The sequence below is a fragment of the Molothrus ater genome, chromosome 5 (genome assembly GCF_012460135.2).
Source record: "Molothrus ater isolate BHLD 08-10-18 breed brown headed cowbird chromosome 5, BPBGC_Mater_1.1, whole genome shotgun sequence".
NCBI classification, from domain to species: Eukaryota; Metazoa; Chordata; class Aves; order Passeriformes; family Icteridae; genus Molothrus; species Molothrus ater.
The window spans coordinates 53119744-53345653 of NC_050482.2; the positions used below are offsets into that span (position 1 = coordinate 53119744).

General features: G+C 40.6%; 5 protein-coding genes across 9 annotated transcripts; 1 reads left to right on the forward strand and 4 right to left on the reverse strand.

Annotated features, from left to right (window-relative positions):
• Positions 1 to 6854: 6854 nt before the first annotated feature.
• On the reverse strand, positions 6855 to 46780 carry CRY1 (cryptochrome circadian regulator 1). Its single transcript, XM_036400416.2, has 14 exons — positions 46084 to 46780; positions 23494 to 23602; positions 19994 to 20136; positions 18446 to 18630; positions 17014 to 17102; positions 16290 to 16430; positions 15883 to 16194; positions 13270 to 13421; positions 12971 to 13173; positions 12119 to 12220; positions 10979 to 11071; positions 9717 to 9788; positions 9508 to 9615; positions 6855 to 7526 (listed from the first exon to the last, which is right to left on the reverse strand). Exons 1-13 carry the CDS (start codon positions 46239 to 46241, stop codon positions 9512 to 9514), a joined length of 1863 nt encoding a protein of 620 aa, XP_036256309.1. The 5' UTR covers positions 46242 to 46780; the 3' UTR covers positions 6855 to 7526; positions 9508 to 9511.
• A 1063-nt stretch (positions 46781 to 47843) lies between these two features.
• MTERF2 (mitochondrial transcription termination factor 2) lies at positions 47844 to 56339 on the forward strand. Its single transcript, XM_036401179.2, has 3 exons — positions 47844 to 48084; positions 49985 to 50176; positions 54290 to 56339. Exons 1-3 carry the CDS (start codon positions 47859 to 47861, stop codon positions 55495 to 55497), a joined length of 1626 nt encoding a protein of 541 aa, XP_036257072.1. The 5' UTR covers positions 47844 to 47858; the 3' UTR covers positions 55498 to 56339.
• Positions 56340 to 58102: 1763 nt separating this feature from the next.
• TMEM263 (transmembrane protein 263) lies at positions 58103 to 73422 on the reverse strand. 4 transcript variants are annotated; one of them, XM_036400780.2, is made up of 5 exons: positions 73333 to 73422; positions 71119 to 71217; positions 69771 to 69832; positions 64603 to 64672; positions 58103 to 60810 (listed from the first exon to the last, which is right to left on the reverse strand). In XM_036400780.2, the coding sequence occupies exons 4-5, from the start codon at positions 64664 to 64666 to the stop codon at positions 60524 to 60526; spliced, it is 351 nt and encodes a 116-aa protein (XP_036256673.1). In that variant the 5' UTR covers positions 64667 to 64672; positions 69771 to 69832; positions 71119 to 71217; positions 73333 to 73422; the 3' UTR covers positions 58103 to 60523. The 4 variants fall into 4 exon arrangements, with proteins under 4 accessions (XP_036256673.1, XP_036256676.1, XP_036256674.1 ...); XM_036400783.2 differs by lacking the exon at positions 73333 to 73422 and adding an exon at positions 72772 to 72789; XM_036400781.2 differs by lacking the exon at positions 73333 to 73422 and adding an exon at positions 72719 to 72769.
• Positions 73423 to 98667: 25245 nt separating this feature from the next.
• Positions 98668 to 131723, reverse strand: RIC8B (RIC8 guanine nucleotide exchange factor B). Its single transcript, XM_036400891.2, has 10 exons — positions 131577 to 131723; positions 127967 to 128014; positions 119111 to 119719; positions 116562 to 116656; positions 111906 to 112059; positions 111500 to 111595; positions 108932 to 109076; positions 108636 to 108780; positions 106682 to 106801; positions 98668 to 99757 (listed from the first exon to the last, which is right to left on the reverse strand). Exons 1-10 carry the CDS (start codon positions 131691 to 131693, stop codon positions 99646 to 99648), a joined length of 1641 nt encoding a protein of 546 aa, XP_036256784.1. The 5' UTR covers positions 131694 to 131723; the 3' UTR covers positions 98668 to 99645.
• A 3359-nt stretch (positions 131724 to 135082) lies between these two features.
• On the reverse strand, positions 135083 to 222752 carry RFX4 (regulatory factor X4). Of its 2 annotated transcripts, none has more exons than XM_036401428.2 (18): positions 222440 to 222752; positions 203351 to 203437; positions 196505 to 196565; positions 190548 to 190671; positions 178405 to 178466; positions 173509 to 173722; positions 172572 to 172649; positions 170606 to 170769; positions 168532 to 168632; positions 166661 to 166719; positions 165043 to 165187; positions 161698 to 161792; positions 160082 to 160199; positions 155384 to 155503; positions 154013 to 154171; positions 147703 to 147865; positions 145192 to 145330; positions 135083 to 136642 (listed from the first exon to the last, which is right to left on the reverse strand). In XM_036401428.2, exons 1-18 carry the CDS (start codon positions 222480 to 222482, stop codon positions 136370 to 136372), a joined length of 2205 nt encoding a protein of 734 aa, XP_036257321.1. In that variant the 5' UTR covers positions 222483 to 222752; the 3' UTR covers positions 135083 to 136369. The 2 variants fall into 2 exon arrangements, with proteins under 2 accessions (XP_036257321.1, XP_036257319.1); XM_036401426.2 differs by having other exon boundaries at positions 154013 to 154174; positions 222440 to 222751.
• Between the last annotated feature and the right edge of the window lie 3158 nt (positions 222753 to 225910).

Here is a 225910-nt window from a genome sequence, read left to right on the forward strand (position 1 = left end):
TTTCTTTGGGTGGGGGTGGGCCTAGGTTTCCTTTTTCAGGCACTGGATGCTGAAAGAAACTTATGGATCATAACATTTGCCACATTAAAATGCATCATGTCATGATAGCTGTAGAGATAGAAACTCACCCCAGATCATCTGATAAAAATAGTTACATGGGAAATAGAATCCACCACCACCTCAGTGAAGCCACAGGAATCTCTTTCCATTGTAAATACGCTCCATATAATGATGCCAGCTCTCGCAGGAGCGATAGTAAAACATAAATCACACTAACTCGTAACAGCACCCACCAAACAATGCAAAATGGCTACAGATTGAGGCTTGGCTCTGCCTGAAGAGAACTGTGTCTAAACTTGGAGCATTTGCTGGGGCAGCCAGAGGAGAGGCTCCAGGCTCTGCTCACATCATGGGGAGGAAGACGCAAACCTGGGACACAGACTTCACAGAAAACTCACATTCCTGTGTATTTTATTGCTATCCTGCTTGTGGGGACATTCTTAGTGCTCAGTGTGTCAGCAGAGGCCCATGTAAAGACTACTAAATTGAATTTGGGTTGGAGCTACATACCCAAGGCAACTGTGTGAAAGAGGCTATGTGCCCATCAGCGTCAGATGAGAAATTGTTAGCTCAAAACCGAGACTCTGACTACATTTGGCTGTCATCAATTATTTAGAAACCATCAAAATCTGATTTAGATCCTGATGTCAGGTCATTTTCAAATTTGAAAGCCTTACCATATTCCCATCTCCCATGGCTTCATTTCTGTCAGGATTTTCACATATGTTAACAATAGCAGTAAAAGGAGAGTGACTTCTTTCACCAGTGCACATTCTCCCAGCCCACCAATTCCAAGGGATGTACATATGTAGCCTGAAAACCAACCAGCCCAGAATTCTTTTTTTTGTGTTTGTAAACTGTGATTTAAATGAGAGCTCATCAAGCAGTGCTGATTTCAGGGGCTTAAAATTGCATAATTCTTTATCTGTATCCACAAACACAGGTTTGATTAGGCCTGTAAGTACATGACAAAGTGCCTCACAGTACAACTACTACACATTCATAAAGATTACATTTCAATATTTTTTTTTATCTACAGGCTTCATTACTTTGGGTGATATTTTATGGTATGGAGGGTAAAACTATAATAAATTTTTTGGATAGTACCTTCAAATTTGCACTAAGGTGATTCTGCCATTACCAGTTGTGAGTTGATTTGGGTTTTTTACATGCTTGTGTTACACTTTTGGTATTAAACCAGAGGATTATGCCAGTGCTTTCCAAAGTGGGACCGTTTACAGGCTTCTAAGTCCTGTCTGGAGCCCGCTAAGAACCCTGTTAATGGAAGGTGTCTCCCAGCAAGCTGCTGTGTGCTCAAGACCAGGCAGCTACAAGAAAATAAGGAATGGCTCTTGATTCTCCCCATGGTGACCTGGGCCACAGGGGGGCATAGAGGGGAACCATAGGGAGAATTAAGAACCATTCTTGGAAGCCAAATTACTCTGAGTGACTACAAGGTGTTTCTGCCCTGCAAGTGGCTTTTGTTGCACAGCCACCTCAGTGGTCCCCTTGCTACTCGGGAGCTGCATATTGTATTTATATTGAACTCTGCCAAATGACACAACACCACAGCCTCTACAAGGATCAAAAATTCCAGCTTTTTCACCCTCAACACACGTAGAGAAAAAGCCTCTGATGAGCTCCAGCTTCTCAGGCAGAAGTCTATCAACAGGAGCCACAGCAGAGGAGGGATCCCTTCACCAGTAAGTGCTGTAATTAGTAGCATTTGAGGTCACAAATAAAATAAAGGCCTGACTGTGCTAATTACAAAAAATACACATATGCAAACATTTTGCATGAGGCAAGACAGTCCCTTAAGTCCCAGGCAAGCTCTGCTGACTTCACAAGAGGGATGCTGAAGCAGCCGGGGCAGCTGCCCTGCAGGAGAGACAAAAGCCCAGTGTGCTTCCCCAGAACTCTTCTTTCCTGGAGAGGTTGGCAGTAGAACTGGGACCAAATCCATAAAAACCCACAAGCACTTGGAAACAAACCCTGTGCAATGCAAGTATTTCAGAAAATTATAACATTGTGCAGCACCTAAAATACCTGCAAGGATTATTTCCTCCCTTTCTTCACCCTTTTAAAAGAAAGGTTTATGTTATAACAGAACAATTATCCAGTTAGCCAAGACATAATGGATGCTAAATGTATCCATAAATCCTTATCTACCATTGGACCTTAATTTCTTACTTGTTTTTTCTTTCTGTCCTTCAGCTGGCAACGTTCCTTGCACCATCCCTTTAATTTTCCTTCTTCCCTCCCTAAGGCTTCTGCAAAAATCCTTCCCTAGTTCCATCATCTTCCCTCCATCCATTTGCCAAGCTGTCTTGAAATCCCCTGTTCTCGGGTGTGTAGCAGCCACTCTGAAGCCTGAATGCAATATCATTGATGTTTTTTGGTGCAAGCCATTCCTCAGAACAGGGATGTGTTTCCACCACTATCAGGTAAAGATGACTTTGCTTAAAAAAATTCCTAGCTTGGTCGGGGTAAAAGGCATTTGAGAAAAAAGTATGGTCCAGATAATTAAAGACCTTGTGATGACCACATGGTCTGAAGCTCTAGAAAGCCAAACAGACCTGAAGAAAATTCTCTCTCTCTGCAATTGCTGCTTATAAATTGTTCTTATTATTAACTGATGTGCTTATTGGTTACTTCCAGTCAGAATAATCATAGCTAATAAGATTATTTTCTTGTGTTTTGTGTAATTAGCAGGAGTAAGAAAAACAGAGAAAAGTATAATTTACCTTGTATTAAGTGCACAAGCTTCCACTAACCACAGATTCTTGGATGCAATCCTGCACATTGGCTGCACTTTGACATTTTGCAGTTTATCTTTAAGAGTTTTGGATTTTGAAATTTGCACTAAAACCTCTTGCAAGCAAGCAAACCAACAGCATCCCAAAGAAAGAATCTCCTTTTGGGTCTCTTTTCCATTTCTTTCATGCCTCTTTTGTCTTTCTGTTCTGCAGGCAATTTTGTAAAAAAAATATTGAAATCAACTCTATTTACATTCTTTAGTTTAATATTGAATTAATTTTGCATTTGCAGTGCACACTATTCAAAAGCAGGAGCTTAGATCCCTTGAAATCGACATTAGAATTATTTCTCTATGTCTGCTTTAAATTTCCTTATGCTTTTTGGTTCAATGCAAATTTCCCCTCTACCCAGAAATTTTCATCATTTTTGAAACTTTAAATTTCTGGGGGAAAAAGCTGCAATAAGCATTCAAGTTGAAAGCTGAGGTAGCAAGAGTGTGAGAGTTTCATTTGCTTAGTCCTTTAAAGGCAGTAATTCTTGCCAAAAGAACACTTTCTATTGGAAATAGGGAGCACAAAGAAGAGAAAGGAGGCTCTCTTTGCAGCCTGTTTAATCTAATCTAATCTAATCTAATCTAATCTAATCTAATCTAATCTAATGCAGAACAACACGGCTGCCAGCAAGAGCCTGCGCACAAAGGCTTTGGGAATGGGGAGAGCTTTACCTGAGTCTGGTTGGCAGCTCTGTGATGGAGCAAAAAAGAACCTGGATCTCAGGTGTCCTGGCTCCATCTTCTGGTCTGAAAAGGCTCCCTGGCAACAGCCCAGTAAACATTTCAAATGGCAAAATATCGACAATGCTTAAAAACTGGCTTTTGGAAACAATCTCTAGTCAAAGTGCACTTGAAAAAGAGAATCTATGCCTGGGCAGGCAAGCACACACGGCAGTGTTCCTGAAAAGCAACTTTCAGAGTAACAGAAGAGGCTTGGTTTATGACCGGGAAGCACAGGGTAGCTATTGTGCAGCCATTCCATAATTCCCAGGTATTTTCCCTTCTCCGGAGTACCGTGTCCCCAGAAGTCTCAGATGACGAGCAGCAGGCCCCGCTCCGTGCCGAGCGCCGGCTCTGCCTCAGGGCCGCGCCCGCAGTGCCCCCTGCAGGCCCAACGCCGCTCAGCCACAACCAACCCGCGCTTGCGGCACGAATCCAGCCCAGCTCCGTGCCAGGGACTCCGAAAAAAGAGACATTAACTCTGCCCCAGCCAGCGCCGGCACGAACACATACCGCGAACCTCAAGGGTTTTGTGTTTTAACTCCTTTTGTTCCCCTCTTTTCAAAAACTTCTGTAAGCAGGTAACTCCTGTACACGGTGGGTCACACAAAGTTCCTTTGCAAATGCTCAGGTTCTGAATGCTTGAAAACACTTAAAACTATTTTTTCATCCCAAAGATCCCCTAAAGTTGTTCCTGTATGCTTCCAGAGTACATTTTTTGGTTTTCAAAAAACTCTCCTCTCCCCATCTCCTACCAGCTCAGGGAAGGGCCAGCTAAATCCCTTGGGAACAGAACTTTCTTGAGGAATGTTTTAAGCTCCATTTCTGGAGGAGAGATCTAATAAGCAACAATAGCCTGGCCCTTATTCCATACAGGATTTATAGCACATGTCCAACCCCTCGAAAAATCACAAGGGGGTAGTGGAGGTGTGGGGAGAAAAACCTTATGGTACAATGGTTTTAGTAATTTTTTAACATGCAGACAAAAGCCTTCACCAATTTTTAAATTTATTTTTGTGGTCAGAGTACTTAGATTGGAGGGGAAGAATATGAGGCAAAGGGCTTTTATGAGGCTATTACTAATCTGAAGGCAACTTGTCCCCTCTTTAACACTGAACTAATCACAGACTGTTTTTTCCACCACAGTCCTGATCAGAAATCCTCCAAGCCAGCATACAAGTCAAACAGCATCTCCACAAATTTTCCTTTGCAAATCCAAGGATCTGCCTACACCAAGAAGAGGAATACTCTTTTCAGCACTTAAGAAGGGGGAAATTACCTTAACATAAAAATAAACTCCTTGGGAAATTTCTTCTTTCACCTATTGAACTTCCAGACTGGTTGGGAGAAGGTAGTATATCAGCAGATGTTCTTACTTTGATGAAGTTTCTCTGTGGGAGTTTCATAGCTTAATCATTCAGAAAAACCAGGTGGAATATTTAATTTAGATGGTATGGTATTTTAATATAATGCTGAATTTTTCTGCTAACCTTATCTTGACAGAGTAAAACATGTCTTAAGGCAGTCTAGGCCTATTTTTTTTTTCTATTTTCAGAATACTTAAACAAAAAAAAAAGAATTGCTTATTATGTATGTCCCTAGGGAACCCCTCCATTTTATTTGGACTGATCTGTGGAAAATAGCATCTGCTTCTCTATTCTCACCATTGAGTTTTTTCATCAATTTCAAACATTCTCTGCCTCAAGACAGCAGACATACCTCTATTTTCTTAGTAATGCATTTATTTTGCTATTGTGTACAAATCAGTATGCAGAGATATTTACAACTATAATCTAAAATCTAGTACCATGGTAATTTATTCTGCCACAAGAGCCCTGCTGCAGGGCTGAATTTTAAACCAACACACAGAATTTTAAACCAACACACAGAAGTGCCCACTGTCTAGAAGTCACCAATGTAATACTAAGATAATTAACTCCTCTCACTTTAGAATTAATTAATAATTAATACCAACCACGTGAAGTTTAACAAAGACAAGTGCTGGATTCTGCACCTGGGATGGGGCAACCCTCGATGTATGAGGAGACTGGGAAATATGATGCTGGAAGCAGTGCCATGGAAAGGGAGCTGAGGGTCCTGGATCATGACAAGTTGAACACAAGCCAGCAGTGCCCTGGCAGCCAGGAGGGCCAACCCTGTCCTGGGGGGCATCAGGCACAGCACAGCCAGCCAGGCAAGGGAGGGATTGTCCTGCTCTGCTCTGCACTGGGGCAGCCTCACCTCCAGGGCTGGGGGCAGGTTTGGGCACCAATATAAGAAGGATCAAAAGCTCTCAGAGACCCCAAAGAGTGGCAGTAAGGATGGTGAGGGGCCTGGAGGGGAAGCTATATGAGGAGTGGCTGAGGTTACTTGGTCTGTTCAGCCTCGAGGAGACTGAGAGGAAACCTCATTGCAGTCTGCAACTTCCTCATGAGAGTAAAGAGGAGGGGCAGACAGTGATCTCTGTGGTGACCAGTGACAGAACCTGGGGTACTGGCCTTAACTCGTGTCAGGAGAGGTTTAGGTTGGACATTAGGAAAAGGTTCTTCTCCAGAGGATGGCTGGGCACTGGAACAGTCTCTTCAGAGGAGTGGTCACAGCACCATACCTGACAGAGTTCAAGAAGCATTTGGACAACACTCTCAGGTACATGGTGCCTGAGAGTCTTGGGGATGGTGCTGTGCAAGGCCAGAAGTCAGATTCAGGATCCTTCTGGGTCCCTTCCAACTCAGGATATTCTAGGATTTTAATTTGGGCTCCCATTCAAGTAGGAAACTGACCTAGTCATATGCAAATTCATATTGCTTCTTCAGAGATCTTAATGCTCTGAGAAAACACTTCAATACAACTTCTCTAAAAATTTGACACAGTATTGACTGAGCATTTAAGCAAGTCTGAAATCAACATCCTCAAAAAGCAGCAAATTAATGCATTGCAGGACAGACTTTGCAGTTATCAAGCAAATTGCAATTACAGCAGGAAAAAAAACCAACCCAAACACCTAGATTGTGAAGAAATACTTATTAAGTACATTGGTAAAAAAAAAATTAATGGTGATGATACATACATCCAATTTTGAGAAAAAGCCCTGGATAATTTGAATATTGTTTTGCTTCAGTATCATGAAACTTCAAAGGAAAAGGCAATATAGTTAATTGTTTGAGACTTCCAGATTAAGTCTAAAAAGAGTATTTATCTCCTTTCCTGAAATGGTCCTGTTTGGAAATACAAGCAGGAGCAATAGACGACACAAAAGACAAACATATGTATCTATATATACAATTTTCTTTTATTAACAAGGTATGTCATTACTGAACAAGGCAACTGAGAAATACAAGGACTGGACATATACATGAAAATTTTACAACTCGACTAAAATTGGCATGTGTTTTATATACAAATGTGATTAATTACGGTTACAACTCTACTGTATTTGATTAAACACAGTCCTAAGCACTTACATTATGAAAGTATGAAATTGATCATACAGAGCTCAAGTATGGAATCTAAAAATAAAAATGATTTAAAAACTTCCAAACTTTCTATTTTAATCTGTTTTTCAGAACAGCACTATAGCTTTTCCTACTACCATATACATGAAAGATTATCAAAAATATATTGATGGGTCTATCACTAATCATGAATATTTATATTTACAATAAGTTAGCAAATTCTTCACCAAATACTTTATATACAAAACTCAATTTGCCCTTTGTGAAAGAGTCATTAAAAAGTTAAAAACCATAGAAATGCCAGTTAGAAATAATGCATTCCAAAAATTGGACTTGTTTACAACAACTGAGAACAATTGAAAATAATTTATGAAAAAGTATGTACTTTTAGAACATGAACTCTCACAACACTTTAGCTCCAATACAGAGTAGCAGGAATTTTGTCCCATGTGTTCTTTGAGTGGCAAACTTCTCTTCCAATCAAGCTGCAAGAAAGAAAGAAAAAAAAATTCTTAAGCAGTTTGATGTGAGTCTTTGAAGACAGAATTCAAGGTACCTATATTGTTTCCCCCCTTCTCAATGCACGAAGCCCTGTCCCAATCTGTATTGGCCCAAATACTCAGAATTCTTATTTCTCACCTTAGAGGCTAACATGAGAGGAAACAAAATAAGAGAAACCGAACAAAAGCCTCTGTACTTGAGTGCTATTCAGAAGTGCACAACCTTTTGCCAGCAGTGTTTTAGAGTGTAATCTTGGCTGATGTTTGTATTGACTACAATGCTTTTGCAGCATGCTTTGAACACCCCTAACCAAATAATCTTCTCTGCCAAACTAAAAACCCCTCCAACCTGTCTCTCAATTGAAAAAGAACTTAGACAGGAACCAGACGTTCGCTCTGCAGGTACTTCTTCTACACAGACACGAGCACCTAAGGAATTCTGCAATACAAAACATGGATGCTGAATGAATCTACACATACTAAGGATTAGACAGCTACTGAAACACAGACTCTGTTGGAATTATGTTCCACTCAGGCCCATCCAAGTAACAAAAATCAGTTTGAGCACACAGAAGCAGTTTATAGGGCTTCCAGTGTGGGAGAAAATAGCAGACGGATCACTCACTAAGGTCTCAGCTCCCTTCCTCAATTGACAGCATTATGGAAACAATGCTATGGTTCTGCACTGAATCAAATCAGTATGACACAATTGTTCCAAATGCACTGCAGTAACTTCGACAAAGTGCTGCCACTGTAGAACAAGCAAAATTAGATCTTGCTATCAAAACCAAATGAAGTAGACTGAATTTCCCTTTTTATCTCTAGAGATGATGAATGTATCTCCTACACTTGTTGTATGGAATCCCTGTTTTCCAGTTCCAGCAACGTCTCTCCATGTGCTTTTATCTCGCTTGTTGTGCTATTCTTACTTATTCTTCAAATTTCATAATTGACCAATGCTCCACTTTTTTAAACATCTCAATCACTTTTAACCTTTGCAGCCACACTCCCAATCTTGAAATCCTGTCCTGTCCCCTCTTATTTCAGACAGTCCTCCATTATTTGGCTTCCCTCCTTAGCACTTACTCTTTGATTTAATTTAGTCTTAATTCTTTTCAGGTCATCTTCCTTGTTCTTTTCAAATCAAGCTTACTGGGGGAAGAGGTATAACAATTTTGGCCTTCTCTTTCCTCTACCCTGTTCCCAACTTTATCTAAAAACCACAATTGACTTATCTTCTCTATGTTGATGATTTTACACATACAAAACTCCTTCTCCAGTTTTCTGCTTCTCTCTCCAAATTTTCACACCTGTTTGCGTGTGTCCATCTAAAATACCTTCTCCAAATTCAAGTCTTTTTCACCACAGCTTGACAAACTTGGGCACTCTGAGTGACCTGCTTCAATTACAGACCAATGACAAAGGCTCATGTCTTCAAATCTTATTTGTCCCTTCATCTTCACACTCAAGAACCACATCAGCATTTTGCAGGTTTTGGCAGTATCTCTCTAAAACACGTACTGCTTAGTCCACTTAGATATCTAAACTAATCCAGGCCCTGAGCTCTTACTTTTAAATTGTCTTAGTCTCCTGATTCAGGTCACCATACATTCATATAAACAATGCTACTGGAACAGCTGAAGGTGAGATGTGGGAACAGAGAGTAACAAGCTACTTAAGTAGCTCTGCTAATGTATTAAAACCACAGTTTATCCATTTTCCTTTCATTATCACCTGAATCTGTGTCTGATAATCTTCAGTCTGGCTCTATTTTTGCAACTACTTCCTATCTCATACTTCAAAAACTCTTCCAGCCAGAATTTCATACTGTCTGTTTGTACAGTCCCCAGGAAAGAAATATCCACAGCAATAGCTGAGGATCCTTTGCATTGCAGTGACATGAATGTTATCACAGACACAAAATTTGTACAGAACTTCGATAACTTGAAGTTGTCTCAGATCTTACCAGTTTAATTTGTGCTCTGTCGCTGGACTTTTGGTCCAACGCTCTGAGTTTCTTCTTCTGGATTTGGGCGTTTCCCTGCACTAATGCCAGTACCAAGGGCGGTTCTTCCTGATAATTTAAAATCAGTGTTTACATTAAGAGTCTATTGCACCCTTATATATCCAAGAAAAGATTTGGGGTTTTTTTCTTTTCATTATTGTTTAAATTACCTGCTTGCAATAAGTGTGATTGCTGATTGTCTCCATGAGCATAGTGTAAGATACTACTTGCTTGACAGTAACCTGTTCAGATACAGTAGATATTTATTATACTACACAAAATTTAGAGCTGCAAGCAAGTGTAAAATTATGTTCTGTACAACAACAAAAAGGAGCCAATTGATTTATTTTCCATCATCAAGAAAAATCCTGCCAGAATCTATCCTGAATGCAGAAGAGTTCTTATGCAAAAGAAAAATAAGCCTCATGGTAGTCTATAGCAGTTAAACATATATGCACTTATATCTGCAGAGTGAACATTTAGTGCCTACATATTTATGCATTATATTTGCAACAAGCAGAATGCTTGTATACCCAAACACTTTAATTATAAGTTGTTATAAATTTAAAATTTTAAATTAAATTTTAAATTAAAATTTTACTTCTGCCAAGTCCTTTTTATTATTTTGTTATAGCAACGCGAATGAATCCCTGGCATAACTTAATTATGGAAAAACAAAAAAAGCACGTAAGTTAAAAGAAAGATTAGAACTTTCTTCTGATCCATGTAAACTATCTACTGGCAACCTTGAAACTGAGTGTTCTGCGTGAATAGTGCAATCAGCAGAAGCAGTTGCAAGGTTTCTTGTTCTGAACAGTTGCGGTGTTCCAGTTACGTTCTGGGTGCTTAAACAAAAGACAGATTACAGCCTTTTCTGATCAGTAAACACACCACCTCTGTTAAGACTGCAAAGAAACAAACAGTTGGGTTAAATTTCATTGCAACTTGGATCTATCACAAATCACAGCTTAAGGATCTGTATAGTTAAAGAAAAATTTGCTTCCACAATAAGAGACTATCCACACAAAACTGCGGAAATTAATTATATATGGAAAGAATCGTAGTGAAATCAGGGAAGAGATAACATACAGATTTTGATATCCAATACACAAGGTGAACTTCTGGTTTTCAGTTTCTTTTAAAGTAGCCTAGGATAATGTTTATTTATTTATTTTTAGTCACATTTGTGATCCCTCCCACTCAAAACATACAAATACTGCCCTAGATAAGCACTTTAAGAGATAAAAATGACAGGACAAGCAAGTTCACTCTAAGAAATAATTTCTATGTTTCAAGAACAGAAACAAGGTCAGTTCATGTTGTTGACAGCAGCTGTCACCCAAAATCTATCCATGCTACTTTGATGTTTTGTCTGGTTTTCCATAGTTGCAAGGATTTGGAGATCCTCTACAGACAGGCACTGCCATAATACCTTGCTGCTGAATTCCACTTGTTCCTGTATGAGAGTCTCCCAGGGCACATGACTGAACAACAGAATGGCCATCACCAGTTCCAAGCTGAGCTCCTGGAGAGGCAGGGAGAAGACTTAAACATAACAGAAGGTAAAACTCCAGCTTTGGGATTTAAAATGTGGGGAGTTTACCCCCCTCTCCGAGACATAAGCTTTTTTTTTTTTTTTGTGGGTTTTAAATTTTTTTTTTCCAAACCCCCTCATTACAGGTCCAAAGCTCTAAAGGTTTTTGTCTTTCCAAATTCACTGAACCTCCTACAAAAGGAATAAATTTCTGATGTGAAAAGTATAAGTACATCTATATATGAATGCATTTTAAAGAGAAAAGAGTGCACATAATGTTAATTTTTTAAAAATAAACCTCTCTTTTCTTATACATGTCCTAAACTTATAAGAAATAAAAGCTCAAGCATCCTACTTTAAGGAGTTTGTATTTTAAATCTTTAAGAGAACTATACTGGTTAAGAATAATAAGATCCATCTTCCTTCACAATCTGCTTCTAACCTTGACCAAAGCCTATGAAGAATATAAAACCAGTACATTTCCAGTTCTGCTGTATCCTTTTACATTGAAGAGTCTAAGGTGTATATAGTATTTAAGATACACCATGGGTTAATACAATCTTAATACTGTTCTTATTTTTTCTTAGTAGAAATAAATAAAATAAATAAATAAATTTGATAGAAATAAATAAATTCCAGTAAGCAATCTAATGCCAGCATTAAAAAGCTTTACAAGTTAATAATTCTCACTTGAAAGTTCACAAGTCACTCATTATAAATATCAGGATGCTTATACATTTCTAGGACAAAATGATATTCAAATGCTTTTGAAATCAAATTGTTTGATACTAGTTAAAAAGCATTTTTTGGAGGGGGAAAAACACAGGTGAAAAATATTCGAGATTTAAAAAATAATTTAAAGATGGTATATACAAATACTATCAAGCAGTGAATAAATTTGAAAACATTTGTGACTTGCACTCAGAATTGTCTTATGAAAGCAGTTCTTTCTTATAATACAAAAAGGCAAGGGCATTATAAAAGAAGTTCATGTAGTTCAGTCTCAATAATTCTATGTATTGAAAGAATTTGACTGACCTCCGGTACTACCACAACCAGAAATGCTTTCTCCTGGTGAATAGCCCATTAGGCCACCATTTCCATTTCCGTTTGGATTAGAAGGCACAGTTGCAAGAAGACCTAAAAACCAAGACAAAATATATAGAGAAAGATAGCTAGAGAAAAAAAATAAGTCAAGTGCAACATTCTGTTTTCCTTGTGATAGCCAATTCTCCACCCTCACCTTGAGTGGTTTACTTTTAAGACCTCTCTGTCTTGCCTGCTTCTATTTCTTGCCAAACAATTTTAGTTCACATTTACTTAATTTTTTCTACATTATATTCTGCATAACTTTTCCAATATTCCTTAGTCACACATATCCAATATGCTGGGTTTAAGTGCAACATATCCTGATTCAATACCCAGTATCTGAACATACTGACTGCTCACACCTTCCTGAGCAGTACAGTGCACCTGGTTTAACTGTCAGAGCAAAGGGGAAAAATCCACTAGTGGCTGGATTGGTGCCTACTTCTGCAACAGCATTTGCATATGCAAATACAGTTTTGCTGAAGTTACGAACCACACTAAATTACCCATCACTGGTACTAAAACTTAACTGTACCAGAATTTATCAGAATCCACAAAAGGCCCAGTTTAATAAAAACTCTTCCAAAGACTCAGAGAGAAAAAATCTAAGCAATATTTGGAGAGGCACTCCCCTCAAACTCTTTCCTTTCTCAGATACACATAATATTTACTTGGATACAAACCTGGGTCACCACCCTGAGCTTAGACCTGATTCTCACTGCTATGAGACTAAATTATTAATTGCTAGAAGGTGAGAGAAGTTTTATATAAATAAATAAAGCAAATAATCTATAATCATACCCAGTCCTCTGTATCGTGAAAGCTGCTGGTAGATCTGTTTCATCCTCTCAATATTCAGACGGCTTGCCTCTGCATGGTTTACCATTGGTTTGGGATAATTTACTCCTATAATACATTTTGCAGCCTTCTGGATGCTCTCTGGGGCATTCCAAGGATCATAGATGTATTTTGCAGGGAAACCTCTAAGTACCGGCAAATAACGTCTTAAAAAATAACAAAAGGGTAAAAAGGTCTTGTTAAGTATAAAGCTGCTCAATAGTTTAAGCAACACCCACAGCAATTTCTGGATTGTGATTTACCTGATATAATCCCCATTTGGGTCAGTTCTTCTGCCAAATCCCACTGGGCAGTAGCAGTGAAAAAACTGTTGAAAGAATGAACTACAGGATAGCCACATCCAGCTTCCAGCATTCACACTCCAATCTGCATCAAGTAACAGCTCTTCAAAGACCTTAAGAAATTAGTGCAACAAGTTAGTCTGGGCATGGCACACCTTCAAAACACCTACTTTTCAGGATTAGTTCCTGAGTTTCTGATTGAAGCTCTTTCTTACCTAGCAACATTCACAAAATGCTCAGTATGCAATTGCAGATGCCTTAATGCCAAACTCAAAAAAGAAAAAATTCATAACCAGACTTTTATCCTGTATTCAAACTTGTAAACATCTCAGCAAGCTACGTATTCTTCTTGAAAAATAAATCCCCAAAGGATGGCTGGAGCCTCATGGCTTCCAAGTGGCATTGGCTGTTTTCAGAAGAATTGGCTTCATCACATCACAGTTCAGTAAGCTTTGCAAACTTCCAGAAAACAGGGAACATACAAAGTACATTTTGAACTCAAATTGCTGGTCTGAATACCTCAACTTGCACAGCACCTTACACTATGTGAGGAATCCCAAGAGTAGAATTCAAGAGTTTCAGGGCATCCCAAACATGCTGAAGTTGTGTTCTTGAAGTTAATCTAGCAAGTCACAGTTTTGAGAACACACTCAAATTTCTGGAGGCATTATGAACCACCAAGAACACTGAAGGATGGTGTGACAGATAATGAATTCTGGTCTGAAGACCAAAAAAAAAAATCTTCCAAACACTTTGATTCTAACTTGCAACCCCTATTATATATTAAAAAAAAACCCAAAACAAACCAAACAAACAAAAACCAACCAACCAACCAAAAAAAAAAAACAAAAAACCACCCCAAAACATGAGCAAGTTGAAGATTTATGAGGGTTTTACTTTCAATCTGGAGCTCAGCAGCTGTGAAACATTCAAATTTCCAGCAGTGATTGCCTTTTCATCTTCAACACAGACAGTACTAACTTGTATAAAAGGAAGTTTATCTGCTGAGTCAGATCACTAGCAATGTAGGCTGACAAAAAACAGAGCAAAGCCTCATTCTGTGAAGGACAATGCTCAAAGGGCTTTTTAAAAAAGAGTGTACCTAGAAGTAGTTTTAAGAACAGATACTTATTTAATACATATTTTTGCAAGTTCTGATTTTCCTCTCAAACTTGCATAAATTCCCAATCAACCATCTTCCTTCATTCTAAGGCACTAAAAACTCAATATCATAGTACTGCCACCTAACTTCAATAAGTATTATTCCTATACAAAGTCTAAATAAGGTAATACTATTAAATAATGATCTCTCAATCTCTTTCTCCACATACTCAATAAGGTATTAATTCTACAGTACACAATGAGTAAGTGTTACAAAAGTATTTTTTGCTAAACATCTGCAACTACTTGGGAAAAAAGTCTTTTGAAAAAATAGGATTTATCTTAAAATGCTTACAAAAAACCATTTGAAATAGATGGTGACTCATAATGCAACAAGATCTTTAGACATTTAGAAGTGTGTTAGCACACAATTGTTCCACTAGATGCTGCCATGTAGTAAGACTTCGGAACTAACACCACAGGGAATGCCAGATTAACTTTTGCTAGCTATGGAAACTTGAGTTGAACATCTTTCCACTGCACAAGTCTGGGGCCTTCATATATATCTGTATTATTGCAAAAGTAAGAACAAGCTACCATGTATCTGTAATTTACAGAGTAATTTATCTGGAACATACTGAGTTAGCTATGTATCTGCATCTTCAATGTCTGCATTTGTGAACTGCAGAAGTAACCAAAAATTTTTGAAAGGTGTTCGCATACAACTGATTTGTTAAAGAAGAAAATTTCATATGATTATATACATATAGAAATATGGCAATCCTCATGGCAATTAAATTTTTTAGATTTCAAAAATAAAACTGTCTGATTCTCAATTTTTCATAGATTATTATTGCTCAGTAAAAGTTATGCTATGCTTCTAAAAAACTAAAAATTATTCAAACGCTTCATTAGTGAGAATAAATTATTCCCTTATTTTCTTCAAAAACCTGACATCTTAGATTTGAACTTCAGCATCTTATACTTGCATAAAATTAACTGCATTGAGCCTTCAGCTAAATCTTGTTGCCTTTACTCACAGTTCTAACACTGAGCAAAGTGACAAAAATTGCTGAAAGGACATTCTCAGTTTTTAGTTTTCTCTCTTTTATTCCCATAGTACTCACCCTTTGCAGGGAAGCAGATGCAAGATATGAACAGAAATTGTTTACACACAGAATGATTGGGGAAAAAATTAAATTACAATATTATTATTGTAATTGTTTGTCAAGATTTAGGAAGAAATCTGAAATTTGAAAGAACTTTAGACCTATTCTGACTGCAAGAAACCTAACATTCTAATAAAAGGAGACATTCAAGAGGCAAAATTTCAGCACACCTGGTTTATCAGAACTGATTTAGTTTTGCCCACAGTTTAAGGTTTAAAATTCAACTTACACCACACAGTAACAATTCTAGAATGACCACCTGAAACTTTACAGGCACTTTAAGAAATTCAGGAAGAAACAATACCTTCATTCCTTCTTCCCAGCTGATCCAGAGGTCACCTCGAGTCAAAAAGCACGCTACAGCATGCCGGGCTAAATGGTGAATCCAACCTTCCTGACGAAGTTGTGTCATAATCGCATCAATCCAAGGAAAACCTGTCCTGCCTTCTGCCCATTTGGCCAAAGCCTCAGGATTCTTATCCCATGGAATTTGAACACAGATAGGATTCCCCTCCATTTTATCAAACCGTGGATTGTTAGTTGCCGCTGTGTAGAAAAATTCACGCCATAACAGCTGGCCATAGAGGGAGAGGGGAGGGGAGCTGTTCTTTTTTACCTGAAGATCACCATTAAAGAAAAACATTTTATTAGGAGAAGTAGGTGATAACCATGGTATCTAACAACATGTATCCAACTACACAGAAGTCCTACCTTTTTGTACAGATCCGTTAACTTGAAATAAAAGAGCCGACAGGACAAACAGCCAAAGCGAAGGTAGGGACTAAGCCCCGTAGGGCTTGCCAGAAGGGAATTTGCATTCATTCGTGGTCTTTCAAAGTTGGCTACCCAAGCCTTAAAAAAACAAAACAAAACAAAACCCACACAGCAAAATCAGACTAGAGGCTACATAGCAAGTTAGAAAGGGAGAAATCACACACTGTCTGTAACTGATTCCAAACAGTGGACAGATGGTCAGGTCACCTACGATATACAGGTGTTCCTTTTGAATCAGCAGAACCTCTAGAAGGTAATTCAACTCAATGCAGAAGGCATGGACTGTCTTCCAGAGCTATCTGTGCCTTTCTTTTAAATACACTGGAAACCTAGACAACTAGCAATACATTAGTTGTCAGAAAAATTCCCCTTCAAAGTTATAAAATGTATGGTTTTTTAAAAATAAAATCACTTCCAAAATAAATTTAATTTTTTATAGTATAGATGAGTAAAACAGACTGTTTCTAAAATTCATTTCAAAGATCATTTACTATCATCTTTAAAAAAGAAACTATTGATTTATATCGTTGAGGATTTGAGTTTTAAAGTTTGTGGGTTTGATTTTTTCTGTAACACAACTTGCCCAAATCCCTTTCGGTTTCACAGCAAAGAGTAACTATGTTTCCCAGATATGTCAGGCTTGCAGTGATCTGAAACATACCTTTCGTTCTAAATGTCTTTCTAAGCGTGTGAGAGCTTCAGTTTCTCCTCCTGGCCATACTGCAGAAGGCAGACCATCTGTGTCAAAACCTGAAAGACAAATTGAATAAAGGAAATTGCTTGTTTGCTTATACTGTAAGGCAACAAAATTATAGCATATTGATACCTGACTACTGCATCCTTAGAAAAATCCTAAGTTGGACACCTGAAAAAGTCTGTTTTAAAACAGTATGCAACCAAGTCTTCTTGAAGCACATCCAATACCTCTAACTTGCAGCAAAACTCAAATTTTTCCTTTTATATTTACATTAATATACATCACAAATGGTCTTACTTCAGTCCCAATTCTTCTGGTTTGTTTGGTTTTTTACACGAAGTGACCCCTCAGATTTTCCAAATCTGCAATATGCAGGATTATCCTAAAACCATAACTTTTTTTTTTTTTAATTACTATTAAGAAGCAACGATTGCTTTTGTCATTTACAGAATGTCTAAAAACTTTTTCACCAAGGTAAAAGCATGAGTGCCATCTTCAGAACATTCCTGGATATCACTGACCTCAATTTAAATAACAGAGATTGTAAATTTGATGATAAACATGCACTTGAGCCACAAAAGAAAGATAAAAAGAAGGTAATCAGATTTTTTCCACATCCTCACACCTGCCCCAAGATTGCTCATCAGATGTGTGGAAGAACATGTCTGCCTATAGTTTAACCACTGCATAGTGAGATCATTGCTTCTTATAAAGGCTTTAAAAACCAAGGTCTGTTTTGTAAGAGTTTGAATGGACTAGACAGGGCAGTAACAGGTTAACCAAACCTGTCCAGACCCTTCTGTTAGCAATTTGGAGGGCATAGCACATTTTGCCTGTATTCTGGGATGTGTGAGAAAACAGGAAAGAGATAAGAAGCTTCACAGACAGCAGCTAATACTATTCCTTAAAATTACATTTATAGAAATGTAAGACTTTTTTCCCTGCAGAACCTTCTAAAGTAATTAATTGTCTTATTAATACATTTTTTCAGTATATCAAGAAAAGAGGCCAGGTTTTTTAAAAATAGTTTGTTAAATGACAGATAAATGACCTGAAGCACAAAGATATGAAGTTTATTTAATACAAAATGAAGCATTAAAGACATTAACTAAGCATTAATTAGTAGCTTAATGATTATTTGGTACCCAAGAAAATGGCTATGCTGTATTACAAGAAGCCAAACAGTACTTAATATAGTTTGACCTAACCTGTCATTTACCAGAAACCAACCAAAATTTACAGAGTTGGTTATCTTTTTTTGTTCCTTTTGTATGTCATAATTGCATCAGGTTAACAATTACCCAGTAGCAGGACCTCACTTGCTGTTTTAAGTATTGTGCTTTCAATGGTAGATTTACATCTTGTTTCAAAATGTCAAAGCAATCTCAGAACATACCCAGCTCTTCAAGTGATGGCACACCATATTTCTCATCATGGTCATCAGAAACTGGAGTAGTACATTTTTTCATTACTTCTGGGGTTATAGTCTCCACAGGCATCTCCAGGGGTTCCATTCTACTAATTAGGGTCTGAAATCGCTTGTAAGTAAGAGGAGGCTGTCCTCCATTTAATTCTATTATTCTATATTAAAAAGAAAAACAGAAAATAAGTATGTCAGACAATAGTATTTAACAGTTTTTCTTATAAAATATACACACCTATACATACACAGAAATATCTTCTTACCTCCCTCCAGCTTACATAGAATCCCAAATATACATGGTAATCCAGTCGGCTAGAACTTTAAGTATACCATCCTTCCTTCCCCACTAGGGAGACATATAAACTAACTGTTTATAAGCAAGTCAATTTTCTTCATTCCTGGGTTATAGAAATTCCCTCATGAACAAGAATATAATGAACATGGACAGCTCAAGGCAAAGAAAAGAACAGATCAGTAAAGCAGATAGAGATTCTAGCTACATGCAGAAGTATCCAGGTCACGTACAAGGCCACGCTATTTACATTCAAAGAAATTCACTTTCCCCTTCTGATATTGAGAACAGTAGTCAACATTAAAACTGTCTTAATATGGGGGGAAATTACCATGTAGCTTAAACACACTGACTGTCTAAAAAACACAGTTTTGTGTTTTGCATTGCCATTTTAAATATATCTGAAGTCTTAGAAAAAAGGAAAACTTCAAAGAAAAATTTACAAAGTGATAGATGGAACCAAATGCTTATTTAGCAGGGTGTTTGGGTGGGAGGGGGAAAAAAAGAATTTCCAATTTGGGATTAAAAAAAGTCAGCTATTGGTTTCAAAAAGTAAAATACTTCCAATTTCATTGCCCTCCTATATGTCTAATAGTCTCTTATACATCAGCTTGTAACAGAATAAAATGGGCAGCTACCACAATATATCACCTAATGTTAAGACAAGTTATACTTGTAACTAGTTTGTGGATAATGTTTCTATAATAGGGAATTAACACCAATCCATTAAATAGATCTGTGGAAAAATATAAAAAGACATTAAATGTCTTTTTATCCCTGGCAACACAGGGATAGCAAAAAATCACCAATTACTTATTGAATAGATAATTGGTAGGAAACAGTCCTTAAAAAAACTTAAGGGACTTTCTCATAACTTGTGTACAAAAAGTGAAATAAAGACAAAACAAACAAAGTAACTAAACAAAACCAGATGTTATTTGGGAGAAACTACAGACATGTTTGAATAACTTAATTATAAATGACAGCTAATTAACATAAACATTATTTTCAAAAGAACTCCAAATTAAAACTGCATTTCAGATTCAGTTACACATCTTTTTTTGGAGTTTATGGACGGATAAAAGTGAAACCTAAAACAAATTTGTAGTTTTCCTAACTATGAACTGTTTGGTGTGGAAAGTAGCCCACAATATATAAATAAATACTACATAAAATTCCAAGGGGTTTTTTCCCTCCTTTTTTAAAAGCCAAGGAAAATGGTAACTTACTTGTCCAGGTCATACAATGTATGTGAAATCCGAACAATGACCTCTACTCCAGCTTCACTAGCCAGCTTCTTGATAGCTGCATCTCTTTCCTTCCCAAATGGTTCGGAATCATATTCAATAGAAAGTTTTGCAATGTTCCATTCCTACAACACAAACCAGAAGTGTGGTCCTTTAGAAACTCAGCTGCATGATGGAGGGTCAGGGAAAAGAGAACTGGAAGGACAGGGGCAGAATGGAAAGTCAGCTATTACCTGTGGATAGTTATCAGAGATACAGAAAGATCCAAAATATATTAGGCATCCAGAATAACAAAAATAAAGTCCAACTTTTTGGCATCTAAGTAGCTATCAAGTATAAAAAAGCCTCCATCTGTCTTATTACTGTGGGTGCTCAGTAATGCAACATGTAATGAACAATTTCCATGCAAATTTTGAAAACTCATCTCCAACTTTAGGATCCACATACCGTAAAAGACTCAACAGAAGAGGAAGACGACAAAGGCTGTCTTCTGAACATGGATCAATAGCAGTACCTTGCTCTACACAAAAGCTTTTTACATATGCCAGTCAGCTTTAGCAGCCGAACTGAAGTTTGAAGGGAGGGGTTGGCAGTATTGCCCCACCCTATCACCAAACACTTTCTTTACCTTTTCCAAATCCCTTTCTCCTCACTCAAGACAATCTTCAAATTCTCAATTAAAAATAAAAAAAAAAAAAAAGGCTGTCTTCTACAAAGAGAATGCCTTATGCCTTGTAGTCTAATATTCTTTATGTCACAGATGCAGTGACAGTCAACAGTCACAGGTGAGGCAGTGACAGTCAACAGTCACAAGTGAGGAAAATGAAGGGAACAAAGGGATCAACAATGGCTAAGGCTTCTGCAACAGTAGGAAATTGGAAAGGTGAAGTATGCACAAGATGATCCTAGAAAGCCATCACGCCAGTCAAATACCTTTCTAAACCCCCAGAATCTTAATGACTTGATTTAATACACCATAGTATTTCAGAGAATTGGATTTACACCAGAGACAAGGGCACTCAGTGCTAATCACCTAGGGTGCAATTTCACTTCCAAACTCCAGCTCTCTCCTAGATGAAGCCCAGCCCTGAGGACAGATGATTCCAAGGAGTGCTTGCTTGCTCTTTGAAACAAGGCTGGGATCCCACCATCATTAAGTCTGCCAAGACTAACACAGCAGGCCTTGAGTCCTCAAGGCCAACAGTCCAACTTCCTACGTCATCACATAACATTTACTTCCCATTTCATAATGCTCCATAGCATAAAACCACTGTGTGATGAGTTGCAGCAGATACTTTTCTAAGCCCTTCTTTCCTCTCACGATTTGCAATGTCCATAAAAAAGAGTGTCCAAGACACAGAGTCAAGTCCCTAGGGAAGTCAAGAAACTCTGAGACAACTGCTGTGTAATGTGAATACACCCAGATCACATCAGCATGAGCCAGGCAATTAGAAGAATCAGAGACACAGATAAGTTTGCACACAGTCATACTGCTGAATGGTTTTAGCAACACTGATGCATTAAAAAAATTAGTGATGGTTTCAATTCTATTTTCTTTACTGAGCCAAGCCCAGAGCTAAAGATAGAAAGCAGAACAGGACAAATTGAAGAGAATGAGGCAAGAACAAGCCAAAACTTAAATGAAACGAAAGAGCCTAAAGGTGTTTGAGGTCTTTTGTAAGGATAAAGATAGATCAGTGTTCTGCCTTTTGAAGGTATTGTTCAGACTGTGAAAAGGAAAGCCTTACCAAGAAACAGCGGTGATACGTTCATTACTAGGAAATCCACAGATGCTGGCATCTGTGATAGGGCTCCTGACACCTGACAGGGTTCTACGGAAGTTCCACTATCTCCTACCCTAAGTTAATGACTTCACTGAAGTTATTTTTCCAAAATTAACTGAACTTATCTTTTCCACATGTGTTCATTCTTCAGGGTCAGAATCATTGCTCACCTTTGAGACATTTAATAGGGATGATCTGAAAAGCCTTGTTCAGTGTTATAAGCCTTTCACTGCACTGCAAGTGTCTGATGCACAGCTACTGCTCTGACAAAAGAAGTTGTGAGATATAATTATAAGACATAGATGCATGTTCCAGGTCAACTTCACTCAAAAGTGAAGATATCCTCAAGAGCTTCAGTAACTTGTTTGAGCATAGAGGATGTCCTGAAAAGTCCCTTAGTGAACCAATATATGATAAAGACACTAACTTGAGGAACCAGAAGACACAGACAGATATGAATGCTCTTTTTTGATTGCTGTATGCTATCTTATAAGTTATTTTAATTTTCTTCTCAGCACTAAAATTAATATTCTAAAAATGTCGAAATTCAAAGCTGCCAGGTATAGAAAGATCAGCCTAGCAGCAAAATCTGAAACAGGAGCTGTCAAAGTAGCCATTAAAGTATTTAAGACTTGCCACAGGTTGCTCAAATCCAGAAGGCAACAACAATGGGAAGACCTTTGTTCCTACTTAAACGAAACCAAACTAAGTTTGGCCGACAAATACAATAAGCTTGAAGATCTGAGGAGTTGCAAGCAACAGCTAATGCCACAGTACTCCTCCAGGAAATTCTTCACTGAGGGGAAATCAAGGAAAGACCAGTAGAAGTATCACCCAGTTAGCATTTCACAACAAAATCACAATAATGAAGATGGAAATGTGGTTTGAGTTTTCAGGTTGGTGTTGAAAACCTGGGAATAAAAATAATGAACATACAACCTCTTTGGAAAAATGGATATTTCCTTTTACCATCCCCCATCCCCAATCTCACTTGTTTCAGTCACCTCAATTCAATCATTCTGAAAAAACTCTTCAAATCAATTTGCCAAGTGTTCATTTTTACAATACTAATATAGTATTGCAACCTTAAATACACTATTATCCATAGACAACATATTACTATCAGTAGCAATCACTCACAGCTTTAATTCTTTCAGTAAGACCCCTTTCCACAAGAGCCTTAAATGTCTTTGACTAGAAAACGCTTTTTAGTTACTCTGTGCTTTTAACAATCTTACTACTAGAAAGAAGCTTATTAAATCACCTTTTATGGTCAAAAAGCAATCACAGCAGATGTTTGGCCTAAATAAAACATTGCTTTTACAGGTCAGGCTTTGAACATGGACTCACGTGCACAAAATTTTATTTCCGTACTACAAAGGGAACGTGTAAAAGAAAATGTAGTAATATACAGTACCTACACTTAGCAAAATATATGAATCAATTCTGTTTCTGGAGAGAAAGAAACAAAAACCAGTAATGTCTAAAAGCAACTCAGTTCATTTGCTGAAATGCACATTAGAGAGGAAGAATTCAAAACTAACACAAATAACTTTAATGAGAAAAAGAATAGACCAGTATTTGCATTAATAACTTACAACATTCTTGTACTGAATGAAACAGTACAAGAAATATTCCTAGCTATAATTAGTTTGTTGGTCATATTTGTGGAAAAAACAACTGCAAGGTGGGACTTACCTTAAAAAGCCTGGGGAAAACATCTGCTGGCTGTCCACGGATAACAAACAAACGTGAATTCAGTTTCCGCAGATTGGCATCAAGATCCTCAAGACACTGAAGCAGGAATCTGCAAGAATTTAGAAAAACATTTATTTTCTGAGGCAAACCAGACAATTTTACAATAGAAAAAGGTAACTAAGAAGAATAATCAATAACAATTATCAGACCTTGAGCACTTTGTACATATTTTAGTGTTGCTGCATGTTCACATCCTAATTACACCTGACTTACAGTGGCATGACACCATGTGATATCTTCCACAATACATAACTCATAAAACCAAACCACATTGTCATTTCAGTTTTCCCCTCAATGTTATTCAGATCTGGAATGGACTAAAACATACTCTAGTCTCAACTAAAACTACAAGTCTCTTGCTATTCTAAAGACAGAAAAACTCCTACACTACAGAAAAAAATCCCAACGAACAAAGAGATAATCAGCTGTTGGCACACTGCTACTAAACTTAACCCAAGCCCTTCTTACAACACTGAACTGTGACTAAAAACAGCATACCAGGAGTACACAGTCATGACTATCCCTCTGCCCTTCATTTATAGAAACAGCCCTCTATATAACATATGCATCTTGGCTGTAACTTCACCAGAATTATTTAATAAGCAAATTAGCACATCCGGTAAAAAAAAAAAAAAAAAAAAAAAAAAAAGAGAGAACAGGGTAACGGGGTGCTGCAGACCTGCAAGTGTTCAAGTGAAACAGGTAGTCACACAAAAAATGTTGAGACAGGTTCACATGCACAAAAATTTATTCACAGATATAATAACTCCAATGGTGAAAGTGGTTTGGGGAAGAAATAAAAACAAAAGGAAAGAGGAAAAAAAGAGACATCTACCTTACACCCAGCTGGAAAGAAAAGTGCTGGAGGTTCCGAGATGAGTGCCCTTCCCCTGGACTCTCTCCAGTCTAACAAGTGGCTCCTCCTAATATTTTTCATGTAATCAGCAGGTTAAGGGGAGGTGATCCTCTCCCTTTACTCTGCCCCGGTGAGGCCACATCTGGAGTGTTGAGTTCAATTCTGGGCTCCCTAGCCCAAGAAAGACCAGAAACTACTGGGGAGGGTCTGGAGAAGGGCTACAAAGATGTTAAGGAGACTGCAGCACCCTTCTTACAAGGAAAGACTAAGAGAGTTGGTCTTGTGTAGTCTGGAGGAGATTACTGAGAGAGGATCTTACCAATTCATACAGATATCTTAAATGCAGTGCCAAGAGGATGGGGTCAGATTCTTTTCAGCAATGCTCGGCAATAAGACAAAGGGCAACAGGCACAAAATTAAACAGGAAACTGCATCTGAATATAAGGAGAAATTTTTTTGTGGGTAACAGAAGACTGAAACAGGCTGCCCAGAGAGAGGTTGCAGTCTTCTTTCCTGGATATATTCAAAGCCCATCTGGACATGATCCTAGGCAACCTGCTCCAGATGAACCTGCTTTAGCAGGGACAGTTGGACTAGGTGATCTCCAGAGGTCCCCTCCTACCCCAACAATTCTGTAATTCTGTACTAACAACATACATTTCACCAGGAGCTGCTCAATCCCTCTCAGCCATTCCTTCTTACAGTGCTGTTAGCATTCAGCAGAGCACATACTGATCAGGGCAACTGCTGAGTCAGCGCCTGCTGGTCATTAATTTCTGTGCTCACACATTATTGCATCCCCTGCCATAAACCACAAGCTACACCCAAAGGGGGGAAAAAGAAAGAGGCTGTCCCACACTGCAGTCCATTACTCCTGAGAAACCCTGCTGTAATGATACTGTGCAGGTTCAAGGCCACAGCGATAACACCTCCGGAGCAACTGCCTGAGAGCAAGGCAGGAGAAGCAGTGCCAGGACAGCTGGAGACTGCACCTGCTGAGAAGGGGCACAGCTACCATGGAAGGGCAGGAGCGGCTCTGCAAGTGCCCAGCAGGTTATGAGGACAAAGGCACTGAGCAACCAGGTTTACTAAAATCAGGAGTTCATTCGCCCCTAGATTTTGAAGACAAATCCTAAAAGCTAACCAGATACAATGAAAATGCTGCGCCTTCTAGGAGGGATATAGCATACATGATTGCTGCAAACCTGCTAATATCCATTTTCTAAGTATTTAGCAATATGTAAGTGATGCCTACCTAACACACATTGCTTCCAACTTTACATGAGGAAAAAACTTATCAAAAATAGTATCTAAAAGGCTGGGACAAACCTCCCCTGGCTGCTATTAAATACCTACAATGTGTGGCTTACTTGACCTGAAAGAGTAAGAACAGGCGTCTTAGCAGCCAGCATAAAAGATTACAATGGCTTCTTCGCTAAACATGGCAAACCATGTTTAGATGTTTAACAACTGGTACAAAACAGAAATGCCTATTGTTTCTCACTTTGCTCAGTTTTGTTTTGAAAAAAACTGTGTGGTAGTTAGAAAAGAAGAAACTTCTCTAAACTCATTTAGTTAGAAACTATGCAGGAGTTATTTTAAGAATCAGATGAGAGTTGCATATGCTTCTATCAGAGAGAACTTGAGCCCTGTGTCCCTAGGACAAAGTCAATTTTATTTGGACTCTGAAAATTACAGCTTGATTTTCACATGGTTTTTTAAACCTGGAATGATAATTAACCTTATCCATGTGAATCTCACTTTCAAGGAGCATGTATTCACATATACTTCACAAATCACTAGGAAGACAAACTACAATACTGCTCTGGATACCTTTAGAATAATCCAGGGGGTCAGAGCTTTTTGTTGCCCTTTTTTTTGTGGTTTGGTTGTTTGGAGTTTTGTTGTTACACTGGCTTGCTTGTTTGTTGTCTAAACTCATCTCACAGAGTAGAGGGAAAGGTTATGGAAAGAAACTTGTGACATGAAATATTCATAACTATTCCTGTCTTTCAGGAAACTTGATTTTTTTTTCCTATTGGCATTTCAGTTCTCTCTATTTTCTCAGTCTCTTTTCCTACCTGACTGATCACAATATATAACTTCTAGTCCGGGCTTGGAACAAAATCCTATTCAAGAAGCTAACATGCACTGACCCAGTCTCCAATTTGCATCCAAGATCCCTAAACTTGCCCTTAATACTGTTTAATCTCTATTTGTTTGTTCCCCAAATCCTCTCTGTTATCTCTCTTATCTCTCACCACACTCCAGCACTTCAATCTCCATAAAACTCTTTCAGGTATTTAACAAAAATAACAGTGTAGACTCAAAACTGTTAAATATATTTAGGAAGAGAGCAGGAGGGTGGCCAGGGGACACACACACTCCCCCTTACCTCAACAAAAACTAGAACAAATTAGAAACAGCCCAACCACAGCTTGTGTTGCAAGACTCACGGAAAGCACATTGTTCAAAAATAACAGACCAAATCAAACTCTAGTGACCTTACAATATCTAGAGTAATAGCAATGCAAAAGAATACTTTTGACTTCCAGAACACACACTCAGCTCACAGTTACTCAGAAGAAGCATATCATTTAGTAACCATATTTGATTCTTTCAGTCAAACCAAATATGTTGTAGCAAAATGTGATGAAAATAATTAATCACTTATTTTGTTTTCATCCACTGTATTTATGCTATACTACATCTAAAGGCATTTTTTTTATTAAAGTTTTAATAGAAGTTGTCTAACATAAAAGCCTTTACACAGATTTATAGAATCACAAAATAGTTTGGGTTGGAAGGGACTTTGGAAGGTCATCTAGTCCAATCTCCCCTGCAAAGAGCCTTATTCAATTAAATATGAACCTTCTTAAATAATCACTTTTAAAAACATACCAATAAACATAAATAATCAAATCAACTACTTGTCATAAAAAAAGTTTTTACCTCCTCTTTTTATCATTAGTACCCCTAAAACATAAGAGAAGTGGCACAGCATCTTTAACTGAATGCAAAATTTCCTGACCTTCCTCTCTGAAAAGATCCAACAAAATGCTCACAAACACATTCATTTCACAGGAATGGTAAATTAGTCTATGAATTGAAAATGAATATGAAACCTCCATCACATAAAAAGTATTTCTTTTCAGTAAATGAGCTCTAGAGGCAAAGTTTCTTCATAGCAGCTATGAAGTAAGAGCTACTAGGCTTAAACTCTACTATACTTCATACCAGACTCTGGCAATGAGAAGATATTTAAATCTCCCCCTACAATAACAGGTCACGTTTCTGAGTCTGAATCTAAACTAACTTTTTTCCCTTAACCTAATAGTCAATGGGAAAGCACTTTCTTTTGCACTTTGAATGAATTATATGAGCTAAAAACTTTATTAATACACACAAAAAGGATGCCCAGATAATTTTTAACAGATTAGAGCATCAGCCCAGTTTTCTGTATCTGATCTCAAACATCCCTTAGGCAAACCAGAAGGAAATGTTCACTAATAATTTCACACTAGCAAACAATGTGAGGTACATGCATGACTGACACGATAGAGGGAGGCAGAAAAGACTTACATATTTTAACATGGGGAAGATGCTGATGCAAAGCATCCCTGTCTGCAAGCCACATTCTTAGAGAGTATTACACACATTTTGCCAGAGACATCTAATTATGATATTCTGAACTTTCATGAAAGCTGCTGAAGACTTCATTCTCTAAAAGACATGCACATAAAATCTTAGCAGTTGACTCCAAGAAACACCACAAGCCTTCTTTGCTGTCAATCATATAAGGTACGCTTGGGGTCTAAAATATAAATTAATTGCCAGAAACTGGCAATAATTGCATAATATAGCTCATAATTTTAGCTACCATGCAACTGAAAGAAACTGATACCATCAAAGTAACTATTCAAAAACTTCAATAAGTAATTGTTAACAAGTTAACCATTAACAAATTAAGCTAAAGCAAGCACTACATCACACAATGTTCCTAGCTCTGCACTATTAACATGATTAAAGACTATACACTGAAGAAGTCAGGAGCAGCTTGTTAGAAAGGTAACAATTTTATTTAGGGAGGAGACCTGCAAGAAGGATACCTATAGACACACTATTTAAGGCTACCCTTAAGTCTTGTTTGGGGTTATTTTTAGGAGTAATGAACACCCAGAAACCACAATCACATATAACCATCCTTGCCAGTACAAGATGAAGGCAGCTGGTGGGAACTGAGGGGACTTAAAATGCAGTGACTTCTCTTGCAGGTGCTATTTACATCTGAAAATGCTAGTAGGCTAAAACCATTAAGAATAAGTTTTCTGAACCAATCCAGATTCTGAATTTGACCATTAGCAGGAGTGTTAGACTGCACAGACACACAAAATATAGGAATTTAGCTAGCCTTTCTCATTCTGAGAGGAAGTTTAAGAATTTGAGTGTAAAGGAACAGTGCTAAAACTTGTTCTGTTCCTAAGTTTAATACTTTTCACCCACGACTGATCAACTTCCAGCAACCAATCCAAACTTGTGCTTAACCTCTCTTTTTAAGTACCTTTTATCTATCCACTAGTCCTCACACCAAGCCATTGATTTCCACCAATAGAAAAGCTCAGTCAAAGAAGAAACTCATGTTGTTATGGGTATTTGACTGCCACCCAGACTTTGTCTATCAAAATTATCTTAGGCAGCCTAATATCTGCTAGCTTTACTACCCTCTTCAATTGTTTTTTCCAACAATGCTATCAGATACTCCTCCTTCATCTTTCAGAGTTTAGTAGAGCTGTCTGGATTCAATAAAAAAGAATATTACACACTGTTTATTATTATTAACCACATTTTATTACAGAGAGTATAATTTACAGCATTAGACCCTAATGTATTAATCACACAAATCACGTACCCTTTATTTCTCTTCAGAGAGAGAGCAAGAGCACTTTTCTTTCACACATACTTTGCCATATGCCTGATTAGGTTATAAGGAGATTTCAGCATAAGGCAAATATACGCCTCATACTAATTTCAACTGGAATCACAATGTGAATACCAAATCAAAAACCAAAACTGAGTATGAGGCATTGAGAAGTATCTCAAACTTGATGTCCCTTTATACAAATATTTAGTATTTTACCAGTATATTTTCCTGTTTTGATTGTTACCAACCAACGTGTCTTAGTGCAAGCAGCATATTCTTACAAAACTGTAAGAAGATTAAGCTCAGACAGGATTTAAGTGTTATGTACACTCTGCAGCATCCTTTGGCAGCCAGCCACAGTAGTATTTTTCTGTTACCAAATCAAGGTCACAGAGGCATTCCTTCCTGTATCACATTGTTTCAACGAATCCCACATCCAACTTCACATCCTAAAGTGGTATACAATAATACATGTCGTAAAGATATTATCCTTTGAGCTTATACATAAGAGTAGGAAAAAGTTCAGGTTACTAAACTCTAGATACTTAAGTGAAGTAGCTGTGGGAGTTAACTAATCTCCTGCAGGGTTGCTCTACAGTCAGTGAAGAAAAAACAGCTCCTTTAGAGAGCAAATCAGAACTACAGCATCTTTTATAACTTAGTACAGCTGATCTACTTGCAAAACCAAACCCAAACACTGCCCATGATGTGTGTCACTTGGCTTTTTTTCCCGCTAATATTTATTACTGTTATAATCTTTAAGCCAAAGCAGAGCTGTGACGGACAACAAATGCAAGACACATCCAAGCCTATGTACAGCTGTAAAAGAGGTTCTCAGGGGAAAAAAAAAAAGCAATTCTTTGAAAATAGATGAAAGAAAGGGCTTTGAGCTATAATCAAGAGAAAACCATGTTTAAAATTTAATCTCTCCAAGCTGAGTCCTTTTGGGTGCATCTTTTTTGACACTAAGGAAAAAAGACTATTTCAGATATGGAGTGAGAATAGAACATCAACCACAGCAAGCAGTACTGCTCGATTAGGAACAACAAACTCATTTGAATCAAACCTATCTCACATTGGGGGAAAAGCTGGCATTTACTTACATACCATCCCTCATTAATTTCTTTCCAACTGAACTAACTTTTCAAGGTTAGCATTCCCCAAAGGAAGGAAACACTAATTTTTTCTCCTATTCAAAAGACATTCATAATCCCCCAAATATGAAGGAAGCAGGGTAATAGGCAGGATTACAACCCTGGACTTTTGGAGACCTACTTTTGGCTGCTTCAAGGACCTACTAGGAAGAATTCCATGGGTTAAGTCTCCAGAAGGTAGAGGAGTCCAAGGGCACTGGTTAGTACTCAAGCATCATTTCTCCCAAGCTAAGGACCAGTGCATCCCTATTAGTAAGAAATCAATTAAAAGCATCAGAAGACCTGTATGGATAATCAAGGAGCTTCTGACAAAGCTGAAACACAAGAAGAACGTTTATGGAATATGGAAAACAGGACAGACCACTTGGGAGAAATAAAGGCATGCTGTCAGATTACGCAGGGATATGACAAAGAATGCTACACGGTCCATTTGGAATGGAATCTAGCAAGGGATGTCAAGTATGACAAGAAAGGTTCCTTCTTTTCTACCTTTTGCTACTTGTAGCAAAAGGAAGACTAGGGAAACACGGGCTCACTACTGAATCAAGTGGGTGCCATGGTGACAAAGCATGTAGAGAAGGCACAGTTACTGAGCTTTCTTTGCTCCATCTTTATTGTTAAAGCCAGACTCCAGGAATCCCTGAGCATGGAGGCAAGAGTGAAAGTCCAGGAAAATGAAGATTTTCCTTTAGTCAAGGAGGATCAGATTAGATATCCTTCAGTCAAGCTTGCCATCCAGAAATCCACAGATCCCAATGAGATACACCCATGAGTGTTGAGGGAGCTGGCAGATAGTATTGTTAAACCATCATCCACTCTCCATCATCTTTGAAAGGTCATGGAGAACAGGAGAAGTACATGAAAGTACCAGTACAGGTTAAATGTTGTCTTGCTGGAAAGTAGCTCTTCAGAGAAGGACCTGTGATTCCTGGTGGACAACAGGTTAAACTAGGAGCCAGCAGTGTGCCTTTCTGGGATGCATTAGGAAGAGCATTGCCAGCAGTTCAGGGGAGATGATCTGCACTGCTGAGGCCTTATCTGGACTGATGTGTCCAGGGTTGTGGGTGGGTAAGCTGGGCTGCACAGTTCAAGAAAGACAAGGAGCTCTTGGAGAAAGTCCAGGAGAGGGCATAGTGGATAAGGGGACTAGAGCATCTCTCTAATGAGCAAAGGTTGAGAGAGACCAGCCTGTGTAGTCTGGAGAAGAAATGACTGAGAGGGAATCTTATCAACGTATACAAATATCTTAAGGATGGTGTCAAGAGGACGGACCAGACTCTTTTCAGCCATGCCCAGTGACAGAATAAGGGACAATGTGCACAAACTAGAACACAGGAAGCTCCATCTGAATATGAAGAAAAACATCTTTACTGTGGGAGTGACAGATCACTAGAACAAGCTCCAGAGGGGTTGCAGTCCCTTTCCCTGGAGATATTCAAAACCCACTTGGACACATCCTGTGCAATCTCCTCTGGGTGAATCTGCTTTAGCAGGGGAGGTGTCCCCTCCAAGTGTCCAGGTGTCTCCCATTTCCAAAGTCCCTTCCTACCCCAACCATTTTGTGATTCCATGAAATAGCACTGTGAAGTTGGTTCCTATTTTGTGAGCCATACATCACAGCAAATGGTGTATTTAGCTTCTATGAAGTCTGGATCTTAAATTCATATTCAAAGGGCACCCATTACTCACCTAAATTATTCTCATATAACTTGAAATGAACATCTCAAATTACTTCATGTTACAAAGGTCAGTCTGCTGGCGATAGAAGACTAACAGGCTCACAGCTTCCTAAATCTGTCTCTTAGTGTCTTCTGTTCTTTAATGTACATATTCTGTGTTTATTTTTTAATACCCTAATTCCAATCTGATAAATCAAAGTATTTATTATTTGACTTTAGTTGTTTATGTCTGTTCTCTCCAGAGAGAAACTAGTTGGATCCATAAAGGAAAACCAAGAGCAAACAAATTGTACTGGAGACAACTGGGGAAATATTACCTAGAAGCAAATTACAAAATTAAGAGTTACTTGAGAGTACAGACATGGTCATACATAAATTTAAACCAACTTATTCTCCTGCATCCAAGTTCTCTTATTTAAATTAGCAGCTCCTAAGGCTTGAGGTAATTAAACAAGAGCTAGCCTGCTTTATAAAATATTTCAGCCACGTTATTTTCAGCAATCTAAGCTGTCCAAGACAGCTAAGGCTCATTTAAAAAGAACAAGCACAATAAGAGCACTCCAACAAGATAGTCTTGCAATCTGATTCTAAAGGACAGATTTTATACTGCCCTTAATTTACATTAATAAAACCTTCTTCCTCTCCTTAAATTAAAGTGACCTCTTTAAGGTTACAATTAGTGCTAGTAAAATTTTGCAGTTTTATGTTTCCTAGAAATAAAACACTGGCTTAAATAAATATATTTCTCAACTACACTGGATAAATTTCAAGTCTTTAACATAGAATTCCATCATCTCTGGCTTCCCATATCTCAAAAATCTATTAAACTAATAGAAGATAATTAAGGATAGAACTGAAATCCTTTAGCAAACATAGAAACTGGTAGAAAGTTTCAAAAACTAAAAAGAAATATCCTGAAGCTATTCCCAGAAATCTTAATTAAAACTGACTGGTGCTCACCTTATGGTGGTCAGACATTCAGCATTATCTTAACTTCCCATTGCTACTATTATGAATCAAAATGCCAACATTTTCTGAACCAGTCTTTCAAAGCTGAAATTTATAGTTGAATACAAAGTCATTTATAGCTGAATTAGTTATAGTCATTTATAGCTGAATACAAAGTTAACTTGATGAAGGTGTATTCAGGGTTTTGAGTAATAATGATGTAGAAAAAGAAATTTACACCCCATTCCCCCCCCCCCAAAACAACTGAAGGACAGATTTGTTTATCAAGCTGCAGAAATCCTGAAAACCTCCACTTTGTCCTCAACTATGTGGCAGCTATGTCCTTTACTCAGCATGTGGGCAGACTAGTGGAGGGAACTCTTCAACTCATGCTGCAGAGGCTGATGCAGGAGATGCAAAGAGCTCAGTCATGTAAGACCTAGAAAACAGAACTGAAGTATAGCTCAAGACACGATGGATGAAATAATCCAAATGACCTCTAGATAAATGTGCTCTCTTCATCTGCCACAACTTCAGCAGCTCTCTGCAATACTGAAGGTCAGGACCAACAGACGGTACATCACTTGAAGTAACTCAACTGATCTTAAAAAGTTACATAGGACAGTTAAGTAGAAGATTCTCATAACTAAGGAATGATACTCAGTCGTCTCTGCCCAAGTCATAGTAGCTTAGATAAAGATTTTATGAAGAATGAAACATTTACTGTAACAACTGTACTTTTACATTTTCCCCATCTACCTATTCCTGTTAGAAGACAGAAGTGGATTTCCAAAATTCACTTCCTAAACACCAGTGACAGCTTTTTTTATTACTTTGCTGAAAGAATAAAGGTAGACAATTGGAGAACATCCTTTTATACAGAATCACTGTACTTTTTTCCAGTTTGCTTGTGTGAGGATTAGAATTAATAGCAAAAGAGAAGAGTCGGACAACAACATTGCCAACAACAACAATTAAAAAAAAAAAAAAAAAAAAAAGAAAAGAAAGAAAAAGAGGCAGGCACCAAGCCCACCTTCCTGAATGTGGATAAATTTTGTGGAGATAAGTGGTTAGTATAAGAGCAGTTGAATATCAAGAGAAACTATGAGCATTCCAGAAGAGTGACACTCATAGAATTATAGAATATCCTGAGTTGGAAGGGGCCCAGAAGGACCAATGAGTCCAGCTCCCTGGCCCTGCACAGGACAACCCCAAGAATCACACCATGTGCCTGAGAATGGTGCCAAATACTTCTTGAACTCTGTCAGGCTTGGTACTGTGACCACTTCCCTGCGGAGCCTGTTCCAGTGCTCAAGGAAGATTTGATTTTTTCCAAGAAAAAGGTGGTTCTCTAATTTGTTTGCTTTGTTTTAACTCTAAAGTTATTTCTGTAGACAATATTTACAAGGGAATATTTGTAGGCTCTGAACTCTGGAAACATAATCACCGATGACAGGCATTATTGTTATGCAGAACCTTCAGACAAAAAAAAGCTGTTCCCCTGAACAGCTGAATAGAAACCTTATTTGCTTTAATCCTCCTATATTCAACATCAGGGGACAAGACCACAGAGGCAGGGGGTGAGGGGAAGGAGGAGGGCAGGAGTCGTCCACAAAGCCTGCAGCTTCCACTGTTACATATCTCCTAGCCTGATCATTTCCTTATAGCACTTTCAAGAAGAACATTTCAATATGAATCAACAAAAATAGTTTCATAAAGTAGGTCGTTGCTGCAGCAACCGGGCGGCTGTTTGGACTACTCCCTGCCACAGTGACCTACTTTTCCAGTTATATGTAACTGTTGTAGCAAGATCCCAATATTCCTTCCCTACGGAGCCGCTCAGAGACGATTCCTGTACCACAGCTGAACTTTATTCCTAACAGGGACAGAGAAAGGCTTCATTTGAGCAGGTACAAGCATTGTGTCGGTTCTGCTCTTCCTCTGTGTCATACTCAGAAGTGTCGGTGGCTAAAGGTTACATGAAACCCAATATGTGCTCGGAGCTCAGAAAGTGCCACAGCAGCGCTCAGAGCCGGAGGAGCTGATAAAGAATGGAAGGGGAAAGTGTGAAAAGGAACAGGCGCTCGTGAACAGCGTGTCCCCTGCCAGACTCAACAGCTGGCACTAAACTTCGGCACAAACAGGCTGTTCCTGTACCACTATCCAAGCACAAGCTAATGGACACCATCCTTTATTACAGGTCTAAATAACATTAAATCTGCATAAAAGAAAAACCCTGGTGAATGGCAGGTAAAGCTCACATGTTTTTAAACCCTATTTAACCCTGCATGCACTGGAGGGGGGAGACTAAAAGGTACCACAAAGGAAGAAATGCTGACAATTACACAATTCCCTGTTTACTGCTGCTGTTAAAACCAGCATTTTTCCTGATGACAAAGAAAAAAATATCACCTCTTAAACTAATGAAGGAAATAATTATCTCTGTATAAATAAGACTACAAGACTTCAAACATCAATCACACTGACTTGTACTTTGGAATTTTTTGATCAATGTATTCGATCAAGTTCAAAAGCTTTCATTCAAGGTAAAATTAAAGAGACAAGCACAAGAGACAAACATTTCTAAGCAAAAGAAAACTCATTCCAAGAAAAGAAAAATTCCAAACTAGGCATTACCATGTAGTACACCATAATTAAAACTCCAGTCAACACAAAGCTTCTGACAGCTAATGCAGCTCAAAAACAAGGTACACACAAAAAGGCTCTCCAAAGCTTACTTTACCTTAGGTATTCTTAAAATTTCTAAGTTCAGCAGGAAAAATACTGCCACTGGTGACAATATAGTACTGCAAGTGGAAAAATTTTTTTAATTTCCTGCATTGTTTCATTGGGGAACAAGCCACTTACAATGACATAACTGTTCCTGAAAATCCCATACTCGTCAAACAAGACAGTAAAAAAAAAAAAACACCCAAAAAGCCTAAAAATTATTTTTACTTTACCACTGCACTTGACAAGCCATAGAGAAACAACTGCAAAGACAAACTATCTTTATTCCAGAATAAAGACAGATTAATAAAAGGAAAACAAGTGCAGGATTATGAAAAGAAATAGGAGAGGCTGCTGCTGAAAAGCAGCAGACAATTACTAGTAACACTTTTCTGTTTCAAAGTGTGACCTCCAATGCCAAAAATGAAAGCTTCATCATGCTGTCCCCTGTGGAAGCAGTAAAGAATTGGAGTAAGAATTTCTTCAAATGCTGCAAATGCAGCATTGAAGAATTTTGCTTTAACAAACACAATGTTTCAATGCTGGGACTGAAAAAGAGGTTGGTGGAATTATATTCAAAAGAATGCAAAATCCAAATTCTAAATTGTAAAAATAGAAACATCCACATTATCCCCCACAAACTCATGATTTTCTTCATGGTTTAGAAGAAAAACACACTACGGCTGAAATAAAGTACTCCTCAACAGTAAATTTATTGGCAACTAGCTTACGGAAAGAAAATTTCAACCAGTAAAAGGAAAAGCACCATGACTATACGATGAAAATTAATTTTACACACGTCTCCTCAGGTTACAAAAGCCTTGAAATAAAAGAGGAAAATACAGAGCAATTAAAGCAGAACTGTCAATATCACAGCAACCTACACCTTTTTTCTTTGTTATAAACAGAAGAAATGTTTATGGCATACTAGGAAATGTTTCCAGGGCATACAAATGAAAAAGTATGCTAGAGAAAAAAATAAAAAATTGAAGTCTCTCACAGAGGCCTTTAAGAAAACATTCACATGATTTAGGAAATACTGTGCAAGAGCAGTAAACAGCAAACAGTTACACTCTCTAAAAAGAAACATGGATAAAGCATAGTAAACTAGACCTGGCCTGTCATCTACTGAAAAGCAATGAAGGAAAGTCACAGGAATTATCCCTAGGCAACACAAATAAAACAAATAATTCAGATGCCATCCTTGGCTTGATCACTCCCATTAAGACTTGCACGGTTTTGACTTTTTGAGTTCATTAGCAAGACTTACAAAGAACAAAACTGAAATGCAACCTCTTCCCCCAAAGACCCTTCTGAAACCTGGATAGCAAAAATTACTGTGTAGAATATTTTCTTTTAAACGCATGTCTCAGTTTTGCCAATGTAGTCATGCTTCTCCCATGAGACAGGAAAAAGGGAAAAAATATTAGGTAATCTCTGCTAAAAGCCACAATGTTTTCTTCAGCTTTAAGACTTCTGGAAAAAAAAATGAGCTTGTTTAGTCTCTAGAACATAAAGTATGAAGGAGAAAGAATGAAAAGAAAATCACTTGATGTCACAGGATTTCCAGACAGAAAATTTCAACACAGAGGAAACTCTATAGAGAACATAGCAAGACAACATTTAGTCCATTCTTCAATGAGTCAAATATATTAGAAATCAAAGCCATTTTCAATGCCAGCTGCTCTATAAAATACAGTATCGCAACTCTCTGGATGCTTACCCAGTACTTCAGAACTGCACAGATTATGAAATTGAGATGTTTGCCATGATGTTCTGTATCTTTAGTGCACAGCAAAACTGCAACCATTCAAACCATGATCATGTTTTATGAACTATACAAGGCATGAAGTAATGAGCAGCCTACGTGAACAAGTTGCTTATTTATTTATTTCTCTGTCTGATGCAAATCACCCTCTTATTTCTGTTTTTTCAATCACTTTTTATCTCTCTCTCAATAGCAGCACAGTTTACCCCTCACCGACAAGGTCAGTAGAACACTGGCAGTGAGAAACAAAAAAAAAAATCCGCAAGCACTGAACTCCACAAGTTCCTTATTATAAAAAATAAAGCATTTCCTAGGTCATGGATTTCATACACTGGAGAGATAACAGATAGAAAATTCCAAGTTTTCCTTATAGTAATTGTTCCTAAGTAACCTGTACTGTAGATCTTTAATCTCCATCACTGAAGAATTAATAACATATGTTCATACTTCACAACTTCTCCATTTGAGCTTAAAGAGAATTTTTTCAATGTTTCTGCTTTGAATTCTGAAGGGATACGGGCTTGTGTTCTGAAAAGTTACAAACCTTCAGTGCAAGAATTTTACAGCCTGCGCTTTTCATGTCTGTGAAAGAGCCACAAACATACAGATGTTAAAGAAGAAATGCATGAGAATGAATAGGAAAGGAAATGCTTTTCTATAAATTAAGAAACACTGAGATAAAGTAAACTTCTAAAACAGGTCCAGAAAATTTCTCTGGTTTAGTTGTAGGAGGAAGCAATGCATAACACAAAAGCTCAGGTGTACATCACATGCCTGTTAATACAGAAATTAGATAGGCAGGACATATCCTAACCAATGTTCAGTGAAAGAAATCCCCTCCATCTCTGATAAAACTGAACAGGTTTTATCTTACTGCAAAAAAATTGTTGCACTAGCACTTTTCAAAGAGATTTTAAGCAACGGTTTGACACCTGAATTTACTAGTTTACTTCCAAAACCCTGACTAGTATGATATTCTTATTTCCTACCCAGGTTTAACAATGTTGAATTTTAGACCTTTCAAATACCAATGCAATTTAAAAATAAATAGTTAAAAAAAAAATCGAAGTACAAAATTTACCAAAAAAAAAAGTGCATACTTTAGGAAGTTCTGTTCACTGCAGCTCACCTACTGTCTAAACTAATGCTAGCAAAGCTCATGTGTTGGTTTTTATTATCTCCACTGGTAATTGGAATGCACTCCAATTTTTAACTGTTCCAAAAATATAGACAGCCACGCGGACTTTTGCCACAGCCATCTCCACTTACACACTTGAAACAGAACACTGAAATATTGACCTGTTCTTTCCAGTCTATCCTTCACCTCCACTGAAGCTTTGCTCCCTTATAAAAAATCATTTACACTCACAAAACTCCAAAGCAGTGAAAGCAAATGCTTTATGGTGACCTGAAAAACAAATGGAGGCTTCAGGGTTAGAAGAACACTGCAATTATAACTCACCTCTTGACCTAGATTGCAAAGAATGTGAAAGCCAAAAGTACACAGAAGCAAAGAAACTAACCTTGCTGCATGTTAAATTAAGAGTTCTGAGAAATCTAAGTGAAATGTATTGCACCAAAATACTATGAAGTTCTTACCCTGGTAATCAAATCCAGTCCTTTCCTAGGGGTAGCCAAAGGCATGGCTATTAAACCTGCTAAAATGTGACAAGCAAAGCCCATGGAACACAAAGCCACAGACTCTTACACTACTTTCACAACCCACTCATGCTCAAGCTGACTTTTGCCTTTTTAGGTCACTATGGGAAGGTCACAAAATTCCCAAAAGCAAAGGGTTTCTTTCAGTATGCATATTCATAACAACACAGACTTTAGAGTGACTTCCACACTGAAAAAATGGCCGACTTTGCTGGCAGCTTGACCTTCCTCCTATCACAGGTTATATAACTAACCTGAAAACCTGCCAGGCACTGAGACACGGTATGGAAAAGAACCAGTTCTGAAAATAAAGGCTTCCATGCTGTAGATAAACTGGTAGAAACTGAAAAGTTCAGGCAGTGCATAATGATAAACAGGCTTTTCTGCAATATTTGCATAATATATTTAAAGAGTAGCTTCCATTTGTTGGGATAAAGACATTTTCCCAAACCGGAGGAAAATATATTTTATTGTATTAAAATGTCCAAAAGAGAACGATAATATAAAATAACTTGCTTTGAAGAGCAGATGCAGAATTCATTGACACTGCCACATAGTGATCAGTTAAGGAAAAAAAAAAATCTGAATTCTTGATTGCCTAAAAAAAGCTGCTTTCACATTCATCACAGATGGTGTTTGTTGGGGGTTATCACCCTCCCTGTTTGTGACCAGAGCAGGAAACACTATGAGGTGTGGACAGATTGCCTTGCCCTGCTCAAAGAAAGAACGTGATCTATTGATACTTTTGTAAAATAAAACAAAAATAGACTACTGGTCCCAAGAGAAGGAAGACTAAAAAACTCCTATGGACTTGTTTCAAAATCACATTTCTCCCTTTAATACTCAAAGTCCACATACTATTACATATCAAGAACACTTGACCCAGATCTTCTCTGGACATCCTCAAACCTGGAGATTAGTGATGTAAAACCAGGTGTCTAAAACCTCAAAATTTCTTAACCTGAGGAATTAAGCCTCCTTCAAGATCAACCTTGGAGGCCAGATTGTATGGATGCTCACTATAATTCTTCTGGCCTATAGTAACTGCTATTTTAGAAAAACCAACTTACTGAGCACAATTCAATTTGCAGTACCGCATGCTCCCTCCACACCAACCAGTGCAGTCTTCTTGTCCAATTGAATAATAGTTACTTTACAGAATCTGGTGATACAAGATCATTCACCAAAATAAGGAAACAAGCACAGTGTAATATCTCAGCTAGCAGGCTTATTTCTCACATTCTGACAGTTTGACAAAAAAAGAAATTGCATCTTTTCCCAACACAGTAAAAAGGCCAATACTTATTTTCAGCAATATCATTTCAAAGAGTGTCAAAAACCAGCAAGCCACAGAAGAAACCAATAATCCCCTTCCAAAAAACACCTGATGGTTACTGCAGACATGAGCAATGCAGGCCAAGAGTGATATGACCATTATAATCTGACTCAAATCTATATTGCCACTGAAAGAAACGGTACCTGTCCTTCCTACTCTTTGCCTCTTCACTACTACTATGGTGACCTTTTTGCTGGCACAATCTACCACAGAGCTAATCCCACCAAAACTGGTAATTAATCTCTTTTGGACAGATTGACGAGCTAAACTTGCTCACCACAGGGTTGTGTGCTATCATGAAAGGGTGGAGCCAACCCTTTCATCAACAGTGCAGGATTAAACCCATGAGGACATACGTCAGTGTGCCTCAATGACGTACTTTGTAAATCATAGGGCTAGATCTTATAACACAAATTATAGAGGGAGTTGCTGAATTACAGGCACTTTTGGGGTAAAATATGTTTTTTTGTGGAAGAGAATAGGTGAGCAGCCTAGGGGTGTGGGGGGTTTCTCCAGTCTAACTGCTAGTACCACAGAGTTCCCATCTGAAAATACAACTTCTAGAAAGAAGCTATACAGATTAATCACCCTCAATTTAGTGGGCTGGGTGAACAGAAGTGCTCCAAGTGGCGTGCACCACTCTAGAGTTGAAGGCACTCATTAGAGGGTGTGCTGGGTTGCACTGGGTTTGCATGGCCACAAGTCAAGGTACTGGGGGGCTACAAGGGTGGCTTCCTGTGAGAAGCTGCTGGAAACTTTCTGTCTGTCTTTCCAGGCAAACACAGACCTGCTGCTCGCTGGCCAAGGTAGTGCCTCTGGGATAACATATCTGACAGGAGGAAAACATTACTGCTCAGGAGCCATTGAAGCCGCAGAGGCATGAGAATATGAGAACCAACTCTGCAAACTCCTAAGTCAGGGAAGAAGGAGGGGGAGGACACGCTCCAGGCACCAGAGCAGAGATTCCCCTGCAGCCTGTGGTGAAGACCACTGAGAGCAAGGCTGTCCACCCACAGCCCATGCAGGACCCTGGTGGAGCAAACATGAGTGTGAAGAATCCTTCCCCTGAGGAAAAAGCAGCAAACACAACATTTGATGAACTGACCAAAACCTGCATTCCTCATTCCTCTGTGTTCTTCGGAGATAGGAGGTTGAGAAAATGGGAGTGAAGTTGAGCCCAGAAAGAAGTGAGGGGTGGCAAGAAGGCGCTTTAAGAATTTAAGTTTATTTTCAGTTACCCTATTCTGATTTGGTTGGTAATAAATTAATTCATTTTCCTCATGATGGTAATGGCTGAGTGATCTCTCCTTGTCCTTATCTTGACTCACAATCTTTTTGTTGTATTTCCCACTCCCTGTCTAATCAAAGGGAATGACAGACTGCCTTTGGTGGGCTTCATGTTAAATATTGCATACATCAAGTAGATTTTCATTCTAAGTGCTACACAATAAAAACAAACTTAAAGGGATGTTTTCATCAGGGAAGTCATAAATATTTCTGTGCATTCCTTTTTATATATTAAGCATGTCACCAAAAATAATGAAGTATAATACACAAATTTTGTCTGCCTGAATTACACATATGAAATTCAAATCACTCATAGATTAATTCTATTGACAAACTTTTTCCACCAATCCCCCATCCAACAAACACATCTCTATTGGACAAATCATAACTAAGTAAGCAAAAACTTTAAGTATATTTTCAAAACCAGATGGACAGACTAGCAAAGTTTGATACTACAGAAAGATGTCCAAGTATTATTTTTTTAAACAAGTTCCCATTTCCATGAATTGCAGTGATTGTCCTGAAAATTAAACTTTTTTTTTCTCTAGTTTTTTTATTTGCTTGAAATTTGAGTGTGAAAAAAAAAAACCCACCCCTCTTCTCTCTCTGAAGTCAATACCAGTATCTGCTGTAATAGCAGCAGCTAACTTTGAAGGACGTTGAAAACATCAATACTCTCACAAAATCTAAGAGATATACAAAGCAAATTCAATTACTCTTATTTTAAAAGTAAAATCTGTTCTCTTCAGGAATGGTTAAAAAAAAAGTATTTTAACCAGCATATCAAAGACAGACATACATACCCAAAAAGACAAACCAGAAGAGGTAAATTATTACCTAAAGTAAATCCTTATGTAGCAACTAACAATGTTTGCATTTCTGTTCAGGTATTGTGATCAATTGTCACTCTGAACTAAAACCAAGGCTAAATGAAGCTCTGCCCCAGGTGATGTTGTTAACCATGAGATCCCATTCTCCTTAATATGGAAAAGTCTGTGAGCACATACGAACACATTTTTTCAGAAGTAGGTAATGGTTACTTGTTGGAGTATGCAAGATACATTCTTTGCCTGCTTTGTTGACACAATCAGATGCAAGCTAATTCTGGTGCCCAACATTTAAGGGCAACTGACAAAATTTTAAGAGAGCCTTAGTGTGGTTTTAACATTTGGCATCTCCCTCCACCATTTCTACATGACCTTTTACTGCACCAAGTACTTCTCTCTCTCAAGTGTTGATCTGTGAACAACACTGTGAACTCATCCCATAGAAAAAGCATGTTTCAATGAAAGCACATCTTGATTTATTTGACAGCTTGAAAAAAAGGAACAATAAGACGAAACAGAACAGACCCAGAAAAAAAAAAAAGTGAGCTGAGGGAGGTCCTGGCATTTGTTACGTAGCATTCACGAATTTAGAACAGGTAGGCTGAATGCCAGGAGAAAGGAGGTCAGTAAGACCATGTGACTGCTTAGTAATTAGACTTGCTCAATAGTGCAATTACACAAAAATATTAGTCCCTGATTGTTACATGACTGTTTAAACAGAAAAGTTAATTAAAAAGCACCTTGTGTTAAAGGTTGCTATTTACCAGATTTAACACACATTTGTTAATATAAACTGTAACTGGTGACCCTGCAGAATGACAATATCCTAACAAGAAACTAAACCTCCAGGTTTCTTGTATTTTTTCACCATTCTTCCTCATGTAGATCGTGTTAGTCATAGTTTGACAGAGAAGAGTTTTGCCCAGGCCACTAGGACAATAAGCACTTGGTGTCAATCAACTCAAATTAAGAAAGGACCACTGTAAATTCACACCAGGAGGTTAAATTTGACTCACCTTCCTAATGCTGAAGGGCTTCTGCTCCTAGTCTCAAATAAAATGTTTCTGACTACAACACCCTACTCAACAGGCATGTAAGAAACAATTTTGATCATGGTCATCAAGTGAAAATGAACATTAAATGTTTTTTCATTAATAAGTGCCAAATGAGACTGGTAAATAAAAAAACTGCATCAGAGATCTTGTGTATACTTACTGGGAATGTATGTGTCTGCATTGATTAAAAACATCTCATTAAAACCACTGGAACCTAAAGTGGATTCATACCAAACTAGTAACTGCCTATTTAAATAAAAAATTATTGAGAAGAACCTCAATAAACATACAGCTTTAGCAACCAGTTATTTTATAAAGCTAATGCACTTTTAAACTTGAAAAAAACCTGATGATTTCACAAAACCAGGCTATGCAGGCAGCAAGATTTCATACTCAAATCCATGTGCAGCATGTGCCTTGAGGGTATCTGAGTACCAGAAGATTGCTTGAAGTGCTTTGGACAGGGGAGCTGTAATCTACCCCAAACTCAATCCCTTTAACCAGCAACTAAACCCAGGCATTTTTCTTCAAATGCAAAATGCAGTGGAAGGACTAGCTGCCTTCTAAAACACTGATAAGTACACCAACCAGCAATACATCACACACATATGTACTCAAGGACTCTATTAGCTAATGATCATATTACACAGTCATTGTAGAACCAGGGCAATAGCACTGAAGACATGAACTTCCTTCTGCTAGAATCAAAGTTCACATTTGTCTCTCATTCACTAGCTCAGAGAATACAACCAAAAACTGTTCAGCATTTCAATTGCAGGGCATATTAGAGACCTATGAAGTATTCTTAAAACATGTTACTTCCTTAACACTTAGACTTGTGCCAGTTATCCACATTCTTTTAAAACTTAAGTAGCTGTTCACGTTTCACCCAAAAAACTAAGATCTCTGAGCTTCTTCAGTAAGTAAAAATGTTATTTAAAAAGTTATCCCTTCAAAACAAAAGCAATTTTAAAGTCCCTTATAAAATAAATGTACATCATGAATCTCGGATAAGGGAAGTATCTAACAGTTATTCATAAGTTATTTTATCAGTGAAAATGAAATAACCATCAAGTTAAAGTTTACAAAAGTATTTAGTATTTCTATCTCTTGAAAACAAGAACATTGTAAGGAAAACCTCTCAAAATCTGAAAAACAAAATAGAAACTGAAAACCTCCAAAGGTAAGTTAACCTGGTTGGTAAAGTATAAGCTAGGACACAAATTATTAAATCTGAAAGGAACAATCATTCAGGTAAATACAATTAAAACCTGAAGTTTCTAAACTTTGTCATTCTTCTATGACGCAGTGTTAAGATAAGTTTCATTGTGCTTGTTCCATAATTAGGCAACTTCTCAGCACTGTAGTCTGGGCAGACTAAGTTCACCAGCATTTCAAGTTCCTGACATTGGAGGGACAGATTATACACAAACTTTACTACATTATCAACAATTTTACAATGGTAACAATTTTCAGATTCCTAGTGATGTTTTAACTAATCCCATATGACAAGCATGCACAGAAGTCCTATTAACCTCTGCCTTATGGCACACATTTAGCATGCAAGTGTCAGTCACAAATCCACAGAAGTTCATTTTTATATCGGGTAGGAGAAATACAACTGGCTCGACGGTGCAGGAACAAATCACTTTCCCGAAAGGGATACTGCACACCGAGCCAGCCAGAGTTCAAGAAGCATTTAGACAACGCTCTCAGGCACACAGTGGGTTTCTTGGGGTTGTTCTATGCAGGGACTGGACTTCAAGATCGTCGTGGGTCACTTCCAACTCAGGGTATTTTGTGACATCCTTCTGTGCAGGAACGCTACTCTGAAAAAGTACTTCTGAGCTAAGCGAGCAGCTTCAGTTTCTCCAGGACGGAGGCGCCCTGGGGTTCCCGGCTGCCCAGAGTTCCTGAGATGGTGCAAGCCCTCCAGGCTGCTCCACACAGGGTTTTCCACCCGGCAGCAACCCCGCTCTGAGCTCCAGCGCTCGGGCACTGAACCGCCGCCCTCGGGAGCGAGAATAAGCGGGCCCCTCAGGGGGAAGCCACAGCCCGCCAGTCCGCATTTTGCCACGGGCTTCCCAGTTCCTTCTACCCCGTCCCTCCCACGTGCGCCGCGGGAGCCGCAGCCCGGGCCGGCGCCGGGCTGGATACGTAACACCGCCGGCCCGCGGGGAGGGCGAGCAGCCGAGGGAAGCCGGCGCTGGCGGCGGCCCAATCGGGCGCGGAGAGGAGGGGATGGCGGGGAGGCGGCGTGACCGAATACATAACGTGGGGATTAGGGCCCCCGCAGCGCCCCGCACTCACCGCCACCTGTTGATGCCCACGTTGGAGGAGCCGGCGAACCAGGGGTCCAGGATGTAGACGCATCGCACCGTGTCGGCGCCCTGGATGCATTCCCGCAGCGCCGGGTTGTCGTGGAGCCGCAGCCCCTTGCGGAACCAGTGTACGGCGTTCACCCCCATGCCGGGTGCGGACGCTCAGCGGGAACCGCCGCCGCCAGCGGGGCCGTTCATGGCCCGGCGCCGCCGGGCGAGCACGGACAGGGCGGCGGGGCGGCCCGCGGGGCCTCGCTGCGGACGGCTCTAGGATCCGGCGGACACAGCGGGAGCGGCCGCCCGGCGGGGACGCATCACCCCGCGGAGCCCCCGCGCCGGGGAGAGCAGGGACGAAAGGTGGGAGCGCTGGGTCCGGCGGTGACTGCGGAGCGGTGACGGCGCCCTGCCCGCGGAAAACGCTGTCCGTACAGCTGCCACCTCCTCGCCTCTCGCCCTGTGACTGCGCGGGGCTGCACCGGCCTCTCCGCCCCGCCCCCCGCCGCCCATTGGCCGGCGCCGTTCCCACGTGACCGCGGGCCCTCACGTTTCTGAGGTGTGTTCGCTACCGGCGGCGCGCGGGGAAAGGGAGTCTCGACCGGGCGGTTGCGTGCCCGCGGCTGAGAGGGAAGCGTCCGGGGCGCCTGCGACCCCGACGGGAATCCCACCCGTCGGGGCAGCCCGGGGCCGGCGGGCCGCGGCGGGGCGGGCAGGCGGGGGGCAGGGCCCGGCTCTTCGCCACCCCCCTCCGCGCTCGGCTCGGCGCGGCGGGACCCGGATGAGCACGGGGCCGCGAGGCGGCTCTTGGCGACACCGCTTCCGCCGGGAGGCGCAGGCGCGCGCGCGTCCCCGAGCCTGTTATGTATCGCGGCCCGCGCGCGCCCGCGCCGCCCCCGGGCCGTGCCCCCCCCCCCCCCCCCCGGTCCCACCGCGCGCAGCCCCATCCGCGGGAAACGGGCGGGGCGCTTATATAAGCGTGTGCGTAGGGAGCGCCTACTGGGCTAGCGGAGCTCCGGAGGCCCCTTCCGACCCTGACGATTCTGTGACGCGGGCCGAGGGCTCGTTGCTGCCCGGTGCCGTCGGGACAAGAGAGAGTGACTCGGCCGTGCGGCGGCGCCGCACCCAAATAGGCTTTCAAGCAGCAGAACGAGTTAAAATGGTCCCTCTTGGAGCACCGTTAGTAAAGTCATTAGTAGGTGGTGAATTTCTCACGCCTGTTAATTACAGAGTTGAAACCGCTGTCTGCAGCAAACACGGCGGGTTTCCCTGGACCTGCTCCTTGGTTACAGTGCGCACGGCCAACAGCCGACGGAGGCATCGCACTGACTGGACTCAGTACAACCCTTTGGAGCCGTAGCAGGGCAGCTCTAGATGCAGATCTGAAAATAAACCTCCACCTGTGGATTGCAGCTCAAATCTACAGCTTCACGGACAAGCGCATAGCAAGCGCAAGAATGGTCTCATTAGAAATAATGTCTCAAGTAAAAGGCAGAGGACCCAAATCAGCAGTACAGCTCTTTCTTTAATTTCAAGAATTCCAGACAGTACTTTAAGAACTGTCATTTTTCTTTCTCTTAAAGTATTTTTTCTGCTAAGATCCACAGAAAGTAAAAGTCAACAAGAGATGTGTGCATCATGTTTCCCTTTGTGCTTGTCTTTCCTCACTTTGAATGACCTAATAAACAGTAATAGAATCACAGAATCATTTAGGTTGGAAAAGACCTCCAAGGCCAACTTTTCACTGACCACCACCATCTCAGCTAGGCCATGGCACTGGGTGCCACGTCCAGGTGTTTCTTGAACACCTCCAGGGATGGTGACTCCATTACCTCCCTAGGCAGCTCATTCCAATGTTTAACAACCCTGTTGGTGAAAAAATTCCTCCTGATGTCCAACCTGAACCTCCCCTTGTCCAGCTTGAGGCTCTGTCCTCTTGTCCTGTCACAGCTTGCCTGGCAGTTGAGGCCCCACCTGTCACTGACAATCAAGGTATGCAAAGGGCCCAGCCATGATTAGAATCCCTTTCTGCTTCGTCTTACACAAAATTTCTTTTTAAAAGGTGTAGCGGGTGGAGACTGAACAGCTTTTGAGCACTGACTTTAACAACAGCATAAATTATGATGAGTTTCTCAATATCACTTCGTTGTATGTAGAAAATCGTATTCCACAGCTCATCATTCTGATCCAAAAAGAACATATGGGATCCTTGCTGCAACTCAGAGCTGGAGTAGTGGGGTCATTGTAAAGTCAAACATTGCTTTCTCAATTAATACAAAGTACATTCTTATTTAGTTTTTTATTATCATTATATGCCAAATATTCGGTAATTAATTTTGAAATAAATAAAAAACAAAAAGGAATTCAGTAGTTAATGACCACTGTCCATCAAACTCTTTTGAATTCTATAATTTTTGAACACAGTGAATAAGTAGATTCCTTATTTTCAAGGAAAGTCACTTCACAACATAGTTTTTATTTCAAACATTTAAACTGCTTTTTCATACTCATTATGTGTCCTGCTAGCTCCCCACAAGGCTGCCACACTGAAAATAGCTCTGAATAAAGTTCCATCATCAACCAATCTGCTTGCTTGGGAATACCGAGGTGGAAATAGCCCTTCCTCACTGGATCTTATGGTTTCATAAACAAATTGCAGTAATGAAAACCATCAGTCTTTAAGCTGTTTGTTGCTACAGGCTAAATAACAATTGCAGTATATCATTAGCATATTATTATGTCAAAGCACTCTTTGGGTCTCTATCTGGCCATGCCTTCTATGTGAGACAGTTTGTTCTTGACTCAGAAGTGAAAGAAAGAACATATTAATGTATAATTAATATTGTATTAGGAGATATTAATATATAATAGATGCAGGCTATATTAATTAAAATGTCAGATCTCAAGGGAAGAGCCACTCCAACTTAGTTGAAATAGAAAATAGAATGGCAGTTAATCAAGAAACTCACACAAGTAAACCTCTCTACAGTGTTCTCATGTGAATAACTTTTTTAAACAATATTGCTAATTTAGCCCAGACTGTGATTACAAAAATGAAGAGAGTGGGGAGAAGATAGAAGGGAAAAAAGATAACATTAAGGCATGAAGTGAAAAAAACATAAAGAAGCAAGTGTACAGTACATTTTGTGTTACAAATTAGAAGCTAATTTAGATGGATGTTTTTAACATCATTGTGTGCATTATATTCACAGACTTTGTTAACTGTTCTAGGAACAGCAGTTATTTAGGAGACCAAGCCTGAACCCTGTTCCTAGACCAAAGTTTATTTCTATAGCATTTCTCTTCTTCATTAGCTCTTTTTCACAGACCCAATAGAGACTACTGAACATGTAGCTGATAAAAGAAGGGTTCACAGAGACAACAATAGTGATTTTCACTCTCTGAAAGATGTGATTGTATAGACTTGGAGTTAGTTGAAAAATCCCAACACCTCTAGTATAATATTTCTAGTCTAGAAATCATTTATGTGACTGCTGATTTGTTACTCTAGCTGAAAAAGATAAGTAGATATGACTAAAAAAATAAGATAGAGGAAGATGGTTCTCACCATCACAACTCAATGAACTTCTGATAAGCCACCAGCAAAACAATATAAGACCAATGACTAGATGTGACTTTCATTATGTAATAAGGCAGTGGTCATATGAAGAAAATACACTGGTGTAAGGCAAGCCTCCCATCATGATGTCGGTGTTACCGAATCAAAAGGATCATCTGCTTCCCGTCAGAGCAAAGGCACTCAAGTATGTTCCGTCCTTTGCTATTATATTACTTAGAAATTATTATTAAAATATTTTTTTTCCTATCCACCCCACTATTTCTCTCTGCAAGCTGTTATACTCCAACGGCCTTTCACTTTCTTACTGCCGGCCAAGCCTGCTTTGGCAAGCAGCGGAGGCTCGGCCGGTTCCGCACCGGCCGAGCCCGGGCCGGGTCCCGCTGCAGGACGGCCATGTCCTCCTGCCCTGCGGCTCAGCCCGCGCCCCTCCCCTGCCGGCACCCGGTACGTGCCAGCGCTCCCCGTGCGGCGGCGGCGGCGGTGCGGCCCGGCGGCGGCGGCGAGGCCGGTGAGCACGGCCGAGGGCGGCGGGGCTCGGGCCGCTCTCCGGCAGGCCCGGCCCCGGGGCATGGGGGGGTGAAGAGGCCAGCCGGCGTTCCGCTCGTCCCGCTCCGAGCGCCGGCGCGGCGCTGAGGGTGGGCGGGCGGCGTGCGGGGGGAGAAGCCCGCGGTTCCGAGGGAAGCGAGGCGGGGGAGGGACCCCCGGGCACGGGGACCCCGCGTCGGCCGCCGGTGTCGGCGGCAGGAGCGGCGCGAAGCAGCTGCGGGGCGGGGATGGGCCTGCAGCCGCTGCTCCCGTGCTGGCTGCCGGAGAACGTTCACCTCCTCCCTCTCCGCCCCCAAGCGGGGTCCGAAGGGTGGGAAAGGGACGGCCCAGGTGGCCGGGCCGTGGGAGCGGGTTGTGCTGGAGACCCGGGTTTTGTCTGTGCTGAAAGCACCACCACTTAATGACCAGTGGTTTAAATAGTGCGGCGCGTCCTTAAGCACTTTGCAAATGTCTCCTTTCCTAAATATAAGAAAAAGCTTTGTTCCCATGAGGAAGTTGAGCAGTGAAACAGGTAACTCACAGAGGCCGCTGGGCTCCATCCATGGAGGTTTTAAAGGCCTGACTGGACAAAGCAGCCTGGATCTTGCAGACCCTGCTTTGAGCTCTTAAGTCCCTTCAAACCTGGATTACTGTAGGATCCTCTCTATTTTTTTTTTTCTAGTAAGTTTTATGTTGGTCCAGCATGTATTTTATAATAATTTACCTAATTTCCACCACTAATGCAAAGCAGGGATTCATTTTTTGTTAGTGCATGAGTGTGAACATTTACTGTGCATTAATCTACAAAACTGCAACCTCTCACCACCACAGATTCCTTCACAAACCGTTCAAATCTTGTCTACACTGCTCTCTTCTAGGTAGATACAGACTCTTCTTGGTTCACTCAAAGTTCAATCTAGGCATTCAGTAGTTTTATTTAATTCTTTATAGCCTACTAAGTTTCCTGTTATGAGAATGGTAGTGGTCAGCAGTCATACCGTTGCTCTCTTTACTGAAAGATTTTGTGAACAGTCCAGCAGGAGTATAAGTTTGGGTTTGCTAATTTTCAAAAAGTGATATTTGAGTCTCAAAACACACATTCAGAAATTCACATGAGGGATAAATCAACCAGTTGATCATTGTATCTACTTTCTATAGATGATTTACATAGAAGTCTCATCAAATAATGAAACTTCCAGCACCCCATTACTCTATATATTCAGGTCTCTGCAAGTGTGCTAGCAAGCAGGATCACAGGTAACTGACATTCGGTCACTTCCTTATTGCTGTTCTAACACTTGGTGGTGAGAGGGTGCTGTTGGCAGCGAGAGCAAGCATCTTATCTGAGCTGGCTGGGTTTTTTCCTTAATCTCTCAACTGCTTTACAATCCCCACAGCAATCTAGTTATGTGAAAAGTTACAGTGGGGTCTTGCACATTAGAACATGTATTAGATCCAACAAGAGCTTTGAGAGAACTCTGAATTCTTGAAAGCAGTTACATACCTGAAATGTGAATACTGTCATCTATGGACTTGGAAATCTATCAAGTCATAACTCATATCTTGGTTTCTATAGAACACCATGACATTCAAATTCATTCATGTTATTTCGCATGTTTTATTTTGCATAGGGGTTTTTTACAAGGGCTCCTAAATATCCCTGTCAAATGAGTTTTGGTAAATAAACTTTTCCTTTCTTTTACAGTATTCTGTGTTTCTGATGATTCTCGCTAACAACAGGGAAAAACTGACTATGATCCCAGGCATTTTTCGAAAATGTAAAGTTTCTTTTATGTGAATGTAATAACCATTCCCATGTCAGATTTCAGAAGAGCACAATTTACTATCTCAGAGTATTTTTGAAGCTCTGTAATAGTAAAAATCACAGTATTTTAAGGGATTGCATTACTCACAAGGCAATTATGTTTAACAGCATGATTACACATTTAAGTAAAAGTAAGTCATGTTTATTTTTCCAGTTTGTACTTTGGAAATATTATTTGACATCCCAAACTATTTTAACAACACTTCACTTTGCTGGCTGCTTCTAGCTAAGCTGAAGCATTAATGAAGAAAACCCTGATCCTTCAGAGATTTGCTTATTCTAACTGGACCCACTAAACTCAGTAAAACTACTCAGAGTGCTCAGACACAGGCAGTTGTGTCACTCCTGTGGAGGAGAGGTTTAGTTTGCAGTCACTTTTTCAGGACATGGAAAGGTCAGCACAGAAAACATCTGTGACTTACCTACACTTCCAGTGCTTCCAATGCTTTTAGGGTTACTGGGGAAAATCACTTGTTCTGTTGTGGGGCTTGGGACAGCATTTCTGAAGTCACAAGGTATATGAAGACAAAATCATCAGCCTTGGGGTTCTGACACAAGCAGTGCATTAGGCAATTGGTTTTGCCTTAGACGTGTGAAATAACACTAAAGAACAAGTTATCAATAAACAGCTTCTGTTAATAAGTGTGCATATAGGAAATGACATCATATTCTATTTGTTTATGATGTAATAACATAATAATAGTCCATCTCAGAAGCAGGAAAAAAACAATGTAAAAACAAAGGTACACTCTCTTGAGACAAAGGATTTACCTCTGGAAAATATGTAACCTTACCTGGCAGCTAGAAAGAGAATCTACCACTAAAGTTTTCTAAACAAACCACATATTTTCTTAAACAGTGGGCTGTAAGGAAGATTCTAGGGCTCTTGTACAGCTGTACAATAGGTACGTTGGTCTGTTATGTAGAACATTGTACTGCATGGTCATAACAGTACTTTCTCTCCTAAAAAAAACAAAACCAACCAACCCACCCAACCAAAAAAAGAAAAAAAAAACAAAAAAAAACAAAACAACCAAACAAAACCCACAAAAAAACCCCCTCCTCCTCCCAAAAAACCAACAAAAAAGCCCAGCCAAAAGTAATTTAACAATGCTCAGGTTGGTACTTTTTGAAGCATGCTATACTTAGGAAGAGGTGAAAGCAGCTGTCCAAATGTTCTCATTTTTGGTTTGAGCAGTTTTAAGCATATTACCAGCAGCAGCTATTTGCAGGAGTACTGCAGAGATCAGCAGTTCTCCCTTCCACAGTCAGTAGTTCCAAAGGGTTGTTATGAAAACACCCCCCAGGAAGTTAAAGATACACTTAATGATATCTTTCTTTGACTGCTGTGGCTCCTTTGCCCCTGCAGAGCAGGTGACAGTGCATGTGGTATTGGTGATAACTGGGCAGCCAGTTTGAGCAAAGGTGAGGTGTGGGGTTGGCCCTGTGGACTCCAGCACAGCCACACACCTATTCCACAAGGACTCTGCCTACAGAAGAGACCTGGAGACCTGGAGGCAGAAGTAAGGCATTGGTGCAAGCAGCAGCTGTAGCAAAGTAGGTGTCAGAAGAGGTAGGTGAAGGCCTGGAAATGTTACTGTGTACTTGCTTCCTCCTCTAAAATACCAGGGTGGTTATTCAAACGCAATTAACACAATCAGCTGCAGAAAAACACTTACATAAAGGTTCCTATGATTTTTTTTCCTCCCTTAATTATATAAAGAATGATTTCAAAATGAAATTATACTGCAAACTGCTGCTGAAGCAGCCCTGCGTGGTAGGTCTCTGACACATGAAAGAACAACTCACACTCCAAATAATGCTTGAGAAGTTAAAGCAAATACATTCATAAGAACTAAGAGATTTAAGTTGCCATTTTTGTCCATTTAGTGGGATTGCTGTCAAATGAAATTGCATGAATAATTTTTCTCATACAGTGTGAACGATCTGTAATGCTGTCACAATGTTAGCTGCAAGAAATGGCCGACAGTTTGGAGCTTGTATGACTGCAAACACTGATATGGGCAGAGCACTGCCCTACATCAGGTCTGTATCCATCAGAACATTAACCTTTCTGTGTATATCCATCAGAACATTAACCTTTCAAAAATGGTCTTTCCCCCTGCTTCCATATGAAGGCTGGATTTTGCACTAATAACAAAAACCACTCTGGAGAGCAATTTCTTACACCAGTTATGTCTAAACATCAATGATTCTGACCATTAACTTGTTCCTTAAATGTGTTTTCTTACAGTTGTTGTGTCTCCACAGGACTGACTTCCATGATGCTGAGAGGAGTTGCTCATGGTGCAAAAGAAACATTCACTCTTCTGTTGACAAGATCTCCGAGCTCTAACACGGGACTAAAGTTTTCATCAGCATGGCCTGACGTAGCAAACAGAAGCTTCCTAATACATTCCAATTACACAACTGATACCAAGTCAAGAGAGGAAAATAAAAAAACCCTCGAGAATCTCTACAGTTTGTCAGTTGACATCACGAAGATACGCAGACTGAAGGAATGGGTCCTTCTCCAGGACGTGGCCTATGTTAAAGAAATTGCTGGCATCTTACAGGAAATGGGAGCAGATGAGACCACTGTAGCCAGCATTATAGAACGCTGCCCCGAGGCAATTCTCCACACCCCAGCAGAGATAAACTCTCAAAGAGCTTTATGGCAATTAGTATGCCAGAATGAAAAACAGATGATTAAATTAATAGAGCAATTTCCAGAGTCTTTTTTTACTACTGAGTATCAGCAGAACCAGAAGGCAAACATACTGTTTTTTCAAGAGCTGGGACTTAAGAATAATATAATCACCAGGTTCTTGACAAGTGCACCCAATATTTTCTACAACCCTGTTGAGAAAAACAAAAACGTGATAGAGACATTACAAAGAAATTATTTAAATTTAGGGGGCTCTGAAGCAAATATGAAGATCTGGATACTAAAGCTATTGAGCCAAAATCCATTTATTTTATTAAATACTTCCACTGCAATCCAGGAGAACTTGGAATTTCTCCAAAAGAATTATTTCACTGACCAGGAAGTTCTACAGCTGCTGTCCAAACTTAAAGGCTTCATTTTTCAACTTAATTCTACCACTATGCAGAAGAGTATGCTTTTCTCCAAAAACATCTTCAAGTGCAGTGATCAAGAACTAAAACAACTAGTGCTGAAATGCCCAGCCCTTCTCTACTATTCTGTCACAGTTTTGGAAGAAAGACTTGAAGGACTACTGAAGGAAGGAATTTCTATAGCACAGATAAGAGAGACACCAATGGTGCTGGAATTGACAACACAAATTGTTCAGTATCGAATTAAAAAGCTCTCTGCGTTAGGATATGATATAAAGAGTGGAAATCTAGAAAGCTTGAATGGTACTAAAAAAGATTTTGAAGTCACTTATGGTAAGATACAATCAAAGAAGGAGAGACCAATTTTTAATCCTGTTGCTCCTCTACACGTTGAAGATTAATATGAATGCTGTACTTCAAGTTATGCAAAAGCAAATTAAAAGGCAAGTTGATTATTTGAGAAGAGATGGAGCAAAAGCAATCTTAATCAAGACTGTAGTCTTATACTATACTTTGTTCAGGAGGGGGTCTTAGGTACAACTTCATAATACAATCACAGTATTGTAATACTTTAAAATATCATCATAAAAGTTACAGTTATGATAAAGGTTGCCTTTTCTAAGAGTACGTCAGATGTGACATTTTCTTACCTGACAGGGCATTAACTGCCTTAGATTTTCAGCTCTGTCACTGCACAGTCCAGCCTGTGGTAGTGATTAGCACAATTTTTATCTGAGGAAGACAAAAGGAAGATTATTTTTCCAGCGGTGTTCATCAATCGGCTGGTTTGCTGTCTTCAGGAAACGCCCTTGGAGTTCTTTTCCTTATTGCTGAAGTAGCTCTAGCTCCTGGATCCTGACCTGCAACAGACTTGATTTATTGGACAGCAAAGCCCTGCCCTAAGAACAGGGGCTGGACATAATATTTTTTTATTAACTGAGACCCTAGTATCTTTGTGTACAAACCATAATGCAAAGAAACTATAAGATGATAACATTTATATTTCTGAGACTTCAAAATTTACTTATTTTTTCAAATGGTGTGGGAGAGAAAGAAATACATTTATTGCTATTGTATAGTTCTTAATCTCTTCTAGCAAGGTTTGGCAACAAGAAAGATTAAGGAGAGACTCAAGTCTCAAATGATGGTAGGAGAAAAGAGAAAGTTATGCTTTTCTATTAGGTGCAACAAAACTCTAGTCTGTAAACCACTGGTGATTAAACATGACTACCAGATTTGCAAACAGCTGCAACAGTTTCTAAATATACGGGTGACACTGCTTCTAAGATAACACCATATGACAATTGGTGACAAGTGCTGACTTTCAAAATAGACAGCGTTTAAGTTCTCAGGGGATTTGATTTCTTCTCATTTATGGGCTGTGAATGATAATATAAAACAGTAGCATCACTGACAATCATCTCAATAGGATTAGGATCAGTGATTTGATTTCGCAGACTTTCCTAAGTAGCTATTCCACACACATTCCCTCTTGACAGCAGAATAAAAGCCAGCTACACACCACCCTCATTCCAGGCATTCTTCAAGGTCATTTTTAACACCCATCTTGGCAGCAAGTCCAGGCCTCCATTTCTTAAAATGTGGTTTGTAATTGCTTAAGAAAGCTGGTATTGAATTACTGGTCCAGAGGGTGGGCTGCAAGATGATGAGTTTTTGCAGTCTGCCACGTTATCTGCTGTGCTCTGGCGAGGGGCTGGGAACACCTGGTAGGAGCAGTGCAAAGATCCCAACAGCTGAAGGTCTTAGACTGAGCACTCTGCGAGCAAATGTAGGCGTGACAGGCATTTCTGGGGGTAAATGGCACTCCTGCAGGAGTGTGTGCGACACTGGCAGGAATTCAAGAAGGGGACATATCACAGCACGAAAAAAGTCAGGTTGTGGTCTATGCTATGTCTGTGCTGACTCTTTCAAAACTCATTATCGTCTTTAAAGAGGGAAGACAGCTATATTAAAAATTCACAGGAACTTGCCTTTGTCACTTTGAGACTGTCTTTCCCTGCTCAGCCATTAAGCAGACAACAATTTTATCTGAATTTAAAAGCGTCCTTCCCCTCAGACACAAAGGGGCATTTCAGCTCTCCAAAGCTCTTCTAACACAACCTGTTCGTTGTGACCAGAGCCAGAGACCCTTAAGGTAGCTTAAGAGGAAAAGGAAACCAAGACATACAACAGTGTTTTCCCTGAATATTTAGTTCTAGCATTTCTACAGGTATCTGTTTTTACAAAGTTCTTGAAACAGCTTATTCCCATCACTTAAATTATTTGCTGTGGCAACAGAACAGGAAAAGGATGTATTTCCTTAACTAACTCACAGCCTGAGTTACCACAAACTCATTTTGTGTTCTGAATGTTTCAATTTCTTTTCCCCTTTGAAAATAAAAGCATTCACAGAAATGCTCCTCTTCTACCAGATGAAAATTCAGTCAATCCTTCATTCCTAACTCTGGGACCCGTTTCTCTCTTCTTCACAGGATTCATTTACAATAAAACCTCAGGAAAATTCCCAGTCACCAAAACACTGTATTGCTAAAATCCTCATCTTTTGTTACTCACAGTGACTGTGGACCAGCCTGTGAGTAAGCCTTTCACTACCTAGAGAGAGCAGTCAGGCATACAAGCTGCCTTCATAAACATTTCCCCTTTTGGAACAGGGACTGGGAGAAGCAAAGTGAAATACAGCTACCACAGAAACAATCCCAGGACAAAAGAAAAGCCTCACTCCCCCAGAAGATTTCAGTTCCATATTCCATTCAGCTATGATCTTAAAACTGGATATTCCCAAGCATCATTGACCAGGAGAAAAGAAAATTAGTGCAAAGGATTTTGTGCTGTGTCTGTGCATAGCTTACACACTGAAGCTAAAGATTTTGTTAAGAACTGGTTGGTGCTAAGTAGACACAAATAGAAGACACTCTGGAGCATGATACTATGGGAAGATTTATACCTAAGTATGCCTTTCTCCACAAAATTAAGGAAGCTTTCAAATGTCTGAAACAGCAACAATTTAATGTTTCACAGGTGCCAGGACAGAATGGGAACAAGTTTTTAAGATGAAGCAAGTTTCATAAGTGAATGGAAAACACACAGGCTACAGGACAAAACTCTTTGAAAAATAAACCCATATGCCATGTAAAAGTTTCAGTTTACAAGACTCAAAATAATAGCTACAGGATATGTTAAGAACAAAATATAATGGAGTGTTGGCAACTCCTTACATAGCTAACATTGCTTATCTCTGAGCACACTTGTTTTGCTGCAGGTTTCATAGTTTACAATTAAAGAATTTAATAAAAAACCAGGTAGGACCAGTTCAACGTTCCCATTTACAGAAAAACTATTAGGAAGAGTTTGGTTGAGTGTCACAAATTATCACTGTGCTCCAAACAGGTGACTCCAAAAGAGTTTAGTGGCAGCACTTGGGGGATATTGCTACACTGGAAATTGCAGGGGAGCAGACCATACTAAATTATATGCTGCAGCAAAATTGCCTCTGATATCCAGACTAGCTCATTTCTAGAGCTAACTGGTACCTCTAAACAATACTATATTCTATACAATTTCCTTTTGACTATAAAAAATCAGTTAAAGTCTTCCATTTGTTGCATCAACTTACCTCATTTCCCCCTTGCAGCAGATCAGAGCCAAGCAGCTGGTGTATCTAACAAAGGAGCAGATGTCATTTCTTGGGTTTTTGCTCTCCCCACTGCCCCAAGTTCCATGCTTACAAGTATCATGCTTCCAACATGCGATTTCTGATATAAGATAAAGTTGTTGCAGAGTGCAGTTGATGTACCAACGGCTCAGAGAGATTGGGTGACTACAAGTCACCCAACAGAAGTATTGCATTTTGCTCAAGAATACCATAATTGAGACAAGGTGTACTTTCAACACCCATGAACAGAGGATAAGTTTGACAAGTGATATGTTTTGAGTTTTCTCATTTTTAAAAAGTCCCCCCCATATAACCACCTAGTGCAACCACAGCCACTGAAAAGGTAAGTGTACAAGTTCTCCATAGAAACAAATGTTTTTAGAAAATACTGCATACACACGATGATGAACAGATACCTCCCATGGGCTTCCAAAGACATTACTTATTTTTAAAATCAGTACACAAATAAAAGATCACAAATGGTTTCTATTTTAAGGCAACCTCATGCTGTGTCATTACAAGTGCATTTTGCCTCACACGCTGCAGAGGATGTACAGGTGTTCCCATTTGAGGTGTAAACATTTGGAATCTGTCAGTATACAAATTACTTGAATCATGTTGCCTTTTTTTTTAAGGCCTCATCTACTGTTTTTGGTTTGTTTTAAATAAATGTATTGCATTTTACTCAAAAATCAAGGTGAAAAGTACAAGAAATGTAGTGAAAATTTCCTTGCATTTGCTTAAACAGAGCAAAAAGCTAACCTGGTGTATCACGGAGTTGAGAGAACGGCTTTGCTAGTTCTTCAGTGGTTTCCAGCTACACAAGAATTCCTAGCAAGTTAGACAGCTGTGTTAGATGACCACAAACATCAGCCCATTTTCCACAGGCTGTCATTTTTTTCTAGTGTCTATAAGAACTTTATTAGAAGCAAGTTCTCACTTGCAGGAGATAGATGCATATTATTAAATACACCTGAGATGAAGCAATCACATTTTCAGTAAAAACTGAGAAAGTTTCAGATATCAGAATTTATAAAGAGCCTAAAGCTCATTCTGTAAACTGCACTGAAACGACAGGACAGTTCTTTACACAGCTTCACCTAGTAAAAAGAGATTTTCTTCTAATAAGGCATTAAGTTAGTTTACTCTTTATGATCCTTTCTACCACATTTGTTAAACTTTTTCACTTCTATCTCCCATTCTCATTTCCAAATTCTGCACACCTCCAGTCTCTTTGCTCCAGTCTTCACTGTCAGAATGCAGTCAGGGATAGTTTACAGGCTGCCTGCAAGTACAGGTTCAGAACCAAGACTGGGTATGTCCAACAGTGCTTTCACACAGCTGAAGGATACTTAGCAGGAGAGTGTGGAAACCACTGAGAACAATAACTTTCATCTTGTATCGATGGCATCACAGAGACTACTGAATTTCTACATTCACATTTTAGTCCAAAACTGCAGAAGATGTACAGTAAATGACTATTCAAATATGTATTATTCCTTCAGATACACTCACTTCTATAGTTATCAAGTGTAACATTTCACCAGATACAAAGCTTCAATCTAGGCTCTAAAAAATCCTTATACGCTGTGCTAGCCATGCTCCTGTCCTTTTCAGATGAAATTGAGTTACTTGCACAACTCATTAGAAGATTAAGTGTCTAAGACACATGGCTTCTCATGGTCCCAATCTTAGCAGATTTTAATGCCGCTGATGCAATATTCTGGAGAATTGAGTATGTCTCAGTTTTGGTTTTAGTCAGACTTGTCCTTTTTCTTTCCTGTTAAAGGCACTTTACTTGCAACAGCAGATCCTACAGCTGTAACGCCTCCAGCTACAGCAGAAACACTTCCTTTGACTAGACCCACTCCCACGGAAGGCACAGATGTGACCGCTGTTTTGGTAATTTCCAAGCTCTTCCCTCCAATCCAAGCAACACCTCCAATTGTGGCACCAACAGCTCCCTTTGTGACACTGAAGAGGCCACCAGTCACACGAGAAAGCATGCCAGCCTGCTGCTGTGGGTGATCTTTGAGTGACCCTAAGGGAAGAAACAACAAGCAAATCAATCTCAGCACCAGGATTAAAGCATTTTCAAAAAAGTGTTTCTCAAAAGTATTTCCTTTTCTAGCCTAACAGCCATTGCATACAGTCTATACTTACCTTGCAGGCTGCTTTTCTTGGATGCTCATACACCTAGTTCCAAATAACAAACAACAGGGAAACCAAGAAAAGAGCAAGTGGAACCACAGTGGGCAGAGCTAGGGAATAAACAGACATGAAATGAAAAGGTGAGGGAGTCAGGAGCAGAAATAACATGCTTGGAGGAGGACAACTACTCTAGGAGGTAGCAGGAAAGAAAAAAACAGCTCTAGAGGCACGGGAGACCTCTGTCCAGCCCTGCCAACACACTTTCCACTGCAACATGCCTTAGGAGAACCAGCTGAACAGATCTGTCTCCAGTGCCCTCATTGTCCACAACTTGCATCCAGAACACAGATTCCAAGAGTCACGTCCCAGCACTCATCTACTACAAGATGAAAACTAGGGTGAGCAACTTTCCATGCACTGCCAATACGTTTGTGATGGTGCCAGGACTGACCTAGGACTCAGAATTCATTAAAAAACTGTAGAGGTCAGAGTTCCTATGTGCGTGTCTGGAATAACTCAAGCAAAAGGTGCCACCTAAATGAGAGAATTTTCTACAAAGTTGACAAAAAAGGAAAACAAGAATACAGAATAGTGAAACCCAAAGGAGTTGAAAATACTGAAAGTCCTTCCAGCTCACACTAGTCTCTTAATTAAGAAATTGATATAGATTATAGAAAGGGTAATGGAAACTGAAAACATAAATGACAGCCTTTTACTTAAAGTCATGTAATACTCTTGCTGGTTCATTCTAAGCCAGCAGCTTTCAACATGGACATCTGTAGCAAAAATGCACTGCCAACACAAACACACAGAGATCAGAATTTCTATTTACATACAGAAAATCTTTAAAGCATCACACTCAGAAGGAAGTATGCAGAGTCTGCCATAAAATCCAATGTCTAGGGTTTATTCACTAGAGGATTCTTGTGACCAGACTAATAGAACTTGTAACAAATTTGGTCAGAAATTGTTTCACTTCCACTTAACTGGTTCACTATCATTAGGGTGAAATAGGCATAAAGTTTCATCCCACTGAATTTTAAGAGCTGATTTCACTGAATCAGAACTGATGTAAGCAAAAAATGATCCATCATAACTAACTTTAAAAATAATAAGAGAAACAAACAAATGTAACCTTTATGTATTTATCTTTACCTTACTTCAGGTAGCCAGTCCATTGACATCTACTCTATTTCACAGGTGTAAATACAGAATGTGATGGTGTATAAGTAACTTCTGGTAATGGCTGGCACATTCCATTTCCATTCTATTTGCACCGTCCATGAGCTCTAGCAAACACCCAGCACTGCAGAGTTTTATTGCCAGTTGATTTCTGTTATAGGACACACATGCCTGGTCTCCTTTTTTCTAAAAAGTATGCTTCCAAAGAATACCAGATCATGCCTAAATCTAAGGAGATTGGCTCAGTCATGTAGACATGGTGCTGATAACACTAAGGTTGTGGGTTGATCACATGGGTCTTCCATTAAGAGTTGGGCTTGATGATCCTTGTGGGTGCTTTCCAACTCAGAATATTCTGTGATTTATGGAGTACTGAGAAAATGACACAAGTTCCCTATCCTGGAGTTGGCTCCACCAGGCCATCTTGCAGCCAGCTTCCCACTGAAAGGAATCCAAGAATGAACAAGAGTTTGAATGAATGTAGGTTGCAAAGGTTGGCTCTGCTCTCAAGGCAGAAAATATTGCATTAGAATAGCACTACTCATAAAAAGCAGGAGCACAAAAGCTTCTTCTACACATTCTTTAAAGCCTTTGGGCACCAAGCTTGTTAAGCGTGATTTGAACAAACCAGAACTATTTCTATCTTTAAGAAAAACTGCAAATTAGTTTTGGAATTGAGCCTTTCCTCTAAGGAGTATTTTGGCAGCCTGTTCAGGAAGATGATTTTGCCAGCATTGAACTGGTGTCCTTCCATCAACATTTGGCCATCTTTCTATGATGGTGTAAGTGTATCATGTATAAGGCCTTGCACAACATTCAAAATGGGGTTGTTTTCCAAGGGTATTCCAGTATTTTGACTAAACTCATAAGGCTTGAAGAGTGCAGATGAATCAGAACCAAAAGGAAAAAGCCTCTTCAAGGATGGAGTTTATGTTAAGATGAGCTGTGCTTCATTCTACTCCCTCTAACTACACCAACTTTCTCCATCTATTTAGACTTCATATTCAAACTAGTTATTGTCATACTGACAGAAAAAATGTGCAGAAGAAAATAAGTCTAAGCTGCTAATAGATTTTAAATAAAACTTTGGAATAACCAGTGATCATCAAATTCTGCTGTTATGCTCTGAATCTGGAAAACCTAATGAATATTCTAGGAAGATAAAAAAATGCCCACTTACTTCACTGCCCTATTCAATAAAGAATTGGTTCTATTTTTCAGACTACTGTTCACTTTCTATATATGATGTTTAACATGTATCAAAGACAATTAAACCTTTAAGGCAAAAAAGCCCCTAATAACTAAGCAAACAAAACCCAGCCTTAAAAGTCAGACTTGAAGATAACACATTAAGGTGTAGTTTCCAATCAGGCATTTGCTATCAGAAATGCTTCTGGGATCTTAACACCAAAAGTGCAAGACTTTTTGTCCTCACACCATGCTACTATAACAAGTATTAAAGAGCTGAAGAATTTCTGTGCCATGAAAACCTATTTTTCCCTTTCCTCTCATCTTCTTCTACTTGTGTTTCTTGCCTAATAGTTGTTAAGAATAGAGTGAGCTACTCGACTTCAATCCTTTCTGCTACAGTTAGTGGATAATACTGTTGTTCAAAGAAGTAAATTGTTTGGTTATACAACATATAAAAGCTGAGGTGAAAAAAAACCCAGACCAACAAACAGAACTTTAAAGGGCCATTATAAACTGAAGAGCAATGAACTGATAGGACTCATGACTCACCGACCTCTACATCCAACACATTTGGTTTTAAAGCAAAAGCAGACAGAACACACATAAGAACGTGGTTTTTTACATGCCAAGAATGGCTTTTCATCTAGTATATTTCCAGTCACATTATGCAAACAGGACTCTGCTCAATCCTGCCAGTCCACAGCTTAGAAGAAACTCTGCTCATTTGTAACTGCATTTCCTCTGCAGATCTAATAACCAATTTAATATTCAGTTGGTTCAGGAGACTACAATGTCACTGCATTAACGAAGTCAAGTGCATGCTTGATTTTATGAAACCGTGAGATTGTGAACAGTTGGAACCACTGTTAATTGTATGATGGACAACAGTCTCCAGAAGCAGTAATGAACTTCTATGTATTTTTTAATGCCTCTTGCATAAAAGTCACATGCACTATGAACACAGCAACGTGTCCAAAAATGAAGCTGGACTCTTTATGTCTCACATAATGAATAGCAGAAATAAATGCCCATTAGATCAAGTCATATTTCTGCAAACTAATCTGCAAATTAAGTCCTTCAGTAACTGTCCATCTTCTCTATAATTTATAGGTACAGTTGTTTACTCAGTTATATTCAGTGGCCTTTTTGTAATCAGGATAATGCAGAAGTGAACAATAATCCAGGCCCATCTCATCCCAGGGTTGGTTTGTTTACTGTTATGTAAAAGAAAGTTGAAGTGTTCAGCTTGCAGATCCATTTTTAGAGAGAACTGATTGATTTACTTCATTTCATGAAAACTAATACATACCTTCTGGTGGTTCATCATGAATGTTGGATGGGACTTCCTGTTGATTTTTGTCTGTTTGATTCATTATTGCCTAAAAAAAGAAATTCACACATGCTATTCATCTTCTCTGGCAAAGCATAAATGTAATCCATTAATCCAAAATTCAAGTAGATTAAGTTCCACAAAGATAACTTCTTTTTCATTATTAGACAAGCTAGCAGGTCCTGTCAAATTGCTCCTATTTTTATTATCAGACTGTGCTTTTGCATTCTTCAACTAGGCTCAATACTTAAAGTAGGCTTGGTGAGAGCTGCCACACCACACCAAGTGCATCTCAAAAAGCAATCAGGAAGACAACAAGTAGGAAAACAAAACACCTACTGCCATACAAGAGCTTATGTTTAAGTACTGAAAAAAAAAAGCCTAGTGACCATAGAGGAAGGAGATGGCCACTATAGAAACAAGAGCAGCATGCCTGTGAGATCTGCTAGTACTTGGAAAGCTGTTTAAAAACACCAAATCCTTGCAGCATAATTTGAACAAATGCCATGAAAACAAGATGGAAGCACAGCAACAGAAACACACGATTTATCTTGACACGGAACTGCATAAATGGTGTGGTGATAGAAGCAGACCTAAACTGTTTTAACTCTATACAAACTCTCCCATGGAAACATTTCAGGGAAGATTTCTTTACATTAGAAGCTATTTCCTAGAGCAGTTCTAGAGCAGCAGTCCCTGACAGAGGAAGCATAACAGAAAGCTCAATCAGATGCTCTGCTTATAGAATTTTTTCTCTGGAAGGGAAGAAAGTACTAACCAGTCCAGGTTTCCTTCCTGCTTTCCTCCCGCACCAAAGCATGCCTTGATATTAAGTCCTGCCTCCTCCCCTGAGTCCTCCTGCTAATCTTGCTTTCCCTCCTCAGCAAGCACCAAGGTCAGAAAAAGGAAAAACAAGTCACATTACACTAGTCAGCATGCTTCTCTCTTTTTGCCAGTGACCTCTTAGTTCCCTTCCCTCTGCATAAGTCTTTAAATCATTTAATTTCTTCCAGGAGTCAACAAGCACCACAAAAATAATTCCCGCTTCTCTTGCTGTGCCCAGATCTCTTTGTACATGCCCTGGGTGAGAAAGCAGAGGCTGAGATCTGAAGAAGGAATGTGGAGGCAGAAGCAGGTGAGAAGACTCATCTGGAAAACAAGAGCTAAAACCCTCACAGTATTATTATGAAGTTAAAACATCACACTAAAAACTGGCACCCACATACTAAATCATAGACCTTTGGATGAGAAGCAAGCCTAAATTGAATATTAAAGAGTCCTCCCAATCAGCACTAAGGGTATCAGTTCAGGGCTCAGAAAACACAAGAAGCTGAACAGGAAAGCAAGCAAAAATACCTACTACCAGGATGGCCAGTTTGATGGAAATGCTGAACAAGTGCCACTCAAAAGCCAGAAATGCAAACATGTCAGCTAAGAAATAGGAAAGGATCATATGATATCCCAAGCTGAGAGGAAACCACAAGGATCACTGAAGTCCAACTCCTGGCCCTGCACAGGACAGCCCCAAGAATCACACCATGTACCTGAGAGCATTGTTCAAACACTTCTTGAGCTCTGTCAGGCTCGTGCTGTGACCGCTTGCCTGGACAGCTGTTCCAGTATCCAACCACAGTCTGGGGAAGCCTTTTCCTAATATCCACCCTAAACTTCCCTTAAACAGCTTTATGCCATTCCCTTGGATCCTGTCACTGGTCACCAGAGGGAAGAGATCAGTGTCTGCCCCCCTGCTTCCACTCATGAGGAAGTTGTAGAGTGACAACATATCAGGATGGAAAACACATGAGGGCTAAAAGACAATTTAAAAAAGTATAAATTATAGAACTCCTTGTTATTCTTGTTATTTTATTTAATCACAAATAAGAGGAAGAAAATTTAAAAAAAAAAAGAATGTGACCAATCACAGGGAGCAACTGAGGACAATAAGGTTCTGAGAAAAGATGCAAGCTGAAAGAAATACAATATTCATCCTCACTATGTGAAGTTCCATGTAGGTTTGTTGCTTTTTTCCAACTTGAAATAATATAAAGCACTGTAAGAAAGGACAGACAGAAGAAACTGACAGGCCTGACATTATTCAATCAAGATATCTCTATCAAGATGAAGCAACTATGTTCCTAATTAACATTTGGCCATTTCAGTCGTGAGGATTATTACCACCAATGTGGAAAGAGTTTAACCATTGCCTTAGGCAAAGTCCTAAAGAGTAAAATAAAAGCCAGAACCTAGCAAGTCTTAATTCAAACAAAGGAATGAAAAAGTGATCAAAACAGTTTTAACAGACCTGAGACAAATTAGTAAAGCCAGAGGTAAATTATTTTTTATAATTTATAATAATAAGAACTACCTCCATGAATTTATTTGTATCTAGACAGCATGTAACTCCTAAAAGAACACCAGATGAAATTGCTTGTTTGAGCTTCAAAATGTTTCTGTCAACAATCCCACATAAGAGATTCAGAAAAGTTATTTAATCTTAAGAGGACAAAGAAAGCACTGTCAGGGATTATCAAAAAGTTTAGAGGGGAGTTGGAGTAAGGTACCAGTTTCATACATAGGTAGAACACTAGAAACCATCACAAGACTTCACACAAGGTTTAGTATTTTCTGCTATTAAGAATGTACTGAACACAGCGACACTAACAGCAGATACAGCCCAGATGAAACCCCTAGAATCTGTTTTACATGACATAATATCAGTATTTAATTAAAATAAGATTTGTCCAACAGGAAGAGTTAGACTGGCAGACAAGACAGGTAAGGGATGCTTTCAAAATTCTCAACCATCTGGTTTAGACTGTCAAATTTGGTTTCAGTTCCTGCAAAGCTAAACGAGCAAAGCAATGTATTGGCAGGGGAATTTCACAGCAGAGTTCTTAATCTAGTTTAAAAGTACAGTAGAAAAAAAAAATAGCAGCACATATAAAATCACAGCACTATATACAAAAAGCGGTTAAGATTAGGTATTCCTTCCCATTACCTTTCCTAGAACCTCAAGATCACATAATTGTTGATCCCAAGCTTTTCCTTAAAAGTTGAATAGACATGCTTCACTCACTTGCATCTAGACAGACCCCAGTGGTCTTTCTTCAGGCACTGGCAACCTGCTGCTATCAGGCCCCAGAAGTCAACGGAGAACTATGCACACCTGAGAACAGCAGCTAAGGCAAGTAAGTCATTGTTGGTAGGACTGAATTTGTTCTACATAGAAGAGAGCCTTCAGGGCTTTGCAGATCAGAAAGTTGAAAACTACTGTTTGATGGGTGGTTTTACAGGTACCCGGAAGCACTCCAGGAATGCTAGGTGAGTGGCTGGACTGGATGATCCTGAAAATCTCTTCCAACCTTGATGACTCTTTGATGCTGCCAGAGATGTGCCCAACCAGCCTGTACTAGGTTTTATTCACAGTTCTATGATATCAGGGCAAGTGAAAACAGAATCACATCACTGTCAAAAAAGTTTCACAGCCTGACCCAAAACATCACTTTGCATACAAGATCTTGCAAAGCACAATTCATGTCCTTTTGATTTTCTGTAGAAGCTCTCCAGGGAATCCTACAGAATCAAAACCAAGATCCAACAAAAGACTTCTACAGAAAAATTTCAAATATCTACGTTACAGTTTGCATTATGCATATTTGTATCCAATTTAATACCTCAGGAGACTTGAAAGGCTCTGAAAAGTGATGCAAAATATCCTGTGTACTAAACACGGTGCAGCATATCTGATGAACAGGATATGCACAGAAGCATGTTTTAAACCTGGCTCCCTTCCAGAGACTTAAGATGAGTATTCCTATTGACTGGAGTTAAAGGCCTGGAATAACCGCTTAGTGGCAGATTACTTCATCCAGTCTTCAGAGCAAAAGGGCAAGAATACAACTTTTTTCTTCAAAAACTGGAGATAGAAAAACGGAAACCACTCACTACATTTTACATAATACCATGGAGGTAAAAGCACTCAATGCCTCCTTTGTCTATTAAGATCTAGGCTTTTATGTCCTGCTTTGCATCAAAAAAGTCCCCCGGTCACCAGACTGCAGTGTATCCTAAGGGAAGGTCCTGTTCAAGCTTTCCCCTGAAGATGCGTCCCCATGAAGAAGAGAAAGCAAAGTTCAAGAGACCCAACAGAGATTACAACTCAGCTGAAACCAAAACCAGCAACCTAGAGATGCAAGTGTAAGACTTTTGTGCAGAGGTCAGTCATTCAGACATGCTATAGGTTAAGGAACTTTGGAAACTTGAAAGCTGCTGATTCAAAGTCCCCACTATGCACTGAATCATTAGTTACAATGATTACCAGTACTGCAGATGTACGCAACAAGGCAAAGATTTATCAGAAACTTGAACTTTGGAACTCTTCTCATAAGTTTTCAGAATCTTCTTCAAAGTACACTAAGACTGGCCAAAGAAAAAGGGAAGAAGAAAGCAAGCAAAGAGATCTTTCTTCTGCATTTTCTTCCTGTGATGCCAAATTCACTTGTGTCACTGCAGAAAAGCCTCCAGCTTCATTTAACATGTTCATTGAATGATGACATGGAATGAGGCAGGATCTCCATGAGGCCCAGAAAAACTCATACGGACATTCATGAAGCCGAAATCTATCATATCATTGGCACACTCCAGTTTCCTTCCTCATCTGTGTTTTGTCATGCCAAGAAGTGGAGGCAAACCCAGATCTTAGAACAGAGATAAATGCAAACTACTTCAACTACTTCTTGGGTTTTTTTCCCTGTGTGCTTATGAAGATTCTGTCTATTGTCTATTCATTCAAGAGATATGGGATAATTTCTCATCTTTCTTAACAATCTATTAAAATAAATTGTAGCCTTCATACAAAAAAAATTTAAAAATAAAGATCAAAGTCACTCAACTGATTTGAAAGGAAACACTTCCATACTGTCAGGATATGAAATACATAGAAAGCTTAAATGTTTTACACTGTGGCTAAAAAAAAAAAAAAAAAAAAAAGAAAAAGAAATTGTTCAAAAGAAGGATTTTAATTCAAGAGCTATTTGTAACATTAACAGTGTTTAAGATCCTGAATGAAAGCGCCAAGAAGCTCTAGAAGTAATGGCATAGCCACAAGTACATTCACATCAAAGCTGATTGAAATAAAACTTACTCACCAAATATATTTCTTTGTGGAGATTACTAGTTAGTTGTTTCCACAAAAGTATTCTGCATACACCTATAAGAAAGGAAGAACGTTAATGACATCTTATGGAACAGTGATTGTCACATACCTGCCATGGGTGTAGAGCAGGAATTAGGAATACAAATCCCCACAGTATGGAAGAAGCACACTTGGTAGAGCATTAAGATGCCACATTTTTAGAGATTTGTCACCAAGACACCAATTCTTCCTGGGTAATGAAGATAATTTTACTTGCTCCATGTGCTGCCATGAGGATTGCTATGAGGCACAATAATCCACGTTAAGACACAAATGCTCCTTAATGAGCCTGCAGTTCTTGGACAGTATTTTGTGTGAAATTTTAGCCTTCCATTGAGAAGTGGGCTCTAATCATTACAGATGTGTGTAACTTCCCAAGTTTCAGCCAATGCTCTTGGTGTCTGACTTTAGAGACAAAAAGCCCTTCTGTCTCAGCACAGCAAACCTGGCCCAAGCAGCAGCCTGTGAAAACTTGTTTCAATGCCACTACTCAGATATTTGTGGGTAGCAATGAAATGACCCAAGGATGGGACCAATTTCAGCTGGCAGCTTAATGCTGCTCCGGACGGCTGCAGCAGCCAGTGCTGGAACTTCCACCTGACAGAGCTGCAAACAAACCCATTGCCCTGTCTTGTTCCACCACAAAAGAAGTTCTCTTCCTTCTGGCTACCAGCTGTGCAGGTAGAAAGCCTGGCTACAGAGCTGATGGAAAACAAACAACCCTTGCCACATGAACAGCTCTTCTGTACCTCTTTCAGCAGCTGCAGCAGATTTCTGAATGAACCTGATGTATTTCACGAACATGGAAAAAAATATATTTTTAGGTATGGTAGTTTAAGAATTAAATTTTTGGAAGAGCAACAGTTTCTACTCTCCAAATTAAACAAGGAAATAATCATGAAGCCAAAAAAAGGTAATCCCACCTATGGCTGCTCTTCAGCTCCAAGCTGCACAAGCAACCCCTCACTATCAGCTTCACTGCCTTACTCCTAGGATGGAAATGTCTGTTTCAGTCTGTTACTGCAAGGGAAAGAGTTGGCTGAGCTTAGCAAGAATCAGCAGTGCTAACAGCACTAAAGTACAAAAACAAATCCAGGCATGTAGAAAACATGTAGGTAAAAACCAAGAGCACAGCTAGTATTTCAAGAAGCCTTCAGTTTAAAACTCAAGTTTCAAAATTCAGATTTATATACAAAGCAAGACAAGCTTGAAAGCAAACGTGCTATGAAAAAGAGACTGCATTTTCAAGTAAAGACCACAAGAAGTTGATCAGAAGCTTCCAGGCGTGAGCCACAACTTACTTCCAAGCCTACAGCAGGACGGGCTACAGCTTCCTCCAAAAGAAGTTGCTGTAAGTAATGTACATAACAGGCTCACAGTATGCAGGGAACTGAACACAGCTGGAAAGGTAATGCAACATATCTGTATTAAAAACCAAACACACCACAATTAAAAGCAAGAGAGCGGTATAGTATCCCCTGGAAAAAAAACCCTTAACTCTGCCCAGGACATTACTATAGCATATCTACCCTGGATGGAGAATGCACCGTTCTTCCATCACTGTCAACCAAAATATAGATCAGGGTCCAGAAGAGGCTCTACAGAACACCTGATGTTGGCAATCAAGTTTTCTCTGATGGAATGATTTACAAGATATAAAATCAAAGGTGGCACAAACCAGAATTCCCCTTTTCTAGTTCTCCAAAATTGGTTCCTAAGAAGTACATGGTAAATTCCAGTAAGGTGCAAGGCACAGCTTCAGAAAGACCATGAAAACTCCATTTTACCAGTTCTATCATCCTCTGCCTCCTCCTAGCTCAGTTTTCAGAAGAGCCTTCCCCATTTCTTTTAACACTTTCCTAAAGCCTGAGCTCCAGATCAGTCTTGGATCTCCTTTTCCAGAAGACCCTCAAAGACAAAACTGGACTGTGCCTAACAGCCAGTGGTAAAGCAGCTTCTGAACTTCCTTGCTACCTCTGCTAATAAAATAGTCTTTTCCCTAGCATCCACCACCTTTCTGTTGGCTCCTACCTGACATTTAGACCTGGCCACTTGCTGGACAAGGACCACTTTTCAGTTTGCACTTGTGCAGCGCTGTCCATTTCTACACTGAGGAGGCAATACTAACTTCTCTGAATACTTAGCCACAGTTTAACAGAAAGCTTTACATGATATGCTGGGTAATATTTACTGAGCAGTCTTAAAACTGATGTGCATACAAACCAGTACCTACATATTAAATTAAGCAATCTTGTATGGACCCCTCCAGTTATACAGAGGCATCCTGCCTGAAGCAACACAGTGGAAACACTGAAACATGCTACATGTACTTGATATTTACATTCCTTATGGAGGGACATCCAGATTCAGAGTTCTCATTTTCACCCCAATTCAATGAGCAGAAGGAAGCATTTAATTGCATCTAGAGGCAGTACCTGCAGTTCATACAATGCCCAGAACCAGGCATATGGCTAAATCTACTTGCCTTGATCTTCAGGCCACACCACATAAACGCCTAGGCTAGGTTAATATGGAAAGCTAAGCCAGTACCAAACAGTTCACAAAAAACCTCTTCATATGCTACTCCATCAAGCTGGACTCGAGAGACATAGATGAAACAAAGAGGACGTTACTACAGCAAACATCTGAACACTGCAAAGTTTAAAAAGAAGAAAACCCGAAAGAAAGTTTCTACTGGGTCGGAAAAATTCTCGAGGGAGAACAAGACCATCCAGGAGCCAGGCCGAGGCGAGTACGGCTCCTTCCGCTGCCCTCCCTCCCTCCCTCCCAGGTGCGGGGACCGCTCCTCCATGGGCGCCCGGCCCAGAGAGGGTGGTAGCGGCAGGGCAGTGCAGCCCCCCTGCCCTCGGTCCCGCACCCAGGAGCCGCCCCCCCCCTTACCCTCTGGCGGCCGAAGCCCCGCAGTCCCCGCCGCTTCCTCCCCTCGCAACTACCTGCGCGCCCGGCGGAGCTGCGGAAGCGGCCCGGCAGCGACCCCCGCCCATAACCCCGGCCGGGCCGGCGCGGGCACTGCCGGCATCTCGGCGCAGGGCGGCGGCACTGACGTGGCAGCCAAGGCCGCGGCGGAGCCGCTACGCCCGGCCCGGCCCTCCCGCCCCGCGGAGCCGCGGCAGGAAGCACAAAGGCGGCCGGGCTGTGCCCGCGCCGGGGGCAGGCGGCGGCGGCTCCGCATCCCTGACCTGCCTCTCCCGCCAGCGGCTCCGCCAGGGCGCGCCGGGTGCTCTCCCGCCTCCTTCCCTGGAAGTTCCCCTTCATCCACGGGGAGGCAGGGAGGGCGCTCCGGGGTTGCCCGGCTGGCGGCGGGGCCGGGGGATGGCAGCCGCTCGCTCATCCATCCATCCATCCATCCATCCATCCATCCATCCATCCATCCATCCATCCATCACTCACTCACTCACTCACTCACTCACTCACTCACTCACTCACTCACTCACTCACTCACTCACTCACTCACTCACTCACTCACTCACTCACTCACTCACTCACTCACTCACCGCACGGCGCTCACAGCTCTCGCGGCCCGCCCGGGCTCGGCTCAGACTTTACTCCTCCGCCTGTCCCCGCTGCCGACGTGGCGCCCGCCGCCGCCCGCCCTGCCGGCGCCCGCAGACCCCGCCCCAGCGCCCGGCGCGGCCCCTCCGCGGCCGGGGGGCGCCGCCGCTCCCGCCCCCTGCCCGCCCCGGGGGTGCCGGGACCCGCCGGCCCCCGCCTCCTCCTGCGCCGCCGCCCGTGCCCTCCCTCAGGGGGGCCGCGCCCCCCGAGGGCCTGCGCAGGCCCGGCCCGGCCCCCGTGGACGCCGCGGGGTCGGGGGCACCTTCTTGCCCCGGGGCCGGGCACCGAGGTGGAGGAAGATGTGGGGTAGGGGCAGGGCTGAGGAGAGGAGGGACGGGTAGCCGGCGTTGCTGTAGCTGACCGAGATGCTTCGGCGTGCAGGAGATTGATTGGCTTGTGGCGCTCTGTTGGGCTGGGGAGCATCTCGGCAGAGGGGTCCTGGTGAAGAGATGACCCCTTGGGGCACCCTGCCCGTGCTGTTGGCACGACGGGGAGGCTACAGAAGTCTGACACGAAGCTGCACCCAGTCCAGTGCCAGCGGCATCTTGGGGAGCCACGACACTAATCCTAAGGATCCGGGTTTATGTTAAGCAATATTTGTATTGCACCCTTCATCCCAGCTACTAATTGAGTGAGCTGAACTTCTTACATGGCACCTGTAGAGAATAAATGTGTGGTAATCATGGCTTTATAGGTAACTGCACCAGTGGGGATAGCTGGGGAAAGATGGGTTTTCTGATGCTCACCCCCTTCTTTGAGACCTCTCCATGTACATCTCTAAGGATCCCTGGGGAAGAACAGTGACTTTCAAGTTTGTTAGACAAGGATGGCCAAGGAAGAGAGGAAAGTCACAGGTACTTTGAGTTTAGAAACAGAACTGCTTTCAGCAGCACAGGAATACTAAATACCTTACTGAATGCTTCACGAGTTTAGAAAAGTTACATAGACAAAATACTACCTCTGCTTCCTCCTTCATTTGTGCATCAACGTGATCTATCAGAGCAATGCTGCATTGGCTCAGAGGGGTTTGCTGATCACAGGGACCTGGCATTCCTGACCTGCTTAATGAGTAACATCCATTTTCTCTGTTTTGGATGTGAATGGGTGAAAGCATCAATGTGGGAGAATCCAAGTGAAAAACTGAGGGTTTTTCCAAGTGAAAAACTGAGGGTGTCTGGTACCCGTGGTAGGGAGCACACCATGGGTTCTGTCAGGATATGGGAAACATACAGAGCGCATGGATCAGTCATGTTCTTTGGAAATAATACTACACAGACACACAGGAGTTCTACTCTGGGATCTTGATTTCCATCTGGGAGGCTTCAACTCTCTGAGCTCAGTGTTTGTAGAGAGTGTTTACTATTTAGTGTTTACCTGCCTGGTTCTAACAGATGACACCTGCAACTGTTGACATCTTTTTGGTCTTTGAGATAAGGATATTTTCTTATAGCTACTATTCATCCCTGGCCCTAAGGCCCAGCTGTACATGGTGCTTTCTATACATGTGATGCTCTGCTCCAAATGCAAGGCCTGGAGCTTCTCTTGGCAGCAGAAAGAGCTGCTGCTTGAGTATTTTTTTTTTGCAATAGAGGTAATCACCCATAAACTTCACAGCACGAGGCACCAAAGAATGTTTTGCCTCCCAGTAACTGAAAACAAAAGGCATCACAGGGATTAACAACCCTTCTTTTCAAACACTGGAAGACTTAGGATAGCACAGGACTTGGGTCAGTCGAATGTTTTGCTGAGCCAACAGAAAGAGCCACCTTCCTTGTAAAGCCACAGCTACAGGGAGAAGAGCCTCACTGACAGGTGTAATAACTGAAATAACATCAGGCTGACATCTCTGCAGACAACAGAAAACAAATGAGCAGCGTGCCTGTTACTTTGCTAGCCAACGTTGAAGCTGAGGGAAAGGTTTTGCTTGCAGAGGTGTTGGCATTGTGACTATTTTTGGTCTCATTTAATATTTCATTTATAAACAGGCTCAAAAATGGTCTGTTGGTATATTCAGAAAAGACTTCTTAAGTATTATTGAATCATTCTGAGAAATAAATAACATGCTTTCACTGGAAATAGCATGTAATTACCTTCTTAACAATTTTAAAATGGAAAAATTGTAACATTCTGTCTTCCCTTGTGGAGGAGTGGTTCCGTCATTTAGATTATAGGTTTTTACATTTTGTCTGTGAATGCACTATGATTATAGATGCAGAAAATAATTGAAGGAAGGTCAAAATACATACATTTTGTATTCTTTTGTGAGGATTGTGGTTGCTTCTGCTGCAGTAGCTGTGGGGAACTACAGCCAGAGTTGGAGTTTTACTGTGTTGGATTCGATGTAGACCTAGGAAAGAGCCCTAAAAAATGTCCTTCTCTCTCGGTACAGAACTTAATTTAAAATGTTATTAGTATCTCCTGAATTCCTCTGCCTTGCAGTTCCATTTTCCTGTTGTTGGTAGGCAACAGAAGAACAGGAAGGCAGAGCTGTGGGGTCTGTGTCTGGTATGTGTCTGGTGAAGTCTATAAGGCATATGGCTGGCAACAAACTCCAGCTGAACTGTTTGCTCAGCAGCAGGCCTGAATGGGGAAGGCAATAGGAAAGCTTGTGAGATGTGCTGTTACATTTGATCCATTTCTAAAGATTCCGAAGTGGAGCAGCCAAGGCCAGAGATAGACCTTACTGGATGCCATCTCCTAACTTGTATGCCATGGATGTCAACACCTCTCCATTGCAGATCCATGCCGGTGGTGTAATGGAGAGGAATTAGGCAAGGACTGTACTTTTGCAAATTCCAAATATAAATCTACCATGGGGCTTAAAAATGTGTTCCCTGAGTAGATAACCTAGGTTAATAGTGTGCTGGAAGGAAGGAGGGAGTTTAATATCCAACATTTGTTGGTAGTGAGGCTGTTGGCTGATTTACTACTGACAAAACCAGGCAGGGATGAAAGAGCAGCATACCCCACTCAACCATATAAAATGTCTTCATTGCATATGAAGACATATGAACCAACGTGCTTGGTTAAGCATGATGCCTCATCTGCAGACGCATCTTGTCTCACAGGAAAGGAAACTGTCTGCTAGTTCTGGTTGACCATAGCATGCAAGGGAAGGAACTCAGAGAAGTGAGTTGGTTGCACACTATTTCTGGCTGAGGGATCAGCCAGTAACAGAGATCAAACATACTGAAGTACCCCAACACTGCCAGCTACCAACAAAAAGCTAGAGTATCCTCCTTCCTTTTTGTAACAGAGTTATACTAATACAAATTGTGAATAAAAAATAAGAGATTTTAAGTCCTGGGCCGTTAAGTGTTTGGAGGTATCTTTTTTGTCACCTGTGCACACACAAGTTCAAGACATTATCACGTTATAATTACATATTTTAAAAAAATTATCAAGAAGCATGGTTTTGTGATTGTAGTCAGCTCATTACTGAGCCATTAGGAAACTGGTTCCAGCAGCAGGACTATTAAAGAGTTGGTTTCAACTAGTGTGTGTGCATTGTGATTACTTGGCACTCTGCCTCAGTTTAACTAAGATTTTAAATTTGTGCAATTCAACCGTGTCTTGCACTAGTGTTTATAAAAATGAATAGATTTAATTATCCTCATTTTATAGGTCAGGTCACGGTGTCCTTTTGGGGTCAAGGGACAAGACTGAAGCCACCCACCCTGAAGCAGTCTGGATCTGTTGCTCAACCTGCAGGGTGGCATTTTTTCCATACGACTGAGAAAATGATTGGGTGGACATTTACAAACCCTGAACAAAAAAATTACAATGATATAATTTAGTAGAACTACAGTACCTGGTTTGATGTATTTGTTGAGATTTGCAGAGATCACAAAAAAAGCTTCATATCTGGAGAAGTGCAGTGGCCAATTAAAAAAATTTACTTTTGATGGGAAAATGATCAAAGTAATTGAAGTGGTTTCTCAGAGCTTTAAAGAAAAAAGAAAGATAATCACATAATAAGAAACACTATTGTTCCTTCTGTCACACTGTCTTCATATTATCAGCAATTATTTGATGTTCTAATCTTACAAGCCTTATGAATATGAGCAGTCATGAGTAGCATGAGCAAAGTTTGCTGAAACAAATGAGCCTGGAAAGGTCAGATCCCTGCCTTGAATAAATAGGTACAAATTACAGTATTGCTGTTTAATCTCCTAGGTGTGGTATGCTGCATAGAAGAGCAGCAACTCTTGTGACATTTTGGGTTTTTACTAAATTTTAAATAAAATGTCCTTCTTGCTGTTTCCCAGCTGTGTACTCTTCTTGCTATTGTGTTTTCATAAGCTTTTTTGCTCTGTTTTATGCAGGTAGAAGGTTGAGTGAGTTATGAGTTGGGTGTGTGTTCACCCACTTTCACAGCATAACCTCCAAAGAAAATAGTTGGCATGGGAACCTTCCCCAAGAGGTTGACATTTAAAATAACACTTTGTGCTTAGCATGAAGTCACTCCTCAGGTTTATCTCTACCATGTCTCCATTTTTGTTATGAAATAAAACATTATCAGATTTACAGATCTACACAGCAAGAAGTCCTTCCATGTTTTTGAGGTTACAAACAAAGCAAAGATAAAACCCAGGCATGTGAAGGCACTGAGCACCTCTTTCCTTGCTTTTCTCTCCCAAGAGGTCTCTGCAGAGCTGAGTGGATGCCTTCCACCCATTTAATTAGACATTCAACTCCCTGCTCTGCTTCCTTGTTCTTTGCAGTGGACTGATGAAACACACAAGGATTTGGAAAATCAGGAGGGACCTCCAGACTTTGTTACGGCTATTTAATTATTGGGTTAGAGATGACCAACAGCTTTCAGGTACTCTCGGTACCTTTCAGAGATGGCAGCATAAGAATAAACCAATTCATGATGTCTTTAGGTCCAGTAAATGGTCTGATCACTGCCAGCTCCTAATCAGGAGAGCCAACAGCTTGCCACTGGCTCTCAAGTCGGGCATATCACAGTAGTGGCATACCAGAGATTCTTTTTGCTGTTACTGTGTTTATTCCTACAAACGTAAAGACAAATATGAAACAGAAAATTGTAAAACAGGTGTGGGAACACTCATAAAAAGTACCTTCAAGTCTATTTTGAACTACAAGTCATCTACTTCAAATAACAAAGTAAGATCCTATTGATACTGTTAAGGAGTGAATACTTGATGACACAGCTTTCTAATGCTCTGCCTGATCTCTGCCCAACCATACTGACAGTTGGCGTATTGGATGAAAGAAACATTCAAAAGTAAAGGAAACCATGTGATTTCACAAACCCCAGACTCAAGCCTCTGAACTTCATCAAATACAATCCCATACACAACTAGATTAAATTCTGCACAATGGTTTTGAACCTTTCTCTATGTGGAGTGTAGTTTTCTTCTTTCTCCTGATTTTCCAAATCAAACCCTATACTTCCTTTAATTCTTTTTCCTATTTAAGAAAATAATAAAAATAATACCAATGATGGTGATGGCAGTAGAATTTCTTTCAGAATTTTAAAGCACTGTACTGTACTCACTCCTGTAATGCAGTTAACAGTCTGTAGAAGACACAGAACACCTTTTTTGGGGGGAAAGAAATGATGAGATTGTTGTCCTTGCTTAGGGGACTTTCCAGTACAACTCTCTGTTGAGCTCCCTGTGGAGCAGGGAGAGTCTGGGTGTCAGAGGTGTGTGTGTGCAGTCAGCCTGAACTCCAGCAGTGGGAGCTGCAGCTTTGCCAGGTCCTGCCATGGGTGATTTGGTAATTCTTGCTGTGCTAGGAGGATGAGGAGTGGGAGGGAAAAAACATGGTTGTGGGCTTGGGGTTACAAGGACTTGGAAAGTTTTTATCTGCCATGCACTGCACTCAGTGACTTTGCAGTTCTACAGTCCTTTTCCCTTCATTAGTCATATCCCTTTGCTGACCCCTCATTAACCACTTCCCATCATTAGCTATACTGTTAGCACTGACCCTGTTTTAGAGTTTGGGCACTAAATAACGACAGCAGTCTCAGCTTTCTTGGCTTCAGGTCCTCTCTAACAACATGAAGTGCCTAGAGAAAAAAAGAAAGAAAGAGAAACATCTTTTTAAGAAAAACTGTGGAATGAGGAAAGGCTCACAAGAACAGATAGTCCTTGGAAAAAATATAATGTATCATATCCACTGTGCATTATGGGGAGTATGATGGAGCTGGTGCCCCTTCTTCATGCATAGATCCAAAAAAATTAATCAAGCATGTAGAAAGGAATGCTCTGACTACTTGTTGATTATGAAATGGCAACATGATAATTCTGATTATAAACTACAATCACACCCTCTGAATTCACCTTAGCATTTCTAGGCAAAACTGCCTAAATCAGTTCCATTTCTTACAGATTAATTCACACACCTTCCTCTTTGGGAAGGTTCCCATGCCAACTGTTCGTCCACACTGACATCTTACAGTGTTTGGAGTATTGCTATGGAAAGAGAAAATGAGTTGCCTGTAAATCTTAACAGCTTAGAGGTAGAAGGCATGCAAGGGCAAGCTAAACTCATTTAATATTTGGTATTTTTTAGGTCCTGTGAGTTTGGAGGTCTCTGTCAAATTTGGAAAGGTTGTGCCTTGCACTGCTGCAATAAAGGTCACAAACCCAGAGAGATGAACTTCCTGGGCTAAACCTGGCTTTGCTGGCAAAACCCTTTCCATGCAGCACTACATGTGAAACAATGGTCTAATAAACTTACATAAGGACTAGTACATCTAAACATGATACTCAGCAAAACTGCAAGCAGAAATGCCTTTTATTCCTAAATCACCAAGCCCTGATGATGCAAAACATTAGAAAAATGTAATGCTGAAGCACAGAGATACCTATTAAAGGAGAGCTTATATAATCTCAATTTAATTCTTCTTCTATTGACGTGAGTTTAGATATGGAATAACGTGAGTGGCTCAGGACAATATGAAAAATGAAATCTGACCCTCCTCATCCATCTTCCAGGTGAATGGAGGGTCATATTCTTTAGTGCCAGCAGATGGCATCCATACACTTTGGGATCCCTGTTCACACTTCCTATTGCAGCAACGCAACATTTTTCTTTCATTGGAGGAGCCTGAGTCTCTCACACGAGAATATCTCCTAAACTGGTAAGGAGCTTTGTTTTTATAAGGGTCAGAATATTTCCTGTACATTGTCTAACCTCATAAATTAGTGGACTGTGAGGATTAGATCTATTATCTTGGAGATTGAAATTGAAGTTAGATCTCACAGAAATTAACTACTACTACGTACAATCTGTCATTTGCAAGACACTTTGATGGAAGCTGGGAGATTTTCATGCAGTTGCTCTTTCTTGCTCTTTCATAAGAACTTTTCTAAGGCACTTCATTATTCTTAGTTCTTTGGATTAAGCAGAGTATATAGAAATCCAAAGATTTTAAAAGTGCATCATTTATTGAGCATTGCCATGGACAGTTTGCTTGGAGGACAACAGTACAAGGATGCTTTAGAAGTAGTTTTTCAAGAGTGAATGTGAGACCAGAAAAGATACTATTGTGTTTCTCGTTTTTCAACATTCACAGAAAACAGTAGGAAATAGCTGAGGTTTGACTGGCCAGCTGATTTCCACTTGCAGAGCAATGAATCGCAACAAAAGGAATTAAATATTAAAACAATTTTGATATGTCAAGGCCTGCAGATAATATACTAGAAAGCAAAAAGATTGATAGATCTCACAGAAACCAGACAGATTCCAAAGGACAAACTGAGTATTTGAAACACTCATAAATGTAATATGAGAACATGTTATTTTTGCCCTCTGTACATCTTCAAAAGAACACAGTAATGAGGGAGACCAAAATTATTTCTAATCTTTTGGGGACTGAAGATTTCATTAACCTTAGCGAGCTCCAGGTTAGACTGCACAACTCACAAAGTCAAATGCCAGACAGGAAAAAGAGAAAAGCTGCCTCAAACTCGCCAAAGATGTGTCTTGGTAAACTCAGTGTTACTGTAAAATCCCTAAGTGGAAAACCTGTGATGGAACTGAAAGTGAACAGTGCAATACTCGTGTATAGACCTAGATGGCTGCAGTGGCACACTAAGAATGTCCAGATTTGCTAATTCATTGCGGATGTACTTTTGTTTTGTATTTTGCTTTATATAAAACAATCTTTTTTGTCTTCATTTCTTGACATTTTTATTAGGTACAAATTCCATCTACTTTTGTCCTCTGTTTCTTCTAAATAAAGCTAATCAGCTTTAAGATTTGCATCAAGTGACTTTGAGTATTGACAATTTGAAGCCGAAACTATTTAAAGTAAAATGTTCAGTCTATATTTTTTCTACATAGCTGCCTCTTTAACTACAAAGAACAGAGAGATATTAAAAAAATTAAGGTAACTACACATATTTAGAGAAATATCTTTTTTAAAAGGAATTTTCTGGCAGGTGACCTGCTTTTATCATCATTTTATAACCTTGCAGAATATTATCTCTCAAGAACTCAATTATTACCTTCGGCAGTAAATTGGCACAAAAGAAACTTAACAAAAAGATGAGCAAAGTGTTGGCGGGTGTGGGAAGGGGAATACATCTTAGTAGCTTACACAGGCATTTCAGAATTTTTTGGGGGAGGAAAGGGGTGTTCTATGTTAGTTTAAAAGATTAAAGTTTGCAATCTGCACTAGAGGAGAGTTCTTGCTAAAGTCTGTATACCAAAGCTGGCTTTGAATTGAAGAACTGTTGTAATTAGATTACTGTAAATACAATAAGAAACTCACTCCTGGTGGTCTGGGGAGGAGTGTCATAGGGCACTGGAGAATTGTGTTGGCAGGATTTGGGACAGTTTGACTGAAAGCAGAGAATACATTCTCAAAATCCTTTTAATCTTCCCCCCACCTCCCCACTTCTTTGGGGATTTGTTTGTCATTAAGTAACAGTCAAAAGATTAAGGAAGTATAAAATGACATTAAAGCTCACAAGTACTTCTATAAAATTATCAGTGCTAGTGTAGTCTTCAGCAGGGTTTGCTTCTGCCAAGATCGTCTAAAGCCAGGCAAAATGGAAAGAAAAGAGGCAGGCAGGCACAAAACAAACGCCGCGAGTTGTGTGCCTGCGCCGTGAGTGCAAGGCCTCGCGGAGCTGTTGCTATGTGTCTGGGCTCAACAAGCTTAAACTTTGCATGGCCCATGCTAAACTAATTTGAGTCAATTTGTCTACATCATTTCAACAATCGTCCTGTGCATTTTGAATCGTACATACAACACTGCATGATAAAGGCCCACCGAGCAGATGCCGACTGCTCATTCTGCCGTGGTCTGGCTGTTGCTAGCTCTTCACCATGGTTTCTCCATATCCTAGTGACAATGTTAGTTTTTCCATGTTGAGGTTAAGTCTGTGCCTGGCTAGTTAAGACTTTTCTTTACAGAGGACAGCTCCTATAACAACTGCCAGCTCTAAGCATGACCTTTAAAAATGAAATGAGGGAGTGTTAACTGGAGGGTTTTTTTTTAATCTCCCAGGGGAGTTCAAAGGAATACAAGGAGATTTCGCAAGTGAAATTTTAAGCCTGAACAAGAAAGAAACACCAATATCAGAAGATGTTGTTATAAGAAAGCTGATCTAACCTGCTTACAGTTAAATAGCTTCCATGTAATGGGTTTTGACTCACTTGTAAACATGTACTTTGTAACACAGTTTTATTTTTGAAATTGAAATCAAGCAAGAATAAAGAATTAAAGCAACTCTATGCCTAGGTAATACAACAGGACTGATCTGCAGCCAGCGCAAATCAGCGCTGCAGAGGGAATAAGCTGCATGATCCCATTTTCTACCAGCTAAGGATTTAGTCTTTGAGAGCATCATATTTGGAAAACTCCAGTATGAGTAAAAGAGCAAGAAGGAACAGTAAAAGTACACTACATTCTCATGTGTGATAAATCCCTGCAAGAGGCATTAAAGTCCATGTGTTCTGTAGGGAGACAAAGCCTATAATCAATGTTTTCATCATTCTTGGATTGCCTTGATAGTTTCTCTTCATACCTCTGCTGAAAAAGGATTACCTGGTGAGTCTTGCCAATTTGGAGCCCCGGATAACTCCAGGGAAAGACTGGTTGTTTTTTTTTTCTCTCTAATGAGCTACTGAGGATTTTTTGTGGTACCCACTAAATATGGCAGCCATTTTCCCATAGCAAACTTTGAGAAAATTTTCAGTTTTGACTGTGTTTCCAAAATAACATAGCTCTGCCCAAATTGTCAAAATCTTAGTTGGGATTAAACTTTACTGGTTTGGGGGGGTGGAGGAGGGTCCTCCCGTTTTGGTTTTTTTTTTTTTTTTCTTTTTTTTTTCTTAAACCTAAGATATTTAGGGTAGCCTTTCTGAGTTAACCAAAATTTTATTCTGATGAAAAAGAAATAAAGATATATTGTCTAAGGAGTCACTTTTTCCCTGTCAGAGAAAAATGCCAGTGAAAATCTCTCAGTGAGGTCCATGTTTTGGAAAATGTTTTAATGCAGAGGTTTGGGGTTTTTTTTTCAGTATTTGCTCTCCACATGATAAAACCCAGAGAGATGGGAAACACAGACAGCTCTAAAAAAGAGCTCAGAGGCTCTTTTTAAAATGCACATCCTCCAGGCGTGCGCTCATCACATTCTGATTTGAATTTTAGGCCTCAAAATAAAGTTCAGTACTTCATTCAAATTCAAATGAACTGTGCTATGCTCTGGCAGCCTCTAAGGATGTAGCAGGCCTGCAACACCTCAGAAAGTGGAGGGGGCAGCAGCAGCTTGCAGACTAAATCCTGGCTGCCTCAAAACAAAGATATTCTAAAAATCTCTCTTTTCAGGCAAGCTGAGCAGAGAAAAGGTGCACATGAAGATCTGAGATGTTCCTTCCTTCAGTGCTACAGCTAATAAAGATGCAGCAGAGAGCTACACGTTAGAAAAGCTGAGTTTGAACTTCCTGCTGATGGTGGTGCTGTAGGAGTGTTACAGCATTATGGTAGTTCCTGAATTTTGGGAGGGGGACGGACACACTGGATATAGATGCTGAACTCCCGTATGAGATCCAAGGGAACAAGTGTCTGCCACTGTTGATAGAGTCAGTCACACAAATAAAAGTGAGATGATTGCAGATAGGTTTACCAAGAGACTTTGAAAGACAGTATCAGCAATAAATCTGAATCTAAACAACATGGGTTTATAGGACAAATGTGGGAGATGGTGAATGCCTGAAGTTAGAAAAGGAGCTGGGTACTGCAAGGACTGTTTTACACCTCAGCCCAAAGTAACATCTCTGGGCTGAGCCTTGGCTGCCTTTGGGAATCAGAGAGAGAAATTTGCCCTCTGGGAATCAGAGAGAGAAATTTGCTTCCATTTTTTCAGAGGGATAACTCAAGTGAGAAACCCTACCCTTTCCTGGGCATAGATGCCATGACAGGTACAACTGCTCTCATGGTAGAGTAATGTATCCCATCCTCATGAGGCCACTTTTGTTCCCATGTGTACAACACAGTTCAGCACAGAAAGCCTCCATCCAGACCAGTGTTGTTCTAAAACAGATCCTTTTCTTTCTAAGTATTACTTAGCAAGCAATATGCTTCTCAGTAAGCACTCCCTTTCAGACTACTGATACTCCTGGTCAGTAAAAGTGTTCATGTCAGTATTAGAAAAATCATCTGAGCATCCATCTCTTCCAAGAGCTACCCATGCAGAATTTTTACCTTATTTATAATGCTTTTTCACCCAGCTTAATTTCTCAGTCAACAACAGAGGAAAGCAAAAGGAGGTTCACATAGGAGGAGTTAGTTATTAATTATTAATCTACAAATTTTGCAACATCCATAAATTTTATCAAGAGAAAAGTGTCTGGCCTTAGCACTGTGCTGGGAGCTGCAGGACCTGACTCATCCTGTCCCTGACTAACTCCTCCTGACATGCAAACAGTCACAAATGTCAAGACAGAAAAGGCAAAAATTTGCCAGATTTTTCTCTGAAATGGACAAGATCCCCATAGGGAACCATGGGCTGCCCAAGCTGGTCTCAAATAGCGCTTTGTTCCAGGGGGAGCAGCCCTGTGAGAGTGCCAGGGCAATGCTGGCCTTACTCTCTGCTCTGGGCATCAGCCTCTTCAGCAGGTTGGGAATACAAATAGGACAGGGAACCTCAGTCCCACAAGCACAGATCTCAGCAGAGAGCTCTCTCTGTATCCCAGCAAGGCCAAGCTTTATGCTGTAAGCGAGTGCTAAGTGCTTTTCTGCCAATGTCACAGCCAGCTTGCTGCAGGCCAGGCTGCCACTCAGAGGTCACAGGGAGATGCCTCCAAACCACAGCCAACCTTACCCAAGGCTGATATTGAAGCCATCAGTGGGGAAGCACTCCAGGCTGGGAGAAGGTTGTCCATCCATTGGGCATCTCAGCTGCCCACTGTGTGAAGCAGGGGCAGGAGCCTCCTCTGAGTTCCTGGTGCAGATCCTCATGGGAGAGGCAGTGCAGTGCCAAAAGAAAATGGACATCAGCCCTTGGGCCACAGTGCTTTGGAGGTATTATAGTCACAAGAGCAAGTGGAGCTGGTTCTGCCGAAAAATGAAAATGTGATGAGCACCTATGAAAATGGAATTTGTTTTCACAGGATATTGCTCTTCTAAATGATAATGACTGATCTGAAACTCGCATAGATTATTGGTTTTTTTCATCAGAGTTGTCCTTACCTTGTAGCTTCAGTGTGACATCCTACAATAAGCAGCAGCTGTTACACAAGCAGTACCCCTGTCCCAACAGGCACAACCATGAGGAACAGGTGCTGCTCTTTGGTGTAAACTGAGTTACCCTAATCTAGTTTTATAGAATAACAATTTAACCTGTTGGTGCCATTCCCTTTTTTGTCACACAATGAGCATAAAGCCATGCAGTTTTGCACAATAAGGCTGAAGTGCTAAGGTTTTTAGTGCTTCCTAAGGTGCCTGGGCCTGGTCTAAATGTTATATTGCACCTTATCTGGGGAGCAAAGCACTTCTAACTTTTCCCAGGACTTGCAGAAGAACCCTCTTGCATTGAAAATCCCCAACTAACTGAAGAATCACTTTTGCAGTTAGTGTCAGCCAAAGCCAAGAAACAAAACAAGGTGGGAGATTCCAGCAAAAGCTCTGTGTTTACTGCTGAAAGAAAGAGGCAAGATGGGGGAAGAATGATGGTGCTTTGAGGATGCTGAAAGGGAAAGGAACAGTATTTTGGCCCAAAATGGCCAAATCCAGGTGTTTCTGTCAGCCACTGCCTTGTCCTGTCCCACAGTTAAAGTCAGTTTTTAGAAAAAAAGCATTTGTGAAAATTGAAATTCCCCTTGGCATCTCTTGCTCTCTATGCTAAGCTTTAGCAGGGTCAGCACTTGTTATTCCCAAGTGCTGGCCAGAGCATGCCTGGCACACTGCAGCAAATGTGTTCTCATGCTGAGTACCAACACTGGTCTTATTTACACACACAACCCCTCATATCTGCGCTGTGTAAACTGCTTCTAACAGTTCCTTTTCTTTCTTTGTTCAAGCAGACAATGGTCTTTGGAAATTTATTTTAATGCCGCTGAGACAAAATTGTAATTTAATTTACAAATTAATAATTCTCCCTTCCAAATCCCCTTTAGCTCTGCATGCACATTACTTAATAGCTTATCTATATGACCATCAAATTCTTACTGCTCTGAAAGAATGTAAGTGACCCTTTGTTTGTACAGAAGATCAGGAGAGGGAAAGGGGGATCTGGCTCCTCTCTTTGTTCCCATCTTCCAGAGAAAGGACAGAGTTTGGTTTCCTATGGACCTGTTTGCCAACATTTTAGACCTCAAGACAGCAAATTAGGAGCTGCTTCTGGGAAGACCTTTGTGATAAAGAATGCAACACATGAAACCCTGCTAATCAAATAAATTATAAAGCTACAACTTAAAATATCATTCACCTTAAAAGTTATTCAGTTCTGTTTTCTGCATGGAACTCTCCACATCTTTTGTGGCAGCACTAGTGCTGAGGAACTTTGCTTTCCAGAGGATCAACCTTCTACCCCCATAGCTGAGCTGGGTGCCCAGCCTGCAGTGAGGTGAATCTTCTCTCACCTGGTCTCCGTGGTCTTTGAGTTGGCTCCTGTGGATAAGGGCAAGCAGGAGGGGATGGTAGTGCTGGGCAATCTAAATAAGCTCTCTGCCTGTCTGGAGGGGATAAAACCCCAGAGGTAATTAGGGATTTAATAGGCTGCGTAGAGAGGATGGGCAACACAGCTCAGCTGGGTGAGACCTTGTTGACTTGGATATGGAGCCTGCATGGTTGTGGGAGCTTCTTAGCAATGGGTCAGGACACCTGGCATTTTCCCTGTCTTTACAAAAAGTACTTGTGGGGCTGAGGGCAGTGGAAAGCAGCAGTTGAGCTGCTCTGCAGGTGTTTCAGGCCTTGACAGGCTAAAAAGGTGTCTAGGGGAGACCAACGAGCAGCACTGGGGGAGTTGTGGGTACAGAAAGCACTTCAACCACTGAACTGATAAGGTTTTCCTTATCCTTTCACCTCTCCAGCCTCTTTTCAGTCTCAGGCTAACTCCTGGATTTATTCAGCCCCATTCCTCAGATCTACAGAAAGCATTTTCCAAGGCTTTTGCCATTTTACTTTGCCATTTTAAAAATTGCTTTCTGAATAAGTGAAACAATTAAATAATACAGTAGGACCTACCATGTCAAATTATAAATTAATTGAAAACATTTAACTTTGAGAACAAACACCCCATCACATGCACACCCTTCACCCTGCAAAAGGCAGCATTAGAAACATTCTTGTATTTAGGTAAAAATGTGAGGCCTAAGCAGTTAAAAGGCAATGTGGTCTAAAGCCTCCCTAATCTATTTTCCTCCAATTCTTTCCACCTCTAAGAAGCTTGTGGAGTTAGTTGTCGATTAACATTCAGGAAAATTGTACTCTGTCTCCAGTTCATTGCTCTCTTGTTGGCTTATTGTTATTCAGAGCCCATTTATTGTAGATGAGCCATTCATTTTCCTCTAATTGGATGGGATTGGATTTCACTTTCATTGTTGGATACATTGAAAACCCTGGAGGGGCTACAGGGATCAGCCCAGGGCTGGGGAGATTTAACTTAGCACAAAGTTTAGGTTGCAGCTGAAAGAAGCTACCTTTTTTTTTTTCTTTTTTTAAATTTTGGAGTTTTTTACATACAAATGCCTCAAGGCTAGATTTGCAAGGTCTCCCCTGTGACCCCAAACACCTTATTGCCTAACATACTTTTTGTATTTTTAAATAGTTCCTCACCAAAACACTCATGACATGGGGACTGTTAGGAAGATTTCTGAGCATCAGAGACCCAGCAAGGGCTTTGCACTGATGTCCCTCCTGTCAGGATCCAACTGGCTGACTCCTTCAATTGTTTGGATTAAATCTTTTCACAGTTCTGGGATCCTGCACTGTAACATCCTCCCTTGACAATCTCCTCAGATTCCTTTGGGGTGATACAAGGGTCTGCAAAAGAAGGTATTTTCAGAACTGCATGTTGCAGCTCCTGCAGCTGCTGTGTCCCCATCTAAGGGCTAGCTGAGGGTGGAAGAGCCTGCCCAGCATTGATTCACAGCCTGGCTTTGTGGCAGAGACACAAGTCTGGACCAAATCCCTGTCAGCCATCTCATATCTTGTTCTGAAGGGCTGGCAGCAGAGCTAAAAATACACCTGGGCACCCACATGTGTATGCATGTGTGTATCTTTCTCAGGTTCCTGTGTATGGGAACTCCCTTCCCAGCTGGAAACACAGGGTGACCACGGCAAGGGTGAAACAGTCACTCTGGGCTCCTTGACTGCAGCACCTCACACCTCACCAAGCAGCTCAGGGTTTGCAGCGGGGCAGAACAGCCCTCCTTGTTCACCTGGAAAAACATCTGCTGGGAGCAGGCCTCAGGACCTAACTACCACAGTTATAGGCAGTATTAAAATTAAATTCAAGGGTTTGATTGTCAAACAGGTCTGTGATCTGCTGCAGGCTGCTCTGGAGTCAGTGTAGAAATAGGAAGCCCTGGAGGATGAGAAGTTCCTCCCAAGACAGGTCTCCCGAGTGGGCTGAGCTGCTTTCTAGAGCAAAGAAGCCAGGCAATGCCTGCCTTAGGTAGCCCTGAGCTCTAGGACATCTGTGCTAGATGTCCTCTAAGTATCTCTAAAAACATCTCTAAACATCCTCTGGCAAGGTAAAGCCAGTGACTGTCTTTGTGGGAGAGAAGGGAGATGAGCAGGGAGGAAGTAGAGAAAACCTACTGTGGTGCATTGGAAGGGTTAACATCCAACCTCCTGCAGATGTTTGTCTTATGGGGACCTGGGGGCTGGCTGAGCTGGGGTATTTGCATGGGAAATTCTCCAGCAAACTGCAAGCATGTACTGGAGCCTTTCCCTTGGAGGCGGCCTATTTTGCAGCTCTCTTTTCTTCTAGGGCACAGATTTTTATTAAATGTGGGGTTCATGTATCTCTAACATCCTCACTGGGGATGTCAAATGCTGACAACAAAATGCTGACAGATGTATTTTAAATTGGCCAGGTTTAAAACCACCAGAAGGTACACAGGGAAAGGATAGGAACACCCATGTGCCTCCACACAGTGCTGGTGTTATTAGAAGGATGAAACAATTACCAAAGGAACTGTTGAAAAAGACCCTCTGTCCCTGCACACAAGAATAAGCAAAACCCATTTCCTACAAATCTGTGCCCAGGTCCTGATAGCACATAAAGTACCAGCTTGATCCCAAACCCTTTCTCCCATTTTACATAGGCAAAGGGCACGCTTGTACCCTTCCATCCCCTGTCCCTGGCTCCTTTAGTTAAATTTTAGGTGACTTGACACCTCTGAGAAGCCCACATGCATTGGAAGGAGAGGAGCAGAGAGCAGCAGAGCCTGGAGGGAGGCAGAGGCACCCACACACCATGCGGGTTGAAAATAAGAGAGCTAACACCAGTCCCAAAGGTCAGGCTCTGGCTGAGAAACAATATCCTGACAACCTTAACCACTAAAACTGACAGACCGAGAAATGAGGACAACATCCAAAGGTGCCCAAAATTATAAATAAATATTAAAAACAAGAGGTAAAGTTTCACCTGCTGCTTGCTGAGATTTTTTTATTTAGAAGGACTGTGGGAGACATCATATGTGAAAGGCTTTAACACGAAAACCTGCATTAGAAGTTTCTGGTCAAAAGCACAGACATTTTGAAGGTCTCTAGACCCCTCACAGCATATGGAACACCAATGGCAGCACCAGGGCTGCCCAGGTTCAAAAGTGATTTGACCAACCAAAGAGCTTCAGATGACAGCAAAGTTTACCAAAGTTCACAGTCTGTCACTTCAATGCCCAATTATGCACATGAAATATTATTTTGAGCATTTTTCAGCTCCATTAAATAAATTGAAGTTTTACATACCTTCTTCCTACAGAGATATTTGGTGGTTGTCAGCCTCAGGCTCTTGGTGGTTCTTTGGATCTCCAGGCCCCTATTAAACAGTCTGCAAAATATAATTAAACAAAGCAAGTCAGTGAGCTCAACAGCCACTATCCTGGGCTTGCATTTCCCCTGGAAAATTGTGCTGGTCAGCAAAGATAAAGTTACAAAAAACCGTCTGCTCTGGCTCCCACACAGCCTCCTCTCAGCCTTCCCCTGAGTGTGCTGAGCACCACAATTGTAAATCATCTTCTTGGGTTTTCCAGGCCTCTATAGATCCGTGGATTATAGACAGGGAGCTGGTCACAGCCATGGTCTCTCTCTGTATGGAGGGATCAATCTCCCCATGGCAATAGGCACTTTCACACACTCCCTGTGCAGGGGCTTGTTGGCTTTGACCATCACACACAGCTCTGTGATATCTCCAGCCCCTTCAGGGTTGTTTCCCAATTGGTTGTTTCCCAGTTCATAGGTACAGGTCTTACAGAACCATGTTGGACATTTTCCTTTGGAGAATGTTCTCCAACAGCAGCTCCAGCTCAGATACTGCTGAGTTACTTTACAGTCGTGCTACATGTGCCACACCAACTTGAGCGTTATTTCTCATAACGTGACCTCTTAGTCCAGCAGAGCTCATGTGTTCCCACCTTCAGCCCAGCTGCAGGGGAACCTTTGCCTGAGGAATCACCCCAACCCACACCAGTGAACACACCTGTCGTACCCCACACTCAGAGTTCAGGGATTTCTCTCTTCTTTTTCTCCATTTTTCCCAGCTGTCAACTACAAAGAAGCAGTGGGACTCACACAATGAGTCAGTGTCACAGACAAGGTTTGCTTCCCAAAGTCAGTCCCAGTTGTGGGTGGGGGAATCTCTTAACTCTTCTGTCCTTGGGCACAGCAACCTTTCAGTTTTTCCTGAAAAAAATGAAAAACTGTGGATATAGCACACCAGCCATACCCAATCCCACTCTTCTCTGGAGAAAACCAAAGCCAAACTGGTCATCCCAGAAACATAGCATCACTGGGAGGTATTGATCTCTAATGGTACAAGAGTTTTACCATGTGAAATCTAGCAAGAATAGTAAAAATTATGGCCTTTTAAAAGTCTTTCAAACAATTACAGAAGGAAACAAGAACTTTCCATGCCATATTTATGTCCTGCTGCTTTAGTAAAAATTTTACCTGACTGCTCCATTTAATTTCATTTTTTTTTCAATTTCCTGATTTTGCCTTGTCTTCAGTTACTTATTTTTCCTTCCTCCGATTTTTACAGAATTTGCAGAGGTTAAAGGGAATACATGCACACATGCAAAAATTGAGGAACTGAGAAAACAGATAACTCTTTTTTCCCATTTGACTACCTTTTCCAGATGCTCTTGAATGGGAACAACACACCAGGAAAAAAAGGCCTGAATGAAAAATAAATTTTAAAAAGTGGTGGGAATAAAGGATGACAGAAGTGGGAAAGTGAAAGAGAAGAGTAGACAGTTCCTCAAAGCAGGATATCCCACCCCAGACTGCATCTCCTCCCTGTGCAGAAGTAGAGGTTATTTGCAGGCTCACCAGCCCTCCTGGCCTCGCCTGCTGCCAAGGGTTTATTTTCCAGGAAGCCTTTTGCCAGGCCCAGAACAGGCAGTGGAAATGCCTGGACCCTGGTTCTCAGCAGGTGGATACAGCAGCTCTGGTGGCACTGGTGCAGCCAGGCCATGCTCTCAGGACACCTCTGGGAAACACAAGCCACACTTACAGAGGCGTTTTGCCTTAGGCCGGGAAAAACTGTCCTCATCTTCCATAATTGTCCAAGAAATGGTGATGAACAAATGGCTCCCCACCACTTGTTACTTTGTTAGGAGTTTGCTTCCATGCAAACCAGCTGCCTCATGACCTGGGGAATGAATACCGCCTGATTCTTGCAGGTTTGCACCCAATATTGCCATTTCCTCACTGCATTAATTCCAGCTGCCCATCCCTGCACCCCTTCCAGCCCTGCTGTTGCTCTCTCCTTGCCTCAGGAGCGGCCCCAGTCTGTGAGTCTCACTGGCCAAGCACAAGGCATGGGGACAGCCCAGCCCAGCTCCCCAGGGAAGGACATCCACCATCACCCCGCTGCCCTTGTGTCCCAGTCCTGCTGCTTTGATGTGAATAATTCCAGCTCCCCTTTTCCCTCCCTGGCACAAAGCTGCCCACTCCCCCAAAGGCGGCAGCGTGTAAAAGTTGTTGCATCTCCATTAAACTGTACGTGCTCCGCCCACCGGCCACAGTGCACTTCAGATAATTCTTTGATGCAATATATTTTCCAGGATAGGCTTTTGTTTTCTTTCTTGGCCGCTCACCCTCTTTCTGTGGTCAGTTTTGCTCATTTCTCTTGTAAGCTGTCTAGAGGCAGAGAAAAGGCTTTCAGTTTTAAGCAGTTTCCTTTTCAGTTCCCTTTATTGAATTCCAACCTCCATTTTTTTTTTTTTTTTAAGCATAGGGGCATCATTTATCTTGGACTTTAAGTTGCAGGGGCCTTCAAGGGGCTTCTTTTTTCTTTCCCAGCTGCATTTGTTGACACACAGTCAATCTGTTTTTTGCCTTCATTCCCCCTCTTCCCCCCAGCAGGCCATAAAGTATCGACAGCTGTGCCCTTTATTAGCATACCCATTTTAAGCACAACAAGGGGGAAGAGACTAAATATATTACAGCCATTACCTCTGTCAAAAAGTGACAATTTTAAAACATTTTAGCTTTTCACTGGGAAAGCCTGCAGCACAAAAGAAAGTGCTATAATTTTATTGTAAATGCTTTTTAAATATGGGTCACTTGGCCATAATCAATAGAAAGGATGGAAAAGTTCAAAGCTTGAGAACAGTTCAGGCAGATAGCAGAATTTTTTTTTAAAGGCTTGTCTTTAAAATATGCTAATTGAGACAAAAATACAACAGTGAGAAGCATGCAAAATAAGATCTTGTTCCTAGCGGTTTTGTTTTCTTTACAGCACTGTTCATGCTTTTCCCATCTACTTATAAGTGTGTTTTACAACTTAGATGGAAATTATTCCTCCCCAACAGGGTGTTATGAACATTTGGGGACTGAGAAAACAGGAGGGAATCCAGAGAGTCACTAGTCTCTTCTCAAAAAGGAAAAAAATCCCACTAATAAACTACTGTTTTTTTTCTAATGCCTTTGGAAGTGTGATGTGCCACAGCACTGGGATTTACCAGGCAAGCTCCCTTCTTGAGCATAAAATAATCATGAAGCCTTAGAATCCTGGTGGTTTAGGTTTAGGTTTGAATTCTTGTTGGCAGAAACTTATATTTTAAGTTTCTGGAATGAAGAATCGGGCTTTTTGGTTAGACAAGGACTAACACCCACAGTCAGCATCTGTTACAAGCTCTAAAACGTAAAAGAAAGCTAATGGATGTCCCAAAGCCTGACGATCTTGGCTGCTTTTCTTTCAATTTATAATGGGTTTATCAGGCAAAGAGGAAGGGGCAATCTCAGCAGGGTTTATTATGAATGACTGCACCTTCCTCTCCATTTGTTACATCTGGAGTGAACTTAGAAGTCTTTTCTGTTATCTTTCCCTCTCTAGTTACATTTTTTGCCAGAGGTTTCACTTTGATTTTCAAATTTCAGAATGTATGTAAAACTTGGCTTATACCAAGGCAAGTTGTTAAACAGGCTCCCAAAAGCAAAGCTGCTTTAAAGAACCTGTTTAAGCAGGAAGCCCATGAAATCCTGCACACAGCCTTATACAGTACCTGCCAAGAGATGTGATACACCCTTTGTCTTGTGGTGGCTCCTGGGGGCCTGTATCCCACTGCACTAAGCAATCTCCAAATTTGCAGGAGAGCACAAGCGAGCATCCTGCTGTGGGAAGAGTGTGGTCCATGGCAAAGGGGAAACTGGAAAGAATTCTCACCACCCATCTTTTGGCAACCAATTTAGCAGTTAAATGTAACCAGCTGGTCTCCCCAGGCTCCCTCTGTAGTCGAGGGAGGGAAAGCAAAGCTCCTGCAGAGGGTCATTCAGTGCACCCAAATGATCCTTATTCTGAATTGTCCTCTCTCTCATCCGTGACTGGAAAAGGAGTTAGAAGAGACTACCCGGGTAATTTAGCCAGCTAAGATGGGTGGTCTGAATAATTCCTTCCCCACCAACCTCTAAAAGCCTGCCTAGGTACCCCACAGAGATTGGCATGCTGACAGAGGGATTGATTCCCAGGCACATCAGCAGCTCAGTGATCTGTGCTCTCGCCTGCTCTGGAGAAAGCCGGGATGCTCGAGGAACTTACCTGGTCCTGTTGGACCCTGTTGCTCCCAGCCAGGACAGAGGGATGAGCTGACCCTCGTGCTGTCAGCGTGGTGCTGTAGAACTGCTTGTGGCAATGGTCAGATTTGGGGTTTGGGGTTTTTTCCCTACCTGACAGACTGCATCTGCTGTCCTCAAGCCTGGCCAGAGACCACTGTGTGGCAGCAGCTGCAGGTCAGCCTAGCCCTCAGAGCTGTCTCACAGCAGAATTGAAAGTGGCTCCAATGCTGCACAGAGAAGACAGGTCTGCTCCTACCTCCTTCCCAAGAAATTAGTTTGGTCCGTTCCTGCGGTACCCCCTCCTCCTCACTCACACAGAGCCAGGAAGAGAGGCTTGCTCTCAGGGAGTGCAGCAAGGCACAGCAGCACGGGCACCTCCCAGTGAGGGAATGACTGCAACACCCACAAAGCCGCTGAGGCCTGAACCGAGGGCAATAACCTCCGGCAGGCACAGACTTCCACAGCAACAGGGAAAAGCAGAGGATTAATAGGACTCACCTGCATTGCTGTGGTGAGAGGAGGAGCCCTGAAAAACACTCAGCTTTACTACAGTCACCACATTTTCCTTCACCTCATACCCACCTGGGCCTCCCAGCAGCCTCATGCCCGCCCTGCTTCCCTCCGGCAGCAGGGGAAGCTGGGATGGGCTCCCAGGTCCGGCTCACCCCAGGCTGGCACCACTCGGGAAGGACTTCCAGCCCTCCCTCCCATACTCTTCCTCCAGTGATGAGGGAGCTGCTTTCCAGGCACAGCTGGAGAATACATGGAAAAGCCAAAAGGACATTGATTTGCCCCAAAATTCCCGGTCTAAATATTGCATCACCAGATTGACACGTATTTTGGAGAGAAACAACCTCAGGACGAGCAAAAGCTTTTGTGCAGAGAACAAATGGTCCCGGACACTTTCCAAAAGGGCCAGATCCATGCAAGTAACTAAGGTGTTAATGCAAGAAGAATTTTCATTTGTAGAATTAAATAGGTACTTTTTTTTTTCTGTCTAAAAGTGAGCCACATCTTTGCAGTACTTCTAAATCACTGCTTGCCCATGCTTGACCAGAAAAGGATCTGACCTTGGCAGCTGTTTAACTTGCTGCTCAAAGACCAGCAAAGTCTGGCTCTCAACTGTTTGAACAGTGGAAGAGTCTTTTTACAGCCAGCCTTATTAAAGCACAGGATTTTATTAGCTGTTTTGTGGTAATAAGTTGAAGTACAATGTTGTGGAATGCTCCTTCAGGAGATTTGGGATCTTGTGTACTTTGGGGTTTACTTTCCTCTTTCTGACTAGGGCACTTAGCAACCCACTAATGCTACAGCTTCATTGTAAGGTTCTCTTCCTTAAAGCCACCTTTGACAACTGATTTTTCACCCAGGTAGGGGAAATTTACAATTTGAAGAACTATAAGAAAAATATGCTATTGCCCTGTTCTCTTTGGTTTTGTTGTTTTTGTGTTTTTTGGGGTTTTTTTTGGTTGGGTTTTTTTAAAACCTTTGCAGATTTTCAGGTACTTGGAAAAACTCAAGATACAGAGTAAAAAAAATCACACACACATAGAGCAATGTTGGACACTCAAAACATCAAAGCTAATGTGGTTTTCCTCTTTGGCAAATTTATTTAAAGTTCTGTGGTAATTGTATCACAGCATTTTTAACAGATTGTAAACGTCCCTTTTTCCTGAAAACCACTTTTGGGGCACATGAAATTTCAATTAGCATTTGGGAATACCTGCCAGGAAGTTTTCACAAACATCTTAACAAATATGTCTGTATTATTTTACAAAAGAACAAAGCATTTTGACAAATTTCAGCAATTTCCCATCATCTTTTGTTTCATAACTCTAATGGGAAACAAAGAGAAGCAAAGCTTCCAAATCATTGATGAGCTTTAATGAGAACTGTGTTGCTTTGGACTATTGATGCCAAAGTAAAGACTGAAACACAAGATTTTGGGTCTGGGACTGACTGTGGAAGACTCTTTGGGAGTGAAAGGTACACGTCCTCAAAACCCACTGGGTAACACCTTTATGGTCACCACTAGAAATCCTACTGACATTTTACTCAGAAGGGAGTAAAATGAGACATTTCACTTAGAGATCCTTCCTGCCACTGCCCAGTTTGCCAGTTTAAGCAAGACTCAGCTGCCCAAGCTTCCAGTTTTGGAGGTTCAACTTTGAAAATAAATTCAGGAGCAATATTTCACAGTACATAAAAAATTCCAGGTACTTCCTTTTTTTAACCTCACTTTTCTCCAGACTCCCATCCAAGAGAAATCCAACCATGTTACTCTGAAAACACCAGCAAGCACAAAAGGAAGCAGAGGCATTGGTGATTTGAAGGACCTTGATATCAAGATATTCACAGATCTCCAGCCAGTGCAGGTAAGGTTGGACCTATGTTACGTTGCAAAGATAAGCCAAAAAGTCTGCAGCAGCCTTTTCACAAACTACCCCCTTGGAACAAGAGCTATCTTGCACTAGTGCAAGTTGCTCATTTATCTACATTTACCTGCACTACAGGCAACCCAGCTATGACAGCCACTCTTGAGCTGGAGGATTCAGGCCTATGCTTGGTCTTCACTTTTTTCTTTTTAATCGAAGCAGCATCCATGTCTGTAGAACCTTCTACAAGTATCTGTTTTCCAAGATAAAGTAAACAGAACTATTTATTGCAAATGTTGCTGCCCTGTGGCAAATGACAGGAGGCAGAGCACAAGAGCCTCATGCTATACTGCTTATAACAAGGTCTCTGGAGCCATTATTGTTTTAATAATCTCTTTAGCCAGCTAATTGTAGGAGCATATTCTACAGCTGGTAAAACAGCAATTAAGATTTTGCTCTTTTTCATGCTCTGTACTTAGTGCTCAACAGGAAGAAGCCCACGACTGAAACAACTCCCTCCCCAGCTGACACAAAGACAGTTCCTTATTAACAGGGTCAGGGAAGTTTTGCCCCTTGGGGAGGGATCACAAATTCTTTGCACCTGTAGGGCACACAATACTTATCTGTGCTGGCCTCAGAGCAGTCAGTGCATGATGCTAAAGCCAGAATTATATTTCTGAGACCCGGCTTAGATGCAGCCAAGCACATTTCTTGCTCTTGGACAATTGGTCCCTTCCATTTTTGGAGTCATAAAGAAGAGGTATGACATAACATACTACATATGTACCAAGAAAAACATTGCTGTGGCTGGGCTGAGTCCTTTGGAAACACAAACTGAACCACTGAGAGGACAGCAGTGCTTTATTTTTTTCTTTTCAGTTCTTTTGGAAGACTAAGATCATCTGTAGAAGTTCCTCACGTAAGCAACCATAGCACAATTTCATACCAAATTCCCCTTACAGTGTCTTTGAACATCAACTTCCTTAGTTCAGAGAACCAGTGTCAAGTCATAAGAAACAAAACCTGGAGAACCAACACCAACCTCTGAAACACTTCCAGTGAATGGCATGTTTAAGCTGCACAAAATAAGCAATTCAAAACTAGGGCATGGATTATTCTTCATGTAATTCATGCTGGGAGAAACACAGAAAAAAACCAAGCAGGCAAAGAGGCAACAACAGCAGTGCAGCACGCCTAAAACTTTAATCTTTGTTTTTAAAGAGTACAGAATTAAAAGTGACGCTTTCTTTTCCTTTCCACCCTCCCATTCTCTATTCCATTGCTTCCCAAGTTCTCTCTTAGAGGAAATATTTCTTTGTTGATTAGTTTGACTTCCCTTCAAGTGAGGCATAGAAGTTGATCTCCAAAAGTAGGCCCCAATGCAGTGAAACACTGGCACACGCACTCCAGTCCCCTCCCATTCATGGCATCATTTAAGTGCAATTCTTGAACGCCATTTTTGATACGGATGTTTTTACTTAACCAAAGAGGGGAGGAGGAGGTATATTTGTGTGGTCTTAACCAGGGAGGGAAGGAAGACATACAAAATCCATCATCTTGTTTCCCAATTTAAAGGCAGTTTTAGAAGCAGTCTGTCACTGACACATTGTTAAAATCTTAAGCAGCAGCTTAACTGGAAAAGTTTGTAGCAGTAAGAAACCCCAGGGCACTTCAAAAAGGGGAGCTTTGAAATCGCTGCTCAATGCCAGCTAAAGCAGCCTCACAAGGTCAATCAGACTTCTAAGTCTAAACACCCTCTGCTCCTAATGCCATTAAGTAAACACATTTCATTAATACAATTATATAAAGAGGAAGACTGGCAAGACAATACAAAAGGTTATCAAGAATGGGAAAACCTACAGAGTTCAGAAAACAAGATTCTGGAAAATGAAAGTGGACTTTATTTTACACTGTAGGCTTTCACTTTTTATCCTTTTGAAATACATTTAATTTTAAATTAATAAAGATCATAAACTAATTAATTGATATGTTCTCTAAACAGACATATTAAAAATCAGAAATTACAGCACAGGACCCATCATTTAAATATGCCAATAATAGAACAATTAAAGTGATGCTATGAGGCTAATGTGAGGATAAAAGATGTGGCTCTAAGAAGAAGTGTGGATTAGAGGAGAATTGAGAGTAAAGCAGGTGATGCCTTAGTCTGAATCTGAGCTCTCTTGCTTGCTGGTATGGTACTGACTGACTGCTTCCTCCAAAGGAGCCATTGTCCCATCCGGCCGCACTCCCATTGGCTTTATGAGCTCATCTCTGTGAGGGATTGAAAGAAAGAATCCATATTAGCATGTGCACACATATCAATTCCCATGTGTATAATACAGTCACATACAGTATATGCTTTTGTACATAATGAGCCTCTAAAAGGAAGTTATTCCTGCTAAAGCTGTCTGTTTTGAAGAAAAAGGCACAAAAAACCTTCCCAAATAGGTGGGAGGGGAAGAGCAGGACAGATAAAGACTTCATTCATGTAGGCCAAACCTACTTAGCCATGAAAAGACAGTGCCTAATAGGCACCATGAAAAGTCAGTGCCTAACAGGCACCATGAAAAGTCAGTGCCTAAAAGGCTCAAGACAAGGAGCAGGTTCACTGTTTTGGATACACAAACTAGCTTTTCTTCTGAGAGTTCTCTAGCAGCCAGTTCTTCCTAAAATTCCACCTGCCATTCTGGCTAACATATACCCAAGCAATTAAAGCAATGATTTGATACATATTCATCTTGTTGAAGGAAATAAGTCAGTTACGAGAACAGACTCTGCCTACACCACTACTAGGGGTGTGTTAAGGACTTGCTGATTCATTTAAAAATAACTGACTGATTCTAAAACTATTGCTTTTGTTTGTGGCAGTTTAATTACAGGATTTACAGCCATTTTAATCTCTTCAGAGCTCCAAAGGCTGCTCAGCGGTTAATCCAATTATATCTACTCCAAAAGCTACAGCCTCATCTAAGAGATGATTAATTATTGATTAAGCCAATCAAAAAGTATTAGCAAAGATTTATTTTATCCTTACTTTTTATCACCTCGTTTATATGTGGATTATGGCAAAAGCTGTAAGGGCAAAGATAACATTTTGATTTTATGCTGAAAAAAAAGGGAAAATACCTCTAAATATTCAGGAATCGCCTTAAATAAAGGAGCAGAGGTTTGATGTTAATTTACCCCTTGGTTGAAAGGCAGCCCAGTAAAACTGTCAATTTAACATACATCTACCATCCTCCCAAGCCATGGACAATAAAACTGCATCACTCGGTGGGGAAGCAAAGCCATCTCACCAGCTCTCTGCCTGGTCTGCACTACTACCTTGGCTGAAAAAAGGGACAACAATTCCTTGAACACAGCTGGCAATCAATCCAACCTTGATGCACCCACAGGAACAGTAAGAAAGGCAACATCTGTGTTACATAGCATGCATACGCCAGACACTGTACAGTCAAGATGCAGTTAAATCACATCTCAAAAAGATGCGATTAAACAGCAAGATAAATTCAGCTGTTTGTGCAGATGTGACAATCAGATCCTACAGTGATAAACCCATAAATCTCACATGATAAACTATTGCTGTGGCTTGGCTGACAAGGTCTGGTGGGAAGCCTGAGTCCAGGGAAGGAAGTTTGCAAGACCAGATCAAAAGAGCCCAGGGGAGGCTCTCCCTCAGCGTGGGTGGAAGAGGAGGATCCATCTTTAAAGAGACTGGAGAGAGTTTGCCATTACTTCAGGATTGCCAGCAAGTCCCCTCCCTTCTGGCAATGCAAGCCATAGTGTGCAGATTCTGCCCAAGTGACAGCAGTCAGAGAATCTCTTGAAGATGTATGGAAAAGACACCTCTGAGCCCTTGAAATCAGATTCAAATGGGCTCAAAACATGTAGACTCCAAATCTGGTGTCCAAAGAGGACCAGAACCCTGTCTGCTGTAGGGGTACCCCAAAGGCAAAACAGAGGAATGCTTTGGAGTTGTGTATAATAGCTAAGACTTTTTTCCCCCCTGAGAAAGAATCCTATAAATCTAAGGTCTTTTTGGTTTTCAAACTTAAAACATCATACAAAACAAGTAACATCTAAAATGCAAAAATGTAGCCAGGAAGAACAGAATCAACATTGCTTGCCCTTTAATAAAGCTGAAAGGCTCCTAGATTTTTGTTTTAAAAATCCCAAAGCGTACTCTTAAGTTCTAACATTTAATACTGCAGCCAGAAGTCAAGAAATCACCTAATTTTCTAGTAATTTACCATTTATTTTTGGTAATAAATGAATTATAATGGCTTATAAAGGATAACAATTTGTTCATGAAAAAAGGAGGAGAAACACAAGAAAACAAGGGTCCCATGGTCCCTTTATGTGGGGACCTCCTGCTCCTCCCAACAATGCTTAGGACTCTAAATATTGTCAAGAAGTCCTATCGCATTCTTTGTCAATTATAAAAGCAAAGCTCTTTCTTTTCCAGCCTCACTTTCACATCCTGCTTTAGCTTTAGGCTTTAACCATGGGAGCCAGGCTGAGCTCACATTGCACGGAGTAACAAGGATGCTTATCAAGTACCTTTCTGTTCCTCCCGGAGCTTCCTGCTTTGCAGGATGGGAGAGGCCTGGTAGGGGTTTGCTGTTCTCTGCATTAGGAGGCTGAATTCCACACATCCTTCCTCAGGCAAGTGCTACCCAGTAAAACTGAACTGTGTGAAGACAGAAATATGCCAAGCCACCAAAGGAAGAAGGAGGAGAAACAAAGATCAGCCTATTTTGTTTCTAACCACAATCTAGACCTCAACTATGCTTTGACACCCTGGGCTACCTGAGGATGTGCTGCTCACTGTCCACAGGGAGAGAAAGACAAGGTGGGAAAGGAAGTGCCAGGAACCGACAGGCAGAGCCTCAGAAAACAGGTCACTGTCCAGAAACTGGATGTTTATAGCACATCCATAGTGCAGAATATTGCTGGCCTCAGCCCAGTAGATGGCAGTGGGAATTCTTCAATATCATATCATTCTTCCATATTCTGAAGTTCCATACAAGCACTCAATGTGTGTATTTATACATGTTTGAACATCCTTAGGTGACCTTCCACGTACTCAAATGCATCTTGTAACACTCATTTTTCTAATGCAAATAAAGCATTCTATTCAAGTGTACTTAGGAATACACCATAATTAAACAGTTAGTAAAATGCATTCTCTTCTTCCACTTGCAGATCTCCCAAGAGTCCCTTCAAAAATATCCATACAAGTTCAGCCTTCCTGCTTGCATTTAGCTTGATAATGACTCAAAAATCATTGCCTTGTTTTGAAGGGTGACTCTCTCCTGCCTGCTGTCTGTGCTGCAGGGCAGCACTGCCACACAGAATTAATGACGGTGTCTGTAATCAAACAGCCATCATGTAAACACCAGCCTGCCCCTTTGATAAAACAGCGTCTTGGGGACCTATTCACCTCCTTATAATTGAGTGCCACAAAATAGTTCTGATCCTTTCAGGGAACATTATTTTGCTCTATGATTAGAAAGGGGAAGAAAAAAAACAAACTCAATGTAGCATTGCCTTCTTCATTGATCCTATGATTAATTTTGTGTTTTTAATGAGTATGGTACCTTATTTAGACAGGTTCTCTTACTTGTTTTGTTGACTTCTGTTCAACGTACAACAAAACCCAAGCTGTGATAATTGGGAGACCATTTTATCAGCAAAAGGATTCTTGCTATTAATACAAGGTTGGCTTGGGAAAAGCATCCTGACATTCTAAATTAGTCAATTAATATACAATTCTACCTACCATTCATAATAGAAAAAATGTTAGCATTTTTTCCAGACATTTTAATTAACACGGAGTAACTCCAATAATCTATTATATGGCAGAATATCACACGATACTGACTTAAGGTGGCTAACTAGATGTTCTGCAAAAAAAAATGGAAGGTTGAATTAAATCCTTGCAGATCTGTGGAGTTTTTCAAAGCTGAAAGATGTGCATCATGTGCAGAGGACACCGATTTACAGTCAACAAACAGTTCTCAAAGAACCAACAAGACACTACTGAAGACAAAACCCACAGAGTTATATCAAGGCCAAGTTCAGGCATCCAGCATCAGCCTAAGTAGTATATACATCTCCCAAGAAATGCAGTAACTGAGATTTCTCATGTTCATTTATACTTACAATTTGTATATATTTGATGATTTTAAAAAAGTAATCTCACTCAGCCAAATTTGATCTAAATACTAATTTCTATAAAAGCCTTTGCAGAATCCAACTCTATGTTAAAATACTGGCACAGGGGAAATGGGTTCATAACGATATTCAGTTTATCTTACAAGTATTTTGAGAAATCAAAACTGGGTGATTCATTTTAATTTAGCCTTGTTGATGATCAATTACCTCATAAACAGGCCCAAACACCAATAACCTAAAAGAGTAGAAAAGCTTGGGAAGTATGACCTGAAATGACCAAAAGCATCAATCAGTTTTACATGATCTCAGAAAGTTTCTATTTTTCAGTGCCAATGCTGAAAATAAAAACAAACCTGAAAAGCATACTACAGAACTAGGAAAAAGATGTTCCTTTGTACTTATAGCTTCAATAAACCGTTTAGAAAGGGTACAGTGCAAACATTCAGCAGCCGTTAATGAAGGCTATAATTTCACAGAAGTAGTACTGCTTGGAAAATTTGTTTTGTGAGTTCTCATATTCAGCCAGTCAAAGTCAAATCTGAAGCGCCCCAGTGACAAACTGGCCTAATTATTATAATCAGTCAGGGAAGGAAGTTGACAAGTTTGTTAGTCCTTCAACTTTTTTTCATACTTTTCTTCAATAAAAGTGTGGCAGTTCTTTAAAGCTTAGCTTCCACTGCTGGGACAATATCAGTAAACTAAGTAAACCTGTTTTGCTGTACATCCCACAAGCTTACTCTAAGCTCCTGTTCAGGTTACATTAAATTATATAAACTTGCTCAAGAGGAGAAGAAGTTGTTTGTTCTTGTTCCAACTTCCTCCCCTCTGTAAGCAAAGCACTGCACCAAACTGAACCCGTCCATGGCACATTTCCCCTCCTATGATGACAAGAGAGAAAAGCAGAAGCAGGAAACCTGCCACAAGCCCTCTGCCTCAAAGGAAGACTCAAACCCCAGAATCAACCAAAAACTCCAACCAAGCAACCTCTGCTTTGAATCTGTAGGGTACAAACCAAGGGTAAGAAGTGTATTCCATGTAGATTTAAGTCTGCAAACTCCCAGCACTCCTCAAGGTGGAGGCAGCACAAGTTTCCTGTTCCAAAACCATGGAGGGACTCCCACTACTATCACCATGGTACTAACGTCTTCTTGTATGCAAGACTGGCAACTTCCCATGTTGTTTAACATCTGCAGGGCCCACAATTGCACTCAATTACATTCATGAAAAACATCCCACAACCTCCCCATTCCAAGTCTTACTTTCTTTTTCCCTCCTGCCAGCATTTCCTCCTCCCCTATTTTTAGTAAAACAAAAAGTGTGGGAAGAACAGTGGAATGATTTTATTCATGTCATCACAGCACCTAAAGGGATCTTATCAACAACACTGTCCCACAGTAACCACAATACAAAACAAACAAGCAAAAACCCTACCACAGAGTCCCAGCCCTGAAGAAGTGTAAGTACTATAAAAGAAATTGCAGGTGAATGTAGGGGGCACAGAAGGCTCAAGGTGACAGCAATGCTGCTGGCCAAGAGGATAAGTGGTGACACAGGGCAGCAGCTGCTCAGTCATTGTCAGCCTGTGGCAGGCACTGCAGCAGGTGCCTCCAACCCTCCAGACTGAAAGGGCTCTTGTGCCACAGTAACCATTGGGAGTTTTTGTGTAACTGCTGCAGTGACAGCAACTGCCTTCAGTCTCAGCTTGTCTGCAGCCTCAATCTTACTTTCAAAGAACGTTTTAGACCATTTAGTCATTTTACTGTGGTACCCTTCATGCTCAGCATCTTAATTCTCTAGCTTAACATAGCAATGATTCAATTAAGATTACATGTGCATTGCATTTACTTCTCTTTCCTAAGAAGACTATGACATGGTACGGTTGCCTTCCCTGCAAATAATGCAAAAAAAATATCTAATTACTTCATTGATACTCTCAGATCAGTTGTTCTAAGCTCCTTCCCTGTTTTCAATCCTGCCTGTAATTCAGTTTTTGACAACTAATGTAAAATCCAGATTGTCCTGTATCTTTTGCTATATTCCCAATCCTTAAAAGAGATATAGAAACTTGTTTTGCTGAATTTCTCTCAATAGATCTTGTTAATTGACTATCTACAGACTCTCACAAAACAAGCACATTTCTAGCTGATGAGTTTTTTCCACATTTGAAGAATGAATGTCCTTAAATATTTACCTCCTACAGCTCAGTTCAATGGCAAATTAGTATCACATAAGTGTTTCTCAAGAATGTAACTTTACTTATGAATTAAAAAAAATACAGGCAATCACTCCAGTATGGCTTGAAGTATGGGGAAAAAAACCCCAGTAAATTCTAGGCATATTGAACCAAAGAGAAAAAAAGCTAGAGATAAGAGCACAGGTCTATGTTCTTTTGTACATAGAAAGTTATGAACTGAAGACCAACCCTCTGTGTATCAGTGTATCAGTACTGTAACACCATTATGTCACACTAAGTACCCATTTCTTTCATGGCATTACCTTTGTCACATAAAACAAATTACAAGGCTGATTTGTAATCCAGTCCACACTTAACCTAATCAATCCACAATAAGTCTTAACTGCAATTTCCCTTTTAATTGCTCCATTATACAATTTATTGTTTCTGACAACAACTATTTTCACACTGTATTTGCTCTTCATGTAAGCAGCAGGCATAAGTAGTTACAATGAGATGCTGCTCATTAACTTGGGGAAAATACCCATGCTTGCTTGGGCCTAAATTGTGTCCCATACTTTAAAAGAAGAAATTCTCTTCATTACCATCAGCCTATCTATTCAGGTCCCCTGACCACCAGGGTCTTCCCAATTCTGTCCAATCCTCTCCAAAAGAGGTTTCCTCAGAAGTCCTGCAACATATCACTCTTTTAAGTGCTGAACATTTTCTCTGCATTTAAAGTGGTCCTAATCCTACAAAGAAGTAGATTCTAGCATTATTTTGAAGCACTAGACCTTAGTAAAGAGCCAGGATACAAGCTGCCTCTCAAAAGCATAATACAGTACCTAGAAAGTTTATCAAACATGTTGACAAGCTTCATAGCTTCATATTCTTTTTGTTCTTCTGTCATTTCATCCATTGGATTGGGCATTGGCTCTTCTAAGTGACCAGTGATAAGGTTAATGCTGGAGGTGAAAAAACAACACAGTTTACATTTCTGCAGGAATAAGTACGTTTTCTATCTTCTTAATAGCAGGAAACAGGAAGAACTCACAGAAACCATCAAGACTGAAACTGTCTGAACTGCACACAAAAGGTTTTGTTATAAATAGACAAGGTTCATATTTATACCCTATTTTCTCATGAATCGTGACTGAATCTTTGTGTGGATTCACTGTATTAATGTCTTGTCAGTGCTCAAAAACGCACAGGCTGGTAGTTCTTGTTGGAACATAGAGAGGAACAGTTTGAAACCAGGGGAATGATGATGGTAACAACAACAATGTCATTAGTACTAATGACATAAATAGGGAACTGGATGACAGATACATGTCTGAAATTAATTCTGTACAGGCTTGATTTTAAAAATATAGTTTAATAAAAATATAGATTATATATTTTTAAAAAGATAGGTTCCAGTTAATTTTCCATTAAATTAGTTAAGCCCTTCCATTATGATGATTTTTTGCTCAAACCAGATTAAGTTACTTCACTTTGAGCATTTACAAAGCTAGCTTTATTTTCACTGTTAATACAAATGAAGAGCGATACAGAAATGGTAACAAAAGCAGAGAAGTAGTTCTAAAGAAAACTTTCAGGGCACATTATCCTTTCAAACATTTTAATCACAGATATTTAACAGCTAAACAGAAAATCAGATGCATAAATCAACTGACAGTTATCTCGAATGTTTCATGTAAGTGTTAGCTTTTAACTAAATGGATGTTATAGTTTTACTTATATGCATATAAGTGAATGTCAGGCTTTTGAAAGAAGAGTATAGAGGAAACAGCAAGAAAAAAAATCCTAAAGTGTAGAAATAAAAAGAAACCTCCTGGTTTAGAGTTAATTTCTTAGCATAGAAGCAACGTAACTCCTAAATCTCATACATTTAATCCCTGTCCTTTGTTCATGTACCTTGACAGGAATCTTTCAATAAATCACAAGCACCCACCACACACCTAATCATGTCTGTGTAATTCAAGGAAAACAGAGTAAAACAGAAGAATAATGTTAACGCTTCAGATGTCCACTATCAACAATTTCAGAACATCTTTAAAATGGCATAAAATCCTAGACGTAACATGACAAACTAAAACCTCTAACACCCAATCAATTACAACTAATAAAAATCAACTGAGCTTCTACATGGTCAGTGAATTCATCAATCAAATATATTGCATTCCTGCTGCATGACTTCTATACAAGTTATTTTGCTTCTCCTGTATTTACATATGTGGCCTACTTGGTTTTTCAGGAAAATTTTAGTACCAGGCAATCTGAAACTCAGTTAAAACCAAAACTAAACCTACTGGTTTTCTCCTTTTTAACAAAGTTCTGACTAAAACTTTTAGCCGTATCTGACACCATTACTTTCTCCATTACAGAGATATACCCCACAAACTGTAGTTAGCAGCTTGGCAAACTTCACGTGAGTTCCTCAAAAATCTGGTACAAAACCCATCCTTGCTAAGTTTGCTACTAAATTTTTTTCCTATCACTTCCTTAAAAATCTCTTTTCACACTTGAAATTTAAGTAGTTATTCAGATGTTAAATCATTCTCGTAGTAAATTTTTTTCTCCCCTGCAACCATATCTGACTACATGATGGACACTATTAGAGGCTGGTTTCTCAATAATTAGACCATGAAATCAGCAGAAGACAGGAGTTAATATAAGCAAGTTAAGTTAATATCATTCCAAAGCTGGCCTCTCTGAAAAAGGTAACAAAACACCCAAAATCCCATCAAAAGAATACAAAATGCAACGGGATATGTGATATTGAAAACAATACCATACTTTGGCTTTGCAGATTTGTATTCTTCTGTGTCTGTATCCTCATCATCTGAGTACCAATGATCTCCTCTTCCTCCTGCTAGCAGGCCCCTGGCTGCCAGCAATCCTGCTGCGTTACCATAGCCTGTGTATTTCAACAAGCTATCAACTGCAAAGAGGATACAGAAAATTATTCAGCTGTACTCGGCTACAAAACAAACCCCACAGAATACTACAAGAACTGGGAGTTACAGCAAGAGGTAAATATACCAATTACAGCAAGACCTTATACAAAAGGGAGAAGAAAAAGTAATTTTTACCTCTCTCTTTACAAAGAACAAAAAGAAATTCTGCTGCAATTTGCTTTACTCCAAGGTCAACATGTGTCATAAGGCGGACAAGTTTGTTCCTCACTGTTGTGCCAACTTCAGGACGGTTTGAGACATCTCTTAATGGGGGCAGTACCTGGCAGCACACAAGAAAGGGAAGAACAGCATAAAATGCATGGAAATATCATGCAAAACCAATATTTGCAAAAACAAATGTAGTCAACAGAACAAAAAAAATTACTCCGTCCTTCAAGAAAAAAAAAAAGCAATAAAATCAGACAACTATGCCCACATGCATTAATAGTGACTCTTGCTTCTTATTATATTTAAGTTTTCTGGTCTGTCATTTTGGGCAGAAAAATACTGTCTCAAATGCTCAAATGCAGACTTTAAAAATACAATTACTAGGAGTTTATGAGCACAAATGGGTGTCTCAGGAGAGTTGGTCAACAGGCAGCCATAACCTCATGTTCTCTGTTTCTTCTGTTTTCCTCATGTATCTTGTAAAAGTATTCAAAATACCAGTTTAAGGAAGCTTACACTCTTAAAAAATGCTCTGTAGTTTATACAGAACAACGATGTGCTTAATGAAAAAGCACGAAAATAAGTACATTGCAAGTTCTACTTCAAAACTTCAAAAATGGGCTCTACATAGAGAGGAAACACATACTTCAACCACAAAACATTTTTAAAAGCTCAAGCTAAATTTCAGAAATATTTTGGAGAAATCATGATTTAACATTTCCTCAAATACACTATTTTCTCATTAGAGGTCATTAATATTGTTAACTTCAACCCTCAAGAAAGGCAGGTAGTGCATGAATGATGCAAACTATCTTGTGCCTCCTTGTGTGGATGCCTTCAGACTCAATATCTATGTACATTTTTCATCTATGTGAAAAAAGGATATATTCAAAGGATATATTATATGATCTGCAAACAAATCCGTGCCATAATATGAAATATTTAATGATCTGAAGACTCAAATAAGAATTATAGATCTTCAATATTTTATTAAGGAATAAAAAAAGTGTGTCACTATAATAAGAAATTGCAAGTTCTTTTCTAGGTGTCTAACGTAAAGTGTCATGTCCTGTGCAAAACTGCAGTACAATTACTACTGAAATTGGACTCACTGGGAATTGATCCTTACATTAATTCTACAGTACTGACTGCTTTGGATAAAACAGATCCTTCTTTTTCAGGCCAAGTATTCAAACAATTAGCAAAAACATTTTACTTTGTCCCTGCTTACTCCCCCCAATGGGGATAGTACCATGACTGCCATTTCCAGTGTGTTGTAAGAATGAATTAATGTTTTTAGAGTACTCTAATACTAATACGGTGATGAGTGCCATAGGACAGTCCATGAGGAAATCAATCATCCTGTCTTCAAATCACAATTTGAATAGCACACAATAAATAAAGCCCAAGGCCAGAACTTAACAATGAGGGTAATTCAAAATATCAAACATCCAGTCATGCAGTTAGCAACATCCATCCATTCTCTGCACTATATGAGGCAGTGGTCCTGTGGCAGGAGTCAGCATGCAATTATATCCTGACATTGAAATGCTCAGATGTCGTAAAAACATGCAGACAACTTCATTTTCTAGCTTCTGTACACTTGGCTCTGCAACTTTTTTTTTTATTTTGGAAGTTAACAGATCAGCAAAGTATCTTAAAAACTAAGTGCTGTGAAGAAAAACAAGCAACAAGAACAAGTTTCTTAAATTCCTCAAAAACACTTTTCTGGTATAGATGAAAGAGGCAGAAAATATATTATCTTCTTAATTTTAAATTCCATTTATGAATTCAGGCGCAGCTTTGATCTGGAAGCAGCATCTGGGATGCAACTCAAAAGCCACTGCAGCTTAGGAGGAGAGCAGAAACCAGAGGAGCAATTTCTTTCTTGTGCTCATCTTTTAGCTTCTTTCCACTTGACCTCAGGAAAAGCAGCAAAACAAATAGAAAACACCACACTCAACCACCAAGCTACATAGATCCTTCAGGTCTTTAACCATGGCACAGAAATCATCTTCCCTGTTAAAAGCTACATTCCATACTGTAATAAAGAGCCCTTATAAGAGACAAAGAGATGAAGTGTGCCCTCTGTCCAGGGGCATGTTTAGACTGACAGGACAGCTGATACACACTGGTACACAAGTCTTAATCCTAACAACTCCTTCCTGCTGAAGTAAAACTAAACCTCAAGCAGAACCCATCAAAATACCTGTATTCTCACTTGCCACCACACAGCTCTGCAAAGTCTAATTAACTGCACTGAAATGCTTCTTATTTACTGAATGTAAGGGAACAGACTTTACTGAATTTTTTGCCCATCTCATAGGATACATGGTGACTGACATTGACACAGCTTTACAATATCCCTGATGTTATTATTTAAAAGCTCTACAAAATGTACCATGGAACTCAGGCCATAATATCTGTTGATTTACATGACTGAAAAAATATTTCTACAGCACTGTCCTGCACTGATGTACAAACCTCAAAGTTCATCACCAGTTTCAAATGCAAATTTTGATGAATTTTACTCACCTGAGCTTTGATAAACTTCCTGATATTCCTGTGAGTTCGGCAGCATTCAGTTAATAAACTAAGAACTGGAGTCAGACCTTCTCTGTAGCTGCTTCCCTAAAATAAGGCCAAATACAAATAAAATATTTTAAGAGCAAACATTCCTTTTCAAATTCTATGAACGCTTCAATAAAGTTTTATATGAGAATCAAAATATGAACTTTACATAAAGAACCAAATGTTCACCCTCAGACACACAGCAAAGAGCTTCAGATATTCACGGGAATTTGGAGGTGTTTCACAGTTTAGTTGGATATCCATATTTGTGCTAAGTACTGGCTGAAAGGTTTATACAGAACTTGATATATGTGCAATTTTTGCCTTAGTGAAAGAGGCCCCTTTTGTGAAAAATCCCTGCAGTCCATACCTTGTCTATTCTCTTCTCCATGAAATCCAGTAAAATCTGAATAGCTCCCATATTCATACCATTGTATTTTATATCTGTTTCCTCTTGGGACGATGGATTAATAAGAACATCCAAGCAAGAAACAGGAACATTGCTTAAGAGGTTGATTGCATTGCTGAAACAGATTTTAAAAATTCATTATTCATTTGGAAGGAAAGATTAAAAACAGAGTACAACTCACCATAAACTGCTTGTACAACTGCAATCAAAAAGAGGCCCTACAACTCAAACAATGCTTTATTTTCTCCTCTCTGGGTTTTAAAGAAGGTGGCCTGCATTATCGCCTGAGTTCTGGCTCTTGGAACAAACAAGGAAAAAGAAAGACAAAAAGTTCCAAAAGCAGCAGTACAGGATTACTTCCAGCCCCAACAGTGTCTCATCCCATGGACAAGGCACAGCTTTCAGCAGCAAGCTACAGCAGCTGATCTTGCAGGACAGCAGGGGGAACTCTCACATTGATCTGCAGCAGTCAGAGTTTTTTTCCTCCTTGAAACTTAAAACATTTTACCATACATCCATATTACCAACATTAGTATGGCAAAATACAATATGGACAACATTTCCTCCTGCTCTAACAGGGGGGCAAAGTGGCCTTTTCTTAGGTCCCCTGAAATATTTTCATTTTTATTTAGCTTGCAGTATTTATGAAATACAGAAGGCTTTTTAACACATTAAAAAAAGACTCAGGTTTATGTATCAAGCACTACCCTTCAGTAACTGGCAGTGTTCTCAACCTAGGACACAAAGAGGAGCATTTCCAAAGAGCCATTACATTATTTCAATTAGGTCACAGGGTCCCTCCCTCCTCTTCAATGGAGTAAGGTGGGACTTACTTTGCAAGGATCTCTTGCAGGGTACACATGCCTTGAGTTTGCTATCTACCCTGTTCTCACTGTACAGACTTGGGCTTGTACTGTTCCTGAATACTGGGAGAAATTACGCAGATGCTGCAAAAATTAGAATTCCATCATTATTTACTTGCTGATGTCCAACTAAACTTAAAAATGGATGTATTTAGAAACCGCACAAAACGATTCAGGTTTACCCATGCAGACCTCAAAGCTATCAATGAACCAATGAGCACTCATGTTTCAAGGACTGGTGAAGTGCTCCAAGAATGGAGAAATATTTTCAAACAACTTCATTTAAGACTTTTAATAATATCTACTTAGAAGCTGCCCTCTGTTTCTAAGTTATTAATACTATTCTATCAAAGAATTAGCAAAAGAGAAAGTAAACCATGGCCATCTGACCATAACAGGATTTCTAACAAAATTGCTAGTTCTGGTTTGATCAGACTGGGTGGCTGTTCCACACTGTGCCATCTCTTTTTTGCTCTTTTAGTAATTGAAATTCAGACCACTATTACTTTTGGGACTGCCTGTTCTCTTTGTTTTGTTCTAAATCGTGCTCAAGATATGCCTTTTATATCACAGAAGTTATTCCTCTCAAATAATTCAGGAATAGTCAGAAACAAAACAGAAGAAATTCAACAAATATTTGATGGCTTCAGACCTTTCATCAAAAGTTCTCTTTTTACCAGTTTTTTATTAAACAATCAAGTTCCCAAACACCTACAAAATTAATTTTCTGGATCACTGTGCCTGAGCTATTCTTTTCAATAAATGAAGCCCAGCTTTCTGATCTTTGTCACTCCACTGACAGTTTTATTTGTGGCAGAGGAGTGTATGAAATTCTCCAGCTACCAGGAAGTCAGTGACTGTGCACAGATATGCACAATAGTGTTTGCATTCCTACTCCAGGGGGTAGAAATACTGCGTATATTACTCTCCCCTTTTTGGCTTCCTACAGATCATTAATCACTGGGACATGACATCCACCCACTCATGCTCCCAGCCCCCTCCTGATATGCAAATTCAGAAGCAAAGGCCTATTTAGAGCCAATGAATGCCTTGATTAAAACCTTGTTAGTGGGCAAAAATGACACTCACTCTAACATGTGGTACTTTAAGTTGTTCATATTCAAACATTAAGCAATGCTGCAACAGAACCACAAGGACAATGCTGGGTACTAAAGTAGTTAAGATATTTTATGGCTAACTTCTGCTTTTTTATTAGAAATAGTCACACTGACAATCAGTACATCGTGGCTCAGGGCATGCGTCCAACACTCACTGTTCACCTAAAATAAATCCTCAACTTACACATTCGAAGCACAGCCATTCAAACTATGTGCTATAACAGGCTGCCAAAACCTTTCACTGAAGCATCTTAGGTTCTGCAGATTTACAAACTTAGGGAAGTGCAAGTAATCAGCAGTCTTAAGAAATGTATTTGTACCTCCCCGATGCTTCATACATTTTATTCTGCATTCACAACTGTTTGTATTTCATTTTATTTTTAACACAGTTTTCATAATTGCCTTAGTGATAGGCTCCAGGAGGAAAGCAGAGCTGGAAGTTGTGCTCTGCTCTCTGACTCACACCTCATCTCTAGCAATAAAGATTGCACGGTCAGAGTCCAGCATGCTGAATAGCCCAAATGATGACACAGGCCTCTCTCTTTTAGCTACATACTGCTAATAACAATTTACTCATTTCTTAGTGTGGCTCCTATCAGGAATTGAGTTTTGCTTGTCTGAATAGATCAGTGGACTGAAGTTGGGCCCTTTGATGAAGGCCCCAATCCATTTGAGGATTTGCAGGGGCGTTACTTCTGAGTATAGCTTTTTTATTCCAGAGCTGTGATGAACAGTCTTGGTGGAAGGGTGTATTCATTTATTCTTTTATTGCATCCTTGCAGTATTCAAAGACACAACTCAGATTCAGCAAAAAGGCTGAAATACTTGAATCGCAGCAGTCAAATCCTGCACGGTGCTCTTGCAGCACGTAAATCAAGATCGAATACCACAAGCAATGATGCTATACTTGCATTCTTTACTCTTCAGCTAACTTAACCAGCTACAGTTTGCTAACTGAGGGACAAAGCTGTTTTCTCAGCATAGCAGAAAGACTAATGCAGTGCTACACTGAGTCTCTGCTGGAGAAGGAAGAACAACTGCCTTGATACAAGGCAGTGATGTGTGTCCTCATTTATTTCGTGCTTCCCCCTCTCAGAATTATGGAGAACCTTTGCTTTGACTTGGTGTCTCCATAAGGCCCATATGGGCAGCACTGCTACAAAAAATCTCCCTTGACACTGAAAAAGCAAGGACAGAAATCACACTACATCATCTTCACAGCTGCCTGCTTCTTTATGCAAAGCCCTTTCTGGATCTCAGCTGCAAGTGTGTGCAAAATCTAAAACCAAAAGGACCTGCATAACTTGCATCCTTTTGCAATAGCACAAGACAATTAAATTTTACAGGGCAATATATTTAACAGTGTGATCAGACTAGTCAGATTTCTGGACAAGGGAACAGATCTTGGGAAGAGCATCAGCTATATAATAGTTCTTGTAACTCTCTCATAATTGTTGATTTTATCCAAAACTTTTAAATTCTCCCAGCAGTAGGGATTTTATTCCTGCCAGTCCCTCCCTTAAAGGAGGCTGAGAGCACAAAGCACCCACCATAAGCAGCAGCAAAGAGAAAATACTAACTGCCCTTCAGGACACAGCACTAACTTCAGTCATGGCAACTACTGCAGCAGTATCCTAAATTATTCCAAACTAGTCTGCACCAACTGAGAAGGGCTCTCTTCTAGGATTTTAGTGTTCACCTCCTAAGACTGTTGATCTCTAAGAGCTTTCCAAGACTTTAATCAAGGTAATTTAACACTTTCAAGATTGCTGGGTATGAAAAGCTGTATCCTTTGTAGAGACTGGCTCAGCAGACCTTCTAAAGATCCTACAGTCAGATATGCAGACATTTCTGAAGAAGAAAATGGCAACATTTCAGTGCTGAGGGAAGCTACTGTACTGTCAGGCCCAGTGAACAGCTGACCTACTTGGTAAAAATAAGGGTGTCATAGAGAAAGAACAGTAACACTAAACAAGACCCACCACCTCACCACAAATAATCTGAATTTTGATTGAATTATTGGCTGCCAATACATAATAGTTAGGTGCAGGACTGAGGAAAAAAAAACCAAACCACACACCTAAAACTGTGTGATTCACTTATCTTTGAAAAAAAAACATTATTACCAAGGAAAATTATTGGTACTTCCAATAAAGCAGCACAGAACTATTGGGATAAAATATCAACTTGTTACTTCCACCCCAATCCATCAGAATTGCAAAACTTACATATAGAAATCTCAAAACGCAGTGTTTCCATTAGTTTCTGTGCAAAACAACAGAAGTTGCATTCCACTTCAATTTTAACTACACTTACAACTTTCATATGTATTTTCATCCTCAGATACACACACGTGAACACAAAACCAAAATTTTAAAAAAGGTGAGCTTCTTTATCAGTGACAGAAGATAACAATCTTGCCAGCCACCTTCTCTCTGGAAAACTGGATATGCTTAAACAATGTTTGAGGAAAACAGCTTTCATCAAAAAAAGATTAACAGTATTACCTCAAAATAAATGAAGTTTTCATTGTTTCTCAGATTTCTACTTTAGATTTTAGGCGAAGTAATTTCTATTTAGAAAAACCAACCAAACAAAAACCTTTTAACATAGATTAGCTCTGCAATTCTACCAACCTGTGCAACTCTTCAGTTTTTTCTTCAGTAGGGCCTGTGGTTAATAAGCAGTGTCGAAGGATGGCAGCCATGTAACGAAATTGATGAGATTCATTCTATATAAATATAAATTATGAAGATATTTTTTCATTTTGAAGATTGCAAGTAAGGCTTTCAGGTCACTAGAATAATAAAAGTTAAAGATGGAAAATACCTATTAGATCATAACATCCATCCCTATCAATAAAAGGACTGTACCTTTGTTTCACTGAATGCTTAATGGTACATAACTCTCATAAGCTGACTTTTTCAAAAGTCAAACCTTGTATAACTCACTGAGGTTTTTCCAGTTAAACTAGCCTTCATTAGTAGAAAACCCAGTTACAAGTGTTTGCTCAATTCCATACCACTATTCCTAACACACCACTCTCTTTACTTCCTCTATTTACACCAGGCCACCTCTTCATCCATTTGGATTATGCATGTTCTTCACTTAATTTGTCTTCTCTTCATTTAGGCCTTTTGCCAAGTTTCATTCCCTCCACCTAGTCTGTCTCTTTTTTCTAATTTCCTTGATACCTTTCCTCCATTCCATTAATAACTTCTCAGCAACCTTACTTGCCCTACCTTTTCCTCTCTCCAAGCAATCCCCCCTTTCCAATCTCCCACTACCAGACAGCAGCCACGCCATAGTACACCAGTAACTGCAACCATTTAACTCTGTATCATTGTCCTCACCCTTTTTCAACAGCTCTTCTTGGCATCTGTCCTATGTTCTGGAATTTTGACCTGGCACAAAGCACCCAATGCATCTTTTGAAGGATCAGCATCAAAATCTGCCAATGTACCATCTGCAGATCTTGTCTGGCCTTGCTACTTTGAAACCATCTCCAGTCATTAAATACTGGTGTTTCAAGTGGTCCTCTCCACATTAGGATAGATCTTGTTTAGCTTTCACCCACATGCCCAACCTCTCTGCTCTCCTTTTATTTTCCATGTGTTCTGCTGTTTGGAATTTCTTCAAATTCTGCATCTTCAGCCTACTTTATTAGCATGCCTTTCACTCCTCTCCCAGATCATTAAAATTACCACTGGAATATTCACTAAGCAGAATGTCACCTACCATATCTGGCTAACAGCTAACAGCCACTAAGAAGTTCTTTAATTTAAAAGTTCTCCGCTTTTAGGAATTTCTAGTAGAGTTATAATCTAAGCTTTATCTCAAAATGCAAATAAGCTTCTCATTTAAAAAAAAAAGCTACATGCATTCTTGGGATATTAAGGAGGAAAAGACAGTGAGCTGGGCTTTACATCTCTCCAGATTCAGTATTTTTTAAGAGTAAACCAACTTCCAGGTATCAAGAGTTTATCTCTCAAGAGGTGAACAGTTTCTTTTTCCAACTTTCCATATAACTGTGTTACATGCTTTTTTACCTTCAGAACAATCATCTGTCTATACGAAGAACTTTGACAAAGTGAAAGATACTTTTAATAAGGGTCTAAGTCAGGAATATAAACAGAAGAAAGAAACCTCACTTTCTTTATATTTCCTTGAAACTCAAATATTACCTTCTCTGATCCCTCCACAACTTAATCTTAAATTTCAGGATTTCTTATTCAGCATATCCTTGAGACATTAAAGCAAAAAATAAACTTCCAACTTTGCTCAAGTTTTACATTCCTTTAAGTTATAATTAATATCTGATTTGCTGTTTAGTCCAATGCACTAAAAAGAACAATTATTTGCAAGTTTTAACTAATGTAGAATTTTGATCAGCTTTATATGCTACATATTTACCATGTCCAATGGAAAGTAAATAACACTGTTCTAGAGACTATGATGTAGACTAAAAAGAAAGGTTCTCTATATAATTCTCCAGCTTTAGCACAGACTCAGGTTATTCAGAAAAGTTACCCTTGTAATTTCTGTTTATAAGTTTAAGGATGTAACACATAGGAAGCATATTCATCTAAGGAAAAAAAAATATCTGATATAACAACAAAAACAAACCAAGATAAACCTTATTCATAAGACATAACAATCAAAGTGTATTTTGTTCTTGTACTTGATCCCACCTAAAAAGATAATGATGAAGTCCAAAGCTGGTGTTGGGAGGATGGGACAAAGATATTAACAACAGTAGCACTCTTTCATCAGAGTTATTTGTTAAAAATGAGAGCTGATGTACTTATCATGCAACAGAGAAGTTCTCTCAGCTCTATCTATTGCCCTTTTGCCATAGTCCACAAGCTCCAAAGATGGAGCGATCTGGTACACTTAGATAAAGAAGTTTTTCCTAGCCAGATAATTATTAGTGAACAACATTTATTTTCTTTTGGAAATCTAAGACTTTGATGAAATAGTACTTTTTGCATTTTTGTATCTGAAAACATACAGTTTAAACTTGCATTAGGCAAGCCAAGCAGTTCTCCTAATACACAGAAAACGTATGAATAAGATTTTCTGCCAAACTCGTAGCAGGAACAACAACTGCCGCCTGTGTATCTACCCGCTGGTTCTTGCAGGCTAAACAAAATCAACTGAAGAAAGCACTTCAGCTAAGCCTTACCTTGCTGTGGACATTCCAGCTGTCAAGTGTTACATTAAATAGAGCCTTTAGTGCCTCAATGGCACAATCTGTCTCTTGCAAAGATAGAGGAAGCCTGTCACGATCTTCTGCTGCCTTATATTCTCCTGTCCATCTTACACTCAGGGAACTCTCCAAAGCCTGAGTCAAAACCTGCACCCCTTGTAGCTCCTGACGCAACTGTGCTCTAATATCTGTGTGCAGAAGGGACAAGAGGAAGAGGAGACGCAAATCAAAGCATTTAATGTCATCAACAAGCTGCCGGTCCTTACATTTCTGCAGAAGATTGCAGAGCATTGCTGCAAGATTCAGTTCCAAACTGAGCTTCTGTGCAACTGAACTATTAAAAACTATGTTACAGAGGCATTTTAAGGCTTCTACTATCACAGGAAATTCAGATACTCTCTCCAGTGGATCTTCCACAGTGTCCAGCTTTGCTAGCTTCATAAGGATCTGCATGTTCCTCTTTGTGGTAACAGGCACTAAAACCTTCTTGTCCCGGGAGAGAATCCGGAGGGCCTCCAGGCAGGCAACTTGACATGAAGTTTTTGTGTCTTTTTCAAGGATGTTTAGAATTCCTTCACACAGTTTCTAGGCACACATAACAAAGAAAAAGGGGACAGTTTTAGTGTCAAAATACTGGTGGCAATAAGAAACTACTTTGCTAAGCTTCCATATAACTTTTGACGTTTTATCTCACTTGAGAAACTAGGTATTCCATATTAACGCTTCAAAATACATACTGTTACCAAAGGCCTCCAGAAAGCACCAAAAGCAGTTTTCCTCATGGACACAATCCAAATACATCAACATTTGCAGAAGCATTAAGCCAAAACGGCAGCTATTACCCACCACTGCCAGTTACAGTATCAGGACTAAAATCTCCAGAAGAATAACAAAGTTAGAGAGAAGTGAAAGCAAAAATATGTCAAAGTACAACAGTCACACCTACAGCACCTGCAGAATTTTTAAGTCAAGGTTGTTTCAGTCAGAAGGCTGGGAGAAAAAGAAACCAAAATAACTGCTACTTAACATACAAGGATTAGTACTCCATGTTTGGTAACAGCTGTAATTTATGTGGCCTCTTCAACCTAATCCACAGACTTCTCCCATTTTAAGCATGACTCTAAGAAATAACAGCTCTGACACAGAAACACAATGCAGTTTTCCTTGAAGGCAGACTGGAGCAGTTCTACTAAAGCAGCAAAGCTGCTGCTTTATCAACACAGATTGTTGTTGATGTCAAAATAGTTCACAGATTCCTTATACCAACAGGACTGCATGGGTAAATAATCACATATATGCAGCATGGGAAAATACAACACTCCAATAATCTGCACGTCAGAACTGTAACATCTGAATTACAGAAGCATTACCTTTTATAAGACAGAAATGGACAATCAATCAATCAAAGGGGAGAAAAGAGAGGCCAGAAGAGATTGCTTGATGTGAGAGGACTCCAGTGGGATTTTATGCCTTACGCTCAAGACAACACAACTACTCATGGGTACTAGCGTCAGAAGTATAGTCACAAAGTGTTGCAGTGTGAAGCAATATCCTGGTTTAGCTATCCCAGTTTTCCAGGTGTGCCAACCTCTCTCTTCCCCTCCCCCTTGCCTCCTTGCTAAGTGCTGTCAGTCAATCTTAACATTCCAGCAAGGGCGTCGTCTGGTTGGTGCAGTTCAAAAGATGCTTCTTGGCCCTGGGGTCATTGGCCAGTCTAGGTGTCATTGTCCCCTGAGACTGCCCCCCTTCCACCTGGTTGGTGGCACACCTACCCCTTCCCCTCCCGCTTTCCCCGGGCTTGAAAAGACACGGGACCATGCGGTCGGGATTCTGTTGGAGCTGTTACCAAGAGTCGGAGATCTGTGACCATGGAATAAAACTCTGGATTAACCCTCTGGCAGAATCCGTCTCCTTTTCCTCTTCACCTCGCCTAAAGCCTTCCCATTAGAGGTAAAACATGAATTCCTGCTTGCCTGGACTTGTCCCAAGTGCCCAGCTGCCACTTCCAGCCAGCCAGGGGTGTCTCTGAGGTGAAAACACCACAGCTGTCGCCTCTGGTCAAGCAGCAAGGGCCAGAAGAGCCCAGGCACGTTCCAATATTGGGATCATAATACAATAACAAAGAAATTCTCAATACAACAGAAACTTCACTGTACCTCCTAGGACACAGTTTCTCCATGCTCCTCTCCTCCTCAGCTTGGTGTCTTGGCCATCAACATGAATAAATTACTGAAGAAGCCAGAGCAGCCACTGAGTGGAAGAGCCCTAAAGCAGAAGTCTACTTAGGACCCAAAATTCATATTGCGATCTCAGGGAGTCTGTGTCAAAAACATCATTACAAAAAGCACAGGAATACTAAAGTAAAGTATAAAATGGCTTGGTGAATGGTCTCTGGAATTCCACTTTCACTATCACCACCACAATGAAAAGGTGAGGAGCACTGAAGCCCATGATCCTGATACAAAGTTCAAAACAAAGATTCCACTTGGGACATGTAAGCCAGTATTATTACTGTGACGATTTACAATTAAAGTCAAAATAAAAAAATGAACAAAATCAAGAACAAACATTAAATCTAAAGCACATCTAGAACAGACACTCCAGAAGAATACAGGAGCAAACAACCCAAGACTTAAACTTGTTTTCTTTTAACTTCAAACATTAAAAGAAAATGTGCAAACAAAGTCAAACAGTAGGAACTCACAATATGATTTCTACGATGCTTGTCCTGGGGTTAAACCCATCCAAAAGCACCACCCAGACAACCAAGATGCTGCGTTTCCACAGCACTGACTAGACAATCCAGTAAGAGCTTGAAAACAAGGAATGAGCCCCACCTCTTATCACATATGCAACATGAGAAATGTTTTATCAGAGTATTAGAGACACTACAGTACTAAAAACCCCACATGTGACCATCTGTACAGGCATATAGGTACTTACTGTGGCTGGAAAAAGACACTTAAGGACAGAGTTCTTCAGCATTAACCTAGTGCTGCTCACACAGAACCACACAACTCCCTGATTTAAGCATGGTACGCTAGACCTGCACCGAATGTTTCTGAAGGTGGCAGCTTTGATGTGTTTTTTAAAACGCCCAAAACAAAAAATGCCCAGTCTAGATCCACAGTCAAATTACCTAGTCACAGCTCAATTTCTTACAACAGTTCACTTTCTATTGCTGAGAGTTTTGCATACAATTAAGTCTGCTTTGCAAGCTGAAGTGTGGAGTCTCTTTGGTTTTGAGGAATAACACACAACTGAACAGACAGTTCACAGAACTCCAGAAAAATGCTAGTTTATTCTGTGTTTAAGCACTTTTCAACTAGACTTAGCAGTTATTGTCTTCCTTGTTGGTAACAGCTGCTACAAGGTGGTCTGTAACAATTTATCCAAATTCTGAAACTTATTTGGTTACATAGAGACCAAGCCGCTCAAATTCTAACTTAATTTTTTTCCCCATAAGTTTTACCCACCTGCTGTTATGAAAGCGTCACCGGAAAATGTCAAAAGCACTGCAGGAGGGATGCCAAAGGGCAATAACCTCCTGCTGACTTGCTGTGAGAGGTGGAAGTCTAACCTTCCCTCCATACAGTAAATGACATGGAATTTAATTAAAAATATAAAATCATCTCTTGGCTTCAAATCATAATGAAATGCAGCACCAGAAGAGTCTTAACTCTGAATAGTTGTACTAAACATAGATATAAAATAGAACTTTTTTTTTTTTTAGAGATTTAGCAACCTGATTACAACTTAAGTGCTGACAAAGTTCTCTGGAGTTAAGACCCAGTGAGCCATCAAGAGTGATTTTAGAGGAAGCAGCAATCAGTTAGGGTATCTTGACAGTGAACCACTGTTGGCTGATCCCAAGAGCCATCAGCAGCTCAGGAAAAGCTAGAGTATCTGATTATAATTGCAGAGCTATCCACGAAAAGATTCACCCTATTAGGAAATTGTCTCAGAGACAATTAAAACCAAATGCCATACAGCACATTTTCTGTTTTGGCCTTGATGGTACAAGGGAAATGATGCACAGAGATAAGAGAAACAGGAAGAGATGTGACCACAACAACATTATTATGCTTTTCATTTTCTCTAGGTGGTGCTCCTTCTACCACCCTGTAGGCCATTAGCATGGCATAAGCTAAGGGGCAGAGATTTCATTTATGTGGTTGGAAATAAAAGCAAGTGAAAATTCAGACAGGAAGGAACCTCCCCCTTTCACAACACATATGATGACTGTTCCAGTTTCAGGGCCTTTGTTTGCTAACCTTTAGGTCACTGCAAGATTTTCACATTCCTTTGTTTGGTGTTCTATCCTTTCAACATCTAGATAATATTTTGACTTTCATCAATCATGCTACAGCAAGCAATGTTTTTCATATACTTTTTCACACACTCAAGGCAGTTTCTAGTTTTAACATTTTTTTATTGTAAAATCCATTCATTTCTCTGAAATTCAAGATTTCTCAGCTTTTGTGCTAATATTAACACAGAATAATGCACACCATTCCTTTTGTCTAGGCTGTAGTATTAAATCTTGTATTAAAAGAGGAAGGCCAGAAAAACCCATTTGTCATCTTCTTTTGACAAATAAACTATTAACCTATTTTGGTCCTTTATCTTGACAGTGTAAAGCCACGATGCTAAGAAGCAACACAGCCCAGTAGAAAAAGACCTCTCCTGAGACAGGAGACGTGTGTTTTCTCCCTTGCTCAGCCACAGACCTGCTTTGTGACTTTGGGCCAAATACTTCCATTATCTTCCACTATGTTTGTTCACAGGCTGATTAGGCTTAGGTGAGGGGAGGGGATGGAAAGGAAAGCACAACTCTTCAGTTTCTGTGTTTTAATGTCTATTACGTTTCCGAGCTAAGCATCCATGGCAATAAGAAAGTAAGCCCAAGAATATTTGAAATATAAGTTACAACCTTCATTTCTCTGCAAGTCAAGACAACATTTATACAACATATGTCATCAACTGTGCTGAATAACAGGACAATTAGATAACCTCCCCTGAGAAGACTGTGCCAAATTTTTGCCCATTTGTCTTTGTGGACAGATGTGGGTGGGAAGGTGTATATTTGCATTCCTTGAGGATTCAGCCTGCTCTATTTTGAGCACTTCATTGTTGAGCCTGCACTGATAGCGGGAAGTTGGCTGTTTGGCAGGAGCCTGCCAGCTCTGACATGGCACAGCACCAAGCTGAAGGTTTGAACACATGAGAGCAGGACAGTTCTGCAGGTGAGGTGAGGAGCACACTGAGCAATCCCTGTTGTCAGAACTGGTGGATTAAACACTTGCTTCAGAGTCACAGAAAGGTTAAATCCTGTGTAGCTGCACTCACAGCAGCTGCTGCTCACCTCACTGGACAGGGAGAGGGAGAACCCTTTTATCTTCTGTAATCCCATGGTGAAAGGATGTTAAAAGGAAAGATGGGTTTCATGAACCTTAAGAGGTTTCAGTAACAGCTGAAAAATGCTGGATGGGAATGGGCAGGACCAGAGGGAATTAGAACAAATGCTCAGTATTAATGCAGGATACTTAGTACTTTTTCCTCTTACAGACTGGTAGTCCCTTAAGGGGTTTTGGAGAAGTCAGAACAGTAACATCAACTAAAATACCACACAGTGTGCTCACAGGAGAACCTGAGCTTAATATTGTTACAGGACACTCACTAACAGATTTTAAAAGCTTACCCCATATTTACTGGGAGGAGAAAAACTGTGCCTTGGTGGCTGCAGGAACCTTCAGACCTCCCTGAAACATCACAACATCAACAGCACTAACTTAAGAATGAGGTTCTTCTAAGATTTAGAGTGTGACAGCATCTTGCTCCATCAACATAATTCACTCCTTCCAGAGTTAAAATATGGTACTGTACAGAGACTTAGAGAATCTCCCCACATCATGAATTTAACTGGTAGAGAAATCCCCACATACATTTGGTATGATTTACCACAAGCTATTTCAACACCTTGAAAACATTCACTGATGCAAGGGGAAAAGACTGTTTTGGGTGATTTTCTTCCCACTGAATTTTAGATCCATCATGTTCAAATCAAATCCAGACAGTAACTCAAGAACACTGGTCTCAAATTCTGAAGATTTCTATTAAGAGACCCAACACAGTAAGCTGGACCTAACATAGCAGAAACCTGATGCTGCAAGTACTATAAGAGGTGAAGCAGACAGAAAGGTATGGAGCTGAAGAGGAAATAGTTCAGTCATATCAGGTAAGAATATGGCTTGTAAGTCACATTCTTACATTTGGCTACTGCTTCCCTTTTTTCCCCTTCCTCTTGCAAACTCAGTGCCTTCATTAGAAAGCCCTACTTGTCATCTTGGACAGATTTACTTCATCTGTTATATCACAGCAAATGGTGCCATGACAACTTCCAGCTGTGGAATGCTATGACCAGCCAGGCAATCAGTGCTGAGAGACTGTACTGTAATTTTCTTACCATCTAAAGTCTGTAAACAGCACAAATGTGTTGCTACTTCAGAAGCAGTATTTGGCCCCAACAAAGTATAAATAATGGAGAGCAAAGCTATTAAATAAGGATCAAGTGGTCCAAAAAACGCCTTCCTTTTTGTATTAGCATGTGAGCTTGAGCTGAAGCACCTGCTCTGCCAGAGAGAGTGAGACACTACACCTGACAACTCTCTCCAAGGTGACTGCCTGGTCAAGTTAATAGGTATCCCTTTTCTGGAGTGGATTCCAGAACAGACCAACTGTTTGTCTCAACCATGCCATGGTGCTGTGAAGCGTTGCAGTTCTGGAGACTCAACTTTTTCCAGCAGAACACTGTCAAAAACTTCTTGACTGCTTGAGACAAATATTTCAGATTTCTAAGCGCTCATTAAACTCCTGAGAAACAACACCACTGCCTTTATTTCAGCTGCTATTCCAGAACACATTTACTTCCAGATGGCAATTTCTATACTGTTTACACAAAGAAACTGAAAACAGGCTTCCATAAATTCATATTTTTTATTAGTATATAATAAGTTAAGAAGGATTGGCACTGACTTGATGTGCCTGGTATCTGAGTGGATCTTAGAGTACAACATAGATTGCCATCTGATTTATATCCAGAACACTCACCACAGATAGGCCAAGGCAGACACATACATCATTAAACAACCAGGAAAAACACAAGGACAGCTCACATTACAATCTTGAGGTTTTATCACCCTGTGATGTATTACAGTCCTGTGGCTATGTTCAGATAGACAAACTTGATAGCATTACCTCTCTTCCTGTCTTCTGGAGGACAGAGCCTACTTTTCTCCTGGAATTCATTATCACAAACTCACTGCTGATTTAGTTAGGTTACAGCCTAAAACCATCATGCTTTGGTAGCTGCAGAACAATTTACTCAGTCCAATTAACCAGCTTCTAGTCAAGCCATAGTTTTGGCCTTTCTATCTTTTGTATTTTCAGCATGTCACTGGTGTGTATGGGTTGCTTAAAAAAAAAATCCTCATACTGTGTAACTTACATTCACCTCTCCAAACTCATTGTCTTTATTTGGCTTCTGCCAATTTGGCCTTTGCTCTCTTGTCCTTTCCTGTGTTCTGCAGCTGGCAATCAATTTTTCAGACTAGACATTCGCTCAAGCACACTGTAAAAAGGGATGGGAGGGATGGTGAGGGAACAGAGGTAAGCACCAAGTCCAGATCCCAGGTGAGTTCTCCTACAGATCAGAAGGGACACACAGAGTCCATCACCACATCACTGAGTATGAGCTTCCAGTAAAGCCATAGATAAAGCAAAGCTAAGAGGTCTTTGAGTCCTCTGTGTAACAAGGAATTGCAACTGAAGATTACAGTACAAACAACTGTTGGGTTTGCAAATGCAAAAGACTGGCAGACTTATCATCCCATCCATTTCTACCAGAAAAAAAAAAAAAAAACCAACCCAAAAACATAACACCTTAAAATATTTAGATTTAGCATAAGATCATGGAATGAAACAATGTGTGCCCAATTTCAGACAAGCTATCCTTGTAGGAATATTGCAATTCTGATTTCAAGCTTTGAGTCTATTCCAGAAATAGCAGAAAGATACAGCCTCATTCACTAATGAACGTTTTCTGAATAAATATGCAAATCAGACCCAAAGCTAATTACACAACAGAAAGAAAGGGGCTTGGTATTGCATCTTACACTCTAAAAATAACAACAGGAAAAAAAAAATTCCATGTCCAAGCTTTAAATGCGAGGCTGTGAATGGATCCCAAGGGATGTGCTAAGCCCTACCACACCTGGACAGCTCAATTCACATTTCCCAGCTTTGACACCTGATGCATGTACCACATCTCACTGATTACAGCACCTTTGGAATAACAGGCTTCTGCAACCCTGTCTTCCTTATAGCTTAATAGTTTTCTTCTGTACTTATCACTTCATCTTAATCCCTAGTGTTCTTTAAGCATCTCACATAGACAAGAAATACATCTGTCATATTGTTACCTGCTGAGAAGAGAGAAAATTGAAAAATCTATGGCAAAATTTTACCTTAGTAGATATAGAAGAGTATCTTTACATTTATTCTTCCACCTCATCTCAAATCCGTACCCAGCAAAATAATTTATAGGCTTTTCTGTAACTACTTTCATTCAACACTGAGAGCCTTTGCTAGGGGAATTTCAGAGAAAAAAGGGAATGTGTAGCTGTCATGTCTCTCGGACTGAAGAAGTAACAATTAAATTATAACTTTATACTCACTGCTTGCACCATTTCACAATGGCAGCTAAGTTGAGAGACTGCCTTTACTCTTAACTTCTACATTGAGGTATGCAGCTCTACAGCCTATTTTACTCACCCTTCTTTTGTCTTCATCTGCAGGGTCAAACCTGAAAGTGGCCCGATTCTGTAAGCAAAGACAAGAGTTTGTGTTTGTTACATGCACAGCAGCTGCAGAGGATGTAATACCAGCAAAACTATTCAAAACTCCAGGGCTCTGGTTAAACCAAGCCTCAGATAATGAGGCTACAACCATGCCCTCCTCTTCCCATCCTCCCCAACAGCAAAAGCTTCAGTAAGTGCCTCCAATGAAGAGTTTCACAATTACAACTGGTGCAGAGCAAGCTTTTATCTGTGGGATGTGAGTCAACTACCTCACACATGGCACTTAACAGGGTGAAAAATGAGAGAGATTGCCTTGTGTTTTACACATACCTCATTACCCAGATTCTTCCCCAAACAGATCTTGCTTGCAAGCTTTTGACTGCTCTGACTGTTCCAAACCAGAACCACCATGGCATCATCTTGCCCAGAAAACAAGTACTACAAATCAAATAAGCCTTGCTACAAAAACTACGAGTTTCTGTGTTCTGGCAGCTTCCAAAACACCTTACCAAGGTATTTGTTTCTCTGGTACAGTTAAACAAAAGATAGACATGGTCTAACTACAAGTCCTTATTTTTTATTAAACACTTCAAATAGCAGTCGGGCCTAGTTCCATGTTTGCACCCTGAAGAATGCTATTAGCGAAATATTACTCATCAGACAAAGAAAACAGCACTAATACCAGACATTTCTCTTAACATTTTAAAACTTCCAATATAAATGATCAAGCATGATTAACAGCTTCCAAAAAATTAAAATATCAATTTCTACATCTAACATGCAACTTGCTACATCATGCAAGCGACTGAAAACAAAAGTGACTTTCCATAGCACATTCATGGGCCTTCTTACCTTTCATGACCCAAGCTTACAATTACACAGAAAGGTTACCAACATCAATTAGAGCCTTGAGGATGTTAGGAAAATCATTCCCCTCCTCTCTCAATAATAGGCAAATAATCCCCTTCATCTCTCTTACAGAGCTCCCAACTAGACAACAGGAGTTCAGCAACATGCCAATCAAAGACAGGTGAGCGTTGAATGATGAGCAATTAACCAAGAGAATGCAACCTTTATGTTTGCACATGAACATTTTAGCAAGTTTACAAAAGCAATGTAGTGAGAACAAGCCTAAGCAGTAGAGCAACAGAGATTTGGAATAATCACTGCAAATAGGACAGCACAGAGAAGCACCAACAGACATATTAATTTCTCTCATTATGGTTATTCTATAGGCACTTGCACTTTGGAACTACACTTGATCCATCCTTTCTTTTCAATTAAAGTATATTTCATTCGTTATTTGGAAAAAAAAACCAGGGAAACCTAAAGCTCTGGAACCTGGAGTACTCTGCCCAGTCTTTGCTGGCCCATAGACAAAGTGTCAGTAACAAAGTGTACAAAAAAAAGAGATAGAGGAAATACGATTAAAAAGTTTGAACAAGAAATGCAGTAAAGGCAATGTCATACTGAGACAGCATTAAAGTTTCTCACCCACTCCAAAAGAAGTATTTAGCTACACACTTAACTCCAAGACTTCATGCAAATACTTGAAATGTCAGAACACAAGGTGCATGAGCTCTCAACTCTGTCCTTGACGATTCAACTCAAGCCTAAATAATTCACCTGGGAAAGCTGCTGAGAAGGCATAAAATCCAGTACAGCAAAATTAAGAAATTATGCTTGTGCATCCTTTCTGACAGAACACATTTAACATGGGGTCACTTTGAGGAGTAAGGACAGAAACAAAAGGTTCTTTCCAATCAGAATCCTTCCTCTGTACCTCAGAAGTCAGTAAGTTAAAACAGATGTTCCATGAACTCCTGATCTACCAATCCTTCAGACAGAGTGCCCTCCAGCTGCATCAATCTCTACCTTTGAATTTCACCCAATGGCAGCCTATGTCAAGAGTCAAGGTTCTTCTACAAGCCCAAGTTTGAGTGAAGAAGTTAGTTACTGACATTGTTTGTGGAGAGCTTTGTGGACAGTTGGCTAGCTGAGAAAGGTCACGGCGACATAATACCGTTGGTTAAGTTAGAAGGAGACAAGTCTAGGATTCAGCAGTCAGTGTCCAACCATTGACAAGGACATTGTGCCCTTGGTGCAACAACAGGATAGAGGAGAGGATCTTTTGCCAAAAATATGAGGATAGTTTCAGCAGAATAACCACAAGAATGTAGAAGTAGTAACAAAATAACTATAGGAATATAGAAGTAGGCGTGGTTGACCGATAAGTAATTAACCAATAATGAGCTCAGCTTTGCAATATGTATTAGCTTCATTAACACCAATATAAATATGTGTGAGCTATCAATAAACTTCGAGACTTGCTGATCACTCATATTGAGTGCCGCATTTATTCCGCCGATTGGACAACTGTTAGGTGTAAAATATGTTGCACTTAAGATAGCAAATTTCAAGACACCTCTTAGAGGATGAATACCCACATCACATCCATGTTCATTTGGCTTCTCCCCTAACCAGAAAGCGCTTTAATGAAACTTTAACTAAAGATCTGAATGTTCGTTCCTGAAACAGATTCCTAAATTTCAGTCAATAATTAGTTCAACATGACTGCATTTAAATTACAGCCAAAGCCAAACCCTGAGTCAGCACCAGCTTTAGAGACTTGTGTACCACTCACAGAAGCACATATACAAAGGACAGCCACCTGATGGGTTGAGACATAATACTTCAGAATGGACTGTGCTCCTCTACTACAATCTAAGTGTCAAAATGCCCCTATCAGAAGGAGGGGGGGGGGGGGTAATAAAAGATTAACCCAACATGTATTTTCACTCTGATTTTCACCTCCCTATATCAACAGGAAACACCTTCACTTCTTGTCTGAACATATCCATATCAGACTACAAAAGCAGTAGACCCTTACTACTTGTTCATACCTGCCAGCATTAAAAGCTCAACCTGCTCTAAGCTGTCTTCCCCTTTCGCTTTGCTTGGCCAGAAACACGGAAAAATGAAGCGGGGTCTGTCAGCCCATTTCACACACATCCCCTGCACACTGACACCGTCGCTGTCCAGGCGATGGAAAGCCCTCTCCATTCCCGGTGACAAAGGGCTGCCCACAAAGGGCAGCACCTCAGGCAGGTGGGCAGGTACCAAGAGACCTCAGTGTTCTCTATCCGACCCCTGCCTAGCGGTGTACGTAGGTTAAAAGACTTGTGACGCAAATGAACGCTATCGAACAGCTCCTTTTACAGCCGATCACCGATAACCCACACTACCCACTGGGCGTGCAGAACGCAAGACCGAACGTGCCGGGGCCAAGCTTTGTGCTCCCCTGGGAGTCTGCTTTCCTCCAGCCACTGCCACGGCTCTCCGCCCCGGCAGCGCCGCGGTGCCCTGCACGGCCAGTGAGCGGGGAGCGCACGGGAGGGGCGGGAAGCTGCGCCGGGCAGGGGCTGTGAGGGGCGGGGGCCATGGCGGTAAAGCGGTGAGCGCTGGGGACCCGCTGCAGAGCCCAGGTCCAGGACGATGTTGGCGGCGCTGCCGATGGCGGGCGGGGCGGGGCGGCGACAGCGCCGGGGGAGCGGCGCAGAGGGGAGGGGGATGGGACCCGTTACCTCCTCGTTGTACCACGCCAGGACGCGCTCCACCGCCTCGGCGCCACCGCCGCCGCGCCCCTCCACGGCCTCCAGCACCGCGCCCAGCTCCGGGCCCGGCTCGGCGCCCCGCTCCATTCCCGACCGTCCCGTCCCGTCCCGTCCCGTCCGGCACCGCCGGCAGCGGCCGCGCCCCGCCCGCGCGCCGCAACCCGCGGCCTCTGACGCTGCCGACGCTCCGCGGAAGCCGCCCGGACTGCCAGGCAGCATCCGCGCGCCATTGGCTGGAGGGGCCGACGGCGCGCACTCCCGACCCCTCCTATTGGCTGCCATCCCGTCGGCCGGCTATTGCGGAGAGAGGACTCCATCTCCCAGGATGCCCAACGGCGCGGCGGCCGGCGGGGTGTGCCGTGCTTTCTTGCCGCGGGGCACGATGGGTGCTGCAGTCCGTGCCCACAGCGCCCAGGGCTCCTGCTGGGAAGAGCGGCGATAGCGCGCTCTCGGGACGCACGGCGGCACAGGGCACTACCCGGCGCTTCCCTCCCTTTTCCTTAGGCTTGGCCGATTGTGTGCTCCCTGCGACCTGCCCTGTGCACACCGTGTCAGTCACAAGGCGAAGGGCTGCCACAGCTAGGCCTGGCTGCTTTTTCTTAAGCTTTTAGGCTTAAGCATCGCGGGCGAAGTCTGTGAGTGTTCCCTGAAGCGAGGCTTCACCACAGCGTCTTGCAGCAAAACCAGTCTCAAGTCTAAGTTACCAGAGCAATGGTGATACACGAAAATTTTGCGTTTTGTTCAGGAGGTGGCAGGAGGGGAAGGTGTATTGGCAGAGCCAGGCAAAGGTGAACGGTGTCTCTATAAAGGTTTTGCAAGACCGCGTGTTTAAACCACTCTGAGCACATCCACAGCATTTCCAAACTCAAGGTGCCCTGTAATTGAAATCCATTGTCCAGAGAGCAGAAGATGATATATTGAAGTTAACAAAACCCACTCCCCAAGTATCTTCATATGGAGCTGTGGCTGGTCTCTCCTCAAAATCTTTATTCCTTCAGTTTAGGAATCCGTGAGAAAGAGAAACCTTTAATCTCACAAATGACTGGTTCCATAGCAGAAAACACCAGGGAGGTTGCATCTGCAGATGGACAGAGCCCAGAGGTTGTCAGATGTGACGGTGCCTGTCTGCAGTGTTTAAGATGCAGACCCAAACCAGAACCTGAATTTCCTCCTTAGGGGTTTCTTGCCACAAGAACTGGAATATAAATCCAGAACAGCACAGTCACCGGACTGCAAGGAATAACAAAATCCAGTCATCCAGTGTGCAGCCATTAATTCTGAGTCTGATCCACCTGTAAACTAACAGAGCTTTGGAGAGAAACCCAATGAAAAGAGTCTTTTGCTTGTTAGACTTACAACTCTATAAAAAAGTATAAGCCTGCTTAGATTTACTTCACAGCACAGCAAAACACTCATTTTACTTGCCTATGGTTATTTTTTTTAAAATTCCAAAACCTGAAAAATAAAGATTAGGAAACTGTTACTGCCCTTCAAAGGCACATTGTTATTCATCATCAACGTGTTTTAGTTTCCACTTTATGTAGTATATGAAGGATTAGGATTTCAATGAAAGAGAAGGACACAATAAATTGCATCCTCTACCAAAGAACTGCCAGACCTTTTCAGATGGGTGCATACCACAAGCCCTTCCCATGTTAGTCAGCTTTATGTAAACCTTCCAAAGCAATGTCTGCCCCTGAATTTCATGGGTTTCAGGGTCAGTCACAACAGAATTGTGGGGCTGGGGAGGTCAGAGGCCATTTTTGTCAAAGGGGAGCGACCTTTGCAGCAAGAGGTAGCCTGACAAAAACAGGATTCATGCTACTGAATGGAGGTCTCACTGCTCTTCCCCCACTGAGTCTTTTTTCTACCTGGTAATGAAAAATCTTGAAGAATTGTAAAGGATTTTTATAGGCATTCATACATATATACATTTGTGTGTGTGTGTAGATCTGTTCAAAAATATTAAATGTGTTATGTCAGTTATGCTGTAAGGTATAATATTAGTTCCTCTTCTACTGTATATATTATATATCTATCATTTATTATATGTCTTAGCCCATGAAAAAGATCACATCTTTATAAAAATGTGCATTTGTTAGGAAAAAAGAGAATGTAAGCAAGAAATTAAAAAAAAAGAGAAAAGGAAAAGGGAAAAGGAAAAGAGAAAAAAAATAGAAAAAGGAGGAAAGATAGGAAAGAAAGGAAAGAAAGAAGAAAATAGGAAAAAATAACAGAAGAGAAACTGCAATTGAGACTGAATATTTCAGAATGTGGTGTAAAAGTTTCATCAGCAACATTTGCATAGTCACATATTTACTTCATATGCACATAAATGCATGGCTAGGCAAAAAAACCCAACTTTTAATTTCCATGGTCAAGGAAAATAATTAAATAACAACCCGCAGACTCTGAATCAGGAGGTTTGACAGTTTGTACTGGGATGACTTAAGACATTCTTGCCCCTCACCAGACATTCTACCTAGAGGTTATGGTGCTCTCCCCAGGCTGCTGCTCTCCCCAGGCTGGTGCACAGCCTGTGACCTGAAAGCTGACATGGTTTGTGCTGCTGTTGTGGGGTCTGAGCTGCAGTGGCCCGGGATCAGTCCTGCTTTACTTCGCAGCTCTTCTCATGCAGGAGGTGGCCTCTGTTCCACCATTCTATACACTGCCCCCCATGAATGTCTACTTTAAATTTCAAAGCCCTCATCAGGAAGCAGTTCAATGGTAGCTGGAAGTGTGCACTCCTGAGGCATCAACACAAGTTTTTTAATTCATTTTTAAAAAAAGAAAAAAAAAAAAGAAATAATATGGAGGCTTTTTTTTGCAAAAGACTTTTCAAGCCCTGTTTGGCTGATGATGTTCTTAGCTCTTTTTTATGAGCAGCTTTGTGGTGCTGCTGTTGGTCAGAATTTCCTCTCCCAAGAGGCCCAGGATGTTGCAGTTCTCCATTCAGAAATGTTTTATTATTTCTGGGTCTCACACTGTGTCCGATATCCCTCCTCCTTCCTGAACAGTCGGCCTGAGCTCTTCGGGGTAGCAAAGCTGACCCCATAAGTGTTGAAGGATATGGAATATTTGTATGCTAAAATAGTCTCATTTTCTCCTCCTTTTCAGTCAATGGGGATTAGGCTTCTTTTGGTTTAAAAATTTACTATAAAAAAGAGCAGAAGTGCTTCTGGCTTCCCTTGAGTGGTGCTTAGGCTTGCCACCATACTGATCCTTCCAAAGATCCAGCCTTGAGTTACTGGTCAGTTCTACCCACAGATATCTCAGCAAGGCATCTGGTCCTTGGAGGGACCTTGGCAGGTCATGATCACCAGTCCATCAGGCAAGTGGAGGTGCATCATGCATTTGCCATGAATTGTACCTGTTCTCAAGTCCATCCTTGAATAAAAGCATGATGATGTCTAACATTTTTGAAGGTCTGGAGCTTGTAGAAATTTTTGTATTTAAGTAAATTGAACTGGCATCTATTTACTTTCAAGAACTTTATTTGGGTGTGAAAATCCCTCATATACCTTGCACAACTGTACAAATAACACTTATGTCCACTTTAGACATAAACATGGTTATTGTCACACTGGGTGCTATCAAAGATTTTATTTACAAAACAACTACTAAAATGCCTGTTGTCATATTTCCATTTATTTATTTCTTACCCATAGGGTAATAGGTCCACCATAATTGCTTGGTGCATTTTATAATACAGAAGAAAAAAGCTATGTTAATAAAAACTAACAAAAACTCACAAATAGCTACAAATCTGAAGGAAAATGTCTAAGAAAAATTCTCCCCAAAATACAATACATTTTTCCACACATACACAGTACAGAATAACTTCAAAGGCACAGCTTTGAATTTTGCTTTTATAGACGTATAGAGAATTATCATCACGTGAAGGAATTGAGAGAACAGTTTCATACCTGACAATAGATAATTAAGCAAATAATCATGTTTGCATTGCCATTTCCTTTATATAATTGCTTCATATCATCATATTTAACATACGTGGCTCTGAATTCAAAATCTTCCCAGTCCCAAGTCCCTTCTTACCTTGTCATTACTAACCAGAGAAGTTAGATTTTTCCAGATTGTGCAAACTCAACACAAATACATATATAATAAGAACAACAGTCAACTTAAGGCAGTGTATAATTCAATGCTACATGTCTTTTCTTCTCTTTTGTAAAGATCACACTTACTTAGATCAACAGAAAGGTGCATCAATATACAAAGTTAGGTGTAAACTGAAACCTACAGCAACACATGTCCTTTTAAGGAACCAGATAGAGGAATTGATATGAGTAAGTGATGACTTGGCAGAATAGTTTTTAAGGAATGCATTAAGAGCTTAAAAGAACAGATGATGGAGTTTTGCTGAGGGCAAATTTTCTGTCTTTAATTCAAATTATAAATAGGTCCTGTTTCAGTACTTTTTGTTTGTAAGACTCATTAATGTTTGTCAATAAGAGAGGGGGTAAAACTGGCTCACTCAAACTTAGAGAACGCAGGGTTGTCCCAGAATTAAAAAAGGCACTGATCGGCCCAAAAAGTGGTCTAGAACAGCACAAAAGTATTTTTCAGCTACAGGAACATTCGGTCATACTGGTCTGCAATCTGCCCATGTTAAGAACAACATTTATCTGCCCAGGATCTTTTCCATTTTCACCTTCCTTGAAGAACGTCCACAAAAAGACCCACATGGCATGAAGCTTTTGTAACTCTTGTAAGTGTGTGGGCTCAGCTGATACCAGTCATCTTCATTTAGCCCAACCTGTAGTGGCTTCCCCATTGATGTATGCAAAGCCAGGAAAGTGTTGCATGTGCTCGTACTCAGAATTCCTGCGTGTTGTCAAGGGCGCGTACATGTCACTGGAATTGCCATATCTCGTGGAGTGCATGGAGGAGCTTGTGTAGCAGGAGTTGGCAGCTGGGACCTCTGGCCAGCGCGGAGTCACTGGTGTGGGATGCAGCCTGGGAGTACTGCTCATCAAACAGGGCTCCATTCTTGATGTTGGACCATTGAAGGGGTACTAGAATTAAAAAAAAAAAGAAATCAAAGAATCATCTGCCGCATACTTCATTTTAAAATAAGGGCTGGTGGCGTCACAATTCTGTGTTTAGAAAAGCCAAAATCGTATGAATTAATGGCTATCCAACAACAAGGTACCATACTGAATGTGAAATATCAGATAACCATTGTCTGCTGTAAACCAAAGTTTCAGGGAAAGTCTTGCAAAATAGTCACTGATTTTAAATACTGAATTAATTTGTTGAAGTGCTAGATATATCTGGAAAATAGAAGAAAAATAAATTGAATTAATTTATCTTTTTTTCTCCCATTTTTACTCAAAAACTTGCTATTTACTAAGAATCAGAAAATAAAATGTCCTAACTCTTCCTCACTTAAATGAGTTTTGAGGGAGAGGAGCAAAAGAATCTTTATTTCTGGGAAAGTGCCTTCCCTTTAAAGTGTTCACAAGACATCCTGACAGTTTCATCAGGAAAGCAGTGTGGTCTGGCCCCAGAACCAGCAGCTAATTGGAGAACTTATGGAAAGAGGCAGGCAGGAGGAGAATCTTTCTAGTTCCCAGCTGTTCACAGTGACACTTGGAAACTAGAAATCAAAGTCTGACAAATGGCTTCCACTAAGGAAGGACAAGATAGGAAGGAAAACAGAACAGCTTTTGCCCTCTATAGCTACAGACTGCAACAGAAAGTAAATTGTGCTTATGAGGGCTTGCTTAGCGTGTATTTATCTTATTGTCCGTCCTGCAGGAGTAGATAATCTGTGTGCTGTCTGAGGAACAGCTCTCCCCATTTTGTCCCCGTTATCCATGTGCATCGCAGAGATGGTGAGGATCATTGTTACTCTTGGGCAGTCATATATCTTCAAAGCTTCTACATTTTACATTTTTATACCTTTTCTGCAAAAAGTGTCACATTTAACATTTCCGTATCTTGGGTTGTTTGATGCTGTTGTATTTCTTTAACTAGAAAGCTGTCACCAAAGCAGGACTATCACTTCTGATACTTACAAACCTTGCAAGTGGCATGCCAAAGCTTTCTACTGCTGCAAAACCCCTCATGTTTTGGAGGCTTATGGAGAGATCAGCTGGAGTAGGTGCTCCTAGGAGGGGAGGTAGCAGAGATTCCCAAGGGGTCTAATTACATTACACCACTGTGGATGGGCCCAGGGTTAATCAGTTGCATAAGCAGCTGTTACATAAGCCCAAGGCAATTGCAGCAGTGTCTCCATGAGGACTTTGTGCTGTCTCCCTTCAGAGCACAGCCAGGAAGCCAGGCCAGCCTTGACAAATGTATTTGAACAGTTCACAAGCCTCAGGCAGCTCAGAGCCACACGCTGGCCACTCCTAACTAGAGAGGAGAAAAAGACTTTTTGGCCAACATACTGTAGTTAGCCATTTAGCACATCCCTGCGTGTCCCGGGGACACAGGCCAGTAGGCAGATGAGAGGGAAGACATCAAAGGTGTTATCTAGCCTGTACTTCCCATCACCACACAGGCTGAATCTACCTGTGCCATCACAGCTGCTGAAATGGGGCATTTAACTGCAGCACCACCCTGGAACATTGACATTTCAATGCTGTTCTGCTAATCCAGCTCCAGAACAAGCTGTCCTGGCAACACTGACAACAGGTTTCTAAAACATCATCTAAATTTCCAAATTCACCCCACAGGAAGTTTTTTCAGTGGGAAAGTTCAGCAGAGCTTACATACTGAGCAGAAAAAGCCTTATATTCCTTTAAAGGAGAACCAAGTCTTCAGACTTGTTGGCTTTCCAAAAGCTTTCACTGAAGATGAGAACTTCCAATGACCATTAACAATGAAACTCAAGCTTTGAAGCAATATGTGGCCCAAGCTAAAAACTTTCTTCCTTGTTTTCAGTAGTGTTTTACTTGATACCAGTTATGGTGGACTTTGCCTTTATTACCCATTGATGTATACATGAAATCACTGTAGGTTCTTGTACTAAAGAGTGTACTTATAACAGGGTTACCCTAGACTTCTGCCATAATACACCAGTGATTCTCTCTTGTCTTCCTCACAATGAGATAATTGAGCTATTCTGTTGCTAACCATAACAGAAGCCTTTGCCATCCTGTCTCAGTGCAATTTTCCTTTGAGGTTTCGAAACAAAGGTTGTGACTTCTAACAGGGGAATTACATGCTTTCATATCCCTTACAAATGCCAAGAGAAATCCGTCTTCAGCCAGGATAATTTGCTATTTGAAAATTTGTAGGCTGCAAAAATGTTCACCTATCATCAAGAAGAAGAGAATGAACTCCGGGAATATTGTGGTGGGTCCCCTTGTTGTACACAGCAATATGTGGGGAAGCCACATGATGTCTTTTTGGTTGTTTGGAACCACAAAACTTGTGCCAGTAAGTGAATGAAATCTTGGCTCCCAGAATGAACTTCAGGATGCACCAAAAAAGAAAGATTTTCCTCCTCCAATATGCAGCCCAGAGGCCATGCTTAGGCTTACTGAGAAGGCAGGGGAATGGCTCTGCATGAGGGGACAGGATACAGTGTGCTGCTTTTCCTTTTCATCGAGCGCACCCAATGCAGCTGTGTTTATGAATGTGTCATGAATGTAAAAAGAATAATTGCTTGAAAATAACATGGACTCTAAATATCCAGTATTTTACAATAAATTCTGTTATGACTGAATGCAAGATGGAAAGTTTTGTAATGGTAGGTCAGCTAATCACAAATGACTCAGTGGCTTCTTTTTCCCTATAGTGAAGAGACTATTGAAGGACAATATTTTTAAAGTACTCGTTGGCCCCTGCCTGACTATTAACTCACCCAATGAAGCATCTATTCAGCCTTGTTGGAGTGTCCAAAGCAGAGCCATCTGGGCGGATGCCTGCCCATGCTGCCTGAATCACCTTTCACACTCCACATCCGGTTAATGAAGAGTGCTTAAGCTGAACTCAAAACACTGGGGCCTAGTGATCTTTGCCAGATATAAAAGCGACATTTGTTGGAGGACTCTTGACAGGAAATTACCATTTTCTGGGTTGACTCACACTTGTTACTACTGCTGCCATTAGACCTAGACAAGAAGCCCTTTAAGCCTGTGAGACTTTGAGCAGATTATTGTTAAGGCCTTGCCCAAAAAAGTAAAATTAATTCCATTTATTTTAGTATTATTTTAGAAAATACAACATTAAATATGTCTTCCCATGAAGTGAAGGCTGAGGTTCTACAATGAAAGGATTGAGAATAATCTCTTTATCCTTATTTTCAACTCACCAACCAATTATAAATGGAAGTTAAAGGTTTCAATGTCCAAACAGCAAAATATTTTCCTTATGAATGTGGCTCTGACTTTACTTTGTATTAGCTTCCACTTTGCTGGATGCTGTAAATTAACATTGCATGTTAGCTACTACTTTTGGACTTGCAAGTAGTTCAGAAAGTACTGAATTGTGGAGAGCTGGCTATAAATTAACTTCATAAAAAGATGCTTAAATCTTATAAAATTACATAATTGATACTATTGATTAAAGGCATCTTTATCACCCTAAATTTACCCTTCTCTCCACAAATTGAACCTTATTGAATCTGTTAATTAAGCCGAGTGAAACTTTGAAGTCCATCTAAGGGATTTTGGCACTTTTGGGAGTGGCATTTGGAGCCTTAGGAAAATGCTATTTGTAATTATCTCAAACGAAGACATCTGTTTCCTGTTGCATTCAATACATAATTACTTCAATTATATGCTAACAGTCTCGAGGCCCTTATGATGGCATACAGTTGGGGAACAATGAACTCTTGCTGCATGGGTGGGATTTGGGCAGTATTTCTGTCTTTCTGTCATTACCAGCTGTTTGATGACAGAGTGGTTATTGGGGAGGGTGTTATTCTTACTGCACTGGTATAGTCATGAGTTTATAATGTGTATAAGCTGGAAGATTAAGAACTTTTCCCCTTTTTTTTTTTTCCCAAAGTAGATGAGCCAGAACAACATGAATGGACACTGAAGCATGGGCTCTGTCTGAGAGAGGATTTCTTTGGCTCCCCCATTGTCACAAAAAAGTTACTACTGTTTTCCAGTACTGCTTCTAGAAAATCCTGCTGCAGAGATATATGAAACAAAGACATGGTTTAGTGGTTTTACAGAAAAACTGAGTCGTGCTGCATGCTGCACCCAGGAAAGTTTTATGAGACCATTGCACTCCACAGAGCAGTTCAGGAGAGTCAGAGTAATAACACTGCTTAAATTTCCTTTAACTATAGCCCAAACACTTTGCTCTGGGCCTCTGAGAGGTCCAGACCTGATCTACTGTTGAACAGCAGACTGTACTGCTGCAGCATTTTCCACAGTGATTTGTTCTGCTGCCCACACCATGGAAGTAAATTATGATCTTCATAAATGCAGCTTAAAGGCAGCAAAAACAAACAAACAAATAAACAAATAGATTCATTTTTGTCTTTAAGATAGGAGCAGCATGGTACAAAAGGAGAAATGTTGCTGTGCTGCTTCTATGGCTCTCTGTCACCTGAGATTGACTGTTCGGAGATGGCTGTTCCATTTTGGAAGCAGCAAAGGAGAAAAGGTAAAATGAAGCTGTGTTTAGTGTGGCATCAAGGAGGGATTCTCAGATCTAGGTGGTTAATGTGGCAGCTTCTTGGCTGAGCCCTCCTACCTACTCTGAGAGTCAGGTTTGCGCAGAAAGGCTGGAGGGGAGCTCCAGCTCCATCAGGTTCCTTGCTCAGCACAACTGAGAGAACATGACATTCACAGCCCTGCAGTCCTTGGATAACTCCAGTGCACAGAGCACCTGTCACAACAGAAACTAAAGAGATGATAATGCTAAATTCTGCAATAGATGACAGGGAGGAGATGAGGAAGGAGTGATGCAGATCCATAATGTCTTGAATGGTGAGAGAAGATAAACAGGGAATGAATATTCACTATTCCTCATCACTCAAAAAACCCTAGGGCACCCAATGCAATAACAAGAGAATGAGTGTTTCCTGCAATGCCTGACAAAGTGCATATGTACAAAAAAGCTCAAAGACAGGGTAATGGAGAGTGGTTTGCTACAAAAACATCATTCCAACTGCTGCTTCCGACTCAGGATATCCCTAGGTTAGCTCTTGCCGAAGGCATCATAGCTATGCTGGTGAAAGGACTACCTTCTACTTACCCTACTTCTAAGACTTTTCCTCCACACACCTGTTTCTGGTCGTTGCTAGAGATAAGACCTGGATAACTGAACCTACAGTGTGATTCACTACAGCTACACATTAGGATACTTACAGTTAAAGATGTGCATCTTTATATGTTACCAGATACGTTAAAATGTGTACTACTGCAGATTATTCTAATTATTAGTAGGTTTATTCTTCCTACTAAAAGTGTTAGCATTGAAATTTACAAAGAAAGATTACTGCAGCATGGATTAGTTTGTATCTAAGTAAAAGGTAGAACTATGTGAATTGAAATACTTTGGATAGCCTGAAAGAGGATTAAGACCTGTCCAGCCAGGGTGAATGTTGCAGATAAAAGCTGTGCTCAGAAGCCAGTCAAGCCTACACTGTGACTTTGTGAAGGTGTTGTAACTCTCTACTAAACTCAACATAGGTTGATGAGACCTCTCAGAGGCTTTAGCAAGAGTTGTTGCATATCTTCAACCCTGGCACCTGGTACCTAAACCACAGAAGCAGAAAAAATAAAGAAGTGATGAAATAAAGTCTCTGTATAGATATGTTGACGTACAGACACACACACACACAAAAAAAATAATCCCCATCTATATGATGGTGGAGTAGCACCAAAATATTGTATGTAATCCTGCACTATCGCTTAGAAAATTAGGTAGTAACAGATAAATCTGTAGATCATTTTTCATTTGTCTGCCATGCTCTTGGCCAGTAAGCCAAGTCAAGAAATGAGCAATCAGGCCTGGAATTACAAGTAGGGAACTATTCTGAGAATTACTCACAGATGGTGAGGGAAGAAGGAAAAATTGGGATTAAGACCAAGCTTTGAACAGACTGTTCCTGTCATCAAAAAGAGTCTTAGCCATCAGTGGAAATTAGTCAGCCTATACTGCCAGACCCCCACCTGCACTTTTTGAGATCTGTAAAGTAATATTGAATAATAAATATTAAAATAGTAAATAGTAAAATATCTACATCCGTGTGACTTCTTCCCTAGCACAGCCTCACTCTCAAGATTGCAATGACAAAATCAAAATTCTCAAAGTAGCTGATAAAACCTGGAGTGTGTCACTCTCTTCCATAGAAAGAGGTTGGATATGATGTTCTTAAAGACCAAAATAGTTATTAATAGCTTCAGCTTAAACCCCACCACAACTACATGCCACCTGCTTTGGCTCAGATCCTTGTCTGGGACAAGGGCTCTCCCTGAATCCATGTTTGTAGAGAATTTACCACACACACAGATCTTTTTTTTTTTTTCCCCAAAGGAGTTAATCCCTAGACACTGTCCTAAAGAGCATGGTAGAATAGTTGCTAAAGTTGAGCCAAAGTTCTATATTTGGCCAGAATGTAGATTATAACAAAGAGTTCTTTTGAAAGTTATGGTCAAAGCCTTCTCTTCCCAGCTGATTATACTCCCACAGCTCTGCACATTGCAGCCCCTTTGGTTTCAAGTATAGTGGCAGCTGTTGATATATTCATTGTAAATTTGGCTTCCTGTATTTTGATTTTGCAACATCACGAGTCCTACTGCAACTCCTTTCAACATGTTCCCCTCACAAAGACCAATAGAAAAAGAGCAGTTCCCTAATATCTTATTAAGGACATCTTATGAACTTTTTTTTTTTTTGGTTAAAAGTAGCTAAGAAAGGACTTATTATCAGAGCTAACTTAGCTTTAAAAACACTGTCAGCAAATTTTATATCAAACTGTTAAGAACTTTGAAATAATTTTTCAAAAGTAAGATTCCAGTTTGTAACTCCTCTCAATACAGAACAAGCACATTGATATGGGGTTTTTTTGGCTGTGTTCTGCTGTGCAATTCCATCTCAGTTTATAAGCAGAATGAGAAAGAACATGCCACATAGAAATTGAAATAATTTTCCTTTAAAGTGTGATCATTAAAGCATAGCTGTTCTTCATATGTGTTCAGGACAGTGTTTCAAAGACTAGCAAGAGAGAAAAAAATTTTCTGACATCTGCACTTGTAGAGACAGCCTACTACAGTGTGAAAGATATTTGCCTGAGTTCAATGTTTGCTACTGCTTGCATACAGCATGTTAACAGGATATGAGTAAACTAAAAATGTGTTGATCTTGATTTGCTTTACTTGTTTCTTGAGATAACAGGGTAAGACCTATATTGACAAATGGAGGAAAACAAACCTGTCCCAGGACGCTTCACTTCAATGTTCATTCACTTTCCTGCTGAAGATAGAGCAGCTGCAAAAACCCTCAGACAAAGCCAGACACCTCATATAGTCTGACAGACCAGGTGCTACACAAATGGATGAGAAGTTGTAGCTTGTCCTTTCCCTAAGCCATTGTTGAGCTGCTCCAAATGAACATCTTGGGTTTGTACAGGTCTCAAAAAGCTTTAAGGAGATCAATACCGTGATTCTTATCTTACAGCTAGGGAAAATGAAGCATAAATAGAGAAATAACTCCTTAAGGTCCTGTGGCAGATTGATTCTGAAGACCAGAATAAGATGCAGCTTTTTTGTGCTCAGTTTCAAAGCACGACCAAATTCATTTGCATCTGGTATGAAACTGTTGCAGTCCAGTGATGATTGTTAAGCATGGCAGTCCCTCATACACTTTTATAAATTTCTGGTAGAGGGTAAGTGGTGCTATGTGAGTGGAAGTGGTATACCCCGATGCCATCACCTTCTGCCTGTGTCTGCCCTTTGCCAGTCTTCCAGCAGAGAGCCCAGAGAGGAGCTGCCTACACTGAGGAAGCACCAACTGCATGAGCCCTCCAACAGTGGCACTACTTTGGAACTCTTGCCAGATCTGATCTTCACACTTCCTCAGTGCTGGCTCCTACTGGCTCAGCTTTGTGAGGTGGAAGAGTTATTGGTATAATTTCTAAACATTTTAGTAGGAGACCACAGGATACAGATTAAACAACCTCTGCAGTGGTGTCCTGAAGTTATTCAAACTATATGCAGAACTCACTGTTTTGGCAAATTCCTAAACATGGGTATCCTCAAAAGCAGAGACCCCACAAGAACTCACTATGGCCTCTGCATCTTCAGCTAAATGAAAACACTTTTATTTCTTCTTAGAGATTTCTTCCTGCTCCCAACTCCTAAGAATCATACAAATAGTTATAATTGTTTTGCTTTAGCTACTCCTTAAAACAGAGACAGATCCAGACTGCTGGATTTTAGAGTTAATACTTTATACCGACAATCTAAAGCTACTTCTGATCTCCACTGAAATGAAAAGATACCTAGGTAATATTAGAAAATAAAAAAAAAGAGGAGCCATCGATAACTAGACAGCTTATGGATTCAGACAGCTAATATGCTGATAAATTTAAAAATGGAATTATTTTAAATGTTATAACAACCATCATCAAGTAATAAATGGAGATTACCTGTGAAGAGCTTCTGTGGTAAGCTGAGTAGTGAAGTGGTCCAGAAATAGCAGTATCATGTGGTAAGGATGGATACTGACTCTGCATTGCATGGGGATGCTGGTTGCTGTAGCTACCATAGTTGTAACTTCCTGTGTATCTAAAATACATCAAAAGCCACTTTTAGTATGCACAATAATTTATTCGCACTAATCATTCCACAACTTTTATGAAACATACCTTTTATTTTTTAATAGGAGGATGATATTTTAAATCTTTTTCAAAAAGATATTTTCCAGCTCAGATGGGAAGCAGATGCCACTAGTGAAAGTATGTGCCCAGCACAACATCAAATAGAGAGACCCAGCATGTTTCTGTGACTAATTTTAAACTGCAGACTCAGCTCTGCACTTTCTGAGGAGAAAGTGTCTTTCCCTTTTATTGTTATCTAATGCCATGTTCCCAGGAAATTGCTATCCAGGCTGAGGAAGTATGTTAAGCCCTGACTTGAAGAACTACAATGAGTTCAGCCACCTCCATGTACTTCAGTCAGATGTTTGGTTTTGGGAGGGAGAGAAGTGAATTAGTTTGAATCTGAAGCATACAATGTTCAGCTTTAGCACAGCCAACTCCACAAGGGAGTGGGATGTGAGGTTGGAGAACCTGTCTACTTTCTTTGTTGAATCCCAAACTTCTGCCTGGAGGCATCCAGAAGCGAAGGAGGGAGCAGTTTCCTTAACTACTGAGTCAGTGTTAGCCACCATTGTTTGAACCATTCACTAACAGAAGATGCATGAACACTTTCTGCAATCTCCCCAGTTTTGTGAACATGTGAACATCCAATCTTTGTTGTCTCTCAGAAAAGCTGATTCACCTAGATTAAAATGTTTCCTCAAATCACCATAATCCAACAGCAGAGGCAAGAGATACCTGCAGAAACAACAAATTCTCACATATACACACATAACATAGACACTGTCTTACTGTGGTCTGTTCCAAGTCTTGAATACTCTCAGCTTCAGAACCTCTGTGCTGCTCTATTTCTGCCTCCACCTAACAGTCATATTTCTAGATAAGAAAGATGTTCCCTTTATCCAGGTTTTCCCAGTAAGAACTTAATAGTGACATTCAAGCAGATATCTAAACCCAATCACATCCAAGATGGAATAAGATGCAGGGTTGAAATTAATCTACTGATACCCTTCCAAACAGTTTAGTCTTTCACACTAGGAAAACACTTCTGGCAAAGTTAATGAGTTTGCAACAAGACTGAGGAACACAGTAAAACCTTTTGAACCTCTTGCATCATAGCACCACCTGGGCATTTGCTGATATTGCTATATTGTCTATTCCTTCTCCATCAATCAGTTTATGACTTGTGTGTTAGTTATGGACATCTGTGAGTTATGCACTGAATCAAATAAGGATGGCTCAGAAGAAATGCTGCTTAATGAAAACAGCACTGAGAGCTTTATCAACTGTCCAAAGCTTTTCCAGAAGAAATAATGTTACATAAATTTATACCTGTAATTGTTTTAATTGAGAGCCTTAGGCAAATTTTGGTGATGGAGAATATTAGAATATTATGGTGATAATGTTTCTGTATGACCAAACTGTGGACATTTTTTAATCTGCAGGTTAACAGCAGTTATTGAATCACTGAGGTTGGAAGGGACCTGTGGAGTCTATCTAGTCTAAGCCCCCTGCTCAAAGCAGGGTCCATGAGAGAAGCCTGCCCAGAATTGTGTCCAGCTGGAGTTTGTACATCAGCAAGGATGAAAACTCCAAAGCTTTTCTGGGCAGCCTGCCCTAGTGTTTGATCACACTAAAACAACTTTTTTGTTTTATGTTTTAAAAGAATTTCTCGTACTTCTATTTGTGCTTGTCCTGTCATTAAATACTGCTGGAAGGCACCTGTCTCTGTCTTCTTTACATCCCCCCAGCAGGTATTTATATGCACTGATAAGACCCTCCCTGAGCCCTCTCTGCCCGATGCTAAATAACCTCAGCTTTCTCAGTCTCTCTTTGTATGACAGATGGTCCAGTCCCACCATCATCATTAAAGTGGCCCTTTTCTGGACTTACTCCATGCCTGTGTCTGTCTGGTACTGGGGAGCACAGAATTGGATCCAGATGTGGTCTCAGCAGTGCTGAGCAAAAGAGAAGAATCACCTCTCCTGACACATGGTACAGTAGGGTTGTTCTCTAGGCACATCTAGCTTTTTCAAACATGGCACAGGCAAACAGGAATCAGAGAAGAAATCTACTTAAGCCTTCTATTTTAGAAAATATCCTCCAGGCCTACTGCAGTTTTGAATAGAATTAAATGAGATTATAAAACTAAGACATAATATAATTATAGAATAGCAACAACAGCCAAAGAATTATGATACTAGCATCTTTGCAATACAGACTTAACTACATCAAGAAACAGCTTTCACTGTATTTAAAAAAAAAACAGCAAAGCAGAATTTCATCCAAATCCCACCAAAAAACACATCAGAAAACCCAAGGCAGTGAGAAGTGCCTTACCCATGCTCTTCTCTGTGAGGATAAACAGGTATTCGGTGTGTGACAGATGATGAAGGTACATGTGGGCTCCTCATGCAGGGCAGCTGTTGGGAATTCTCAGCAGGTGACCCAGCAGCTGTTGTCACAGTGTAGGTGAGCGACCATGTGTAGGATTGCATAGCCCCTGCAGACGGAGAGGAGCCAGAGGAACACAGTAAACATGGGCTGTCATCCACAGAGGTGCCATGCCTTGAGACAGTTATAGGAAAACAAGCGAACAGGCAATGATCATAGAAAGTGCACTGACTGAAGTGAACAGACCAGTCGTATCTGAGGCATAAATATCAACACATATAGATCATTTGGAGCATGCAAGGATCCAGAAGAATGAAACACATCTGGAATGGCTCACACTGTAGACTTCCAGTGTGGTGTCGAAATAATTTTGCAGAAAAAACCAAAACCGTGTGACAGGACTTAGAAATGGAAGAACACCAATGCTAAGATTTCTCAGGCATGATGCACCAAACCCTGGGGTCTCTCTCATATTGAGAGAACTGCTGGCCTGCTCAGCTCTGAGGCCTGGACTGAGGCAGGAAGTACAATCAGAACAATGAAGGGTTAGAAAAAAAATAGTGTTATGCAAATAAATATCTTTAATCCTTTTGCAGTGTGTACCTGTTCCACCCAACTAGGTACCAGCCCTTGTAGTGGCAACACTATAAAGATCCCCAAATTATGGCAAGTAGATAGACAGAAATAGCCTAGTCATTTCCTTCCTGCAAATAACATTTCTTTCTTTGTTTTTAGTGGCAGCAGAGGCTGGACTTAATTTGTTTTTGTCATGTAGAGCATTTGTGGGAAGAGCAAAGCAAAGGAGTGGGTTTTCCATTTTCCTTAGAAGGTGCTGAGTTTTTTAATCATCCTGATCCCTTCCAGGCAGGAACTCCAGTTTCATGAGCCAGCTGCTGAGAAACCTTTGTCCTTTGCACACACCCCTTTCACTCAGGAGGCTGACAGATCCATTGTTCCAGTATAACATAGCTCTTGCTGGAGGTCGTGACCATACTGGCTGAGATTACCCTGCAAATGAGGACCAGAACACTGAATTTAACCCAGTAGGAACACTGGTTTGGGGGTCTCTGCGCACTCTTGACTCTTTTTCTTCAGCTAAAAGGAATTCCAGGAGGTGACTCAGGTTTTTTTCAGTATGGATTCTAGGACTTCCTGTAGCATGAAAGGGCTTAATTCAGAGGTGGAAGTGATTGTACTCCCCGGTCTGTGTCTACTCCATGGCTTTGGGAAATGAACAGCCTATTTCAAATTTGCATGATTTTCTTCAGGTGTGTGTGATTTTAATTGGCAAAATCAGTCAAATAAAATTTTTTTTTGTGGGAAATGCATAATTCTGCAACTGACTTGAAGGCATTCTGAGCTTTGCAAGGTAAGTCCACTTGAAATACTTCAGCAGCGTGTGATTTGGTGCTGTTACAATACAAAACCTTGGATGTGTTATGGCCAAGAGTATTTGTGATAAGTCTGTTGTCACATGCCTGCATTTTCTGCCACTGACTCTCAAACTTTCTGTCTTCATCTCCTCCCAATTCAGGGGACCACCGAGATCCCCAAGACCCCAAGAAGAAAAGCTAGCTCCTGTTGCCATGGGCAAATAAACATTCATGGTTCCTTGATTTGGGAAGATGTTTAAGGAAGCCTGCCTTTACTAAAAAATACAGTTTAGGTGCAAGGGATCAGATGTACTTATGCAGTTACCAAAGAGCTTCATTTGAAAACAAAAGAGTTTTGAAAATATCAACAGCTTGTCTACAGAATATCTTAATGAAGCATTTCAATTTCAAAAGGTCAACATATTTTCCCAGTGTTATCTTCCAAAACAAAATTTGCAACTCTCTTTCAAAACAGGCCTAAATGCAAAAGGCAAAAACAAAGAGAAAGGAAAGGGCAACAAAGAGGGTAAAAAACCCCAAATGCTTATTTTTAGGTAACATTATTATTTGGGCTTTTTTTCCTACTTTTTCACTTCACTATAAAACTAAAGTTTTACTTTAACCTGATTTTATTTTTTTCAACAAAAAAATTGGCCATTGATCAAAAAATCTCATGACCTTCCTATTTCTAATAAGAAGCAGTAATAACAGAGCCAAAAGATCCTTTGTATTTTATCAAATATATTGATTTGACTGGCCTCAGACATTGTGACAATCTCCTTTGCTTTTTTTGAAAAATAGCAGGGATCTTATCATAGTCAGATGAAAATGAGTGAGTCCAGGACAGCAAGTTGTTTCATGTGCTCCCTGTGGGAAGTCAAATTCCTTGGATGAGAGATGTCACTCCAGGTATTCAAATCTAACTGTCAGCCACCTCAGTTCAACTTTAAAATAAATGGTTGGAGAGTAACAAGCTTTGCGCTTGTCCAGATGTCACAGAAACAAATGTAGAAAGTAGGTCTTGCACTGGGAGAGCTCTTTGTTTAATTCTCCTAACCAAGAATTGTGGGAGGTACTAGAGGGTAGTACCTCACACAGCTGCTTGAGGGCATACTCTCTATCTTTTGCAGGTTATGGTTTAGAAATAAAAGTATGTTGGGTTTTACTCTGATTTACAGAATGACAGAAAGCAGAAATATTTTTCTCAGAATGTTCTGGTGAACCTACAGTTGCCTCACCTTTCTTTGCCTTTGTGGAAGGGATGCTATTATTTTCAGTGACCTAACTATGAATACAGGGAGGAAGGATGGAAGATTGCTACAGATTTGCAGACTGTGTGTAAGTACCTATGAGGTTAACCAGGATACTGCCAATGTTGTGGTGAGTGGAAAAGGAGGAATGAGTTAAGTGTGAAAGGTTTCCATAGTTAGCTTTCTAATATCTGCTTAGGTCTCAGTCCTTTATGACTAATTTCCTCAGCTGGTTGCAGAACTGAACTCCAAGAAATGAAGTCTCTTTTAGATATGACTGAACCCAACTGAAATGCTTTTTTGAAAGAAGCAAAACCAATAGTGATTGAGCAACAATTTGCTCTGCTTTGTGTTCTGAACATGCAGGGTTTGATTAAAATAGAAAAATTCATTTATTATCACTCTTTTTTCTTTTCTCTTAAAAAAAAAAAAGTTATTTTGAGGATACTAACCAAGAGGCCATCTGATCTGTACTGGAGCCAAATATAAATGGAACCGCTATTAGTCCTACAACAGCCCTGTTGTCATTGATGCCATCACATACACCAGTGCAGAGAAAACCCAGAAGATGCTTCACAATGCTGCATTTTATATCTGCTTTAGGCTGGAGCAAACGACCACCAAGACACAGTGAGACACTCCCAGCACTGTGCATTATGTCTGATGGTCAGCAGTACTGTCAACATCAAATCCAGAGTCAGAACCCCATTCTGTTCCCACGCAACAAACAGTACACTTCACATATAAAGTTTTAGAAAAACACCAACCCTTCCATTTGAAGGGAAGAATTGCCTCTTGAAAATGAAACCTTAGAGTTTTGCACTCTGCAGCCATGAGAATTGAATTCTGATTGTTTAGCAAGAGCTGATGTTCTCAAATACTTATATGAGTCCAGGAGCTGAAGCTTTAGGAAAAGAACCAAAAATTTGTTCTACTCATACACACAAATATGAGAGGGCTAGATCTGTGCCAGTATTCCCAGAATTTTAATAAGCTCAGACTTGGAAGAACAGTGACTTTTAATGACCATTGCTGACCTGATGACTTATTTCATGCATAGATTTCTTAAAACTGAACAGCAAACTCCATATTTTACTAAGATATTAGGAACTAACAATTTAGAGCTCATTTTGGGTTGTCTAAAAATGATTGCATTGGCAATCAGGGCTTTAAGAGGGGCTTTAAGAGAGAACAGCATAGTCAGCCATATAGCTATCACTTTTACTACAATATTGTTGCAGTTTCAACAATCATTAATCTGGCCTTTGTAGTTTAGAAAGGATGGAGGCTAATTAGCCTTTTAACTGTCTAGTAACCTAACAAAAGTTTTAAGTAAAATGTTACTGGTGCCATGATAGATGCCACAGAGTGATACATAGGATTTACCTTTCTTTTGCTCAGCATCATGTCGTTGCAACAGTTTAATTTGCTGGTTTTGTACTGAACACTGACTGAAGGCAAAAAGGTTAAAATACAAGTTTAATAGCTAACTTTTATTGCTAATGTCACAAGCAAGAAAGAGTTAATGATGCCCTAAATTGGGGATCTGAGAGCTAATGGTGACCAATGGAACTAGTTCTCAAGATCTGCAAAGCATTTGTAGAATTTTACATTTACCTCATAAAAGACACATAAGAAAATAAATAGTGTGATATTTCCAGAACAGATGTTCCTGTCTCAAAATATTCTATATAATGACACAGATCTGTATGTAAAGTAGTTTGAGTGTGTGTAATACATCCTCAGCACTCCTATTTTAAGGTTTCCTTTAGTTGAGACACAGTTGTTATTTTGTGTTGCTTTATGGGAATAAACACTGCATTCCAAAGTTTAGCAAACTAAAAAGCAAACCAAAATGAGTCCATCTACATGATGAACATGGGAAATAGAGGTATTACTAATTAAGAAAAAACAAATAGCCACATATTCATATTTAATGTTAACCAGAGCATTACTTGCATTTACTAATTTGGCTTGTGCAAGACAAAAACTATTTTCATACTCTCAAAAGTGAGACTGCACCACACCATAAGAGTAAAATGCAATTCAACCAAATGAAAGCCTTTAAAACCACCTAAAAATGAAAAGCAGAGGGAAAAAAGGACTAAAATAATCAGAAATTGCTTTCTTGCCTAAAAAGTTCTAGTATGGGAACAATTGTGGTCTTTCAATACCTGAAGGGAAAGATGGAAAGGGACTTCTTACAAGGACCTGTAGTGACAGGACAAGGGCAAATGGCTTTTGGTTAACTGTTATATGACAGTGACATGGAGTTATGGTATCTGCAGCCCAAATACAAATCCCTCAGACCTCCATTCCAGTCAATGGCCCTGGAGAACACACAGTTCCCTTCTTTTCAGTCCTTTCTTTTTGCACACAGCATTGCATCATACTAAGTTCTGGTTCTGGCATCACAACCATCCCACAATGCCTACAGGTCAAGTTCCACACAACATCAACGTTTCAGCAAGAGTCAAATAGCTTCACCACCTCCACTGTCACCTGGACTGAAGCCATGTGGTCACCTACCCTGTCTAGGAATCATCTGTCTCTTGTCTAACTGTCCTGAGGGATAATAACTTCCTGTTTCCCTCCTAACTATTGTATTGCCTCCAACAGTGAAAAATCTTAAATTGTGATGCAGGGACAAATATTTTTAAATCTCTTTCCAGCACAACATGCATTGTCCTTCCCTGTGGTGCCTCTGAAAACATGAAAAACGTTTTTCAGAAAGATATATTAGTTCTTTAGCCACTGCCAAATTCTCTATTGTGGTAAATCATCACTTTATGACATTCTTTTAAGAAGATTTTGTAACTTTTCTAGTACATTTAAGCGATAGTTTCCACATTCTGATTGTACATCCTATTCAATGAGGAGCAGCAAAGCTGGAATTTCACTGCCTGAAATGCCTTCTGAAAATCACTCACATTTCTGCCTGTCTTTCCATGAATTAAGAGAACACTGTCTTTTGATTGTACAGACAGACTGTCCTACCCACATCCAAAAGGTAATGACTTTTGCTCTAGAGTACAGAGGATGTTAGCCATTTATGCAGCCCAAACAAGGAGCTAGTTTTATGCTTATTGTCAATCCTACCCACAAGTTTAAGCTGTCCCTTAAGTGCAGATTTTTTTAATTTTTGGGCCCACTAGAATACAACCACCTTATCAGCTGCTGTAATAGCATATAACACTGGAAACAGGCTTCAAACATGTAATTCCTAATCTCTAGCATCGATTGATGAAAGTTGTCAGCAATGTGTAAAAGATCCCTGAGAGAAATGTGCACAGCTATTTAAACATATTTGGATGTTAAATATGTTGAAAGATACCCATCTGTCACTTTACCAGCTAGGAATTGCTGAACCACTACTGATTTTGGATTTTGCAAACCTCACTAAACTGGAAATATTTGGCCTGCTTCCTTCAGGCATATAAAACATCCAAACATTAGATCTTTTTCCTGGTAGACTGCAAATCATGTGTGGATACAGTGAGAACAGATTTCTGGCTTGGGAAGGCTTCTCATATCTTGCAAGCCAATACACCATGTTCTGAGACTCAGTTTTAGGAGACCAAGTGCAAAAGCCACCCTCAAGCAGATTTATCTGCCAGAAGCCAACCAACCTACCTGTAGTGGCTGTTACGCCACCATACTCTGGGGACTGGTTGTTGATGGGTGATGGGGCAGAGGGAACATCCACAGACGTGGCAGATTTAGCTGGGGAGAATGGTGCTGGGGAGGGAGTTGTAGCAGCTGGTTCACTGAGAATAATTTCTTCTTGTATTTCTGCTGCAGAATGAGAGAAAACCCATCTAAAACATAGCTAAAGGTAGTGTCAAGGAACACTGAGAAACTTAAAAAAAAAAAAAAAGCAAGCAGTTAGGTACTGTAGTGTGTATTTCAAGAAATACCGAGCTGGAACCACAAATCTTTGAAAGAAGTACTTCTATAATATTCACCATTACAACCTTCATTGTACCTCCAGAAGACCTCTTAAAGGAAAGAGCAATTTTTCCAGTTGCATAGGCAGGAAACTGGTGCATGGACAGTTTAAGTGTTATACTACTATAATGTACTATTACATTTCTAAAAGAAACAGGAGTCTCAAGAGCATTCCTGTGGCTTTGGGCCATGATCTTCTTTCTTTGTTGAATAAAAAAAGAGGATATTCTGGATAGTTTTAGCTGCTAAAGGTATGTTGAAAATATTCAAGAATAAGCAGCTTGTTTGTCAAAACCCCAAGAGGTTATGGCAGGGCAATGAATTCAAGTCTTGCACCATACAGAAGATAGTACCCTAATCACTGAAATGTTTTTCTTCCCATAAATCTACAGGGTGATAAATTAAGCCACAGCTAAAATGGAGAATGAAACTTTCAAAGATGATGGAGAGGGTTAATGTGCCAAAATTAATGGGAGATGGAAGTAAGGAAGATCACGGAGGACCTCTCATACAAGGGAGTGCCCAGAGCAGAAAAAACTAAAAGCAATCCCTGCTTGCTTCTGTTCTGGCAAGGCATTGTGGAGTGGAGCAGGACTCAAAATCCCCTTCTGTATACAGGCACTTAGAATGTAAGTGTAGCAGAAACAACAACTTTGTCATTTGTCTTTTCTCACTCCTGCTATCTCTTCCTCTTATTTGACTGTACAAATCCACTAATGTCAGTCAACTTATTAACACTGAGTCCATTGAAATTCAATGGCAGTTTAGAAAGATTAACTAAGATAAAAGGTTCAGGACAAAAATATCTTACTGAAACACCAAGTAAGTGCTTAGGAATGGGTTTTCAGATATCCAGATGACATTGTGAAGCAGGCAGTTCTCTTTCAGAATTAACCAGGGATGCCTCCCAAATAATTTATTTCACATCATGACAAAAGTGCTTTGCTCCTGGATAAGCCTCAGCAGGTTAGATAAGGACAAAGATATGTCCTAACATAAAAAGTAGAAAAAACAGTGGAATAAAACAACAAATAATGAATAAAACAACAGACTCACCTGTGCTTCCTTCTCCCTTCATTGCCCTCATTAGCTCATTCGCTTTCTCCTGACAATGGAGTGATTCTAGCAGGTACAATACGTAGTCATCAAACATCAAGTGAATAAGGTGAAAAGACCCTGGTAATAAAGTGAACAAACAAAAAAAGCCATTGACTGTCTCAATACACTCATTAAACCAATTATTACAGTACTCCACACAAACAGCCCTGAATAAGACTGCCTCCATGTACTGAAATACCTCTCTTACTCAAGGTAAGAGAGGTCGAAATAAAACCAGGGAGTAGCAAACTGTTAATTCCCAGATTTATACTGGCTTCTACAACCAGCTGTAGTTTAGGGTGCAAGAAGACTACCTAGCTGAGAGCTGCCACTCAAAGGATTCTTCTCCTAGATTAGCACTGTATTTTTTTGCTCATTGTACTACAGTAGAATTGTTTCCTACTGTCTAAAGGATGCATCATTTTCTGTCAGAAGTAGAATCTCAAACTGGCTGCCTTAGTGACACATCCTGGTATGAATTTTCTGAACTACCTGCACAGAAAGGGAATTTCTTCCCATAATTTAGAAAGCATACATATCAGAGATAGTGAAGAAATGTTTGCTCTAGATCACAAATCACAAGAAAAGATGTGTAAGAAGAGATCACAGATACATTTTGGGGGAGGAAGTAAGAGAAGCAAAACATCAGAGCTGAGATATTGTGCTGTGCCCTCCTGAAAGGACTAACTACCATCAGCAGGGGGACATTGACAAGTATCAAGGTGGAGTTTGTTCAATTTATGCAATAGACTCCATGACATTAAGTACCTGTAGTAGTTCCAGACAGCACTTTATCATACAATGGGTTTGGTTTTTTAAAGCTCTTTTGTTCATTTAGACTTGTACGGAGTATTTAACACATGTTCATTTAGTTCACTAAGTAAATCTGACAAGTAAAGTACAGTGAGGTTAAAATAATAGCCTGTCCAGTGGCTAGTTTAAATCAGAGAAAAGTCATCATCTGAGACAGAAACAAGAATCAACTACTGCCAGACAAAAATCCCGCCAGAATACCTCACGTAGAGGTATTCCTTTGGAAATTCCATTATTGCATTTGAGGAGGAATACTTTCATGGGGAAAAGATCAAACAAGTTTTAAATTAAATTGAATTTCATAATGACTGGTTTCTTCACAGGAAAGTTAGGTTTATCTTGAGATATTAGCTTTTATCACAATGAAGCACAACTAACCCTACTCCAACTAATGTATTCAAACATGCTGCTGTAGGGCAGAAGTGGTTTGAAAGACCAATACCCTTATTCAATTCTAGCTGGCAGTTCAGCTTTCAGAGTAACTCTGAGCACACTCTTTTTCTTTGTGACTCTGATGGTCTTTGTGCATGCTCCCTCCATGCCTGCATGGTTTTGTTGTCACTGATATGAGCTGGACACACACCCTGGGACATGAACATATGCCCCTGTGCTCTTGGGAAAGGCAGCACAGAAACAGGACACACCTGACTGTAACACTTCTGCCATGGAGAGGAAATCTCTGGCTGCTGGTGAACCTGAAACATCCAGTTCTTTGTTTCATGTGACTAAGCAGATCAAAATGGTAACAGGTTTCCCTAGACTTTCAAGGGTAAAAAGTAGGGATCTTCACTAAACTACTGCAGAAAACTTGTTTTTAAATATCCTTTGGGCTCCAAGTCTTGTTGAATGAAGTCCTATTTGATTTAGTGATGCAATAAAGACAGCAGACATGGCTGACATTACTGACATAGGATTTCCCCAGTTGAAACCTAGATTTTCAAGAATCTCCACAAAATGCTCACTCTTCTCTCGACTTTACAGTTTTTCAGTGCAAAGTTTCTATTGACTCTAGCGCAGTTACTACTGAGAAGTAACTTCAAGGTAAGAAAAACAGGCTAAAATGCTGGCAAACTTCATGTAGTGGTATAAAGTTCAGGGTGTTTACTATTTTCCATCAAACTCCTTTTTCACACTTTATTTAAAAAAAAGGAAAGTCGCTTGTATTTTCATAAAAATATTTGGAAGTGCAAACTCTAAACACTGTAGTGCTAGCAAGCAAACAACAAGAACCCAAGATCTGCTATTTTAAAAAATGTCTTTTTGAGGGGTCTAACGCTTTGTTTTGAAGACTTGGGGTTGGCAATAGTGAATGCAGCATTTAAAAACACTCCAGTACCCTTGTCACTCTTTTGAATTTCTCTCTTCCTCTCCTATTATTTCTCCCACTGTGTATTTTTAAGCTCTGCATAGAGTTTTTGAGCCCAGAATTTGTGTGAAAGACACCAGACAAACAAAGTTTTGGTACTGAGTGCAATGAATGCAATATTTTTATATTTTTGAGTAAGTTGAATGAAATGTAAAAGCTATAGAGGGAAACTGATATCAGGGCATGCATTTCAGCCTCACAGTGAATGGCTATTCAGCACAATGGACCATAATTTATTCTGTGTTTGCAAGCTACTGTTTCTCACATGAAACTGTTGGGTTCTTTCAAGTCTATATTTAAGTACAGAAATGGATCCAGTTGTAAGCAAATCAATAACCTCTTTAGGAAAAGGTAAGAAGTCATTCAAGGGACTGTAGTTACAACAATAAATAGCATTTGGCTCTAATTTTCAGGGGTTAACAGAAATCTTGGCAATGACCAACTAAGGCACAGTAAGTATCAGCTTCTATTAAGAGATACAGCAATTATGTGTAAGTAGCAAAACAACAGTGAAATTTCCAGATCTGGAGAAAATAATGGAGTTTCTATTACTAATTAGTTACTTTATACACTGGGTGTATTACTTAAACATCGCCACCAACTGTGCCTTTGATATGCATATGCAGAAAAGAGGAAGGGAGGGAGGGAGGCAGGCAGAAAGAGGAAAAAGAGAGAGAGCAGCTTTTCTTTTCTGCCAGAGACTGTTTCAGCCTGCCCGTGTCACCATGCTTAAAAGCTTTGCAGATCAAATCTTTGCACCAGTCATGCCAGTGCCAGGTATTACTACTTCCTTCAATCAGATTTTGGAATCATCTATTTCAAAGGTAACAATATACTGCACATAGTAAAGATCCAAACATGTCCTGTACATAGTAAAGCTCCAATCATCTAAGACATTATTTCACTTTAAAAAAAATTACACTGTGAGCATCTGAGTCTACATATTGTTTAAGGTAGAAAAAATAATTAAAAGTAAGTCCACTGAAACTGTTCCCAATGCAGTAAAAATGCAAAACTTTTTATCTAAGTTAAGAACAAAGGTATATTATATGTAAATATTTAGAACAGTAAATCAGTCTTTGTTTCTCTCCATAGAACTGACTTAATATATCAATAATTCTGAAAATCTAGAAAGAACTGTATAAATTAGGTGCAGGAAAGTTTCTGCCATCTAGCTCTGAGCTTTTTACATTCAGGGGTTATTCTTTTGGAACTTGCTCAACTCTAATTCTCAAACAATATGTCAAATGGCTTTGCAGTGAAAGAATAGCATCATTAATGTAGACTATTATAAATTTGTGTCCATAGCTAAATAAAATTTATGGCACTTGTGTAGGGATAACCGAGGCTGCTGCCTGATAGGATAAGGATAGGGTTTTGATATTCAAAACTTCAGGGCTCCTCCAGCCTCCACTAGCATTGCACCTGAATAGGTTTGTGATTTTTGCTGAAAAGTATAATCACCTTGGGGACGCTCACTATACTGATGTCCTTAACATCTGTTTGGAAAACTCTTTTACAATGGAAATGAAAGTTTCAGGTTAAAATATAAACATGTTATAATAATAAATATTACATGTATTATAAATATATAAAACATATTAAAAATAGCATATTGTATGCCACTGAGTGTATCCAAATTTATACTATTAGATGGTTCTAAAAGCATAAAGGACAAGCTCAGCCAACAGAAAACCTTGCAGTTGTTCAATGCAGTACCCATATAACACCATTCTTTATTGATCTTTCTAGAAACATATTCAGACAAAGGTGCATTTGTAAAAAGCATCCCTCATACAAAGTCTGGTCCCAAGTGACTAAATGTTCACACTCATGGCACACCAGTCGAGTCATTCTTGCTTTTAACTGATTTTAATCTGAACCTTTTGTATCCGAGGACAAAGCCCCCTTTCAAACAGGGTGGAAAAGCAACAAGATTTTTCATTTAAAAAGTAAAAATCTATTTTTTCATCCTAACTGATTTCTTAAGAAATGGAAGACACCCTCTCCAGGTTATAGAAGCACACTCACATCGCAAAGACCAGTTTCAAATGCTATGTCCTTTAAGAGGAGAGCTGGCAAAGTGTTTCAGTGGAGAGCTTTTCATCCACTTCAGCATAAAGTCATCTCTCTTGGCTCAACACGTGGCCAGAGTGGTTTGGGTAAGCAGGCTCACTTTGCACTGAAGTGCATTAGGGAATGCTCCTGTAATGGACTCCCCCAGCTGCCATGTGACTGATCCCTGCAGCTCCTAACAGCAAACAGGAGGAAGTAGCAACATTTTCATCTCCTCTGGCTGCAGCTTGCAGACAAACATCTGTCTAAGCATTTCCAAATGTCAATAGCCCCAGCCTATTTTTTAGTTGAGCACTGGACATGTGAAAACTGATTAGGTTTTCACTTAAACTGTACATTAGAAGCTGGCATAGAGATTTTTTTGACTGTGGCATGTGATTATTGCAACAAAATCCAAGTACCAAAGCTGGGTGCACTGTGCAAAGTCATGTCCCGGATCACTCGAGTGCCAAAACAGGACCACATCAGAAGAAACTGCTGAGCTACTTTCTTCAAAGAGCCTTGTCTCTTGGCAGCTACCTGCAAGAAGAGAGATGTGTCTGACATGGAGAAACTTTTATTTCTACCAGCAAAACAGCTGAATGATGCATATATTCACCTTCTCTTTATATACTGAAAAACTACTTACCATCATCTTCACATTAAAATACACACTACAAATTAGAAAAGCCGAACTCAAAATGGCCTTAAACAGAAAACGACTTTATAACCATGGACAACCTTCAGAAAGAGGAAACAATAAAGTATTATTCAAGACTGGATCTCCTTTATACATGATAAAAGGACTGCAAAAAAATTGCTCTGATCTTCATCTTAACCTATTAATAACATGTTCCTTCTCGCTTCCTAGTCAAAGAAGCAATTTATAATCAATCTTTGATCTACACTGCAAATTTATATTATTATCTAAAATGAGGTTTAATATTGAATATAAAGTTTTTTGTTCCTTCTCATTTTTATTTTTGTGAATTTGCTTAGTCATTTTACTAGGAGAGATATTTTCCAGAAAGCACACTTTAGGGATTAACTTTTCAAAAATATACTTATTATAGCCATATGTGAGTTAAAATATTAGATTCACCCAATCAGCTACTAAAATTCATTTATTACAATTCATGTCAAGTTCTTAATTAAAATTAACAGCTCTGGCCTGAATTTCAAGTTGCATTCCACTGACTAGAAGAGAAGTTCCCCAAAACAATTAAAGTATTTCAAGTAATCTGCATAATTATTTGTTTCCTATATGGCTATTTTGCAGAAGAGAGAGAGAGAGGCAGCATATTTTGATTTGTTCTGGTTTTACTTCAGAGCCCTAACAACTGGAATGAAGAGTTGAAATTCTAACAGAACATCCTAATACATAGAAGTAACAGAAGGTAAAATAGTCAGTTATACATTTTCATACTCTATGTAAAATTATGGTAATGCTGGATCATTTTCAAAAATATACCATAATATACCATATAACCATAATAACATATGGTTTTAAAGCTTTGTTAGCAGGTTTCTGCATGTACTTTAATGAAAATAAAATACAACTCTTTGGTATTCCATATCAGCTCAAAAGGAACATAAATGTGTCCTTGACTGAATGGTAATGTAGACTTTCATTCTCACATTTGATTGTATATAGATGAATTAGCTAGCTTAAATATCCTGTTCATTAAAATCTTAAAAGGCCAGGTTATGTTTTTCTTTGCACTATACCACTAGGATGACTCTGACTCTGAATTAATCTCAACATATCCCTGGAAATATTGATTTGATTGGAAACCTCAACCCTGTTCATTTTTGAATACCATCTTTTGGAATAAAATAAACAAGGGCAGAATAAAGCAAAATCCTGAATGTGAGCAATTCTCCATGAAAACCGGTGAGATTTTGCCCAATACTGCTTTAGTCCTGCTCATTACCAAGTCCTTTTTTTTTTTTTGGTTATTAATTTTACTTTTTCTAAAAATGTATTACCTGAATAGAGATCATAATGCACATCAGTGACTCACTCCTCCTTACCAACCTTTACAACACATCTATCCACCATGGAATCCAGCCACTCGATGTATGACTCAATGGGGGACTGCTCCTCCAAAAGGTGATCAAACTCCTGATACACTGCCACACAAAACAAAACAAAAAAGCCCACCTTAGAACTCAGATTCTGTTTCAAACAAAAGAAAAACAAATCACAAAAGGCTGCCAAAAGAATCACAAGTTTACTGTGTTTTTTTAATAATAGATTACTTAACTGAAACAAATGCATCTTTCCCGCTACTGACCCAAAAATTTGCTGGGTCTCTTACTTTGTTTCTACTGAAAGTGATGCAGTCATTGAAAGTTTTTTTTTAAATGCAAGCCAATTAGAACCTATTTTTTAAAATTAGTGGCTTTTATTTAAGTTGTCTGGTGTGCCCAGAAGTGAAATGTTTATGGTGTTCTCTATGACGAGTGAGAAACTAGGCCTTGACCGCAGTGATGAAAAAATGCCATGCATGAAATTGATTTAGAAATGCATAAAGAATCTTCTAGGCACCAAGTGAATGAGTATTGTTGATAGGGCGCTCATCTGTATAATGCTTTAGTTGCAAAAACATGATTTAACTGCTGCAAATCATCTATTTGCAATGCCAGACACACACACAATGTCCATAAACTTCTTCAAAACAAATTGCTATCAGTGCAGAAATGCTCTACTTATTATGAAGAAGAGTTGCAAAAGGCAACCTGTATACTTTTTGATCTTTTCCAAGTACACATATTACTATTTCAATACAAAAAGTTAAAAAGTCATTCAACTGCAGTTCTTAAAACTTCAAGTCTCATTTACATATGAGAACCAATGGCTGGAAGACAAAGAACCGTGTGCTTTGACACCTTAACAAACTAATTCTTCAACTCAGCTACGATAAAAGGCCCAGTAGGTCAAGATGAAAGATACTTTCTACCTGCTGTATTACAGGATGACTTCAGTGCACTAAGCAATTCCATTTACAACTAATTATAAATAACAGGAGGAAGGAATTTCTCTCCAAAGGAAAGATAGTGAAGGGGGTGGAGGAGGCAAAGCGTAGAGATGATAGCTAAGGAAATGAGCCAGCGAGGCTATCCAAAATAATGCCAAGAACACCTCCCTGATTCTGTTGGATCAGGAGGATGAGCAGGAATGCATTTGTTAAACACCTGACTACAACTTTGTTTAACTGAGACTTGGAAAGGCTGAGTTACCAGTAACATTAGTTGAGGAAGAAGGGAAATGATGTTTGTGCCACCCTTTTCTTCTTTCATTCTTCTATTGAATGGGCAACCTCCCTTTATTCAGAACAGGATCACAGAGAAATCTAAATGTTGTCTCCTTACCTGAGTATTTGGCTGGACAAAAACTGCCTTATACAACAGATGAAGTAATTCATATGCTGTGCAAAGAGGGGAGCAAGAGCAGAAAAACAAATCAGTTGCCTGCTTTGCTGCTGGAGCAATGCAACTGTGTACAAAAATCTATTTGAGAAAATTAGATGTTTAGCCTTTAGTGATTGTTAAAAATACCTCAACAGGATCTAAGAATGAGGGAATAAAGCAGAAATCATGTCAGAGTTAGGTAGTCCAGCAGAACAGGGAAGAGGTTCTCTTATACCCAGTGATTTTTCTCTGTTTCTCCATCAGTTTGTTTATAGGCTTATAAACCTGGGGTTTTTTTCTCTTGTTATAGTAGCTGAAATTGTACTTCCTTGATTATTAGTAACAAGAGTATGAAAATAGGCCTTAAATTGCTGCCATATAAGTCATACAAGGCATAGTGAAAAAAATCTTTGGTCAAGTAGAATAAACAACAAACATGGGGGAAAAAAATCTAAGTTCTGGAATATTCTCAGATATGTATCTGAACACCTCATTGGCATCCCATCTTATGAGATATTAGCTTACCATTTCTGAATAACGTCTTATTGGACTATATAGGCCTAGAAAAACTTGCACAAATCCAACAACATTGAGGAAAATTCTGTTTGGCTTTATTACACTAATACCACATATGCAAGAAGATACCTTAAACATTAAGGATGTTCTGAATGGCAGCAAAAAATGTTGCTGCTACTAGGGAGTATAACTTTGAAAACTTTTTTTTGCCAGTGGTAGGATGCTGGATAGATCTTGAAAACTTAACAGATGACAGAAGGATTTACTCAGCTTCTGGACTTCAGTCTCACTTCCTGCTACCTCCTTTGCTGCCATGTCGAGCTCCTATCTCCTCAAAAGGGAAGAGGGCTATGAAATGAATCAAGGGTTAAGAGAGAGAGGAAAGAATACCAAGAACCTCTCCCAGAAAACAGAGCTAGCAGAGAATGCAAGGCCCATCCCTGAACAAAGGAGAAGAATTCAAGTGTTAACACACTGTGATGACTGCCAAAGTCAACCTCATAGGGTCCAGGGTACATGTGAAGGTGTCACCCCTTGTCTTCCTAGCTACTCCCTGAAAGAGTTACCTCACTACCAAACCTACCCTTGCTGGGCTCCCGCAAGTGGTTGCCTGGATTGTGCCCTGTTCAGGCAGATTCTGGGTAAAAGATGACTGGTCCTCCTCAGGAGAGAGATGGCAATACAACAGGTGGGTTCACAGGAAGTGAGGTTATGTGAAGGATGTTAAAGACAAAGCTCTGTTGCCTCAAAATAACAAAACTCAGTGTGCTTCGGGTTACACCTGATCTTATAACTATGTAACACTTGCTGCAGGATGAAAGGAATATCTTGTATTTGCAAAAGGCCTTTAATTGTAAAACCAATTTGCCAATATCTCCAAAGTCATTTTCAAGTCCATACCCTTCACTATATTAGACAGAAGCTAAATTATCCAATGAGCTTATCTGATATGGGACTTCTATTTAGTCATAACAGTTCAGGGCAAAAGCATATCCCACCAAATGCTCTTGATTATGAAAACGTTGTGTAAAAAGGAGCTTTTTATAAACAAGTTTACAAGGGACTCAAATACACAGACACTTAAGTGTTAAAGTCATTCAAAAGACAATTCTCCTGCAATTCTACAGCAGGAAAGATTGGATTCACACCTTCAATGGTTAACTCATAGATTTAGTGAAGCTTTCCATGAAGCTCAGCTTCATGGAAAAAATCCTCCTGAATTTGGGTGCTAGTTTTGTGCCATTGTCTGTTCTGGGTACTAGAAAGGAATGCATCAAGGAACGGTGCCCAGATCTTTGCCCCAAAACATAAGAGATTTGCCTCACATTTTGGTAAATGCCTCTATATTTATCTTAAGCCTCCAAGCAAACCAATGGCTGAAAATCCTACTTTATCTGAGCTTTGCAGCAGGAAGCCAAGTTCACCTGGCTTTAATTGAAGATTCTGCTCTTACATTGTATGATGAGCTTTCTGTGTTCCTCCCGTGAGTCCTCCATAGTATAGAGGGTTTGTTTGGTAATGCTATTCAGATCCACATTCCTCCAGTCCTCCAGCATTTGAAATGTGATGTCTGCACTGTGGATCACTGTTCTTGATGCCTGTAATCCAATCCAATCTATTCATTAGTTCATGCTTTATTAGGTTAAAAAATAGACTTTATCCCCTTTTATGCTTCCTTAGCTGGGCTCACTAAGTTGATTCTCCTCATGGACCCCCACCCACCAAATTGATGTCTTATGGATATTACAGGGCCCTCTAACAAGAGAACTCTTCAGTCATTTTGCCTGCTTTAATCAACTGCAAGTATTTTGACTGCATCTACCACAAACTCTAATGAGCAACACTAATCTGATGCTGCCATTGCTAGACCCCTCAATCTCTAACAGCTCTGCTGGTTTTCATTTCAAGCTTCAGAACAAAAAAAATCAAATCAATACCAAACAAACCCCATTCAGGTTTGCACCCTCCCCTCTCCCAGTCTGTGAAGACTCTCATTCTTCCCTCAGCCACATTAAAAGGTTATGAGATCTCCTCATCAGGTCCGTGTTTGGCTGGTTGAGACAGGGACCTGCTGCTTGTAATGAGGAGGATGGACAGAGTAAAGGAAGTGACACAAGGCCATGGTCATATACACAGATCTCTGCAAGTTAAGCAGAGATGCAAGGTTATCAGCTTCCCCAAGGGAGTGATGCACTTGAAGAGTTCTTCACTTAAGAGATTTGATCCCAGGTTTTATGCAGAAGGTTGTGGTTTCTTTATCTTGATTTCCTCTGAATGGCTATGGACCTCCAGGGTGCAGTGATGATCTATGGTATTTGGGGAAAGGTAGCTCAAGTATCTCTGTCTCCACCACTAAAATAATGGCAGAAGAAACCTCCAAAAATTCCTTGCAGGAGTCTTTTTTATTTCCCTAGAACTTCTTTTTGTGGGCTTCACCCCTCACAGGGTTAACCTGGGGTTTTGGATACACCTTCCAAAAGTGGAGCTTTTAGGGGACAGGGGAAAAAATGTATCCCCTTCAATAAATGCATGAAACATTAATTAATTCAATGCAGTCTCTCCCTTTTTATACTACACAGAATTTGGCTTTGTGACTTTTTACAGTTTATTCTGACGTAAACTGGGGAGAACCAAACACTTTGGAGCAGCTTCTATATTCACTTGCTGTGGTTACAAGAACAAGTCTATTTAAAACCCAGTTAAGCTGTTTCCCCTTTTACTAATTTGCATTTCATTTATGACATACAATTAGACTTGGAATGTATTGTTGGGCATGTAGAAATTTTTCTTGCTTTGTAACTGGCCTAATACAAGCAGCTCTGAAATCAATGGAATGTCTCTCATTTATTTCCTGGAAATGAACCATCTCTTCAAATCAAATAATAATTTTGTTTCATGAAAGTACCCTGCTGAATTTAGTGATCAGGGGTTGCCAGTTGTCTAGAAAAGCTGGAGACGAACTGCTAATGTGATCTCCTCCTCTGAATAAAGTCCAACCTGTCAACTCATAAAATTATTTGAAAAGTCAGTAAAAAGGGCATTCATCAAACCTGGGTAATTGAAATACTTACTTGGCAGAGATGATTTAGTGATGTCTGTCGCCGTAGTATTTGTGAGAATCTTCTGGACACTGCAGGAAAGAAGAGACACTTATTTACATACTGTGCTAAATAAGGATAATTACTTCAGAAAGTATTAAATTATACAAGAACAACAACAAAAAAAATATACATCCAGTTTTCTATACAAAATTGTGGCTACATGAAATGCACTCAGCTAGCCCGGCTTTAACTTAATTTAAACCTTGACCTAAACCCTTAAATCTGGATGCTCAATCAATTTTACTGGGGCATATTACAAGCAATTATTTATAGATGCTGTGAATAATGACATGACAAGAGAAACAGAGGACCATGGAAAAGTTTTGCTTGTTCAGCATAGCAAATTTTCTCTTGCTACACAAAGGAGCTAGAGAACAGAAAGAACTATTTAACAGAAAGAAAATTGTTGGTGCAAGAATAAGTGCACATAAAATAACAATAGCTACGCTATATGTGGAAATGAGAAAAGGTTGCTAAATCTTCATGCAATTAAGTTTTGGAGGAGTCTTTTGACTGGACTGGTAGGGGCTAAACTCTGATCCAGTTTCAGGTCGAATTTGATCAAAGTTTCTGAAAACAATTTGCATGACATACTAATACATTATGGGCTGAAATGGTCCAGGAGGTACTTGTCCTCTTTCCCAGTTTAGCTCGTTGTTTGCAAGTGGTATGGACCTTGTATTAAGATATTTCCTATTCTTGGAAAATAAGCTTTTAAAATGTTATAGTGTGCATTTCTTTGTCTGAAATCAGTGTCTTTGGAAGTGCAAAAATGACCAAAGCTTGCAGTTCTTTGTGTCAGTACCTCCACTGGCTGTGTACCTTATCACAAATTCTGATGAGGAGGAAACAGTTGCAGAAGCAACAAAGTCTCATGCAAAAGGCAGGGTGCACATAAGTATAAGTATTTTTCTTATATCAAAAGGACTATATTTGCAGATCTATCCAAAGAGATGTTATATGTGGTCACAGAGTAAGCTTTCCCTCCATTCTATGCATAAAGGCAGTTAAAAATGTGGATTGAGAATGATTAGAGAGTGCACTGTCCATCCCTTTCTGTCTGCCTGTAAGACTGGCAAAGATTTTGCTGTTGAAGATTCTTGATATTTTTGAACTGAAAAAAGATGTAAAGCATATCTGCAGTTCAGACTTCGTTTAATTTTTAAAACAAATTAGTAAACAGTTCAAAACACCCTGAAATTAGTTGTTCCAACTTCCATCCTGACTGTTCTCAGTAACATATTCACCTAATTTTCCACGCTGATCAAAATAGTTAATCCTTCTCCTAAATTAGTTTTTTTTTTTTTCCCCTTTAACTTTGTGGTGTGGAATTTAGTGCTCATGAAAGGCAAAGAATTGAGAGCTGTGAAATAAAGCAGGCTTTATCAATAGGTGATGTGCACTGCAGGCATCTACAAAGCACGTTTGAAAAGGACTAGTGCCCTTTCCTGTGGTGACAGGGTAATTTGATCTCCTTCATTTCTAACTCTGGCACTTTTTTGAGCAAGGGCCTCAAGCTGTATTCAAATTCTGCTAGCCTAAGGGTTTGTTTAATAATTTTCTTTGCCTAATATCATCCTTAATGTTTGCTTACTATCAACAAAATTAATTTCTTATCAGAATCCACAAGAAAGGAAAAGAATTTCTCATTTTGAGTGGTGCCTCATTTCACTAAATGAGATTGGTTCTCATTAACAAGTGGAGATTCTAAGTGAATGCAAGATTTATAATGATGACAGGTTTTAATTCCTAAAAGAACACTAGTCTCACTTCCAATTAATTTGTGATCAATAAACATTATCCTTCCCAGATTAACAGGAGAGAGATTGAGTAATACATACACTCAAATTTGATATTTCGTAGGTTTTCTGGTAAATCATGGAGAGCTACCTTCAGCCACTCATCCAGTTGCTTTGCAAACTTTCGGATCACCTGCGTCAAACTGAAAAAAGAAATCACAACATCACACCGTGTTTACTCTGTGCATTGCACTATAAAAGCTGTGATCGTGGGAAGACCATGAGTCATTTATTTACAACTCATTATTATGCAGAGTTGCTAATATATTTTGGTTTGTAGGCATGAAGAAAAATTTCTGAAACTTCTGACAACTTTTGCAAGAAAGGCAAAATTTATCACCATGGTCAAAACCTCCCATCTCTGTTCAGAAATTGCTTTGATACTTACAAACAGTATTTTTATTTTAAATAAAATCATTCCCTGCCACTCTCCACAAATATGAATTCACAACTGTTTAAAGAAGACAATAAATCAAAGCTTAGATTTCAGCTCAGTTATGCCCACATCTCTACACATGTACAAGGGGATATTCAAGTGGAGCAACAAGCAATTCTGCTGCAGGCCAGAGCCAGTTAGTGAGAGATGATGGTGGTGGGGAGGAATTTTCAGGCCAAGCCCACACAAGGGGGGGAACTGGAGGTAGAGCAGGACCTGCCTGCTTAGCCCTTCACAGGACTGGAACTTTCCCAGACAAGTGAAATGTCTCTCTTCTTTCTTGCTACCATTTCTTGATGGTTCCATCATTTCCTATTAAACTTGGTAGGCAGCTCATTCTGCCCTTCTCATTGGAATCCTCAGTAAAAAATGACAGTTCCCAGGAACAGTTGCAGAGTGTTGTGCAGAGGATCCTAAGAGTTGGCTCTGACAGACAAAGCTGCATTGCCTGTAGCAATGTTAGAAATGCACAAATGAGAGAGAAAAGATACAAGGAACTTTGCCCTTTCAACCAAGAAGCTTTTTCTGTTTGTACTCCTAGCACACCGCATGGACAGCAAGATAGTAAAATAAACATGGCCATCAGCCTGCTTTGCTCCACAGAAACACCCAAAGAGAACAGGGGATGGATGACAACTGCTGGGCTCACTAAAAAGTGCCTTTTCTGGATAGACAGAATGTGTTCCCAGGAAGTATCTCAGAGGATTCTGGTTGAGTCAGCAAGATTTCCTTCAGGAGCTTCCATTGCAATGAGACCCTTCTTCACCCCCTCCAGTGCAGGCTATGGCTTAATAGCCACAATCTGGCCCTTTATATGCATTACAAAAGTCTATATTCACACTCAAGTCTCTCCTTATTTGCTATGAAAGAACTAAGCAGCTTGAGAAAAGGACTGCTGTTCTGTTTAATCCTTCCAATGAAATAGATTTGGGGGGGTGAGGGGCAAAGCCTGTAAAAATGTACATGTCTTATCAAGAACAGCCTATGCTTATAGCAGATGTCTTGTGTAAAATACTTTCACTTTAGCAGTCATGAAATGCACATAGAAGAGCAGAACAACATTGTGAAAACATTTTCCTTGATTAGAGAAACTTTAAAATCTTAAGGGCTAAACACACAGTACCAATTAAAAAACTCCTCAAGCAATATTCTTAAATTACTCCATGTCAAGAACACATCAGTCAAATAATATTAAAGGTGTACAAGACTATTTAGAAAAAGATGGCTTCCTGATGAGCACACAAGTAAAACCAGAGGGGGAAACATGTTGACTACACTCAGTGATTACACTTTTGCTGTGGATTGCTCTTTCCTGCTTTACCTCTATGAACAAGAATTCTTGGACTCACATGAACTTCAGGTAGGAGGAGACCAGCTGAAATCTACTACATGGATTGGAATAGTCAATTCGGTTTGGGTTTAGCTGAACATTAAGAAACCAAAAAGTAGGTGGTATCCTTCATTACATAAAAACCCTCAACCCTCCAAGTCTTTCATAATACAAGTCTTGTTAAAATCTGAACATCCTTTCAGGAACATGTAAGCTCATGAACTCCTTTCAAATGACACTGTGATTTAAAGTCAGAAAACGGATGGCAGCAAGCAGCTCTCTGAGAATTGGTGTCATTCTTGAAGAAAAGGAATGTAACAAAGACAGCTGAGTTAGAGGGGGTCAATTACCTGTCAGGTAAGGCTTGCAGTACTGTTGGCATCAAAACTCCAGAAATTGCCTTGTACAGAATTGAGTCACAAACTCCCACTATATTGACTACAGTTGAAGAACCCAGTACAGGCAGCATATGAGGAGGCATCCCTTGCCAAAAGTGCAGAAGAAAACTTTGAACCTGCAATCACGAGAAGAAGCAGGAATGGTAAAATTAAAATAATCAAAGTCCACAAATACCATTCTCTTTAAATGATCATGCTTACACAGCTTTTGTTTTAGAGGTGGGCTAAGGGGGTGCAACACAGACAAGGCATGTTCCTTAACTACACAGGCTTGTACTGTAACGCAGCACAAAATGGGACAATCAACCAAAAGGTGCGGAGGCACTCAGTGCTGGTGACAGGGAGTCTTTGTGTCACTGCAGTAGAGACACCCATGGAAATCACTGGATTTTTAGCTTCCATCAGTGGCTGATGAGTTTAGCTCTTTGGCTTCCACATGTCAAGCCTTTTTCTCTGTCTTTGCACTCTGTCCCTGTGTACAAAGGAATGCAATCTAGGCCTTGGTGGAGGGAGGGAGGGAGGGAGGGAGAAGAGGATAACAAATGGCTTACAAGGGTCAATATACCATTTTCTGACTTTGCTTTGGAAAGAAACACTACACTTTTTGGATTTTATCTTTCCTCCACTATGAAGGAAAGTGGAGAAAAAGTGGCAAAATGCAAAAAAAAAACCCCAAAATAGGGGAGAGATTTCAGACACAGCAAAATATACCTCTGAAAATTTGAATGTAGGCTATAAAGGTGTTATTCAGAGAATGATATGATCAGTTCCATAGGGGTCAGAACACCAGCACTCACGAATTATAACTTTCTGCACACACGCTGTAGTGAAGTAAGCAACCACACCATGTGTAGCAAAGAGTATTTGCCATTTATATATTGTTGCTGCTCAGCCCCTTCCCTACCAGAGATCGTGATAAAACTAATAAAATACAGCATCTTGCTATTAAGAAACTATTCTGAGACTCATCCACCTAAATGTCTGGAATGTGTCAAGTATTTTTCTCACATGGAAAATTCTAGACTTAGTACAGTGGTGCAAAACTAGATTTAAACCAAAAGAATGTGAGAATTAAAGAAGAAAAGCAAGGAATTTTCTCTCATTGTTCAGAAGAGAGAGTTGAAAGACCCATTTTTTTTTTTTCTCCAGGATCTGAATATCATATTTTAATCAGGTCCTCAGTATCTCTATGGCCAGATTTGTTATCCTAGATAAGAAGCCGTATTCTCATGTAATATAAACCTGCTTGCATTCCAGTAACATTTTATTTTTCAGCTCTAATTATAGAGCTGTCTGTGTGCACTGCTAGCAATCCCTCAAATTCAGTGAGGTATCAACAGGTACACGCCTGAAACATCTCTAAGAGACGGTGTTCACTGATGAGCAGTGTGTATACTCCTAGTTGCACTGCAGTACAACAGAGCAACTGGAGACTTCAGCTACGGCTCTCTGGGATATCTGGGAGGCTGTAATCTCCCCACAGCTCTGCATTGCTGTTAACAGACCAGCAGAGCCCACTGTTGTTGCTGTGACACCTGCCCTGGCACTGCTGAGCACAGAGAGGAATTCCTTCAGACAGCTCAGTCCCAACAAAAGCTTCGAAAAGTTGTGGTGGACACACTTCTTGAGTTGTAAGAACTGGATTGTCCAACATCTTGTAAGGGGATATTATCTACCTTAATCCTGCTGGAGAACAGGGGGCAAAAACATTCTCATTGCCTTTGTTCCTCCAACTCACCCAGTGAGATTTAGTCCTATCAGTCACATGTTAGATACTCAAGTACAGCCATTTTCCTTGCTCCTGAAAAGCACTGAGCACCACAAACCCCTAAGTCTGTAATATAACATACAAAATGAGGTTTCAAATCCATTGATACCTTATGGATCATTAAACTGCAACTGCAGTTTCTAACCATACCTCATCAAAGTTTGCTCTTATTACAGTGTCTAGTATCCTCTGACAGTGAGTCCTATACATCATAATAAAGGTAGAAACCTGAAAAAGAATGAAGGAGAATGAAGGAGACACACAAAAAATCATTCTGCTTTAAGAAATCCTCTTTTAAAATACCAGAACACAGAGCACAGAAAAAGCAAGTTTTTTTCCTTATCTTATCGATGTGCAACTGCAAAAATAATGAAATCAGTTAAATTGTATTTAGATTAGCTGTAAGATGAGTTTTCTTCTCAAAAGTAAATTCTCCCTTTGAATTCGTGGATTTTTCTGTCAATAGGATTCTTCAAATGTAAGAGGAGCAAAAAGCCTCAGTGAGATCAAAGACGAGAATGTGGCCCTAATTAGGACATAAAGATCTAAAAAACCCTTTTCTTTTGTCCACTTCACATTGATACTACACATGTGAATAGAACCAGAAACATAGTAAGCTCAGCCAAGAGGAGCCAGAACATTTTTGTCATATGTGCAAATAGGATTCTCTGAATTTCTACTCTAGAAGGAGAAATTCACTAAGTCCCTCTCTACTCAAGAAAGCATTAGAACTGTTTGTCAGTTTGCCATCAAGTGTGTTCACAGATTAGAGGGCTGCCCTCAATATTTTAAAAGTTGCCCTCAAACATCATATAATTTTAAAAGTTGCCCTGCTGTATGTAATGTAACTTTTTAAAAAACGTACATGGGTGTTAAAAATATTGTACAGCTGATAGTGTTAGCTCCCCTTTTTAAGGGAAGATATTTCTTTCTATTAAATTAAGTACTTCAGCCTCCCATAAATCAAATCAAGGCATTATTAAACTTACTCCTGTTTTAAGTCTTTATATATTAGACAAAGCTTTCATCCAGAGCAGGGGGAAAAAAGAAACCAAGACAAGCTGAGAAAAGATTTCCAAAGTGTTACCTTCTCCTCCGGCAGACTGGCTGGCAGATTTAGATCTTTGACATTTGGAAACTCGGGCAGCAATGTTCCCAGTTTGGATCGTGGTGAATACGCTACTGTCTGTTTGGTTACTTCTTTTTTTCCCGTCTCGTTGACCCAGGCTGCTCCTTTTTTAGAATACATCACATCATAATACTGGGAGTTTTCTTTCACTGCAATCCCATAATAATGGTACCTGATACATAGAAATGCATATTTTATAAAGCAGATTGTCTGAAAATTAAAGAAAAATATATAGAGGCAAGGGAAACTGATAATGCAAATGATTTCTACAGCAAAAAAGACCGAGCAATAGTTTATACATTATTAACAAGCATTGATTCAGCAGCAGAACACTGTGGTAATATACTGACCTTCCAATTTCCATTCTTTATGGTAAAAATAAGATGACTCTGTTATAGGGCAGGAAAATTATGTACTTCCACTTTTTTAACTTCTTAGTAAAAAAAAAAAAGGATCCTAATGCTACTTGTTGGCAGAGCTCTGCTGTGCAGCTGCTCCATTAGTAGAGCAATAAGCAGAGCTACAGACCCTGTGAACCAGCCCTTCTGTTGTTATTTCAGCTCCCTGATTCTCAGGCTGTTGAGGGTTGGTTTGGTCCCTGAAAAGCACAAGTCTTTATTGCAAACAAGTTGATCAGAAATGTTTCAAAAATTGAAAACACTTCAATTTTCAAAAAAAAAGAGGGGGGGAAAGGCTTGTTCCAATTATTTGCTTCATACCCTAGCATCAAGCACTGGGCTTTGATCAGTGAGAGATAGGACACAGCACTAACTCTGTCTGTGAGGCCACTCTAGGAATTACAGTGTGGCTGTGCTACGGAAACAGATCGGTGGCCTTGTGGGACAAGTTTGTGCTACCACTCAGCTTTATTAGAGGTGCTGGTGAAAGCACTGTTTATCAAGCAAAATTCTTGCATCAAAGCAGCAGAGATTTCATCTTAGTCTCCTGTAATTTCCTAACTTTTATTTCAGTTTCTCAGCTGCAGGCATCCAACCCATCAACTAAATTAGTTGTTATTACAAAATGCAGCACAAGGTTGCTTTGCTAGTATACTTTTGCTTCAGCCAAATCCTACACAGATTTTTCAGTGATCCTCCACTTCTCTCCTTATAGCCTATCATATCATCATGAGACTCTGTCCTCTGGATCCCACTATCATGGCACAAGAAATTTCCATCTCTGGATGCTTCTTTGACTCTTCAGTCAGTTACTATTTCAGAGTGCTGACACCAAATCTGTTCATTCAGACACAAATTCACTTGAGGCAGTTCTACAAAGGTCATCAATGAAATTAATTAAAGAGTAGCATGTAAGTGATGGTACCTTAAACTAACTGGTGACTTTTACTTTTCTGCTCACAGTCACTCACCCACAGATCCATGCATGTCATAATTGCCAACAGAAAATAGTGGCAAAGAGCTGGAAGCCCAAACTCTTCTATCAGCAGACATGGGCTGAGAGGAGGCCTGGGGTGATGTAGGAAATTTCTTGTACATGTTTCCTGGCCATACCTACTGAGGACATTCCCTACTTTCCATTAAAAATAAAAACTATCTTGAACTCAACATTGAATATCCAAGTGACATTTCTTAAAACATTCCACTGACATGGTATGAATGGAACTTCCTAGCTTCAATACCTGAGAAAGCAACAGTATTGGCTCCAAATTTTCCCATCAGCACTTAGGTCAAAACATGCATTCCGTACAAGAAACCAGGCTCCAGAATGTTCCTAACCTCTTACAGGTAACTAATGGCAAAGGGTTACAACACCAGCTGTAGATGTTTGGCTTTTTTTTTTTTTCTTTTTAGCTTGAAGGGTAACACCTCCAGCTCTTGGTTTAAGTGCCCAGTTTGGTCCGTGGCAGCTGCCAGGTGAGCACTGCACATAAGGGCCATAAAAGTCACACACGGCCTATGTGCTACATCTGGGGTAGGGGAACCAAAAAGGAAATGCTCTGGGGAGCCAGCAGCACAAATTGCTCAGGGAAGGGCAGGAAGAGGAAAAAAGAGCAAGTGGGACTGAAAGGCTTGTATAATTTAAACTTCAATTAATTTAAACATAATTTAAACTTTAAATAGGGGTCAGTCCTGTATCAAGTTTTGTCTTAAATCAGTGAAGAAAAAAAAAAAAAAAGCAAGCCTGGAAAATGTAGTAGAATTTCACTGTGCAGTGTTTAATTCGTGGTGTATTTCACTTGGTAGTAAACTGCATAAAAGAGGTTTCCATGGAGTTTAAAATCACACAGACAGCAGCAGCAAAATTAACTCCAAAATTTTTCTACATAGCTTCTTTTTTCATTAATTTTACTATCCCAAAGTGCAAAAATTCACTGGAGTAGTTTACACAGATTATTTTCCAATTATTTATTGGAATTTATATAGGAATTATTATTCCTATCAGAAAAAAACCCCTTCAACTTAGTTCAATAAACAGGGCTTGAAAGTTTGATATGTAGAAGAATAATATGCAGACAACAGAATTATTTTTGTGTTAAAGTGAAATACTTTTTACCCTCATTGATCTCTTATATACAGCATTCCTTTAAAGAAAGAAGCAAAATTCCATTCACATCGTGTAGCTTCCACTCACTCCTTGTGTACCAAATTGAAGAGTTTCAGACTACAATACAGGAAGAAATTGGCTTTTATGTTCAGCTACCTTCTCACGGCTCACCTGTGGTGGAACTGTTTCTAAGCTCAGTGTGACAGAGACCAGCTGCATCTGCATGCTCACATCAATAAACCAGCTGCAAAACAGAAAGCTCTCAACTGATGAGCACCACCAACGCAGCTCTGAACTTAGTAATGTTCCAAGGCAGCTGTGCTATAAAACGACTGAAGGCAGAACAGTGTGAAGTCAGATAATCTTAACCACTTCTATGACTGTATTCCCTTTGGCAGTAGCAGGGAAGTGGAACGAAAATAATACTGGAAGCAATTGGTCAGCACAGTTGGTGATAAAGGGACTGAAGTGTTAATGCCTAAAGTAATTTCTTTACGTAACACTTAACTGGAATGCAGTCAGATGTTTCTGAAAACAAAACCAGAGCTCAGTTACAGCTGTGCTGAATCTACCAAGGAGAGTATTTTATCTTAAAATATAGCACACAGGTAGTCTCTGTGTGCATGACAGAAACCCCTATTTGCTAGACAGGGGGCAGAACCATTGCACAAATGGCGTGAAAGGAGTATGTGACCTGAAAGCTGCTCTGACAGGTGGGCAGGTTACAGGGAAATTGTGCAAGAAATATTAAGTCTCGGTGAGAGTAAAGAGACAGCTTTTGGAGTTGCAAGACACCCCTAGTCAGCAGATGAAGAGTGTCTTGCCCTCTGAGAGACTCCTGGCGTGGGAGGAGTTCTGGTTTGGAAATAGAGCAGTGCTCACTCCTTCCATTAAATGTAAGGACAAGTAACAAAAGTTGCAGCTGATGCCAGGATGATTTGATGGCCAATAGAAGGTACTCATATGAATGCGTCCACAATGCATCTTGTAAACACTTTCACTCTGTCTTCACAAAACTTATATTCAGTACAAAATCCTGACTCTCTTACTATGGTCCTATCTTGCTTTCCTAGTGTGCTTTTAGGCTAGCTCAGAATTTCCACCTGAGAGATTTCTGGTGGCTTTGATGAGTGGTGTTATGGCAACTCTGAATTTCCATTTGGGACCATTACCAAAATGAAATTTCAATTAGCTGCTTAAATATGTCTGCTCTAGAAAAAGAAATCTTAGTTATAAAAACTAAGGAAATATCAAGCTGGGGGGAAGAACATTTTGTCCTATCAAAGAAATACTGCTTTGCATGGACCAGTTAGTAGAAGAGCACAGTAAATTTGTCTTCAATGGCATTTCTTTTAGCATCTTAGTTTCTTTTTTCTTTAAAGAGCAAGTCATTCTAGCTTTAGTATGTAAGCTCCATCCTAATAGCATATTTAATTCTCAGCATTTAGCCATATTGTGTTTTATAGGCTTTATTTTGCAAGAGAAGCTTTACCCACAAAATTTTTCAAACACATCATTTCACATTTTCATTTCCCCTTCTATAGTTTTTCACTTGTGATCTATAGACACTACAATTTTGCTACTCTGTAGGATTCTGTGAAAGCTAATGAGAAAAGCAGATTTTATTATGTGAGGGGCCTTATGCTTGCTACAAAAAGATTCAAAGCTCCCCTGGAAAAATTTCTTGGAGTCCACAAGCAGAAAAAAGTGTAAAAACATTGCTGTATCCTCTACATGAATTGGTAGAATCACAACTTATCAACAATTGGAAAAAGTCAAATATCCCAGAAACCCCATTCTAAATTCTGAATCAGTTTCTCAATCTGGAATTAGGATGAACTGTTTTCAGAAAATACTATCTTTTGGGCAAGGCAATAAGTTAATTCTTTAGTCACCTAAAGGTATGTTGGATTTCATTACATGGAAAAAATGGTGGTTAAATACAGGTTTGTGAGCAGTTTCAGTTCAGATCAATGCATGTTCTTCGTAAGTTTTAAAGAGCATTCTGACACTTGTTCTCTAGCCTGAAACGTGATGCTAACCTGATGTTATTTCCCAGCCTCCAACAGTGGCTCCATTACTCCTGAGTGTGAATGTCATTTTTGTTGTGTAAAGTGAGTTGAGATGAAAAGCAATATGAAAAATACTGCTAATCAAATCTGTAAAATGACCACCTTTGCAGGATCACTGCTGAATCTATAAGATAATGTAAAGACTACAATAGAACCTCCAAAGTTGCTTTTAAGTTCCCAACTGCACAAATTAGTGCCTGTTCTCATTCCCCATTCAGAAAAGCCAGAGCCAGATGGGGCCCTGTGAGAGATGATAATAATACCATACACTGCTTACTTTGATTGGCCTCTTGTTCCGAGTCTTCTTGTTGTTAGTTGTGGAAACTGTTGTCTTATTATCTGCAAATAGATAGAACTGATATTAAGACAAATGGAAACACACACTTACTAATGCTTAAATTAATATGGACTTTTAAGACAAAAAAGTAGAAAAACTGTACTGTGATGTCTACAAAATATGTGGTTGGAGAAATCAGAAATAAAGCTCTTGATTTATTCTGAAAGGGGGGAAAATATTTTAAACTTCACTGTAATTTCATTAACTACCATTAATTTAAATACTTTCAGAAGTTACTGGAATAGAACATATTACCTTTAAAATATAAGATCAGTTCTGCCTCTTAACTAAGGAGCACTGTAATTAGAATTGGCCTACTACTTATGTCACTTTGCAGGATCAACAAAGTTCTCTACAGATCTTCACAAACCAGCCACTAAACACTTCTTGTTCTAAAATATGATTCTCTAAAAAGGTTTCAGTTTTTGAGAGGGGCATCACCTCTACCAAGGAAAACTCATCATGGCATTGGTAAAGATACCCCATAATCAATTCATCATCTATGGAAAACAAGCGGATCTCAGAAACAGCAGGATGTCATCAAGAATCCAAACTCTAGTGTGTCAGCAAACATTAAAAGAATGTTGCTACTGCAACCAAAACTTCTTCAGGGCCAGTTGCATTTAAGGAAATAAATCAATGAATGTAGATTTTGCCTTAAGTCACCAGAGACTCTATCAACCAGGCTAATCCTGATGAAAAAGCTTTGCTGTTGTTGCTGGAAAGGATTGGTGCTCAGCACCTCCAAGGATTAAACCAGATTCTCACTGGGGTCTGCCGTAGTAGGAAAAGTCTTCTGCCAGAACAGTCATGCAACAAAAAGTGCAGTAAGCCTTGAAGATTTACTTGCAAAGGAGTTCCTTCCTTTTAAAATCTGTAATCCATTTTAATTGTGTTTTTGTTACATAAATCACTAAATGCTTCCTCTTTGGGGGGGTAACACCAACTAATATTAAAGGAAAACAAGCCTGCAAGATGGAATATAACTGTTCAACTAGGAATATAGTCAATTAAAATTGATTAAATAATATAGATTTTTTTTCTCCATTACCCATTTTGCCTCCCTGATAAATATTTAATCCTGACTGATGACTGAAAGCTTTGGAACATGTATTTAGATCAAAAGGTGCTATATAAATATAGACATTACAATGTCACATATTCGACCGTTTCTTCAGTACTTTTTGGGGGGTTTTAGCAAAGGTACAACCATCTTCCCTTAGCATCACATAAAAATTGACCTGTGTTGGTTTCCAAGAGCTTTGCACAAGGTGGCTGATGTCAAAAATGCAGCAAAGACTCAGAGTCGCTGGGTTGTTCAGTTTTAATTTCTGAAGCAAAACTTCAGCAAACAGTAAAACACTTTTGTGGAGCTGTGAAAGTTCAGCCTAGCTGCTTGATAAATGAGCAGACAGGCAAGCAGCCCTTCTTTCTTTTTTTGTATGGATTCAATGAAGCCTGCCTAAAGAACACCACATGCTGTTCCAGCTACTGATCTAACATTCCGCAACATCTCAGCCTTCCAAATTCCCTTTAATTACACATTAATCCCACCCCTCTCTCTTTCATTTTCTGCAGACAGGGTTGGGGGCTCCACAAGGCTGTGGGAAAAAAGGCAGTGTTGAAGAACTACTTTCTGAGGATGTTTTTTTTTTTGGGCTAGGGGATTTTTTAAAGACTGGTTGTGTTAGTTTTTTGATTGGTTTTTGGGGGGAGATTTTTGTGTCAGTTGTCATTCAGAAAATACCATCTCTCTCTCTCCAAAAGCAGCTCTTACAGCAGTTAATTTAATATTAGAGATAGTTTTACTCTATTTTTCCTCTAGGAACAGCATCAAACCGTATTACTTTCAAGTCTTTCTAGCAGCAGTGAAGTGTTACAATGCAAACTGTAAATGCTACTTTATGAACCATATGCTGTGGGAGTTACTGGGATTTAAATAAATCAGCCAATTTCTACATACCACGGCAGAGGTGATCAGGAAAACAGAATAATAATGAAGTAGCTGATCAGATGATCCCTTTTTCTTTTCTTTGTTTGCTTTTCAAAACCAGCACATTTGAAATAAATACACCTCTCAGAATGTATTTTAAAAGTATGCGTCACTTAAAACACAATTTCCCAGTAATTTACAAAAAAAACCCAAAAAAAGAATAATCAAGCAAAGCTTTGGAAAAAGAGCCAGGACTATTTTATCTAATGCTGCATATATAAAATGGTATGCTTACACCTAGGTGCTTGTACATACATGCATGGTTATTAATGTCTGTGTTTGAAATAAAACAAGTCAGGTACTAAAAGAACTCTCTGTTCATATAAATGTTTATATTCAGCTATGCTTACGCAAATCTCTGTGCAATGATACTGGTAAAGGCAGGAAGATTACTCTGAAAGGGGAGAGGAAATCAGGCAGGACAAAGTGGAGTTCACTGTGTGCTGAAATCAGTGGAAAAACCAGAGAACCAAATATGGAGTTTTTAAAAAATTTATATCATTGTCAACCTGAAAAATCACTGCACAAATATGTCATTTTTGGTTTAATGTTTATTAGCTTTTAAAGATCTAGAGACAAAATGTGTTAACTTTACAGTTGTGTGGGGAGGGAAGTGGGTTCTAATTGCCAGACATGACAATCGAGGTTTGGATCTGAAAACTAAGTTGGATCATTTTCCTCCCATCACCGTAGTGAGGTTTGCACAAGCAAATGAATCAAGACCAGACCACGCAGTCTGAGCTACTTTCTCAATGGAAAGTCCCTGTTCTCACAGCAGTTCTGGCTTCTCAACAGTAACAGTGGTAAAAAGATCTCATGGGTGGTATCCAAAGCAATTTCAGAGTGAACAGATCTTCTAACATTGTCCTTCAGTGGAGCTAAAATTTCGTCTCACACTTCTCCAAAGTGACCATAATTCCAGCTGCCCAGTAAAAACTGCTGAGTAAAAAGGTATAGGTTTTACATTTTCCAAATTAAATTTTACCTAAGTCACATGGCAATTTCGACTTTTGGGTCTTATTTTAAGCTACCTGATTTTTGGTTTTGAAACACATGTAGACCAGGAATTTCACATGGAAATAGCTTCTGTCCCTACTATGTTAGCCTCAGGGAAAAAAAAGTTCCTGCAATTTCTTTCTCAGTTACTGAACTTCAATGTATTCTCCCTCTCTTTTCTCTGTACTCTGCTTAAGACATGATCTTGCCTTCTGCCTACCAAAGATCTTCTATGCCTTTCTTGATTAAAAGCAATATCATGAAGAACTGCTTTGATGCCTCAGGTTTTAGCTTTTATATTTTTCAGATTTTATTCTGCTTTAGAGTGTAAGTCTAGGCTTCATATTAGGGGACAGTAAGCTTTCTCCACAGAATAGGTAGCAAAAAAATTCCTTCTCTGGGGACCCAAGGACAGCCTATCCAGATCTCAGGCCCAAGAGCATAAACAACAGTGGACCGAAGATAGAAAACAAGAAGGATGGGACTTCATGGGCTAAAACTGCAATTGGAAAATTAGCTCCAATATGCTAATGGACCAAAACTTACAAAAGTGTGAGAACCTGTGACCTGTCGTCCATTTTGTGGCCATTTTGGGGTTGTGCTGCCCAAGGTGGATCTATCTGAGGCCTCTTAATAAATACCTACTTTATTCTTTCGCTCTGTCTAGTCTCTGTTCTAGGTCAGCCTTCACAAGGCATCACTTTATCTTCTGGTGAGTGCTTACTGCATACATAAAATAAAGTCATTACATTATAAAACAACATATATATAGTTTACACTTTTTTCAGAGGACTAGTATATCCAGGTCAGCATTTGTTGACCATTGCTTCAGACAATCCTGACAAATGGTTTTTGGAATATCTGTGCAGGTCGATCACATGGGGAGATAACATGATTTTTATCCCACTTCAGCTTTTTCAACATAGCAGACGTGTCTGAATAAACTTGAATTAAATATCTAGTTACTTGTATCTTTGGTTATTCTTAAGGCAATAAAATTAAATGGGTTTCTTGAGCATGCATGTAAAACACAGAAAACTTTATGAGCAACAACTAAAAAAGATCCTGTAAAAAAGCGTCTGTAATAGAGTCTGCACAATTTATTAATTTTAGGCACTGCTAACTGCAGGAGCTGTTCTGTTACCCACAAATGGCTGCAAGGGTGCATTCTTTCAACCTCATTACTGCCAGCGATCATTTCTGTCACTGCCTCTCTCGCCACATCTCCGGTACTGTAATATTATAACACAAGCAGATAATATCAGCGTTTAAATGAGGAATTCCAGAATCAAAGAATGGCTTGAGTTGGGAGGGACCTCTAAGTTCTTCTTATTCCAAACACTCTGCCATGGGCATGGACATTCTGCTTTCACCACCACGCTGTCACCCATCACTCCTCATTGCATTCACTACCAAACTGTGAACTCTATGCTTCCTAATTATTGCATCTAAAATCATCTATGATATGTCAAAGCAAATCAGGGAAAAGAAATCTTATAAAGCATCTTATGTGTCTGTCTTCATGCAAGCAAGGACGGAAGAAACCAGAGATGTCTGGAAATTTCTGAAATAACCCTTTTCCTCCCTCCTTTGCCAAAATATTAAATTTTACTCTGGGGCAACAGGTAGAGGATGGCTTTTAAAAGTCTTTCCACTAGAATGTTTTAAATTTCTGCTTTTCAAAAGGCATGATGCACCTGATCTAGAGGGATGTTATTCTTCATTACTCATATTCCTTTCTATTTGACATAATTCTAGCCTTGCTTGTAGAACTTCCCAAAGCAGAGAAGAAGGATCAAATTAGCTGGCAATCCAGCAATTTCACACTGCCAGAATGAGAAGTAGATTCCAGGCTCTGCACTCCCTAGCTCAGTGAGATTCTAGAGAGATTCTACATACCATGGAATAAATTCTCTTTCCTCCCATAACAATTCTTCATAAGAGGGCCCAGTTCTGCTTCTCTCAATTCAGGTTTCAGGTTCCATATCTAGACAGCATGCTTTTCTTTTGTGAAGTGAGGCATAGAAGATATGTGTTTATTTACTAACTTCTATTGTGGTGTTTCAGTCTTAATATTCTTTGCCATGGCAGCAGCAAAAAGTCAGTGATAACAAACATAGCTACATTCTCACAGAGCTATGCTCTCCTTATTCTCACTGCTATGAAACACAAGCAATACTGATGTCCTCAGTCTTTTAAGGGAAAGGGTCTTTGGTTCATTCATCTTTGACCCAGTACTGTTCCTGCTGGGTCTTTCCAGGGTTTCCCCATCAGCTTTAGTGCTTTTCAAAATCCTCCTCTGAGACAGGTGTTATTATTAACACCTGTGTAAAGAGGTTCCTTTTGGCTGAAAATGGCTTGGGGCTGATTCAGCATCATATTGTCTTGAGGAAATGGTCAAGGAAATTTGCACCGAGAAACATCCATTGATAGGAAAGAGCATAATCAAAGTAGCCTGAAATTCCATTTCTGTCTCTCAAATCCACCAAACTGTGTAAACAAAAGGAGAACAGGCATGACTGTGTCTATACCTTCTCTACCCCCTTGCATGTTTAATTGCATGGCCAGGAGGGAAGGCTGTAGTGTACAGGCTCAGTACTCTTGGTGGCAGATCTGTTGTCTGTCAAGATTCAATAACCTTCCCATTTCTCTCCACTTACCTTCCTAAGTTTTGGAATAGGGCATGGTCTAACTCTAGGATAAGAACTTGTTTCTAGCACTGATATGGCTCAACTGACACTGCAAAGCAAGGCAGAAAAACCTTCTTGCCTTTTGTCTAATGTCTGTGCCCAACTCTGCTTGCTATGGAGATTAGATTCTGTGAGGAACTCCAAGTGAACTGGACACTGCAATGGAGCTTGCAAGACCGCTTCTCAAATTCATCTACGTAAAACAATATCCTCCTTCAGCAGTTCCTCTGGCCAGATAGAATTCAGCCTAAGGCATGATCAAACAGATTACTGCGCCCCAACAAAGCTGCAAACACTGAGTGCTCTGCCTCAGATCCTTAGCTGAGCTGCAGCCACTTTTGGTGCTGACTTGCTGAAGCCAAGCAGATCTAAAACCCTGCACAACTCACCCTGCTCTGTACTGGTGCCAGCTCAGGGCCTGCCATCACCCAGCCTATCTGTGGGAAAAGGCTGAGCGCCAGGATCCCTGCACTCTGGCAGACCCTGAGCTGTAAGCACAGCCTCTGGGACGTGTTGACAAGGCATGAGGTAAAGCAGCCCAGGGGCCAATCCATGCTTAAGGCCTAACTGGAAGCCAGATGCTTGAAGTGGCCAAAACACTAAAAGTCCCATTGCTGTAGGGTATTGAGAAAGCAACAGTCACTCCAGAGAAACTGAGGTGTCCTCGCTGGTTTTCTTACTCCCTAAGCTCAAGAAGAAAAAGGCAGTGGTCAGCAACCTGCAACAGTACAAGAATCAGCTAAGTAGAGCCAAGGGAGCAAAGCCTTTTACAGCTATTCTGCAGGATCACCATGGCCCACACCAGCATGACTGCTTGCTTCTGCAGGACTTGTGTTATTATGGTCTCATCAGAGGATCTTGGCCAAGAAGATTCAGAATTGGGAAGAAAACTCATACTGGTGGTAACTGTTCTTCAGTCAGGAATCCTAGCTGTTCAAAAGGGATGAAGGGAAACTGGGGACTGCTCAGATAGCAGTGACAGACTCATTCAGTGCAATAAGAGAAACTACATCCTCACATTTTCATTGGTATTTTTCCTCAGTTCTGTTTTTGTATTCAGTTTTGTAGAAATTGCTCATAATAGAGCAAGTGTTGTTTTAAGCCATCAGAAGAGAGTGCAGCAGTGGCTCTCAATTGTCAGCGTCCGGCTAGCTCCAGCACTGCTAGCAGCACGAGGGGGCACTTCTCCCGAGAGCTGGCTTCGGGATAGCGCCTAAGGCAGTGCCCAGCTTGCGGCTGTAGGCACACCTTGTGCAGGACGGAGTCTAGTAAAGGCTGCAACCAGCGGAAAGAAGATGGCAGACTCCAACTGTGGCTTAATCCAGGCTTTAATGAATCCCGGAAGGACCAACAGGAGAAGATGGGGGGAGGGGGTGACAGCAAGTTTTAAGGGTAGGGAGGTGCCAGGCATTGGGCCAATGGGGGTGCAGTGGGGAGTGGGCTCCAAGGGATTGACACGTGGGTAACACCAACAGCAAACATTCTGGGGAGGGGCCCTGGTTCCTCAGCCAACCATCGAACTCCCCTGCTGGAACATTCTAGCAGTAAGGGTGGGGAGTGAGAGTGATTGGCGGGGCACTGGGGAGGGGTCAGAAGAAAAGATACAAGGGTTTCCAGGAAAACCAGGGCGGAGTTTAGGGGATACATTGTTGGCTGAGGTGGAGCCAGGAATACAGACAGCTCCAAAGGCGGGAAGGGAGAACTGGGGCAGAACCATTTTCAGACAGAAGGGGATTGGAACAAACCAACCTAATAACTTAACAAAACACACTGCAACAAGAGAGCACTAAGAGTAAATGTGGCTTTGCTATACCAGTTACTATTGAGGCTACTTAAGAGCAAATTGAGAATAAAGAAATAAACACATCCTCAGAAGAAGCATCTCCTTATGAACAACAGCAGACAATTTCCTGATATGTGCATTTCAATACAAAGACAAATCAGAATGCAATCACATCACAATGTCATTACCAGAGAAGATTCAATAAAGGTCTTTTCTGCCCTTTTCAAACTTTAAAATATTATAGTATAACAGCAAGAAACTGTAAAACTTATTTATCCTAGTCATGCTTGGAGGAACAGTCCTGAAAGCAAAACTTCTGGGCATAGACACAGTGCATCATCATGAAAAAGGAGTCTGGCTGGTACAGCTTGTACCTCACTGGAGCAAAGTAAACTACTGGGGAAAAAAGGTTCTTTCCTAACCAATATTACAAGTCTATTGTGGACTTTGCCCATTATCTAGTGAAATACATTCACTGGAATGTAATTTTCACTTACAGCAAAGCCAGTCAGAGCAACAAAATTTGTGAGAGCATGCATCCATGTTAAACCTCTTTAAGATGCCAAAATGATGTAAAGGGACCTCAGATGGAGGGAAATCACCCTGAGAAGTGTCACCAACCATTGTTTTCCTTTTCAAATATTAGTTTGTTATTGCTTCTCAAAAGACACGCCAGGAAAGCCCCAAAAGAAAAGAAAAGAAAAAAAAGAAATCAGAAGAGGAAAGTATTTATCCTCCAGGGGGCACATGGGAGTTGGGAAGAGCTCAGCTTCATGAGGATGCAAAGCGATTTCACAAGTCTCTCAGTGTTCTGGGGGAGAGATGTAACAGGGCACGGCAGGGGAATTAGCACTGCCCAGTAAATTAAAGCAATGAACTGAGGACACGGAGGATGGGACAGATCGCTGCAGTTGAGGAAGATTACATCTTCGAGGGTCCTGACTAAAAACCAGGGTACATACAGGGTCACAAAAGAAACAAGAACAAAAATCAGTGTTGGAGATAAAAGTGAAAGAGAAGCTCAAAGAATTGCCAATGCAGCTAGCAGCTGGGAGCAATGGTAGAGCCAGGAGAAGCCTTATGGCACCCACCCCTACACCGTACCTGCTGAGGGCTTTGAAAATGCTCAAAACATTCCTGGTTTTTTTTGATTCAGTGAAGGCCCTTATTAAGAATGATGTAGTTTTTGCAATTAAACCCAGTAAGAACTCTTTGCATAGTGTGTTAATAATCACCAGCATTTTATATTAACATGTTGCTCAGATAAAACCCAAAACAAGCATACATCTACACAACTTTCCCTGCAGCAGGCAGGGGCAGAACTTTCAGCTGGAAACACGTTAAACTGCTCTCCAGAGCCCCAAGGTCCTGGAGCAGAGCCTGAGGCATTGACAGCACAGGGCTGAGGGGCACAAGGCTGCCATCCTTTTTAAGTGACCTCAGCAAAAGGGCTTTCACTCCTCCTGCCTGCAGACTAATTCACAGTCTGAACACGTTCACTGTGAGAGAGCTTGTTCTCATATGCAACATTTAATTGTTAATAACTCAGGGACACACCTGCCCTGCCTCGCTGTACCTCCCTGTCTTCTCACTGGTTCCATGGAACCTTTTTACTTTTTCTGCCTCACTTTTGCACGGAATCAAAATATAATATTTGGCTGTCTACAGTAAGAGCAGGAGTTTAACAGTGGACTCCACACCTGATGCTGAGCTGTAACTACTAAATTGCTGGGCTCTCTCTAATTACTATTTAGTCAAGGTATATAAGAGAATACTAGGTCCTGTCATTAGCATACAATAAAAAGTACTGTAATGACAGACTAGGCAGCATAGCAGATTGGCAAATGCTGGTATAGAAAAAACTGCCTGAAATTTTTGCATGTTAAATGACTGAGTAAAACACTAAAATCTCGACTCACAAAGTTACAGCTCCCTTTTTCATGTGAGAAATATGATATTAATATCCCATTAATAGCCATAATAGAGCATTCATGACTTTATATATTCTTTGTGTGGCTTAGGTTGCTTTATAAAAGGTATTTATTTATACAGTATTTCTGTTCTTTGTTCTTCTTGTTCCTTTAATTGCTATTAGCTTGGTTTCCTCAGAAAACAGTCTGTATTACTGTCTCTCTGTTAATCTCTCTACTCCCCAGATAAATTTTGGTTTTATTAGTGCAATATTACCAAGTGTCTGAGGTCCAGCCCATGTCCTAGAGGTTTAACAGAAAACACTGTTACTTATTACACTTTGTTTTAATGTGCTGAACTCGACACCTCTTTCTAAAAACTATCCATTTGTTAAAGAAAAAGCCTTAATATTTAACATTGCCTGCAGAGCTAAAGTTTGGAGATGAATCATAAATTCAATGTGGTATACTGAAAGGCAAACTGTCTACAATTTCACAGAACAACTAGCTCCTTTCTCTGGAGGAAATGACAGCTGCAGGGCTCCCGATGTTTCCCAATGAGGACAAACGTGTCCAGGGTCTCTGTTGCAGCAGCTAAGTGCAGAATGCCTTAAATAGCACCTATTTCACTTCACTGCTTCAACTGCCTCCAAGGCATTTTTGCAACTCACCTTGCCAATATGGTAATTTAAGTCATATGATAACCAATGTTGGCTAAAACTTCATACATGTACATGCTCCAAAGGAGAAGCTGACTGCAAGATACTGAGAGAATGCAGATGTGCCTTGCAGATTTTTATACCTGTGCAGTACATTTTGTTAGCAGGAACAGGCTGGAAAGAATCAGTGGGGTCTGCTCAGGTTCTGCAGATGGAGAAGCTGGTTTCACTTTAGTATTTTCCCCCAGCTGTCTGAAGTTCCTGGACATACCAGTGGAGAATTGCCAGTTCCCAGATGCAGAAGTTATGGCCACCCAAAGTACTAGTGTGAAACAGTACCGTGATGATTGTGTAGGGCTTCCTTCCTCTCCACAAAAAAGGTAAAAACTTTCATGCAACACTGCTACAGAACTCTTTTGCAACAGAGAGGAAAATACTTGGACCACAGCACATGAAAACCACATTGGAATGCTGTGATTTTTTGATGGAAACCATAGTACCTGTCCTGCTATGTCAAGAGACTCCTACCAATGAACAGGTCTATGTATGAGAGGCAGGAGAGAAGGGGTATAAAGTATTAAACAGGATAACAGAACTGCCACATACTGATAAATTGTGACAATCCTGATAAATTTATGTTCTGGTGGAAAAATTCTGGAATATTTACACCTTACAATTTACAGAAGTTTTTAGCAGCAGCAGAAGTAGCATTGTGTAAACTTGAGCCATGTTCCAAATGTGTGAGCCTGCGTGAAATCTGTTTCTTATTTTCACTGTTCCTAAATTACATGTTGCCACTATACTTATCACTTGGTAGCAATAATGTGTACAATGAACAACTTTATTCACAGTTCTGCAGTATTTAAACAGAAACCTGACACAAAATCATCTACTGAGTTATGCAGGTCTTCAAGACACAACAAACATGGTAATGTTACAACACAGTACACTTTATTTTCCTTTCCAAACTGCCTGACCTAAAGATGCACTATAGAAAATGTCACCTCATTAAATACATCCTTCACCCACTCTTTACACCGGCACTTACCCTAGAAACATTTTTCTTTCTTTGAATACCCAGAAATTCTATAGAACAAATGTTGCAAACACTAAAAGAGAACAGCTTGCAGGACAATGGGCTTCAGATTCATGCTTGCAAGCATTTCAAAAACAGTGGCAAACTCTACACTTTGTTTTTTTCAGTCTACAGGTTTTAAAGTCTTGTGACACATTTTATGGTAGAATTTCAGTTTTAAATATTATCCTGTGTTTCACTGAGAGGAAAATATCACCTGACCAGCAAATCCAAAATAAAAACTTTATGTAACCCTTTAGCCAGCTATTAACATCTGCTACCAGTGTAGAGTTTTGCTGCTCACACCCAGATGATGCACAGCTATGTCTGCGCTAGGAGTGCATCTCCACTGTGAATCTGGAGTTAACCAGAGGGGCTCTTACTAGAGCAGGATTGGAAAGGGAAGCACAAGGAATCACAGTGAGAAGATAACTTAGATAGCTTGGCAGCCTGTACCTGCAGTGCACACAAAAAGCAGCTAGATGTTTTCTGGACTTTCATATCTGGAGGCATTGTACTCTACCATGTGAATTTGCCACATCATCTGAGATCTTTAATTCAAGGATCTCCATATTATGCTTACAAAAACAGCACAGACATGCTCCAGAACTCAATTTTACCCTTCTGTTTTTAAAAATTATACATTTGTTTAAGCAGTGCAGGTCATAATGCAGATACATTTACACTGGCTTGTACTGAAATTCCAATTCAATTTTAACTGCCAATTTTTTGTACCATATCACCATCAGGGGTGATAGGCTGGGGACTGATGTACTCTGAAGCCTAGCCATGGTTAGAAGTCATTCCAATCATCAAAATACTTACAATCTTAGCCTTTGTCCAATAACTTGAATACACAAAGAGATTTCATTCATACACTTCTGTCTCTAACAGTAAAATATTTAGTTCTTTTCAGTAGTGCAAATTCACCTGAACCAGGTGAGATTTTAAGGTGTCATACAGCAGTTTAGACTTACCTTCCCAAAACTGGCAGCATTAACAGGTTGTGTGTCATTTTTCTCACAGAAGTCCAAGTAATGCATGTAGAGAGCACTTCGAGGAATGCAAACACCTTCTGCAATCTCATAATTCTCCTCCAGCCTTAAAAAGCAAATATCAAACAGAGAGAACTGCAAGTATGTTGGATGTCCTGTATGGTAAATAGTATACAAAGCTTCAACTTTTAAGACCAAACATTCTGACTTCCTCTTGCCTACTAGTTTTGTTGGCTTTGTTCCTAAGTGTCTTTTCAATTAATTCCCATAGTACTTACTTGCTTCATTTGGTTCACACTTGTTATCAAAACCATAGGCTGTGAGTTCCCAGCAATCTGTTATACCCTAAAAGCATCCTGCAGTAAATAAATATAAGTAAAACCATGAAACAATAAATACTCGCTGAGGGGAAGCATTCTCTCCTTTACAGAATACACCACCTTTGCTTCATGACACTCTTTTCACTCTTGTCCAGCTGCAAAATTGCTTACCTTGAGGAAGCAGGTATAGCTAAAGCAAATAATTTGCTACTACTCAAGAGCATCCACAAAATCTCATTGTGCAATATTTTCTTGGTATTGTTTACAGGAAAAGTGAAAAAAAATAAAGAAACTAAAATCTGGATACAATCCTGGAAAAACCCCAGTGAATTAACATTCTTTTCTACCTTTTAGAAATTATCCTTATTTTTTCATTAAAAAAATATAACTACAAAAAATATAACTCTAAAATTTTAAATTATATGTCAATATATGAGTAGGCATACGCTTCATCTTTAAAGCTTCAAACTGGTCTCATTACAAATCTATAGATTAGCAGAAACAGTCCTTTGAAATACCATTTTTATGGCTGCTGACCCAATAAATCTTCAAGAGATATTTACATACACACTTAACATTAAACCATAATTGATCTTGTCATTGCTGGTGTCAGTCATAGGCATCTACCGTCACAAGTGTGCTTGTCTGCCTTGCTGGGTAAGGGAAAAAGTTAGGTGTAACTTCCTCTAAACTGTACTAAAAAATAAATATGTATTCTCAAAAAAAATCCAGTTTTACATAAAATAATCCCCTGCCATTTGTTAGCTGCAGAACACCTTCCAAATATTTTGTTTCTCTCCTTCACTGCCTTTTTCAGGACCTACCTACCTTTCATTTCAGTTATCGTTATAATTTGTGACTGCAAACTATTTTAATAAGATATCTGGCTAGATGAATGGAATCAGTTTGTATGGGCAACATCTATTCTTTCCTGGTTTCTACAGAAATATCATCATGGCATCTTTCCTCAATTTCATAGTGCTCTAACAAAACCTCCTTTCAAAACCTGGAGAGTTCGTCTGTATACTATAGCTGCTAATTGGAATGTCAGCTTCCGTGACCAAGACAGGACAGAAAGAAAAGCAGTTAATTATTTCTCTTCATATCTGATGAATTTTTCTCTTTTTCTTCTCTCTTTCACAGAGAGTCATTAGTCTGACACTGAAAAATGAAATGCCCCATTATACCTGAACTTTTTTTTAATGATCAAAAACCCATCTTGCTCCACTTCTTTTATTTTCCTGTCTTTTATTTAACAACTTTATCATATTTTGAATCCAGCTTCATTCTACAGTATTGTAGAAAAAAAAATGAATGCAATCTCCTACCTAACAAATCATTACCAGTTATAAAATATATTTACATATATATACACATTTTATATAGTGTTGTAAAAAAGCCATGTGAAATCCAGTAGCTCACAATGAGACCTTTTGTACCACTACAATATAGGAATAAATCTCCTAATCTTTCCACAGGAATGACAATTTTATTTGTCCCTATTACTGCTTCCCTGCATGTACACTTACATAGTTCTAGATTAAATGAGATTATTCCAAATCAGAGTCACATCTGTATTGTTGTTACAGATTTATTTTTATACTCAAGACTGTGATGTTAACCACTGTTAATCACATAGATTCTAGAACAGGTTAATTTTTATGGAGTATAACAACATATAAGGAAGTATGAATCTGGGGAGAATCCATTCCCTCACTGTGCTTTACCTTGCTCTTTTAAAATTATTTTTATAAATGTTCCAGAAAATAGAATAGTTTTGTTGACTTTAGCTTCAAAATACTGTTATTATTCAGAGTACCTACACTGTAAGCCAACAAGCTGGGGGGATTAGGTTGTCTGTACTTTGAATAATTCTGTGTTTGGGGAAGTAAACACATACACACACCAAAATGAAGTAAAATAAAGTTTCACACTTACACCTTGGTCAACCAGTTCACCACTGAAATAAACATGAACGTTTTAGAGGCAAGCTATAGCTTTACAGATGATAATGAGCACAGGAATATGGAATAAGCACAGAATACCAGGTATTGCTATATTCATGCCTTAACAGTTAAATTCAAGCTTGTTTAGTTTCCCAAATTATGATGGATTTGGCAGTTTCCTCAATTATTATGTATTTGGCAGTAATGTTACATTTACCAAGCCTTTCACTTCATTTTGTGTCATCAACGAAACAAAACAAAAGCATCATTCCTGTTTCCACGAAAAAGCTATTTAGCCAGGCTCACAGTCATCCAGACATGATTCTTGGCTTCTTCAGCTATTCTTCATCCTCCACATTTAAAATGTTCAACATATTTCACCTTTAGAGAGGCACAAACATTAAGGATATCTCCCCATGGGATTGATACAATTTGTTCTTTACAGCAAGATTCCAGACAAGGAATAACTAATAAAGCTGATGGCAATATGAACCAGTGAGAAAATATATTTATTTTGCTTGTCTTTGCTATGCTTTCTCTACTCCTTTCTTCCTCTTTTTTTTTCCACCTGACATTTCCTCAATTTCTGTTTTTCAACACTCCATCGCCTTCACTAGCTCTAACTGGTTGTAGCATCTAACAGTAAAAACATGACCAGTTTTTAATTGGCAGACACCAGATGCTGCAGACAATTATGAAGTCTCCATTTGCCAGAACAAGGGAAGTTTGGCACTGTATCCTGAAAGCAACAATTTACCCCACCAATTCCACCTCTTGAATCCAGCCCAGAGACCGTGTTTAGAAGACAGGACACATGCTTGCCCAAGGAATACAGATACATTTTTTAGTCTTCCCTGAGTGGGCAAATACTTGTTGTGAGGCCTGATATTCTGCTTTTGGCTGGGAAACTTTTTCCTAGTGCCTGGTACTGTGCTGTGATTTGGGTTGAGTATAAGAATAACGTTGGTAATACTTTCAGGTGTTGCTAAGTTGTGCTTACCCCATGTCAAGAACTCTCCAGTCTCCCACATTGAGCCAGAGAACAGCAGCATAAGAAGCTGGGTGTGCCCATAACCAGACCAGCTAACCTGAACAGGCCAAAGGAATATTCCATACCACAGAACATCACACACAGTAAATAATCTGGGGGGAGTTGGCTGTGAGGTGCTGATCACTGCTCAAGGATGAGCTGGGCCTTGGTCAGCAGGTTGTGAGCAACTACATTGCACATCACGTTTTTTCTTGGATTTTATTACTCCTTTTCATTAACACTATTATTATCGTTGCTATTATTATTATATTTTCTTTTACTTTTATTATTCATCTGTCCTTACCTGAGCCTATGGGTTTTACCTTTACCTTTTCTCCTCCCCATCCTAGTGAGAGCAGGGAAGGGGAAGGAGTGAGTGAGCAGGTGTGTGTTACTTACTTGTTGGCTGAGGTTTAACTACTACACCTGAGCAAGCAAAACTGTCCGGCATGTAAAACTACACCTTCAGGAAGTGCTCTGTGAAGCAATTTTACAGTGCTGATCACAACAGTTTACCAACCTGTGTAAACTGGGTGCTGGGTTCTACTGCAATACAAATAACGCAGTGCTAATGTGTCTGACTTCCCAGAACAGTGGAAACTGCACATCTTCACCCAAAATAAGCTTGCTACTTTAGCACTTTGACCCTAACTTTTGAGCTTCTCATTTTATTTAGTGTATCAATTTCTCCAGGAAATACCAATTCAAAGGTGCAGTACATATGCTGGAAAGCATATGGAAACTACAAGAAAACTGTTCTGTAGGTATGGCTCAAAAGCTGGGAAACTTTTAACCTACATGCCTGTTAATAAATTCAGCCAATGGTATAATTCAGTTTTACAGCAGCTGAAGATTCTAAACATGAAACTTCTTTGCTTTCTGTTAACTCATGGAATTTTGGGTGGAAGATGAATGGAGGAAATTGCAGATGCTCCAGAAGACTCAAAGGGGAGAACATTTTACCTACTTCAACATGTAAGAAACATAATGCAACAGACAGGTAGTAAGCCAGTACACTAGCAAGAGAGTAAGGAAGAAGTTGCAAGCAGCCTTTTCAGAACCAGAATTCTGGAATTCTACTGCAAACACAGCTGAATGAGCATTAGTGTGCACACTACATTCCAGCGGGGCTCAATATCCCAGGAGTTTAGGGATTTACTAACCTTTATGACTGATGAAGCTTGAAAACACTTGGCAAAAGACTGTTTACAGTATTTGCATGTTTTCTGTTGGGAACAGTATCGCTGGATGTTCTAATTAATGCCGGCTTCTTGGCTACGACATTATTTGCTCCTGTGGAAAAGGCTCTTAACTGACTTCACTACAAAATAAACGCTGCTCTGAATCTGGGACTGGTAAGACCTGCTTACTATTTTATTTTAGCTAGATAGTTCTTTATTATCCTGTTTGAACTGTGTTGAAGCTGTGAGAGTTAATAATGAAAAATAATAAATGACAACAATGACGTTTCAATATTATTTTAATAATTTTCTCTCTGTCTGTAGTTACTACTTTTCTTGAGTGTCTGTTTAAGAAAAGTCCTTCACTTTTCTTGAACTTCTGAAAAACAGGACTTTTGTGATACAAATAGGTACAAAGAAACAATAGCTCCAAACTAAATGCCTTTATTTATATTTGCCCATCTCATTATTTGCATTGAAAGTGTCTGTAAGTTTCTGAATACTGGCAGCAACCTATTCAAAATCAACCCATAAGTCTTCTGGTTTTTTAGTCTAAAATCTCACCAATCAACTTTCAAAAGCAAATAACCTTAATTATTTAAGAAATAATCTAAATCATTTTTGCATGTTTACAGAGTCATGTAATTTCACAGGCACAAAAAATGGAGTAAAATACACTGAATGAATTATTCTTTTCTGTTTATTTCAGTGAAATCTCCCAAGAGACTGACAGAAGCAGAGAAAGAAGTTTGCTAACATTTTGCTTTTAAAAAACTCACATTTTTTACCAATAATCTTATACTTTTTAATATCTAAATCAAGGCAAAAGTCAACAAAAGTCTAAGAGATAGCCCTATGGTAAGGGATGTCAGAATTAGAGGTACACGTTACAGAACATGCAGACTAAAATACTTCTGCAAATTACAGGGAACAGCACTTATTTTTATAGCACTGTAGACTAACTCTCAAACTATCCTTTCTTTCTTCCTAATTACCTTTCCTTTTTTCTCCTCACTAACTTTGCAATCAAACCTCAAACTCTTTCCTTTTGTTGTCTACTATGTTAAATTACAGAGATCTCATGTCAGTAAAACAGTTGGTATGGGTGGGCTTCATCGGACACTGAAACAAATGTGAGTCTTGAAAAAAAAAGCTCAGTACTAGTTTTCTTTTTGCAATAAATGTAACAATGATGACAAATCACAAATAACCAGCTGGTAGGGTGGCAAATAAATACGTTAAGTTGATTTTCTAAACTGTATCAGAAGTTTCCTCTGTTCAAACAAATCCTGTAAGACATTTGTTGAGAAATGCTGTACAGGTTACAAATGGGCACATGAAACACTTACAGTGAAAGGATCTTTAGAACTCTAAGATGGCCAAGAGCTCTATTCCATCATCTGGAAAATGCATTAGAAAAAACACTAATAGATTTTCTTGATCTTTTTAAAAGGCATCTTACCATTGCAGTGTAGCTGGAGTTGAATGCGGTTTTGATGCTCTATTATTTTCTTTTTCCTCATCTGTTAAGAAACAAACAAAAAAAGCTGTGTGATTTCATCAGGAATTTCTCAGGAATTCATGAACTGTTTTTTAAAATGTTTGAATGGTAAGAATTTTTTTAACTAATTAAAATAAATTTTAAAACAATTAAAATGTGCTCAAGTGCCAAAGCTTTCTCAAAATTCTGGCTAAAATTCAGAAATGTAAATAATGATGTTCCCTAAACTACCATCTGTAGATACTGCTTAAGGCAGTAAAGTCTGCAAATGTCACTGATAGCAGGAGCAGAGTGGTGCCAAGAAATATTGACATTGAAAAGGATAAATTTATATGGAAAGAAAGCAACTCAGATCTCTACCAGCATGTGAGAACATGTAAACAGTTTCACTCACTATAATGGAACTGTTGCCTTACACAAGTTTTATATTAGATAAGGCATTTAAACTAATGGGGTACACCCATTGTTTGATCTTAACATAAGGTAATTATTAGATGTTTATAAATTTACAGGGATTAATTCTGAATGAGAATATGTGTATATTCTGTTATATACTTTATTCCTTTTCAGATGATTTCTCTGATAATTTTCCCCATTAACTGTTTCCAAGGCAACTCTGGTTTGCTGACTTTCCAAAAATTCAGATAAAAGATGAATAAAGAAAAAGGTAATTAAAACAAAACTTCAAATATTGGATTCTTCCTAGGAGGCATTTGTTCTTTTGAAACAATTTAGAAATATGTATAGAATACTTCTGACTAAATTGTGTTTTATTAAACATATAAAACATTCCTGGGTGAAAGCTGAGTGGAGCACAAGCAACAGCTCCAGAATGTTATTCGTTGGGAAACAGTGTTGTATCAAATACATTTTGAGATTTTAACAGCTTTGTCCCCGATGAAAGCATTCAGCATAGATGGCTTTGATACCTAAACAATAGGGTAAACCTGTACACCACGCTGCAAGTCACGTTTCTTCATGAAATTAACTTTTAGAAGTAATTTAAGTGAGCCTTTAGGATGCAGGATCTTACGGGAGCAGCGCTATCTCCTCTGCACGTCGGACCCTCTTGGGAGGCCCTTTGAGCTGTGCGGGGAACCCACGCACACAAATAGCACCCCGGGTTGGAAGGCTCTGCGTGCAGCCCTCGTCCCCCAGGACTTCTTGCCTTACCCACGGGAAGCTGTGCCAGCCGAACATCCTTTATCCCGCGGCCGCTCCCCTGAGCGCCAGCAAATCCCATTCCGCAGCTCCCCGCGGACCCTCAGCACAGCCCCCCCCGCATCTGCATGACAACGGGCCCCTAATTATTGGGCCGCACACTCCCTCCCTGCCTTTCAGGGCCCGCTTTTATTCAGCGCACAGGACTAACATACACATCTCAAATCACTTTTAAATTGTGGGTTTCGTTTGTTTTTCCTAATCAGGCGGTCGGCGTGCAGCAAACGCGGGCACACGGGGCCTGAATGCCGAGGGGCCGTGGCTGCCGCCCCGCACGCCCGAGGACCAGTCATGGGATGGTTTCCACCTGTGCTAAGGGGGCTGAATTCCCCTCCGGAAACGTGGCAGACATCAAACTTCAAGTCAATATCTAAGTTACACAACATCTCTACACCCTTTCCATCCCCCATCCCCGCAGCTTTTTTTCACTTGCACTAAGAGTGAGCTGCTGAGAGCAGGTGCTTTACTTAACCTGCCCTCAGACATACATCACGCCCACCATACTCAGCTCCTCCCACTCAAATCCTCCCTAAGGATTTGTTTTAACGACACAAACTAACAATTAGGTCATAAACTGCAATTTATATCTCCTTCCTCAGGTATGTTTGCCTCCTGGGGATCCTTCTTAAAGACCCCTCAGCATCCCCCCCCCAACTGTCCCTTAAAACCAAGAAGGAAAAGATGGACTTCAACTGTAACTCAGAAAATTTCTTTTAAGCGTTAATTTCCATTGAACAACTGGATTTTCAACAAAGATAAATTTTTCGCAGAGTTAGTGCTTGTCACCCCAAAGTGAATTCTCTGTACAAGAAAATAGTGCAACTTTGTTTTCTGTCAACGAACCAGCTACCAGCCAAACTTTCACTTTTCTATTAAAAAGATGGAAAGGGATGCAGATGGTACGGGAATAGATTGGACCTAGAAATACAAAGTTTCAGTATTACATATAAAAGCTCTTAATTCTACCTTGTCTAGTTTAACAATATAATCTCAGATACTTGACTGGCAGAAAATAATAAATAGCTTTATACTTTATATTTTAGCTGTCAGCAGAGCACCTAATGGTGTCCATATCAAGCAGAGAATGTTTAACTCTTGACTCAGGTCCAATACCAGATCACTTTGTCTAACATGAAAGAGGGAAGGGAAACAGCATTTCTTACTTTTTGGCCTGTCATTTTATCAATTCACATCAAAACAACACTGTAGATTAAAATAAAGGCATACCTTTTAAAATGCAATACTTTTAAAATCCAACCTATTTTGTAGGAAAAGGAAATAAAGTCACTGAAAAGAAGTCCTGCTTCAAGGCACTGTCAAAGAAGAGACATGACAATTCTGTAACAAATCCAAAAGGTTTTGAAGTCACAAGGAAAAATCTTGTTCAATTCACAGTCGCAGGGATTTGCACAAAGCACCCCAGGGAGAAACCCATGTAGTGTGCTCACGCCACTGCCAATAGGAGGACTACCAGCATCTCAAGGAAAAAGTGTCTTCAAGGTACCTGATTAGGTGGAAAACCTGTACTCATCCCAAACAATGCAGATAACAGCTTAGACAACTGCAAGTAAAAGTCTCAGCATAGAAGGGGCCTTCAAACATAATAAAACTAGGAATGTTCTAGAAAAACAGTATTTGTTGGCTCACAGAGATATCAGAGGATCCTTTTGTCCCAAATTGCATGGAAGTTCTTTTGCTAACTGCTCCATCTTACTTCCAAAATTCTGTTCCAAAGCCACTCAAGTGGAGTCCTGTTTGTATCTTGTGCACGTTTGTATCTTTGTGCCTTTCCTAGAGCTCTCAGTGGGATCCTCTAACTTTTGCTGTCTGATTCTAGGTACAGCTCAAGGGATTTCTTACTTCTTGGTGCAAGACATGGAGACAACAGAAGCTGTGCTCAGCAGCTTTGAGCCTGCTGCCTTAAACACAGGGAGTGGAACAACCTGAAGCAAAGACACCCCTTTTTTGTAATTGTGTTGGTGTTAGTCTGTTTACCATAACGAAAATGGAGCTAAGTTCTTCTTTCCACTGTGGAGGTAATTGGAGAGCCTTGTACTTTCCAGTGCTGCCTGCATGTGTCTCAAAACCAAGAAAGAAACTAACATGATGTTACTATCTTTACATAGATAAAATCCTTCCCTGATTTCAGGTAGCTGCACACTTCTCAGAGGAATATCCTCTTCCTCTGTACCCCCTGCAGGCCAGATTCTGACTGTTCTCAGAAGTGATTTGGCCTTAGCCAAATTAAATTACAGTACTAAGCTATCTTGTCTCCTATTTATGTGTAGCCATAAATGAGATCCAGGCTCATCAGCATGCATTCCATGCTTTTAGAATAGTGGGAGATTTTGAAAAACCTCTGAGAAATAAGGGAGCATAGTTTTCACTGAGTAGGTATAACTGAAAAAGAAGGAATTTTCTCCAAGGAAAATTTCAGTAAAAGCAAGTAGCTCTTTTTTAAACTTTTTTTTTTTTTAAATAGAATAATAAGAGGTTTACTTCAAACAAAAAACAAAGCTGCTGGGTCAGTCATTACAGCCAGTATGAACATGGATTTTGAACACCACTTTTGAAGCACAAAAAGTAGTCTGAATATTTTCTTTTATCTCATAGGAAGTTTACACATTCATATTTCCAAATAAGCAAGAAAATTTGGACAAGCAACCCTTCCACTTCATCAAGAAACATCATAATTCCTTCCCCATGGAACTGAAGTTGAAACTTTTGTAAGCCTTTATTTGTATTCTTCCAGACCTCTACTTCAATTTAGATAATCTGGTTTAATGCACAGTACACAGAAAATGTTATGGAGTTGGTTTTTTTCAATTACTGGCTACAAGATTGTACCGTTCCCTTTTCCTGCGAATCTTTTGACTAACATGGAACATGGAAGTGGCAGCTGGAAAAATGTTTTAAAAGCTGGAAAATGAAATAAAATTTAATGATAATTTTTATATTAGAATGTAAAGACTGTGGTTTGGAAGATGTCATAAAATGTTCCAAAAGGGTAAGAAGCATTCCAGGAAGCACAGAGGAGATGTGAATCCATGGCTATGAGTCATCACTTCCTTTCCCAGTGTAATGCAGGTTCAAGAGGCCTGGGGGTATCTGGATAAGAATGGAAGATTGCAAAGGACCCCTGTGGCCTGAAGTATGGTTCTGTAGCATACTTTAGCTGTAGAAAAGGAGACCAGCAAAACTATTATTCCTGTTCTAAAACCCTATGAACTCTTAAATCATCCAGGAAAAAAAGAGTCACAAGAGCAAGCATTATGCCCAGTAAAAACATTATCGGTTCACAGCACAAGTTCTCAATCTTCAGTGGAGCCAAGGCCCAAAAAAAAAAAACAGGCAACCCACCCCAACTGAAAACCAAACCCACATTTTCCTTGGTAGTCCAGCCAACAGCTGCCTCATGTATGTAGAGACAAAAAACTAGTCAAGAGAAAGGTGGTTTAGGCTTTCTTTTGGTTGCAGATGAAAACTGGACCAAAACTGAACCTACACTGACAACAGCAATTCGATCACCATTTTGAAGAATTCAAATAGGGTTATGTGGGTTTTCTCAAAGCATTTTGCCTCCTGCTTTGTTTGTAAATATATGACAGAGGCTGGCCAAAGACTGACATGATGGTTTGGAAATTTCTGGTTGGTTTTTGGGTGGTGTTAGAAAAATGTTAGAAAGAACTCAAGGGCTAGAAGGGAGCACATTGGACAATGATTTCTACAGTGAAACTACTAGTTTGTTCTGGATTTCACAGATTATTGCTGTGGCTTATGTTGCTTTCCTACTTCTTCACCTTCTCCCCTCCCTCACCTCCCCCTCAAAACAAGGATGACTTTTCAGGTGGATTAATTCTCTTATCTGCACCGCAGAAATGCTGGTAATCAGTGCAAAGGAAGCATCTGGAAGAACTGTCTATTAAGAAGGAAGCTAGATAAAATCAACTCTGCCTCTCATTTGGGTTTCCATTATATGCTGTGACAATGTCTTCTGCACACAAATAGAGGAACAAATTCATTTATGTATTTGTTTTATCAGTTCTAAATTCACTGCCTTTCATTATCATTGTTTGCTCCTTATTTCAAGAACCAGAAAACAGAATGAGCCACCATGCCATCTTCTTAATGCCACTGTCTGAAACACCTGCTCTTGTTAATCACACAGGTCCTCATTTTACTGGCTCCACCTTTGTGGAAGTTTCTCATGCTCATATTTAAAGCACATTTAACAATCCTGAATTCTGACTCTATGCAGAGTCTGAAGACACATCTTATTCATTACAGATTCCTTCCATCACTTTCTCAGTAGCATCAGAGTGAAATGAACTTTGTGTATCTCACAGGTTCTCATAAGATTCAAAATGACAAGCTGCTGATTTTATTTTCACTATAATCCACAATAATTTTTAAAGATAAATTAATTTCTACTCCTTAATTTTTAAAAACAGAAAACCCCAAACCTCTCCCAGTTTCATTGTCAATTTTTAAAGATTCTTGTGCATGGTTCTTAGCTTGTGGGTCATGAATAAATACCATTTTTCTACTAACATCTTCCTTCTCCTTCAGAAATATTCCCTCAAATATATTCCTAGACAAATGAGAGTAAGGCCCCAGTACAGCAAATTTCATGATCAATTACAATATTGTGCTACAAGGCATGTAGTTTTACCACAATGTCAAAATAAATAATTCTCTTAAAATGAAAAAAAAAAAGTAAAAGGGAACTGCAGCAATGAAGTTATTTAAAATACACTTTTAAAACACATATTTACAAAAAGTAAATTACTAGTTACTGGATTAAAGAATTCCATCTGCATTAATCTCTTGTAATGTGAATATATGAATTCTGGAGATGAAAAGTAACATGGAGAGTATTTTGCTTTAGGCAAATTAAGCAGAATAGAAATTACATAAACAGGGAAAACTAAATGGCAGGCTAGTAATTGTCTTGCAATTTTAAAAACAAAAAAAAAGGTTGTTTTAAACGACTTTGAAATTATTTTGATTACCTGCTATCGTTAAAAATCAAGATCTAAAATTGCTATCACTAGAAAAGACAAAAAAATACTTGATTTAAAATCAGATAGATTAATAAATTTTTTCCCTCTCTGACTAAAAAGAAAACAATATCATGTTTTAGTAAGTGATTTTTTAATCTCACAATTGTTTAATTCTTAAATGGAAATATTTTTTAATTTATGTTTTGATATAGTAGTATTGGAAAACAGCACATTTTTCCCCACATATTTTGACCACAAGGTGTTCACCAATGAAAAGCAAAACAGGTGGTTTTTCTTCTAAGCTGATCCTAACAGCACATTTTAGTGGTCATTCAACCTTTATTCAGTGACACACAAATTCTTCTGATTGTTTTAACCAATAAACAGTACTATTTCCTTTCAAAAAATGTAAATATCCCAGAAAAAAAGATTACATACTATAAAACTATTGAGTATGTCAAGTGAGTAGACTCCTTAAAATACACAGTACTAAAAATTTAATCGAGCTGTAGCAACTTATATAGCAGGAAATGAGCACTCGGACATGTTCACACTCACTTTAAATGAATGACAAGTTACTTACTTTCATCATTAGAAACATTCCCCAGAGAGGTGTGACTGGAATAACGTTTGTTTTCACTTTCATTGAGACATCGTTCAATCCAACTCTCTGCAAAAATAATAAAATATGCTCTTTTGTTTGTCTTTGCACAAAATATAAACTTGCAACAGATAAATCTAAATAAAATGTCAGCATTCAACAGATTATGATCTTGAACATTTGTATTAAAATATGCTCGGTCTGAGGATATTTAGCAAGAAAAATCTTTCTTGTTTTTAAACTTAGCTGTTGCTTTCTAGCTTCATTTTTTGGGGTTTTTTTTTGGTTTGGTTTTTTTTTTTGCTTTTGAACTACAGAGGCTGAAACACTTCTGTGTACAAAATAAAGGTCCTCAGGATATTCTGTCCCCCATCACATGATACATTAAAAAATAAAAATCAAATTAAACATGGAAATCACACTAGTTTTCAAGTCTTAGTCTGGCAAAGGCTTATATCCTCGAGTATTCCCTCTGGTTTTGGAAGAAATCTTACCAGGTAAAAAATCAATAATTCATGTGAATTTGGTTAAATTGAGGATCAAACGGTGCTCTGTGAAGCCCAGTCCTACAGCTTCATTCACACTGGTGGAGAATCTGGTACCTCACTGGTAACAAGTCCAATGTAGCAAGTCAGCAGCTGCTGAGCTGCTCAAACCTTTGTCACCCCACAGTGCAAATGAAACCACTCCTGTTCCTCCCTGTTTTTCAATACATTCCCACCAGTCAGATGAGCTACCTACAGCATTACATTGATTTGAATCCACTGTTCTTCCTGGAAGCTATAACTTATGTCCCCTGATGACTTTAGAGGATGCACCAGGCTCAGCAGAATATACTGTTACAGGTCTTCAGGGCAAAACTTACACCTTCTTATGTGTTTCCTTGGACAAAGTATGAAATAAGAGTTCTTGAGTTTGTCTAAATCCCTAGGTATTGCTACAATAAACTGATCTCCCTCAAAAGATTATTTTTCAAGGGTGTGAACATGGGCAGAAATGAGTTTATGCTCAGAGAACTCCCTGTGGTCAAAGCAAGAAAAAGGAGGGATAGATGGAAGTCTGCAAGGCAAGCCTGCAAGTTATGACAGAAAACAACTCCACTGAGTGAAGAGATACACAAGAAACAAGGGGGAACAGGCCTCGCTGTCAGCAAACTGCCAGAGCCAGAAACACCCTCAAAAACATGGAAATGGCTCCAGATTCCTTTCCATAAGCCCCCCCCCACCAGCCACCAAGCTACCTGCACAGCATAGGCAGTAGTCTGCCAGCCAGCAAAAGCCCATCACAGCAGCAGGCTTGAAGGGAAAGCAGGAACCCAGCATCTTGGGAAAGCTGCCCATCTGGTTTACAGAAGATAAAAGTTGGTATGACCTAATTTCAGCACTAGATGCCAGTAAACAAACAAATGGTCATGGCCAAATACATTCTGCAGGAAAAAAATGCTTTTTAAACCCAGGCAGTTGTATAAACCTGTGCATATTCCTCTGTACACATCTCCTCTACTGCCATGTAAACACAAGGGCAATGGCACCTGTGCAGAATCTCAGAAAGGGTGTGCTGAGAACCCTTCAGAGCAAATTTGCAGGCCTTGCCACAGGACTCCAGGTACTGTTGCTTTGTGTGCTTGTGGTTTTCAGGCAGTGTTGTGGCAGCTCCAGGCTATTCCCCTCCCCAGTTATTCACAGTAGGAACATGCTGCAGTGCTGCCCTCACCAATACAAGCATGTCCCTGCGTGCATCTTCCTCATTCACCATCACACTTGTGCCTAAGAAGCCTCACAGCCTGCTCCCTTAAGGTACTTTCTCTGAAAACCATCAAAAAACCCACTTGTTGGCAATAGATCTTTAAAGGATATTTCTTCTTCCATCAAATTCAACACAGCCTTGTTTACAAATCACTGTAAGACTGCTGACACCATGATATAAAACCTGCCAGCAGGGCCCGTGCTGTGAAATCAGCCCCTGCTCAGTTACAAACCCACAAGCTGGCGGCAACTCCAACTTGGAGACTTTCCCTGGTTGTGCTGCTCAACTGCATGGGGTGGGGACGTATCACCTCCTTGTCTGAGGGCCAACACAAGAATATGGCTGCTTTCTGCCAGATTTCTTTTGCTGCCCTAAAAATGAGCTCACAGCATCTTCCCAGTCCTATATGAGTACTGTGAGCTGTCTCACAGGTGAAGAGAAACTTGCTGCTGAGAGCAACATCAGAGAGAGGTGCAAGAAGCCTTGGGAAAGATTACCCTACCTCCTCCTCCTCCTTTCAGCACACAGCCATGGCTGTATATAATTCCCTTGGCTCTGAGCCCAGCTGCAGGGAGTAAAAGCAAAGGCGGCTGCCATTAGCACCAAGGGGAGACCAATGCCGAGCTCTGCCCTTTTCTTTTCCTGCCGGCACTGAGAGCTGGGAAGCTGGGATGCATCCTCTTCCCTCGGCAGCAGAGAACTGCCAGCAGCCATCTTTAGTCAAATTCCCTGCCTAAGTAGTACGAAAAAAACTCCAACTTTTTAAGTGTCACTCCATAACCATTTTCATCATCCTTGTTCACGCAGTGTCTGTGATAGCTGCGCACATTCCCCTTTTTGACAGGAAAACCGGCCAGTTTACACTGCCACGTATAAAGCCTGGAGCATGGTGCAGTTACAGTTTAATTATGTGCTGCAGCTCCTTTGGTCCTGAATCACCCCAGTTCAGCCTGCTGCAGCCTGAGTCTGGCTTTCCCTTTGTGGCTTTGCATTTAAATAGCTGATAGAAATTCTTCAGGCCTGAAAAGATAAACGACTTGTCTGGCAGCAAAGAATGAAGAAAACTAACTCTTTTGAGCAAAAATGTCAGGGAGTTTATGGCAAATTTGTCAAATTATTTGGCAGATGACAAAATGTGACAAAACCAACTATTTAAAAGCTGTATTATCTCATAAACCAAATTATGCAAGTATAAATAAATAAATATTCTAATATTAACTTCATTTACTAACTTCATTTAGTAATTTCATTTAATAACTAGCTATTTTTCTACTGTTGGCATTTTTACAAGGCTTTTAACTCCCAATATTAATAACAGTGTCTTCAGGTATTAAGAGAAAACACAACTACAGTTTTGATAAAATTTAAAATAGTCCCATCAACCCACAGATCCCAGGCACAGTAACACCTGCCCAAAATAAAACAAAAGGAGAAAGAGGCAGAGCAAACAAAATCAAAACTCAAAATTAAGCTTGACTTTTATAAGGTCTTTCAGAGTTAATAACATTAGATCTTGTTCCAGGCCTAAGGAACACACTGGGTTCCCTCTACATGTTGAATGTGCTTGTCCTCATGACACGTGGGTGTGCCTGTCCCAGCAAGAAAAGGCCCATGGGGAAACTCGGGTGTCTCCAGGCTGTGGTTCCATCCCAAGGCTGGCACCAACCACATCACACTACTGTTCTAAATATGCATTGAGTCATGTGGGATGGAATTTTTTTTGCAATTAAAGCTTAATTATTGCACTTGAACCTTAGTTTTCACAGGCAGGATTTCACAGCAGGAAAACTTACAGTGATGGAGAGTTCAGGCAGCAACTAAGCAGAAGTGCATATCAGACCTGATAACAATGATGAGTCGTTAACACAAGATGAGAAACCCAAAATTTCCAATGGGAAGTGTTTGTGAGAATAAAAGAAACTACATCCTAATACAGGCCATATTTTTACTCACTGTGTTTTTAGTGCATCAAGCCTTAAGGCATTTCCTCTCCCCCTCTAGGACTCCTTCCCATCAGGAGTCCCAGCACACTGTACCCTCAATTGTACTGAAACAAGGATCAGCACTAGTGAAAAAGCAAAATAACAGATTAGGAATAGCTAGTAGTAAAATGTAGTATAGTCACTTACTCATAACTGTGTCGCAGTATGGAAACTATCATAATCTTACTAGCAAAGAAAGAAAATAATGTTTTTAATGGAATTTTGAGGATCCATCTTCAAATATCATAGCAACTATTTAATTTTGCACAGGTCAAGAGTGAACTGTAGTGAAACACACAACTGTGTTCCTCAGCCTTAAAATTTTTGTTATACAATTTTGCATACGACTAAATGCAAATACACTGTATCTGCTGTGGTCTTCCTACATAAGGGAAAGGAGACCATTATTCAAATTACAATAATTTTCCCAGTGTAAATATTGTGACAGAATAAGTTACTATTACACCAACAAAAAAATTAGAAATTGTTCAAAATTAAATGCTGAAAGATGAATTTAAAATAACTATGGAACTCTTTCTGCCCCTATTTTTGCCTCTTCTCTTTTTGATCCCAATCTTTCTAAAGCTGGCACATCCACTGAGACTCAAGCATCAGAGTATCTCACTTCCATTCCATGTGCCACACTTTTACCAAGAGAAGTTTAAACTGAATTTGTTTTCAAAATCAGGCAGAGCAGAAGGTGTGTAGTTTCACCCTATCCCTACCAAGCCACTTCTTTTCAACAAACAGCGTATTTTTAATTGTATGGTGTTTCAAAGATTGAGCTGGGGAGGTCGGCTTGGGAGCTCTGAGACAGAAATATGCAAGAGATGTTTAGGGGCAGGAACTTTCATGAAGTGTCAGAAATAAGAAGCAGAAATGTTCTTGAAATTTATCTTTGACAAATTATTTTGACATTTTATCTCCTTCAGAAGTAAGAGCTTGCTTCTGGAACACATCTTTGAAAGGCTTCTCCTCCAGAGCCTGAGTTGAGGTGATGCAGCAGAGGAGCCTGTGTACTGCCAGTAGATTTAATGAGATAATTACTCCCTGTTTCTGTAATAGTTATTAGCTACCTGTATTTGCAGCCCACAGCACTCGTTACTCCCACATGGGCATGCTGTAGCAAGAGCAGGGCAAGAGCCACTCAGGTTCCTCTCTGCAGAGAAGAAGAGACGGATCTAAACACAGCCACAATGGCTTCTGCTCCTGCTGTCCTGCCAGGAGGGTCAGGAGTAGCTGCAGTAACAGCACCACCTGTAATCACAGCCTCTTCTGGCCTTTGGGAACCGCTGTGGCCACAGGCGATGGGGGGCTATGCCACACAGCTTGGAACTGAGCATACCCAGAGCTGCTGGCTACAGCCCTGTGGGCATGTGTGTATGCCCTGAAGGGAGAGAAGGAGGGTTTATGGGCAGAACAAAGCTCTGTGGCCTCCTAATCTGAGCTGCATTTTGCTCACCTCATTCCCTACACAGTATATACAGTACTAGTTTTCCAGTTATGCCATATCCTCTGATCCATGTGTGGTCACAGCACTGGCATAATTGGGAATCACTAGTTTTTTGAAAGTGTATGAGATGAGAATCCCCATGTCCTAGAGACACAGCCAAGGCTTTGATAATGACAAAATTTGCACAACCATTTATTTCACCAAAGCCATAGCAATTTCATGAAAAGCCCTCTTATGTGCTTTCAGCTCTAGACTGGCTCTCATATTCCAAATTTTTAAGTCACCAAAAAGCATGACAATTTATTTAGGGAGCTGAACACAGACCAGCTCTTCTTCCACATGAGTTTGCATGTCACTGAAATAGAGTTATCACTGAAATAAGAATATAAGATTTGATAGGACCCAAACCACTTCTTGTGCTATATACTAACTTGGATGGCACAGCTGCAACAGTCCAGCTCCTTATCTTTATTCATGATTGCTCTTGTAATTTTTTGCCCATTTCTCGAGGCAAATTAAAAAAAAAAAAAAGTTGTGAGTAACTGTGAGAAAAGGTATCTAAAAGTAATAATGCAAATATAAAGGAACTAGCAAATCGTAGTGCATTTATAAGAGGACCTGATGGAAAAATTACTATTTAGCAGTGAGGACAGTCTCAATTTTACAGTTCCAGTGACAGAAGAAGAACTCCTCTCATGCATACAGAGTCTTAGCACCCCTCTGAGTTATTTGTTTGATGTTCTCAGAGGGAAGAGTTACTCATCTCTTCCTGCAGTATCTCTTTGCCAAGTGTCTCAGTACCAAGCTGGCCAGCAACACTGTCTAGCTGCTCATCTGATCTGTAACCACAAGAGAAAGTGGTTGCTAACAGGAGATTTAGCAGGTAAACACAGTAACTCAAAAGCTCAAGAGGCTGACTGAAGGTCATAGAACCTCCCGTTTCCATTTTGATAGCCCATGGTACCAACAGTAGAGTTGATGGGATGATATTCTATATCTTTTCTTATTAATGAAACCATCACTGCCCTGACAGCGTCTTCTGTTGTCTGTTTCAGAGTAAGTGCTGAGGTTTGCAAGATTCATTGAGCTTTTCTCTGCAGAGCTGATCTTGCTGAACATGGTCTGAGACATGCCAACACCCCAAAAACTCTGTTCATGCTCTCCATGTTGCATCATTGCTGCAGACAGAGAACTTCTAACCTCTAGATCTGTAAAATTCATAAAGTCTGAGTAGCCTGCCTGCTTCAGCCATCCCTTAGTGTGCTGAAAACCTAATTTCTAAATGCTATCTGAATGAAAGTAAGGAAAAATGAGCCAGTGCATGTAATATTTTGACAAATGCAAGTGAAGACTTCACCTTGTAACACTTCAATGTTTTGGAGCAATTGGCCATAGCTTATAAGACAAATCACAGTCCCTTAAAGGCAAAAGAGATGATCCCTTTCTCTCAGGAGTAGTGATCAGGAGATAAACCTGAAGTCTGACCCTCAAACTACTAAACACCTATTCTAGTACCTGCTGTATACAACATCTGGCCTGAGCAGAAGCAGGATTCATGTTCTGTATCTCTCTCACACCTTGCAGCACAGCACCGCTGGTTACAGGCACATCTGCTACCTGAGAAGTGCTGCTGGAGTGCTGTGCAGGTTGGTTACAGCAGCGCATTTCAAGCAACACACTGCTTGAAAGAAAGCAAACAAAAATCACGTCATCTACAAAGCCTCAGTGTACTGCAAAAGCAAGACCTAAACAAGATCTTGCTTAGCCTCAGCACATTGTTATGAATAAGTGTGTCTGTGACACGACAGGGCTTGGCAGCCACTGGCTCCCATTGAGGGCATTGAACTTACCAAAATCTACTAAAATCAAGCAGAACAAGCTACTAGGGACAGCCAATCACACAGTAGTTTTCTAAGATTTAGGTTTTCATAGATGATGTAATCAAAACATTCCTCCTCTCCACTGCCAAATGAAAGGTTTCTGAGACCATACAAAGGTCACTATCCAGCTGCTGTTCCCTGTAACTGCCTCAGCACATAGACACTCCTAGTTCACAAATCAGCTCCTCTCTAGCCATCAAGGGGGACCTGCTCCTTGCTGCCTCATTCGGTGCCATCAGCTGGCAAGGCACACACCCTTCAGTCAGTGCATGCTAGCTGTCAGTAACATTTTCAAGCTCCACAGGAAATCATGCCACTGTCCTTCTTGGTCCTGCACAGCCATCTTCTGTTCTTCCAAGAGACCTGCTCCTCAGCGATGACAGTGACACATGGCCTTGGTGCAGATGGCAGAGCTGCTACCCTTACAAGCTGCCAGATACTTCAGTGTTTTGTTTGCTAACTTTTTACTTCATTTCCAACAGGGGAAAATGTCAGGCACTCTTGTTGCAGTCCTTTTGTTCTTATTTCTTGGCATACAATTCTATTGGATCTATTTCAGGGTTAATGGACATTGGTCCAGGGCACATTGTAGATGTTGGCAGGAATGTTTTTGTTCTCTTTTTTTGTCTTATGATTCTGAAAAAGCATTGTGAAGATTCTCCATGATATCATAAGAATGCAAAGAATAACTCTCTTGCATGTGAGAGAGCTCTTTTGTTTTGTTTAGCCAGATCTTCACTCCCAGTATTGATTTTCTGCTAAACTATTTGATAAAATATATTAAAAATTGACCTACTTAAACTAATAACAAAAAGCACCACAGTTAATAATTTTTAACTCCTCCAGAATACTTGGGCAGAAAAGCTGGAATTTATGAGATGTGCTATTCTTATGCTGTGCACTGTGCAGAAGTTCATCTGAATGTTTCTTTCGTTTAAGTATTCTGGCAACAATATTCCTTGTTATGAAGGCGCACCCTAAATGCAGATAAAACACCCCCAGAAGCCCTATAATACAAGATGTTTCTGAATAATGATTCTGGTGTTTAGGGCAGCCTATACCCTGGATCAAATAAGGAACTCCTATCTGCCCCCTTCTCTGGAATCACACAGCACATTGCTATTGCATTTCCAACTCAATATGCATGTTAATTAGAAGTAGCCCTTTCCCTCTCCCAGTCACACACAGATGCTATCTACTGTTTCATTTTGAAGAGTAAGTTTCACCAGATCAGTAATGGCTGCTTAGTTCTTGCTTCATCAAAGCCATTCCTCATTTAGCAGAAAAGCAAACCTCACTTGGTCCGATTTCAGTGCGGTGATATTTCCTCACATTCCCTTAGTGACACCAGTAACTGACCAATTCAGCTCTCCCAGTGCTGAACTTTAACTTACATGGTTGTGCAACATGCTGCCAATCTTTTCATCAGTAAGATCATCACACACATCATGTGCCTTCCAAGCACCAACCCTGCAGACAGCAAAATGTGCCCTCATGCTTCCCCAGCAGGATGTGTTATGACTCCTTGGTCCATCAGGATCTGCTGCATAACTCAGTGGAAAGGCTATCAGTGTCTCCAATTTAACTACAATGCGTCCTTTCAAGGAAATGCCTACATGTCTCTTGATCATTGCCAGACCTATGCTTCTCCAGAAAAAAAGCTCAGGGTCAATTGATGCCCCTTTTTGCCCCAGATTCCATTAACTCCTTATGCTATTAACATGAGACACACAAGTGAGCTCATAGGGCCTTAAATTCTAGGTACCTCTCCCATCTCTTCCACCCTGCAGCAGTCTCTTCTCCCAAGCTTCTAGGTTAGACATTCCCAGCTGCTGCCATGGTCTCTCAGCTTACTAGTGTGCATGAGAAGACATGAAGTTCTCAAATCCTTAATTTAGCTCAGCTTCATTATTACACAGGGCTGGAATCATTTGGCTGAGCAGGAGAGCTATGGCTCAAGAAACAGAATTTGCATCAAGTACCCATGAAATGCTTCTCTCTGCCTCAGGAGCTGATGAATCCAGCAGGCAGGCCAATTTGGCACAGAGATAGTAGTACATCAGTAAGACAGCCCCACAAAGGTAACAAAATGAAAATATGTGAGATATGGGTGAGGGATACACAAAACACTAGTTGTGGGGCTCAGGGGAGAGAGAGAGGAGTGGCAAGGCTGGTTGTTGGAAAGGAGGTGAGAAGAAAACAGAAAGGAAACAAAAGAATAAATGAGAAAGAAAAAGGCATGGTCAGAAATAAAGGATTGGAGAAAAGAAAGTAACTATAGAGACTTTCAATTTTTTTCTTTTTTTAATCAGGAGAAAAGAGGTCAGCTCCTAAAGGAATGAGGCTACAGTAAATATTTCTCATTAGAAACAGCATCCAGTCGAGCATGAAAGAACATAAGAAGACAGACCCAAGTGTGCACAGAATACATGACTCAGGTGTTAGGACATAATCACAGCAGTAGGAAAGAGACAATCCTTTGACTGAAAAAGAGTGTGAACTAAAATATAGAGAGGCTACATTGACTCAAATGGTGACCCCTTTTCCTCCCTTTATATCTATATAAAGGGAATATCTACTCCATATCTATCTGTAGCTTATTATTGTCAAAGGATGCTGCCATGACATCATTCACAACCATTTGGTGGGTAAATATGACACACCAGACAGAAACAAATGAATGCTGTTGCTGTCAGAATGAACACAGAGAGTATCTGCCTACCAAAACTAGCAGAGACAACATTAATAAATCATCATAACATCCCCCCACAAAGATTGGTACCCTTCAGAACTAATTTCATGCTGTTAGCTTTACAGTCTAAATACGGTTGACAAAAAGTCTTTGCTAAGTCCCGATGCGCCTAGACTTACAGATTTGTAAACCTTGTATGAATTTAATCCCTTCCAAACTATCTTCCCTTCCTTTACAAAGTACTATGAAAGTAGACCAGAGCTTTTAAAACTAGGACCCTGGCTCTTCTGAGAAGACTCTAGTCTCCCCTGAACAATATGCAAAGCAAACTCAGGGAGGGAACATGAGAAAAAAGAGAAGTCTTCTTTCCTCCTTCTTTTTTTGCCCAAGACTCACCAAAACAAGAGTCTAGTATTGAATATTCAGCACTGAATACTAACTGCTCAATAGATGGTCTGTTTGCAGAGCTCAAAGTGGAAATGACCCAGCAAGGAGGAGAGGTGAACACACTGCTCCATCCATGTGATTAAACTGCTCTGTAAACGCAGTCCTCCCCACTTCTACCCACCTCATTACAATGGAGGCCATTTGCTGCCCCTACCACAACTCATTTTTAAAAAAATGTTTGCATTAGAGGGGCCCCTGAACCAGTATTGTCCCCATGACTCTACATTTATGATAGGAATGTGAGTCCCAGCTCGGGAAAACCTGCGCTAGCCAGGCAGTCCAACCAGCAGGATGTGCTACTGCCACTGCTTGGGAAAAAGAAAGCACTGGCATAGTTCACAGAGGAGCAGAGCAGGGAACAGTCCCTGCTTTCAGCCTGCACAGAGCATGGGGTGAACACCACCGGGCAGCTGCCTTGTTCTGCCATGGACCTTGGAAGTCTCTTCAGTTCTCCTCCTCTGAGTTAAGACATTTTGCACCCAGGAGGCCAAGCTGTGACAGAGGCTGGTGTGCAAACACAACACATCGTTTAGCAAATGGGTCATTTGCACTATGCCTCTCATAGGGCCAAATTTCCCTTGAAAACAAAAACATTATTGATTGTACCCTTAACCCCAAGAGGTCCAAAAGAAGCAGCCTTTTACTTACACAAAGTGCACATTTCAGACCTGTACTGCCAAGAGTTCCTGCTCCAGCTCTTTCATCACATTGTCCCCAGTGGGACCTCTGTCTCACGTGCAGCACTAGGCACAGCTCCCTTTCCTGGTGGCCCTGGGGTGCCAAGCTTGTTAGCCAGCAAATCTCTATCCTGCTGCTTAGCCTGGTCTGGCAGACAGAGAGCTGGAGCTGAAGGGCTGTGGTGAGGGATAGGTGAGTCCCTCCACCACCACATGAGCCTGCAGACGCAGGAACACCCACTGCAGGAGCAGGTGTCCTTCATCACAGAGCAGCACAGGTCTGCCATGCCCTGACACACAGCACTTGGGGACCAGGACTCCACTTTTTTATTGCTCTGCTCCGTATTTTTTTATGGTGTCTATCAGGCCACTGTCACCTTAAGGACCAGCCAAGAATTTCTGTTTTCCCTTTTGCTTAAGCTTTTTAAGGAGTAAAGGAACAGGAAGGATTTTACCTTCCTCTGAGCATCAGAGATAGCAACAGCCAGGAGTAGGGTACCTAGAAGCATTAAGCACTCATTTGCTTAATTAGGACATTCTGCCATAGGCTTGTGTTTAAACTGAATGCCAGATGAGGGTGGGAACCACACAAGTCAGGTTGTTGAGGATTTTTTCCCTTTTGAAGGGTAAGGTTTTGTCTCCTTTCTACAACCAACCATGAATTTTATTCAACAAATGGTCTGTTTCAGCAAGATCCTAAAGTATTAGGAAAACATACAGCCTTTCCTGCTTGGTGTCTAAAACAGCTCCTGTTTTTTTTGCAGCAGATTGCACCTTTGTCATATGGTGCTGAAGTGTCCTTAGTAGTAAAAAGGATGTTTTGTGAGGTCTTTTGAAGCAGGTGTGCATTGCTGTCACCATGGGGGAGCTGGCTCTGAAACACAGGTGATTCCACCCAGAACCAGATGACCAGTCATGAGACCCCAGTAACGAACTGGGCTCTTCCTCCATATTTCCCTTCCTCAGCTGTAGCTGAGGTAGTTCAAACACTCCTGAAATAGTTTAGCAGTTAAAAGGGTTCTAGAAGGGAGGAAAAAAAAAAAAAAAAGAGTGTATTAATGGTTCTAACATTGTATTTAGTGGTACTTCTACTTTTTGCTTTTTTCACTATTTTTAAATTTCCTTTGTCACTGCATTTCTGGGATTTATTGCTTTACAAGTATAGCACAAGCTATATCTCAACATACAGACCTCTACAAGCATAGAAAGCTCCTTTTTTTTTTCTTTGTTGACCTGTAGATCTCATTTGCAAACTTATATTTGTTTGTAAGACATTTTTCATTTAATGAATTTTACTTGCCTTAATAGGAACATCTCTAATTCCTGCCCCAAGTAGCCAAACCAGCTGAAGAAACAGGACTCTGATAGTATAATTCTAAGGAATGGAAGTTTAAAAAGAGAGGAAAGAGAAGGTGAATGACAACAAGTATTTCTACTTACAGTATTCTTTAATTTAAAAAAAAAAAAAGGGCAGTAATTTCTAACACTTGAAACTTGGAGTCCTTTCTTCCAGGCAAATATCAGTTTTTTTCTAGATACATTCTCAGCAAGGAAATGAAAGCCCCTAGAGAAGAGGATTTTGTGGTTTTAATTGTTTCAGTCTCTGCCATGGGGTTCATGAGTGCCCAAAGCTCCAGCATAAAGTCTGTCAGAGTGATGATCGCAGCATCAGACTGTGACTACAGCCAGTCTAGAGAACAGATGAAATCCCAGCATTTGTCCCCAGCCTACTACTCTGAAATGAATGCCTCTAATTCCCAGGGCTGTAAGTTTCAGGGAATCGGTCATTCAGAGAATATTCTGGCTATCTGAAATATATTGTTTGCTCTTACGATAATATTTGGTATCCTGTTCAAAAATGCTCCGCATAAGCTGCTAATTAATTGTGAACATATCATTCACAGCTTTGAATCAGCTCCTTGGTTCCTGTAAGAATTTCCATCTCAGAGAAATTAAGTTCATTTACCAATAAAAGAAAACAAAGTGCTTAACTGTAGCTGAAGTGAAGGAAACAAGACAGCACTGAGCCCCACATTTCACATTTCAGACTTGAGGCAAATTAAGCTGCAAATGAGCTTTCTCTTACTGAGTGCAGTGAGAACCAAGGCTCTGTTTAACCCTCTCCACTTTTTCCTGATTTCAAGTTTATCATAAAGGGAAGAATGGTCAAAAGCATTTAATTCAACACGTGTTTATATGCAGACAGCTCTTGCAGCAAGCAAGAAAGACTGATGCTGACTTTACGCACCATCTCTTACACTGGGTAGTATTTCATAGCTACTAAACTACTCTTGCTGCAAATCTCCTGAGAGAAAAATAAATGTAAATTAAGACGGGCCAGTACCACTAGTTATGTATGTAAAATAGCTACAATTAAGTTATTACACATTTCCAGCTGTGGGGAGGGATCATTACATGCTAACCCTGGGCATCTGCCCTCTCTCAGGCACACGCATGGACTTCAACAGGTGTTTCCCTTGTAGAGCCACTGCAGCATCTGGACCCATCTCTAACAGCAAATTGTATTAACTTTAAAAGTTCCCAGAAAGTCCCTGGCACATATATACAATTCTACAGGATCCTAAAGAGGTGAGTAAACATGCCAGCGGTCCAGATATCCTAAAAAATCTGCATAGGCCTCCACTGGCTTAATCATTGCCACATACTCTTCCTTCCTACACTTGTTATCTATAGGATCGCTCAGCCATGGAATAGCCTTTACACTATCCATCTTCCTCACCAGTATGTCAGCAACCAAATCCCCTCAGCTGCCAGGATGCTGGGCTCCAGCAGGGTGGGATCATACCGGGTACTCATTTTCACACACAATGAAACAAATAGAAAATCCAGCACAGATGCAGGGAAACAGACAAGAGTGTGAACTCAGGAAATTCACAAACCTCAGCACTCTCAGAATTTTGAGCTAATTATTTGTACTCCAATGTCATCAATTATCCCCAAAGGACTGACCTTATATTTGTATTAGTTACATGACAGCCCACCACTGCTCTCAAGGCATTGTTATGATCAATCAAGCCCCAGCTGTATATAGGCCACCTCTTCAAAAGTCTTGAGCGGGAAGAGGTACTAAAATTTCATCACCAAGTAGATTTCAGTGATCCCACGGTTTGATCTTTAGTTTGCTATACCAAAATCCTATGTTTGGAAATAGTATTCCAGAAGATGCACCTCTTTATGACCGTCCTAACTTGCAAACCAGCTGAAAATTAAGCTAGCAAAATGCAAAGATGTTTACATTCAGAGACACTGCAGATTTTACAGCTACGCTAACCTTCTTCCTTGCCTGCACACTCAGTGCATTGCCAGCTGAAAATCAGCCTTCTTTTCTAAAGGCAAGCAAGCCAACAACCCTGATGGAAGCAGGATACTCTTCTGATGACTTTCTGTGGCACAGCTGTAGCAGCATCACAAGTATCTTAGCACAAAATGGTCCCTTCTACATTTGAGAAGGTCTTTGCTCAATATATGTTCACTATAGTAAAGGTGCACCTGAAATAGACCAGTTGAGGCTACAGCTTTCTTTACAGTCCATTGTCAGAATCCAGAGTCTCTTTTGTAATGAGTATTACACTCAAAATCTTGAGGACTGTAAACCATAAACTGCAACTTAAATAAATGAAAGTTTCCTATAGTTCTATAGCTATTCTTATGCAAAACCTTGTTTTAGTTCTTTTTTCTTTCCATCCTTTCAAAGATCTTTACTGCAGGTAAATATTACAGACCAGTGAAAAATATCACAATTGCCTCTCCCTAAGAATTTTAGAATTAATTAATTAGCAGACAAGTAAATAATAAAATCATTCTTTTCTCTGAGTCAGATTTAAAAGATGAAGTTCTTAGGTCAAGGTAATTTTCATCACATTTCAAAACCTCTAAAAAATCCCAACAGATTTTACAAAGTTATTAAAACCCCCTCAGAAATGAAGACCTGATCCAGTGACAGGACCTGGGTTTAGATCCTTGTTCTGCTGCCGCTGCTGAAGGCAGAGGGAGATGACAGGAATTGGGCCCTGCCGTGCAAACATTGCCCACACAAACTACGCAGCTCACAGAAAACATTTTTATTGTTTTTTGTTTCCCTGCTCCATTTCTTTAGTTTGCAAAATCTTGTAAGATACAAAATTACATACGACAAATACTCAGGTTCAACTATATAACAGACCAGTGGTATTTCTTCTGCATCTCCATATGGTATCAAATTTAGGATTCACAAGAATCATTGGATCATCCTAACTGCTCAGCAGGTTAGAACCTTTATAAACACAAAATCTAAACCATAAAGAACGTATTTTTTCCTTATTGGAATAAAAAAGTATGAAAAAAGCATGAAAAAAAGGAAAGTAAAGGAAAAAAGCCAATAGCAAGCTTCCTCTTTACTGTGTTGCAATAAGCAAAGCAAACAGTTTTCAGAAGCAAAATCAACCATTTGCTTGGATTAAACAAATCAGGACCTAGGATCACACACTTTAGCATCATACATGCATTCTGAAACGTCACAGCTCCATTCCCAACTAGCATTCAAGTATTTAGTATCAAAACTGGTGATTTCATTAATTGAACCAGGATATGAAAGCCATTAATTCTCTTCAATCAATGCTTAATATGCCGGGTCGTAGCAAAGGTCACCCACCACTGCTGCAACACCTGTCTATGTTGATGAGAAGATAGACTGAAATCTGGCCACTGCCACAAAGTTTTCAACGCAGGCAGTGGAAGCAGCCTTTCGCGGTTCAAACAAACTGCTTTAAGAGCCTAATCCCGACGTCCTTGACAGCACTGAAAGGCTTTCTGCTCTTTTTAATGGGCTTTGGATCAGCTCCTAAGGCCCAGCTTCAAGTCCCAAGGATCTCATCCATCTAGAGCCTGAAAACCAGCGGAGACTTTGCCTGGCTCCAACACAGAAATAAGTAGGGCTATTTACTGAGCTGTGCAGGAAAGTTACGCTTCAAGAACGCGCCTCTGTTTCCTTGGGCTCCTGCTCCCTGAGCGGCGCGGCGGGAACTTCCCCGGGGGTGCCGCCGGGCAGGGAGTTTGGCAGCCCCCCCGGAAATCCTCGGCGCCCCGCGTACCCGCACGCCGCTCCCGAGTGGGCGGCATCCCCCTGCGCAGGACGGCTCCTGCGGGACGGCGCGGGGCCGGGCAGCGGGGCGAGGGCTGTGCCCCGCCGGCAGCGCCCCGCACTCACCTTGTCGATGTCACTAGGGGGGGCTGCGGCGGAGGAAAGCCGCTATGAGCGCTCGGGATCGCCCGCAAAGCTTCTCTCATCCGCTACAGCCGCCCCTCGAGGAGCCCCGGGCGCTGGCCGGAGCACCCAGCCCGCCACCGCCCTCTTGCCAGCCCCGACTCCTCCGGGGTGAGACGGGGCGCGGTGCCACTGTCCCAAGGCAGCTTGCGGGCACGGAGCTGTCGGGTGCCGGCGGGGCAGCGAGGTGAGGGCAGGGCCGAGCGCAGGGCAAGCCTCAAAAGCCGGGTACATCCCCACGGAATGACCCCTTAGTGCCCCACAGCGAAGGGGAGTCCGACGGCGGCTCGATGGCTCCTGGCCCGGCTTGGGGGAGTTACGAGCTTGAGAAACTACACCCGGGGACGGGCGGCCGACTGACGGGGTTAAAGGCGGCGGAAAAACCATGCGATGAAACATATAACAGACCCGTCGACAAGGGCGTGTGGCCCTACTGTGTGGGCCGCGGGAGAGCCCCGAGGGCAGCTCCTCGCCATGCCCCGCCGCGCCTGGGCTGGGCCGTCGGGACCGGGCGCTGCTGCGGGTGCGCTGCCGCTGTCCCGCCCGACACCTGGGGTTGGGGGCTCTCCGGGAGCCCAGGCGGCCAGAAAGCCCTTTGGCCTTGGTGACAGCCTCCACGGGTCACTCTACAGGTTAGAGGAACGGGAACTAAACTCTTTGGAAACACACGGCACTGTTGGGATAGGTGAAGGAACCAAACCGTTCCCCTGCCTTAAAATTAGAATTGCGGGTGTTTTGGTTTTTTTAATCCCGGTGGTTTAGGGAAAATCTGTTGAAGATGAATTAAAACATGACTGATTTTTTTCAATGAAGCCATATTTCTCCACAATGCAAAAGGATCTTTACATAACAACTGAAACTCAGGAGAAAAGCTAATTGGATTAAGTCCTGTGAAAGGGAGGTTAAGGTGTCTGAATGAGACAACTGCAAAGCTCCACTTTTCTTGCCATCTGCTTAGCAAGACTAAAGTGTTTTCTGATTAATATTATCTTAATCAATCATGCTTCCTCTTATTACAACATTACTGAAATTACGAAACGAACTTCCTTCTCTCGGCTAAACCCGAGAACGGATAATTCTTAAAGGAGGGACTGAAAATGCAAGGCTTTTTTTGTTAGGTTTGGTTTTTTTCTTTCCCTAAAGGCCCGTTCCTCTCGACAACGAGATGTTGCCGGCAGTCCCCTTAATCCCGCCGAGCAGTGCCGCCGGACGGCAAGAGAACTTTATCTAACATCCTCTTAGCTCCTGCACACGCTCTGACCCGAACTCAACGATTCCTTCCCCGCCGAACACTTTCTCCCCAGAACAGCTCGTCTGGGTTTTGTCCCGGGGACTCTGCAGCAAATGTGGCCCAAACCCGGCTGGTGTCGCCGGTGGCCGGTGAGGGGCCAAGCCTACCCGGTGCATCGAGCGCTCCACGCTCGGACCGCGGCAGGAACAGCCGAGCCGGGTCGGGCAACACCCCTCCCTTCTCTCTTTTCCTCCTTGTTTTTAATCAATATTTAAATTTTACAAAGAGCCCATCGGCCGCCTTGGGAACTAGGGATGAGAAAGACCTTCGCAGGTTTGTGGCGGCACGGAGCGAAGCGGTTCCGAAGCGGGACTGCCTCTCTCTGTCGCCCCTTGCCCCGTCTCCACCTGCACCAGATTGACCGGCACAGTGCCGGCAACACGGGAGAAGCCGGGAAGGAGCGGCGAGGCCCCGAAAGGGCGGGGGAACGCGGCCTGCCGAGGCCGTCGGGGAGACGCGGAGGGGACCGAATCCCTCTGCGGGGTTGGGGCAGCTCAGCTCCGCGGCCACCTCGCCGCCGAGCACGGCGGTCACAGCCGGCGCAGCGGCTGCCGGAGGGGACGGGATAGATCAGGAGCGGGCGGCGGGAGGGCCATTCCCGGGCTGAGCCCTACTAACCTGCAGGCTGTCCGCCTGGGGAATGCCTGGGCGGGCAGGCAGGGAGGGAGGGGAGAGGGAGGGGGTGTTCTCTTGTGCTAATAAAATAAATGAAATTTTCAGAGGTAACTGTGGCGGCCGCCCGCCCTCCTCGGCAGGCGGAAGCCCGGGGGCTGCCCTCTGCTCAGAGCGCAGGGGCTGCGGTGGAAACCGCGGGAGCGCGGGCAGGGAGGCGGGAGGGAGCGGGAGAGCAGGGGCCGTCGTTTCGGGAGGCTGCCGGCTGACAGCGGGAAGACCTAGGCCTGGGGCCTGGCTCACGTCCCCCGCCGCCGCCCCCGGGCCGGGCCGGGCGGCAGAGGCGGCCGTCGGGTGTTGGAGCGCGGGCCGCGGCGGCTCCTGCCTCGCCTCTGCGGCCGTCCCGGCCCCCTCCCGCCGGGGCTTCTCCCCGCTGGCGGCGCCCGCTGGTGGTACTTCGGCCACGGTTCTCCCGCCCGGTTACAGGACCGGCCAAAGCATCTTTTGGACGTGCGGGGAGAGAGACCCAGCCCTGCACTTCCCCAAACTTCCTTCCCTCCGAATCGGCCCAGCCCCGACTTTGCCCGCGGGACAGGATGACCTCGGTGCTGGGCTTGCCCTAACCCACCAACCATCTTTCCTAGCAAACCCAGTTTTCTCGCCCAAACTGTTTTCCCGCCTCGTTGCTGCACTAACCTAAGTGAGCGCCTAAAACTAGAAGCGGAGAGGCAATTAGTTTGCTGGCCGACAGCCTATGATGAAGGGCGAAAAAAGAAAAATTAAAAAAACCAAACCAAAAAACACCCTCTGCTCCATCGTATCTGCAAGTGGAACCATAAGGCTCCTCCAGCCCGGGAGCGAGAGCTCCCCCTCCGCATCCCCCGCTGCCCCGCACACGCCCGGGCTCATTTGCCTGGGAGGCCGGTGCGGCGGGCGGCTCCCCCCGCTGCCGCCCCCGTCGCCACGGTCAAGTTGAAAAGTCCTCCCTAACGGGCGAAAGGAGCCCGCTGCCTGCGGGGGGGACTTACCTGTGGAGTCCATATCGGGTTCCTCCAGCAACCCGCAATGCATGCTCTTCCCATGGACGGACGGGAGCCCCAAGGTCCCGGGGTGTGCAGAGCCCCTATCTCAGAGATATGCAGGGGAGAGGGAGCAGGGTGGCGGCGAGGGGGTGGGGAGAGAGGGCAGAGGCAGATAGTTGGGGAGGGGGGGGGTGTAGAGCGGGAGAGAGGGACACTCCGTAATCCAGCGGGGCAAAGCCAGACCCGTCAAAATGTTTGCGGATGTTTCATGGGAAAAAGCATCATTTTATAGAAGCCCTGATGGGAGAAATGTCATTGATAGGCCAGCCAGCCTGATGAATGGCTGCTACTCAGATGGGGATGTGGCAAGGCTCAATGTGAAGCCCATTGTGATGCTGTTTTGAATAAGAAAAGCTTTCCTCCAAAAAGGGGGGGCCTTAGATCTACGCAATCCCAACACTTCGACTTCCCTCTTCTATTAGAGCATTAGAAACGTTTTTCTTATTTAAAGTTCCAGCCGTCTTTCCACTCCTCTTTTCCTTCCCCCAACCCCCACCCAAGGTCCTTGGCTCATTACAGACCGAGATCAAAATTGGCTTAGATCTTCAAACGGGCAGTAGATTTGGGGTTGTGCTCTTTGGGGCTGCCGGGTGTGCGTGCAGCGCGGCCGAGCTCCCCTCCTCCTCCTCCTCTTTCTCCTCCTCCCGGTGGGCGCTAGGTTAGGATCCTTCGCGGGCACATGGCATTGGAAGCTGCACAGCTTCCTAAATATCTTGTAAGCTTAGTTTACTGGAGAGAAAAAAAAAAAAAAAAGAAAAGAAGAAAAAAAAAAAAGGCGATGTGTGTGGAAAAGAGGGGGTGTGAGGATAGAGAGAAGTTGCCAGTATCTCTGCAAGCGATGCTGGCACTGCAGACCTGCAGCAGGGACTCTCGTGCGTTTCCCCGGGCCTCAGGGAGAGAGAGCAAGGCGGGGTGGGGGCCGCTCGCCACCGGCTTGTCTGGCAGCGGAGAGCGGCTGACCCGGAGAGCTTTCCATGGGACTGGGCGGAAAGCAGGGGGCTGGGAGATCCCGATTGCCAAGAGAATTGAAGAACTAAACGGGTGCATTTTCGAACTGATGTTGCCTCCCAGCTTTAGTCCGAGGATGCGAGTCTCCCTTTTCGGGTTAGTGGACTGCGGGGGGAGAGTGGGGCAGTTCAGAGGCTGGAAAAAGTTGCTTATTCTGCGTGCGGTTGTATGTGCTGGAAGTGGAAGTAAAAGTGCAAAGCTAAGGCTCTGATAAAAGTGGCTGGTTTAGGGAAGGAAAAGCTGTGATTAGAATATGAATAGAGCTCCAGGAGAGGAAGAGAAAGGGGGATTATAGCTGAATTACTTTGACCATGGACAGAGCCAACGTTTTCCACTCTTCTCCCCCTCTCCCCTCCCTACACCCAGACTACCCCCTTCCCTCTCCCCGTCGGGAAAAAAAAGAAAACAACAAAACCACCAACTCCACACAGCAAAACAAGCGGCGAGGTTGCTAAAGAGGAAGCTCCGCGGTGCCTTCGCATCCCCAGGCGGGCCAGCGGCGGGGGAGCCGGCGGAGCACCTCGGCCCCTGCGGGCCGGGCCGGGCGGGCACCGGGGCGGCCGCTGCGCACCCCCACAGGCCGAGTTTTGGCGTGGGGACGCCCCCAGTCTGCACTAAGTAAAAATAATATCGGAGAGAGACGGTGCAAAATAGAGTACGCAGCCGGCGGAGAAGCCCTCGCAGTGGCGGCAGGGACGCCGACAGGCTCTGCCCGCCGCGGGGATGTGTCCTGCGAGGCGAGAGCAAGGTCTTCGTGGCTGATGCTTCTCCTCCCTCTGCCCTCTACACCACCAAAAAATAACTCCAACCCAACGCAGGGGCTCTGCTCCTTCCCGACGGCCATAGCAATCCCGACGGGAAACTTCCATCTCTCCGTTCCCCGCAGCACCCGGTGCCGCCGGGCTGGCTCTGCTCCAAGCGGCACCGCACCGGGGCCCCGACGGGGCGGGCATGGCCGGCTCTGCGACGCTGCCTCCCCACGACGGCGCGGCCTGCGGCTCCTGCTGCCGCCCCGGCCTTACCCAGAAGGACCCATCGGCCCCGGCCCGCCCTCCTCGGGGCTGCCCGGCACCGGCTGCCGCCCCCGTGGGGCTCTGGCCTGGCCGCCTCGCCCACACCACCCCTATCGGGGAGCCTCCCGCTCCCACAGCGACTGGACACGCTTAGCCCCGCCGCTAAACGCCCCTGCGGACTGTGCGGGTGGATTTTGATTGTCACCGCCAAAACGGTGACATTTCTCCACCTTTTTATGGATTTCCCCCACTTTCTTTTCTCCCAGGTCTTTATCGTGAATGATGCAAGCCCTAAGGGAGGCCCGAGGGAAGGCCGTGGGTGAGGGCCCCTCGGTACCAGCCTGCTCTTTTCAGGAGAGCCCCGGGCTCCGTGCGGGGGCAGAAGACCCCCAAAAACCTCAGGGACATTTTTGTCTCAGAGCAGGGCCCGTTCTTCAAGGGGTTTTGAAACCCTCGTTATCTTTAAAACCCAGGAGATGCCGCCGGCACCGCCTGTTTGCGGGGAGTTACCTGGTGTCACCATGGCTTCCAGCGGTTGGTCACAGCCCCCGGCAGCCCCAGGGCCGAGGCGCCCCAGCCCTGGGCCGGCACAAGCCCGCGGGCACTCGCCATCCATCGCTCCGTGGCGCGGGGAGGTGCCCGCAGGCAGGGGCCCGGCTTCTGGAAATGTGGAACACCTGCTGAGGCAGCCGCAGGGGATTCTCCGCAGGGGGCACCCTGCACCTGTAGAAATTTCACCTTCACCGGTGTAAAGCTTCAGAGATGCTTTTGTGTTGCTGGTATTTTAGAGATGAGCAAAATTAAAATACACGATGTGTGAAGATAGGGATATCTTTCTGGGGGGGATGAGAAAGATGGGATTTAGCACAGCCTGGATGTCTGGAGGCTTGGGCTGTTCTTTGGCAGGATGCAAAGGTGTGCGTTCTCTATGGAGGATGATGCATGGGTAGGATCAGCAGCACTTTTGTTAGACCAGAGATACCTGCTGCAATGTGTTTACTCCCTGCCTTTCCAGGTTAGTTCCTGTCCCCACATTCTTGTGGAATACGTCAATGCTGTTGCCTTCCGGCTTACCTAACCCCCCCTCCAGTGTCTCCAGGTCACCCCAGTGTACTTCATAGCTCCATTACTGTTTCTTGTTTGGGTTTTGCTTACCTATTTAACTAGAATCTCATGCTTCTGGATATCACATAGGACACTTATTAAAGTACTTTATTCTTCTGAAAGCACAGAGCATCACCTGTGCTGCAGGCTGGCAGTTTTCAGATGGAAGCACTACAAGTCACTAGCTACAGTTTTTGATTTAATACAATGGGCAGGTCTCAGCAAGGATGCAAAAAGTATACAATTGGGAATTTTCATTCCAAGTTCTTGCCTTGGATCATCCACAAGCCAT

What these genes read in the sequence shown, in the direction of transcription:
- CRY1 (XM_036400416.2), bottom strand. Translation starts at nt 46,241, where the DNA reads ATGGGGGTGAACGCCGTACACTGGTTCCGCAAGGGGCTGCGGCTCCAC. An exon ending in AAAGACATTTAGAACGAAAG is followed by an intron (nt 16,431 to 17,013) that starts GTATGTTTCAGA and finishes TGTTTTTTTAAG; the next exon opens with GCTTGGGTAGCCAACTTTGA. An exon ending in GCTGGGAAGAAGGAATGAAG is followed by an intron (nt 13,422 to 15,882) that starts GTATTGTTTCTT and finishes TAATTTCTTAAG; the next exon opens with GTCTTTGAAGAGCTGTTACT.
- MTERF2 (XM_036401179.2), top strand. Translation starts at nt 47,859, where the DNA reads ATGGCACTGGGTGCCACGTCCAGGTGTTTCTTGAACACCTCCAGGGAT. An exon ending in GTCACTGACAATCAAGGTAT is followed by an intron (nt 48,085 to 49,984) that starts GCAAAGGGCCCA and finishes CTGCCGGCCAAG; the next exon opens with CCTGCTTTGGCAAGCAGCGG. An exon ending in CGGCGGCGGCGGCGAGGCCG is followed by an intron (nt 50,177 to 54,289) that starts GTGAGCACGGCC and finishes GTGTCTCCACAG; the next exon opens with GACTGACTTCCATGATGCTG.
- TMEM263 (XM_036400780.2), bottom strand. Translation starts at nt 64,666, where the DNA reads ATGAATCAAACAGACAAAAATCAACAGGAAGTCCCATCCAACATTCAT. An exon ending in TCATGATGAACCACCAGAAG is followed by an intron (nt 60,811 to 64,602) that starts GTATGTATTAGT and finishes TTCTTCCCTTAG; the next exon opens with GGTCACTCAAAGATCACCCA.
- RIC8B (XM_036400891.2), bottom strand. Translation starts at nt 131,693, where the DNA reads ATGGAGCGGGGCGCCGAGCCGGGCCCGGAGCTGGGCGCGGTGCTGGAG. An exon ending in TGGAGAAGAGAATAGACAAG is followed by an intron (nt 111,596 to 111,905) that starts GTATGGACTGCA and finishes GCCTTATTTTAG; the next exon opens with GGAAGCAGCTACAGAGAAGG. An exon ending in GGAAGTTTATCAAAGCTCAG is followed by an intron (nt 109,077 to 111,499) that starts GTGAGTAAAATT and finishes GTGTGCTGCCAG; the next exon opens with GTACTGCCCCCATTAAGAGA.
- RFX4 (XM_036401426.2), bottom strand. Translation starts at nt 222,482, where the DNA reads ATGCATTGCGGGTTGCTGGAGGAACCCGATATGGACTCCACAG. An exon ending in ACTCCAGCTACACTGCAATG is followed by an intron (nt 190,672 to 196,504) that starts GTAAGATGCCTT and finishes TTGCTTTTTAAG; the next exon opens with GCTGGAGGAGAATTATGAGA. An exon ending in CCTCACAGAGAAGAGCATGG is followed by an intron (nt 145,331 to 147,702) that starts GTAAGGCACTTC and finishes GATGTATTTTAG; the next exon opens with ATACACAGGAAGTTACAACT.